Source organism: Muntiacus reevesi, chromosome 1, assembly GCF_963930625.1.
Source record: "Muntiacus reevesi chromosome 1, mMunRee1.1, whole genome shotgun sequence".
NCBI classification, from domain to species: Eukaryota; Metazoa; Chordata; class Mammalia; order Artiodactyla; family Cervidae; genus Muntiacus; species Muntiacus reevesi.
The window spans coordinates 230,751,265-230,997,616 of record NC_089249.1 but is presented as its reverse complement, the minus strand read 5'-3'; the positions used below and the strand labels follow the sequence as shown (position 1 = coordinate 230,997,616).

The following is a 246,352-nucleotide window of genomic DNA, read 5'->3' as shown; positions in this document are numbered from 1 at the left end:
AGCCCTGAGACCCGGGAAAGGGGGCAGAGAGAACAATAGAAGCCCCCACACCAATTGGGAGAAAGCGTTGTTTGTGTGCAGAGTGACACAGTTAAGACCATTTCCTGGATCAGGCCTGCCCACCTCAGCATGTTCTCTGGGATCTGGTGGGAGAAGAGTGTGACACACAGCTTCTAGGTGCTCAGGCTCCAAGGACGTGGGTTCCCCAAGTGCCCCTAAGTAGGCAATAACCCCTCCCAGACCTGGAGCCACTGTCTTTCTGTTGGAGGTGGTTGGTTGGGCAAATGAAAATCTCAGCAACAACAGCTTCTCCCAGGAAAACCTCCCTCCCTCAGTGTCCGTGCCTCTGTAGGCTGGCATTTCATTCAGTGCCACATTTTCCTGCCTCCTTCCCAGGACTGAAAACACACAGTCTCCAGGCTCCCACGTGGCTGTAATGACTCCACAGTTTTCCTCACCATATGCTATTCACTGACACAGTTTCTAGAACCTACAGTACATACATACTGCCAAGTACATTCTTGCCTTCCAAAGTCTTTTTTCATTTTGGTCCATCACATCAAAATTATTAGTGTTACAGGCCAAATTTCAAGGCAGAAGAAAATCTGGAAAAGCACAAACCTGGAATTCTGCCCTTGTTGGTTTTTAAAGTCACACTCCAACTTTTTTAAACACATACTCAAATTTGAGATGGAACAATTTTGACGTTACCTATTTATACTCAAAGATATTTGAACTAAGAGATTCAGTTCAAAACAGTAAACACTTGAAGCTGCATCCTAGCTGAAGATGCCAACACTCAGTGAAGCCTCATTAGTCCTACTTCCTGTTGTGACAAATTCATATAAAACCGTTGTGACAAGGCTGCTTCCAGGACCTGCCCCAACCCTGCCCTGCCCCCAACACCAGTTTTTTTGCAAAGCTAGTTGTCTAAATATCACTATACAAGAGCACTTTTCACAACTTCATTTTGCCCTGCTAACTCTAATTGTTCTATCTCTAAACCCTTCTAGCCAGAAAGCTTTTGTGAATGCTTCCTAATGTGTTGCATGATAGTTTGGGGCAAGTTCTGGCTTCTGACCAGGGCTGGAACTTCAGCTCCACTCTCCCTGATCTATGGCTTTGGGCAAACAACTCAACATTTCTCTGCCTGAGGTTTCTCTCCTGGAAACTAGAGATGCTAACAGGCCTCAAGCTCCATATGTGGTTCACTATCAGTTTTGTTCTGCTCTTGTCCTGACTTGGCAGTTCTCCCTACTTGCAATCCCATGCTGCCGAAGTCACAGATAGGGAATACGTGTGGGCGACAAGTGGGCAGGTGGTCTGCATGACCTTGGGGGCCAAGTTCCTTGGTGACCTGGGGGATGCTATTTTAGCATCATGACCCTCAGCCTGGAATAGACCCTAGGAACGGACCATAGGAAGGGAAGGAAGACTCCTCCTGTTCTTTCAAGCTCTCAAAGGTCTCCATTTCACTGCCCTTAGCAAACCCCCACCCCACAAGCCACATCATCCTGGATAACCTTGGTTTCCACAGTCAATGCCTCCCTGCACTTGGGAGGGCCTACTTGGCCCTTGACCTCCTCCTGCAGGGTTACCCTGTGTTTTCTTCAAGGTGCCTTGGGCACAGTCCACCCAGTGAGGGTCCAGCTCTCTCTGAGAAACCAGTGTCTTTCCCCTCAAAGCAGAGGTCGAAGCTGTGGAGCTCAGCTGGGCCAGCCAGCCGCCTGCCCTTTCAGCCCAAATCCCAATATGTGGGGTGTTTCCACAACATTGCTGAGTGGGGGAGGAGAGGGATGGGAACTGGGACACAATCTAAATATTCACTGACAGACGATTAAAGTAAATTATGAAACAATCAGGTGATGGAATACGACCCACATTTAAAAGATACGATGCCAGGCAATGAAAAGAGATTCTCAGGATAGGCTAAAACTAAAAGCAGGCTAAAAAGAGTTTAACCTGCAGAGTCAAGCAGGTTGAAAGTTGTTCAAAAACCTTTCCCATGCCTGTGTGTTTATGCATCCCACATCTAGATACACATGAAAGAGCCAAAAATATACTGGAAAAAGATGCACCAAAATGTTCCCAGGGCAGTCATCGTGTGGTGGAATTGGAAGAAATAATTTTCTTCCTCTTTTTGCTTATCACCAGTATTTTCAATAATGGTCATGCATTACTTTTGGTAAGAGGAGGAAATTAACTTCAAAAGAACGTTTAGAATTGCCTCACCTCTAGTCTCTGTGGCTGAGTCACATCTTACAGAGAGAAGAGACGAAGCCTGGGCGGAGCTCCCCAAACTTGCCTTCCCCTCCAGCGTGTGTCACTGGCGTTCCTTCCCAGGGGCAGAGAATGAGTTTCTCGACAGCAGAGCTGGCCCATCTCAGGGCCAGGATGGTGCTGGCAGGAGTCACTTTTTAACAGGTCCCGACATGTGTTTCCAGTAACGCTGTTTGTGGCCGCTTTCTTCTCTTATCACTCCTCCCGTGACCTTTACTGGTTACAGACTTACTGGCTGGAGCCAGGTGGATTTGTTTGATTTTTGTTGATGGTTATTAGTAAGAGGAAGTGCCAGAAGGGATTACCTCAAGTTTAAACCTATTTCCAGCAGAGTCCCGGGGCCTTTAATTACACATCTCAGGTCTGTTTGGTAAAGAAGTGGTCAAAGATGTGCTTTTTATCTCCCTCGGAATCTCCTGCGACTGGCAGCGCGCCATGCGCGCCTGGTGTTCCTGTAAACTCCAGCCATAGGCTCCTGAGGAGAGGAGGGCGGCGGTGGAAGATGGCGGCCAGTGAGAGACATTTTTAAAATCTCTGTACCTGGGACTCCTAGATCAGACCGTGCCATTTTGGGGGCACAGTCAGCAGAGGAACTGTACCCCTGGAGAGCTAGAATTTTGTGTGCGGAACTGGAGCTATGGCAGCTTCCAGAGAAGAACCCCAAGTCAGCTACTGCTGAACTACAAGGATGAAGACAGTCAGAATGCAAAATGCCCAGGCCCAGTCCAAAAGCAGATGTCTTTTTTCTTCATTTTCTTGCAGGTTCGTTTTCACATCTTGACACTGAAATATTAACAGCCTGTCTGACCCTGGGGAGGCAGTAGCCGTCTGGAAAGTACCACATCAGCTGTGGCGCAGAGACCAACGTCACTTCCGGTACAGGTGCGTCTAGTCTGAGAGACTGGAAGCAACTGGTCCCCAAAAAGAACCTTTCCCATTATGACTTCTCCAGGCCGGTGAAAGAAGATAAGACTCCCAGAATCCACCACTCTCCACCCACTGCAGGCCCTCTTTTGTTTCACTTGCCCATTGAAGGGATTGCCAAATGACAAAGTTGCTAAAAATCCAAGACCGGGAAGTTTAACACATAAACTGCAACTTTATTGGGAGGTGGGGGGCGGGGGGCAGGGAAATGGGGATGCTCCATTACTGAGGGTCTTAGCACACTTTTGGCACAACAGTCAAGTCAGGAAATGAAGAATTACTCTTCAGCTGCTTGTATTAAAGACACAACATTGTAGGTCAAATGCACACAGAATTCCAGAAATAGGACTGTAAATTTCCCTTTAATTTACGGCCAAGAGGGTTGGAATTTGGGGAGGGACATTTGGTTAGAATGGAAACGGGAACAAATGGGGTTTGGTTAGAGGCCTCTTTCATCCAAGGCTGGGACCCCTTACCACCCAAATTCTGCCCCTGGCAAGGCTATTTCTTCCATAATCCCCAGGATCTCAACAGTTTCCTTTCAGCAGGAGCACACAGCATTGAGTACAGATTCTTGCCTCAGTCTCTGGAATCCTGCAACCCCCGCAAGGCTAGCTAAGTATAATATGCTTTTTCTTGGCACCGCTGCCTCATTAGAGCAATGAAAACATGCCCTGAAAGACACAGAAGAGCGTCTTCCCTGGAGTCAACCCAGCCACTTCTGAGGCTCCCAGCACCATTCTCCATGAGGTGGGCATAGGCGAGAAAGGCTGCCTGGGGTGGGAGTGGAAAGGCTATTTTAGTTCACCAGCAATTCTGCAGCAACAGAGACACACAGCTTTTACATCTTACATCAAGGATTGTTTCAAGTGTAGGACCCATACCCTAAGAGTACCTTAAAGGATGTTAGGTGGAATAACGTTTCATTTTAATGGTTATGTATTTTAGTGTGAATTTGAGAAAAATGAAATTAGTACATCAATGGTTATTTCATGAATGTTGCTTAGGATGAGGCTAAGTGATAACAAAGTGAGTGATAATAAAAAAATTAAACTAAAAACTAATTTAACAATATAGGTGATACAGAAATAGGACAAAAATCCCATGAAGCCTATTTTTAAATGACCAAAGTTTGGGACCATTCTGTGCCAGCTGACAAATTAACTAAAGTATATGAAAAGTTCAGACTAGAAACAGCTTTCCATGATGCTAAGAGCTATGGAATCAGAAAGCCAACGTTCAGATGCTAGCTCTATCGTTACATTAGCTCTGTGACCTTGGACAAATTCCAACTCTTTAAGCAACAGTTTCTTCATCTGTAAAATAGAAATGAACATTTCTTTCTCATTAGAGTGTTCTGAGCATTAAATGAGGTAATATTAGTAAAGTCTTTAGCACAGCACCTGGCATATAGCAAGAACTTCAAAAGATTATAAATGGAAAGTACTCATTGCTAAAGCAGGTTACTCATCAATCTGTCCTGAAGAGTTCCTTCCAGGAAGATGCAACCCAAATAGTACAGGAACATTTAGCCCTTTGGGTCATGGATCTGCTACCAGAGAAATATGCATGCAGACACACATACAAATCCCCAAACTGCATAAATTCTAAGGTATTCATAGCTGACACCTTTAGCCGTTTCCTGAGCTGACTGCAGACCTGGTCAGCTAAGATGGGAGAGCTGGATTACAAGAGGTACCTCCACTACTTCTGCCCCAGGGAGGCCTGGCATCATCCCATTTTCTGGATGCATTCCTAAACTGGATTTTGGTTCTCTCTGACTGCCTAACACAAAGGCTACCACAGCTTTACTCTCTACATGGGCAGAATGCAAATAAGATCTCAAGGACCTACACACCCCTCTACACGCAGTAACTGGCTTGTTCTCCCCACCCTATCTCAGTGCAGTACAGCCTGGCCTTGCAATTTTTAACTTGGTGCTAATGGAGCTGAGTAAACTCAAGAGACCAGCAAATGTACATGGAAAACCAGGGGCCCTGATAAGCTGCTGATACGGTGTGCCTGTGCTTCCGCCAGTTCTATTTAAACACTGATAGACCCCTGCGCAAACAAGAAACCCTTTGTGCTCTGAGCATCTGCAACTGCCATCCGGAGTCCATTCTGGACATGGCCAAGGCTCGGAGTAGGCGGAGTGGGGGTGGGAGAGAGGCAAAGCTTTCCTGCTCTTTATCAGACAAGTGTACACAGGGAAGACCAAGCTGATCTTCAATCCTAGGGCTCCAAATCTTTCTCTCTGCCCCCTGCTCCTCTCACAGTCATCTCTGAACAACTGAGATTGAGATGTTTTCTAGAAAATTCACTGCAGATCCTTCAAGCAGGACATATGATGAGCTAGTTCAAGCCATGACCTAGCCATATCACACCAGTGGGTAAGAGATGACTAACTTATCTCACAAAGAAGCAAGGAGTGGGAAGCTGGTGAGTTTCCCCAAGTGCCTTAATATCAATCAAAAAAGGAGTCAAGGTTAAGCCCAGAGAAACTCCAAGAAAGTCAGATGCTATGGAGCTAAAGGACATCAGCTATTTCTCACAACTGTTTGAATTTTGGTTTATTTAGCAAAAAAAGTTTGTAAATTCACATTCTGAGTTTGAATTTCTTTCTTGAATATTAAGACGACAAGAGCCTCACTCCTCAAAGTAGAGTTCTTCTGGATGGGTAGTTTGGGCATCATCTGGGAGCTTGTTATAAATGCAGAAGCTTGAGCCTCAGACCCAAACTTCTAAGTTAGAATCTGCACTTTAACAAGATCCCCAGGCAATGCATATGCTGGTTACAGTTTGATAGGCATTGGTTAGAGTATTTATAAAGCTCTAGGAAAAGTCTGTTAAATGAAAATAAAATATTATGGATTGTTTCTTTTCAAGTTTGCAACAGATCTTAACCTAAATATCAGTATAAAAAATAAAGTTCAATGTAAAAGAACGAGACTAATAACAGAAGACCTGTTGATATAATTTGTTCTCAGTAATCAGCTCTCAAATATAAATGAAGACATTTGTTGTTGTTGTTCAGTCATTAAGTTGTGTCTGACTTTTCGCGATTCCATGAACTGCAATTTCTCACAAATAGCTCAATATATGTATCAGTTGGGCGGCTTCAAACACCCTTCTCTGACATGCAAACAGGATTATGCTTAGCAGTTCAAAGATTATATGCTCTTCCCATGAAGGTTCACACGTGTACACATTTGAATTAGCTATATACATACGTCCTCGTTGTTTATCTATTTTATATATAGTAGTGTGTATATGTGGAGAAGGCAACGGCACCCCACTCCAGTACTCTTGCCTGGAAAATCCCATGGACGGAGGAGCCTGGTAGGTTGTAGCCCATGAGGTCACTAAGAGTCGGACACAACTGAACGACTTCACTTTCACTTTTCACTTTCATGCATTGGAGAAGGAAATGGCAACCCACTCCAGTGTTCTTGCCTGGAAAATCCCAGGGATGGGGGAGCCTGGTGGGCTGCTGTCTATGGGGTCGCACAGGGTCGGACATGACTGAAGTGACTTAGCTTAGCTTAGTGTGTATATGTACTATATACAAAACACATAAACAATGAGGACCTATGTATATAGCACACAGAACTACACTATTTTGTAGTAACCTATAAGGGAAAAGAATTTGAAAAAGAATATATATGTAATATATATGTTACACATATATAGAATATATATATAAAACTGAATCACTTTGCTGTACACCTGAAACTAATACAACATTGTAAACCAACTATACTTCAACAAACAAGAACAAAAACAAAACTTGTAAGCCAAAAAAATAAATAAAAGAGTGCCTAGGTTTGGATCCTTGCTTTGTATGCTATGTGACATTACCTAAGTTATTCAACTTCTCTGAGCCACCTCCCTCAGCATAAAATGGGGATAATAAAACTTTTAGTACTGAATTATTGTAGGATTAAAAGATTATTATGCATGAAAAGTACTATAACAGCACTTAGATACACAAAGTGCTGAATAAATGTAAGTCATTAAGAAGAAATTAGTATTGAAATACTGTCTTAAGATGCCCTTCTGTGTAATCTGAGAGACAGAGTGAGGGTCTTGTCCTGTCTCTGCCTGGCATTAGCTCTAAGAGCCTGCAGGGATCACCTCACTCTAATAGTAACTAGAAAGACCCACATCATCGGTTAGGCCTGCCTCACTGGCTTAGAGGGGGATTAAAGAATCCTGTGAAATGAGCTGGGGAGCCTGAGGCCAAGGTCAGCCACAGTTGTAGCAGATGTTCTGTGCCTTCAGGCCAGAATCCACTCCCACTCCAGCAAAGGGGAGTTGGCTTGGTGGCTTGGAGCCTGGGAGCAATGAAATAGTAAGTGTTTGTAGATCACGAAAGGGCAAGAGAATAAAAAGAGGGAATGGGGTAGGTGCACTCCCAGGACAGGTGCTGCATCTTTGTTAGCAGTTCACACTCTAACCCAATCTAACAACACCAACCCAATCAACCTCGGCCTCACCGCTTTGGAGCTCTAAGGTGGAAGTCTGTTAACCTCCCTGGTTAAAAAGGGCCTCTGTTTTTTAAAGTATAAAGTGAGGATAATAGTACTACCCACCTCAAAGATTTGGGATGATGATTAAATGAGGTAATGTGTATAAAGAATGAAGCAGCAGGGTACTTAGCACATGGTAAATGCTCCATAAATAGTACCCATGACTATGTATCTATGATAGACATCTGTAACATAGCAATCTTACAGTAGGTTCAAACCTTAGGGCCAAGGAGTTGGATGTGAATATCAGGTGAACAGAGAACTGGAAATGTTTTGGTCACACTATGAGTTAAAGACTAAGATTATGGGAAGTCTTTGTTATAATTGTTGCAAAATCCTAGTCAGTCTCCTTAGGAATGAAACAGTGGAAAAAAGAGGCATTAGAAGTTGGCTTTAAAGACATTACCTTTTAGGATTCATCAGAACTAGCTGAAAAGCAGGGAGAGGCAAGATAATCTCCACTGCAGCAAGACTGTAAAAAAAAATTTTTTTTTTTTTTAATTGCTAACAAGCAGAATGGCTTAATAAGAGACCTCATCTCACAAGACTATCCTGGCAGCAGTACTACACTATGTAAAAATGATAAAGCCACAAAAACAAGGCTGAAAAACAAAAACCAAAACCAAATAGTTGCTTCTGGCAAGTAGTGGGATTAGAGTTGAATTTTTGATTTGTTGGTTATTTTTGCAAAATCAGGGTATCTTCTGAAGCCCTGTAAAATCAAGGCGGGGAAATGTACGATGATCTGATAGTTTCAGGCACAGTGAGAGATGATTTGCTGCGGGGGGATGTGGGGTGTGCAGTGGTTTTCAAGTCCTTTTTTTAAAGTTATGCAACATTTTTGTAAACAAAATCTTATTGAGATCCCATCTATAAAGCAGATAGAATACTGCTTTTATTGAATAAATTCATTTATAGGTTCAGTTTTTCCTTATTCCACTTAGGTGTAAATGAGAGCACAAATGTGTATCGGTTGCATATACATTTCAATAGACATTTTATTTGATTTTTTAATGGCTAAAGATATTTTTAGAAGATAAAATTTCAAATAAAAACACAGAATCCTAGTATTTGTTGGAAGATGGTTCAGGAACATCGAGAGGATTGTGAAGATAAGGGCTAGGCAACTGCCAGGAGCTTTTCCATCAGGACCATGTCTTCCAGAGATGCATGCATAAGTCATTTGTGTCCATGCAGAGAGCGGAGGAACAGTGAGCAGAGGACACCCCAATGTCTTCTGTTTAATGACCAAACCAAACTAACACAGAGGGGCATGGAGAGGAGGTGAGCCCATAAAGGCATCATCTGTGCAAAGTTCCCCAGGTCCTACATGAAAGGAGAAAACAGGCAGGCATATGGGGTGGGAGTGGATTGGCTGGAAGCATCTACCTGGGGGCATTCAGGGATGCTAACTGGTGGGATTCAGGAAAGAAAATAAAGCATGTGATCTTACTGGGTGGGGCTCAGCAGAAAGGTGAAGAAGGCAGAGAGTAACTAGACACCATGGCCCAGGCAAGATGAGAAAGGCAAGGAGATGGCCCTCACTACAGTGGGAGAGAAGAGACTTGTAGGGTTTGGGACAGGCAAAGGCAAAGCCAGGGAGAGTGATCCACGAAGTACTGGAAATCTTGTTAGGGGGAGGTGCAGAACGGCAGGTAAAGAAGATCTGGTGAAGAGCTGGGAAAGTAGCAAAGAATTTAAGGCAAGTGCAGAAAGAAATAAGGTGAAGGATAAGGAGTTCAAAGGATGCTTTGAAGACTTAAATCCACACAAAGATAGTGTATGGCAAATCTTGTCACATAATACAAATGGCCCGAGAAAAAAGGAGGCCAGAATTTCAGCCTACAGAACTCAGGAAAGAAAATGAGAATCAGAGTTTATTGGATTTATAGAGTGTTTTGATGTGACTGAGTGTTGAAAAATCATTTGCCAAGGGGAGGGAGACTTTGGTGGCTTGGCGGTAAGGAACGCGCAATGATCCCTTTTATAGTAATCTGTGAGGATCAAATGAACATGGATATAAATATAAGGGCCTATAGAAACACATGATGGTATTACCAGAGAAGCAAGGGTAAGTCATACTCTCATCTGGGCAGCAGCACTCTAGGCGGAAAAGAGCAGTCTGATTTATCAGGGATGGTCTAATGACAGCCTTGACAAAGTGAAGGAATGAGGAAAGGCAGAATTTATGAAAGCTATGTGGTCCTCAAAAGGAAATGAATGCCCGGGTTTGAACAATGGGTTTGGGTTTTTAACATCCTCCCCTTGGATCCAGTGCTGTACTGTAGCTAGCTGGGGAGCTGTAAAGAGCTGTCTCCTGGTGACTGGTTCTTTAACTACATTATCTTGTTTAGAAATAAAGTGGCCTTGTGAGAAAAGATTCTGGAACACAGATTAGGAAACCAAAGTTTGAATAGGGCAAACGAATGACCTAAGACCACACAGCTGGCAAGTGGGGAGCGAGTGGACTCATGAGTGCTTCTCCCCTGGCAGTGGTTTTCCAGGTTCCTGCTTCACAAGAGCCCAGAGATGCTTTCCCACCCATCCTTCTTGGCTCCTCAGGTGGTAAGAGTCTCTCCCTGCTTGGAGGGTATTTGGTAAGAAGATATTTAGTGCTCCTCTGTTGAAAACTAAGTTAGGAGCAGGTCATCATAACTTGCAAAGTACAGTAAACTTCTTACACCTCTATGCAAATAAGGCAGAGAAGATGCTGGTGTATCATGATTTCTTGCACAGGAAAGCACTCTGTCTTATGTGCTGCCTTCTCCCTCACCAGAACCTCCTTGTGCCCAGGGGCTCCCTTGCACAAATTATGTGTACACCATGGCCAACACAAGGTCATACACATCATAGCCAACTAAGAGAAATGAGTATTTATCAGATGATGGCCTGAAACATCTGTATTCAAGAAGCCAGAGCATTTCCATTATACATCAGTCCCAGCAATCTACCGTTCAGCATAGTGCCCATAGTTAACGACACTATTGTGTACTTTAAAATCTGCTAAGAGGGTAGATCTTATGTTAAGTGTTAACATTAAAAAAAAAAAGGTAATAAAGAGGCAGGAAGAAACTTCTGGAGGTGATGGATATGTTCATGGCACAGATTGTGGTGATAACAGTTTCATAGATGTAAACTATTCTCCAAACTCATCAAGTTGTATACATTTAACATATACTGCTTTTGTATGTCAATCATATCTCGATAAAGTTGTTTACAAGAAATACAAATTTAAAATCCAGATCAAAAGTATGTATAATATATAGAAACCATATTTTTCAGAAGGTGGACTTTATCACTTCTAACACACAGGTAATTATCTAAATTTCATCTGTGATTCTTTACAAGGGGAATAAAATATGCAGATGGAGGTGAAGCCAAAGCCACTTGGTATGTGAGGACACAGGAAAGTGTCTTGGCTTCCCTTCGGGTGTCTGATGTCACCAAAGCAATGCTCTAGAAGGCCAGCCTGGGTAAACTCATGACCTCTGCTTTGCCCTTGTGTTCCCAAAAGTTTTATGGGAAGTTCACTAATAAACTAAGTGTGTAAATGCTCCATCATCAAATTAAAAAATAATAACTGCTACTGAAGCTGACTTACACTACATATTTTCTGCAAAACACATTTATTTACCTTTCCTTCTAATAAAATACACCCGGCAATAAATAAAAGGCAGTAAAAGTATCCATGACTTGCTATTAAAACTTGATATGTTTTTAATGACAATTTTTAGTATACTGTTTTTGGATGGATCTGGCACTATTTGAAAATAAGCACCCAATGAGTACACGATTGAGATTGGCACCAAAGTAAAAACACAATAATTTGTCCTAAGTACCGTGTGCATACTCGGAGAATTTAAATGTCTCCCCCTAAAAGATCAAATTGCACTTTAAAATGGTCAACATACTTCTACCAGTGAGCAACTTGTATAAAAATGCCACCATAAAACACATTAGTCTCTTTTTTTTCTTAAAGTTTAAACTACAGCCTAATGAATTTAGTTCATCACACGCTTACATAAATCCTACAGTGGAGGGGGGAAAAGAGTCTTTGAAATGTCAAACATTTTCTTCTCCCTTTCTTTCTCTTTTAAAGAAAACCTCTCAAGAAGGTATCCAACCACTTCTTGGAGAGATGTAAAAAATAAGAAAAAAAAAAAAAGACTCGAACAAAAGGATTTTTAAAAAAAATTTTAGTCACTCTTTAAATTTATTCTTCAATTTAGACCAATTCTCTTTTATAGGGGGCTCCCAGCAATTAGTTGGTAATCTTATCCTGTGAGTTTGAAGAATTAAAGCAGAAGCAAAGAACAAAAGGAATGTATTTGCTACACTCTTCTGCAGGTCCCCTCTCTTAACAAATCAGACTTCATTTCCTCCAGGGCCCTCCCTACCCACCTAATCTTCTTTCTTTCTTCCTCCCATGGTCCTTTAGGAAAAGGAGTCTTAAAGGTAACATTATGGAATGCCATCTTAACTAAAATCCTTCAGAATATGCAAAGGTTGAAAGTGAATTTGGAAGTGTGTTTTTTTGAGTCTTCGTTTTGGGTTTCTGACAAAGTACAATTTTTTGATTACTGGATCTTAAACTGTAGCAGCAGGTAAAAAGCCACCCAACTTAGGTTTCCAGAAGTTTGAACACACTCCCTTCCTTCTTGCAGACTATTTAGGACAGTGTTCACAGAAGGTCACCACACTAAAGGGAGCATAGCCTGGGAACAGCAGACATGACATCTGTCGAACTTACTCTTCCATCTGTCACGGACATGGGCCACATGAGCTCTCGGGGACTTTCAGGGGCCTGCTGGTCCATTCCTTTTCCTTTACCCTTAAGCCAATCCAGAGAAGGATTGACCCTATTTTTTAAGACCTCCAAGGAAGAGTCTATGATCACTCTTAGACAGCCAGATATTCAGAAATTATTTTCCCTGTGGCTTTTCCCCATGGCTCTGCGACACATTCCTTCCCATAGTGCTGCCATAAAAAGAAGAAAATATGGTAGCCATGAGCTTTGAGAAGACCTACATGAAGACAAAATAACTCTTAATTTTACTGAACAGTCAATGCCATGAAAACAACCTAACGAAAAATTAACTCATAATTTTAAGTGTAGGTACACATGCCGGAGAAGGCAATGGCACCCCACTCCAGTACTCTTGCCTGGAAAATCCCAGGGACGGGGGAGCCTGGTGGGCTGCCGTCTATGGGGTCACACAGAGTCGGACACAACTGAAGCGACTTAGCAGAGCATACACGCCCTGGGCTTCCCTGGTGGCTCAGCAGTAAAGAATTCACCTGCCATTGCAGGAGACATGGGTTCCAACCCTGGGTTGGGAAGATCTCCTGGAGAAGGAATGGCAACCCACTCCAGTATTCTTGCCTGAAGAATCCCATGCACAGAGGAGCCTGGTGGACTACAGTTCATGGGGTCGCAAAGGAGTCAGACATGACTCAGTGACTAAACAACAACAAAACATGCTTTTCAGGTTTCTTCCATGAAAAGTGAAGGTTTGAGTACTTACCCATTATCCTTATTTGGAAGCTCTGTGGAACTGCAGCAGGAACCAAGTCTGACCACTTTTAAATTCTACAGGATGAGGATTAGAAAAACAAGTTAAGTTTTAATACCTAAATCTAGAGAACTGCTAAATCACAGAAGTATTTAAGGACAGAAATAATTGGGAGAACTACATACAGATTAAAATGCCTCTCACACATACAGCCACAGGGAAAACAAATACAACTATCCCAAAAAGGGCTTTTCTCATACACATGACCATGGTTACAGGGATCCAGGGTTAGACACTCACTGAGCCAAACCCACCCCCCCAAAAAAGGGAATGCTACTTTTGCTTCTGTAGCCCACCAGTAATCACTTTTTAAAAGAACTACATACACAGTACCAAATGATGCTAGTAATAAAAGGACTGGTGAAAATATTGATCCATCCAGTGGCTCACTTAGTAATTTATCTGTAATCCTAGTTAAAAGGCAAACTGGAAAAAAAAAAACAAAACCACGAGTATAAAGCCCCTCAATGTCAATAATCAAGAGAAAAAAACCAACATACTAAAATGACCAGAATGACATCTAAACCTAGTGACTGCCACATATAGCCTAAGAAATGTCCTGTCAAAATAAGATGTGGAATCAGAAAGCAGATGACAAAATTCTTTCTAAAATCTCACTTAAGGGGACACTTTATGCATTTCAGACTCTTGTGCAAATGAAAAGAAGAATGTTTCATCAAGTGTAACTCTAGCCGAGTTATGATAATAGGTTGCTCCAATCCTCTTTCCTTGGCTCAGGAAGTAACTGGCTTAAGTAACTGGAGGAAGCGGCTCTCAGTAGGGGATGTCAATGCAAACCCTAACTAGCAAGGTGAAAAATCAGTGCAGCCCAGGATGAATTTCAGAAGAGAATCAGGCTGGGTTTCATAGTCAGAAGGCAGCACTCCCTTAGTTCTATAGTTTAGTTGATAATCCTTTGTGGCAAGAAATCACCTTCCCTATATCTGAGTTTTTTGTTTTGTTTTTTTTAGGTTTTTGACCCACTGGTGAACCTTCCAGGTAACTAATGAATAACAATGAATTCAGACTTCTCAGCAGTTCAGCACTAATCTTTGTATAAGATTTAGGGAAACCACTTTTCTCTGTTTTGTTGTCTATAAACCTGCAATCACATAAGGATGAGAAAAAGTCAGTGAAATATTTCATTTCTCACATAACTCGTAAAAACGAATCACTTTCAGAGCAGAATGAACAAGATACAAAGCAGGGTAGGGAGATGTCTATTTCACAAAACTACATCCCAGTTTCTGACCTAGATGAAATCCTGCATAAACATAAGATAATTCTCATTATTTAACATATCCATATTCAGGCTTAATAATTTGCCTTTAAGTTTACATCTTACAAATTTGCCAACTGAATTAAAACTCTCAAAATCAGAATGCAATGCTTCTTGGTAAATAAAACAGACTTTTAAGCAAAAAGAGGCATCAAAACAAAACTGAAATAATGTATCTATACTACAAGTGACAACATCTGAGAGTTACTGGAGGGTTGAGGGGACCAAAGAGCCATAAAAGCAGATGGGACTATTTCAAATTTCTAGATAGAGAAACTGTCCTCAGGAAGAGAGCTCTCCACTTAGGTTGTCCAAAGAGCAGGTTCTTTCTATAGGTCATAAAGCTGTACGTCAGAAAGGAACTTGGGTATCAAAGAGCCCCTTTTTAGAACACAAAATCAGTTTCTGTAACTCCTTTCCTCCTGAAAGTCTTTTATTCTCGACCTGAACTTACCCTTCCCTTAAAGAATTTTGGTGTCTTTGGATGTCCTCCATTTCAGCGGCAGAACATACAGAGCGCCAATACTCAGAAGTACCCTGTCAAACAGCACTTTTTGTGGGTGCTCGAAATGGGGACAACCACACACTGTACAGAAGTTACACCTCCAGTACTTACCTTTAGTACTGGTGGTGCACCAAATGCTCTCACTTATCTCACCTTATCAGCCTTAGAGACTGTAACTGCTATTTAGGCTTAAAAACATGCAAAGCAATAATTTTTTTTAACCCACAAACCATCTATAGAAACATAGTTGCATTTTGCTACACCTCTCATCATCCCTCAAATTATCTTCAGAAGGCCTGAAAAGGTGAAAATCTAACTGGCTAAAAAACATCAGCCAAACTTGAAAATTATTAAGCTACATCTTATAGTCATACATGGTTTTCCTGTATTCATCATTAAGGTTTCACAAGAAAACAGATTCAGGTAGGTAGTAGGACCCACATTACTTTTTCATAAATTATTCTCTCGTATTTTACATAGACGTACAGTTCTGTGTCTATTCTTGGCATGTTTTAAGTTAAAATTTGATTATCTGTATTTACTAGTATTAGAAACAAGTGATTTTTCAATATGGACTATCCAACCCCTGAATATCTGTAAGAGGTGGTAGAGTTGGACTCAAAGCTGAGGCCAGCACTCCATTTGTTGGGTATATTTTTCCTGATTCTCACCTAGAACTGACACCTCAGGCAACCCCTTACTATCATTTGGCCCTGAAACTCCCTTTCAGGAGTTCTTTCTACCTTTAAATATAGTGTAAGAATATAATGCAGGCCAAAAGAAATTTCATCTGGGTTACTAATAACCCACAGCGGGACACAGCTCAAGTCAGATAACTTTGCATCATTCCAATTGGCAACAGTAAGTCAGAGGCAAGAGGGACCTCTGAAGTCATAGATGAGCCCCAGCTGTCCCTCAGCCCAAGGTCAAAGCCAATTTATTCCATAACCTTGTGCAAATGACAGTGGTTCCTCAGTATTCTCTCTCAAATAATTTAAACACTTCTCCTTTATCTGAAAGGGTTATTCTTAATAATGAACCCACCAAAGGGACACAGAAACGAGAAAGAAAAATAAAAAGTAATACTGCAGAACAAACGTTTCCACCCTAACAGTGAGGCCCCCAGGTAACTTATATATCTGCAAAGACTTGAATTTTTAGAACATTTAAGAAAGAGAGAAATCACCATCCTAATTAATTTTAACGCATACCAACCTTAGGTTTACGTATAACAAAGTCTTAAGGACTTTGCAGAAATATGCAGAAATAAGGATTCCAAATATTTCGGCCCTCAAATACACAAAGTCAAATAAGGCATAAGACCTATAGAGTAAACACAAAGCAAAACTACAATGTTTCTGTTAATGTGATCTAGGGCCCCTCTATTTTGTCCTGTAAGATAATTTAAATAGCTCTCTCTGTTGCAATGTCCAAATTTATTCAGACTATTAGAACATGATAGGCTATAAACTCCTCCAAAGTCTATGGTTGGTACAATCTAATTCAAAATATTAAAAAAATCTTCAGAGACTCTGAAGACTGTATCTGTTGTAAAATATAACTTGTAAATAAGAACATAATGTTATATTACTGTAATCAATAAATGAGTTATACTTACTGTAATCAATAAATGAGTTAGAATAAATAGTCTTTGAAACATTGTTCCAGGAGGCACTCAGTTCTCCTGTTTGGCTTTCAAATAATGCACACTACTATGCATTACCTACTGATACCCCTGAACACTCACTTCCTAAGCTGATCCTGGATGTTCGCATGCAGCAAATAAATGAACATTTGCAGCTATCATGCCATGCTAGTGCTGGTTTGTATAGTTATTTAACCATCTTGCTACATTTTTTCTTTATATATTAAGTGGAGGGGGAGAAAACCAAACAGCTGCTATTATAAAAACTACTGGTCTCTAAATTTAACACAACTAAGACAAGAATAGAAAATCAGGAGGAAGGAGAAAGCTTTAGCTTCACCTGGGCACTTGCTCACAGGACTTAAACCAGTTGACTGTGTTCAACTGAGAAAAAAGGCAAATGCAGGGAACGTGCAGAAAACACTGGAAATAAATTATCTAAGACTATGTCTAAAAATGAAGCATAATTGGAATCCCAGAATGACTTACAATCTCTACAACTCCTCCCTTATTTTAGCCCATCGTCTTTTGAAGAACTAATACATTTTAAGGAATATACTGAATATGATACGAAAGAAACTTCCTGTGCTAAAAAAGAAAAAAACTGGCCCAAGACCAGTTTTTGTGTTTATTGAATGACTGTGTATGTATCTATATGAATGAAGATTAGAAAAAAACTGCCTTGGCAATTAATAAGTGCAAACCAAGAAATTAAACAGTAATCCACAGCAAAAGTTGCTACACAAGAGACGTTTATTAATGTTCTGTTGTATTTACAGCTTTAACATAGCAAACCAGGGTGAATTATCACTTGGCAGAAAGCACATCACTCTACATTTATAACACATTGGTCTCTGCTAACACATTGTAAAAGCAAGTAGTACAGTATGTTAGGGATCATCTCAAAAGTTCCAAGCTAAATCTTTCTTTGCTCCTAGTACCTAATCCCCTCTCTACTCTAGCCCCTGGCCTAACCATCAGGAGACAAAAGAAAAAGAAAAGAGGGGGCAGGGATTCCAATCATATAGAAAGTGTCGAGAATTGCAATTTATTAGTAATTATGCTGCATTTGTCCTTGTCCTTTCTATTTTATACAGTGACAACACCTTTACAATCCCTTAGGTACACAACACAGAATAAAGTACTGCAAAATTAGAATGCAGACTATAAGAAATTAACACTTATTTTTTACCAATTAAGAACATATTCTTGACCACACTTTAAATGTATTTTGCACTATGATTTTGCTTCCAGGTGTTCACAGTACAATTAAATAAATTTCTAGATTAATTTTAACAGCAAAATGGATTATGTGCAGAAATGCAGTCATAACAAAAGTTTTAACTTTTGAGAAAACCCCTTTTTTAAATGGCCAGCATTATACATATCTTACACTAAAATATTTAATTCCAAATTCATTTTGAGATGGAGGATGAATAAAAGCAAGATTGCCCCCTACTGACTACAGGGACAAGGCTCATGCTATTTAAAATGACTACAAACAATAGATAAGGCATTATTAATACATCACAGACTTGACTGCGAGAGCTTTTTCAAACATTAACCACTAATGATTCAATGATTACAGAATTTTGCATTAACTATTAAAATTTTACACCTAGGAACAAATAGAGAGAAATGATCTTTGTCAACAGTACTTTATTTTTTAAAGCAGGTGATGATTCCTCTGTGTTCCACATCTTGATTCACTTCCTGCAGGTGTTCTCTTGCTTCTTGGGAGAGAATTCATAAATGCAGGAAGGCCTTCGCCAGAAAACATCTGCCAGAGAAGGATATTGAATATTGGAACTCTGGTTAGGTTGTTATTTTGGCTAAAAGAAGGATGTAGTCACAAAAGAAGGCAGGATGTTTGGAGACATAAGAAGTACATTTTAACATAGCTTTAAGATTACTATACACTGACATCATAGTATTCAATAAACATTACATTTTTGGTTCTTAAAGTTATCAAGGTCTCCAGAACTAGGAAAGACTTAAATGCTTTCTATAAATCCCACGAGGTCAGGGATCGTTTTCTCTCTCTCTCAACCTAACACAAGAACAGAATTCAAGGAGCACTTCATCCCACACTTAACACCAACGGCAATGACTGAAACTTGGGGACAAAGAGACAACAGAATCCAAATGCGTAGGCAATTTTCCAAACACACTTGAAGCTGTTTACCCTGCCAGTTCTGCCAGATCTCACATGAAAGATTTCCAATAAGGATGCCAGTGATGTCATGCTATCCTTGGAGCACAGCAAAGTTAGAAAGCAGATGTAAACTCACAGGAACCGCAGGTACTTCTTCCCAATAATTAGGGGAAAAAAGTTACTGTAATTTGGGGGAGGTATCTCTGGTAGACAAAAAAAAGTGTATGCAGCCCCAATTTTATAAAGCAATTTACATGACTCAAATAAATACTCTCAAAATGATGTTCATTGATTATAAATGCAATTTTCATGTAACACTTTGATGAATTTTTGTATTGGCATATAAACTGGTTTGGTTCTCATGGAAAAAATACAAATAACTCCCTATATTAGTGCCAAAAAAATACTCTAAAGAGCTATATTAACACTTAACAAAAGCTTATTGAGAAACTATGTTGTGGTACCCTACACCAAGTGAAAGTTGGATGGGCTCATACCTAGGCCCTTCTTCCATCTTTCAAAATTACTGTAAAAGCCACAAGCAGCCCTTTTATAGACTGATTAGACTACTGCATACATCTTTAAAAAGTTGACAAGATGCAGAGAAGCTACAAATCTGGAAGAAATCAACATATTCTTTTTGAACATTAATATTTTCCCAAACTCCAAATTCAGTTGGTGTTTTGATCTGAAGCAAACCAATGATACTGATTTAAGAGCAACTTTTCTTTAGGGAGATTTCAGAATGTGCAAGGACAAAGACACAGGAATATAAGGATTCTTGAAGCCAAGTTGAACCAAAAATAAAATCTGTCTGGTAGGCAGATGACAAATAGATTTCTGCAATGAGGCTAGTTAGACTCATTACAAGTCTAGGTAAATTCAGTTTTATCAGTTACCATTAATAAATAAAAATTGATATAATAATTACTATTAGGTCAAAACACTAGAGTTTTGCAAGAATATGAGATACAGTCCAGATAACTACCAGGTCACTTAGTTCACGCTATGTGCATGGAGATAAGTTAGTTTTTGCAGATCCCTCAAAGTCAGAGCCACCCAAAAGACACTAAAAAATCCATTAAGAGATCCTACCTACTGTAGAGCAGAAGGAACACTATTCAACATTCTGTAATATCCTATATGGGAAAAGAATCTGAAAAATAATAGATATATGTGTATGTATAACTGAATCGCTTTGTAGTACACCTGAAAATAACACAACATTGTAAATCAACTATTCTCCAGTATTAAAAAAAATTCATTAAAAGGTCCTAGATAGGTCTACTAATCGGTGATCTCATTCACCATACAAACTCCAAATGAAAAAGACTGCTATAGAGGTATTCACTGCTCTCTACGACTCAGAGGCCTGTTGAGATCAATTTGACTCACAGGTTGCTACAAAAACAATGATGGAATGTAAACTGGAAAAGAGACAGGTTTTCGGGACTGTGAATATCACCACTAAACTTTAGATCAGATCACTTCAGAAACAAGGGAATACAGCAGCCTACGCGATTCCTTCTTGGACCCTGTGTGATTTTTTTTAAGCAAAAATTCCACGGGAAATATTTTCTTCTGTACTGGTACTTTACAACACAGCCCAAATAAGTCAAACTAACTTGAGGTGAACTGGAAATAAAGATGTATTAAGGAGGAGGGGGAAGATTATAGAAAAAAAGAAAATGAAAACATTTATCATCATATGCAAAAAAGGTAAGAAGATATCTGATGCCTAGAATGTATAACTCACCAGATCACAGCAATCACTAATTATGAAGGGCCCCATCTCATTAATGCTGTCAGGGCTTATAAACTTTCTTCCTCTCCTATTTCAGAAGTAGTTAAGGTATCAAATTTAAGATCCATTATACTTTGCATATACAAGTACTTTTGGAGTAGAGTTAGAATCAGGTTAACTGTGTTGCCGCCTTATAGTTACTATGTATAGCTAACTCCTCAATTATCTGGCAGCATCAAGGGAAGTAGGACCTGATGAAATTTATTTTCCAGTTAATTGGTAAATAAGATAAAGTATGGACACTTTATATTTTTGACCATTTCAGATAAAGATGTTTCTAAAAGGTATGTTTCTTTTCATACAACATAGAAGGAACATATTGTTTTTCCTGCTTCCTCATAGTCACACACTTCTTGATGCCACTGTGCCTAGCTCTAGCAGTGTCTTTTGGCTTTCCTTGCTGTGAGGCAGGAAACCAGATTTCCTTTATAAGCTTAAATGAGCTCCAGAAGGGAACCCGAGAGCTACCCTGTGATAATAGTATATGAGCTTTAGTGTTCAGCTTTTATAATACCTATTATGGCTGGTAAGAAAGAAGATCTTTTGAGGGTATTTCAAGGTGTGTATGTATTTTGTGTGTGTGTATCCCATATTTTGGGCAGCCTTGTGTGTGTGTACACTATATTTTGGGCAGTCTAACTAGAAAAGTCACTATCCTCATACATTTTTCTAGTACAATGCCAGACCTTAGCATGGGAATTGAGTTATTTTTCTCTACAGCAAAGTTATTTTAGCAATTTCCTATCTGTGGCTCTCTGGCAAAAGTAAGCCCACAGCTAGCTTTTAACCAGTGATACCTCCAGTAAAGAAAGTAAGAGGTCTCAGTGAAAGAAAATCTTCATATCTTACATGATGGTTTTCTACCACATCTTCAAACTAAACTAAATTTCCTATGAACTAGAGAAAGAAAACATTCTATTTCTGGTTCTGGATGGACAGTTCCTACCTGTGTCAATGAATAAAGGAAATTCAGTCCCATGGGATATTATAGCTTTGTGGATTCCTTCTGAGGATGCTGAAAATTAGTAAGGAAGTCATTAAAATTCTAAATGCTGCTCTAAGTCTCTAAACCCCTAATTTAGAGCTCTGAGTCCTCTAGGCATGTGAGGGATGATTTCAAATCAACTAGGATATCAAAGTCAGACAGGAAAGCAATGAGACCCCATTATGCCCTCCACTGAAACACCTCTAAGTTTCCGACAACTCCTAAAGTGTTGTAATGCTTCTGACTCCAAAACACAGAGAATAACAGATCTATAACACCCCTTCACAGCTCCAACAGCATTACTGCTTAACTAAGGGCTACCTACTTCAAATGATAACTCTAAATATGCATTGTTTTAACATTTAGAATATATCCATAAAACATTTCAGAAATTTTAGGAAGTCAAAACAATAACAACAAATTTTACCAAAAAAATCCTCAAAGTCCCTAACAATACAATACAGGAAAACTGCAAAGTTCAGGCTTTCTCTCCACTTCTATTGTCACATCAACCTGTCCTGTATTAGATGCAAGATAAAGAATGTATGCATCCCCTAATGAAGCCAGAAGTTGCCTTCGACCAGAAGAATGAAGTGACCAGACAGAGGTGTGGCCTCATTCATTTAGAAATTCAAAGCCACCAATACACCAGATCTACAGAATCTGTGAAGGAAGGAAGGCAGAGAGGGAGGGAGGGATCTGTCCTCTCAGGATATTGTGGGCACCAATGGATGAGGGGAAATGTGGAGGGGGGTTCAGAAGCTCATCATCAGGAGAACTGTGACTACCCCCAAAGACTTAACTTTGAACCTACGGTAGGTAAGAGTTAAAGCTAAGGATCAGAAGTAACTATAAATTATAATCAGACATACAGAAGGAGAAAAAAGATGACAACGGTAACTACATAAAACTACTAAAACCACACAAAACATCTGACAAGCTTCTTAAAGTCAGGATGTAACAGATACATCACAGGGGTTAGGGCGCAGGTGAGTGTGTCAATGTCCATCTGCACCCAGACTATGTAACCCAATTCAAATTCAGGACACACCATGTCTCAGGACATTTTAAACATGTAATAAAACATTCCTTTTCTTGAAGAAAAAAAAAAAAAAAAACAGTCATAAATATAAAGACTAAAACTGTCTCTCAAATAAAAGTACACACTCTTTTGAAGAAACTGACTTTAACCAAAAGAACCTAGGTTCTTTACATGCTTTAACTTTTTAAGAATGCTTTATGAATATACTCTACCATGCATGTATCTGAACTTATCTGTCACTAATAACCTTTTGTTGCTTATACAAGCACATTGTACATGTATATGTACGAGTACATGTATAATGCTTATTTCAGTATCTGACATATTGAAAAGTTGACAAATATTAGTTATTACTATTATGCCATGCTTGAAAACATTTTTATTTCACTTAAGTTATCGTATTATTCTGTTGCTTAAAGACTTTCAACACCCTCTCACAATCTGGCAAATTAAATACGATGTTTTCTTTTCTAGAAGCACATATTCTGAGACTACCATGAAATCTTCAAAACTGAGAATGTTACTCTGTACCCTAAGACCACAACAAATCTTCAAAACCGAAAACTCCACTCTTAGCATGTGATTACTTACAAAAACTATGAAATAACCCAACAGCAAACACAGGCTCACATGGAATCAGCCTTGTGTTGAGCCAATACGTGACTGGGTTTAAAGGGCTGCTCTGTGTGTTCGAAGGTTCCACTGCAAATGGGCTTAATGTTCAAGATATTTGAGAATGCTCTCAGCTTGACTTTCCAGCCTTAATTCTCAACACTCCTTTATGTTACAAGCTGCTTCCTTTGAGCCAGCTGCATACTTCTCTACCTCTCTTCCTATTCAACACTGCCTCAGGTGACTCTAAAAGGCTTCCCCACCCAACATTTTCCACTATCATTTTCCATATTACACTTTTTAGGTTTATCTCAACTGTTACAACCTTCACAAATCCTTGCCGGATGTCTTCAACTAGCCTGGCTCTACCTGTCCTTAACAGTCTTAAGGAACAAAGAATCAGTTCCAAGAAGGCCCGTCAGATTTTGTTACCAGAGACTTCTCTCTGGTGTACTCTTTCCCAAGATTCCCTGTCTCCTCCTTTTTGCAGCTGGTGATGCAAGAAGGAGTCAGTCTCTGGGGAAAACCATGGGGGAACCAAACAGCCTTGGCAAGGCTTAGTCCTCCTGTTCTAGGCAGGAGAAAAGGCTCCTTTCTCCCCTTCCTTTCCTTGGGTTTGACCCTCCCACCAGAATGGTAACATCAGGATGTCAACCCAAGAAAAAGCCCAGGAAAGTCCCTCATTGATTTTAGGAGATGGAAGCCTTGATAGGCTTGTCAGTAGCCATAAGGAGTTCCTCAAGTACTGTGGACTCTCCCAGCTCTAGGTTTAGGGGCCCCACAAAACAGAGCTTAATGATTAGGCCTGAAAGGTTCCTTCTCACTACTTACCTCTGAAACTAGTACAACCCAAGCAGTGGCTTCAGCATTCATGATTCAAAGATTAAGGACCCTGAGTCCTAGTCAACTCTCTTCTGCATTGTCCAAACATGAGACAATGTTGTCTCCACTGGTAGTTTTTCTAACTTGCCTTTTAAGAAAGTTTTTTCATAGAAACACTCCTTACTAAACTAGAAACTAAAAGGAAAGGACTATGGCTTCCTTACTGCCTCTATATCCCCTACCACAGGTTGTATATTCTACTCTAAACGTGAACAGTAATCAACCCATGCATCACAGGATTACATTGGGACTGGAATAAAGTTTTTTTTCTTTAATACCTTTAATAAATAAAGAGAACTCTGGTCCTGGGGAGATTTGAGAAATTTTCTGGCATCTTCCGAACTTTTGCATAATTGATAAATCCTCTGAGAAACAGGAGAAAGCCTAATTTAAAAAAGAAAAGTCAAGAATGAGTTTAGAATTCACACATTAACCCCAATCCCCAGAAATATCCCTCCTGATACCAAAAACTTCATTTTTCTGTTATCAGAAAAGCTATCAAAACATAATTTCCTCTAAAATTTTCAAAGGATTTTATTTTACACCAAATTTTCCATTTCTCAGTGAGAGCATATAATCTCAAGAACCAAAAAAACGTCTCTTTTGCACATTCAGAATCTAATTGGTCTAAAAGAAAACAAAAGACAAGATGGGGCCAAACATTTACACATTTACTTTTGGAAGCCTCATTGAGAAGCATTATCAAAACCTACTCTCCTTACCCACCCCAGGATCTTAGTTCCTCAACCAGGGACCAAACCTATGCCCAAAGCAGTGAAAGCGTGGAGTCCTAACCACTGGACAGCCAGGGATTCCAAAACTTACTTTCTGAGTTCCAAAAAAGTATTCCAAGATAATTAACACTAAAAACAGAGAGGTTATAAACAGTGTTTTTCTCAAATAAAAAAGTGTCATCCTTTCTTGTTATGGCTTCTTTTTTTTCTGTCAACAGTACACAGTGCTGTCCACTAGATGTCAGGCTGCCCTTACCTTTACAAGAATTCTGTCTCAACTCTAAATTCTATTTCTCTATTCTTAATTTAGGAGTCAGCAGGGAAGATGATGAGCTCCCTCCAGTGGTAGCTCACACATTCCTAGCCCTCCTCCTCCAGAGATGGCCCCTGGTCTTACACACATTTTTTCAAATGGCTTTATGGAGATATAATTTACATATCACAAAGCTTACCCATTTAATGTGTACAATTCACTGGCTTTTAGTAGTTAAAACTATAATCCAATTTCAGAATTCTTTATCGTCCCTAAAACTATCTGTACCCTTTAAGTAGCCATTCCCCATTTCCTACCCTCCTCCCATCTCACCGGCTCTGAGCAATAACTTTCTTTTGGATACATTTTAAAATATACTCAAGCAGTGAAAGATGCCTTGCCCTCAGTCAGAAATGATATCAGAAAAAAAGAAAGAAATGATATCAGGCAGCAACCAAGAGTCATCAGCACTGAGCACAGTGAAAACTACCCTGTTTGGCACCAAAATCAGAGACAATACAACCTAACTCCAGTCAAAGGATGGGTGCCATATGGGAATACAGGTCAGTTTTGCTAGATATTTCAATTTTAAAAAGGTTAAAAAAAATCAGATATTTTATGTGAAAGTTCTTGGCTTTTATATGACGTGTGTGCGCTATGTGGGTTAAATCGCTTCAGTCATGCCTAACTCTGTGACCCTGTGTACTGTAGCCCATCAGGCTCCTCTATCCATGGGATTCTCTAGGCAAGAACACTAGAGTGGGTTGCCATGCCCTCCTCCAGGAGATTTTCCTGACCCAGGGATCAAACCCACAGCTCTTATGTCTTCTGCATTAACAGGCAGGTTTTTTACCACTTGTGCCATCAGGGAAGCCCATTTAATGATGACAACTAAAAAAAATAACTTCTGAAAATAACTATGGAACATACAAGCCGTAACTACAGGCTAGATGTAGCTTATGAGCTGCCAGCTCAAGAACTTTGTATAGACCTGGTCTTTGCAGGAAACCATCCCCCGCTTAAAAACTAAATAAATAAAAAAACAGTAACAACAACAACAAAAGATTCTCTCTGCAAGGAGTGCCAAAGATGACTCAAACACTGGATCCAAATGTACTTAGTACATCTGAAGTCTCACCATTTTCTGCTTACCACTAAGCAGTAAGACAGCAAGAATGATCAATTATAAAATATTATAAACTCATCTCCCATGAAACTTTAATAGAGGAAGGAAATCAGCCTATTAGATTTCTTTAAATTATCTATGTTGTCAACAATCAACCTAAAATTATGCTTAATGGCTCTTCTTCGGCTTATTCAGGATTTGCTTAGACTTTAGGCTTGGGAGAAGATGAGGAGTCAGACTTTCTCTTAAAGATACAGTCTGGAGAATAGCAAGTCAAGGAACTACTTCTCTAAAGTAACTCTCCTGTAGGTTGTTTTTTTTTTAATTATTAAGTTTCTCAGTAATCAAGAGAAGGGGTAAAAATCACTATGTATCTTTCCTTGGAAAGCTGTGACCAAGAGTAGAATAAAATGATGCTACTGGGGAGGTAGGGGATGGCATCATGAATGACTTATATTTTCTAAGTAAAATTTAGAGTCATCAGTGCATGACTCTGTTACCCAAGGCAAAGCAGGTAGGCCCTGAATATATTAAGCAGCTTTTGGTCATGGGCTCTACACTGTGCTAGCCAGACCCATTAGCAACCCTGGGAACCAAAGATCCAAATTGAGGAGATAACAAAAAGGCCTGAGACAGAAGAAATGTTACGATAGGAGAAAATGATGCCACAGAAGCAGAGTGAGACAATTATACCACCTTTAATAGCCATAAGATGTCCCTTCTATTGTCTTGTAGAAATGACAGCAATGATGATGGTCTGCTATTATATCATACAAATTTTCTCTACAAAGAATGAGGAAGCCAACACTGCTCATTTCTTTAAGATGTCTTGGAAGAAAAGATTTTACAATAAAAAGTTACACTAATAAGTATAATCTTAAGACCAACTACCTGAAATGACTGGTATGTTTAAAAAAAAAACAACCTTAAAAAAAAAAATCTTATTCTCATCAACAGCAAACTAAAGAATTCTGGACAGCCAATGGTGGTTCTTCCAGAAGTTATGAAAGACAATATATTTTCTGTTTTCTACTGATACATCCAACTGAAGATAGGCCACATACACTCATGAGTAGTTCAGTAGGTTACAGCATACCTATAAGCAGTTTGGGGTTGAGCTTGTGAACCCTTTGTGGCAATAACTCACTAGGGGGAAAAAAAATCTCAGGACTAAAAAAAGTCATCTTATTGGTATGCCCCTCTGGCAACATGGAAAATGTGAGAAGTGTGTATGGACGGGTTAGGAAAAATTTACCACCACTAAGAGACATTCTATGAATATGTATGCTACTCTGATGGTGATAACAGCCTAATCTTTGACATATTTTAAAAAGTATACTTATTATCGCTAATATATTACTGTATAGAAAGAGAGATGAAGCTTTACTAAAAGTAATTTTACTTCTAAAATTTAACATAATCTTTTCTCTTTGTCTGTTTTAAAAGCACTTACCTAGAACCAGGAACACCCACCAGAGCCAGTACTGACCATCAAAATATCCAGGGAAGTAAGTGGAAAACTGAAAAATAAAGCAAAATACTTTAGAGAACCTCGGCAGGTATTATTTCACATTTCAGCTTAAGGGTTTATAAAACACAAGATCTTATCTTGTACACAAAAGCTGTTGCTCATCTAGTGCTTACAAAAATTTCTAAAAATTTAGTCAAAGTATTTTATACAGTACAGATTTGAAATGATTACAGTATTTGCTAATATACTTCCTTTCATAGAAAAGCAATCTTGAAATATGATAGCTTTCAGCTTTACATACTCCTTGTTTTCAAAGTGCTCAAACCTGTTTTTTAAAAAATATTTTTCCCCTTTTAGAAATATGTCTTTTTTTAAAAGAAATTTTATTTATTTTTGGCCTTGCTGGGTCTTCGTTGCCGTGCAGGCTTTTCTGTAGTTGTGAGAGCTGGGGCTGCTCTCCAGTTTCGGTGCACAGGCTTCTCACTGTTGTGGCTTCTCTTGTTGCGAAGCACAGGCTCGAGAGCACGCAGGCTTCAGTAGTTGGTGGCCTGTGGGCTCAGTAGTTAAGTCTCCCTGGCTCTAGAGCATAGGCTCATTAGTTGCGGCACATGGACTTAGTTGCTCTGTGGCATGTGGGATCTTCCTGGATCAGGGATCAAACCTGTATCTTCTGCATTGGCACACAGATTCTTTATCAGTGAGCCATCAGGGAAGCCCCAGAAATATGTCTTGATGATATTTTTATTTTGCTTACGCAGTGCCAAACTCAACTATATTTGGCCTCCTTTCTAATGGTCCCTGATTTTGTTCCTGCCCTTTCAGCCATGCCTTGACCTTGGAAGCTTTACCATGTACATGAATGATAATCTCATTCCTTTGTCAGGGACTATATATATAGCACATGATACCATTGTGGCCAGTGGGAACTAAGGGCTGCTAGGAAATATTCTTAGCTCTTAAAAAGAAAGGGAGAGGAAATAGTTTCCTTTCTTCTGCTGAGCACTGTTGTGGTGTTTCTGATGTGATGCCTGAAACTGCCATGGCTATCTTAACCCTAAGGGAAGAGCAGCTATACCAACATGTTGAGCCACCTGTCAACTGTCCTTGATGATGTCAGTGAAACATTTAACTGACCTCCATGTCAGGACTTATTTTCACAGGAAATAAAATTTCCCCAATGTTTTCTAAGCCATTTTTGAGCTACATATTCTGTTACTCAAAAGACCATCCTAATTGATAACAGCTGATTAATTCTTTTAAAAATTTAGTAAAAATAAAGATTGGTAACTACTTTGATCTTGCTTCTGTTGAAGACGTTAACACAGTCTAGAGTTTAGCACAGTTTGAGCATTAAAATAGTTTTATTTCTTGATTAATAAGATTTAGAGAAGGAATGAAAAACTTCTTTATAGCTTGAGTTCGTAACCTAAAGACTATGTTTTAGGAGAGTATATGTTAGTTGTCTAGGAGAAAAGCCCATAATTTTTATCAGATTCTCAAAGGAACTTGGAATTCTAAAAATGCTAACTGCCTTAGAATAAATAACTGAAAAACTTCATGGCTCAGTCAACACCCATTAGTTAATAATGCCAATTTATGATAAACACCTTGGTTTTATATTATAAAGTTAACAATGGCAGTAAACTTATCTGAAATCAGAGGACACTTTAAGAGACTAGATCTTTTACAACTTTAAATTACTTCATGCAATTCTAACTAACTGGTAACTCCTACATCACTTAAGATCTCTTTCTTATTTACTTTAGAGATAAGGGCCCCTAATGGAGTAGGGCTTGTTGAACAGTTCTGGCTCTCCAAACATCCTGGCATAACCAATGATGCTACTTACAACCAAACTTGGAAGGGAAGAAGGTTGAGAGAGAGGAAGGGGGAAGAAAAGAAGAGAGGGGAAGAGAGAAGAAGGACTAAAACTTCAGTAGCATTAATGAGAGGAATGTCTGTTTTTGATGGATACCAGAAAGTTAATAGACTCTTATTATAAAAACAACTAATTTCAGAACAAATACATGTATTACCACATTATAAACATTAAAAACAGAGAAAGCAGCTGAACAAGGATAGATGTCCTAGGGCCACTGATATTTTGTAGACTTGACTACAAAACTTGTGTGGATGAACCAGCTACACCTGATCTAGGTTCAATTTTATGAAACCAGAACAAAGACAAACAAAAAAGAAATCATTTTAAATGTTGAGATAATTCCAAAAAAGCAAATGAAAAAAAGTTAAATATTCAAAATTATTCCACTCATTCTTCTCCAGAGACTATCACTGCTGGTGTACAACTTACCCTCACAATCAGGATCCACTTAATTAGAGAGAGACCAAATCCTGAAATGGCCCCATACCTTCCTGCAGCTGAAGTGGTCAGGCAAAAAGACAGGAAGAACCCAATCCAGTTAAAGAGGAATGCCACTGTAAAAGCCGAGAGAAGAAAAGAGGCAGGTCAGACACGTCCTGTTATCCAAGGAGCAAGAGTTCTAAGGGTGCACTCTGCATTTAGTTCTGTTTAAATGGCTTTCCCAAGGATAAACGAGCTGAGCCCACCCTCCACAACTCTTACCTCACTTCCCCAAAATTGCCATCCTCTGTCTTCCTCCCAAAAGCAAACAAGAAAGCACAGTTTCTAAATATCAAGTGTTTTATTATTACATCTAGTGCTATACACTTTAAGAAATAACTTAATATCACCAAACTGCATACTTATGACTTGCACCCTTTACTGTATATATTGTACCTGAGTAATTAAACATTATTTGAACATTAAATTAGTGCCCCTAAATAATCTGATTCAAGTCATTCATCCTCTTGCTTCTGTAAACTTTGACAGCTTACACAATGCGTTACCTCTAAAAACACTGCACTTCCTTCATATCTTTTTAATACAGCAAATAAAAGAAATAGTTGCTCAGTCCCAAGTCAGGCATATGGAAAGTTAAATGCAAAATAACATCAAGTGGGAAAAATTAGGCTGACTTTGATGTGTTGGAAAATAGAAGCATGCAAAACAGAATTCATCAGACAAAGGCATTTACTTCCTATTTTACAGGTCAAGAATGAGTAGGAGGAATGCTTAAGGGGTTCTGAAGATCAGAAAAATGAAGCTCAGCTCAAGTAAAAATGTAGCATCCCCCATATCTGCTTTAATTATATTTTCCGTAGATACTCACGGAAATTGAAGATAGAGACAGGAAATTAAAACGAAAGTGTACTGTGCTTTGAACGTGTCAGTAAAAAGCATCAAATACATAAAATTATTAAAATATTAGCTCAATTAGTTCTTTTAATTTCATCATATTCACTCTGAATCTAAAGCACTCTGGTTTGGGGGGAGGGGCTCTACTGTGTGTATACACTTACTGAAGAAAGTTAACATGAAAATCCCATCGTTTCCTATCCTCATCTGGTCAGGATCATCAAACTCCTCCCGACCTGCAAACTCCTCATCCTAAATGAAAAGAAAAGGGAAGTTCACAATAAATTACTTCAAGGCAAGGAAAGACATCAAGAAAAACTGAGAAAGGGACAAAAGTGACTTCCAAGGAGAAAATGTACTGCTTTGGCTCAATTTAAAACTAAGAGCATTAACGCTTAGTATACGTTAAATTTTTCATTGGTCTTCTAAGATAAAATTTTTTCTGAAATGAAAGGAATTTTTCACTTTCTAACCCAAGTTCTTTAACAATGTATTTCAAAATTATAAAGTTCACAAGGAACTATTCACTCTTCCTTATATATATACATATATATATAAAGAAATATACATATAAGGAAAAAGGAGAAAACTCTCTTACACATTTGGCTTAAATGCTAGAATATCAGTAATACAGGGACTGTTTAGCTCAGAATATTAGTAATCCTGGGCCTATTTAGAAGATACCATTGATTAGCACAAGAGTTTTATGAGAATGACTTAGTGGGGGCAGGTGGAAGAAGATACTATGAACATATATGAAGAGTCTAACAGTGCTGCCCATGCTCAACTCCGGAACTGTTTATTTATATCGGTATACAGGTCTGAAACACCCTCACTTCCAATCTTATTGGCAGAGAGAATCCTTTCCATCCTAACCAGAAAACAGAATTGCAAGTCTAGAAGGAACATGATCTTGACCAACACTGACACCAACATATGTAGCCTACCTTTTTCTTTAATTTTTAAAACTTATTTATCTATGGCTGTGCTTGGCCTTCGATGTTACATACGTGCTTTTCTCTAGTTGTGGCGAGCAAGGGCTACTGTTCTTTGAGATGCATGTGCTTCTCACTGCAGTGGCTTCTCTTGTTGCTTCTCTTGAGCACGGACTTCAGTGTGTGCGGGCTTCAGCAACTGTGGTGGCACAGTCTTAGTCTGCCTGCTCCATATGGGATCTTCCCAGACCAGGGATTGAACGTGTGTACCCTGCACTGGGACGTGGATTTTTAGTCACTGGATCACCAGGAAAGTCCCCTACCTTTTCAACTAATTGTAGGTATGTGTTGAAATATTGGGGGGAAAACAATGAATACACACTTAAAGTGGTAGATTTATACACAATCCAATGAGGGTTCCTCAAATGAAAAATAAATAAACAAATAAAGAAAATTTTAGGGAGAACCAAAACTTGCCCTACACAGAAAAGGGATGGGGACATTCCTAATAAGCTGTTAACTTACGCCCCTGAAGAATCGGAAACAAAGAAGTGGAAGTAGCAGCTTCATCTAATTTACCATCTTTCCTCTAATGTTTGAAATTCATACAAGAATGGGTTCTCTCATATTTTTTAAAATAAGAAATACCTAGTATTCTGAATTCATATTAGCAGGAAGAACAGGCTTTGCCAAATTCAAAAGTAACTGTTTTGTGGGAGTCCCTGGTGATCAGTGGTAAAGAATCTGCCTGCCAATGCAGGGGACATGGGTTCCGGTCCTGATCTGGGAAGATCCCACATGCTGCAGAGCAACTAAGCCCATGTGCCCGAACTATTGAGTCTATGCTCTAGAGCCCAGGTGCTGCAACTACTGAGCTCACGTGCCACAACTATCAAAACCCATGTGTTCTGGAGCCCATGCTCTGCAACGAGAAGCCACTGCAACGAGAAGCCTGTGCACTGCTACAGAGAGCAGCCCCCACTCACGACAACCAGAGACAAGCCAGCACAGCAACGAGGACCAAGCACAGCCAAAAATAAAGATAAATAAAATAAAAAGAGAGAAACCGTTTTGTGCATAACTATTCAAAATAAACTACCAAAATACATGGAAGTAATGCCTAGTAAGACTATAAATGTCTTCTAACCATTCTTTCTATCTTGGTATCTCTAGTCCCAGAATTCCTCCTTAAATTGTCACCAGGTTACTGTTTCTAAAACACCACACTTGTCTTATCATACCCACGCTTAAAAACTTTGAAGGATTCTGTGAGACCTACATGTAAAGTCTAAATGTCTCAGCCTAGCATTCGGAAGATTCTACGACCTACAGTTCTGGCCAAACTCTTTGCTGAACCAACACCAATCACTACAACCACAGAAACTGACCTGTACCTGACTGAATCACATCTGCTTTCCGAGCTTTCCCCTCTGGAATGTTCTTCTCCATCAAAACTCAGGGCCCACTTCAAATCCCATCTTCCCCATGATCGCAAGGTTAAAGTCACAATTCTTAATGCTCACTGCTCTTGTGCTGCCCCTTAAGATATAAGTCTTTGTGGGCCTTTTCCCTAGTTGGACTTTAAGCTCTTGTATGGCAGGAGCATTGCCTTATACAAAGCCTTCTATCTATCCACTGCAAAATACATAGCAAATTGTATATAAAAGTGTTCCATACATATTTGTCGAATAACAGAACCCCTTAAGAAGTTTTTAAATGTGTATATTTGTGAAATAAAAACAGAGTTCTGTGATTAAGCAGCATTAATCTCCTGGTCTATTTCTATGGGACAGTTACCATAATTCAAGAGGTCTAGAGAGTAGATACAAGGACTTTGGAGTCTAAAATGTCTGGGCTTGACTCACCTATGCTACTTTAATTAGCTATATGACTTTGGGAAATTTTTAATCTCTTTGGGTCTCAATTTTTGCATCTGTAAAATGAAGATAATATAATTTCTACCTTACAAGGTTATTGTGAGGACTGAAAATAATATATATTATGTATGTAAGCACAAAACAGTGTCAACCACGTTGTTTGCTTCTAATACACGTTAACTATAAAAACACTGTTTTCTCTTTAGACAATGAGCTCCATGAGGGCTCTTCCTTGCACCTGTAACAAGTGAATGCACATCACCATGCAGAATCAGCCTAAACTATGCTTATGAACTGTAACTTCTGCCAAGCAGTGGTTTTAGGAGTGCTACCCGTCATGGAAGATGTGATCTGCAGTCTATCATCCTAAGGACTTCTAGGCCTTGAGTCATTGCACTGCCCAGACTGAACTTGTGTTCTTATTGTTATCTTTTACTCTAGCTTCCTGCTAGGCCTAGGGTCTGGAGCCCTGACTGCCCCATTTCCAGGGACTGAGTCCTGCTCTCCTTTCCCCAGTATCAGACCCAGGGTCCCACTTGCACCAGCTTCAACCTGAATGAATACATATGAAATCACAATTGTATCACTTATGGGTCTGACATCATGAATCACGAGTGCCCAAAATTCTCCACTGGCTTTCATTACATTCCACCTCCACTTCCAAGAAGTAACATCAGGCCAGATGGAATCTGAAATCATTATGCCTCCACAGATGGCATGATCTGGACTGCTGGTGGCATAGGGTTCAACCAGATGATTGTTAGAGCCCCCTCTGAGTTTAATGTTATGAAGCTGCACATATTTATTTTCTCCACAAATTCCTAAGCAGCTATCTACTTAACACCGAAATATTAAGTGTACAGGATCAAGGCAAAATTGGTATATTCCTATATCAGCTCTGCTCCAAGATGTTTCAGCCATGAAAGGAGACTTGAGAAAGTGAGGGTAGTAGTAGAGATACAGGGAAAATGAACTGGTTTGACTAGTGATTTTTCTGCTCTTTTATACTGTTTACCTCCATTATCTTCAGGAAAAGATAAGAGTCTATTATCCCAAAAGAAAAATGTATCGGATTTTAAAGATTAGTTGTACTAATTGATTTAATCTAAGTAATATCACAAAGTTGATAATGCAAAGAACTTAATTCCCATAAACTAGTACCAAATAACAAGGTATAAGTTGGACTTACTCTTCCAGGAACCAAAGGGATAGTAGCTTCAGCTTTGGTTCTCTCAGCTTCATCATAACTGGGCAGTGTGGTAGCCACATTGTAAGATGGGGGCTTTGGAAACCCAGACTCATCTTTGTAGTCAAAATATGCTGCAAAATAAAAAGGAAGTCACACTTATCCAGTGATCAGCTGAAATGAGGAAAAAGGATTTCTGCTAACTCTGGCAAACAAAAATCAACCATTCCTCTAAAATTTTGCTGTTGTTTTAGTTGCTAAGTCCGACTCTTTGTGACCCCATGGACTGTAGCCTGCTAGGTCCCTCTGTCCATGGGATTTCCCATGCAAGAATACTGGAGTGGGTTACCATTTCTTTCTCCAGGGTATCTTCCTGACCCAGGGATCAAACCCACATCTTCAGAACTGGCAAGTGGGTTCTTTACCACTGACCCACCAGGGAAGCCCTCCTCAAACATAACATGTAGAATAACTGAATCAAAAGATGCTGAACATGGGATTGGGAATGATTTCTAAATTTATAGGCTTTTCGATTATTTAAATTCCAGATTCTCTTTACTTTCCCTGCCAAATGCTTTTGAACACTTTTTCCGGCTCACTGTGTGGTGGCTTCTCAGGTGGCATTAGTGGTAAAAGAACTTGTCTGCGAATGCAGGAGACATAAAAGACACGGGTCCGAACCCTGGGTGGGGAAGATCTCCTGGAGGAGGGCACAGCAACCCACTCCAGTATTCTTGCCTGGAGAATCCCATGGACAGAGGAGCCTGTTGGGCTACAGTCCATGGGGTCCCAAAGAGTTGGATATGACTGAAGCAACTCAGCATGCATGTGGTGTGTTCACAAAAGCATGGAATATTAATAATAGCATAAGGTAAAGTTTAAGCTAAAAATAATTCACCTGTGTGTTTGGAAATCTGTACCATGGTTTCCTCCCACTTATAAACATCAAAATTAACTTGAAAAAAAGGTTAAAATTAATAGTTCATAGATTTTTGCACTTTGATTCTTTCACATTATTTTTACCATATATTATTTCCTATGACATACTTAAGGTAATCACAGGTTCAGTTAGAGAGTCATTATTGAGTGGAATCTTGCATCCCCTCTTTTTAAATTTACATCTTCATTCTCACTGATTTCTATTATAATAGATTCAATATGTATTATTAGAACAGATCTATTTACAAATGGATTAAATTTTCTACACAATTTTTAAAAAAACTTAAGAATTCTGAAAAAGACTCCTATGCATCAAGATTAACATTTTTTTCTCCACCTTGCTTAACTATAATTAACTTCCAATTTTACTGTGGTATATTACTGAAACTATCAATCAATAGAATTCACCTCATTAACAAAAAAAAAAGGAGAAAAATTCATTGTTTTCACATGGGCAGAAGGATTTAAAAAATACCTAAATCTGATTCCTTAATCTTTTCACAAATCTCTATGAAAAATCTAGAGTAAATATCACAATTAATGCTAAGTTATTAAAAGCTTTCTCCCCTAAGATTAGAAAATCAGACAAAAATGGCCCACAATTACCACTTCTAATCAAACATTATCTTAGAAGAACAAGTCAAATTGGTGCAAAAGTAATTGCAGTTTTCCATGGTTGGACTTTGCCGTTTGATACTGGAAAGTGAAAGTCGTTCAGTCATGTCCCATTCTTTGCAAACCCATGGACTATACAGTCCATGGACTTCTCCAGGCCAGAATACTAGAGTGGGTAGCCTTTCCCTTCTCCAGGAGGTAGTCCCAACACAGGGACTGAACCCAGCTCTCCTGCAATGCAGGCAGATTCTTTACCAGCTGAGTCAAAAGGGAAGCCCTTGATACTGGAATACATTCTTAAATAAATGTGGTCATGTTACACATCATTTTAATGTGCATTTCTTGCTTTATTTTTTTTTGCTAATGCCTTATTACTTGCTGTGTATTTTATTTTCATTTTAGACTGTGGAAATGATTTTAGACAAAAAGCAAATTCAAGCGATTTTCTTATTCATGTCGTAAAGCAGCAGAGACAACTCATGATATCAACAATGCGTTCAGTTCAGGAACTGCTAATGAATGTACAATATGGTGGTAGTTCAAGAAGTTTTGCAAAGGAGACGACAGCCTAGAAGATGAGAGCAGTGGATGGCCATCGGAAGTTGACAATGATCAACTGAGAGGATCATCAAAGCTGATCCTCTTAAAACTACACGAGAAGTTGTATAAGAACTCAACATCCACCATTCTATAGTTGTTCAGCACTTGAAGCAAATTAGAAAGGTGAGAAAACTTGGTGAGTGACTCATGACTGGATCACAAATCAAAAAATTGTCATTTTGAAGTGTCGCCTTCTCTTACTGTACACAACAAACCATTTCTCAATCAGACTGTGATGTGCCATGAAAAGTAGACTTTATATGACAACCGGCAATGACCAGCTCAGTGGTTGGACCAAGAATAAGTTCCAAAGCACTTCCGAAGGCCAAATTTGCACCAAAAAAAGCTCATGGTTACTGTCTGGTGTCTGCTGCCTGTCTGATCCAATATAGCTTTCTGAATTCCAGCAAAACCAATACATCTGAGAAGTATGCTCAGCAAATGGATGAGATGCACCAAAAACTGCAAAGCCTGCAGCCAGCATTGGTCAACAGAAAGGGTTCAATTCTTCACAACAATGCCCAACTGCACATCACAAAACCAAAACTTCCAAAAGCTGAACGAGCTGGGCTACAAAGTTTTGTCTCATCTGTCATATTCACCTGACCTCTTGCCAAGCGACTATCACTTCTTCAAGCATCTTGACAATTTTTTGCAGGGAAAATGCTTTCACAACCAGCAGGAGGCAGAAAATGCTTTCCAAGAGTTCATTGAATCCCAAGGCAAGGATTTTTATGCTACAGGAATAAACAAACTTCTCCTTGGCAAAAATGTGTTAATTTTAACAGTTCCTATTTTGATTAATAAAGATGTGTTTGAGCCTAGTTATAATGATTTAAAATTCACAGTCTGAAATTGAAACTTTGTTTGCACCAACCTAGTACTAGTTGGTGCAGTATGGCAAGAAAAGAGAATACAAGACGAAAGGATTGGAAAAGAATAAGTCTATTAAGTCTATCTTTAATCATGGAAGACAATTACATATGCAGAAAATCCAAGAGTATCTACAAACAAATTATTAGAATTAATATATGAATTTAGGAAAGTCTGAACACAGAGTTAATATAAACCATCAATTATATTTTCTATGCCAGCAACAAACAGAAAATAAAAGTATACATGGACCATTTACAACAGCACCAAAACAAATCAAATACCTAGGAATAAATCTAATTAAAAAGATGTAAGAAAAAAATATGTAAGAAACAAGATGCAAGGTCTCTATATTGAAACTCACAAAATATTATTCAGCAAAGTTAAAGAAAATCTTAATAAATGGGAGGGATTTAACACAGACTGGAAGACATGATATTATAAAGATGCTAATTATCTTCAAATTAATAAACAGATTCAGTGCAATCCCAACTAAACTTCCAGGAGAATTTTTATTTCTTCCCATTTTATGGAAACTGGCAAGTTGATTCTAAACTGTAAATGAAAATACAAAAAGCCAAGAAGTACCAAAGCAATCTTGAAGAACAAAAAGACTAAAGGACCTAATTACCAGATAACAAGATTATAAAGCTCTGGAATTAAGACAGTGGAGTATAGGCACAAAGGTGAATAAATAGACCAAAGAATCTAGAATAGAGCATCGAATCCAGAAAACAGATACTCACACACACATATGGTCACCTGATTCATGACAAAGGTGACACTGCAGTACAGTGGAGGAAAAATGGTCTTTTCAATGAATGATGTGGGACCAAACAGATATCCATAAGGAAAAACAATCTTGACCACTACCTCATACCATACAGAAAAAAACAATTCCAGATGGAATGCAGACCTATCTAAGCAAGAAAAATAAAATATCAAAGCTTTTAGAATAAAATTAGGAAAATGTATTATTGAAACTAAAGCTGCCACCTAATCCAATTCAAGAAACTTGTTTTTTTCTATGTCAAAATAACTACTTTACATACATATGCACACATATACATGCATATACAATTTCCTTAAAATTTTTTTACTTTTAATTAAATCATACAAAAATTGTATTACAAATCGATGAGAATAATCTGAATTGCCCATAGCCATAGTAATTCTGAATATATGAACAAAACTGGTATCTACCACTTTAAGGAAAGCTTTTTTTGGCCACACCATACAGTTTGCAAGACCTCAGTTCTTCAATCAGGGACTGAACCCAGGCCATGGCAGTGAAAGCCTGGAATCCCAACCAATAGGCCACCAGGGAACTCTCCTTACTACCTTAAGTTGAGGGAAATCAAGAATATTTTTATTTCCCTATTTCAAAGGATTTTTTAAAAATGGGATCCATCGATATAGACACCTTATATAAAATTTTAAGTTTCCATGAAAAGTTTAACGACAATCTTTTCTAATTTAGTACATTCAAAATAAAAATCCAGTATTTGTTTACCACAATTTATATACCACAAATTAAAACAGGTAAACTGAATATACAGAACAGTGGTTTTTTACTTTTCCCCACCAATACGTGTGCACCACTCCATTTCTAACCATCAGTCACATACTTGCCACTCTGCCACAGTTCTGTTTTAGAGAACATGGGAGAGGTTCCATCAAAACTGGTCAGCTTTCAGCAATTAAAGCAGAACTGGTATCACAAAGATTTAATTACCAAAAGTCCTAAACTATCACAATTTTATTTCTTTTCCCCATCTCTTCTAAACTTATGTGTGAAAATTATAAAGATAATCTGACAGGATGGAAAGAAAAAAAATTAATTAAGGAGGTTCTGAACTATGAGGAAGAAACTGAAAAAGTTGGGAGACTTCTAGATTTTTTCATTTAAGGATTTATTAGCTTTTTTTATTTATTATAAAAGAAATCAAACATATTATATTCCAGGTCATAGGTACTAGAATCAAAGGGCAGAACAACCAATAAGAAAACTATAAGAAGAACAAGAGAAAAAAACGGGCCATCACTTGGTTTCTGAATTCTACCCTTATATTAAGAGTCCGCTGGAATGAAATTAAGTTCCATAAAAAAGGCACATTGGAATGGGGCTTTGATCTGTTTTTCAGAACAGTAACATGAGTTTTTTTCACCTCAGGCTACAAACTAAAAATAATGTTAAAGATTTATTACAGAAAGCTGAACCAAATACAAACACCAACAAATACTTAGTAGACAAAAGTCTCTGGCTAACCCATTTCAAGAGCTCAGCAGTCATCTCACCCTGTCACCTACCTGCACTCTCCGCAGAGATGCTGCTGTAAGGTGGAGGAGCATCCCCTGCAGCCTGTTCAGGCTCTCCAGGCTCTTCTTCATTCTGCAACTAAATAAAAATTTCACATTTTAATGCAATATAAAGGCAATTAGAGGAAAACCTGAAAACTGGAATAGCTTTTCTGGAAAGCTATTTGGCAGTAGGTTTCAAAAGTGTTAAGATGTGCAGCTCCTTTTAATCTACTCCCAGGATTTATCCTAAGGAAATAATCAGAAAGATGCAAATAAGGTAGCAAATAAATGCTATTCAGGAACAACCTAAATATCAATCATAGGGGACTTATTAAATAAATTACAGTTGATCTCACAAAGGATTACTAAGTAACAACAAAAATGAAAAGAAAATTCGATGACTTGAACAGAAAGATTTGTATTGTACTGTTACATAAAAAAGAATTTATCAAACCATATGAATCACATAATTTGGTTTTGAAAGACAGTTAAGTGATGGAAAGCAGGTCTATGATAGACATCTACAGTTTACACTGTTTATCTTAGGAGATGCAATCAGAGGAGATTTTTTTCCTTGTGTATATGTATGTTCTAAAGTTTTGTAATGAACATTTATCACTTGTATAATTTTTCCAGTTAGAAAAATAAAAATCTGTTAAGACAAAGACAATTCACAGTAAAACCAAGGTCTACTCAGTCTGCACAAAGATTGTATCTTAAATAATTGAGATATTTACAAAAACATAAAATTCAACATATAACCTCTGTCACTACATCTTCCTCTTCTGTATCAGTAACTTTCTCACTGGTCAAATCTATAGCTCCAGTTACTTTACATAACTGACACTGAAACTGTCTTTCTGCCACTACCAGTCTAGACAGTCTACCCAACTCATCTTCATAAACAAAAACATGTGATTTAACTTTCCACTGTGACAACAAAATACAGCTCATTTAAAAGATGAACTGGCTGAGAGTCAGTCTACCGGTGGGCAGATGAGAACATGCTTCAGAGGTGATGGAAGGACTGCTTCCTGATCTGGGTGTTGGTTTTGTGGATGTCAACGCCATTCACGTTTAGTAAATGCTACAGATTTATTCAGTTTTCTGTGTCTGTATTTTACAAAAGAATTTTAAAGAAAAAATTAAAAACATTAAAAAAAAAAAAGATTAACTGGTTGAGAATGGAAGTCAATCTGTAAAGTACTAACGTAGTATTTATCACTGTAATTGATTTGGGGGTTTGGGTACCAGATGTACCCCATCAAGCTATATAGAGCTGGACTTCCCTGGTGGTACAGTGGATAGGAATCTGCCTGCCAATTCAGGGGACACGAGTTCGATCCCTAGTCTGGGAAGATTCCACATGCAACAGACAACTGAGACCACAACTACTGAAGCCTGCACTCCCAGAGCCTGTGTTCTGTAGCAGGAGAAACCACAAGAAGCCCCCACAAGCTGCAAATAAAGCCAGCATGTAGCAACGAAGACAAAGTACAGCCAAAAATAAAATAACAAATAAAATTATTTTTAAAACGGCCCATATCTTTTTAATTTTTTTAAAAATGACATATAGAGCCAACTGAGCCAAAGATAAAATACAAATCCTTCTAAACCAACTGCTGCAAAGAATTCTATCTTGAATTGAAACCTAAGAAGAGAAAGAGAAAGGCTGACCTGTCCTCACATGAAGCAGATATTAAATCTGAAAGATCTCAGTCTTCAATTCTCACGCTATTCAAAATTAGAAGCAAACAAAACCTTTCTGATTAATACTGCAAAGCATGTGTGTGTTTTAAGTTGCTTCAGTCATGTCTGACTCTTTGTGACCCCAGGGACTGTAGCCCACCAGGCTCCTCTGTCCACATGATTTCTCAAGCAAGAATACTGGAGTGGGTTGTCATTTCCTCCTCCAGGGGATTTTCCTGACTCAGGGATCAAACCCAAGTCTACTCCGTTGGCAGGCAGGTTCTTTACCACTAGCCTTACCTGGGAGAGTAATATTGCAAAGCATTCAGTTTCAAGTGAATTCTGCCAAATTTTCATCATTATCTACCACCTGGGCACATTTTTTTTTGAACACTAGTTATCTAACATTAAACTTAAGGCATTCCCAAAATAACTGCATTGTAATGTAAGATGAATTTTCTTTTCAGAAGAAGTGCATGAATAAATGCTGGAGAGGGTGTGGAGAAAAGGGAACTCTCTTACACTGTTGGTGGGAATGCAAACTAGTACAGCCACTATGGAAAACAGTGTGGAGATTTCTTAAAAAACTGGAAATAGAACTGCCATATGACCCAGCAATACCACTTCTGGGCATACACACTGAGGAATCCAGATCTGAAAGAGACACGTGCACCCCAATGTTCATCGCAGCACTGTTTATAATAGCCAGGACATGGAAGCAACCTAGATGCCCATCAGCAGATGAATGGATAAGGAAGCTGTGGTACATATACACCATGGAATATTACTCAGCCGTTAAAAAGAATTCATTTGAATCAGTTCTAATGAGATGGATGAAACTGGAGCCCATTATACAGAGTGAGGTGAGCCAGAAAGATAAAGAACATTACAGTATACTAACACATATATACGGAATTTAGAAAGATGGTAACGATGGCCCTATATGCAGGGCAGAAGAAGAGACGCAGAAGTACAGAACAGACTTTTGAACTCTGTGGGAGAAGGTGAGGGTGGGATGTTTCGAAAGAACAGCATATGTATTATCTGTGGTGAAACAGACCACCAGCCCAGGTGGGATGCATGAGTCAAGTGCTCGGGCCTGGTGGGCTGGGAAGACCCAGAGGAATCGGGTGGAGAGGGAGGTGGGACGGGGGACCGGGATGGGGAATACGTGTAACTCTATGGCTGATTCATATCAATGTATGACAAAACCCACTGAAAAATTAAAAAAAAAAAATAAAGAGAAGGGGGAAAAAAAAAAAAAAAGAAGAAGGGCATGTATGTATGCTCAATCGTATCTGACTTTCTGTGACCCTATGGACTACAGACTGCCAGGCTCCTCTGTCCATGGGATTCTACAGGCAAGAATACTGGAGTGTGTTGCCATTTCCTTCTCCAGGGGATCTTCCAACCCAGGGATCAAACCCGCATCTCCTGCATTGACAGGGAGATTCTTTACCACTGAGTCACCTGGGAAGCCCTTCAGAAGAAGGCTTCTGGGCAAAATAGCTACAGTAAATCCAAATGTTTCTGGGAGACCAAATCAGTAAATTATTTAAATAGAGTTCCTGAGGCCAGGTTCACTTGGAACAGTTTTAACACCTGCATATCTCCAGACAAAGCATTCTCAATTTACTCCCAACTTACCACTCTTGTGCACTGCAGGAAGTGCAAAAAAATCCCAGCAAAAACAAAGCTGCAAAAAGCAGCAAAAGTAAAGGCAAAAAGAGTTTTACGAATGTTGCCTTAATTTGCTACAGCCAGTCATGTTCTTTATTTAAACCTAATTTCTCATTTTTTATTTGACTTTTTTTCTATTTCTTGAGGTTGGTCAAATAATCCCGCTACCTCTGCATAATTAAGATTTCAGAAAGAAAGCATGACAATTCTAAGAAATACAGAATTCTAAGAAATAAAGCATAAAGGAGTTTTAACACCTGTATCTGCAAGATAGGTTGCTTGTCTCCTAGCAACCTAGAAATGTGAAATTTGATCATCCCACATCAGGGTAACAGATAACAGAGCAAAGAAATTCCAATTGACTCAGAAACCCCCATTTTCTCTTTAATGAGGAAAAAAGAAACATTTCGAGATAAAATTTTTTACTACATTAAAATTCACCACTTTTGAATCATTAATTAATAAATAGTAAGTAATTATCAGTAATCAATCATACTGATATTATTTCTAGCTGAAAAAACAACCAACAAAAAGACACCTACTGTGATTAAGGAGGCTTGATGTATTAGGAAGATCTCAGGACCTCACTACGCAGGGTTTGCAACTCTGACTTCTTTTCTATAATGCTGGTGATAAATTTAGGCTCCGTCAAGAAAGGCGTTTAAAATAAAACACTACAATGTTGGAGGGAAAGAGGCAATCACCTTCAAGAAGTATTCAGTGATCACCAGAGTGTGAATAACAACATGCTATACAACAGAATCCCTAGGTGTACATCTTTTTACACCTTGGGGGCATCTACTGCCATTAATTTGGTTCTGCCAGCCAAACAAGGCACACACTCACTAACAGGGATTGTGGGGGGATTGGGAAATACTGCACTACAACTCAAGCGGGCCTTATCTATAAGGCTGTGAGACTGGTTATGTGGTTTCATAATATGTTCTTAAGGTTCCCCTTTTCTGTCCTTGGAAACCTTTCCTATGCAGTCCTCCCTAATATATCCCTGGGGCTCGGGGATCCTCACGCTCTCCCAGGGCTCTCTAAGAGAATATGTGTCATTGTCAATTTGAGGCTGTCGCTGGAAAGATGCCCAGTCTCTTCTAGCAGCTGGGTCAGTGGAAGCCTGATTCCAGCCCACCTGCTACAGATTCCTCTGCAGGGGCTGTGGAGAGACAAGTCTGAAAAGTGGTGGGACTTCTGCCCTCCCCCTGCGCTATGCTCCTGCCAGGGAGGGGGTTGACTGTATGATTGTGACAGTTAATAAATACCTTTGGGGCTCTGGATTCTTTTCTGTCACATAATTTTTTTAAAAAACAATTCTCATCAATTTTACTTATCTCCAAATAAGATTTAAACTGTGGTTTTCCCTTGGTTATACAATTACCTATACATGCCATATAAAGTACTGAGTACAAAACTGTGTCTTCACTGCTGATCAAGGAATAGTTGAATCATGTAAAACTTCAGATGGTCTTTCTCTTCACCACACTCCTGACAGTGCCCTCACTCCTATTTCCTGATTACTTGCATTCCTCCTTATACCATGAGCAGACTCTGTTATGGCTCCCCAGAAGAACCCTAAAACTCTTCCACGTCCCCACTTTATTTATATGGCACAATCTTCTAGGTACTTCTTAGCCTTGATTGTTGTTCACTCAGTAAGTCATGTCCGACTCTTCAAGACCCCACAGGCTGTAGCATGCCAGGCTCCTCTGTCCTCTACTATCTTGCAAAGTTTGCTCAAATTCATGTCCATTGAGTAGGTGATGCTATCTAACCATCCTCTGCAACCCCCTTCTCCTTTTGCCTTCAATCCCTCAGTTAAAAAAAAAAAAGCACCTACCAACAGGTGCTGAAATGTTTTGTCCTATATATTAAGTCTGTGAAATAGAGTACAACTAAAATAAAGGATGTTTTTCCTTGTTACTATCTTCCTCTATATCCTATCCACACTGTTCCTATTAGAAATAAATACACGGTGTTTTAGTTAAACAACAGAATCTCCCATAAAGAAATCATACATAACTCAAATTCTAAGAGAAGCAAACTTCAATTAACAAGTTTAAAGACACAAACCCTACAAGTTTAAATTCTTATTTGAGCTCCCGCCACAATAAAAAGGCTTCTCGCTACCCTCCCAAAAGCAGTTCTGAAAAGTGTTGGTGGCTCACTCATGTCCGCCTCTTTACGATCCCATGGTCTGTCCATGGAATTCTCCAGACAAGAATACTGGAGTTGGTTGTCATTTTCTTCTCTAAGGGAACTTCTCAACCCAGGGATCAAACCCAGGTCTCTTCCATTGCAGGCCTGAGCCATCAGGGAAATCCCAGTAGTTTTAAAGATGAGCTTCAACTTAGAAATGAGCTGTTTTTAAGCAACAGAAGAACAAGGACTCAGATTAGGCCAAACTAAGGTCAACATTTACAACTGTATAGGATGGCAGTACCTAAAGGCACATAAAAGTCGTTCTTGGATTCTCTCTACTAAGAATGGAAGAACAATTAAAAAAAAAAAATTCTACTAAACATCAAAGAGAAGATCAACCCCAAAACTCATAAATCCATGAGAAGTGCTATCAAAGTATACCTCATAATTCACACAAACATAACAAGTATGTGGAAAATAATGCTGAACTTATCCAATAAATCCATAAAGTTACAGTATTTTTGCGACTCATTTTTTTCTTGGGTGAATTCTATTTAAACAGCAAGAAAATTTTGGTAAGTTTAAATACCTTCTTTAGATAGTAACAGTCTCAGAAAATCCTAAACTTCAGCTATAAATGCTACTTACACTTCTAATTTTAGCGTTAATTTCTAAAACATTTACCTTAAAATGCAATATTTTAAACCTCTAATTATCAACCCATTGTTTTTGCATACTCTTTAAATCTCAACAAATGAGGCAGTATAATTACCAGAAAGTAAAAGCACATTTCTCTAGGTAAACAACTGGGTGTGCCATTTTACTCTGTTGTTCAGAAACAGCCAAAGTTTGTGAGGACTAAAAATTTTCTATTGTATATAGACTATAGTGGGTTTTTTTGTAATTGAAGTATAATTGACATTCAACATCATATATTAGTTTCTGGTGCACTTTATAGTAATTCAAGATTCATATACATTTCAAAACGATCACCGTGATCTAGTTAACCATCTGTCACCATTCAAAGTTGTTATAATACTACTGACTATATTCCCTATGCTATATATCATTACATCCCCATGACTTGAACTCTGTACCCCTTAAACACCTTCATCTATTTCACCTGCCCCCCAATCCACCTCCCCTCTGGCAACCACCAGTTTGCAGATCTTATACCTGTATATAATATACTGACTATAAATTATTCCACCACCACCAAATTCTATACATTCAAGAATAGTTTTCTACTAACTTACTATTAATTAGGGGATGATATTTATATAAGGTAATTTTGACATCAAAATTCAATAATTAAAAGACCATCTAATTTTAACAGACATTTCTCCGAAAAAGATATACAGCCAGTATACATGAGATGTTCAACATTATCAGTCATCAAGAAATGCAAATCAAAGCCACAAGATATCACATTGCACCCAAGCATATGGCCATAAACAAAAGGAAAAAAGGGGGGGAAAATCAAAATCAAGTGGTGTTGAATATGCAGAGAAATTAGAACACTCATACACAAGATGGAAAATAGTTTGGTTGTTTCTCAAAATAAAGTTAAACACAGAATTTAGAAAGGATCCAGCAAATTCCACTCCTAGACATATATTCAAGAAAACTGAAAATATATCTCCACAGAAAAACTTGCATATAAATGTTCATAGCAACATTATTTATAATAGTCAAATTGTTCATCAAATGATGAATGGATAAACAAAATCTGGTATATCCATTTAAAACAATGGGCTTCCCTGGTAACTCAGATGGTAAAGAATCTGCCTGCAATGCAAGACATCCAGGTTCAATCCCTGGGTTGGGAAGATCCTTGTAGAAGGAAATGGCAACCCACGCCAAAATTCTTGCCTGGAAAATTCCATGGACAGAGTAGACTTGGGGGTTGGGGGGTGGGCTACAGACTATGGGGTCGCAAAGAGCTGGACACGACTGAGAGACTAACACACACACTTTCAAAAAGGAAGGACAGAAATAAATAACCCTAATCAAAAAAAAAAAAAAAAACCCCAAGAAACAAAAACGATGAAGCACTGATAACATTCTAAAACCTGAGTGAACCCTGAAAACATTATGCTAAGAAAAAGGAGCCAATCACAAAACACCACATAGTGTATGATTCCATTTATATAATGTCTCCAGAAAAGGCAAATATAATAGAGACAGAAAGGTTGGTGGATGCCAAGTGCTAGGGAATGGAAAAGTGTGGAGTTACTGACTGCTAATAGGGCTATGTTTCTTTTGCAGGTGATTCAAGTGTTATGGAATTAGATAGTAGGAACGGTGGCAAAACCTGTAAACACAGTAAAAATCATTGACCTGTACACTGTAAAAAGATGAACTATATGGCATGTGGATTACAACTCAAAAATAGGAAGAGTATTTTCTAATATTAAAACTGCAAATCTATATAATGCACAATTTATTTAAAAGGACACTGAAAATCAACTATTCCAAATGAGTACTTCCTTGCTAAATCAATGTCTATGTCCCTTAATGGGAGGGGATGGGTCCTGATCCCATCAATATCTTCAGAGTTTAACACAGTACACCTATAAGTGAATGGATAAAAATAATAAAGGAAAATAGCACACTGAACTGCAAACTAATCACAATTTTAAAAAATCCCTTAATATTTCCCTTCCCTGAAAAGAAAAATATTAGGATCAAGAAATTAAAAGACAGTTTGACCAACAATCTCTTTTAAGAGCAAAGAATAAACATCATTATTTTTTTCTATTGTTTACCTAAAGATAATTTAAAAAACAAACTACCACTAGATCTAGACTATCCTAAACATCTTTCATGGCAGAAGGAAAAGACAAAATGCAAATCCTCTTACCAGGAAATTAAAAACACAATTAAAAAATCAAAACTTACCAAAGCAAAGGAAAAGCAAAGTAATTAGGATAATGCTTTAAATAAGACAATGGCAATAATAGATGAAAAGAATACCACAGTAAATTTCCTTAGAACGACCACCAATTTGTAAAGCTATGTAAAGATTTTTGTGGTTATCACCATTAACATGTATAAATACAACTGATGAATACAATTTGGTTTGGAAGGAGAGAAAATATTCCAAGTCAAAATTTATGTTAGTCCTTAGAAATGAGAGCAAATACTTCAAACTATGATCATCAATTCGATGGCTTTTCTTCTATTTTTCACCTGAGGTCCAAGTAACACGTAAAGGCATACTGTGGAGAGAGAAGACAGGAAGGCAAGATAGTAGCCACTTATCTCCAACTTCAACTTTTTTTTTTAAAACAATTCTTTTCTTAAATGAATTTAGCTGCAGCACTCAGGTCTTCGTTGCAGTGCACAGACTCTCTCTAGTTGTGGCGCACAGGTTTCAGAGTGTGCCTGCTCAGCAGTTGTGGGGGCATGGGTCTAGTTGCTCTGCATAATGTGGGATCTTAGTTCACTGACCATGGATCGAACCAAGTCCCTTGCATTACAAGGTAGATTCCCAAACACAGGACCACCCAGAAGTCCCTTCAACTTTCTTAAGAAGCCAAGGCACCAGGAGAAATAACTCCTCATTCATTAAGGCACTAAACTATACAACTATGGCTAGGATCGTGGCACTGTGAGATTTTTGGGAGGCACCAGAAAACTGCCATCAACTTGACCACCTCTGGGATCCATATCTTCTCTGTGCACTGTCATGCTCCAACTCTTTGCAACCCCATAGACTGTAGCCCACCAGGTTCCTCGGTCCATGGGATTCTCCAAGCAAATATAATATGGGTTGCCATTTCCTACTTCAGGGGATCTTCCTCACCCAGGGATGAAACTCACATCTTATGCCTCCTGCACTGGCAGGCAGGTTCTTTACCACCAGCACCACCTGGGAAGTGCATTGTGAGATTTTTGGGTGGCACCAGAAAACTGCCATCAACCTGCCAACCCCAGGAATCCACATCTTACATCCAACTGAAATATTTTCACCACTGATGGCTTTCATCAAGACCCTGTCAAGTAAATGGTGCCCAATGTTTCCGGTCACCTAGCTTAGGCAAAGTCTACAGCCAAGAGCCTTTCAGGTTAACGATAAGTGCCCCCCACTCCTTACCACTCTTCATGATTTTATAAAGACTGGGGAAATAAGGAACAATAACACAGCTTTCAATTAGGTAAGTCCCTCTATCTCTGAACATAATATCCTTTAAGAAGTGGTATCCAATCTATGTCTTGAGTCTTACCTTTTCTCCACTTTTTAGTTCCATATGAAAACTCGGTTCTTAGTTCAGAGCTCCAGAACCTATTTGGAGAAGGAATTAAAAGTCCTAGCAAAGATAACTTGAATTGGAGACTAAGCTCCTAGCCTGTTCTCCTTGCCTTTGACAGGACAGTTCATCTTTTGCTTACAGAATAAACAATATGAAAATACGAATTAGACAAGAGTCATTTTAAGATGGGCTTCCCTGGTGGCTCAGAAAGTAAAGAATCCACCTGCAAAGTGGGAGAGTTGAGTTGGATCCCCGAATTGGGAAGATCCCCTGGAGGAGTGCATGTCAACCCACCCCAGTATTCTTGCCTGGAGAATCCCCATGGACAGAGGAGCCTGGTGGGCCCGTGGGATTGCAAACAGTCGGAGATGACTGAGCAACTAAGCACACATTTTAAAATAATTTATATAAAATCTAGTCCGTGAATGGTAAATACTCTTTTGTGTTTTTAAAATCCTGATGTTGTCTTCTAAGATATGTTAAGGCTCTAAAATACCATCATGAAGAACTCTTAATCATTCATCATTTAATATATTAATCAAAGCTTTATGAAAAAAACTTTGTCCTAACAGAATATGGATTACAACTGCCATCTATTTAGATTTCAAGAACAACTTTTAAAAATTATTTGTTCCTATTTATAAACTCACAACAGAACTGAAAGGATTCTGGACTTGGCATACAGAACATTTCTGGTCTCCATTAAGATTTTATACACACACATATATATAACCAGAACTCTCAAACTTGGAATGTAAATTTGTAGACCCACTTTAGAAAACTGTTTAGCAATATCTACTAAAGATGAATTCATATATACTCTATGACCTAGCAATTCTACTCTAGTTACACATCCCAACAGAAACACATATTCACCAAAAGACATACCAGGGTATTCAAAGAAACACTATCCATAATACTGGAGGCTACTCAAATGTCCATTAACATCAGAATGGGTTACTAAATCATGTTAACTTCACAGCATGGAATATTACAGTCACATGAATGAACAAACTATAACAACATATAATATCACAGGTGAATCTCATAAACCTAATTATGTTGAGCAAGAGAAACCAGACACAAGAGCTTTTACTGTATGACTATACTTTATATAATAAAGATCAAAACCAGGCAAACCTAATCTGCCAGTTGAGTTGTTACCCTGGGTAGGGACACAACTGGAAGAGCACTTGATACGAGCTTTTGGAGTGCTGGTAATGCTGCTGCTTGAACTGGGTACTAGCTAAGGTGCATGTTTAGCTTGTGAAAATTCACTGAGCTACAATACACACCTATGATTTGTGCATGTTTCTGCAGATAAATCACACTAACAATTCCAGAAGGATTGAGAAAAGACTAGGAGAGGATTTGTGAAACTGAGTCGCCCTAAAACTGAGTTCCTCTGCTCAGTTTATGATTAATCTCTCTCCTAAACTTTATTTCATTTCTTGTCCTGCTTCTGTTCCTCTCAGAACAGAAGGCTATCAAAAAAAAGCGGGGGGTTGGGGGGGTGGAGGATGGAACAAAGCAGGACCCTGTGGGGCCTTTCGAGATACAAAAGTCCCTCTCTACATCCTGTTTCTTGTTTGTAGAAAGGCTTTAGTCTCCCAGATCTTCCCGAAGTTCCAAAGACCAGACTCAAGCATTTAATGATTAGAATAGTCACAGGACTCCTAGTTCCTCCTGAAGGAATATAGAAAACAATCTGACGCATACTTTTGAGTTGTTCTGCAGAAACTAGTAGAGTTTAGTGACTATGAGATTAGAGTTTGTGGTAGCAGATCCCCAATCAGTTTGAACAAGAAGGCTGAGATTTTCCCAAAATATCACTGCTACCTCACCTCCAACCAATCAGAAGGAGGTCCAGGATCTAATCACATACATATCCTACCACCCTCCTATCCAACACCTATCTTTAAAAAGCCTTGCCTGAAAGCCATCAGGGAGTTTGGGTCTTTTGAGCATGAGCTGCCCGGTTCTTCTCGCTTGAAACCTGCAAATAAACCTTTATTTTTCTGAAAACACCCGCTGTCAGCCTCACTTTCTACAGGAATATGCACCCTTGCCTGATTACCAGTTAACAGAGTAGACTGTGAGCCCTCTGCAGACTGGGACCTTTGCGTGATTCACTACTGTATTCACCCCAGCACTTAACAGGGAGTGGCATATCCTGGATACTTTATTAGCACATGCTGACTAAATCAGGCATGGAGGTGTAGCTTTAACAGAAACCTACCTAAAGAAATGGCAGCTAATCTTAATGCCATCTTAACTTACTAGTTTGCATTTATTTAAAAGTATTCATATTACTTTACAATTCACCAAATAAATACAAGGCTAGATATTAAGCCATATGGGGCTTCCCAGGTGGCTCAGCAGTAAAAAACCCACCTGCAATGCAGGAGACGCAGGTTTGATCCCTGGGTCGGGAAGATCCCCTGGAGGAGGGCATGGCAACCCACTCCAGTGTTCTTGACTGGAGAATCCCATGGACAGAGGAGCCTGGCAGGTTATGGTCCACAGGGTCACAAAGAGTCATACATGACTGAAGCGATTTAGCATACATGCAACAAAAATAAGAAACAAAGGAGAAATAACCTCTCCAACCTTTAGAAATAAAATATTTAGCATAGTGTATTGGGTACAACTAGGTATTCAATAAATGTTTGTGGTACATATGAAGGAAAATTAGTATTTTAATTGATCCCACTGTAATTCCTAAAGTCTTCTGTTCTAAAAACAAACAATTGGTATATCAAAAAATGAAATAGTCTAAATTAAAAAGAGTATATTCAAATACACAAAACCTGAAAGTGACAGACATGTCCAGAATCCAGACACTCGTGCTAACTGCAGCCTTCCTGACTCTGCTGGCCCCATGAGCTACCAGAGTTCTCTCAGTTACACTTGCTTATCATCAGATGATGATGCTTACAGTAGAGCACAATGGGGCAGAGATTATAGGCGGGAAAAGTTTGCTGTAACTCAGGCCTTGTCTGGAGTTTCCCTTCTCTTGGAAGAACAATAAGAACCAAGATGGAGACGCATTAAGCATTTCTTATCTTTGCTTTTACCTCATCACAGAATGTTCTACTATGCAAGTGCGTAACTGCTTGCATTTTATAATTAACATCACTCAAAGACTTTATCAGGCCATGACTGATGCTTTTGACCTCATTAAGTCAAAAGCTTATTAAAGAAAAGATAATCAAAAGAAGTAATCACAATCATAAGGTTCCAGTTAAAAACTGAACACACAGATCTGCCTCATCCCTTCAAAAAAAGTGCAAGTGTTAGTCACTCAGTCATGTCCAACTCTGTGACCCCATGGACTGTAGCTTACCAGGCTCTTCTGTCCATTGGATTCTCCAGGCAAGAATACTGGAGTGGGTTGCCATTTCTTCCTCCAGGGGAATCTTCTCGACCCAGGGGATCAAACCTGCATTTCCTGCACTGCAAGCAGGTTCTTTACCATCTGAGTCACCAGAAAAGCCCCTTTGTCCCTTCCAAAACCCTCTCAAATGTAAATGTTAGTCATTTTTAAATTTCTTTTTTGCCTCAAATTTAACAAAACTTTACTAACAGGAGAGGAAGCAGCAACAAAATCCTGCAAGTTAGAAGCAGGATAGGTGAGAACTTACACAGCAGACCCAAGAAACCTGAATCTTAAACCAGAAAGCAGGAAAGCAACCTCTCTTGCACTGTACCCTCTCAACGCTTAAGAACTGGTGGTAGCAGGTACCAGAGAAAGTAAGAGTGAAAATGAGATTTAAAAGCAGAAAGAGAAGATGGAGACCCAGTTAAACACACACAGCTCCCAGAATCCCCATTAAGAGACTGGAGGTTTACTTTTTGGAGAGTGTGAGGCAGTAGAAGTCTGGACTGGAGACACCAGAGATTTGGAGAAAGAATGGATTGTCAGAAAGGAGTGATTAAGTGAGAGACTTAGGTACTAAACCTTGAGATCCCCCAGTCTACCTCTGTCAATCAGCTCTTAGAACAGTAGCAGCCAGGCCTAAGCACTGGGCAAACTGACCAGCCTAGGAAAAGAGACAGAAAACACTGTCACTCAAAGAAACAATCTAGTTAGATTAAAAGGCAGTAAGGCCTGTCAAGAAGCTCCATCAACCACAGTGAGCTTCCAAATTGCTCTACCAGCTGTGTACTTTTAACCAAGCAGGTAAAGATCACCTACTTCTAACTCAAAGATCATAAAAGACCAAAGCAAGGAGAATAAAGGCAACACAGAGGAAAGAACTATGCAGGAAAGCATAAACTTTAAAAAGAAAAAATTTTCAATAATTTCAGAGAAACAAGAGAAAAAAATTAAAACCATAAAACATGGACAGTGTGCTACTAAAGGAAAGATTCTAACATTTACTGAGCATCTACTATATGCTGAACTCTATTCTCTGTCCTCAGACACTCAGTCGTGTCCGACTCTTTGTGATCCCATGGGCTGTGGCCTGGTAGGCTTCTCTGTCCATGGGATTCTCCAGGCAAGAATACTGGAGTGAGCTGCCATTTCCTGCTACTAAAAAAAAAGTGTGTGGGGGGGGAGGCAATGAAAGAGTTTTGAAAATTTTAAAAAATATATTAAAATTTTATCAAAGAGAAAATTGAGACTATCTCATAGAAAGCTGAGAAAAAGGTGAAAAATAAGAGATCAAAAAATTTTAAGAATTGGTATAAAAGATTCAAGATCCAAAGAGAGAAAGGGCGGGGGGGGGGAAGCAGAGGAAAAAAAAGGTCAACCAAACACTTTTTAAAATTTCCCAGAACTGAAGGACATCAGCTTTTAGACCAAAAGGGCTCACTGAGTGCCTGGCACGACAGACGTAAACAGATCTATACCAAGGTACAACACAGTGAAATTTAACAACACTGAGAACAAAAGAAGTTCCTAAAGGCTTCCAGAAAAACAGAAAGTAGGCCACATTTAAAGAATCAGATGTCACAACTGGCTTCAGTCCTCCTAATAGTGGAACCCAGAAGGCAATGGAACAAATGGCTTCAAAATTCTAAAGGAAACTGTTTTCGACCTAGAAGCCTGGAAATCAAGGTAAGGGTGCAGACTAAAAAAGAAAAGTCTTAGATGTTCTAAGTCTCAACAACAACCACAAAAAAGTATAACTCATGCATTCTTTCTCAGAAAAGTACTGAGGGTGTATTCTACAGAAATGAGACAATCAAGGGGGAAAAAAGTGTGAATCAAGGCAAGGGGCTTCTATTTTAAAAACTGGAAAAGGAAATCTTAGGATGACAACTAAACAGCAGACCCCGAAAGCAGCCTATGGTACAGTTCAAAAAAACAGGAAAGACGGACTTCCCTTGCAATCCAGTAGTTAAGACTCCATGCTTCCACTGCACAGGCCTGGATCTGATCCCTAGGTGGGGAACTAACACCTGCATGCAGCCAAAAACAACCCAAAAAAGAGCCACACATCCCCCATCCAACAATGAAATCAATAAAATACCTGATGTGTTTGAACATATCAAAAAATTAAGATTAAGTGAGAGTCTGAGGATGAGTCATGCTATAAGCAATTTATGATATATCCCAGAAAATGAGGCAAACAAAAAAAAAACTGTGGTTAACTTTAAGGAAAATAAGGTAGTTAGGCAAGTAAAACTAATCACAGCATACAATATATCTCAGCTGTGAACATTATTTATTATTTTAAATTACTGTAAATACTGAATATTGATCTAACTACAATACGGATATAACTATACTAGAAAGATATAGAGACAGGAAATGGGAGCATATGCAGTTGTGGTAAAAAAGAGCTAAACCCTTAAATCTCCTAGTGGTCAATTTTTTAAATGTTGAAAACTGAAATCAAGAAGTAATATCTTATGTTTTTTACCTTCACAAATAATAACAAAACAGCAAAAGAAAGAGCTAAGACACAGGCAAAAGTAAGCAGGAGACTGCTATTTTTGGTAACAAGCCTGTAATATCTGATTCTAACCTATACGTAAGAATAACTGTATGTAAGATATAAAAACTAAATATTTAGGTTAGTGCAAATGTAACTACAGGGCTATATTCTTGCCTGGAAAAACCTATGGACAGGGGAGCCTGGTGGGCCACAGTCCATGGGGTTGCAAAGAATCAGACACAACTGAGCCCACACACACAAATGTAACTGCAGCTTGGGACTGTGAATTTTAACTTACTATAACTAAGTTCTATATAGTTATATGTCACTATAACTATGACAAACTTAGACAACATATTAAAAACCAGAGACATTACTTTGCCAACAAAGGTCCATCTAGACAAAGCTATGGTTTTTCCAGTAGTCATGTATGGATGTGAGAGTTGGATTATAAAGAAAATTGAGCGCCGAAGAATTGATGCTCTTGGACTGTGGTGTTGGAGAAGACTCTTGAGAGTCCCTTGGACTGCAAAGAGATCAAACCAATAAATCCTAAAGGAAATCAGTCCTGAATATTCATTGGCAGGACTAATGCTGAAGCTGAAACTCCAATACTTTGGCCATCTGATGTGAAGAACTGACTCACTGGAAAAGACCCTGATGCTGGGAAAGACTGAGGGCAGGAGAAGAAGGGGATGACAGAGGATGAGATGGTTGGATGGCATCACAGACTCAATGGACATGAGTTTGAGTAAGTTCCAGGAGTTGGTGATGGACAGGGAAGCCTGGCATGCTGCAGTCCATCGGATCACAAAGAGTTGGACATGAACTGAACTGAACTGATAACTAAGTTCAAACACATCTTTATTAATCAAAATAAGAACAATTATAATCAGCACATTTTTGTCAACAAGAAATAAGTTTGTTTATTCATGTAGCATAAAAATCCATGCTTTGGGATTTGACAAACTCTTGAAAAGCATTTTCTACCTCCTGCTATTTGTGGAAGCATTTTCTCTGCAAAAAGTTGTCAAGATGCTTGAAGAAGTGGTAGTCAGCTGGCAAGAGGTCAGGTAATATGGCAGATAAGGCAAAATTTTGTAGCCCAATTCATTCAACTTTTGGAGCACTGGTTGTGTGACATACAGTCAGGGGTTGTCATGAAGTAAAACTGGGCCCTTGCTGGGCCCAGTATCTGTTGACCAACGCTGGTTGCAGGCATGCACTTTTTGGTGCATTTCATCAATTTGCTAAGCATAATTCTCAGATGTAATGCTTCTGCTGGGATTCAGAAAGCTGTAATGGATCACACCGGCAGCAGACCACCAAATAGTGACCAAGACCTTCTTGGGGTGCAAGTTTGGCTTTGGGAATTGCTTTGAAGCTTCTTCTCAGTTCAATCACTGAGCTGCTTATCACTGGTTGCATAAAATCCCTTTTTGTCACATGTCACAATCTGATAGAGAAATGGTTTGTTGTTGTTGTGTACAATAAGAGAAGACAATGCTTCAAAAGGACGATTTTTTGATTTTCAATCAGCTTATGAGGCACCCACTTATCGAGCTTTTTCACCCTCCCAATTGGCTTCAAAAATCAAACAACCATAGAATGGTCAACACTGAGTTCTTCGGCAACCTCCTGTGTAGTTGAAAGAGGATCAGCTTCAATGATTGCTCTCAGTTGGTCACTGTCAACTTCCAATGGCTGGAAACTATGCTCCTCATCTTCAAGGCTCTCATCCCCTTTGCAAAACTTCTTAAACCACCAATGCACTGCACATTCATTATCAGTTTCTGGGTCAAATATGTTGCTGATGTTGCGAGTTGTCTCCAACACTTTATGACTCATTTTGAACTCATAAGAAAATTGCTCGAATTTGCATTTTGTCTAACATCATTTTCCTAGTCTAAAATAAATACAAAATAAACAGCACGTAATGTCATTAGCAAAAAAATATAAAGTGCAAAATGTACATTAAAATGACTTATATTACATTTAAGAATGTATTCCAATGTCAAACAGCAAAGTCCAACAATGTAAAATTACATTTACTTTTGTATCAACCTAATAAACAGAAAAAAGACTTAAAATGTAGTTACAAAATGTGTCATGAAAGGGAAATCTGGTATTACAGGAAACTAACTTAACTGAGGGAGAAGGGAGGAACTCAAACTCCCCTTAGGACAAACTACCTAAACTGAGAGGGGCACTAGGAAGAAGGCAGCATTCCAGGTAGAGGAAGAGGAGGGATCCTGGCCAGAAAAGGTGATAGGTGATTTTTCTAGCAAGTGAACAAGTTCCCCAGGGAAACAACAAATAATGAGAGTCCATCTCTACCCCCTTCTCCCAAGTCCTGATGTCCCCACCTACCTCTTACCCGTCCTTCAAGGCCAAGCTCAAGCTCCATCTTCTCAGAAGGTTTCTGCAAATCTCTGGAAGAGATGCTCTCTTCCATCTCAAAACGATGCCATTTATCCACTATCTTATTCTCTTAATTAATATAATTAATATTACATACCATAATACATTCTCAGGGATTGAACTCACTCAATAGGTATTTAATGAATACTTACTATATGCAAAAAAAAAAAAAACTGTGCTGGTTACTAAGAGTAAGGGAAGAATAAAAAGGAAGGAAAGAGAACAAAAAAAGCAGCAGTCTTCAGATGCAATGAACACAGACCGTGGTTTCTAACATCATTCTCCAATAAAAGGAACCAGAGTTCTTTGGAGAAACAGCTGAATCCAGGATGGCTCAGGAACTATACATGGTGAGCCTGGTGTCAAAAAGTTAAGAAGTGCTTTAAAACCCACAAAGATGGAGCTCTGTCAAAGGGATACAAGTACCAACTGAAGGAGATCCCAATGGCAAAAGCTAGAACCACCTAACAAAATAGTGTTGGCTTATAACTCAAAGAATAAAATTAATGAGCCCATACCAGTATCAATGAATAAATAATGAAGAGACAAATGTCCCATGCAGAAAAATTCCAAATAACTTAATGTAGACACATTAACTTCAATGAGGTGGTGGAACTTAACTCCCCAATCCTTAAGTACAAGCTGTACATAGTGAACACAATGACTTCCTTCCAAAAAGCACAGTACAAAAGGGTGGGGGAAGGTGGAGTCATTTTATGTAGAGAGATTTGACAAACACTACTTCAGTCAGGTGATCAAAGTCAACATCAACCATGTTAAGTTGTTGACAGTACGTTGACATACTGTTGACAGTATGCATTCTTGATATGATGTGATGAAAACAGCACTTTACCTCTGTGTGGCTTCCTCCCCAAATCTAATCATGAGAAAAGCATCTAACAAACCCCAAAGAAAGGACATCCTACAAATAATTAATAGTCTTTAAAAATGTCAAGGTCATCAAAAACAAGGAAAACTTAAGAAACTGTCACAACCAAGAGAAGACTACAGAGATATGATGACCTAATGTAATGTGGAATCTGTATAGGCTCCTGAAACAGAAAAAGAAGACATAGATAAAAACTGAAAATCTTAATAAAGTATGGACTTCAGTTAATAATAACATATCAATATTAACTTAATTGTTTAATTAATTTAATATTAATTAATTAATTGTTCGTTAATTATCAACAAATATACCATACTAATATACCACGTTAGTGGCAAAACTGGGTCTGGTGTATACAGAAACTATACTACTGTCAATGTTTCTGAAAATCTAAAAATGTTACAAAACGTTTATTTTTAAAAAATATTTTTAACATTTTTTTTTTAAGGAAAGGAGAAAAGCCTGAAGAACACACACCAAACTTGCAAAGCAGTCATGCCTCTGGGGAAAAGAATGGGAGGGAAGTCAAGCTTTCCTTTACAAGTTACTATTTGACTCTAGAATATGAAGAATGTATCTGTGTGCCACTCTGTAACAAGAAATGTTCAAGGTTATTGCCACATTTAAGTACTGAATGACAAAATGAAATTGTTATTAAACAGAAACCACTCCTTAAACCTTTGTATTTTATTTACTTATTTGGCTGCATCAGGTCTTAGTTACAGGAAGAGGGATCTTCGCTGCATCACGGGAGATCCTTCGTTGCAGCGTAAGGGCTTTAGCTGTAGCCTGCAGTCTCAGTAGTTTCGGTGCACGGGCTAAGTTACTCAACGGCATGTAGGATCTCAGTTCCCCAACCAGGGATCCAATCCCCGTCCCTTGCATTGAAAGGCAGATTCTCAACCACTGGACCACCAGGGAGGTCCCATCAACCTTTATGTTTCCATTCATAAACTATCCAATCTCCAGAGAGACCTCCAAATCACATTCAAGCCACTGATTACCAACTGATAAGATTGCAATACACAAATTTAAAAGAATAACTGTCAAAGATTATACTAAACTGCTAGGGGAGAAATATATAATACAGTAAGAAAATATTTCACTAGAAATGTTCTTAAATTTGATCAATACTGAGAGATGGTATATAAAACTTTAAGTTGTGGTATTTAGAAAAAAAAATGAGTGAGCTGTAGCTTCTCTGGTGGCTCAGTGGTAAAGAATCTGCCTGACAAAAAATGAGTGAGTCTAATTGTAACAGCAAGATGTGCAAAGGGGTGTCAGTTAACACTCAGTTGATGAAGGCAACAACATACACTACACATCTATCGACACAGCCATGAGAAGCAATGAATCACAACTGGAGTGTGTAAAATTCAACAGATTCAATACATGATATTCACCAACTGCCTGGTATATTGGCTAAAGTAACTTGAGAATAAGGATGAGATCACCAAGTTGATTCTTTGCATTAATCTCTAATTAAAGTGTTAAAAGTTGCTTTATCTAAATGAGCATTATCCATTACTATAAGAATATGGTTCCACTAAACAGTTATAATGTTCAAAGATAACATAAGAATAAATTATTAAGAAATCAAAGTAATCATTTTAAAGCTCCAAGAACAAGTAAATCAGAGAATCTCACTTGAATTTCTCTAAGTCTTTCTTGTTTTTAGTTAGCAAAATACAATATTACTCTCATGGTAGGATTATTTTATAATTTAATATAAAGTAATATAATATTGGTGATGTTCAGGATAAAGTAATTTGAAGTTATATGTAGGGAAACCAATGGGTGGCATCCGTTTAGACAATGCCAGAATTTCCTACAGGACTTCACTGAGAGTCACACACAACGGATAGTTGAAGATCTGCAGCTCCTGGTCACTCATAAATCCTGGTTCTGCATTCATAACAAATTATACAAAAGTGCTCTCATGATGTATTTCCTCATGATAATATCTGCTTAAAATATCATACCATTGCCTTTTAGAGTTACAGACATGAATATTTATGGATGAAATGATGTGATTTCTAGAATTTGCTACAAAATAGTATAAATGGAAAAAGTTAACTATTTGTTGATTGTTAAAGCTGAGTAACGGGTGCATAAGTTTTATTATACTAAATTTTTGTATATGCTTGAAACTTTTCAAAGTAAAAAGTTGAAAATATAAATAAATACTAACAAATTACTCCTAGAAGCAACCCAAGGGCTCATCAACAATTGGATTAAGAAGATGTGAAAGACAAACACACCTCCCCACACACACCTTCTTAATATATACACACAATGCAATATTATTCCACCACAAAAAAGAATGAAATACTGCCATCTGCAGCAAGCAGGTGAAACTAGACAATAATATGCTTAGTGAAGTAAGTCAGATAAAGACAAATACTGTATATCACTTACATGTGGAATCTGAAAAATAATACAAATGAATGTATATGGAAAACAGACTCACAGATACAGAAAACAAACCTTCAATTACCAAAGGGAAAAGCGAAGGAAGGAAGCACAAACTAGGGGTGTAAGATTATCAGATACAAGCTAGTATATGTAAAATAAATAAGCAACAAGAATATACATATACAGGGAATTATACTCATTATCTTATAATAATCTATAATGGACTATAACCTGAGAAAATACCAAACCACTATGCTATACACTTAAACTAACACAGTATTGTAAACCAATTAAAATTTTAAAAAAGAAAGCAATTACACCTACAACTCAACAACAAAAAGCAAACAATTCAAAAATTTGAACATTTGAATTTGCCCAATTCAAAAATTGGCAAAGGATTTGAATACACAATTCTCCGATATGTACAAAAGGCCAATAAGCACATAAAAGACGCTCAGTTTCACTAATTATCAGGGAAATGCAAACCAAAACCATTGTGAAATGCCACGTTACACCCAGGCTTTATCAAAAACAAAAACAAAACACAAACAGAAAGCATATGTGTTGATGAGGATGTGACAAAACTGGAATGCTTATTCATTGCTGGTGGGAATATAAAACAGTGCACTGCTATGGAATACAGTATGGCAGTTTCTCAAATAATTAAAAATAGCAATACCATAGTGAAAGTGAAAGTCACTCAGTCAAGTCTGGCTCTTTGGACCCCGTACAGTCCATGGAATTCTCTGGGCCAGAATACTGGAGAGGGTAGCCTTTCCCTTCTTCAGGGGATCTTTCCAACACAGGGATCGAACCCAGGTCTCCCGCGTTGCAGGCGAGTTCTTTACCATCTAAGCAACCATGGAAGTTCAAGTAAAGTGGAGTGGGTAACCTATCCCTTCTCGAGGGGATCTTCCTGAACCAGGGAACAAACTGGGGTCTCCTGCATCGCAGGCAGATTCTTGACCAGCTGAGCTACCAGGTAAGCAATACCATATAAACCAACAATTCCACTTCTGTGTATATACCTAAAGGAATTCAAAGCTTGGACTCTTTTGAAACTTATTTACCCATTATTCACAGCAGTATTATTCACAATGGCTAAAATGTATTGCCAGATAAAACAAAATACAGTATACACATACAATGGATGTTATTTAGCTTTAAAATGGAATGAAATTCTGACACATGACACAATGTGGATGGACCATGAGGACATTATGCTAAGTGAAATAAGCCAATCACAAAAGGATAAATACTGTATTACTCCACCTATATGAGGTACTCAGAGTAATCAAATTCACCGATGGAAAGCAGAATGGTGGCTGTCAGGCTTGGGGAGGGGGAAATAAGACAGTTACTATTTAAGGGGTAAGGATTTTCTGGAAATGGAGGGTGGTGAAATGAAGGCTGCCCAACAACATGAATATACTAAACAAAATAAAAATTAAGAAAAGAGCCACAGGGGAAGCATTCACTCCTTCCTCTAGAATCATGACGTCATCTAACACTTGAATATGCAAAATGTTTGGCCTGCCAGAGATGAAATTCTTTCCCTCATTTATCAAAACCTTCCTTCACAATCCTGAAAGAACTTACCCAAAGCTGATCTACAACGCCAGCAGAGTACAATACAAACTTATTAGTGATGCCACAAGCAACTCACTTCTTTAGCAGGGAGGGAGTCATCTAAAACAAACATTCTGCAGCCTGTTTTTAAGCAGATACAGCAGAGTCATCATTGCCTACTTTCACTGGTTTTAAATCCAAATATCTCAAAACATTTCAGGAAGTATTTGGGAAAATGCACGATATAGCCCGTGATCTATTACAGTGAGGCAAAGATAGCTTGGAATGGATGAATAGGGTAAATGGCCTCAGAGAGAGCAGCACACAAGTTTCTCAACACTGGGCCTACCTAGAGCTTTCTGAAACAGTGCTTCAGAATGTATGGAGACACAAGCTCATGTTTTAAAACACAAAGAGAAAAAAATAAAGCCATAGGAAATTTATGAGCCCAGACTATCTGTATAGTCTGGGGTGATGCTAAATTCAAATTAGGGACATATTGCTCTACCAATCAAAAGACCATAAAGGCAAAACCATTGCTTGCAGTTATGAATGAATCATAGTTTTCTCCTACATTTACTTCATTAGAAGACCAGTTCAATTTGACTAACCATATCAAATAGAAGTCAGAGGTCCCTTTGTGACAACCAAAAAGTACCATGCTTCTATCAAGTTGCCTAGACAATTCAACAACATTCCATAATTCGAAAGCCTTTTAAATACGTATATTCTCTGACCAAGCATTTCCACCCACTACAAATTTATACTAAGGAAATAGTTGAAGATGTATGTAAAAGAAACTTTAGTGACTGGAAAAAACTATAAACACCCTTAGAGACCAACAACAGGCAACTGATTAAATTACAGTCTAGCCATACAATTGCATGCTATGCAGATGTTAAAATATGAACCCATCTCATTATACAGCTATAGTGTCTGCCTTTCTACATATATGTGCTCAATACACACACATGCAAACTTGAGAAGGCAAATGTGTTTCAGAACATGTGGGTATGTAAACATTCATGTACACATATGCACAAAGTGTGTAAAAGTATCATCAGGGGCCCATAAAACTGCATGTATGTATAAAGATGTGCCTGAGTACTTACGTGTGGGTGCATAAGACAATACAAATGTATATGTATGTATCTGCTAATGTATATGCTTATATTTGGGCCATAAGCCTGTGTTTAAGTAGTTGAGTATTTACCCTTGTAATCACTACTTAGAAGCTGTGACCTTGAGCAAGTTATCGAGCCTCTAGAGAGTCTTGACTTCATCATTTAACGTCATCTATACAACATCAAATGCTGTCTCAAAGGGGTTCTGTGAGGATTAAGTGAAATAATGGATGTAAAGTACTTAGTACCATGACTGGCACAGAGTAAATGCTCAATCAATATTAACTTTCCTTATCTGGACACATACACTGATCTACTCTTGTATATATTTACACAGCTGTAATTACACAAAGATACACAAAATATTAACTTTGGTTATCAATAGGTGATAGGTTTTCGGTGTGGGGTTTTGGTTTTGTTTTGGGTTTTGTGGTGGGTTTTTTTGGCTTTCGTATTTTGCAAATTTTCTAGGAATGTCAGTTCCTTTTTTCATTATTCTTTTGAACATTTCTTCAAAACAATGATTTTTTTAAAAGTAAAAAAGATGGCCTGTCCTTAGCATACCTCAATTTTGCATATTTAAAGCTATTAACCACTACACCAAGAAATACGTAATTTTAATACTTCACCTTTTTTTGTTGTTGTTTCTAGCAGTATGTCAACATTACCTAATAGCTCAAGAAGATGGCAGTACAAAGAAAAGCCTCAGCTTTTTGCTTGTTTGCTTTATCCTAGGCAAGATGAAAGAATGAACTAGATCACAATATGGGATACATGTGATCTGTGAACACCTCTGTGACAGTTAAGTGATATTCATATTTTACTAAAGCAGAGAGGAACCCTGGGCCTTGCCCAAGGTCATACAAAAAAGCACGTAGCCCAGGCTGTGAGAGAACTAAGGACTAGACTGCACTGCCACAATTTGAGCGTGCTTATGAAACCAAAAAGCTAAATTCTTAAAATTAGTCATATGAGGAGTCAGGCTGTAGGAGGGAGGAAATTACAACACAGAGCTGATGATAGCAAAAAACCCCAGCAACTGGCCCCACCAGGATTAATCTACATGTTTTAATCATATTGGTTTTCCTCACTTATAAAATATAAAACTGTAGATCATCTATGATAGGACATTTAATTTCATAAAAGCACAATTCCATTTATATGCAAATTAAACTGAAAGCATCTGAAAAAAAATGCACGCAGATACCTGCGGTTCCAGTCAACATCAGTTAGCCACCTGGATCAGTTCCCACAATTACAATGTGTTAAATACCTCTAAAAACCCTGCAAAATGTCTCCCTCGAATTTCCGAGGGAAATCAGGCTACAGACAGGCGAGTAAAAGAAGCAGCTTTTTCCCCTAGGGCTTCAATTAAGAAATGATACCCGAGATAATAATCCACCCATCCCCTATACATTTTCTCCCCAGCTATGCTATTCAATTTCTTTAAACGTCACTTCCAAGCTTGGAAAACACACAGCCGGGCACACGCCCTGCAGCCTGCAACGTTACGTAGTTCGACATTTTAGGGGCATCACTAGTTAAACACCGCGTTTTCCAAATCTACTGCGAACTGGGACTTGTCCCTCGTATCATTTTGACTTCTGTCTTTAAACGCAAGCGAGGGGAATGGGTTTTGACGAGCAGACTAGGCTCTGAAACCCTGAGTAATCGCATCTCACTGCGGAGAGCTGTCGGCAGCAGGGATTTTAATCTCCTCTCCACCTAATTTCCTTTACATTTCACGTTTTTGGTTTGGTGTCCCCCCCCCGCCCTTTTCCAGTGACATCAAATTCAAGGTGGAAAAAGGCAAACTGAATGCCCTCAGGTCAAAGCCTCCGGAGGGTCTCGGGTTCTGACCCGGCGACCTGCCCGCCGTGGGAAATGTGGAAAACACTGCAGGGCGGAGGTTTTTCCACCGTCTGACTCCCGCCCCGCGTCGCGGAGGGACGGTCCCGGCCCGCGGCCGCCTCGAATCCGAGCCCGGGGCCCGCCCGGCCGGCCCAGGCCCAGCAAGGCCTGGCAAGCCGCGGCGTCGAGTTGGCTATAGGCGGGGCCGGAGAGGAGGCCTGAAGCGGCCAGCGGGCAGGGCCGGGCCGGGGTCGGGGCGGGGGCGGGGGGGGGCACTTGGGCGCTGCTCACCTGCTGGTACCGGTTGCCGCAGGCTGGCTCCACTGCCGCCAGAGCCGCCAACGCCAACGCCATGGCGCAGCCGGCTGCAGGGAAGGAGGGCGAGCGAGCGAGCTGAAGGGGCGCGGGCGCTGCGGTCTGGGGGCGTCGGGACGCCGACTGGGACGCGCCTCGGGTGGGTCTCGGTGGCCGCCGCCGCTACCAGGCCAGCCGCTCTCCTCAGGTAGTGAGCGCCGCCGCCGCCGCCGCCGCCGAGGCTCAGACGCGGCCCCTGGGGAGGAGGCGGGGACAACGACGACGACGCTGCGCCGCCGCCCCGCCCCCGACTCGCGCAGCCCGGCCCGTCAGGCCCGGCCTCGCCCGGCGGTGCAGCAGCCCGCCGTGGGCTCCGCCCGTCGTTTCGCGCCCAGAGGCTGAGGCGTCGGAGTCGGCTCCTTCCGAAACAGGTTGCAGGTCACCGCAGAAAGGGCGACGCTGGTGATGGGTGCATGGTTCTAAGCACCAAGCTTTCTCCGAGTGCTACTTTGAGTCCTCCTCACACACCCCAGACTGAGGCCATAGCCCCATTTTAGAGGTCGTTGGTGCCCAGGGAGATTGACAGGCTCCCACAGCAGCCATCTGACCCCTAGTATCTATCTGGCTGCAGTATCTCAGTTCTTATCCACTTCCTTCTTGTCTGCCATCCTCCGTAGACTAGGGGTCAGTTCACTAAAGGGCAGAGGCTAAATCCGGTTCAGTGACTGTGGAAAGCATGTGAAATTCACCTTTCTGTGTCCATAAATTGTTTTATTTGGAACACAGCCGCTCCCGTTTGTTTACTATGGCCTGCAAATCCTAAATTACTTGCTATCTGGCACTTTAAAGAAAAAGTTTGCTGATCCTAAATCCTGGAAACCTACTTGACCCCTGGGTGATAATAATAGCATCCCCTATTTTTATGTAGTCCTTTAGTGTTTTAACAGCCTCTGTGGATATAGACACGATGTTTTCTGAACCAAAGCTCTCTGAGGAGGTGTCATGAAAGGCAAAACTTTAAAGATGTAGACTTATGAAGAGCTTTCCAGGGAAGAGGAACATATATGCAAAGATGGTGAGGAAAGTAAGAGGTTGCCTGTGGAAGAATGGAAAGGAGGCAGGCGAAAGGCCATATAGGAGATACAATTATTGATGTGTCACAGATGAGGGGGAGTTATGCTTGAAGATATTAGATATTTTACTTAAGAACACAGCTGGTAAAGGGTAAAGTTGGGTTATAAACTCATCAAGCTAGCTTTCTTAACCATTATCATACAATCAAATTATAAACTTTGTAAAGATGACACTATTTATCTTTGAAATATTTTGAATATTTTTTAATATTTTGAATATTTGAAATATTTTATCTTTGAAATATCTCCCATAGCATCTAGCACAGTATAGTTATTGATCCTGGAGCAGGCATTTGAGGTCTGCTGTTTCTATCATACCCAGCCATCTGGAACTGCTTCTACCCACATGGCCAAGACAGAAAAATACTTGATCTCTGAAGCTTGTTGTTATTCCTATTTCTTCTTGATTGCCTTTCCAAGTTGGCAGTCTAGAGTTGGCACTACTATCATTATTGTTTTATTTTCTAATATTCAAATTTAGGTAACTACATATTTTAAACCACAACTGTGTGTTTTGAGCCTACCCTGAGGTCTCTGTATGTAGGAGCCAGTCATAATCAACAGATACAGAATCAAAAATTCTGTATATTTCTCTTCCTCACTTCCAATTCTCTGTGTGTGTGTGTGTGTGCACGCGTGTGTGTTATTTGTGTGTTCAGTCGTGTCTGACTCTTGCTACTCCCATGGACTGCAGCCCACCAGGCTCCTCTGTCCATGGGATTTCCCAGGCCAACAATACTGGAGTGGGTTGCCATTCCCTTCTCCAGGGGATCTTCCCAACCCAGGGATTGAACCTGCGTCTCTTGTGCCTCTTGCCAGTATCCAAACTGCAAGAAGTCAGTTCCTATTTCCAAGCACTGGTCTCACAAATTTTCACTGTGGGAGAGTGAACAAATCCAGCAAAATGCCAATCTGAATGTTTCCAAGTGGTCTGCTCCTTAGTCTGTCCCACAAATGTTCGTTTTTATCTGGAAAAATAACTTTCAAATGTAATGAAGTATACAGTGAATCAATCCAAACATAATCCTACCTTGTGGTCTTATATAAGAGGAAAAAAAAGTCTAATTTGAAATTTTAAAAAATCTCATCAATGGAAAGTAGAAATCCAGACTTCTTTGCCCAGATTTTCTAAATTTACATGTAAGAAGGAATAAAAAAAGAAGATGTCTGTGCTAAAACATATGGCTATTGGAGCAACAGCTGCCATCTTCATGCGTGTCTGCAGCACTTTTGTGGCTTTTGTGGAAAAGAAGTTGCTGTCCTTCCCATCTATTTCTTTCCTAAATTACTTTCTCCCTCAACAGCTATTAATATATACTCCCTGCATGTGGACATACATATTTATCATAAGATAAATACTGCATTTTCTCACAGGAATATTTTCTCTCAAAAGGAAAAAAAAGTTGATATTCAGCTTCCAATCTCCCTTTTGTACTCTTTTTCTGATGTCCTGAACCAAAATGTTTTGTGTTAACCATGAGGACAGTTTTTTTTTCCTCTGAGTTCCCCCAAAGCCCTTTGTTAAGTAAACTGGGAACTCCCTGGAGATCAAGGGGTTAGGACTCCATGCTCTCACTGCTGAGGACCCAGGTTTGATCCCTAGAACTAAACTTCCATAAAAGGAGCATGGTGTGGCAAAAAAAAAAAAAAGCCTTTTGTAAGTAAACTGAGGTGATGTGTGTTGATTCAATGGCTGGGTGAGCTGGGGAATTGAGAAATTGAGTCACCGCTGTATAAGGTCTGCAGTTGGCAAGCAAACTGTACAGTGAAGGGGAAAACTCTGAATTTCTGACTCACCGATCCATGTCTGCTGCCAGCCAAGCAGTCAGAAAAGATAATCCAAGGCTGTAAAAATTGCACTCTTTGGCTTTATCTCGAGGTGTTGTCAAGAGAGTTTCCACACAGAAAGTTATTAATTTCATATTGCAGCACTTAGAAGCTTATTTCCCCACAGAATAGCAGTAATACTTTCCATGTACAATACTTTTTATGTGAACTGCTGGTTCTGAATCATCCATCCTGAGAGAGAAAAGAAAGATTATGGACAAGTAAGAACACAGCTCATGTCTGTTTCTCCACCCCTACCCCAATTGGACAGGGAGGCCTGGTGTGCTGTGGTTCATGGGGTTGCAGAGTCAGACAGGACTGAGCGACTGAACTGAACTGAAGCCCACTTTGAACAAAAATATCCACAATATAGTCTTCTGTCTTTCACCTGAGGCCTGTCCAAGGCAGTACTAAGATCAATGAGTAACCAAGAAGGGTTTGTTAAATTTTAAACAAAGTCTCACACTGGTATAATATCTCATTTCAGGCCTTGAGTATCTCCAGTTTATCTTTTCAGGGCTCCAGCTGAACAATGCATTGCCATTTCTACTGACTTACTATTTCTTTTAATTCTCACTACATCACTATGAGTTTCCTTAAGGGCAAAGGTATTGTCTTGCTATTGCAAATAAAGAAATTATCCACTGATAATTACTACTGCTTGTGGAGCATCTCCTGAGTCTTGGACCTTTTCATACATCATCTCTGTAACCTTCATAGCTAAACCCTCAGCAAATGAAGAGAGTCAAGAAATGTACATCGCTTGCTCAGCTAAGGTGTTGTGGAGCCAAAATGCAAACTCAGATCTGTCTGACAACTAAACTTGAGCACTGCTCTGTGTATGAAGGGAAATACAGAACATAGAAGAACCTTGGAGTCTTCACAATGAGATAGAGAAGATAGGAAACACATATTCAAGACATATTTTTAAATATAAAAATCTCAAGTTAATTATAGTTGTGTTGGCCTATATTAAACAATGCCAAGAGCTGGGGAAGAGAAGTATGTAACCAGGTGTGATAATAAAGTAAGGATTGAGGAGAAAGGTTTTTGAATGAGAATAAGGATTAGTCATAATGGAAAGAGAAAGGCATAGCAAGTCACGAATATGCTAATACAAAAGCTTAAGAACAGGAGTACACAAAATAATAGTAATATGGGCTAATAAATATTTGGGGCTTTGTGACAAGCTTTCTGTCACAGCTACTCCACTTTGCCATTGTATCATGAACATAGTCATAGACAATACTGGACAAATTGGTGTGGCTATGTTCCAATAAAGCTTTGTTGACGGACATTGAAATTTGAATTTCCTATGATTTTCATGTGAAATACAAGATATTCTTCTTTTGTTTTCAAGTATTTAAAAATGTAAAACCAAAAAAAAAAAATTAAAAAATAAAAAAAATAAAAATGTAAAACCTATTCTTAATGCAGGTCATACAAAAGCAGGTGGTGGACTGGATTTAACAATCAGGCAGTGGTCCAATCCCTAGCTTCACAGTAGAACAAAAAAAAGTTTCTGTGCTAAGAACTTGAGTAGGAAGTTTAAATCACAGAGTAATGCAGAAGACCTAAGGGGAAGAAAGGGAAAGAGTGAAGAGGATGGGAATTTATAAAAGCTTTTAAAAAGTAATTGGCTTATGCAAAAAAGTAAATCAGAGGAAAAGGATTAGTCAAGTAGGAATCTAACATGAGATATACTCCTGATTCCTTAGTTTACCTTCCGACCACTGGAATGCAACTGATTGATTCATTCAACAAATATTAATTTAGCACTAATATGGGCAAGTACTGAGGCTTTCTGCCTAGAACTTGAAACTACAAAAGAATAGTTTTTCATTTATTCTCTAAAATGATATTAAGAAATGCTGCTGCTGCTGCTGCTAAGTCACTTCAGTTGTATTCCAATTCCCCATAGACGGCAGCCCACTAAACTCCTCTGTCCCTGGGATTCTCCAGACAAGAATACCTAAGTGGGTTGCCATTTCCTTCTCCAATACATGAAAGTGAAAAGTGAAAGTGAAGTTGCTCGGTTGTGTCCAACTCTTAGCGACCCCATGAACCGTAGCCTACCAGGCTCCTCGGTCCATGGGATTCTCCAGGCAAGAATACTGGCGTGGGTTGCCATTTCCTTTTCCATAAGAAATGCTAAGAGTGGTTATTTACTTATTTTAGTTAACAGCTAATAAGTTTTGGTATGTTATGGCTTTATTTTCATTCATCTTTAAGGATTTTCTAATTTCTTTTGTGATTTCTTGGATTCATTGGGTACTTAGAAATGTGTGGTTTAATTCCTTATAATTGTGCTTTTCCCAAATTTCTGTTATTGATTGCTAATTTCACTCCATTGTAGTTGAAGAACATACTTTGCCTTATTTCAGTCCTTTTAAATGTATTGAGATTTGCTTAATGCTGTAGCGTATGGTCTATCCTGGTAAATGTTCCATATTTATTTGAATGTATATTCTGCTGGTGGTGGGTGGAGTGTTCTACAGGTGTCTATTAGGTCAGGTTGGCTTACGGTTAATTCAGACCCCTCTATTTTCATGTTAATCTTCTGCCTAGTTATTCTAGCTATTATTAGAAGTGGATTACTAAAGTTTTCAAATATTATTGCTGAATTGTCTATCCCTCTTTTCAGTTGTGTCAGGTTTGTTTCATGTATTTTAGTGCCTTGTTAGGTACATAGATATTTACAGTATTCACTTATTTTTTACACTGTCTTGATCTAAAAAGGATTTCAGTGGTTATGGTATAATAAGAAATCATAGAGTAGATGAGAAAGAAGAAGCAAGACAAGAGTAGCAACATAAAATAGAGTTTGCCTTCTTGTTCACTGTTGTCTCTGTGTGAACAGAGCCTGATACATAGTAGGCCTCTGTCTGATTGAAATAACATCAAGAATGAGGATGACCCAAAAATGAAGTAATACACATCTTACAGGTGAACCATTAATTTGTCATCCAATTATAGTAAAGATTTCATTGGTTATACAATTGATAGTAAACCTGAGCTAAACAAAACAAAAGAAAGATACTGAAACCAGTGGAAAAAATTCTCCCAAGAGTCTTCACTAATATTTAATTACAAAGATGCTAAACTGATCTATCCCTCTGTCCTGAACAAAATATATGCTTTAAGTTTTGAGAATCTTCCCTGCTATGAATGATGCTACAGCTGGTCCATGTATTTACTGTCATATTTGATTGTGCAAATTGTGCACTGCCCCACTTTAGGAATGGCCATCCCACTGTAGTCTATGCAGTTGACACCCCCACCCTGCATTTGGGCAATATACAATCTGTGCAACCACAGGATGTGATCCCACAAAACCTTTGAGTGATCCTCCCCTGACAAATGGCTCACAATTTATTTAGGGGCATTGTGGGTGGCAAAGGAATGAGGAACAGCAAAGCGTCCACAAGGAAATCAAGTAACTGATTCTCATCTTTGGACACAATGTACCAACCAATTGCATGAACTAGTTCCTTGAAAAAAGAACAAGGTGATTAGGGAAAGGCTTAAATCTCTAACCCTCAGGCTGATTGGAAGGGTAAGAAAAGGGCTTCTCACATTTCCCAGGCTGGTAGTTTCCTTACTGTGTTTAGGGAGTATCATAAAAAACACCATTACACAAGGGAAATACTAAAGCTCATATTTATGCCTGTGGTGCGTCAGGGGAGAAACAGTGTGTGCTAATTATGACAAAAAAGAGAAGCGACCTGGAGGGGGGGCGCCCTCTGGAAGACACTGATGTTGGTTTAAACTCAGCAGCAGCTTGTGGGCCTGCATGCTGGTTCCTGTAGGTCTTCAGGAAACTCTTCCCAGGCGACTTAGAGCAGACCTCAGGCAAAGTACAAGAGAGAATCTCTAGTTTTAAATTAGATTACATACAGACCTGGGAATAATACCTTGGTTTTTAAGCAGTGTTGACATCCAGGCCAAATTATTCAGGAACTCCTCTCTAACATTATTCCTGTGTGGGTCTTGCCCACATCACCACATCTTCAGTAACAAAAACTTGTAGATAGAAAAAAGACAAGCCACCTTGTATACCAAATTCCTTGCCTTTTATCAGCAGTGCTCTAATAGGATGGTGGTACTAGGTGAATGGCACCCTGGGAATATAGCATTTCTGGAATTGATGATGACAAAACAGGTCACAAAACCTCAGATTTTGATTTTAAATGGTCTAACTGGCTATCTACTCGGTGGTGGAATGGAAGCTGCACGGTTGGCTCTTGAAACACCAAACATTCTCTTACCTAGTCTTCCCTTTACCTGTTAAGCCAGTGTCATTCCACTGGCAAATATGGTCAGTATACTCATCTGTAGGCCATCCAGAATACCAGCTTAAATTCCCACTGCTGTTTGTCACCATAAAAAGTCTTCAGGCAGACTTTTTATTATCCACTGGGCTAACAAAGCTCCCTGTGATGCCACTGTTCACACGAACATTGCTTTAATACATTTATTGAGCACTGACTTTATGCTAGGGAGTGTGTCAAGCAGTTTACATTTATTATCTTTTTTTTCCACTCACAGTAAATACATGAGGTAGAGTCTGCATCCATCTTTTCTATAGATGAGGGAACAAGTTGCCTGAAAATTATCTTGCCTCTGTGTGTGTCATAGAAGACTTGGGTTAAAAGGACTTTAGAAATCATTTGACTTGATGCTTCACTTTACAGATGAGGAAAGTGAGTTCAGAGAGGTTAAGTCACATGCCCATAATCACATAGCCTGGAAGTGGCAGAACTGATACCGATACAAGATTCTTTCCATATTGGAACTATACCATCTACCATTTGGTGTTAACACACATCACCTTGGCCTCTCTGTGAGTATGAGGCCCAATCTTTTGTGATTTGAGAATTTGTGCCATCTCCAAGTGTGCTGTCATCATGCAACCAAATATGATTCAAAACAAGGCTGGGGGCGGGTGGGGGTGGGGGCGTTTTGTGCTCTCTGTGCATCAGATTGATGATGAAGTCAAACTTCATCATGACTCAGAATACGCAGAAGCTCTCCAGCTCTTAACAACTTTCCCCACAGGAAACCTGCCAGGTGCTTGGTTACCTTTTGAGTTCTTTGTGGGTGGCATAGAATGCCTCTAAAAATAGATCTGTCCTCAACTCTCCCAGAAGAGGCTTGCAGCCTAAAAATGTCACTCCCTTTTCCCTTCCAAACACAGACATCACTACCCCAGGTATAGCCCTTCCTTACTAACCCAGCAGCTGCCTAAACAGAAGCCTGCCTCCCACCAGGAGTCTGGATTTCCCTTATTGGGGAAGGGACAAAAATGTCTTGAAAGCAGGAGGAAACAACCTTTCATATGAATTTTGGCAAAAACTGCTCTTCTAAAATAGACAGATTTCAAGGAAAAAGGTGTGGGTCTCCGGCTTAGTCTTTTACCTCCTGAAGATCAACTAAAAGGGACAATGTATATAAAAGTACTTTGTAACCTGCAAATAACAGGAACTATCACGGGCCTCTGCCTGTGTTCCCTGCATCTTCAGAACTGCAGTGAGCGGAAGAAATGACTTCTTTAGTGATACCTCTGGTGACACAGATTTTCCAGCCACAGAGACCCAGGGAGTTTTCATGGCCTGTGCTTTCTATGGCTAACTCCTTGTGTGCTGAGATGAGATTAAGACCAACCATTGCAAAAAAGCAGTCCTGAGGCTGGGCTGATGCCAGCTAAAACAGGGTGCAAGACGCCAGAAAGAGTAGGAATGAATTTCAACCAACCAGCAGAACTGAGGAGACAGGAAGAGAGCCTTGTTCAGCTGTGGGCAGACCTGCCAGCTGAGTCTCTGCTGCTGTGTTAACCTGGAATTAGTCTTAATACAAAGACCTGTTCGCTAGCTTCTTGCCAGAAGCATGTGATGCTTGAGCTCCATGGAACACCTTGTCATGTTAGAGCTGTTTTGGGTTCTTTTATTTTATCCACGTATTCATTCATTCAGTAAATAGGTTGTTAATTCTTACTTCATGGGCAGCTTTTTCTGTTTCAACAAACCCTTTCATTTCCTGCCCACATACAAAGCCCACATGTAGTGGGTATAGTTGAAGGTAAACAGGTTTTGTTTAAATAAAAAGTAAAGATGTGCTCTGACCAGCACACCCAGTCCATGCCGCCCTCCTGCCCCCACACCTTACACTAGAGGTCACTTGGGGGTATTTTCTGTGTTTGGGAACCACTCAGCTCCTGGAAAGCACTGGTTTCAGAATGCCATCATACTCTGTTTATAGTATTTTTTTTTACAGCATCATTATAGTATTTGTTGGGCATTCTTTTTTTTTCCTTTATAATAGAATTTACATCAATCATACTTTTTATAATATCCACTTATTTTATTAAAGTTTTATTAGAACAGAACTTTTATTTTTTTTCCATTTATTTTTATTAGTTGGAGGCTAATTACTCTACAATATTGTAGTGGTTTTTGCCATACTTGTTGGGCACTCTTGTACATAGCTCCACGAGAGATTCTAAGGGAATATAAAAGCAGTACCAACAACAGCAACACAAAGACATATCACTAAGAACAAGAAGTGTGGGGATTTCCCTGGCAGTCCAGTGGTTAAGACTTTGCCTTGCAATGCAAGGGGCATGGCTTTGATCCCTGGTCAGGGCGCTAAGATCCCACATGCCTTGAGACCAAAAACCAAAACATAAAACAGAAGAAGTATGGGAGCAAAATTCAAGACTTAAAAAAAAAAAAAAAAAAAAAAGAAGTCTAAGATGTGGCTCCCTGAGCTTTAGGTACTTAGAATGGGATACCCAAAGGCAGAGGAAAGGTCATCTACCCCAGGCCCAGACAGTTAGCGACAATCAATTCCATCACTCCCACCAAGGTCAACACAACTCAGAATCCTCAACACAGCACTCTGAAAATACAACCCATCCACCTCCTCTTTCCACCCCTGTATTTCTGATCAGGAGAGGACGAAATGATGGTATGTGCTAGAATGTTTGGGAAAGATACAGGGGAAGGAAATTTTAGCTCTACCCTGAAAGACTGATCAAATTTTAACAGACTGAGTAAAAGAAAAGAGGAGAGAGATTATTTGCTGTATTGAAGTCCTTTGCATTTTTTAAAAATGTAGTCAAATCTACGTCTCCTTTAAAAACAAAACAAAGTCTTGCTTTAATTTAGGAAGATGTTTCTCACCCCCAAGATTGTGAATACATTCACCTATATTTTCTTCCAGTAACTTCATGGTTTTCTTTTTAACGTATACTTATTTGATCCAATTCAATTTACTTGGGAACAAGGAATATAGTGGAAATTCAGTTATTGTTGGTGGTGGTGGTCTTTAAATGGCAAGCTAGATCTCATACCATTTTTTTGAATAATCATTTAAAAATTCTCCTTAGGACTTCCCTGGCAGTTCAATGGTTAAGACTTCCAACTCAGGGGGCACAGGTACCATCCCTGGTCAGGGAACTAAGATCCCACATGTTCTATGGTGTGGCTGAAAAATAAATAAAATTTGGAAAAAAAAATTTTAAACATCTCCTTTATCATATACAAAATCTCCTTATATATATGTGCTTATTTCTGAACCCCTGGTTCTTTTTTCAGTCACCTGTTCATATGCTCATTGTTACTCCTGCGTTTCAGAAAACTCAATTCACAAACTCAGCACACAAATTAGATAAACTAATGAGATAGGATTATTCAAGCTATAGATAGCGAGCTACCCTAACTATCCCTGAAATGATTCAATTTTTCAAAAGCTTAAATGTATACATCCCTTTTTAATGTAAAAGCTTTATTGACATCCAACACTCATACCACACACTTCATCCATTTAACATGTACAATTCAATGGTTTTAAGGATATATGCAGCGTGGAACAGTTTTACATTCTCAGATCTCCAGTCCTGTGCAACCATTATCTATTTGCTGTCTCTATGGATTTGACTATTCTGGATATTTCATTACAAATGTAACCATACAAATGGAATCATACAGTATATGGTCCTTTGTGTCTGGCATCTTTCACTTAGCATGTTTTCAAAGTTTATCCATATATTAGCATATATTTCTACTTGTTTTTTAAACTGAGATATTTATATAACATGAAATTAACTCTTTTTAAAATGTACATTTAGTACCCTCACTACCTTCTGCAACCATCACATCTATCTAGTTCCAAAACATTTTCACCACCCCAAAAGGAAACCCTGCCCTTAGTAAGCAGTCACTCCTCACTTCTCCCCCACCCCTCACAGCCTCCAGCAAACACTGATTAACTTTCCATCTTTATGGATTTGCCTAATCTGGACATTTCATATAAATAGATCATACATGTGACCTTTTGTGACTGGCTTCTTTCACTTAGCATAATGTTTTCAAAGTTCATTCATATTATAGCATGTTTATCCTTACTTCATCTCTTATTGTTAGTGAATATTCCATGGAATGGATATACCACAGCTGGTTTATCCATTCATCAGTTGATAGACATTTTGATCATCTTCACTTTTGGGCTGTTAGGAATAATGTTGCTAAGGGATTCCCTGGAAGCTCAAAGGGTAAAGAGTCTGCCTGCAATGAGGGAGACCCGGGTTCAACCCCTGGGTTAGGAAGATCCCCTGGAGAAGGAAATGGCAACCCACTCCAATATTCTTGCCTGGAAGATCCCATGGATGGAGGAGCCTGGCAGGCTACCGTCCATGGGGTCGCAAAGAGTTGGACACGACTAAATGACTTCCCTTTCACTTTTTTTGTGTGAACTCTGCACTTCCTTTAAAAGGGGAATTATCTTCTGTATAAAGTCCTGTTAAAGTGAAAGTGAAAGTTGTTCAGTCATGTCTGACTCTTTGTGACCCCATGGACTATATAATTCATGGAATTCTCCAGGCCAGAATACTGGAATGGGTAGCCTTTCCCTTCTCCAGGGGATCTTCCCAACCCAGGGATAAAACCCAGGTCTCCTGCATTGCAGGCAAATTCTTTACCAGCTGAGCCACCAGGGAAGCCCAAGAATACTGGAGTGGGGAGCCTATCCCTTCTCCAGCAGACCTTCCCAACCCAGGAATCAAACTGGGATCTCCTGCATTGCAGGCAGATTCTTTACCAACTGAGCTATCAGGGAACCCATATAAAGCCCTATACTTTGTTGTCATACCAATTCCATGTGCTATCTGTTCAGGATATCAAAAAGTTTATTTCCTCTAAGCCTTGTTTCTTTCCTTTGGCTTTCAGGTTCCCTGACCAGGGATCAAACCCAGGCACCCTGCATGGAGGTGCAGAGTCCTAACCACTAAACCACCAGGGAATTCCCTAGCCTCATTTCTTTAAAGCCAAATATAATTTCAATAGCAGAGGCCTTGATCTTGTCAGTCTATGCTAATCTGAACCACCACTCAGCAAAGGAGATTTAAGAAATTAATTAAGAAAATGGAAGTCTGGTGAAGGACATGGCTAGGTGGATTCAAAATGATATGGTGATAAAGATGGGGATGATGCTGAAGTACAGTGTACAGACTCACTAACACTACCTCTTTTAAGTTCTTTTCTTTGCAGGAACAGGATCCAGGTACCTTCATTCACTTATTTAGGTACTAGAGGTTCAAATTTTAAACTAGCTTAAACATTCAATAGGTTTTGCCCGTTAAACCTGCCATGAGCAGGATTGCCACAGAAAGGTTCGGGGAAAGAAATCAAACAAGCAAAACAAAGGTAGACACAGTTTATTAACAGAGGCAATTCCCCTGCTAGACTCTTAAGTGCTGAAAAATAAGGGCTGCATCTTTGTGATGGGAGCACCAAAAATGTACTATATTTGTTAAGAGAAAGAATGAGACAAGGTGCGTCTATAAATAAGATTTCTAGTCTTTGTCCCAGTCACTTACACCCATCATGCTGTTTATGCTCCCCTGGAGACCCTGGCTTCACCCAACTCTAAGGGACAAATCATGGTCTCTCCAAGGCAAGGGAGATGGAGGATTATCTCTAGCATTTTCGGGAAGGGATGGGGCACCCATAGTAGAAAATCAAGCAACCCTGCTGACTCATATCTTTCATCTGCCAATTTTGAAAGGAGAGGGATTTTTTTTTTTTTTTTTTTTTTTTTGGTCATCCTTTGATGTTTGTACTGAGAAACAAAAATAAAAGCAAACAAAAGAGTTTAAATACTAAATCAAATCGACTTGACGAAATCCCAAAGGTGCCTCTGGAGGTGAACAGACCTAGCCTTGTAAGCTCCCAAACCTCCTCCCAGGGCTGCCTGACCCCTCAGTGCCGGCTAATTGTAGCTCTGGGAGAAACAGGATAAACAGACCACTCAGTGCTGCTATATTAAGCAACACTAAGTCCAGTTAGTCAGTGCTGGCAGCAGGCAGCGCAAGAAGCACCTTCATAGTCCAGACAGCCGTGTACTCCACCAGACGCACTGAAGAAAAGCTGCAGCAAAGTCCAAAAAGTCCCTTTCAGGAAATGCCTCTTTGCCCTTAGTGAAACCTTGGCAGTCTTACCAGGCCAGAGGTGACATGTTGATCTGGAAGTGCCTGAAAAATCCCACAGTAGTACCTCAACTTGAAGCAGCAGTCACGCTGCATCAGTGACTGCCTCCTTTGTATTATTGGCAATCAATTGAGATGGCACCTCTTCAGAGGTGCCTCACACATACCTGGAGACCCTAGAGATGAAATTGCTGGTCTCAGCCCACACCACCCTAGTTCTATCTCCTTCTCGGCCAGAGAAGCTCACTAAGGATGAGGGATATGGCAGGGCCACTATCTGAGAGGGGGGTATTGGCCCTTTTGATTAGTAGGTACTCAGGTTTTCTCTGGTTTTAGCCCCTATTGGCATGAAACAATGGTGATTTTCACCCTGTCCTAAAACAAACAGCTGTGACTTACGTTTCCCAGTGTTCACTGCTAATTTCATGCACCATCGGGTTTCGTGTTCTCTCATGTTTCCATTAAACCTAGATTCTCCCCCTGGGATGTTGGCACATTGTGGGGGGCACACTGTGGTGAGCACATTGTGATGGGCTGGCATGCTGGGTGTTGGGAAGAGGCTGGAACTAACTTGAGAAGAACTTGTCCCTCAACGACATCGACCCATGGAAAATCTGCCCTTCTGACTCCCCACCTTCACCCCCAGGACAGCCACGGCTCACCAATCACAGCCAAGCCCGGACCCAGCCTCTAAGTTCTTCCCCATAAGGTTAGGGCAGCCACCACCACTGAACTTAACTGGCACTATTTGACTGTCCTGCTTGATTTATTACAATAATTGGAAAGAAAAAAATAAATCTGTTCCCCAAACTGCAGTCAGTTACATTGCTTCTCAGATTGTGTTCCTTTGGATTGTTTTATGAATTTTCCTGTTCTTTTAATGAAAGTGTTAGTCGCTCAGTCATGTCCAACTCTTTGTGACCCCATGGATTGTAACCCATCAGGCTCCTTTGTCCATGGGGATTCTCCAGGCAAGAATACTGGAGTGGGTTGCCATGCCCTCCTCCAGGGGATTTTCCCAACCCAGAGATCAAACTCAGGTCTCCCAAATTGCAGGCAGATTCTTTACCATCTGAGCAACCAGGGAAGGATGAAGGAAATCTGTCTGAAGAAATTTTTTAAAAATAAGTTTGAATAGTTTTTAAGCATGGAGAAGTGTAGAGGAGAAGACATTTAATGGCCCCTATTCTCCCTGTCTAGATCACTCCTATTGATATTAGATAATTATTATAATATTAGACTAGTAATACATGTATAAGGTTCAAGAATAATATAAAAGTATGAAAATATAAAATAAAGTATAGAATAACAAGTGATAACTTCTGTTCAGCTTTTCTAATGGTAACAACTATTAGCTATTAATAATTTGTATGCGTCCTTTCAGGAAAAGACTATGTATGTATACACACATTTTTAAAAACTTACCAAAAAAAGGGAGAGAAATAATGCTCTGTTATGTTCTGTACCTTGTTTTTTTTTTCCTTCTTACTAAATAATACATCTTGGCATTCTTTCCTGATTCACCCCATTTGTTTTATCAGCATATGGTTTCCCAACATATGGACACGTCATAATTTAATCAGTACCCTATTAATGTCAAAACATCTTTTAATGACTTCAGTGGGCCTCTTGGCAGTTGATAAAGCTATTCAGCAAAAAGAGCAGAGGGACCCTTATTTCATTCATTCACTCAAACTCCTACAGATCCAAAGATTATTTCAGCCTGGTCCAGAACATCTGGCAAATACAACTAGAAAGCAAAGCATCAGCAGAACTAGGGGTGGGGGAATGGTATGAAAAAAACCATCTGTAATGCACCAGAGTGAAGATGACTTGCAAAGATCATAAGCAGGTAATGTTGACAGTCCTAGAAGACTCAGTCACCTGATGGGGCCAGGTGGGGTCACTCTGGGTGCAGCACTGCTCCACACAGACTTCTGATTAACATGTCTCAGAAATCTCTGGCACTGAAAATGCTTTAATTTATTCATAATGAGTTATTCAAGACAACTGCTGAGTCTACTGAGCCACCTGTACTTTCCTATCACCAAGGTGTCTTGATAGTAGGCCAATCTATCTATCATCTATCTATCTATACTTTTTAAACTCTTCAGGCAAAGAGACTTTTGCTTTGTCCAATTCTAATTCTGCCAGGGATTTGGGATTCTGCCAGGGATTTGGGGTGGTTGGTTCAGGCAAAACTGAAACTAGTCTTATTTTACCACTTTCTAACTGTGTGTCCTGGGCCTATCCTAAGCCTATGAAGTGGAAATAATAATACCCAACCCATCAGTTCAGTTCCGTTCAGTCACTCAGTCGTGTCTGACTCCTTGCGATCCTGTGGACTGCACCACACCAGGCTTCCCTGTCTATCACCAACTCCCAGAGCTTGCTCAAACTTATGTCCATCAAGTCAGTGATGCCATCCAACTATCCCATCCTCTGTCATCCCCTTCTCCTCCTGCCTTCAGTCTTTCCCAGTATCAGGGTCTTTTCCAATGAGTTAATTCTTCACATCAGGTGGCCAAATTATTGGAGCTTCAGCTTCAATCCTTCCAATGAATATTCAGGACTGATTTCCTTTAGGATGGACTGATTTGATCTCCTTGTAGTTCAAGGGACTCTCAAGAGTCTTCTCCAACACCACAGTTCAAAAGCATCAATTCTTCGGCGCTCAGCTTTCTTTAAGGTCCAACCCTCACATCCATACATGACTACTGGAAAAACCATAGTTTTGACTACAGGTTGTTGGAATGATCAACTGGGACAATTTATGTCTATAGGAAAACACATGGTCTGCTCCCACTCATGTAGTTAAACACACATCTAAAATGTGAATCTGCAAAGAGAGATGTCTGGGAAGATGTTTATCAAAATGCTAATCTTGGTTTCCTCTGGGGTTGAGATTTCTTTTTCTTTCTTTTTAACATTTATTTATTTGGTTGCACCAGATTTTAGCTGTGGCATGTGGGATCTTTATTAGCAGCATGTGGGATCTAGTTCCCTGACCAGGGATCAAACCCCAACACCCTACACTGGGGAGTGTGGAGTCTTAGCCACTTGACCAACAGGGAAGTCCTGGGGTGGGATTTCTTAAGATATTTTTCCCTTTATTTTTCTCCATACTGCTTGGGTAGCTTTGTTTTGGGGATTTAAGGGGCTTTTTTTGTGTGTATTACTTCATTTTTTACAACAATTAAGAATACTTATTAAAAAACAAAAAGCCATTTTCAAAATGAGATAATGCATTTAAAAATCATATATAGTAAGTGCTTAATCAATGATAAATATTTTACTGTGAAAATCTATCTTGAAAAGATAGCTTTTTCAATTCCAGAAAAATCACAATTTAATTATATTTAAATCTCAGAAAGCCTAATTTTTAAGAAATTAGGAATTAGTCAGTGCTGGGTTTAAATCTTAGTTCTATGTCTTTTTTTTCTCCTTTCAATCTTTTTAGATGCTATATCTTAAGCAAAACACTTTGCCACTTATAACCTTGGTTTCTCCATCTGTAAAATAAAATGCTTTTTCCCTAATCCAATCACCCAAAATTCTACACAAACTTCAGAACATTTTGTGTTTCCATTTACCTTGAACACACAGAATACCTAGAGTACTTGTGACTGTCACTCTTTAGAGCATATAATAATGGAACCTTGCCATGCCAACACAACTAATTCACTACATAATATCTACTTCCTTTTCTCTTTACCAGCAGAACTTGGATTTTATCCAGGGCAGCAATGCACCCAATTAAAAATGCTCACCTCAGACTTCCCTGGTGGTCTAGTGGTTGAGAATCCATCTGCCAAAGCAAGGGATGTGGGTTTGATCCCTGGTCCAGGAATATTCCACAGGCTGCGGGACAACTAAGGCAAAGCACCACTCCTACTGAAGCCCGTGTGCCCTAAAGCCCATGCTCTGCAACAAGAGAAGCGACCTCAATGAGAAGCCCATGCACAGCAACTAGAGAGTAGCCCCCACTCACTGAAACTAGAGAAAGCCTGTGCACAGCAATGAAGACCCAGCACAGTAAAAAAAAAAATTAACTTCTCAGATGTCCTTGCAGTTAGGGGTAGCCACGTGACCCAGTTTGACCAAAGAGATATAAGCAGTACTCATATGTTTCTTATATAAGGAACTTCTAAGAAAATTGGCATATACCAGATCAAAAGGGAGATACTCATCTGACATATATTCTCTGCCCTTAAATCTTCCCTCTGTTCCCACCTAAAGCATGGAAATGACATTTAGAGGAGCAGTAGCCATCTTTCCAGCTACAAGAGCCACACATTAAGAATGACAGAGCCAGAAAGCAGAAGAAACCAGATCCTTGATGACTTCATAGAGATGCTGTCCTAATCCTGGACCTCATACTCTAAATTTCATGTTGCATTAGAAAAACAAATCTTTAGCAGGTTAAGCCACCGTTGTTTGGATTTAGGTACATGTAACCAAATTGTCAGTTCAGTTCAGTTCAGTCACTCAGTCGTCTCCGACTCTGCAACCCCATGAATCGCAGCACGCCAGGTCTCCCTGTCCATCACCAACTCCCGGAGTTTACTCAAACTCATGCCCATCGAGTCGGTGATGCCATCGAGCCATCTCATCCTCTGTCGTCCCCTTCTCCTCCTGCCCCCAATCCCTCCCAGCATCAGTCATGAGTCAACTCTTCTCATGAGGTGGCCAAAGTATTGGAGTTTCAGCTTCAGCATCAGTACTTCCAATGAACACCCAAGACTGCAGTCCAAGGGACTCTCAAGAGTCTTCTCCAACACCACAGCTCAAAAGTATCAATTTCTCAGTGCTCAGCTTTCTTTATAGTCCAACTCTCACATCCATACACGACCACTGGAAAAACCATAGCCTTGACCAGACGGACCTTTGTTGGCAAAGTAATGTCTCTGCTTTGTAATATCCTGTCTAGATATTCCTTCCAAGGAGTAAGCGTCTTTTAATTTCATGGCTGCAGTCACCATCCGCAGTGATTTTGGAGCCCAAAAAAATAAAGTCTGACACTGTTTCTACTGTCTCCCCATCTATGTCCCATGAGGTGATGGGACCAGATGCCATGATCTTAGTTTTCTGAATGTTAAACTTTAAGCCAACTTTTTCACTCTCCTCTTTCACTTTTATCAAGAGGCTTTTCAGTTCCTCTTCATTCTTTGCCATAAGGGTGGTGTCATCTGCATATCTGAGGTTATTGATATTTCTCCCGGAAATCTTGATTCCAGCTTGTGCTTCTTCCAGCCCAGCAATTCTCATGATGTACTCTGCATATAAGTTAAATAAGCAGGGTGACAAGATACAGCCTTGACGTACTCCTTTTCCTATTTGGAACCAGATTGTAGTCTCAAGCAAATGTACCATCTTATAGGGTTACTATAAGAAGTCAAACAAGATACTGTTTGTCAAGTACTCAGCCCAGTGCCTGAAATATGGGCATAACTTGATATTTATTGAAGAGTTCCAATCTTCTTCCTAGTAAGAGGGAACTGGAAACTTTCAGAGAGCATGAATTCATAACAGAAAGCTAAGAACTTTATTTGTTCATTTGTAAAGTTCTTAGTGGACTTCCCTGGCTCAGTGGTAAAGAATCCACCTGCCAAGCAGGAGATGAAAGTTCAGTCTCTGGGTTGGGAATATCCCCTGGAGAAGGAAATAGCAATCCACTCCCATCTTCTTGTCTGAGAAATTCCATGGAGAGAGGAGCCTGGCGGGCTACAGTCCACGGAGTCGCAAAAGAGACGGACATGTTAGCGACTAAAACAACAGCAACAAAGCTCTTAGAATGATGCCTGGCACAAAAGAAGCACTTTATAAATATTTGATTAAAAAATACAATCCTAAAAAATGATTACTGAATGCCTACAATGTACCAGGCACTATTCTAGATGCTTGGAAATACAGACATGAAGACAACGTTCCTTCTCTTAGGGTACCTTCATTTTAGAAGGAGCAGCAGGAAAGGAACAATATAGAAGAAATGGTCATGAAAATAAAGAGGATGATGTGATAGAGTTACAAGATCTCCTAAGGTGGGGTATACAGGGAAGGCCTCTTGCAGGTGGTGACCTTGAAAGTAAAATCTGATCTGTAAGGAGGCAACTCTGTAGAGATCTGGGGGGGAAACATTGCTGACAGAGGGAGGTTTATCAAAAGCTCTAAGGTAGTTATTATGAGTTTGGCATTATAGAGAAAAAGTCAAATGAACTTATCTATGAAACAGATTCAGGCTCACATAGAGAACAGACCACTCTGTTGTAGAGCAGTGATTAACATAACATTGTAAATCAACTGATCTTCTATGACCCACCTCCCAGAATATTGGAAATAAAAGCAAAAATAAACAAATGGGACCTAATGAAAATTAAAAGCTTTTGCACTACAAAGGAAACTATAAGTAAGGTGAAAAGACAGCCCTCAGATTGGGAGAAAATAATAACAAATGAGGAAACAGACAAAGGATTAATCTCAAAAATATACAAGCAACTCCTGAAGCTCAATTCCAGAAAAACAAACGACCCAATCAAAAAATGGGCCAAAGAACTAAACAGACATTTCTCCATAGAAGACATACAGATGGCTAACAAACACATGAAAAGATGCTCAACATCACTCATCATCAGAGAAATGCAAATCAAAACCACAATGAGGTACCATTACACGCCAGTCAGGATGGCTGCTATCCAAAAGTCTACAAGCAATAAATGCTGGAGAGGGTGTGGAGAAAAGGGAACCCTCTTACACTGTTGGTGGGAATGCAAACTAGTACAGCCACTATGGAAAACAGTGTGGAGATTTCTTAAAAAACTGGAAATAGAACTGCCATATGACCCAGCAATACCACTTCTGGGCATACACACTGAGGAATCCAGATCTGAAAGAGACACGTGCACCGCAATGTTCATTGCAGCACTGTTTATAATAGCCAGGACATGGAAGCAACCTAGATGCCCATCAGCAGATGAATGGATAAGGAAGCTGTGGTACATATACACCATGGAATATTACTCAGCCGTTAAAAAGAATTCATTTGAATCAGTTCTAATGAGATGGATGAAACTGGAGCCCATTATACAGAGTGAAGTAAGCCAGAAAGATAAAGAACATTACAGCATACTAACACATATATACGGAATTTAGATAGATGGTGGCGATAACCCTATATGCAAAACAGAAAAAGAGACACAGAAGTACAGAACAGACTTTTGAACTCTGGGGGAGAACGTGAGGGTGGGATGGTTTGAAAGAACAGCATGTATATTATCTATGGTGAAACAGACCACCAGCCCAGGTGGGATGCATGAGTCAAGTGCTCGGACCTGGTGCACTGGGAGGACCCTGAGGAGTCGGGTGGAGAGGGAGGTGGGAGGGGGGATCGGGATGGGGAATACGTGTAACTATATGGCTGATTCATGTCAATGTATGACAAAACCCACTGAAATGTTGTGAAGTGATTGGCCTCCAACTAATAAAATAATATTAAAAAAATAAATAAATAAATAAATAAATAAAATGCAGTAAAAAAAAAAAAACAATAAAATTAAATTTTAAGAAAAAGTAGATTGAAGTATTACTTATTCAGACTCTTTTGGTAGTCAGAAGCCTACTGAGTTAGAAAGAGTGAAAAAAGTTGACATTTATGCTAAGAATCCAGGATGACAGGACCCAAGGATGAACATCCAGCTGGACCAAATCTGTACTGCATCCAGAGACTTAAACACCAGTAGGACTCCTCACGCTTCATTTACCTCTCTAGCATGGACACGTATTTCATTCTTACCTTCCTCCTGGAAGATCAGCTCCATCTGCTCTTCTGAACCATAGGGCAGAAAACCATGACCACTCATGTTACATGGTATAGCTCCAATCATGAACTCCTCATTCAGCTTCCCAGGGAAGCTCTCTGATTGACAGACTTGAGTCAGGTCCAGAAACAGCACCAGGGCTTCTGGGAGGCCACTGAACCCTGAGGTCAAGACAAAGGTAGTCACTTGGAAAAGGGGAATGTTGTGAGCCAGGGACAAACCCAAGAGGTATCTGCCTCACCTCTAGAGCAGCAGTGCCCAAGACAAATACAATACCAGACACAAAGGTAAACCACACACGCTATGTAAAATTTTCTTGCAGACACATTAAAGAAGTACAAAGAAGTGGGTGAGCTTAATTTTAATAATATAATGACTTAATCCAACACACCCCAAATATGATTAACATACACAATACAAAGATATTTACATTCTTTTTAACATACTAAGTCTTTGAATCCAGGGCCTATTTTACAATTGAGGCACGTCTCAAATCACATCAGCCACAATTCAAGTGCTAAACAGCCACACCTGGCTGGTGGCTAGCTCAGTGGACGTGTGGGTCCAGATGTCTTGGCTGAGATCTAGTGGATGCTGCTATGCATGTCCATCCAGTAGGCCCAAGGCTATAATGATCAAGCACAACCTTCTCTTGCCTTCTGTGGTTGTCATGATTGCGTGTCTGCTCTTGGGCTCAGATAAATGTGCAGGATTAATCATCACTGGCTTTTAGAGTGCGCACAGCACAAGCACATTTTGCTGCCAAGTTGCAATTACAGAGTTCTTTCTCTGATGGATTCAGAGTTAATGTCTTTGCACTTCCTTTATTCCAGAAATGAAATTAAAGCCACTCAAACACACACACACAAAAGGCCCACAGCAACCTGCAGCTCCATCAGCAAATTGTTCAGCCTTGGTAGGAAGGTCATTAGACTGGCTTTAGATAGAACCCATAAAGCATCAGGAAAACAGATAAATGTCAAAATACTGGTTGCTCAGCTATACTTCAGCTTAACCTACCCAAAGGTAATAAATGCATCTCTCCAAAGGGGGTCTGCTTTCTCTTCACTTTGCTGTATCTAGGTACTATAATACCCCTCTTTCATTACATACATGTCTCGCCCACGTGTTAGGCAACACATATGTAAACAGGTCAGATCTGCTCCATGTCACTTTTATAGGTTGGTTTCTCTTCTATTGATAGATTTTTCAGGTGCATTTTGTTGAAAAGACCGGATGTGACTGATTTAGAAGTCTTTTATTTCTCTGTCTGGAGGCAATTTGTAATGGTGGCCTCATAATTTGGTAGCTACTACACATCAAGCCGATATGAACTTGGGCAAACTTTGGCAGATGGTGAGGGACAGGAAGGCCTGGCATGGTGCAGTCCATGGTGTTGCAAAGAGTTGAACATGACTGAGCAACTGAGAAACAACAATACATCGAGCACTTATCATACACCAAGCAACGTGCTAAATGCTTACACACACGATGTCATTTCATTTTTGCAATGTCATCATACCTATGTAATATTATTAACACACCCCCACTTTCCAGTGAAGGAAAGTGAGGTTTGTGAAAGGTTAAGCATATTATTTGAAGTCATATGACTACAAAGTAATGCAGCCAAGATTTGAACCCAAGTTACCTGATTCCAAGGCTTTAGCTGTTGATGTCTGCACATGAATTTGGCATGGTTTTTGAGATAGAAGGCCATCAAGTCTTGCTTTCAAGGGCAAGCACTTTTTACCAAAAGGCATCTTTGAGGCAGGGTATTCAAGAAGCGAGGACAATTGGAGTGAGGTCACCAGTGGACAGGGCTTGAAGGTAGCAAAAGGAAGTTCCTCTTCTGTGGGAAAAAAAAAAGACAGATGTGCCAATGCCTTTGAGTGCATTGGGAGAGTGCAGTTGACCAATTCTGGCAAAGAAGAGCTGAACTCCAGGCCTCCTCCATGGTAAACCAGCTCTGACCTTACTCTCTGCAGCCTCAAGCAAAGCCACGTGGCTCCCAGAGATGTAAAGATAATGACTCTGCCAGGCCTCCCAGAGGACTGATTTGGATTAACTAGTTAATGGTTATACATTAGTTTGAATAGACGAAGGGCCCAATAAAATCTCTACTCAGGCCTTTTTAGCACAGTACTGAGCCCCTGTTGATGACAAATATTAAAGTCAGATTAAGCTCTCTTTAGTTTTATGGCTTAAATTGAACCATTTGGCAGTACTAGGCCAGACAAGCAAAAAACAGCATGCCCACATTAAACAGCCAACTCAACTCTGAGAGACAGCACCAGTAATGTTCTAAGATCTTGAATTTTTAAAAATTTATTTATTTATGGCTGTGCTGGGTCTTGTTGCTGCTCAGACTTTCTCTAGTTCCCGTGAGTTGGGGGTTACTCTTCGTTGTGGTAGGCAGGCTTCTCGTTGAGGTGGTTTCTCTTGTTGCAGATCATGGGCTTTAAGGTGTGTGGGCTTCAGTAATTGCAGTTCCCAGGCTCTAGAGCACAGGCTCAATATTGTGATGAGCAGGCTTAGTTGCTCTTTGGCATGTGGGAGCTTCCAGGTTCAGGGATCTCCTGCATTGGCAGGCATATTCTTCACCACTGAGCCACCAGAGAAGCCCAGATCCTGAATTTAATGTTGGTAATTTCCAGTGGAGGGTAGGCAGCAGATCAACATCTGTCAAATGACTAAATACAAAGATCTGATGTTTACTCAAGCACCTACGATGTGCCAGACAGTGGATTACATTTCTCTGATCAATATTTTGCCTGGACATTGGAAATGCTGCCACATCAGGCTGAACATGGATTTTTCCAACAGTAAGTGCAAAATGAGCAGTAAAGCAAACCAGCAAACCATCAATCTTGATAGCAAACTATCAATTTCATAGAGCAAAAGAGAAACTGAAAATCCAACAGCTGCCCTCTTGAAAGGATTACCCTGGAAGATGGAAATCTTCATTTGCCAAACATAGGGTAAGTAACAGAATTTTTAGGAGCTATTTTAATAAATATAAATTGAAAAAATACAGAATATTTTCATCCTTTAATAGGACCACATCTACTCAGATTTCCACAAGGCAAGAATAAGTAACTTCCAGTTAGAGATGGAAGTCACATGTCAATAACCTCTCCTTCCCACAACTCTTTTTTTTAAAGTGAAGGCAAGTTTATCTAGAGAGAGACACATTTCATTGGCAGAATGCAGTCCATCTCAGAAGACAGGAGTGGCCCTCCAACTCTTAACTGAAAAAATGCGAAATGTGCAAGTTTCTGTACAAATAACCAGGCAATTGTCCAACTAGTCTCAAAAGGGGCTAAACCTTGTTAATCATCTAACACCTTACCTCAAGTGAGATAAACACAAGAGAAGTCATTGTCAGTATTGTCTCAAATCATGTTTTATTCATTCTTTCATTCTTTTATTCATTTAACTAAAATATATTGAGGGTCTACTGTATGCCAGTACTGTTCTAGACATCAGTGAAGAACGAACAAAACAAAGATCACTTGTCTTCCTGGAATTTACATTTTAGCAACTTCTTTCAATTCACCAACAGAACCCAAGGACACTTCAGTTTGTGGTTTAACAAAATGAAATAGCCTTTTAGGTAGTATTCAGATTTTTTTACATTGATACGTTCTTTCAGCAAATATTTACTAGGTTACTGGGCTACTCTGGAGCAATACAAATGTGAATGAAGGTAGTGCTCTCTGTCTAGATGGGAATGCACAGCATTTATAGAAAAAAATTAAGGAATGAAACACCATGAACAAAGCAGAAGGAATGCTGTGGTAAAATCAGAGAAGAATATTCAGCTTCATGGGGGAGGTAACTAGGTGGCATCTGAATTAAGATTTAAAGGATGAGTATGATTTGCACATGTAAAATGAGAGGAGGGTTCAACGTACTAGGGTGGAGGGCGGTCTGTAACTGACCAAAAGTAACTGACCTTATCTTCTAATATACATTGTGGTAAAACAAAGTCCAAAAGCTGCTACAGACTGAATGCTTCTGTCCCCCCTAAATTCATATGTTAAAGCTCTAATCCTCAATGAGACGGGGGTTGTGGGAAGCAATGAGGTCCCGTGGGTGGAGCCCTCATGATGGGATCAGTGCCCTTATAAGAAGAATCATGAGAGGTATTATTCTCTGCCGTATGAGAAGACAGCAAGAAGGCGTCATCTGTAAGCCAAGACGAGAGCCCTCACCAAAACCAAACCATGCTGGAACCCTGGTCTCAGACTTACAGCCTCCAGAACTGAGAAATCTTTGTTGTTTAAGCCACCCAGCCTATGGCCTCTTGTTCAGTTTGACTAAGCAGCAATATAGCAGTCTAAACTGCCTAAGACAAAACCAAAGATTTCAAAGAAGTTTTAAACTTCTTTATCCAAATGAAGTTTTAGAGCATCTGGTGTCCTCAATTCAACTGAACACTCAAGGTCTATCTACAATGAAGTCAAAAGAGTGGAAAATTGATTTTATCTCATATGCCCACTGTGGAACTGGCTGCTAGAAGTGTTATGTTATAAATAATCCTGAGGCTTTACTAAGGTTCAGCAGGAAAGGGCCTGTGATTGATTAGTGATGTCTGCCTCAGGCACAGGATTCAGACATGGTTGTTGACTTGCTTGCCATTCCTGGATTCAGGTCAGACACCTGAATTACCCAGTGAGGAAAGCTCTGTAATAAAGATTTTGAAGCTGTTTTAGCAGCAGAACTCTTTGCAAAGATGAAATCTTACTCAATGTTCCAACTTTTTTTAAATCTTTTTTTGTTTTTTTGACTGCACCTCATGGTATGTGGGATCTTAATTCCCCAGGCAGGGGTCAAACCTGTGCCCCCTGAAAACAGGAAGTCTTAACCACTTAACCAGTCTTAACAACCACCCACCAGGGAAGTCTCAATATTCCAGTATTTTGGAATGGGCCTGCCCTCCCTGAAACAGGGAAGGGAGTAGTCTAGAGCCCCACCCACTCACCCTCCTCATCACTCATCAGAGAGGTACTAGCAGCACAGCCTGAACCATCACCACTTTATGGGATTGTGGCATTCTATGTTACCAGAGAGCATTTAGTAATTTGTTCATATGAAATTCCACAAGAGGCATGATCATCATCATTTTATAGATGCTGAGGCCCAAAGAGGTGAAGGGGTAAGCCCCAGGATCCTCCCTCTTATTTAGGCTGGGGTCTCATATGTCTCTCACTCTGCAGCTCCATTACAGCTTGTCTTCTGAAGAAGAGAGCTGAGTTGAACTGAAATAAATGCAAGGAAAAGGGGGATGATCCTGCCCCTCTGTGTCAAATTCTGTCTCACTCTGCCTTCACTGTGTATCAATTCCACAAGCCCCTTCATCAGTGACACATTAGAGGTCTGCAATCTGGAGCCACTCGGGCTCTAGCATGACTCACATTTCCTCCTCGCTGCAAGAGCTGAGGCAACCTGAGCACACCCTTCCTCCCCTCTCCTTGGCTGTTCCAAAGAGAACCTGTCATCTCTACCTGGACAAGAGAGTGGGGTGGAGCTGCAAAGGGCTGAAACGGTGGTCAAGGTGAGTCCCCATGTAAGGTGTTTACAAATGACAGCACATTTGTTATCTCACCATGCTCACACATCATCCCCACCAACACTTCCATCCTGGACCGCAGCGGTACCTACCCTCCCACCTCTTCTCCCCTCCTACCTTTTCTCCCCTCACCCACGCTGGCCTCTCTGTAACCCCGTCCATTTTCTGCCCTGCAAGCTGAGATCTTTTGATAACATATGTCTGACTGGGTCACTCCTTTGCTCAAAACCCTTTAACAGCTTCCTGTTGTCCTTGGTACCTGATGAAAAGAGTACTTACTTGTGAGACTGTGTGGAAGTGTGTGCGTGCATGTATACACACACATTCCTGCAAGGGAGGATGGCTTATGATACTTAAACTGGGACATTACAATAGTATAGGCTCCATTTGATACACAGTAGGGTATATGTCTTGTTCATGTATATTTATGTAGGTCCTGACTCACTCCACCGAGGGACTGGAGCAACTGGGTATTCAGTGTGCTTCCTGGGCAGGCAACAATGGGAAGCATTCTCAGCTATGCTTTGAAAACTTCAATCCTGTTATATAAACCAACTACAATGCAAAATAATAATAAATGCGTATTTTATTATCCCAAAAACTTCGACAGTAAACTAAAAAATGACCTGCCTGAAGAGGTGCTCTATCACAACCTCCAGAAGATTCCTGTATCAATGAAAGAGTATTCTGAGGCGCACTGGGAGAAACTGAGTCATTACCTAAAGCAGTCAGTGCCAGCCCTCCTCTTCACGTTACTTAGGGACACTTGTTTATTTTTAGAGATCTTCATCATTTTCAATTACACAGGAACTATATCACTGGGGAGCGGGAAATTTCTCCTTTTACCCCTCTTGAGTTCTTGTGGCTGGACTAAAAATAAAATTCACAAGAGACATTATGGGAGAAGAAGAAACAAATTTCATGCACATGGAGGTCCCATAGAAATGGGACCTGAGAAGTGGCAAAAGCAAGCAGTTTTTATGGATTTTACACAAAGAAACAATAATGTGCAAGGAACAAACAGGACAAAGAAAGTAGGTTTGGGGTGATCAATTAGTGAAGAATCTAAAGAGCCAGTTTGGACTTGGGGCAGTAAAAGAGTAACACGGTTTGTATACACAGGCTTCTCGGCCTGACCTCCTATCTTTGGTGATAAGGGCGTTCTTCTACCTCCAGATGCAGGGAGGGCACCTTTCATGTGAGATGGATTTCCTGCTTCCAGGGAGACAAAAAGGAAGTCAGGGTGTCCTTCTTGCATTGAAAGTGAAAGTTGCTCAGTTGTGTCTGACTCTTTGCGACCCCATGGACTATACAGTCCATGGAATTCTCCAGGCCAGAATACTGAAGTGGGTAGCCTTTCCCTTCTCCAGATCATCTTCCCAACCCAGGGATCAAACCCAGGTCTCCTGCATTGCAGGCAAATTCTTTACCAGCCGAGCCACAAGGGAAGTCCAAGAATATTGGAGTGGGTAGTCTATCCATTCTCCAGCAGATCTTCCTGACCCAGGAATTGAACCAGGGTCTCCTGCATTGCAGGTGGAGTCTTCACCAACTGAGCTATCATGGAAGCCCCTCTTGCACTGACTGTTTCTAAGGTAATTTTAATTCAAAAGAATCAATATGTCATAGAGGCACATTTGGGGGTGGCCTTCTCTGGACTGCAAAAACATGAATATATTTTTTGCTAGAAAAAAATGTTAAACAATATCCACTCTCTACTCAGAAGTACCCACTGTAGCCATTTGGTATTTTGTGTCTTTTGTTTTGTGGGGAAGTTGTTTTTGCTGTTTTCCTACAGGGGATGTATTCTCTGTACTCTACAACCTGCTTTACTCATTTGACATTTTGTCTTGGCCTATTTCCCTTTCCGGGTATGCAGATCTACATTGTTCTCTGTGATCACCACATTCTGATTCCACTGAATGGGTGTACCATACTTTATGGATGAGTTTTCCTCTGAATGATCATTTAGGCGGATTTTCTGATCTTTTGTTATTACACCCAATGCTGTATGTGAAAATTATGCACAGGTAAAGACAAATTCTCTAAAACAGAGAAGAGAAATTTTTGAGGTAAAGGATATATGTACACATTTAAAATTTTAAGAGATACTCCCAAATTACCCTCCAAGACGAAAGTTCAGGGGTCTCCACGAGGCAGTGACGCGCTTACACAGGACTGCCGTGTACGCACTCTTGGAGATTGTGTGGCCTAAAACTGCAAAGAGTCGGACACAACCGAACTCAACTGAACTGGAAACTGATATAATGTTCACAAGCAAAAAGAGGCATGCAAATTCATATACTAATACAAACTCTAAAAAATGAAGCACCATTTTCACTGTCATCAGGGATTGGGGGTAGAGAATGGGGAGCATAAAGGATTTGTCAGAAGAGCAACCCCTTCCTCACCTTTTCCTCCACCAGGCTGTGTTCCTGTTCCTTCCCATTATCTGATTGAATAAAGTAATATGAAAGGAGAGGGAGAGGAGGGCTTCAGACAGGATAATTGAGAGTAAAAATTGGCATGTGCTATTTGACTTTGGGGCTTCCCTGGTGGCTCAGTGGTAAAGACTCTGCTTGCCAATGCAGGAGATGCAGGTTTGACCCCTGGGTCAGGAAGATTTCCTGGAGAAGGAAATGGCTATCTACTCCCATATTCTTGTTTGGAGAATTCCATGGACAGAGGAGCCTGGCATGTTGCAGTCCATAGGGTCACAAAGAGTTGGACATGACTGAACAACTAAACAACTAACACTGATTTCAAGCAGCTGCCATCACCAGACTCTGTGAGCAAACTGCCAGTGGCTGGTTGTACTGACCCAGATGGAAGTTTGCATGCCACGGGCTTCTCTCTGGAGATGCTCTGCTCCTCAGCTTGTGATGTAATAAAATCATGAGCATCCTGATTTCCCCAAGTCTTCTAGCCTTCAGACATTACCTTTTCATTCAATAACCAATAAAAATGACTGCTTTCCCTATTTCACATCCTGTGGCAAAGACACCTCCCTTCTCAGGATCTCTATGGGTTCCAGGGTTGCTTATGTGTCCCTGGTTACTTCCTGTCCCTGTCCTGTTCCTGAATCTGCTCCTGGCCTTTAAGCTCTCATACCTCTCTCCATGCTAATCATTGCTGCTATTCCTTCTTTAGTTTTCCCAAATACTGACGTTCTTCTGAAGTTTGTGGGTAAAGGAGAAGGGTCACAACACAATGTCAAACAGAAAACATTACAACAAATACCAGGCACCACTCTTCTGAACAACTCCTTGACCACTGTTCCCTGCGGGAGCTGCTGACTGAACTTCTCAGGCCCTGGCCTCATGGCAACTTGCCAGGTCACTGCCTCTCTCCGAAGGCCCTCTGCCATCTCCCCAGATTTCTTTCAATTGCACCATCCAGGGAACAGCTTCTCAACTCCTACTGCTTTCTTCTTATTCAGCCCCGTAGTGGACTTCTCCTGGTCTTATGGAGTGGTTGACAGGCCCTATCTGTTCACATCCAGGCCCGCTACCACTGCCTACGTGGCCTTCGGGATGGTACTCAGCCTCTCTCAGCTCCAGTTTCTTAGTATGTGACAGGGATTGCACCAAAATGTATTTGAAGTGCTTAGCACAGTCCCTGGTACATTAGATCTAGGCATCCATCATGACACCCTCTCTCATGCTGGGAAATGATGCATTGAGGCCTTTACCGCTCAGAAGAGCTGTTACCGCCCTGAGTTCCGCCTCCCCCCTGGGACACATGCTGTGCTGTGCTTAGTCACTCAGGTGTGTCTGACTCTTTGCGACCCCATGGACTGTAGCCCACCAGGCTCCTCTGTCCACAGGGACTCTCCAGGCAAGAATACTGGAGTGGGTTGCCATGCCCTCCTCCAGGGGACCTTCCCAACCCAGAGATCGACTCGCAGCTGGCTTTTTAAATATTACTTTCTTTCCTATTAGTGTCGTAGAAAAGCTTCCTTCAGTTTAACTCCTTAGGGATGTTGCTTGTGAAATGCACTAGTTCTCAGGGGTTTCATGAAGAATGGTAAAAGAGGTACTTGGACAACTTAAATGCTCTTCCTCCAGGCCACAAGGCAGAGATTCAGTACAACCTTCCCCCTCTTTGCCCTATGCTACCCATCACTTCATGGATGGCACCTGCATCCATCCAGGGGTTCAAGGCCTGGGAGTCATCCGTGAGCTCACCTTTCCCTTATCTCCTCTCCCCACCCCCATCAGACCCCCAGCAAGCCTTCTTGAGGTTACAAACAAATTCTCTATACATACCCCTCCCCCAGGCCAGCCCCATGCACCAAGGCCACTGCAGCCAATCCTTGCTGGACCCCTGGCTTCTGCTCTTGCCTTCCTGCATTCCATTGTCTAGCAGGCTAGCAAAGCCATTTGAAAATCTAAGTCAGATCACTTCCCTCTCTTACTTAAAACCCATCAGAGCCTCCTGTTGTTCTCAGAGTACAATCCACGCTCTGGGGAGAGGCTGTGATCTTGCAGCTGCCTCTCAAGCTCCATCCCCCGCTGCTCTCACAACTCACTTCCTTTCTCCTCCTCTAAAACCCTGGATCATTCCTCATACCCTGTGACAACTCCATGGCTCCTTCTCAGCTTGACAATTTCTGCTCAGAAAAACCTTCCTCAACCACCCACTCTAGCTCAGCCGACCCCCTCCAATTTCTCTGTATCATCTTGCCCTGTTTACCACCTTCCAAATCTCTCTGTATTCATTTGTTACTGTATTCCCCCCACAAAACTGTGAACTCCCTGAGGGCAGGTGCTCTGTCTTGTTCACTGTTTTGCCCCCTTCCCCTGGCAGGGTGGGCACAAAATATATACTTATTGAATGAATGAACAAACATCGATGGACAGATCAACCAGGAAAATGAGGAGGAAATTTCCAGAACGTGTGGTCTGTGGAGACACTCCGAGGGTGGGGTCCCTAGGGAGCTCTGTCTCCTACCGGAGCCCAGTTCCTCCCTGTGAGACAGGTGTAGATGGGAGCCAGGAGTGACAGCCCTGAACTCTCGGGGGGCCTCCGGCGGCTTCCGGAGAGGGCAGAGGGAACGGGTCCCCATCACTCAGAAGCGCCTCGACTGCCTCAGGGAAAGGGCAGAGCTGCTGTCTCCAATGCTGATTACCACACAGCGGCTGCCTTCCTCCACCCACCGGAGAGCCCACTGAGTTGCCATAGCAACAGAGGACTGTGCCAGAGTCCAAACAGGGATGTCTGCATCTCCCAGCACGTCTTCTGGGGAGGGTGAGAAGGGGGAGGGGCGGTCAGACCACAGTCATGCCCTGGTTCTGTCCGCCTCTGGTCTGTCCTGGTCTCTAAGCAAATCACCTCCCCTGCCTCTTACCCCCACCTCCCTTCAGAGTCTCCTCCTGTGTTCTCTCTTCTGTCAGGGAAGGAGAAGGGAGGGATGGCCTCATCTTTGTATCCCATCCAGGCCCACAAATTGGCCAGAACAACAAAGGACAAGGGTTCTCTGAGGGCTCATGGCTCTCAAGACTGCTTTAAAAATGTTTTCTTTTTAAACACCACTTTGTTGGTCTAACTGGTCACCTCCTGGAGTTTTTGAGGGTTTGTTGGCTGCCTTTTTGGTATCCCTAAGAAGCAAAAACCTCGCTTTTGCTCCCCAGAAGCTAAATGCCCTTTGGAGAAGCTGCTGAGAAGTTTGTGTCACGTGTCAAAAGGATGACAATAGTATCTACCACTCATTGAGTGTGTGAATATATCTCTTCTCTCAATCCTCACAACTGCCCTGGAGGGAAGGTGCTATAGTCTCTTTACATGTAAGGAAACTGAGGCTCCCTTGTTCCTGGAGTCACACTGCTGCTAAGAGGCCAAATTGTCATCTGACCACTGCCCTCTCAGAAGCTGAAACCCAAGTCGTGGCCACTATTCTATACTGGGAGGTACCAACAGCTCCAGGAAATGACCACAGTGAGTTCACTCGGCCCCAGCCAACCCCCTTGGGTCCTCACATGGCCCCATCCTGGCCCCAGCGGTCAGCACTTGTTGGCTCAGGCCCCAAGTCGCATCACCCCCACAGGGATCTTGACGGCAACTCGCTCAGAGTGGGAACAAAGGCAGCTTTTTCAGCCCCTTCTTTAGAAATCTTGACTCCACGCCACAGAAGCAGCCCCTCAGATTGGCTGCTACCATGGCAACTGGCTGCTGATCTCTGTCCAATTATGTCAGCCCAGAACTGCAGTGCCTCCGTGTTCATTTCCTGTCCAGCTCCCCAGCCTGCTAGCTAGCCCCTCTGACCTCCAGGCAGCTTTGAATGCCTACGCTTTCTAATTACAGCTGCCTTTCAGTTCCCTAGTCCTGTTGTAAACCTTTGTAATCTGCATTAAAGGACTCCTCCTCCCAAGAGCCCGTTTTTCATACTTGGCCTCTGGCTCTTTATTTGTGGTCTATGAAGCACTGATTGTATTACCCAGCCTGGCCCCCAGAATATGCACTCAGTCGATGCTCAGAGAGCTTGGACACAAATTTCAACTGAACTATCTGGCACCAAGATCTTTCTGCTGCAGTCATGATCTTATATGGGTTTACAGTGGCTTGATTTCAAGTCTGATTTCTTCATTCATTCATTCAGTGAGCCATGAGCACCTACTAAGTTCTAAGCAATAAGGTTACCATGTTAAACAAGACAAAATGGAACTTTACATTTCCCCAGGGAAGAGGGATGATAAAGCAAACAGGTAAACAAATAAATGAAATTTGTGGAAGCAGGAGCTGTGATGCAGGAGCTGAGGGGCTCTAATCCTAGGCTGGACATTTCCCTTTCTCCTCATATAAGCTCCCAACTTGTGGAGGGAGGGGGCCCTCCAGAGGAGGGGGTGGGCAGATGGTATTTGGTGTCTAGCGGGCACTTCTGGATGAAAGTGGCAAAGATCAACCTCAGGGACAGGGGTTCTTTTTTGTTTTGTTTTCTTTTTTCTTTTTTTTTTTTTCAGGGAGAGGGGTTCTTTAGGCAGTGACACAGCTGTGGATCTGAGGCCTGACAGTTACCAGGACTCCATCCTCACCTTGTGTCCTCTCAGGACATCAGTATCTTTCCTTCTCATTGCAGTGGCTTTTCCCACAAGACAGGAAGTGTGGCTGCTGACATAACCTGAGTTTTACTTTTACAGCCTCAGTCATGGAAGACAGCCTTACCTCAAGCATTCCTCCATTTCAAGACCAAAACACCAAGAGCAGAGACTCATTGCCCCAGATGAGAGGTTCCCAGGCCTGGTCTAACCAGTGAAAGCCAAGGATGGGATCAGAGTATGACAAGGAGACTTCTAAGTTCCTGGTTAGTGCTCTGTGGTTGGGGAAAGGCAGACCATCCCAGGGTCTAAAGCACTCTTACAAAGTGAGACCCACCACAGTGTGTGCCCCCCCCCACTCCCTCACCCTCACCTCACCCCGCCCCATTTCATATTTTTATGGCCTCAATTCTATTTCAGAGAGGAAGCTTTGTGGGTTGTGCCCCAGTTCAGTCCCAGTTCTTAAGGTAACCCTCTGATCTGGGGGCTTCTCTGCCCGCCTCACCTGTGTCGCCCTCATGTGGAGTCCCACCCACTTCAGGCATGAGGAACAAGTCACCATCGACACAGGCAAGGACAACAAGTTTTACTGAAGGTCTGAGGGTAACAGAGACCAAACACCCCATTGTTCAGAATAAGAGCAACCTGTGGTCCGATTCTTATCATCTTCTATCCTTAGAGCTCAGTCTGAGGGTCTTATATGGTTCCCCTCCCTCCCAATCTCACACCACACACCAAGCTCACAGCAGGCACCTGCAATTTCCTTATTACTTTCTATTGCAGAGGTGTTCAGCTATCTGCTTCCACTCAAATCAGGTTCCCAAGCCAACTCTGGATATCCTAAGAGCACACTAATGTAATTTGTTCAACTAAAAAATCTCCATGCTGAGCCTACATAGGACAGGAGAAGCTTTGGAACTGCAGTTACTGGTTTAATTTATCCACTCTCAAATGCTTAGGGCTCCCATCCCCAAGGACCAGAGCAAGGACAGGAGGTGGGGGCAGAGGAGTTCACCCGCAGACTCCAATTTGACCCCAGGATAATGCCTGTTCTCCTCAGTGCTGAGCTCTTCTAAGGCTGACTGGGAAAATTTACATACAGTATATTCCACTAGGCCTTCTTTGAGGTGACGACTTAAAAAAGATGCACAATGTGAGAATTGCCAGTTAAGTTTTATTTGGGGGCCAAACGAGGACTGCAGCTGTGGAGCAGTTTCTCAGAGCTATCTGAGGTGCCATCTCCTAGGCTGCAGAACTCATTTTGTCCCAAATAAAATTTAACTCACAACTCTCATGTTGTGCATCCTTTTAAGGTGACAGAGGTTAGATGGGGTCATGTGCTTGGATGCCTAAGACTTCCTCCAGGGATGGGCTAGAAAGTCACACACTACTCAACACCCAGAGGGTGACACAGAGGAAGGACCAGTGGCTCCCAGCCTGCAGAGGTTGGAATTGCCTTAGCAAGGGACACAAGATCCCATTCAGGGAAGATAAACAGTAACATGGCTCTGTTACCAGGGTTATTGCCCCAGAATCATACCCTCCCTTCCTCAAATAGAAACCAGTTACTCTTATCTAAGGTTCAGGAGGAAGCTACAAAGAAGAAAAAAAACAACTGGTTAGAACCAACTCAGCCCAACATGGCAGAAGACTTGACTTTCAGTAGACCATGAGCCTCTATATTCTCATTTTAATACATCAGCATGCTAAATGACATATCTGTCAGTGCCACAACAGTTGACAATTGCCATGATAACAACTGAAAAGCCTGTACAAGGGCTGAAAAGGAGAGCTGCCTTCCAGATCCAAATCACACTCCTGTTCTCAGATAACTCATGAATATTCCTCCCACTCTTTTTTCAATTCCCTCCCTTTTACCTCGACCCTCCCATATTTGGTGTCTCCACTGGAAATGGGGTGAGAAGTTGATTTGTGAGAGAGGTTCCTGCTTTTCCATTCTTTGGTTGCTGAATAAAGCTAGAGCTGCTTCAGTCTTAGCATCAGTTTCACTATCAGCTACACGTATCTGATCAGAAAAAGAACCTCCTGGCCAGGACAGAGGGTCTTAGGACCCCAGCACGAGTCCAGTCGACCAATGCAGTAACAGTTCCTCCCTCCCACTGTCAGTAATACTGCCAGCTGAAAAAGTTCAAATTCATGCCTGCATTGCGAATGCCTGCACTTTTCACCCTCAGTGCCGTGGGGCTCAGTAAATGCTGACCGACTTGCCTCCTCTACAGCTCTCTATTGGATTTGTAAAGATTCAAAGATGACAGTCATCTGGGAAGATGTGCCTTACATGTTTCCAGCTGCCTGAAGCTGTTTCTGTGAATAATCAGAGCCTTCCCTGTGACCTCAAAAACCTGTGCAGAGGTAGACTGCCCACAAAGGGCCCTCATGCTCAAGAGCCTTGACTTAGAGGCTATTTTTAATCTTCTGGAAGGATGAGGGGCAGGGATGGGGAAACCAGCTACCCATGCTACTTTTCTCCTGTACTCCCCCCTAGAAGTTATATGAGGAGTTACCAAGATCCTGGTGCTCATTTTATAGAAGACTGGTTCCTTCTCATCAGCTCAGGTTCCCTAGAGCCTATTCTTCTTATGGACCCCTCCTGACTTTGTGGCCTGAGCAGACTGAAGATTTCTGGAAATGCATCTGACTTTGAATCTAGGGGCTAGAGACATGGCCTTGAGATCACTTTCCCTCCTTACAAGAGGGAAAAGCAGGTTAGTGGAATGGGCAGAAAACAGGCAACTTGGGTGATCTGTCCTAGCTCTGAGAAAGTCTGACAGTGAGCAGGTCAACAGCATCTCAGAACCTTGCTTTGCTCATCTGTCATATGCAAGGCTTGATAGTTTTCTAAATCATAGCCACTCATCTCCACCTTCATACTTTTTGTCACACCTGTGTATCTCCTGTCCTATTATATACTTAATCTTTTTTTTTTTCTGAATAATAATTTGGCTCCACGCTAAGCAATACATCCATGAAACCACATATTTACGGTGCCAGTTTTATTTTCTTGACTATGTGCTAAAACAAATATTTATTTTTAATCACACTCACCTGTAAAATCCCCGAAACCATCCTGAGTACCAAACATATGGAACACCCTTCAGAAACACTGGATTAGAATGCCACTTTGGTTCCTGATATCTTCACCCCTATCGTGAAATTCTAATAACCCCACAAAGGAAAAGCAATTTCAGAAAGAGAAAATACATTATTCCTGAGCCAACAGCCAGCATGATCCTTGAAACAAAATTGTTGTTGTTTTGACAGCTTCTCTTCTGCTATCGCAGTTTACAGCACCCAACTCTTAACTCTAACTTCCTGAGTCTGATAAGTGTACTGGGCCCCAGCCACTGCACTTCTCTTTGAGTTCCACGTGGTTTACCAAAGGCCTCAGAGCCAAACGGCCCCAGGTCTGCCCCTGTGTCGGTGGTGGGATTGCTCTGACCCAGAGGGAAAGGGCTAACTCTTCCACTCCCAAGGGGCTTAAGGGTTGGCCTTTCCTCCTGATCAAGCGATCCCAAGGTAAGAGCAAGTCTTTGTTGGGTTGGCAGCCTCATCTGACTTCCTTCACACTCTCAGTGCTTCCTGGAACGCTGGATGACATAGTCAAGGGGATCCTTGGCTGGGAACTCTCTTCTCTGGTAAGAAATTGGCCAAGTGTGGAAGAGGAGAGTTAGGCAGCCAAGATGGGGAATACAAGATGCTACCCTGGTGAGAGAAGTCGTCTCTGACACTTGCACAGAGAAACAAAAGCCGAGCAGACCATCAGCCAAATCACCCAGGTTGATCTTTTGCCACCTTAGGGGTTCTCAAATGTGGCTGATCATCAGAATCACTTGAAGGATTTTTTAAAAATAAAGTAAAAATGAAGCTCAATGCTGTTACATAACAATTCTCCTCCTAGGGGTTTACTCATGACAAATAAAAACATATTTATAGCAGCTTTATACATAATAGACAAAAACAACCCTAAAAGTCGCCTCAGTAGGTGAAGAGAGAAACAAATCAAGGCACTGCCATATGGTGGATGCTCATGCATGCATGCCTGCTCAGTCGTGTCCAACTCTTTGCTACCCTGTGGACTGTAACCTGCTAGGCTCCCCTGTCCATGGGATTTCCCAGGCAAGAATACCGGAATGGGTTTCCATTTTCTCCTCCAGGGCATCTTCCTGACCCAGAGATGGAACACACATCTCCTGTGTCTCCTGCATTGAGGTGGATTCTGTATTGCTGAACCATCGGGGAAGCCCCATGGTGGATACTACTCAGCAACAAAAAGTAATGAACTGTTGATGTGATCCATGCAACAGTATGAATGGATCTGGAAAACACTGAGAAGTAAAAGAAACGAGATACAAAAAAGTGAATACTGTATGATTCTGTTGATATTCAAGAACAGGCAAAACTCACCTCTGGTGATAGAAAACAGTATCTATGCAGGGTGGGGATTGATTTAGCTTTCTAGGACCATGGAAGGACTCCCTTGTAGCTCAAGTGGTAAAAGAATCTGCCTGCGATGCAGAAGACCAGGGTTCAATCCCTGGGTTGGGAAGATCTTCTGGGGAAGGGAATGGCAATCCACTCCAGTATTCTTGCCTGGAGAATTCCATGGACAGAGAAGCCTGGCGGACTACAGTTCATGGGGTCGCAAAGACTTGGACACGACTGAGTGACTAACACACACACAGGACCACGGAAATGTTCTATATCTACACATTTGCCAAAACCCATCCAATTATACTCTGAAGATCTGTGTATTTCACTGTAGATAAATTTTAGCTTAATTTCAAAACAAAACTAAAAAATATATCCTCCGACCCCATCCCATTCTCACTGAATCAGAATCTCCAGAGGTATGGAAATTTATATTTTTAAAAACGTCCCTAGGTGATTCTGCTACACAGCCAGACTTGGGAACCTTTGGCTCTAGAAGCTTTGGTTGACTCTCTCATTGTTTACCAGATTTAAGGAAGTTCCACTGCTGCTACTATAAAGACTAGCTACAGTAACAGCTAGTGCTTATTGAGCACATATTATGCTCTCAAATTCTTCCAACCATCCAGTAAAGCAGGCATCATTTTACAGATTAAAAAAAAATAAAAAAACTGAGAGCAAGAAACTTGTTCAAATCATACAGCTGGTAAGTAGTAAAACCACTTAGCCCAAGTCTGCTTTACTACAAATACCTCATTCTTTCCACCATTCATTCATTCATTCAAACAATCAAAAACAAATAAGTATGGTGTGCCTTCCCAGAGCCAGTCCATCTGTTGGGCATGATGGTATCCAACCTTTCTGAGAAGTCTCTAAGAAGGAGTGATGGGTGAGTGAGACGAAGTCTGTAAGGCAGCATTTCCCTTTGCTCTGAAGACTTAAGAAGGAAAAGCGATCCGCGCCTCTTTTGATTTTAATTATTTAGGTGGTTTGGGGAAAGGCAGGTTTATGGCTATATAAGCGGAGCTAAAGGAAGCCTCTGTTGCTTACTTTGGGAACTTTCCAGAAGCTAACACCAATCACCAGTCACGTTAAAAATGGGTTAAAATCATTATCGGATTATGAATAATTCACAAGGCACCCCCTGTTACCCATTACATTTTGTTCTACATAATTGCCTTCTGGAAATCTGCTCCCAGTGAAGGGAATTGGGAGTATGCATGAAATTGAATATTTCTTCCTTTGACAAGTAAATTTAAGCAAAATTGTGAATTAGTTTCAGTCCACTGCTGCCTACCTCCTCTGAGTTGATAAGACTGGTCTTGTACCCCTGCAAAATAACTGAGCAAGGAGAAAAGAGTCCAGCTTCCCTGAAAGGAGAGTCAGCTCCAGCTCCTGTTCATTCAGGCAGTGTCCCAAGGGTTCTAAATATTGGAGAGGATTCAGGGTGGGATGGGGAGCTGGAGGAGGGATGTCTGGGGAGAATCAGAGCTAAACCACAAAATGAACTCTGGATAGTATGATTCAAGGATGGGAATAACCATGGTAATAATCTTTTTTAAAAAATTGAGATGCAATTTATCCTTTTAGAGTATACAAGACATTGTACTCCGGCCTCTGGCAACCATTAATCCACTTTCTGTCTCTACAGATGTGCCCATTTCAGACATTTCATACAAATGGAATTATGTAACATGTGGCCTTTAGTGACAAGCTCCTTTAACTTAGCATAATATTTTCAAAGTTCATCCATGTTGTATCATGTATCAGTACTTCATTCCTTTTTGTTGCTGAACAGTATTTCATTGTATGGATATACTATATTTTTTTATCCATTCATCATTAATCCATTAATATATTATTATTAATAGATTATCCATTATTAATCCATTAATAGAAATTGGTTTGTTTCTCATTTTTGGCTATCATGAATAATGCTACTATGAACAATCATGTACGTGTTTTTGTGTAAGACTTATGTTTTCAGTTCTCTTCAGTAGATATATAGGAGTAGAACTGCTGGCTCATAAGGTAACATATGTTCAATTTTTTGAGGAAGTGTCAAATTTTTCCACTGTGGCTGCACCATTTTACATTATTCGCCCCCTCCTCCTCCCCCAGCAATGTACAAGGGTTCTGCCCTTTGCTAGCACTACCTTTCTTTCTTTAGCAATACCCTTACTTTATCTTCCTGGTCAAAAGTTATCTGTTCTAAGTACTAGTCACAGCTCATCTAAAAACCTAACCTACATTACTGGTTTCATGTGTCATCTCTCTGGATAACATATTCACAATTTAAGAAAAGTTTCCCGGAGAAATAATAATACATTATTCAGGACACATCCAAATTCAAAACAACTGAAGCAGAAAGATGATTTATTTACTTGTATAGCTGGGAAGATAGTGAGGCAGCTTACAGACTCTAAGGGAGAGTTACAGGAGCCAAAGCTTCAGCTTCAAAGTGAATCAGTCAATCTCTTTCCCTGTCTCTAATAACCTAATAGAAAGGTTATTCCCACCCCCACCTTTCTAAGTCTTCCTCTTACTTCTTTGGTTCCCTCCTTCCATGATACTCTCTCCATATCTCAACTCTGTAGCCTCAGCCTGGTCTCATTCCACATCAGGTTCTTTCCGTGTGCAAGAATGATGGCTGCCAGCAACTCAGACTTCCATCCTCCCAGCTTAGCAGCCCCAGGGACAGTTTAGATCTAGGGACAGGGACTCTCTCCTAGCATCATGTGTATTATTTCCATCTGGATCAATCATGTGTCCAGGAAAATGAAATCTAAAGTTTGGCCTACACTGGATTCACACCTACATCTGTGGCCGGTTCAGGAGGGGAATAGGGAAATAGATGAATAGGGTAGGAGGTGGGAGGGACATGCTGGGCAACCAAAAATAATCACTGCCAAAGACCTTCATTCAAAGGGGAGGTGCTAGTGTTAGACATTTCTGGCATCATGGAAATTCCAAGATCATAGGCAAATGGGCCACTATGGGAGAGGAAGGACCCGACAACAACCCCAGAGCTTATTCTGTGTCAAGAGCCAGCCCTGGTCTGGACAGTCTCCTGGAGTAACAGAGGACACTGCGTCCCTGGAAAGCCAACAGGCACTTTTCAAATTACAGGGCAATACATATCACTGCAGCCCACGTGGAGACTGGGGCAGACCCACCACTTAACCTGATTACCACCTCCTTGGTTATTTCATTCTGTTGCAATTTTACTTTTTCCAAATGAGTGGAACAGAATCTTTTTTAGAAAATGGAGGAACAACTTCAGTAATTGAAAACATTTTCTATTTTACTCTTGGTGGGTTCCAAAATCTGAAAAGAACTCTCAAGGGACTTCCAAAACTTCTCAAATAAAGTTAAATGGCTATTACGGCCCACATATTCAAAAGAGAAAATGAGCTGAATCTTTAGATGTGAAAATTGGAAGACCTTGTGGGTACCACCTAGTTCCCCTACTCATTTTACTCAGGGAACAACTGAGGCCCAGAGCTGTTAAGAGGCCTGTCTGGTCAAACAGATAAGAAGCACCAGAGCTACTAAAACCAGCTCTCCCTGCCCATGTCCCTTCTTGACCGGGCCTCTTCTTGTCTGCAACTCTCCCTTATGAGCACAAACTTAAAAAAAAAATTTAGCATTTCCCCGGTGGTATTGTGAATAAGAATCTGCCTGCCAATGCAGGGGACAAGGGTATGATTGCTGGTCCAGGAAGATTCAACATGCCTTGGAGCAACTAAGCCCCTGCCACAACTACTGAGCCCCTGCACACTAGGGCCTGTGCCCCCCACCAAGAGAAGCCACTTCAAGAAGTCAATGCACCACATCTAAGGAAAGCCCTCGTTGCAATGAAAGACCCAGCACAACCACCAAAAAAAAAAAAAAAATGGCTTCAGATACATACTAAGGGCATAAGAAGGAGGTGCTGAATGGTTGCAAAGAATTTCCAGTTTTAATTCTTTCTTTGGGCATTGCAGGAATCCAATCTATGCCTGGGGGAAGCTTCTTGCTGAAATAAGCACTGCGGGTGCCATATTCCAGCTGTGAGTCACAAACAGCACAGGAAGCCCCTTAATGAGGTTTTTCTGAGTGAGAGGAGAATTCTTAAGGGCGAGGAAAGAGGTGCAGACATTTTTGAAACTGCAATAAACAGCTGAAATGAACAGAATCCACGAGTACTAACCACGTGTAATGTCCAATGGGCAGAACAGAGACATTTCAGGCACAATTCTCTCCTTGCACATTTAGAATCCAGTCCCCCAGGACAGGAGACATGCTTCTGAGACATGTTTTGCAGTCTGTGGGTGTGGGTGTCTGTGTGTACACGTGGGCACACATGTGAATTTGTAAGAGATCCCTTTATGTTAAGAGCTCTTAGTTCCTGTCTATCTCATAAGTTGCAAATATTTCTCTCCTGCTTTGTCTTTTAATTTGTTTTTCTCTTCTGAAGTATTTCATTGTCATATGTGATCATATCCATCAATCATTTTTTCTGTGTGGTCTAAGTTTTTGTGTGATGACTCAATGTCCTTCTCTACTTCAGTTTTCATCAGAATTTTTTCCTAATACTTCTGTAAACTTAAATATTTAAACTAAAATATTTAAACATCCAAAATTTTCTTTGGGTGTAAAATGTGAGGTAGGGATCTAAGCTTTTACCGGGTTTTTTTTCGCCCTCAAAATAATTAATCAGTTATCACAATAACACTTGTTGACTAATTCCCTTCACACCCAGTAATGTTTTATAGAGCTGCAGGCTGGGAGGATATATACTTCCTTGCTGTTGCTATTGAAAAATACATGTGCAAATTTATGACCCTCTTCCCTTCAAAAGATGGAATTTAATTCCCCTCCTCTTGAGTGTCAACTGCCTTTGTAACTTTTAATTGAATAAAGTGTTTTTTAAATCTTCAGTCCCACTTATTCAAGAACCTGACCCCTGAAGCCCTTGAAGAAGCACTGTCTCAATGTAAACCATCACAGGAGGCCAAGAGTTCTTCTCAGCCTCAGAGCAGGGTGTTTCCCTGGACTTGGGGGGTAGAACTGGCTGCCCCTGACTACTACCACCTGGACCTTCATATGGATCTGCTTTTCCCTGAATCTCGCAAAGTGCCTCTTGAATTGTCTCATCGGTGTCTTGCTATAAGCCCCTTCTCTTAGGGTGCTCAGGTCCAGGCCAAAGGAGTAGACAGGAGGCACAAGCCCCTCTATTTACTTATAGACACTTATTCTCCCTTCACAGAGCAAATGTCCCGCATAAACGCATGGAGACCTATAGGGGCTACTAGGGGTGTGGATCATCAGCATGAAGAGCAGCTAATCACGGTGCTCTGCCAGCCCCATTCCTAACCTAACCTGAGAGCCCTCTGGTCTCTCTGACTCTTTGAGTTAGCATTTGTCTTCTCACAGAGCTTTCCTGTCCTTGCTCCAAGTATCCCTGGAGTATCCAAGTATCTCAAGAGTTCTTGGGAACCCAACAGCTCTCCCTCCTCCCCAAAGGAATGTGACCTGGTTGTGCTTTTGCAATATAGATGATCCAGCATTCTTAGGGACGCAGTGCCTTCTGCACTTTAGACCTAGGAAGGAGTAAGTTCTAGAGAGGATTCTCTTTCCTCTGACCTTCAAACTGGCATTCATTGATAGCAGGTTTTTGTTGTCAAGGGTGGGGAGGGAGCTGCTTAGGGTGACAATCTGACAGCCTTTAAATCATGCATATCAGTCTTTAAACAAGCAACTCCATGGTTAAAGAGACGGAGCCAAAGCAACAAAAGAATTTGAGTTTTCAGTCCCACTTATTCAAGACTCTGACCCCTGAAGTCCTTGGAGAAGCATCATCTCTGTGTAAACTATCATTGGAGGCCAAGAGTTCTTCTCAGGCCCAGGGCAGTGTTTCCTGAATTGAATGAAGAAGTTCAAACTACTGCACAATTGCATTCAACTCACACACTAGCAAAGCCATGCTCAAAATTCTCCAAGCCAGGCTTCAACAGTATGTGAACCGTGAACTTCCAGATGCTCAAGCTGGATTTAGAAAAGGCAGAGGAACCAGAGATCAAATTGCCAACATCCACTGGATCATAGAAAAAGCAAGAGTTCCAGAAAAAAAAAATCAACTTCTGCTTTATTGACTACGCCAAAGCCTTTGACTGTGTTCAGTTCAGTTCAGTTCAGTTCAGTCGCTCAGTTGTGTCCAACTCTTTGTGACCCCATGAACTGCAGCACACCAGGCCTCCCTGTCCATCACCAACTCCTGGAGTCCACCCAAACCCATGTCCATTGAGTCGGTGATGCCATCCAACCACCTTATCCTCTATCATCCCCTTCTCCTCCTGCCCTCAATCTTTCCCAGCATCAGGGTCTTTTCCAATGAGTCAACTCTTAGCATCAGGTGGCCAAAGTATTGGAGTTTCAGCTTCAACATCAGTCCTTCCAATGAACACCCAGGACTGATCTCCTTTAGGATGGACTGGTTGGATCTCCTTGCAGTCCAAGGGACTCTCAAGAGTCTTCTCCAACACCACAGTTCAAAAGCATCAATTTTTCGGTGCTCAGCTTTCTTTATAGTCCAACTCTCACATCCATACATGACCACTGGAAAAACCATAGCCTTGACTAGATGGACCTTAGTTGGCAAAGTAATGTCTCTGCTTTTTAATATGCTGTCTAGGTTGGTCATAACCTTCCTTCCAAGGAGTAAGCGTCTTTTAATTTCATGGCTGCAATCATTACCTGCAATCATTTTGGAGCCCAGAAAAATAAAGTCAGCCACTGTTTCCCCATCTATTTGCCATGAAGTGATATAGGTTTCCCAAGAGGCAGGTCAGATGATCTGGTATTCCCAGCTCTTTCAGAATTTTCCAGTTTATTGTGATCCACACAGTCAAAGAGAAATCTGTATGCAGGTCAGGAAGCAACAGTTAGAACTGGACATGGAAAAACAGACTGGTTCCAAATAGGAAAAGGAGTACGTCAAGGCTGTATATTGTCACCCTACTTATTTAACTCATATGCAGAGTACATCATGAGAAATGCTGGGCTGGAGGAAGCACAGGCTGGAATCAAGATTGTCAGGAGAAATATCAATAACCTCAGATATGCAGATGACACCACCCTTATGGCAGAAAGTGAAGAAGAACTAAAGAGCCTCTTGATGAAAGTGAAAGAGGAGTGAAAAAGTTGGCTTAAAACTCAACATTCAGAAAACTAAGATCATGGCATCTGGTCCCGTCACTTCATGGCAAATAGATGGGGAAACAGTGGAAACAGTGGCTGACTTTATTTTGAGGGGCTCCAAAATTACTGCAGATGGTGACTGCAGCCATGAAATTAAAAGACGCTTACTCCTTGGAAGGAAAGTTATGACCAACCTAGATAACATATTAAAAAGCAGAGACATTACTTTGCCAACAAAGGTCCGTCTGGTCAAGGCTATGGTTTTTCCAGTGGTCACGTATGGATGTGAGAGTTGGACTATAAAGAAAGCTGAGCACAGAAGAATTGATGCTTTTGAATTGTGGTGTTGGAGAAGACTCTTGAGAGTCCCTTGGACTGCAAGGAGATCCAACCAGTCCATCCTAAAGGAGATCAGTCCTGGGTGTTCATTGGAAGGACTGATGTTGAAGCTGAAACTCCAATACTTTGGCCACCTGATGCTAAGAGTTGACTCATTGGAAAAGACCCAGATGCTGGGAAAGATTGAGGGCAGGAGGAGAAGGGGACGACAGAAGATGAGATGGTTGGATGACATCGCCGACTCAATGGACATGAGTTTGAGTAAGCTCTGGGAGTTGGTGATGGACAGGGAGGCCTGGCGTGCTGCGATTCATGGGGTTGCAAAGAGTCAGACATGCCTGAGCAACTGAACTGAACTGAACTGATAGGTTATCAGAAGATACTGGGTGTAATTCCCTGTGCTATGGGGCTTCCCTGGTGGCTTAGTGGTAAAGAATCTGCCTGAGCAGGAGACGGAGGTTTGATTCCTGGATCAGGAAGATCCCCTGGTGAAGGAAATGGCAACCCACTCCAGCATTCTTGCCTGGGAAATCCCATGGACAGAGGAACCTGGCAGGCTATAGTTCATGGGATCACAAAAGAGTCAGACATGATTTGGCAACTAAAACAAACCAAAATGAAAAGCCCTGTGCTATACAGTAAATCGTTATTGCTTACCTATTTTATGTACAGTAGTTTGCATCTGTTAATCCCATACTCCTAATTTGTCCCTTCCCCACCTACCTTTCCCCTTTGGTAACCATAAGTTTGCTTTCTATGTCTATGAGTCTGTTTCTGTTTTGTATAGACTCAACTGTATTGTTTTTTAGGTTCCACAAATAAGTGATATCACATAGTATTTGTCTTTGTCTGACTTATTTCACCAAGCAAGTATTCTCTAGGTCAAGGATGCCCTTTATAACATAGTTTACAATAGTGAAAAATTGCCAAGACCCTAACTGCTCAAAAGTAAGGGGATTCCCACACCTATGGTCAATTTACCTTAAACCAAGGAGGCAAATATTTACAACGGGGAAAAGACAGTCTCTTCAGCAAGTAGTGTTAGGAAAGTTGGACAGCCCCATGCACGTCAACTAACTTAGAACATACTCTTACACATACACAAAACATACACAAAATAAACTCAAACACACAACATACACAAAAATAAACTCAAAATGACCTAAGGACTTAAATAAAAGACACAACAACATAAAACTTCTACAAAAGAACATAAGCAAAACATTCTCTGAGGTAAATCATACCAATGTTTTCTTAGGTCAGTCTCCCAAGGCAACAGAAATAAAAGCAAAAATAAAGTGGGACCTGGGGGGAGCCTGGTGGGCTGCCATCTGTGGGGTCGCACAGAGTCGGACACGACTGAAGCGACTTAGCAGCAGCAGCTGCAATCAAACTTATAAACTTTTGTACAGCAAAAGAAACCATAAACAAAACGAAAAGGCAACCCACAGAACAGAGGAAAGTATTTGCAAATGATGGGACTGACAAGGGGCTTCACTTCCAAAATATAAGAACAGTTCACACCAAATATCAAAAAAACAAACAACCCAAACAAAAAAATGAACAAAAGACCTAAACAGATCTTTCTTCAAAGAAGACATACAGATGGACAGCAGATACATGAGAAGATGCTCATCATAGCTAATTATTAGAGAAGTGCAAATCAAAACTACAGTGAGTTACCACCTTGCACCGTCACTTTAAGAAGTTACTTATGCCAGAGGCTTCCCTTGGGCCAGGTTTGGTTTTTTTCTTTTTTTTTTTTTTCAGGTTTGGGTTTTAAAACTACTTTTCATTAGATAACCAACCAGTAGCCCCTGTGGGCCTTAGTCTCTCCAGCTAAGAAATTTACAAAGAACTTACCTTAAAGGTTTGTGTGAGGATTAAATGAAACAAAATGTGTAAAGTTCTTAGAACAGTGTGCAGGACCACGTAAAAGCTCAATAAATATTGGCTGTTATTTATAATGCTTTACGTAGGTATCCTTACTTACTGTCCCTGTTCTTTTCTTTTTTTGCTATGGTGGTAAAATATACATAAAACTTATCATTTTAACCATTTTAGAGTAATTAGTTCAGTGGCATTAAGTACAGTCACACTGGTGGGCCAGCATCACCACCATCCTTATCCAGAACTTTTTCCACCTTTCCAAACTGAAACTTCATACCCACTAAAAAATAACTTTCTATTTCTCCCTTCCTCTGGTTCCTGGCAACCACCATACTACTTTCTATCTATGGATTTACAAGTCTAAATACCTAATATAAATGGAATTATATATTTATCTTTTTGTGACTGGCTTATTTCACTTAGCCATAATATCTTTAAGGTTCCTCCATGTTATAGCATGTGTCAGAATTTCCTTCCTTTTCAAGACTGAATAATATTCCATCATATATATATACCACATTTTGTTTATCCCTGGACACTTGGGTAGTTTCTACCTTTTGACCACGGTGAATAATGCTGCTACAAACATGGGTGTACAACCATCATTTCAAATCTTTGCATTTAACTCTTTGGGATATACATCAAAGAGTGGAATTGCTAGTTCATACAGTAATTCCATTTTTAATTTTTTTTTGAGGAACTGCCATACTGCATTCCCATAGCAATGCACCATTTTACATTCCCACCACAAGAGTTCTAATTTCTTCCCATTCTCACGGAAACTTACTACTTTTTTTTTTACAGTAACCATCCTAACGGGTGTGAGCTGGTATTTCACTGAGTTTTATTTGCATTTCCCTGCTGGTTAGTGATGTTGAGCATCTTTTCCTGTGCTTATTGGCTATTTGTATATCTTCCTTGGAGAAATGTGCATCTAAGTCCTTTGCTCACTTTTTAATTTGAGCTGTTTGTATTGTCCTCAGAGGTTAAAGTGTCTGCCTGCAATGCGGGAGACCTGGGTTCGATCCCTAGGTCAGGAAGATCCCCTGGAGAAGGAAATGGCAACCCACTCCAGTATTCTTGCCTGGAGAATCCCATGGACAGAGGAGCCTGTTGGGCTAAAGTCCATGGGGTCGCAAAGAGTCGGACACGACTGAGCAACTTCACTCACTCACTCACTCATAGCAAGGTATCTTACATGAGTTTATTCCTTTCTTCCCATAATGCTCCCAGAGCCTCCTCTTAATGCCCCAAGGCACCTCAGACTGATAAAAGAAATCTGCAACAGTAGCTAGAAACATGAAATAAACAAATGCAGAAAGGGAAGGGAAGGCCAGCTAAGAAGATAAACAAACTAGCTCTAATTCTCTCCAGCCAGTCCTTACTAAATTAGCCACAAAATGTCAGCGCCTCAGATTCAATGTGAAGTGATTTATATAAATTTCACTTTTGAACCTGACAAGAGGAATGAGTCTTTGCACATTAGGAGCACCCTTCCTGATCTCCCCACAATGGAACAGCAGCAGCAAGCACCAGAAAACATGAGAAAAAGAGTGAGGGGCCTGGAAAGATGTTAGGTCCTGTGCAAGCAGCTTCCAGGGTGCAGAAACACGTCTGGGGGAAGAAACAGAAACAGTGATTGCTCCCCCATCACGATCTCCAGAGGCAGAATCTTAGAACACAACATAGGAAGGTAATGTTAATAAGGCAAGTGCAACCATGATGAAAAGTTGTATAGGGAAGACAAGTGAGAATAAAATCAGGAGATCCCCTAAAATGACAGCCATCCAAGAGACACTTTTTAAGCATACTTGCTCTTCTGATAGTAACCCCAGCCCTGCCCAGGTTCCCTCCTCTAGAATTTGAATAGGACTATAACTCTACACCAGGAACACACTAAATGCAGGCTCCCAGGCACCGTATTCAGAGATGCATCCTTAGTGGGTCCAGGTGGGGCCTGAGGATCTGTATTTTAGCTCCGCTGCCCAAGATGAAAGCTGTGTTGATGGTTAGAACCCATATCTTGAACACTTCTGGATATTCTCAGCGGCAGAGATTCCCCTGGGCTATCTCCAGTCTGTGGGACAGCCATCATAGTCTCTATTCCCTTCTCCTTCCCCCAATACTGGGAATGATTCCTGTGATGATGAACAGAAAAATTAGGGGACAATGACTTATTATCCCATGACCCAGGACTCTTCCTTCCACAAAAGAATTTGCTAAAAGATGTTTTCACTTTTCAGGTACTTGTAAGTATTTGTTTGCTAGATTAAGAGTGTAATAACTTTGGAAGATGGCATTCAGGGGAGAGATGGGGAGCATTTAAGATCCATGGCAAACTGAACCTCGCTGAGTAATGAAGATAATATGAGAATCACAAGCCAAAGGTAGAGAGAACAGGATTTTGTTTACACACTTGTCAAGAACACATCCGTTTGTAATTGTAATAATAATGACTCATGAGCCAGGCCCTATGCTAAGTACTTTACTTGATTTAAACATATATTTACATAAGTAAACATGAACAAAAGAAAAACCGAGGCTGTATTTACAGATGATTACAAGTCAGTCAAGCAATGTAGCCTTGTGTTTTAGCAAGTTCTAGACAGCCTCAGGTTCAAGTCCTGGTCTATCATTCATTAACTGTATGACCTTAGCAAGGAAGATCTCCAGGTCTTAGCAGGTACATCTGAGAAATAAGGCAGCATGTACATCACAGGCCTGTTCATTCAGTTAAAGAACATGATACGTGCAAAGCTCTTAGCACAGTCCTCAGTCTGTGGTAAAACCAGCTTATAAGTATTTTTAATGGTTGCTATTATCATTGTTGCTGCCTGAGTAGAGTTTGAGTCCCCTATACTAAAGGAGAGCAAGAGTTGAGCCTATAACCAGTTCTGACTTCACACATTCCCACCAAGATGCAAAGGAATATAGGGGACACTGCCAGGCCAGTGTCATCACCAAGGTGTAAACAGAGCTGGAAACAACCTGTTCACCAGTTATTTATGCCAGATGACTCCCCCTGCACAGACAGTGCATCCTAGAAATTGCAGAGATCCATAAGGTAGATGTGAGGTCACTTTAAGAATGAAAGGAAGTAGTGGAGAGCCCAGTACAGAGTAAATATTCAACCATTATTAGACATTGTTATTATCTCTAATTTATAAGATATCTGCTATGGTGTCTCTAAAAACAAGACCTCAGCAATAGTCATTCGTATTGAGCACCTACTCCAAGAGCCGTCTCTTGGGTCTGCATGCTGAATACCTTCACCTTTTCCTGATGACAGCATCTCATTTTTCTCTGGGGAACTTCCTCCCTCCACCCTAGTAGGTAGACCGTCCTGTGGCTCTAGGAGGGCTGCCCATCACAATGCTCTATTCCAGCTCCTGACAGTCATTACTAAATCATTCCAGGGCTTCCCTAGTGGCTCAGTGGTCAAGAATCCGTCTTTCACTGAAATGTTGTGAACTGGTTGGCCTCCAACTAATAAAAAAAAAAAAAAAAAAAAAGAATCCGTTTTTCAATGCAGGAGACACAAGTTCAATCCCTGATCCAGGAAGAACTCACATGCCATGGAGCAACTAAGCCTGTGCACCACAATTACCGAGCCGGTTCTCTAGAGCCTGGGGGCCACAACTACTGAGCCCATGTGCTGCAACTGCCGAAGCCCAGGCACCCTAGAGCCTGTGCTCCACAACACGAGAACCCACCACAATGAGAAGCCCATGCACAGCTAGAGAGTAGCCCCTGCTCGCTCCAAGTAAAGTCCACGCAGCAATGAAGATCCAGCGCAGTCAAAAATAAAATAATAAAATTATTTTTAAAAAATTAAAAAATAATAGTTCCTGACTAACCAGCCAGAGGTCACCAAGCAGCAAGGTGGGGCATCCAGAGGACCTGAGGAAGGACTGCAGTTCTTCTGTGTAAGTTTTGGGTTCCACCTCAAGGATTCCAAGGAGAGTCAAGGAGAAGTGGAAATCAGTTCTGGACTGGTTGCTATTTTGGTCTCAGGATTAAGAAAAGCACAGGTTAACTAGGGATGGAGTGCTGTCATGAGGTGAGGGCTCGGAGCAGTTAGTTATTCTCAGTAAGAGATGAGAATAACAAAGCAGGCCTTTGCTTTTGCCTTTTGTCAGAAGTCAGAAAGCAGCAGTCATCCCAAGAGAGGTCCTTGTGGCATGTCACAACTGCTGCCCGACTGTGGGAGAAACACAAAGCTGTGGCTTTGCAGCTGACTTTATCTCCCCTGTCCTCCCAGACAACTTTACTTCGCAGTCCAAGCTGATCTTCACTGTCAGCCTCAACTGTGGCTTTGTACAAAGACACCCGTCCTCAAAACACTTGACTGTCATTTGCTAGAAAATTATCCTAATGAGAAGTCAATCCTCTGATGATTATGATGGGAAGGAACCCCCTGGTTGCAAAGCTCAAGCTGCTGTGATAAGGGAGAACTCTGCCACACCAACAAAGGTTGCAGCTGGATCGTCCAAGGCAGAGCCCCAGGGGAGGCCCAGCTACAAGCTGCTGGTGCCGAGATGCCCATCACTGGCTGGCCTCTCCCAGTCTCCCAGAGGACTGACTGTTTAAGCTACTATTTTCATTCCAGGAACTACCCCAGTCTTTTCCCAGTAATCTGTATTATACCAAGCCACTGAGTTTGTTTCTTACCACCCCAGAACCCTAAGTGGCCTACCTCTATGAGCCCTATGTTGGCTGCTGGGGATAGAAAGAAAGAACAGGCAGGCCTACCTGGATGTGCTCACTGACTTCTTGTGACTAAAGGGAGTGATTATTCTCATGACAAAAAGAGAGTCTTCCCTTTGCAAAATAATTCACTTCTGGGTCCTCCCATCCCTCATTTTGTAAACTTCATGATGGCTTACTCTATCCCCAGTGCCTGGCCCACAAGAAGCCCTCAGTGGATTCACTGAATGAATGATGGATAATGTGATCATCTCCATTTCTAAAGATAAGGAAAATGAAGCTTATAACTCATTTGGTGGTGGTTTAGTTGCTAAGTTGTGTCTGACTCTTGCAACCCCATGGACGGTAGCCCGCCAGGCTCCTCTGTCCATGGTATTTTCCAGGCAAGACCACTGGAGTGTATTGCCATTTCCTCCTCCAGGGGATCTTCCCGACCCTGGAATTGAACCTGAGTCTCACTCATTGCAGGCAGATCCTTTACCAACTGAGTTACAAGGGAAGCCCAACTGCCCCCCAGGGAAAAGGCTCAATCAGTCCAGAGAGAACAGTAAGTGGTAGAGCAGAGATTCAAAACCAGATCAGCTTGAGTCTTCCCTCCACTACGCCACACTATGTTTCACTTATCCACCCAAAAAAGGAATTCTCCTCTTCTTGGATAGGAGAAATTCCAAGATACCAAGGAAATATTCTAATTTCAAAACATCACACCATGATTTGGCAGGTCCTCTAAGAGCTAAGCAGGATTACCATATGTCCCAGCAATCCACTCCTAGGTATATACCCAAAGACCTGACAACCCTACCCAAATGAGCACATGTACACACATGTTCACGGCTGCACTATAGCCACAAGAAGGAAACAGCCCAAATATCCATCAATGAATGAATGGGTAAACAAACTGGCAGATGCATACAAGGAATCTGTTATTTTGCCATAAAGAGAAATGAAGCACTGACATGTTACGTGAATAAACCTTGAACATATATGTTACAGGAAAGACACCACACACCAAAGGTCGTATACTGTATGATTTGACTTATATGAAATAGCCAGAATACATAAATTCACAGAGATAGAACACAAGAGTTGGGGGTTTTCAGGGTCGAGGGGAGGAGGAAATGGAGAAAAACTGCTTCATGGGTAGGGAGTTTCCTTTTGGGGGGATGAAAATGTTTTGGAACTAAATAGAGGTGATGATTACATAACAAGATGAGTGTTCTAAATGCCACTGAATTGTTCACTTTAACACGGTTAATTTTGTTATGTGAATTTTACCTAAATTTAAAAAAAAAGTCATATTCCAGGAGCTATGCAGACACTCAGGAACACCAAATGTTTCCCAAGACACTTATGCTTGATGCTGTTCATGTGATGGAGAAGTCCTCTTTTGGAGGAAGTATGGTCAAACAGCTGGAGTACAGACAGCCTCAATTCAAACCCCAGATCAAGTACTTACGTCATGAACTTGGGTGAATTTCTAAACCTCTGGATGCTGGTCTTCTCATCAGTAAAACTGGAATAAGAGTATCTACCTCGTTCAGTTCAGTTCAGTTCAGACGCTCAGTCATGTCTGACTCTTTGCGACCCCATGAACTGCAGCACACCAGGCCTCCCTGTCCATCACCAACTCCTGGGGTTTACCCAAACCCATGTCCATTGAGTCGGTGATGCCATCCAACCATCTCATCCTCTGCCATCCCCTTCTTCTCCTGCCCTCAATCTTTCCCAGCATCAGGGTCTTTTCCAATGAGTCAGCTCTTCACATCAGGTGGCCAAAGTATTGGAGTTTCAGCTTCAACATCAGTCCTTCCAATGAACACCCAGGACTGATCTCCTTTAGGATGGACTGGTTGGATCTCCTTGCAGACCAAGGGACTCTCAAGAGTCTTCTCCAACACCACAGTTCAAAAGCATCAATTCTTTGGTGCTCAGCTTTCTTTATAGTCCAACTCTCATATCCATACATGACTACTGGAAAAACCATAACCTTGACTAGATGGACCTTAGTTGGCAAAGTAATGTCTCTGTTTTTTAATATGTTGTCTAGGTTGGTCATAACTTTCCTTCCAAGGAGTAAGCGTCTTTTAATTTCATGGCTGCAGTCACCATCTGCAGTAATTTTGGAGCCCCCCAAAATAAAGTTAGCCACTGTTTCCACTGTTTCCCCATCTATTTGCCATGAAGTGACGGGACCAGATGCCATGATCTTAGTTTTCTGAATGTTGAGCTTTAAGCCAACTTTTTCACTCTCCTCTTTCACTTTCATCAAGAGGCTCTTTAGTTCTTCTTCACTTTCTGCCATAAGGGTGGTGTCATCTGCATATCTGAGGTTATTGATGTTTCTCCCGCCAATCTTGATTCCAGCCTGTGCTTCCTCCAGCCCAGCATTTCTCATGATGTACTCTGCATATAAGTTAAATAAGTAGGGTGACAATACATAGCCTTGATGTACTCCTTTTCTGATTTGGAACCAGTCTATTGTTCCATGTCCAGTTCTAAATTGCTTCCTGACCTGCATACAAATTTCTCAAGAGGCAGGTCAGGTGGTCTGGTATTCCCATCTCTTTCAGAATTTTCCACAGTTTATTGTGACCCACACAAAGGCTTTGGCATAATCAATAAAGCAGAAATAGATGTTTTTCTGGAATTCTCTTGCTTTTTCGATGATCCAGTGGATGCTGGCAATTTGATCTCTGGTTCCTCTGCCTTTTCTAAAACCAGCTTGAACATCTGGAAGTTCACGGTTCATGTACTGCTGAAGCCTGGTTTGGTAGGGTTATTTTAAGGACTAAGTGAGATAATAATGCATGCAAAGCACTTGAACAATTCCTAGGACATGATAAATGCCCAGTAAATATCAGCTGCTATAATGATGATGATGGTCTCCTAGAATTGAGTTCACTGCTTCCAACCCCTCCATTTTCAAGTTTTCATCATACTTGCTCTCTAATACATTTTATGCTACAGAGATGTTTCTGCCAGGAAAGGAGCTATTCTCCTCAGAGCAGACTGATTCCCTAGAGAAGACATCTTCAGCAATGAAATTCCAAATATGTTCTGTAGGACCCTTCCTGGTTTTTATCTCCATCAGCAGTGGAGAACTCCCAGGAAGTGAGTCCGACACAGAATCATTAGAGCGGTTCCTGTTCCCTTTGGCTGCCTGGGTAATTTAGTGCACTTATTGTTAGCTCTGTTTCTGTCATTTGCTACGTGGGATGACACTGCTCCACTCCCAGCCTCAGGCTATTTCCTGTGCTCTGTGATGTGGAGATTTGGAGCTGTGGGAGACATCCCACACAACTGGTTGGCCAACCTCAGATGTCCACCCTGGTCCAGATGGGTCACTAGGCTCAAAAAACATCCTGTCCACACCCTAAACATATCAAACCTGTGCCTCTCACAGGTCATACATTTGATATTTAAAAAGTAATTATTTCAAAAATAATTTAAAGTGTTTAATATATAAAAGGATATGCCATGAAAAGGAAGTCTCTTCTGCTCCCTGCCCTTCAGTCTCTCAGCCTTTCAGTTTTTCTCCTCCAAGATCATCATGTTTCCTATATACCCTTCCAGAGACAGGATGCTCATATAGGAACATATACTTATTCCTCCTTCTATAACGCCCACGCATACTCTACCATAAATGATACCTTACAAGGAGTTGGCATCTTGTTTTCTTTTTTGAATACCATAATATTTATTAAGGAAATTAAATCCTTTTTTCCAAAAGACAAAAAAAAAAAAAAAAAAAGTCTTCCCAGAAATACAACTATAGGTCTGAATAGCTTCTCTGAGGAATCCTTGCAACTATCTAAGAAAGTGATACCCTAATCATCACATCTTGTTTTCTTTTCAAAAATTAGCTATCATGATAGTATTCATATTAGTTCATGGAACTTGATCTCATTTTAATGGTTGCACTGTATTCCATCTAAAAAGTATCCAAAGATTTATCCAGCACTTCACAACTGATTAATATTTAGGCTGTTTCCAGTATTTTCCTTTAACAAGCAGGCTACAATGAATGCTTTTCGGGAAGGAAATGAGAATTCAACTTCCTTCTGATGAGGTGTGGCTTCCTCCTCTTCCCTGAGCACTTTGCTTATACGGTTGCCTATACAGACAGGATGTGTTCATTACTTTGTCCTGGACACCCTGAATGTCTTGTATTCAGCTTTTTCCAATAAAGTACAAAAATACATCAGAGCTATTTTTTCTCCACAGTAACTGGTGCTTGAATCACTTAAATGGCAACACCAGCTGAAAAACGTTATCTCCACAAATAAAGATTCGGGCAACCTCTTATGATCTCCTGCAGGTTTGGTGGAGGGAAATGAAAGGCGTCACTGAGAATTAAATGTATTTATTTGCACATTCAGGAAAGGAGAACACTGTTCTTTGGCCATAGCCCCATGCCGTGAACAGTAACCACCGTTAATAAGAAACAGTGATTTTTTTTTTTTTTTTCCTCAAAACCAGCCAGTCAGCGACACCCTAACTTCAGTAACTATGCTTCTGCTTGTAAGCAAATTCAGGCCTGCCCCAAGCCTCCAAAAGCCAACCAATCAGTGACAGCGTCCATGTTAGACAACAGCCAATCAGCAAGCGTCTCACTCCCAGGACCTTTCTGGAAAGCCAGCCAGCCAAAGGCAGCCTTGCTCCACGGATACATTAACACAGCTGAAAAGTCCTTACATCCCTAAATACTTTCTCTTTTGAAAATCCACCAGACCCCGCTCCCAGGCTTCCCAGGCGCTTTCATAGAATCAGCTCCGGCTTTGCTGGAGGGACCTTGCCTTAAAAGTGCAGTTCCCACTTTCAGGCAAACAGGAAGTTCACCTTAAAAAAAAAATCATCAGACGTTAAATTCAATGTATGTTAGTTTGCAGTTTTGCAGCCCTTTTAACAGTTAGAGCCAGCTGTTTATAGTGAGAGTTTGAACCTGTGAATGACAGATGTAGTCTGTCACAGCTGTGAGATTATCAATCTCTGATTCTTGCAGTGGTTTTTATTACTTTTTTCAACCCTCCAGAAATATTTTTTTTCTTGAGGTATAAGAGACATAGAACATTAGTTTCAGGTGAACAACATAATATTTGCTATCTGTAAATATTGCTAAATGATCACCACAAGTCTAGTCAACAACTGTCACCATACAGTTAGAAAAATTTCTTTCTTGTGATGAGGGCTTTTCAGATTTACTCTTAGCAAGTTTCAAATATGCGATAAAGCTTAAAGTCATCAGGCTTTACATTACATCTCCATGACTTATTTACTTTATTGCTAGAAACTTGTACTTGTTGGCCCTTTTCACCCATTTCTCTTAATCCTTACTCCTTCACCTTATTCCTTAATCCTTAATCCTTCACTCCTTCACAGATTGGCAACCACCAATCTGTGCTCTATGTCTGTGAGCCTGGTTTTTTGTTGTTTTAAGTATGTGTCATAGGCTATTTTGTCTTTGTTTTATTTCAGTTAGCATAATGCCCTCAAGGTCCATCCATTTTGTTGCCAATGGCAAGATTTCATTCTTTTTATGACTGAATAATGTTCCATTGTGTAATCTATGCTGCATCATCTTTATTCATCCATTGATGGACACACAGGTTGTTTCTATATCTTGCCTGCTGTAAGTAATGCTGCAGTGAACACAGGGTTGCATACATCTGTTTGAATTAGTGTTTTCATTGTCTTCAAATAAATACCTTGGAGTGGAACTGCGGGATCATATGGCAGTTCTATTTTTTTTATTTTTTGAGGAACTTCCATACTGATTTCCATAATAGTTGCACCAGTTTACATTACCACAAACAGCGCAGGATTCCCTTTTCTCCACAGTCTCGATAACATTTGTTGTTTCCTACCATAACAGCCATTCTGTCGGGTGTGAGATGATACCTCATTGTGGTTTTGATTTGCATTTCCTGATGATTTAGTGGTATTGAGTATCTTTTCATGTACCTATTGGCCATCTGTATCTTATTTAGAAAAAATCTATTCAGATCCTCTACCCATTTTTTATATGGGATTGTTTCAGGCTTTTTTGCTATTTAGTTGTATGAGTTCCTTATATATTTTGAATATTAACACATCATCAGATATCTATTTTTGTGTATATTTGTGGTGGTGGTGATGATGGTTTACTTGCTAAGTCGTGTCTGACCATTTGCAACCCCATGACTGTAACTTACCAAGCTCTTGTCCATGGGATTTTCCAGGCAAGAATACTGGAGTAGTTGCCATTTCCTTCTCCAGGGGACCTTCCCAGCCTGGGGATCAAACTGGCATCTCTATATCTCCTGCATTGGCAGGAAGGTTCTTTACCACTAGCACCACCTGGGAAGCCCCCTTTTATGGCAGAACCAAATGCAAAGAATCACAGTGCAGAAATTATTTTTGTTTTGTGCAATATTTTTCTCATGAGAAAAACTTGTATATAAGGCAATTGCAAATAGAATGCCTTCCAGATGAGACTTCAAAAACAGTAGCAATTTTTTGCGACAGTCTTACCGAGTTAAGTTAATCACATGCACACTAAAACCAAAGGGACACAGGAAATTTTTGGAGGTGATGGATAAATCTATTAATTGTGGTGACTGTTCCCCAGGGAATGCATATGCCCATACATACTCATCAAATATATACATTAAATATATGTAGTTTTTGCATATATATTAAAAAGTTAATAATACTAACCAAAACCACAATGATCCGGAAGCAATCTAAGTGCCTACTGACAGATAAATGGATAAAGAATTTGTGGTATATATGTATATATAATGGATATTATTCAAGCATAAGAAAAGAATGAAATCTTGCCATTGGTGACAATATGGATGGACCTGGAGGGCATTATGCTACTTCAGATGGAGAAAAACAAATACTGTATGATTTCACTTATATGTAGAATTGTAATCTAAAAGTAAAACAAATGAACACACTTAGCAAAACAAACAGTCATAGACACAAAGAACAAAAGGTGATTGCCAGAGCAGAGAGAGGTGAGAGAATGAGAGATATAGGTGAGGGAGATTAAGAGGTATAAACTTCCAGTTACAAAATAAGAAATATGAAATATGAAATGTACAGTGTGAGGAATATAATCAATAATAATGTAATATCTTTATATGGTGACAGATGGTAACTAGAGTTATTGTGGTGATCATTTTGTAACATACAGAAGTATCAAATCACTATGTTGTGTACCAGGAGCTAACACAGTGTTGTAGGTCAATTGTACTTCATAACCAAACAAACTCAACATGTACACACTACTATATATAAAACATAATCAACAAGGACCTATTGTATAGCACATGGAACTCTACTCAATACTCTGTAATTACCTATATGGGAAAATAATCTGAAAAAGAATGAATATATGTATACGTATAACTGAACCACTATTCTCTACAACTGAAACTAACACAACATTGTAAATCATACACCTGAAACTAACACAGCATTATAAATCAACTATACTCCAGTATAAAAGTAAAGGGAAGGACTTCCTTGGCGGTTCAGTTGTTAAGACCCCGTGCTTCCACTGCAGGGGGCATGAGTTCGATCACAGGTCAGGGAACTAAGATACCCACAATCTGCACAACAAAAGCATGAATTAATTTAATTTAATTTAAAAAATTTTAAAAATCCAAAATATTTTCCCTCTTAAAAAAAGATAAATTACATGTGAGTGACAACCAATTCCAAGATCATTGCTAATTTAGTAAACACATCATTTTTATCATGAAGCTGTGGTTCACCAAAATATATATTTCTATTGACACAACAGAACAATTTTATCTTCAATGCTGGCTATTTTAACTAAATTTATAATTGTGTTTACATTACACTGAGCATGATTTCTCCTTAGCGAAAGTTCAATGGCCAAGGACAAGTTAACTTGGTTGTGACCACTAAGGAAATCATGTTAAAATGTAAACAGGAGTTCCCTGGTGGTCCAGTGGTTAAGAATCCACCTGCCAATCCCACATGCTGCAGGGCAACCAAGCCTGCTTCCTGCAACAACTGAAGTGAGAGCACCTAGAACCCATGCTCCACAAGAGAAGCTGATGCACCACAATGAAAGAGCAGCCCCTGCTTGCTGCAACTACAGAAAGCCAGAGCGCATCAATGAAGACCCAGGAGAGCCAAAAATAAATATGTAAAATTTTATAAATGTAAATGAAACATATATAGACTGTCACTTTTGGGAATTTTATAAGAAAATCCTGCAAAACAACGAGCTACTAAGAGCCAAATAAAAAAAAAAATAAAAAACAAACAAGAGCCAAATCACCAGGGAAATATAAAGAAAGAAAGAGGTCTCTAATTTGGATGCAATTTATTTCAGATAAACAAAAATATGCTTTTAGAGACACTTATCTGGTGGTACAGGAGGTAAGAATCCGCCTACCAATGTAGGGGACATGGGTTCGATCTCTGGTCCAGGATTCCACATGCCAAGAAAAAACTAAAGTCACAACTATGGAGCTCACATGCTGCAACTGCTAAAGCCCATGCAGTTAGAGTCTGTGCTCTGCAATAAGAGAACCCACTACGATGAGAAGACCATGCATCACAACTAGAAAGTAGCCCCCAGTCCCTGCTACTACAGAAAGCCCCACACAGCAACAAAGACGGTGCAGCCAAAAAAAAAAAAAAAATGCTTTTAGAATAAGTATATCTCAAGGAGGATTTTCTTTTATCTCAAAGTATATATGCATAAGAAAGTAGAAATGATTCAAATTTAACTGGGTATCCTGTTTATATTTCTTAAATCTGGAAACACTATTCCTCCAGCCTCTGTGGCTTCCTGTTTCTGATCATCCCTGTCTACAATGCCACCCTCCTCCTATTCAGTGACCAAATCCTAACTCTCTTTCAAGGCCCATCTCAAAACTCTAGTAATAATGATACCTTAGTGACAGCTAACTCAGTGCCAGGCACTGTTCTAAGTGCCTTACATGTATTAAATCATATATTCCTCCCTGAGGTAACTACTCTTGGCAATCTTAGTACATACCATAAGGCAGGTGTTATTTTTCCTATTTTATGGATGAAGCAATTAAGCAGAAAGAAATTAAGTGACTTCCCAAAAGTTACAATCGGTAAGTGGTAGAGCTGGGAATCAAAGTCAAACAGTGGCTCTGGCCTGCATTCGTGGATATGCCCCAGGTCTCTCCGGCTTTGATCTTCGTGGCTTTCTTGGGACTCTGAGCTGCTGTCCCATCTAATATCTGAACCACACAATCATGCAGCTTATTATACTGTCACCCCCTTGTGAAAGAGCCTGAAATTACTAAACTTGTTCACATTTCTTCGCTTAAAAGGAATTCTGCAATAGCCAAGAGGTAGAAGCAACCCAGTGTACCTGGGCAGATGAACAGATTAAAAGATATGTATGTATATATGTGTATATACACAACACACACACACAATGGAATAATTTTCAATCTTTTAAAAGAAGGACATTCTGACACATGCTACAATGTGGATGGAACTAGAGAACATATGCTAAGTGAAATAAGTCAGTTGCAAAAAGTCAAATGCCATATAATTCTTTGTATATGAGGGAACAAGAGTAAACAAATTGGTAGAGACAGAAAGTAGTGGCTGCATGGGCTCAGGGCAGGAGGAAATGGGGAGCTGTTGTCTAATGGGTATGCAGTTTCAGTTTTGCAAGATGAAAGAGCTGGATAGATGAGTTGTAAAACATGAGTGTACTAACCATACTGAACTGAACACTTAAAAATAATTAAGATGGTAAACTCTATGCTGTTTTTACCATAAACAGACTTTTTAAAACAGAGAAAAAGGAATTTTGCGTTTGCCTTCTTAGTCGCTCCCCTCTCACCTGCTCTCTAGGAAGCCAGTTTTTGGGAGTATCATATCTGGGTTTTTGGAATGAGAGAGAGAGGAAAAGAGAATAACTGGGAAGCCAAACTCTGGTATCTGCATCAAAAAAGACAGAAATTTACTGTAAGGAAAAGGAGAATGGATGTTGAAGGAAGGGTGAGGCAGTCACCTGCTTTGGCTGGTTATGTGTGATGGGGTGTTGGGGCAGATTTTTTTAGTTAGGAATTTAGAATGAGCAGTGGAAAAAGGTTTCCTGGTTAGCAGTAAAAGGAATGAGGCAAGGAGAATTTTAAAAGGTGCTCTGAGTTCTGATTTGGATTGTCTTTGATATTCCTCTAGAGACCTTAACAACAATTCTAGTTGCTTTTGGTCACCAGACTGTTTCTCTCAATATAACTCTGGTGAAAGAACAACAACAACAATAATATGGAATTAAACTGTAAAATGGACAGTATTTGGTTCCTAATCCATAAAAATGACAATTTTTGTATGATTCAACCTAATAAGTGCTATTTATGGAGCAGCTGCCATGTTCAGGCATAGTTCCAAATGCTTTACATGTGACAATCTATTTTAAACCACATGATAACCCTATGAAGTAGTTACCATGACTTTCCCTACTTCACAGTTGAGGAAACGGAGGCACAGAGATTAAGAAAACGTCCCAGCTAATAAGTAGCTGATCTAGTATCTGAACCCACTGGGCTCCACAGACAATGCTCTGAAACATGTGGAGTTTTGACTTTTATATGCAAGGTACTGAGCTAGGTGGTATGGGAAATGCAAAGATCAGTGAGAAAGTTGTGAGATCAGAAAGAAAGTGAGAAAGAGCTAGAGGAAATAGAGATTAAGACATGGCCTCAGATAATGAAAAGACAGCAAGTAACAGCAGAAGTCTTGGCAGGGGATTCACAAACATAGCAGAAGGCAGCACAATGTGGGAAGGTGTGGTCTGAGGAATGGAGAGTCATTGGTGGGTCAGCCGATGCACCTCCAGGCACGGGGGAGAGAAAACAGGGGTTGGATCTCTTGCTCAACATCTATCCACCTATGGAATTTTCCTGAGTGTGTTAGATATCTACTGCAGCATAACAAATTACTTCATAATGCAGCAGTTTTAAACAACAAATGCTTATTTCCTCACAGCTTCTGTGGGTCAGGAATTCAAGATTGACTTAGCTGAGTGATTCTGGTCCAGGGTCTCTCATAAGACTTCATTCAATATACTACTGATCAAAGTGGAGTGGTGCACTTGTAACAAGTGATGAACCTACACATTATAATCACCCAAAGTCCGGTTTACATCAGAGTTCACTCTTGTACATTACAAGGGTTTAGACAAAAGTACAATGAAGGACACGTATCCATCACCACAGTGTCACATAGAATATTTTCACTACCCTATAATCTCTGTACTCCACCCATTCATCCCAGCCTCCCTTGTTGTTTCCATTGTTTCCTGTTAATTCCTGGAAACTATCTTTTTTATTGTCTTCATACTTCTGCCTTTTCCAGAAAATCCTATGGTTGGAATATTATAATAATATGCAAAAATCCTCAACAAAATTCTAGCAAACAGAATCCAAAAGATCATACAGAATTAAACAGATCATCAGAATTAAAAAGATCATACATCATGGCCAAATGGGCTTTATCCCAGGGATGCAAGGATTCTTCAATATTTGCAAATCAGTCAATGTGATACACCACATTAACAAACTGAAAGATAAAAACCATATGATTATCTCAATAGATGCAGAGAAAGCCTTTGACAAAATTCAATACCCATTTATGATAAAAGCTTTCCAGAAAGCAGGTACAGAAGGAACATACCTCAACATAATAAAAGCCATATATGATAAACCCACAGCAAACATTATCCTTAATGGCAAAAAACTGAAAGCATTTCCCCTAAAGTCAGGAACAAGAGAAGGGTGCCCACTCTCACCACTACTATTCAACATAGTTTTGGAAGTTTTAGCCACAGCAATCAGAAAAGAAAAAGGAATAAAAGGAATATTATGATATATAGTCTTTTCAATAACACACATTTTAAGTTTCCTCCAGGTCTCATGACTTGATAGCACATTTCTTTTTAGCCCTTATTGTAATTATTGTTTTCAGTCACTAAGTTTTGGGATAATCTGTTATGCAGCAATAGATAGCTCAAAATTCTTCCAGAGTATCCCATAACTAGCCTCAGGGGGAAAAAGATATTTATTTTTGTATTCAGTCATTCACCCAACTTAAACCCAACAGAGTATATTTGGCTTCGGATATGGTTAGATCTAGACAGTTCAACTGATGTCAACCGGGCTTTGTGTCTGTTTTCTATTGGTTCTACATCCCTCACTGACAGCTCTAAACTTCCCTGGATTTTATTAGCAGAAAGATTCATACAGAAGAAAGGTGTCTCCTTTCTTCTGACTTGAGTCATCTGCTATAACAGTGAATCATGTTTTTGATCTTAAGTCACAGAAAACTCCACCAGCAGTGGCTTAAATAAATATCCCACACAGGTATTTATTATTTCCTTAGAGGAGGTCAGGAGTAGGAGGTCTAGCACTTGTCAAATATCAAAGACTTAAGTTCTTTCTATCCTCCAAGCTAGACTTCATGCTCATTGCCTCACAGTTATAATATGGTTTCCCTAGCACCAGGCATCACAACTGCCTTCATGACAGGAAGAAACGAAAAGGCGCAGAGACTATACAGGTGAACTCACAAACAAAAAAAGTGGGGTGAGGGGCGCACTCACAATTCTTTTAATTAGACAACTTTAGTTCCAAAACAAGAGGATGGAAGGATGAGTATGGGTAACAGTTTAAACCCAGGCATGGAGCGGGCGGAGCCTGAGGAGGGCAGAAGGTTAGATTAGAGATTATTTCAGAGCTCTGTAAGGAGGGGAGGAGGAAATAAGGGGTATCATGGGTCTATGATAATATAGTCAGCCACCGGTTTCCCAGGGGATTGCTTCAAGGACCCCCACAAATACCAAAATCCACACCAGCTCGTCTCTTACATAAAATGACACAGTATTTGCATATAACCTATATACAAACTCCTATATATTTTAATCACCTCTAGATAATTTATAATTCCTAAGACAACCTAAATATTATGTAAACAGTTGCCGGGCACACAGAAAAACACAAGTTTTGCTTTTTAGGAACTTTTAGAAATTATTTTTTGAATATTTTCTATCCAAGTTTGGTTGAATTTGTGCATGTGGAAACATGGACATGGAGGGCTCACTGTTTTTCATTTAATGCTCACAATAGCCACATGAGGTCAGTATTACTTAATTTCCACTCAATTCCCAAGTTCCAGAGAAGAAAATTAAGAATTGGGGAAGGGGAGTCATTGGTTCGAGTCACTCACTCAAGAAGTGGAATTTGGGAAGAACAGAATTCAAACCCAGGCCTTTCTGATTAGTCCCCATGCGGACTCCAGAGTCTCCAGAGTTAACAGACACCTGCACTGGTTCCCTACAGAAAGAGTAACTCTGGGGTGGTGGTGGTGGCTTAGTTGCTAAATTATGTCTGACTCCTGCGATCCCATGGACTATAGCCCACCAGGCTCCTCTGTCCACAGGACTGTCCAGGCAAGAATACTAGAGTTGGTTGCCATTTCCTTCTCCAGGGGATCTTCCTGATCCAGGGATTGAACCTGGGTCTTCTGCATTGCAGGCAGATTTTTTAAGGACTGAGCTATGAAAGAAGCCCAACTGTGGGGAAACAGGCCCAATTAAGGTCACTTCCTGGACCTATCAGGCAACTGACTAGCTGCTGACTCAGTTCAGTTCAGTCGCTCAGTCGTGTCCGACTCTTTAGCTTATTATCTAAAATAATAAGTGTTTGGAGATGGGGTGGGAACCTCAATGAGAAACATCTGCAATCCTCAGGCTGAGATGAGATTTCTAATTAAATTTAAAAAATAAATAAAGCAAAACAAACAAAAAAACCCTGCACCAACAGTGAAGCCAAAGAACAAGTACCCAGAACTTGTGTTAGCTGCACAGTCCGAGCTCATCAGGGTCTCACCAGAGGATGGAGCCGCAGTGGGGCTCAAAAGGAAAGGGGCGAGCCGAGTCAGGGGAACTGCAAGACATGGGCGCCCAGCTGTCTTGGGATGGCCCGTTCGGTATGTTCTCATTTCTGTAAAATATAATATAAGGATCTTAACGAAAATTTACTGAGGATGTAGTCTAAACTGTTAACACATTTATCTCAGGATGGAGGAATAGAGGAGATCAAGAGTTTATATTTTTCTCTAGTTGATACTGCTGCAAAGATTGACCTTTTTTTCCCCCCTAGAGGCAGAAAAAAATCCAATTATATTGAAAACAAACAAAAAGCACTACTATCTAGGTAAAGAAATGGTATCTAAAAAAATAAAGGTCGGAGCCAAGCTCAGCCCTAGAGGAAGCGATTCTGCTCTTCCTTCCCGGCCTCACCCCCAAAACTGAAAACCTGGTCCCAGAACCCCCGCCCGGGGGACTGCATCCCTGGGAGCAAGCTGGAATCCCCCTCCCGTCTCTCTCTCCCTCCAAACCAGTCTCCAGGTGCCGTTTCCCACCAACCCCCTCCGCCGCCCCCCGGGCCTACTCGGCCCCGGAACTACTCGGCCCCGGAACTCAGATAAGAGTAGGCGGCCCTGGCCCGCGGGGCAGAATCTTCGGCGGAGCCGCGGCCCCTCGGAATCAGCCCTGCAGACCGAGCGCGCCACCGCGTGACCTGCAGCCACATGACCCGCGCGGGGCGGGGCTGCCGGCGCAGTCGCTGCAGCCGCCGCGGGAGGCATCCGCGTAAGTGGGGCGCGGGGTCCGCAGGGACGCTCTTCGCGGGCGGGGTCCGGGCGCTGCCCAGCCTCTGGTACCTCGGGGCCGGGATTCCCAGCGATCTGCTTGGACCTCCTCCCTGGGAGGGCGATGGGATTGCCATTGGGGTGGAGGAAAAACTTCGGTCGTGGGGAAAACCCCATGAATCGCAGAGCCAGCCACCTCAGCCTCGGGCCTTCCCACTCTGATTTGACCGCAGTGCTGGGGGAGGAGTAAACGCCCTAATTCCTGAGTTCTTTGGTGGAAACAGGATTCACAAAGCAAGGCCGGCCGGTAGGAGCGCCTCTCTCTGGTACTGAGAGAACACACCTCTCCAGTCCCCCACCTACTCTAGTGATCCAAGATGATCCCGTGACCTGTTTAGTGAGGAGTTGTTCAAGGGTAGAGCATAGCATCTAGCCAGGTGAGCGTCGTCAAGAAGGGGAATGGGGGCCTGGGTCGAGCTACAACATACTAGCCAACATATTATGTTGAATACTATGTGGTTTACAGGCGTTTTCTCATTTAATATTCACCATCATGAAATTTCTCAGGTAGATGCGCTGTTGTCCCCATTTTCACGTTAAGAAAAAACAGGCTCAAAGAACTTGGATCCTTAACCGAGGTCCTGCAGTGATAAATAGAGGAACCGAGATTAGAACCCAGGTCTGTGCCGCAGCAGCGCCTCCTGCTGGGTGGGTGGAGCCACTTGGCCCAGCTTTTTGATATTCCTGTGAACTGAAAGAGCGTTCCTCTTCCTGGCTCAGCCTAGGGGCTTACCCCTCCATCCCAACCACCTCCACCCCTTTCTCCTTATGGCTTACCAATGATTCTTTCTGTCACCTGCCTCTGCAGGACACGATGAAGCTCATCATCCTGGACCACTATTCTCAGGCCAGTGAGTGGGCGGCCAAATACATCAGGAACCGCATCATCCAGTTTAACCCAGGGCCAGACAAGTACTTCACCCTGGGGCTCCCTACTGGTGCGTTGTGGAATGGGGAGAGTGGGCAAAGGCATTAGGGGCTCTCAAGGGTCCAGGTAGGTAGGCTCATTCAGCCAAGGAACTGCAAGGAGGGCTCTGAGGTACTGTCCCTATGAGTGAACAACTCCCCTGCGCCCTGGGCATACAAAACAGAGGACCTAGCTTCCTCTGGGGTTGGTTTTGTTGCTGCCTGCTCCTTAAGAATCCTGGAGTAGAAGAGATCTTGGTTAGGCATGAAAAACTTTGATTTTTAGGCTATATTCTCTAAATCAGCCCTGGGAGCCAAGTGCCCTTAACAGGATTAAGTCCTAATACCTTAAGACATACATTTTATGTAATGAATTAATTTCTCTTCTCTGCACCTATAGTACTAGTAACTAAGCACTGTCTTTGGAAGAATTGAGAAGATAGTCACTCAAAGCAATTCTGTAAGGCTTAATTAAACATAGAACCTAAGTGAAAAACAGTCCCAATTTCTTTGGAGAAAAAATCAGAATGCTGCCTTTATCAGAGGATATTTTGACTTTAGCTCATCAAGGCAAATGTTCTGATTATTTCTTTCAGAGGTGGGGTGGATTTGCCTTAGTGGCCCAGATACTACTGGGTGAGTCTTCAAGCTTTTTCTATATACAGCCAAGTAATAAATATTTTACACTTCATTGGCCATACAGTTTCCACTGCAACCACTTAACTCTGCCCTTGTAGCTCAAAAGCAGCCATAGACAATACATAAATGAGCATGGCTGACTGCCAGTGAAACTTTACCAACACTGAAGTTTGAGCTTATATATAACTTTCATATGTCATAATATTCTTTTGTTTTTTAAACTGTCCTTTAATTTATGAATGCTACAAAAGCAGGCAGTGTGCTAGATTTGGCCTGTGAGCTGAAGTTTCATCATCTCTGCTGGAGAGGTTTATGGGAACAGTATATGCAGGTGCATGTGAAACCACTAACATCTCAGACTAGGACGGGGCTACACTAACATCCTGTTTTCTAACTGTACAGCCAGGCTAGATTGGAGTCTGGGCTTCTGCTGAAACCCCTCCCCATTGCCCTGTCATTTGCAAAATAGATCCAGTCCCTCAGAGTGGTATTCAGGGCCATCGAAGACCTGGCTCCTTCCTTACTATCACACTTGAACTAGCACAGCATTTCCACGTGGGTTCCTTGGACTACTCCTTCTGTTAGATGAAGCACCAGTCAGGGATTTGGGTGGAAGCTACCAAAACCTACTCTGGCTAATTTAAGAAGAAAAGGAATTTATTGGCTAGAAAATGGGGAGCTCACAGGATCAAACCAGTCAGTCCTAAAGGAAATCAACCCTGAATAGTCATTGAAAGGACTGATGCTGAAGCTGAAGCTCCAGTACTTTGGCCACCTGATGTGAAGAGCTGACTCACTGGAAAAGACCCTGATGCTGGGAAAGATTGAAGGCAAAAGGAGAAGAGGACATCAGAGGATGAGATGGTTAGATAGCATCACTGACTCAATGGACATGAATTTGAGCAAACTCCAGTAGATAGTGGAGGACAGAAGAGGCTGGTGTGCTACAGTCCATGGGGTCGCAAAGAGCCAGACACAATGTAGTGTCTGATCAACAACAACACACAGGACTGATGGGAAGGCTAGAAGTTTGGAAAATGGACATGACGAAGTTCAGGGGGAGGACAGGGAAGCTGTGTAGCTCAGGCATAGCTAAGACCATGTCACAGGGCCAGGCTGGTTATTTTGTGTGAATGGGGTTGCTGCTGCCATTCATTCAGCAGATATTTTTCGAATACCTGCTGTATGCCAAACTGTTCTTGATGCCAGATATACAGCAATGAATAAAAAGAACACAAATTCCTGCCTTCCTAAAGCTTAAATTATAGTGGGAGAGACAGATCATAAACAAGTGAATTAGCAAAATACAGAGTAGATTGGATGGTGATAAGAGGGAAGGAGAAAATGAAGCAGGGAAAGTGATAGGGAATGTCCAGGAAGGGTGGGAGTTACAGTGTTGGGTATGGGGGCAGGGAAAGTCTCTGAGTAAAGGCCCTGAAGAGGTGAGTTAGCTGTGCAGATACTGGTAGGATAGCATTGTTGGCAAAGGGAACAAACCCCATGTGCAAAGGCCCTGAGGTGAAACTGCTTGAAGCAGGATTCCTAAGGCAGGCGGGAGGCAGCCAGGGGCCAGGTTATATAGAGCCTTTGTTAGGACTGGTTATTATTCAGAGTGAAATAAGAAGCTATTAGTGGGTTATGAAAAGAATGACCTGGTTTGGGTGGGGCTTTTTTCTTTCCATCTTTTTATTTTTAGCAGTTTCACATATTCAGAAAAGCTGAAAGAATAGGTACCGTTTACCTGGATTCGCCAGTTGTTAACATTTTGCCATATTTACTTTCATCTCTTGTGGCTCATGTTCTCTCTCTATACATACACACACTCCTTATAAGCGACTTGAAAGCTCCAGAGATCCTCTAAGTCTTTTATCTCTAAGTCCTTTAGCACATAACTCCTCAGAATAAGGACATTCTCTTATATAACCACAATACTATTATCATACCTAAGGAAATTAAAAATCATTTCACTATGTCATCTAATACACAAAGTATATTAATTTTCCCTCTAATTGTCCACATTTATTATTTGTAGTTTTTAAAAAATTAATCCAATGTCCAGTCAGGCTTCATGCATATCTAGTTTCTTAATCTACAGCAGTCCTCTTGCCTCTTTATGGGTTTATGACTGACTTTTTAATGAGACTGCACACAAGAGTTTGCTCCTCCAAGGGGAAGTCTCCCCGAACCCACAGGCTAGCCTGTACCACAGCTGACACTACGTGGTGTAATGTGACCCCTCCCCTAGACAGTGAGCTTCTCCAGGGTGGCTGCTGAGTCTGTCACTTCTCTGCATGCCCATAATGTAGCTCTCACATACTGGTTGCTCAGGGAATATCGTGTTGGTAATTAAGTCTGACATTCACTCAGGTGCTAATCACAGTCATTTCAATCATCAGTGTTTTAAGTGCTAGGGATTCAGCAGTGAACAAGACAAACATAGCCCTGCCCTCCTGGAGCTTGCAGTCTAGGGGGAAAATAGGTTATTAAACCAGCAACTTAATGGATGGCAGTTGGGATTGAGCATTAGGTAGGACTTCAGATCTGACAGGTATTCCTAGTGTAGCATCCCTCATTCATTCCTGGTTGCCTTCTGGGCTTCTAGGAGTGGGAGGCTGAAGGGGGTTCATTGCTGTGGCCTCTCTTGCAGGGAGCACCCCACTTGGCTGCTACAAGAAACTGATTGAATACTATAAGAATGGAGACCTGTCCTTCAAGTATGTGAAGACTTTCAACATGGATGAGTATGTGGGTGAGTCTTTGTCTTTCACAGTCTTACCTGATTCCAGGAAAGTCGTACTCCTCGCCTCACAGATCAGCCAGGAGAGGATTGGGGACATCTTGGAACCAGTGACATTTGGTGGTAGGCTCAATTGGTGATACCATATCCTCCAGGCCTTGGTTTCTTCAGCTATGACATGAAGCTAATGAAGCTGACTTTTTGGGCTGTAAGCATTAAGTGATGTAACAGATGTGGAAGCTTCTTGTACAGAGCAGATACTTGATAAACTTACAGAGCAGACACTTGATAAACTTTAGCATATTGCTCCCCCTGTCTCCTCCCCAACTCCATGCCATTTCTTTCTGGAACAAATGGCTGCAGGTGGGATCTGGGGTCCCATGGCTGGGGCGTGTCCTCCAGTGTCTGTGTCTGGACTTTCTACTGTTCATCTTCCAGTCCCCTTCCTGCCACATATACTGGGAGGGGAGCTGAGACTGGTGTCCTTCCCACTGATGAAAAGTGGCACCTTGGACTCCTGTCACCCTCTGTACCACCTACCATCATCTTGTAATGGTTTCACTTGAAAGATTCATTTTTTTTTAAGTGTGGTAAACTACACATAACATAAAACTTACCATCTTAACTGTCTTTCTGTGTACAGTTCGGCATTATATACTTTCACACTGTTGTGCAACCAATTTCCAGAACTCTTCATCTTGCAAAACTAAAACTCTAGCTATTAAACATCAACTACCCATTTCCCCACCCCAGCCCCAGCCCCTGCTGCTGCTGCTAAGTCACTTCAGTCGTGTCCGACTCTGTGCGACCCCATAGGCGGCAGCCCACCAGGCTCCCCCATCCCTGGGATTCTCCAGGCAAGAATACTGGAGTGGGTTGCCATTTCCTTCTCCAGTGCATGAAAGTGAAAAGTGACAGTGGAGTCACTCAGTCGTGTCTGACTCTTAGCAACCCCATGAACTGTAGCCTACCAGGCTCCTCCAACCATGGGATTCTCCAGGCAAGAATACTGGAGTGGATTGCCATTTCCTTCTCCATACCCAGCCCCTGAAACATGCATTTTAAACATTCTTCTTGACTGAAAAATATCCTCTTTGGGAAGCCCTGAAATTAATTCTCGCCAGCCACCTGGTGTTCAAGTTGGGGTTCAGGCTGAGCAGGGTGTAACTGGGAATGAATGGTGGGGTAGGAGGTATAGGGTAAGGGGTATGCTTGCTTCCTTCCCTAGATGGACCCAGTCCTTACCCCCCAGGAGGCTAGCCCACCTCTAGAGGCCCAGAATGACCCTGGCCTGCAGCCTCTGGGCATTCCTCTGTGAAAGGAGATCAGAATGAGGGCCTAGTCCCATGGTCATGAGCAGACAAGGATACCAGCTCAGCCTATCCTGAGTGGCTGGGGGTAGGAGGGCTGGGGCTCCAGCCTCCCTGATAGGCTCTTCCCTGAAAGTGTCTCTGGGGGTCAGGATGTATCCTGGCATCTTTGGGAGGTGGACTCTGGCTCAGCTTGGCATGACTGAGTGCAGCCATGGCCCCACAGGCCTTCCTCGAGACCACCCAGAGAGCTACCACTCCTTCATGTGGAACAACTTCTTCAAGCACATTGACATCCACCCAGAAAACACTCACATCCTGGATGGGAATGCAGCTGACCTGCAGGCTGAGTGTGATGCCTTTGAAGAGAAGATCAAGGCTGCGGGCGGGATTGAGCTGTTTGTTGGAGGTGAGCGCGACACTGCAGCAGGTGTCCAGGGTGGCTGGAACACATGAGGAGGAGGACAAGACCCATGCCTGTCTCCCAAACAGCTTCCTCTCTGTGCCAGTGACAGGGGTCACAGGGAAGGCACAGAGTGGGAGCCCCTGCTGCTTAGAAACTGTGATATGGGGCATCTCCTCTTCTTCGACGTCTTGCCTAAAGTGAGGTATTTGGATTCAGACTCAGATTCTCTCTGTTCCCTAGACAGAGTTTTATGGATCAGTCATGGGAACTGGCTGATCAGTCAAACATTAAAAATCAGACTCATGTAGTTCCAAAAGACTCTACTGTCAACCCCTGCACACTGGAAATAGCAATTGAACCCCAGAGTTTTGTGACCCTTGGGTCAGCCAGTCAGAGCAGCAGAGAGAGGGTGGGGACCTAGGGTGTCCCTACCCTGAGTTGCCCTCTTACACTTCCATCTGTCATGGCCTCTGGAGTCACCCACAGCGGGTGGAGGTGGGAGGCTGAAGTTGAACAGTTTTTTACTGCTCCAGATTTAACCCTTATTTACTTCAAAATGGGGAGGAAGAGGCTAGGAATGCTCATGTTTTGAGATATTATAAACCTGGCAGCCCCTTTCCAGGCCCTGTATATGTTTTATTCAGTGTGACTCTGTCCAAGCAGTGGGACCCAGGACTAGTGGCAGATGAGAGAAAAGTTACACTTGGATGATCTGGGGAGCAGATGGTTTTTGAACTGCTTCCTCCTTAGCTTTCTGAGGGGGTTAGCAAGTTAACAATGTGTGTGTATGCCTCAGCTAGAAACAAGGGGGGAAGGTCAGATGCTTAAAGTGTACCTTAACTGAATGAGGTAAGAGACATGGTTTTCAAGGATTTTTTTCAGACCCTAAGTGAGGAAGGAGAGATTGTCCATTCTTGAAGTCTTGGATCCCTGGCACCGACAGGGTTGCCCCGTCTCTCTTGGGCAGGCATCGGCCCTGATGGACACATTGCCTTCAATGAGCCGGGCTCCAGTCTGGTGTCTAGGACCCGTGTGAAGACGCTGGCCATGGACACCATCCTGGCCAATGCTAGGTTCTTCGATGGAGATCTTGCCAAGGTGCCCACTATGGCCCTGACGGTGGGCGTGGGCACTGTCATGGATGCTAGAGAGGTAAGGGTGCAAGGGGTTCACAGGCCTTTCACTGGGGGTGCTAGACTTGTCTTTTTGCTGTTAATTTTAATACAAGTACTACCTGAATTCACTTTTATTAAAAATGAAGTACTTATAGCCTTGTAAATAAGTACGTATAGCCTTATAAATAAGGCTTATAAATAAGGCTGTTAATTTTAACTATACAAGTACTACTTGAATTCACTTTTATTAAAAATGAAGTACTTATAGCCTTATAAATAAGTACGTATAACCTTATAAATAAGCCTTATAAATAAGGCTAAAGTCCCAACTGAGACCCTTCACTGTACTCTTTCTTCTCTGGAAGTAACCGTTCCTCCCCGTGTGAGGCAAAACCTTTCAGCAGTGACTGCCCAGGAAGCCGCAGGCTCCTAGTCTCTGCTTACCCAGCACCACTAATGTCAGAATATGAATTTGTACCTGCCCAGGCACTGAGGGGGCCATCTGGTTCCCTGCAGTTGGTGGCGGTCAGTCACTGCTTGAAAGGAGCTCCTCCTGCAACTGCAAGATGCTTGTGCTTATAGCTCTGTGTGCAGAGATTCATAAATGTGGAGAAGTGTGATGGAAATAGTATCTTGACCTGAATTTAGTGAGTCTTTCTATAGAAATCTGGGTATCATTCGAATTTTTTGTGATTCCAGTTTCCTTACTTTCATTAGAAGCTTTTTCTCTTCATTTCTGATATATTCAGTGAGAAGCAGCTACAGAAATTTTAGCTTCAACTTTCCTTGCCCAAGTCTGTACACAAACAAGTAAATCAGTGAAAAAGGTTCTGTCTAAAATGAGCTTTTGTGAAATGATCAATGGCAGCAGATTCCTGTTGGGAAACCTTGATCAGTACCTAGGGAGGTCATTTTGCTGGTTTTGGTAAATACTGTGGTTTGAGGGCTCTTCCTGCAAGTGCAGAAAGGACCTGGGACTGGAAATTCTCTTTTTAAAAATGAATTCTGGTGTCCTGAACAAAGAGTCACATTTCTCTTTCTGCCTCTGTTTTTTCATCTTTCAAGCAAGGAACAGTAGATCCTGCTCACAACTCCATGGTACAAGTGAATTACAATGAAAGGGTGTATGGAGAGCTATTTATAATCACTTTCCAACACTTAATATCTTGATATTTTAAGTGTCGAGGGGAGTCTGTGCCTGTTTTACTTAGACAAAAAGCATTACTCTTAAGTCACATGAGCAGGTCTAATACTCTGAATTGAAAAGTGACCTTAGGGGCAGCCTTATTGGGATTCAACTTTAGCAGCCATACAGATAACTCTCACTTCCAAGGCCTCCTTGTAGGCAGTGCCGATTGTGGCCCCTCTTTTTCAGTTTGTCACTGAAAACTCACCCAGCCTAGAAGCCCTGGGACCTAGTGTCAGAATAGTTGGGATAAGGTGTGGGCCTCTGTGTGCACGGCACATCTGTCCACAGGGCACTTTCACAGACGTCATCAGAGGTGCCAGAAGACACAATTGGGTGGTGGTCAAGAGCACGGACTCTAGGTTAGAAATGACCTGGGGCAGGCTACTTAAACCCCCATCACAGAACCCACTTCCTTATCCTAGAATGTAGGGATACTGCTGCTCCCCACTTCAGGCTACTTGTATGATAAAGCACATAGAGGGTGGAGCACAGTGTGCCCTGTGCTAATGACTTACAATGACATAAAAACAGTCCTTACGATCATTTTGAGTAGCCAGACTAGAATTCAGGTGTCTAGACTTTCTGCTGCTCTTTCTCCTCCATCACAGGCTTGTTTTCTGATCCCCAGGTGATGATCCTCATCACAGGCGCTCACAAGGCATTTGCTCTGTACAAGGCCATCGAGGAGGGAGTGAACCACATGTGGACCGTGTCTGCCTTCCAGCAGCATCCCCGCACAGTGTTTGTGTGTGACGAGGATGCTACCCTGGAGTTGAAAGTGAAGACCGTCAAGTATTTCAAAGGTGAGGGTGAGGTGGGTCAGAGAGTAGGTAGCCAACTTCAGATGTGCCAGGAGTGAAGAGTGGATCTAGCTTGCATGCTCTGGCCACTGTAATTCATAACTGTGATTAAAAAAAAAAAAATCAAACCCTCCTCTCAGAATACAGTTTTTTCTTCCATCCATGACTGTAAGGGTCCATTTTTGGAGACCTGCTTGCTCTGAGAAGGAGAAAAGAATGAAATGAAAGTTGGAGTTCTAGGGTAATTTGGTAAACTCCTTGCAGTGATACTGAGCCTCAGGTTTTTTATCTTTTCAGATCTCATACAGGCCTTTTCCTTCTAGTCAAGGCACTGAACTGTCATGAAGATCTTTTTTCTTCTACTTTAAAGAGGACACTCACTGCTTCAAACATGAAAATCCTCATTTACTGAGTAGGCAAATAGGAGTTTGTTCTTTGGTGAACAAATGGCCAACTTATAATGGCCAACTAGTCCTAGAGACTGAATTTATAAAAGTCCCATGGATTCTAGCATTCAATAGGAATAACAAATTCTTTTCCTATTCTTATGATGTTTATCATTTGGGCCCACAGAAAAATGATGATGAGGACAAAATTTGAGAGCTCCTGGACGTTACTGTTGATAATGGAACTCTGCCTCTACCTGCATTAACAACTTTTGTTCTAATTTTTTGTAGGTTTAATGCTTGTTCATAACAAATTGGTGGACCCCTTGTACAGTATCAAAGAGAAAGAAATAGAGAAAAGCCAGTCTTCTAAGAAACCATACAGTGATTAGTCTGTGCTAATCCTGGTATCAAGTACCTCATTGGGACAGGCAGATCTTTCTGGAAATTGTCTTCAGGATGACAGAATTGTATTTCTTTAATCTAGTATGGTTACTCCAGATAAGTGGGCGAACTGTTCTTGGCTCTGCAGCGTGGAGTTTGGTCATGGAGTTTAGCTACTTGTTTGTAACTTATTCTTAATCAGGAAAAAAAAAATCCATAATTTTTATGTCTGCCCCACTGACTAGGGGTTTTTAGCTTTTTGTTCTGTCTCTGACACTGTTCACATGTATACTACATTCCCATCAGTAAGTTCTATCATTATGTGCACTGATTCTCAACTTGGGAGGGAGTTAAGGGCTTATATATATTGGATAGACTCTTTGGAGAGTCTTGAAAGTCCCCCTTGAACAGACCTGCCCCTTATTTGAGAATCACTGTTTTAGATTAAGGAATAAACTAAAATCAGTATGAGGAAGCAGTCCCTTTGGTCAGTAACAGAGGCCATGGGAAGGAAACTATCCCTTACTTTCTTTTCCCCATTCCCCCCCCCCACCCCCACTCTTTGAGTTGGTCCTTCCTTGAACTCAGAGGACTCTGAGGGAGGATTTGGGTGGGTGTTTTCCCCATTCCCCCCCCCACCCCCACTCTTTGAGTTGGTCCTTCCTTGAACTCAGAGGACTCTGAGGGAGGATTTGGGTGGGTGGGGCTAGAAAGAAGGCTTTTTCTGATAAACTCAGAGCCTAAAGGGACCCACCCATGTCACACTCCCCTTCCACAGGGACCTTCCAGCACTGGAAGGCGGAACATTTTCCCCACCAGAGTCCTGTGTTTTGTTCCAGTCTCACTGTGGAACCTCTCATACACATGGACGAGGTCCACAGGGGCAACAGACACTGTCAAATTCAAAGTTCTATTCAGCCAAGGTTATGGGGCCACAGCAAGCAGCTCAGTTGAATTTAGAAACACACAAGTGACATGTTCTACACCCCTAAGAGCTGAGTGCCAAAAACATACCAACTTCTTTTGAAGTTGCCTAATATTCTTTCCCCACATAAAATACCCTATCCTTCTAACCCTCGTGGGCTCCTGTGGCATGGCCTCATGTTTCCAGAACATCAGGAAACACAATGCTTTTGCCCCTTTCTCCTTTGTTCCTTGATCACAAAATGAGTCTACTGCTCTTTCCTCTTCTATGCCTTGACGGTTTGGATGCTGCCTCCTCCTCCCTGTTTTTGTGCCAGTTGGAAGCTGCTGCCACCTCTTTTCTGGGAAAGATCTTTCATAGCCTGGCTCAGGCCTTTCTTTAAGCGCTGTTTTTGGTACCAGTGTTTTACCTTTAGCTTTTATACGTGATTGTGCTGCCATTCGGTTTTAAGCTAATGGATCAATGGACTTGTTTACAATGTGCTATTTTCTATTAAATCCAGTATTTTCAAGTAAAATGTGTCATTTGTGGACTTCCTCCCCCAGAGGTCAGAAGCTGACCTGGGTTGATATTTCTATGTTTTGAGAACAGCTAGTGAGTAAAGCATCACACTCACTCCTCATAGCAGCTCAGCAGGAAGTCACAGTCACAGCAACTGTTGATCTCTTCTTCAAACACCAGAGAGGAAAATAACCAAAATATTTCACAAAAATGAAGTGCCTGTGTGAAAAAATGGTAGGAATGAACAGATGAGCAATAAATGGTCAGATTCTGGCTCTGCTTGACATCCAAATGAATATATGCCTGTTAAATAGAATAAGGCAGACTTATGACCAGGAGGGATGTATCAACTGCAAGGTACGGAAAACAGGTTTTAAGTTTTTTTTAGTTAAAAGTCAATACAGTGGAACATCTTGGGTAAACATAACCAACTGAGGTATGAATAGAAGTTGAGAGACAGGTTTACTTTTTTAACAACTGTTATTAATATATGCGCCCATAGGATTCACTTGTTTTAAATATAAATTCAAGGATTTTTATTAAGTTTGTGGAGTTGTACAATTCCTCACCATAGCCCCTTCCATCATCCCCCACAGCTCCCTAATCCTACCCCAGCCCAGGTGACCACTCATCTGCTTTGTCTCTATAGATTTACCTTTGTTGGACATTTCATATATAAGTGGAATCATATAGCATGACATGGCTTGGGTCTGGCTTCTTTCACTAAGCATAATATTTTGATGTTTATCCATATAACATGTAGCAAACCACCCATTCCTTTTTATTGCTGAAGAGTATTTCATTGTATGGATATACCTCATTTTGTTTATTTCGTAAAGAAGGGATTACATTATAAGTAGGCATGTTAATAGGAAAAAAATCAGAATGAAATGAGAAAGGATTTAGTGATGAATGCTAAACGGAGATGTCTGTATGAACTCAGGATCTTTAAAAAATATGTCATGGGAAAAATGTCTAAAAGAGTGAGTAGATGTATATGTCCCCTTCATGGATCACAGCCTTGTTGTGGTAAAGGGGCTTGCATAATTCAATGAAGCTATGAGTCATGCCGTGCAGGGCCACTCAAGAGAGATGCGTCATAGTGAAGAGTTCAGACAAAACATGGTCCAGTGGAGTAGGAAATGGCAACCCACGCCAGTATTCTTGCCTGGAGAACCCCATGGACAGTAGAAAAGGCAAGATGATGAGCCTTCCCCCACCCGAGGTGAGAAGGTGTCCAATATGCTACTGGGGAAGAGCAAAAAGGGCAATTATGAATAACACCAAAAAGAATGAAATGGCTGGGCCAAAGCAGAAATGACGCTATGTTGTGGATGTCTGGTGGTAAAAGTCAAGTCTTATGCTGTAAAGAACAATATTGCACAGGAACCTGGAAATGTTAGGTCCATGAATCAAGGTAAATTGCATGTGGTGAAGCAGGAGATGGCAAGATTGAATACTGACATCTTAGGAATCAGTGAACTCAAATGGATGGGAATGGGCAAATTTAATTCAGATGACCATTATATCTACTACTGTGGGCAAGAATCCCTTAGAAGAAATGGAATAGCCCTCATAGTCAACAAAAGAATCCAAAATGCAGTATTTGAGTGCAATCTCAAAAATGACAAAATGGTATCAGTTAGTTTCCAAGGCAAACCATTCAAAATCATAGTAATCTAAGTCTATGCCCCAACCACTGATGCAGACGTTGAAGTTGACTGGTTCTATGAAGACCTACAACACTTTCTAGAACTAACACCAAAAAAGATATTCTTTTCATCATGGGATTGGAATGCAAAAGTAGGAAGTCAAGAGATACCTGGAATAACAATCAAGTTTAGCCTTACGGTACCTAATGAACCAGGGCAAAAGCTAACAGTTTTGTCAAGAGAACCGGATGGTCATAGCAAACACCCTTTTCCAACAACCCAAGAGATGACTCTACACATGAACATCACCAGATGGTCAATACCGCAATCAGATTGATTATGTTCTTTGCAGCCAAAGATGGAGAAGCTCTATACAGTCAGTGAAAACAAAACCTGGAGCTGACTGTTGCTCATATCATGAGACTTTATTGCAAAATTCAGGTTTAAACTGAAGAAAGTATGGAAAGCCACTAGGGCATTCATGTATGACCTAAATCAAATCCCTTATTATTATATAGTGGAGGTGATGAATAGATTTAAGGGATTAGATCTGGTAGAGTGCAAAGAACTATGGATGGAGGTTCATAACATTGTACAGGAGGCAGGACCAAAACCACCCCAAAGAAAAAGAAATACAAGAAGGCAAAGTGGCTGACTGAGGAGGCTTTACAAATAGCTGAGGAAAGAAAAGTGAAAGGCAAGGGAGAAAGGGAAAGATATACCCAGCTGAATGCAGAGTTCCAGGGAATAGCAAGAAGAGATAAGGTCTTTTTAAATGAGCAATGCAAAAAAAAAAAAAAGTAAAATATGAGAATGGGAAAGCCTGAAGATCTCTGTAAGAATATTTGGAGATACCAAGGGAACATTTCATCAAGGATGGGCAAGATAGAGGACATAAACAGTAGGACCTAACAGAAGCAGAAGAGATTAACAAGAGGTGACAAGAATACACAGAACTATACAAGAAAGGTCTTACTGACCCCGATAACCATGATGATGTGGTCACTAGCCCAGAGCTGGACGTCCTGTAGTGTGAAGTCAGGTGGGCCTTAGGAACCATTACTGTCAACAAAGCTAGTGGATGTGATAGAATTCCATCTGAGCTATTTAAAAATCCTAAAAGATGCTGCTGTTAAAGTGCTACAAATTTGTAAAACTCAGCAGTGGCCACAGGACTGGTAAAGGTCAGTTTTCATTCCAATCCCAAAGGACAACAATGCCAAAGAATGTTCAAACTACCATACAGTTGCACTCATTTGACATGCTAGCACTATGCTCAAAATCCTTCAAGCTAGGCTTCAGCAGTATGAGAACCGAGAACTTCCAGCTGTACAAGCTGGGTTTTGAAGAGGCAGTGGAACTAGAGGTCAAATTGCCAATGTTTGTTGGCTCATGGAGAAAGCAAAGGAATTCCAGAAAAATACCTACTTCTGCTTCATTACACTAAAGCTTTTGCTGTGTGGATCAGAACAAACTGGGGGAATTTCTTAAAGAGATGGGAATACCAGACCACCTGACCTGTCTCTTCAGAAACCTGAACACAGGTCAAGAAGCAACAGTTAGAACCAGACATGGAACAACTGGTTCAAAATTGAGGAGGGAGTACATCAAGACTGTATATTGTCACCCTGCTTATTTAACTTATATGCAGAGTACATTATGTGAAATGCCAGGCTGGATGAATCACAAACTGGAATCAAGACTGCTGGCAGAAATATCAACAGCCTCAAATATGCAGATGATACCACTCTACTGGCAGAAAGTGAAGAGGAATTAAAGAGCCTCTTGATGAAAGTGAAAGAGAAGATTGACAAAGTTGGCTTGAAACTCAGCACTAAAAAAACTAAGGTCATGGCATCTTGATCCCATCACTTCCTGGCAAATGGAAGGAGGAAAATTGGAAGCAGTGACAGATTCTATTTTCCTGGGCTTCAAAATCACTGTGGACAATGACTGCAGCCATGAAATTAAAAGATGCTTGCTCCTTGGAAGGAAAGTTATGACAAACCTAGACAGCATACTAAAAAGCAAAAACATTACTTTGCTGATAAAGGTCCTTATAGTCAAAGCTATGGTTTTTCCAGTAGTCATGTATGAATGTGAGAGCTGGACCACAAAGAAGGCTGAGTGCCAAAGAATCAATGTTTTGGAACTGTGGTACTGGAAAAGATTCTTGAGTCCCCTGGACTGCAAGGACATCAAACCAATCAATCCTAAAGGAAATCAACCCTCTATATTCATTGGAAGGTCTGCTGCTGAAGCTGAAGCTCCAGTGCTTTGGCCACCTGATGCAAAGAGCTGACTCACTGGAATAGACCCTGATGCTGAGAAAGAATCAAGACAAAAGAAGGGGACAGCAAAGAATGAGATGATTAGATAAAATCACTGACTCAATGGACATAAATCTGAGCAAACTCTGAGAAACAGCGAAAGACAGAGGAGCCTAGTGTGCTACAGTCCATGAGGTTACAGAAAGTCATGACTTAGTGACTGAACAACAAATATGTATATATAAAACTGATTCACTTTGCTGTAGAGCAGATATTATACAGCTGTACAGCACATTATAAATCAAGTAAACACACCAGTAAAAATTTTAAAAATAGTAATAGTAAATTTTTTTTTAAAATCTGTCTTTCCAAGGCCTGTGTTTCCCAGCAGCAGTGTCATCATGCTTCAACCAGCTCTTGTGCAGATCAGGTGGGATGTATACTCCTGGGCCAGATTGGGCCTCTGATGCTACTCAGGGCTTCTTGGAGAAAAGCAATCATTAATGTATGTTTTGGGCAGCGATCACAGTAGGCCTGGAATATTTTGTTGCCAGAAAACAAGGATGCTTTAAGAATGGCCATCACCAAAAAGTCTACAAACAATAAATGCTGGAGAGGTTATGGAAAAAAGGGAACCCTTCTGCATTGTTGGTGGGAATGTTGATTGGTACCACTATGGAGAACAGTGTGGAACTTCCTTAAAAAATTAAAACAGAACTACCATAAATTCCAGCAATCCCACTCCCGGGCATATATCCAGAGAAAACCATAATTCAAAAAGATACATGCATTCCAATGTTTACTGCAGCACTACTTAACAACAGCCAAGACACGGGAGCAACCTAAATGTCCATTGACAGAGGAATGGATGAAGAAGGTGTGGTACATTTATAATGGAATATTACTCAGCCATAAAAAGAACAAAATAATGCCATTTGCAGCAACACGGATGGGCCTAGAGATTTTCATAATAAGTGAAGGAAGTAAAAGAGAAAGACAAATATAATATGATATCACTTATATGTGGAATCTAATTTTTAAAAATGACAAATAACTTATCTATAAGACAGAAACAAACAAAAAAAACAGACACAGATTTCAAAAACAAACTTGTATTTACCCAAAGGGAAATGTCGGGGTTCTTATTCAGTTACTAAGTTATGTCCAACTCTTTGCAACCCCATGAACTGCAGCATGCCAGGCTTCCCTGTCCTTTGCTATTTCCCAGTTTGCTCAAACTCATGTCCATTGAGTCAGTGATGCCCTCCAACCATCTCATCTTCTGTCACCCCCTTCTCCTCTTGCCCTCAATCTTTCCCAGCATCAGGGTCATGGTGGGGAGTTCTGACAAAATGTGGTCTACTGAGAACAAAATAGCAAACCACTTCAGTATTCTTGCCTCGAGAACTCCATGAACACAATAAAAAGGCAAGGTTCGCAGGATAAATTAGGAGCCTGGAATTAACATACACACACTACTATATATAACATAGATAACCAACAAGGACATACTATATAGCACAGGGAAATCTACTGGATATTCTATAATAACTTATATGGGAAAAGAATCTGAAAAAGAATGAATACATGTACAACTGAATTACTCTGCTGCACATCTGAAACTTAGCAAAACATTGTAAGTAAACTATACTCCAATAAAATTAAAAAAATAAATAAATACAGCTAAATAGAAAAAGGTGAATCTATCTGTAAAACCCTTAGTGTGATACACAAAAAGGAAAAGATAGTATATATATAATTTGTATTTCAGGGGTTGGATGGAATGTGCTTAGTTTCATTTAGTAAAAAGTAGCAGCATGCTGACAAATGGGTGTCATGCCTCCTATTAAATACATGTTTAGAAACTGCAGATGGATACAAGAGACTAGTCCACTATCCACACCCAACCCTGGTCAACATATTCATGGCTTACTCCCTTACTTCTTCAGGTCTTTGGCTCAAATGTCATTTATCAGAGATATCTTCCCTGACCATCCAGTGTAAAGTAGCAATCCTGATTCCCTATGCCTCTCTGAGATATTTTCTGATGCTTCTTTCCAGGGAACTAACATCCTTACTGTGATGAGATGCTAGTGAAAGGTGCAGAAGTTTCCAATAAATAGACTGTGTAGAATCCTTGATTATTAAATAATGGAAAAATAAAACAACCCAGTAATTTGGACCTCAAGAGTGGCCTTAACAACTATTTTCCCCTAGTCCTTTCAGTCTCCTTAAAGAGACCTAACTCATAATGTCTCAGGCCTCTAATCCCTCTTCCTCCAGCTTTTCTCTGACCTTGAAAATAGAAGCAAGTGGTAAAGAACTTCCACAGGTTCCCACCACCACATACACCCACCCGCTAGCCTTGCCCTCACTGTTTGCCCTCTTCCTGTGGTTTGTCCCTTGTCCAATCCCTCTATTTGTGCACTAGATCCCTTTTTTTCTCGCCTCCTTGAGGGCATTGCCCCTGCAAGACTCTCCTTTCACATCTACAGCATCAAACTGTCCTGAATCACCCCTACAAGAATACAAAACAAGCTTTAAAAACAAAACTCTTCACCGTTTGTCCCCTCCTATAATAGCTTCATTCTGATTCCCTTTGCAATAAGAAACTTCCTGGAATTATCTATACTCTGGCTTCAATCTCTCTCCAATTCTTTCTTTATTCTCGTATTCCCATTACACACATTATGCACCTTTTGCAACTGCCTCACAGTTCTTAAGATACTCTGTACCTTTTCTGTATCTTTTGTCTTTCATTCCCTTTTCTCTTTAAATTTCAGTTTGGGACATTTCTATTGACATATCTTCAAGTGCAAGGTTCTTTTTCTAGCAGTGTTAAGTCTACCCATGAACCCATCAAAAGCATTCATTTCTGATAGTTTTTATATCTAGCATTTTTTTTCCATTCTCTTTTTAGAGTTTTCCATTTTTTGCTTATATTCCTCATCTGTTCCTGCACGTTGTCCACTTTTTCTATCAGAGACTTTAAGATACTAATCTTAGTTGTTTTAAATTCCCATTCTGATAATTCTAAAATTTCTGCCACATCTGAGTTTGGTACTGGTGCTTGCTTCATCTCTTCGGACATCAGCAAAGTAATTTTCCTTGAGGGCAGGCTTCTGTCCTGGAAACAAATCTCGGGGGTTATTTCAAAAGTTAGTCCCTCCAGCCCACCCCCCATCCCCACCAGCCAACACCAGACAGAAGCAGATTCGTTTGCCATCCTCAGAGCGGCAAGGGGATTGAGCTCCCGGTGGTAAAACCCACGTATGGGTGGGTCCCCTTCAAAGGAGCTCCCAGGAGGTTTCTTAAGTTGTAATAATTTATATGGTATGTGTTACAAATTGCTCCCCCTACTTTTAAACTCTAACTAATCCACACTCAGCCCCCTAGCAATTCATTTAAAGTCTAATTATTGCCTCCAGCAACTTCTACTTTGGGTAAGCAGACCTGTATTTTCTGCATTTTCCTGTCTTTCTAGTTTTTATGGAAGTCTGCCCTGTGACCTCAATTCTCTGGTGGAGCTAAGAAATGTTGATTTTCAGTTCATTTTATTTATTACTGTGAAAATACTCCATTCTTTCTCAAACACACTCCAGATTTTCATCCCTTCCATTAAAACAGCACTTGCCAAGGTCACCAATGACCTCTAAATGATTGCCAAGTCAATTCTCAGAGCTCATATTACTTGATTTATTTGCACTATCTGACACAGCCGATCACTCTGTCCTTCACATCTGATGTGGCTTCCAGGACATCACACTGCTGGTTTTCTTACTTCACTGATCACTCTGTCTCCTTTGCTGGTTCCTCCTCAACACCCTGAATTCTTAGCATTTGGAGTGTCATAAGATGCAGTCTTCAGACCTCTTCTCTCTTAAAACTTACTCTCTTGGTAATTTCATCCAGTCTTACAGCTTTAAATACCATCTATACATTGACTCCCATATTTACATCTCCAGCCTGATATTTACATCTCCAGCCTCCCATATTTATATCTCTCCCTTGAAAAGCAGAATATCCAACTGCCTAACCAACATCTCCACTGAGATAACCATTAGACATAGCAAATTCTTCTGTCCACAACTCAAGTCCTCTGGCAAACCTCTGCTACCTGTAGCTTTCTCCATATCGCCTATTCACAAAGACCTAGAAATCGACTCTGCTGGTCTCATCTTCTCACGTTATATGTCCAATCTATCAGGAAATCCTGTTAGTTTTACCTTCAAGGAAGTACAGAATCTGAATATCTATCAAGATTCCAAGTGCTGGTACACTGGTCCAAGGCACCTGCACGTCTCACCTGAGTTACTGCAGTCGTTTCCTAATTAATCTGTTTCTGCCCTTGCTCACCCTGTTCCCTCATACACCAGACACTATCACACTTCAAAGTCCTCCAAGGGCTTCCATCTCAGAGTAGAAGCCAAAGTTCACCCAAGACCCAAGCAGTCTGCAGCACCACCCACTCCCATCCCACCTCTTAATACTCTCCCTTTCTCAGTCTGCCTAAGTCCTTACTGGCTACCATGCCGTTCTCGGAGTCCTCTAACACACCCCTATCCCAAGGGCCTTTGCTTCTGCTGTTCTCTTTGCCTGGACTCTCTTCTCACAGTGCCCACAAGGTTCACTTCCACACTGCCAAGCCTGTGTTCAAGGGCTATGCTGATGAACTCCTCTCCACTCTTTAAAACTCCAACATCACTCAGCCTCCCCAATAGCCTCCCCTATTCCTTCTTCCAATTTTTCTCCATGGTGCTAATCTTCTGATAAATCATGTAATTTGCTTAGTGTCTGTTTCCTTCCACCAGAATTTAAGTTTTACAAGGGCAAGGAGATTTATATCTGCTTTAATCATGGCTACAGGCCTATTGTGAGGTGTTTCATAAATATTCATTAAATGAATGAACAAATACTAGGAAACACAACAAGTTTGTACTGGAATGGGATTGAAATTAAGACACAATCATCTCATATTTATATGCATTTAGGTTATGTTAATATTAGCTTAGTTTGTTGAGTCAATGAAGGAAATAAGAGAGTCAAGGAAAAGAAATAACTACGCTGACTGTACTTACCAACTTAGGCATCAGATCTCACTAAGTTTTCAATGTGCACAATGCTCTCCAAAGCATCCTCTGGCTCAGAGAAATATGGTACTATTTGGATATGGTAAATCTTCAGGCTACTTGAGTAATTATGCAGACACTAGACTATAGGTGCTCAAAGTTGATATTATAAACAGCTTTCTGACCACAACCTCTCAACCTGGCCTGCAGGCCAGTGTTTACTTTTAATGAGCCAAAGTTCAGGGAACACACTACTTAGCCACTCTCACCAATATGAGATGGCACCACAGTTTAAAATTCCTTGGTCTTACTTACTCAGATATAACTTAATTTCTTCACTTCAGTGGTTTCAGGCAAGCACGACTATCAGGGGTGACATTTTAATATCACATCACAATTGGATGTCAACTATGGTTCAAGTACAGTTTTAAGTGGCCCTACAGTCTTTGGTAATACTGCTGTTCCTGCCTTGCTGGTATCATCAGATGTTATTCTACCTAGCAAAGTGTATCACAGACTGTAATGAAACACAATGAGAAAAATTAAAATCCCAGAAATACGTCTGCTTCTACAATAAAATACTACCCCTGTCATAACCAGTTATTGCATTTATATCATGGGAACTATTGCCACCTGCTGGTGATGCTTATGACTTACTTTAAAAATTAATACACGTTAGGCTCTCCAAAATTCCAGTCAAAATTCTGAAATCCCCTTCTAGATCAGGCAACCATATGAAGGACTTTATGATTATCAGATTTGATTAATTTTCTCTTAAAAATAAAAAGTAGGCATATTAATGAATTTCTAATGTAAATGAGAACAAAAAAAAAAAAGAGAACCCTCTTTACTAAAAAATGACCTTGTTGATAATACTATAGGTCTGGGAATATGGCTGCCAACTGTTTTCTCTCTTACCCATCTCCTCAACAAGAAGGCACGCAGCCACTAGATGCGCACTCATTCAATTCAGTATTCAGCTGAGGTGGCAGGGCTCATCTTCTCACACTAGTGCAGAGCCTCTGTGAGTCCAGATGACCCACAAGTCTGATGAACTTGTCCAATGTTTAATGATTTCCTTATGAAACTGAGCAGAAAAATGACCATAACAGGCACACAGCCTAAAACTCCAGAGATAGCCAGTGTCCTCAGAAAAAAATAGAAAAAGACTTCAACCAAAAAAGAATTTCACTGATTTTCTGAGCCTACCTAGAACAGGTAATCAGTCTTCAGGCAAAAATTTTTGGCTTCTGACCAATACAGGTGCATTAAGACACAATGTTTATGTAATATTACTAATAAAAATGTGATAGCCGAGAGGATTCTAAGGAGACAGGATGACTGAAAGTAATATGTGGTATCCTGGATGGGATCCTGGAACAGATAAAAGTGTCTAGGAAAAAAAATAACTAAGGAAATTAGAAGTATAGAGACTAGTTAATAACACTGTTCATTAAGTGTGACAAATGTATCATAGTAATATAAGATGTTAAGAATAAGGAAATGAAAAAAAAAAAAAAGGAATATAGGTTTCACCTTCCAGTGCAGGGTTTCCAAGTTCAATCCCTGGTTGGGAAGCTAAAATCTCACATGCACTGAGGCCAAAAAACCAAAACATAAAACAGAAGGAATACTGTAACAAATTCAATAAAGACTTTAAAAATGGTCCACATTAAAAAAAAAAAAAAAAAAAGAGTAAGGAAATGGGTGTAGAGTAGATGGGAACTCTGTACTATCTTTGCAATTTTTCTGAAAATCTAAAACTACTGTAAAACAAAATGTTTACATTAGAAAAAATGAATGAGACAAGATTTACCTCAAGTGACAAAAGCAGGCCCTTAAGTTGATTCAGTCCCAAGCTTTAAAAGTCACAAAAGCTTTATATTGACTTAAAAAGTTATTTAGCAGGTTGTTTTCATTTATCAGTTCTAGATCCAAACCTTTTCTATAAAATCAAGGGATGCACCCTCTTCAAAACTGCTTTAGCAATCTTCAAAGGGATCCTCCTCTGCTCTCTCATTCCCATCAAAAGGACTCATAAGGTCCATATCAATTTATGGCAAATCTCAGCCCAACTGTAAAAAAGGCCTTCATCCTGAAACTAACACAACACTGTAAATCAACTATATTCCAATAAAAATTTTTTAAAAATTCAAAGGAACTTAACAATTCACAGAATGAAAATTTCCAAAAATTATACTCATTAGTAATCAATGTGTATGCAAAAAAATTTTAATTGTGTGCCATTATGCCCTATCAGATTGGCAAGTTATAAGTAAATTAAATAAATAAATAAGACTTTATAAGTCCTACTGTCTTTGTGAAAATTAAAGGGTGAAGATATTGTACCTAAAGAAAAAACACTCAGTCGAACAAACAAGTCTTTGAGGCTGAGGACCTGTTGTGTTTTTTTTAAATCATAGAGAAAAATCCTGTCATTTCTTTCACAAAACTAAGACGTCTTTCCTACTTTCAATACATCATGAACATAATGTACAACAGCCCCAAATAACCCCCAGCAACATCAAATTAGCCCATAAACCTAAGAGCTTCTGAGAGGCTACCAGTGAAAGGTATGAAATGAACAATCTTACCCAGTCATTGAGAAGAGCCAGTCTTCTTAAATATGTACTATATGTAATTAGTTGTTTTAATTTCCATTTAAATTCACCTTATTTTTTAAGTTAACTTTAGCTCTTATATAAAATATGCTGAACTGAAGTCCATGTAGATTAAACAAAATATGGGCCCTAAAATCTAAGTTCAGTCACAAGCTTAGGTAAAAGAGGAGATGCTGTTTCATCACTTTCTTCTGCTCACTTTAAGAATATGTGTTATACACCATATAGTTTTTAAATGTGATCATTGCCTTGGTGACAGAACACACAGCAGCAACTCTGCTCTAATTGTAAGACAAATTTTAAATAATTTTTATTTTTAAGATTTAGCATCCTCATTGACAATCCAGAAACAGTCCGTGCTCTTTGGATACACACATAAAATGGTTAAAAGTGATTCCCCAATTTTCAATGACAAGGTAGGAACATGTTCACAGCTATAGCTGAATTCTTCTGTCCTTTTTACCAAAAATCTTATTTTGCTACCAACCCACTCACCAAACCATACGGAAAGACAATTTTTCAAAAAGCCAACAAAACCCAAGAACAGGAATCTAGGTATCAAGCCAAAATCATCCCCTGGAACAGTGCTGATGCCAAAAAAAAAAAAAAGAGGATAGGAAAACAAATTTCCATAGCACATTAGAGAAGCCCTTTAAAAAGAATTCAGAAACTTAGCACTGGAACTATGGTGGTGCAGTGTTCAAAACGCAGATAATTAAAGTTCAGCTTGGGAACATATTAGGCTTTCTCCTATCCCAGCAGGGGAAATAAAACTATGAGCTTTTGGAGCTAATATTAAAATTGTCCTTACCAATGAAAGACAGGGCAAGGGTCAACCGGAGAGAATGTAGAACAAAAGGTAGCAAAGACAAGTCGTTCTGAATCTAAGCTCTACTGCCTAGAAGAAACAGCAAAGTTTAAAAGAACTGAAATTCTTCTAAGCCACTATCAATAAATTTTAGACTTGGCTCAAAACCAGTGGACTATAGACCACTGATAAATATATCAGGTGACCTACAGTGTTTATGTACTAAAAAATATTTTTTAAATTATCTGTAAATTTCTATTCTGAAAAGCAGCACATCAAAATGACACTGGGCCATCCAATCAGTTAGAAAGTAAGGCGCTTCCTCCAAATAAAATCAGCAGAAATTCAGGTTGGAAAGAATGTAATATGAAGTAAATAAGATCAGGCTCTCAGCACAATTTTAGTAAGGCTTCTACCCACCCCAGGTGTTAAGGAGTACTACTGAGACAGCTCCCATAGAATGTCTTAGAAGGATGCTTCTCAGAGATAAAAAGGTCTTTAACTCTTGACCCGTCTCTCTTTCCCTAAAGCTTGGAGAAGAAAATAAATATTTAATTTTTAACTATTCAAAGCTTCGGGCACATTGTAATATTAATATTTTCTATTTTTCATTTTCTGAACCTTTGGCTTAATACTTCTTCAATTATGCTGCAATGAAAAAATCTATACATGTGCCTTAATCAGTAGTACCACATGAAAATAAAACCTTGTTCCTCCATATCTTCTACACAGGAAGACTGAATCAATGGCACCCTAAATATCCTACAAAGTTACTCTGTATACTTGACAAAAGATTAGGGCAAACCATTCCACTTCCATATCTTGAGCAGTAGAAGTTAATTAGTCTTCAATCTCATCTTCCCAAATATCTCCATTAACATCCACAGCATGGAACAACCTGGATGCATAAAACAAGGTGCATTTTAATATACCTGATAGAAACTGAATATAATTTCTTTCCTTTTTTCAAATATATTTTCTGCACTATTCTGATAACATCTTTGTATATCTTTTCCTTTCCTTTAATTATTCTACTGGGAAGGGCTGAAATGTGAATCCCTCTAAACAAGCTACCTTAAAGTTTATAGGAACAACCCTTTTTTAAGGATCCAGACAATTCTCAAGGGCCAAGGAGAAACGATAGTGGGAGACAGGTATGACAAAAACTGACACTCAATGTGTATAATATGTGGAATAAGTCAAGACTGAAAAATTCAGGCAGTCTAGAAGCTACACTCCTTCAAAACACTGTTAACTTTACTACATACTAATCACTCCATCCTTTCCATCTTCACCGTGCTTGTACTCTCCACCAGTAGAATGTTTTACAGTTGCCAATTTCTTTTCCTCCTCTTATGTTACTTAACATTTGTATTTTCAACACTTTTATTTCCAGTGGTTCATAGGCAGAGCCGGTTTCTTCAACTCATAGTTTCGTAACGTCAAGAACTGACTGAAGGTACCCCACATGTGTCCATTAACAAAGATTATCAACTGACGTTGAAACTGAAGCTGGTGGAGAAGAGAATATTCACATTGTGCCAAGGAATCACCCCACAGATCACTAATAACAAAAGGAAAACTTACCTTTACAATGGAACAAATGATAGAACTGAACATCATGCTAATAGTGAGAGAGCCTGACATTATGGATCTGACGTGATACAACATGAAGTACACCACCTCTTGTTAAGTATTCCTGTCAAAAATGTTGCTCTAAATCTAGTCAAACTCCATTCTACAGCTAACTTCCACTTTACAGAAAATAGAGAGGAAAGAGAAGCAAACTAAAAGGCACCATGGAGAAACAAAACTCCAGGAGGTAAGGTTATATAGGACAACAGCCTGGACTCTTCAAAAGGTCAATGTTCCACTCAATACAAACAAACAAAAAGTGGGTAATACTTTCTCTATTATGAAACAGAATCAAATAAAATAATTAAACTTGATTAGATCCTGGTATAATAAAACAGTTTTAAAAGATATTTTTAGGAATAGTTGATAAGTCTTAAATATTTTATTAGATGACAGTATGCCATTGTTAAATTTTTTGAGGTATTACTGTTATGTACAAGACTTTTCTTATCTTAGGAAAGATGTGTGCAAGTATATAGAGATGACACATCATATCTCCAACTTATGGTCAAGTAGTTAAGCAATAAATTTAGAAAACAAATATGGTAAATATTATCAATTGTTCATTTTAGTGAAAGATATCATAGTCTATCCTTTCAACTCTTCTGTATGTTTGAAATTTTTCACTAAAAAAGTTGAGGAGGATAATAAATTAAAGAAAATCTTCAGATAGTATATTTTCATCATAAAACTCATTTTCAAGAAAATGCATATATGGGGAAAATATATAAAAAATATATGAAAGAAAAATATGAAAAATATATGAAAGAAAATATAAGAAAATATTTAAAAATATAAGAAAATCCTCTAAATAAACAAAGTACCAAAGCTAAAACTTACTGGGCTCGTGGTCTGCAAATCAAGTACCAAAAACTGCTGAGACTAGGAGTTCTGTATAAACGTACCGGTTAAAACATGGGGAAGCAGGATCAGTGAAATGTTTATAAGGGTTTGCTCTGGAAAGAGAACCCATGCAAATCCAGCAGAAATACTGCATACAGCCAGTACATGTCATCTTGTTACAGCCATCTAATTTCTGGTGGGAAAGAGAGAAAAATATCAAGGCTGTAAAAGCAAAAGAGAAATGCACTTGACAAAATGATTTGGTACAATATTCTCCTTATCATCTCCTTTTTCTAATGCAGGGTTGAGAAACACAGGTTAAATATTGGTAAATATTGGTAAATATTAATGCCTAAACTCTTTGGCATTACAAGTGAAATACAGGAAATACTTAGATACTAAGCAAAATCTCTTCTGATAAACAGTAAAAACAATCCAAACATGTATATGTGAATTATGTAGTTAGACTGATATGAAAATGTTTGGCTTTAACATGTGGGATTTAAACTTTTTACATAAATCTAAGTAAACATTTGGTACCCAAGTCTCCCATTCTATCAGAGCTGAGGCATGTCAAAGTGGTTAAATAGAAGGCCAGTTTCCTCAATGGAGTAATTGGGGCATCATCATCCAGGTTAGCTCAGATATAATGGATTGGAACAATAGAATCAAATGCAAAAACATATTTTGATTTTAAACCTTTTTAAGGTTTTGTCAAGAAGCAATAGATTTATTGTCTATTTTGACTTATATCTGTATTTCATAAGCAGGAACTTGTTAAAAAGACGTGTTAAATTTCAGGATAAATAGTTTGGAGAAGTCAGCCTTTTTTTAAAAAAAAAAATAACATAGATGAGTTGAGTTGAATGTAGCTCTAGTATGGCCTCCTCATACCTCATTCAATTTTGAGGTGGATACAAGGTGAGAAAAACCATCACTCTAGGAAAGCACTCTGAAAAGGGAAGTCTACATATATTTAATATCAGTAACAATAATTAGTAGTAAATTTGAATCTTCCAAGAAGGTTTAATAAATACCAAAATGTGTTTTCTTAATTAGTTCAAAATTAAAAGGCTTCTTGAGGAAATCATAACATGCTTGCAAGTAGGTAGGTCTCCAAGTCTGTCCCCAAACTTTTACCTCAATGGGAGTTCCACAACATGGGCAGCTCTTTGAGTTCTTTTCTAGCCACTCCTTACTTTCCATCTCTTCCAGTGCCTTCTGAATCACCCTCTTACCATACCTCTGTTCCAAAAATCTTTTATTGGCCTCATCTGCTTGCAGGTACTCATTTCGTAAGTCCATTAGTTTTTCTAGAAAGTGAAACGGAAAATTAACTTTTATACAACTTGTAAAGCTCATTAAAAATCATTAAAAATTATCATAACCTTTGACTATTCAATAATGTTATTCTTGGGATTTTATCATAAGGAATTAATCCAAAGTAAAATTATATGCAAAGAGACACATATAACAATGGCAAACAAATTAAATGTCCAAGAGAATAATTATGTGTGGAACCACTTAATGACATAATATTTAGTTATTAAAACTTATAATTAGGATGGCTACAACTCAATTAAAATACTCATTACAGAAGCCAGCAAAAAGTATATTTAGGTTGTAACTAGGTAAAAATTACACATGCATGAAAGACAAAGAACAGACAGGAATTCTCCAAGTAGAAAAGCTGGAGTTCATAGCTTATCTTTTTCCTTTGATTTTAACTTATTAATGTTGACATTTTTGTGCAACTAGTACAACTAGTAGTACAGTTTAAAGGCTGACTTATCAAATGACACAAAGGTTGAAACAAACGTTGATTTTCTACTAAGTCAGCATCATTCACCTTTTAATAATAAGACCTGCCAAACTAAACAAAAGCACCTTTGATTTAAGGGCAAAGACCAATGGTTCACTTCTGCATATATAAGAAAAAAGCCAGTGAATAAAATTTACCACCAACAGGTAAAGGAAAAGTTCTTTCTACCAACTTTTCTGCTTAATTCTCAACAATCTGGTTTCTACTGCTTTATCACATGGAATGGGCAGCTATTTCCAAAGGCTTTATTTGTCAACAAAGGCTTCTGCTCACAATTCTATTACCTTAACTTTTCAACACAATTAATTAAAGACCTCTCTCAACAATGTTCTGGCTCTTTCACTATTTTACCTTCCTCATATTATTTAGAAGTAGACAACTTCTGGAGCAGAATTATATCTGCATTTTTCCTTCACCTATGAATCCTTTCTCTGTGTTGTTCATTCCCATGACTTCAACACTTCTACTGAGATGCAGCAGACATGTATTTTTAAATCCTTTCATTTGTATTTCCTCTACTAGTTCAATGTGTTTCTGTATTCTGAGACATCTTAAGGACAGAGGATGCTGCTCTAATGTTCTCAAAATAATAAAATTATTAGTGTATCATATATTTTGTATGGTAATATCTAACATATAGATATAGAGACTAAGAAAGAGATTCCCAATTTTGCTGAAGCCCCCAAAGTCTATCTTTGATTTCTTTCCCAAACATTGTGAAATACCCGGAAGGTACTTCAGCCTTTCAATGATAAGGATACCAAAGTCTCAAGTAAAGGCTTATATTATACTCTGGTGAGTTCTCCATCCCATCTGCCCATAACCTCTACAAAACTCTGCCACAGGTGACTGGAAGTACTCCATTTACTCATTCTCCTGTCAGGGTCCTTTCTTGGAGATGATACTCTGCTAACAATCAGTAACTAGCAATACTGGCATTAATAGTTACCATTTTGTGGTTTAAAGACTTAAATCTAACACATAACACCATAAAACTTTCAGAAGAGAACAGAGGCAAAACATTTTCTGACCAAGGTAATAGAAATAAAAGCAAAAATAAACAAATGGGACCTAAACAAGCTTAACAAGCTTTTGTTCAGCAGAGGAAACCATCAATAAAAAGAGATGGTTCGGGAGAAAGTATTTGCAAATGATGCAACTGACATGGGCTTAATTTCCAAAATATACAAACAGTTCATACAACAAAACAGGTCAACAACAAAAACAAACAACTCAATGGAAAAATGGGCAAAATAACTATGAATGAATAAATATTTCTCCAAAGAAGACAAACAGATGGCCCAATAGGTACAGAAAAGATGTTCAATACCACTAATTATTAGAGAACTACAAATCAAAACTGCAATGAGGTTCCACCTCACAGCAGTGAAAATGGCCATCATTAAAAAGTCTACAAATAACAAATACTGGAGAGGGTGTGGAGAAAGGGGAATCCTCCTACACTGTTGATGGGACTGTAAAAGGTGCAGCCACTATGGAAGTCACTTTGGATGTTCCTTAGAAAACAAAAAATAGAATTACCAAATGATCCAGCAATCCTACTCCTGGGTATATATCCACATAAAACTTTAATTCAAATATACACCTGCGCTCCTATATTCACAGCAGCACTATTCACAACACCCGAGACATGGAAACTGCCTAATGTCCATCAACAGACGAATGAGTAAGGAAGACGTGGTGCATGTGTGTAAAGGAACACTGCACAGCCATAATAAACAGTGAAATAAAGCCATCTGCAGCAACATCAATGCAGCTAGAGATGATCCTACTAGTAAAGTCATAAAGAAAAAGACAAATACCACATGATACCACTTATATGTGGAATCCAAAATATGACACAAATGAACCTATCTACAAAACAAAAACAGACTTGTAGACATAGAGAACAGACTGGTAGCTGCCAAGGAAACCAGAAGTGGGATGGATTGGGGAGGTTGGGGTTATGCAAACTGTTATATATGAATGGATAAACAAGGTCTTACTGTATAGCACAAGGAACTATGTTCAACATCCCGTGACAAATCATTATAAAAAAGAATATAAATATAAAAAAGAATGTACATATATGTATAACTGAATCACATTGCTGTAAAGAAAAAATTAGCACAAATTATACATCAATTATACTTTAAAAATAAAAATAATATACAAATTAAAAAAAAATAGTTACCATTTTGCATTTCACATGCAAAATGCCCATTCTCAAACTTCAGTGAAGAACCAGTTTTTTCCTCCCACTCTGTCAAGGACTTTTGCAAAATATAATCAGATGAATTATTATAAAAATGAATAAAAAGACAAAAAATATAAGCCTAAATTCTTATTGTATTTGATCGACATAAAATTTAGTCAGTGGCCAGCAATAATGAAATTGCTACAAAAGTTTTAAACCCTGACTCTCACTTTCTGTATTTACCCTGTCACTGACCAGTATAACAACTATAACAACTTTGAGTAGCACTACAATAGGTCATTTCAAACTTACAATAACCTTATGAAGTAGCTATTATCATCAGCCCTGTTAGTTTGAGAAAGACTAAGTCACCAAAGTCTAGTCAAATTGATGTCAAGGGCCTGATTTCTCAATCCTTATCTAAATCAGAAATGGCTAACAGGTTTCACTTCCTGTGCCTACCTCAATAGAGGGTGGCTTTCTAAAGCACTGTGTTGAGGAAGATTCTGAGGCCTCTTGGGCTCACTGAGAAAGCACTTGATCAAATGTGTGCACCATGGAAACAACAGTGATAGCTCAGATGATCTGCATTTGCCAGGATCTACATTATTCCATATTCATAGATAGAAATTACCCTGTCATTCCTTCCATAGAATGCTCCCCCTCGGTATCTGCATGGTTTGTTTCCTTACTTCCTTCAAGTCTACTCAAACCACTCTGCCCGCTGGGTTTTTCTAAATAAAATCCCAAACGCCTTCCCCTTCAGAACACTTCAGAGCACACTGTCTCTGCTTTACTTTTTTTTTTCCTCTTCAGCATTTACCACCATCTAATATTCTTATTTATTTGGTTTGCCTATCTCCCCCATTAGAATGTAAATTCCATGAGGGCATTTGGTCACTGCTATGTTCCCAGAATGTAGGCAGCAACTGACACAAAAATATCTGTTGAACCAACACAGAAGAACACAATTCTCCCAAATTAAGAATTGAAGTGATAAGTCTCTTTTCTAGGGGGTGGGGGAGGGCTGGGAGACTGAGTTCACATGGTTACAACCTACCTGCTGTCACCTTACATGGAGAGACCCCGTGGTAGGTCAGTCTGCACAGGGTACAGAAGGCGAAATTGCAGCTGGAGCAGATGCCCATGGTACAGCCAGGCTCCTGCATCACAGGCAGCTGGCAGGATGGGCGGGGGCAGTACACCACATCGGCCATCAGGTCCAAGGTGGACTGGAGGAGAAGGCGGTCATAACGGGCAAACAACTCTGCTTCCACTAGCTCTTTGACCTTGAGGGAAACATAAACATCGTTAAGTTTGATGATTTCCCAACCAGTTCTGATCCTGAGGGAGAGATCTTTAGGAAGCAAGCATAAAAACCAGATGAACAGAAAATAAAACCCTATATCTCACTTCAAAATCAAACCAAGTATGAGTGAGTGAGTCAGTGAAAGTGGCTCAGTCATGTCTGACTCTTTGCGACCCCATGGACTATACAATCCATGGAATTCTCCAGGCCAGAACACTGGAGTGGGTTGCCTTTCCTGTCTCCAGGGGATCTTCCCAACCCAGGGATCGAACCCAGGTCTCTTGCATTGCAGGTGATTTATTTACCAGCTGAGCCACAAGGGAAGCCCAAGAATACAGGAGTGGGTAGCCTATCCCTTTTCCAGCAGATCTTCCTGACCCAGGAATCAAACCAGGGTCTCCTGCTTTGCAGGCAGATTATTTACCAACAGAGCTAGTATGGGAAGTCTATATCTTGACTGAGACGGTGGTTACATGGGTCTACCCATTTGTCAAAACAAAGCAAAATGTACACTTTAAATGAGTACATTTATGCCTCAAAGGAGCTGATTTTTTTTTTTTTTAAAGAAGAAACAACCAAGCAGGCTATCTTTAAAGTCTGTAAACATTTGGTTAATCATCCCAAGGGATAATCCCTCCAGATCCCAACCTTAACACAGATTGGGCAGTAGTTCCCCCTCTTGGCAGATAATACAGAGTAAATCACCAGAATTATTTTTTTAATGCTCATCCTTGCCAAGGACCACCCATTCCAAAGCCAGCAAAGGGAGCATTTACATTTGTTTAGATAAAGATCATGGACAGAATAAAACTGGTGGGCTCACTCCAAGGCCTCAGACTGCCCTGACGAGCCCTATCAAGAAGTTCCTAAGAGAATGCCTCCCTTTGGAGAGTTGTGAGAGAATTAGGGAGCAGTTGTCAGCGGAGTGAAGAGTTACCTGACCAGGAGTGGCCACTGAAGGGCACTTGGGTTCTGGGCAGTTGAGGCACTGAACTTGGCCATCTCTGATCTGGATTTCAAAGTAGTCCTTGAGACAGGCTTTGCAGTACACATGCCTGCACTCCAAGAAGTACATGCACTCACCACCCAGTTTCTCACAGAAACAGATATTGCACAGGAACAATTTACTATTAAAGCATTTTATCTGCTGAGCTTGATCAAAGTCCAAGATTTCCTGGATCAGACTAGACAATGATTCCACATCCTGCACGGCTCTCTCGTCCACAACTTCCTCTTGGTCTATGTCAGATCCAGTGGCTCCTCCAAAATCTAGCTCTGTGTTGGAAGAAGCTTGAGCCATCCTTCTCTGAACCTTTTTCTGAGAACCCATCGTGAGTTCAAAAGGAGAGACAATATTCAGGTATGCTAAGGTCTCTTCCTTAAGGAACTGCATCCAGGCAAACAGGACCACGCTGCCACGGTGTTCTTCCCACAGGTTGTCTAAGTGCTTGCAGAGAGCAGATAGCTAGGGAAAAACACATGAGGATGCTGTTGAGTGGAAAGATGATGATGCTGTCAACTCCTAATTTACCTTGAAATCTTTTTAATTTAGACCTTTTCATTTCTGTGATAAACTGTGCTGCACAATAGCATCAGTGTTCTTATCAAAGTACTTCTTAAACTATTCAGCAAATGAGCCACAGATACAAGGTCAGAAGCTAAAAGAAGCCCCATAAAACAAGAGAAACAGTTAAGAGTCTACCAGATGTAGAACAAGGTTTACATATGGGCTACTGAAATGGAGGACTTTTTCTGTTATTATTCTTGACTTTAGTATTGCTATCTATCTCATGTAGCAGAAGAGATCTAGTTTTAAAATGAACTATTTCTAGTCCTTTGGAGTACTAGCCCTGTTGGTACCCTACAATAAAGATTAGCAAAAAACAATTTAAAAATACCATCCAAGCTTTAAAATTAATTCTTTCAGTTGTATCAAGAAGTCAACTTATGTGAAAAAAATCACGAACAGAATCTAACCTCAGAGTCCTTGTTATTCCAATTTATAAGCTGATTTTAACTAAGCAATCTGAGCTTACACCAGATCCTGGTTAACAGAGGAAAGCAGACTGATATTGAACCTGGACATGATTACAAGCCCTTAACATGATTTCACTGCCATAGGCAAAGCTCACATTTCCTAAGTTACACAACCAAAGTTTAAACTATTTTGACTTTTCCTCCTTAAAATTAGTCTGTTCAATTTGAAAGGCAACTATAAGAAGATTTTTAAGTAGAGCTCAGGCTCATAAGCAGCTTTTCTTTTTAGGTAAACATCAAAGAATAAGCCTTCCAGATGCAAATAAATTTTGTAAATTTGACATCTGAAGTAAAGAACCACATTCTCTTCCTTACACTGCGTAATGCTATTCACTAAACCCTATATGGGCACAAAATTAAACACTGTTCAAGACTGAACAACAAATGCTTTTACATATTTGCATAAATGTGCTTTCATCATCAATAAGAAACCTGATGAAATCTTTAAAATGTAATAAATACTAAAAGGGAAGCTCTGAATGTTTGACACCAAGTCCAAGGAAGAAGTCATTCTCCTCCATCTCTTTTCTTCTCTAGTCCTTTCTCGAAAGAGGTATCTGAGATGTACATACATGTGAGGAACGAGGGAGGCAGAAAGAGAAGAGCATGAAAGACACTGTTTGTATATATATATTGGAAAAGAAATAGGGAAAATACCAGAAAACTAAACCCACTTCTATCTATCAAACAAATTCAGTGAGGAACAGGTCCATGCGTCAACTTCCTTATCAACAGGAGCAATTCAAAAAGCCAAGGAATCAGGGCCCAGTAACAAACAAGAATTAAAGGTAGAAGGAGCATAGGAGACAGATTAAAATGTCAATTATATGGACAAAAATTTACTTGACAGAGAGTCCTACTATAATTTTAGCTATGTAACATAAAATAATGAGGAACTCTCTTCTCCCTACACCCTAAAAGCCAGCATTAAGTAGATGCTATTTGGTTGGAATCTGAAACTCCACATGTGTACACATGCATGAACATAAAGTATCAAGAGCTCTCTGGAGAAAGGGGACTATAAATGTCTAGATAATTTAGTCAACTCCCAATAATCTAAACAAAAATAATCCACTGTCTTGCATGTGTTGCTTCTGACAAAGATATTAAAATGCAAGGTGAAACTCCTTTTTATGCTACATGTATTATTCTTTTTTAAAAATTTAATTTTGTTTTTAAACTCTAAGTTCAATTTAACAAATGCACTCTCATCTAAGGATCGGCCTGGTGATGAACAGTGGTGGGAATGAGAATTACATGATCAAAAAAGAAAAACTGACAAGCTGTTCCTTGAGGTCAAGTAACTCTGACAGCTTTTATCTTAATACATCAGCCTATCAATCTTCATCATGACTTCTAGAAAAGTAACTGCTATTGATCCATTATCTACTCCAGAATACATTATATTAGCTTCAAGCCATATTTATGTCTCAATCAAGAGCTGACGTTGTTACTAGAAAAGGATATACGACTCAGAGGAAATGAAAGCTCGTAATATAAGCTCTCAAGCCTTAATGAGATATCTACAGGAATCATATGCACTTTTATTTGTGTGCATTCACATTACGTGAGCACAGTCAACAACTGTTGCTAATACACAGACTTTTACAAACAAAAGCGCTCTTACGTGTTCTTAAGGAATGTTTATTAAAGCTACATTAACTCAATTTTAGTCCTAATTACAATTAAATCTTTCATTTAAGGAATGGATAAAAAAATAAAAAGCAATACCAACATCTGAGGAAAATGAGGAGGACCTATAGTCTCCATTACAATACAGATTAAATGGGAAAATAGCAAGAAAAGGAGAGAAACAATATACTTGATTAAAAATTACTCCTACTGCAATTCAAAATGATTAATCATTCTAATTATTGCCATTCCTTTCTAAAACACCAAACATTTTCAACTTATTAACATTACAATTCATGAAGGGGAAAAAATTACAACATCAAGCCCATTTGTTCTTCATGCACTGAATTCAAGATCATCAAGGTAGTCTTCAATTAAAGATGATTTTTTAAGTTTCTAAAAATGGATAGAAATTAAGTTTCGGGTCTAACCTGAGTTGGTGACAGCCATTTGCCACTAAGAGTGAATGAAGGTGGGGAGGAGGATGGATAATCTGGTGGCAGTTCAAAGTTCAGCACAAGTGGAGGCAGAAAGCAAATGGTGTATTCAAAGCCACTATTCTGGAGACACTCATTTGAATTGCCTGAACCAAAAACAAAGATTAGAAAGGATCAGCTGGTCAACACTTGAGTGTCCATTACTGCTGAGCAGTGCTCAAGAAAAACGTAATGCTTTAGTTGAGGGGATAAAAACCCTCCCCCAAAGCACTTTCTGTTCTTAATTTTACTTTGGAGCCACCACCTTAAAAAAATATAAGCCCTTAAAAAAATCTACTAAGCATCATGAAATTTAAAATGAAGATATACAACTTATTCTTGCTACACTTCTGAGTATAATTCTTAACACTAGTGAGCAAGTAATAACACAATGTTTTCTTTGTTGTTTTTTATAGTAGATGATTAAAGACACAATCTAGAGAAAAAGACATTATTTCTATCAAAAAGCCATGACCTACTTAGACAAGCATGTGCCAACTCCAATGAATCAGAGTTGGGAGAATTTATGCCAATGCAATGATCTCAGGCTGAGGGCAAGCTGCAATATATAACACCCTCACAATCAAAGTTTCATTTTCAGTTATCACACTTCCTTTCTTTACTTAAAGCTATTACACTAGAAACACTGAGAAAGTGTTCATGTCTTCTGTGGGTATCAAAAGTACTAGTTTTTAATTTTTTTCTGAAGCAAAAGGTCACAGAGTGGTAGTGTCATGTGTTTATGGTGGTTGAAAAGATTCTAGAAACCAAATAGTATTAACAACACCAAATCTTTCCAAGTGTTTTCACATATATTATTTCATTTTCTATTTTATTACCCCTGTTTAACAGCCAATGACTCACAGCTGATGAACTGCTAGTTAGATGATCAGGAAGCATGAAATATGCAGGATAATATTTGTGATCAAAAAGGCAGAATTAAATTGAAAATTGTTCATCCTTTATTTTCAATTAAAACATAAACAGGCATTAAATCTGTAATACTACCATCTATCACTAATGCCTATAAACACAAGATGATAAATAACTTAGGGTACACTAAGAAATTGAGAATAACCTTTATCTAGAAAAAAATCTGTTTAAGAGAATATTAACTAACCGCTCACAAATATCTTGAAATTTTGTGGCAAGTCCAAATGGATCCTGGTTTCTCCACCTTGGACAGACTCTGCTTTTCTAAATTCATCTCCATCATAAATACTTGCCAGGGCCAGCAATTCATCCTCCTGAGCTTCTCGGTCCTCTGACGACATTTAATTTTCTGAGGAGCTAAAGACAATCATTCAAGTCAGTTAAGAACAGAAAAGGCACAGAGTCTGGAAAAGTCTAATGGCCCTCCCCCTCAACCCCATTCCCCCCAAAAGAAAGTTCCTCAAAAACAACTGCAAAGAGTTAATCAATATTCTCACTTTTCTATCTAACTAAAAGTGACAGGCATATCTAATATTCCAGTAGATCAGCACAGTAACAGCCTTTTTCAAAAAGGACAGCTGTGGTTCTTATAATTGCTGACTTTATCAGTTAGGTATGATTTAGAAAAGAAAGCACAAAAAATTTTTTTTCAAGGATAATTCACAAACTACTTTGACTTGCTCTCTAAACTTAGAAAAGTGCCTTGCTCACAAAAGCAGTCAAGATATATTTGATATACTTCTTAAAAATAAATGAATTTTTTAAATCCACAGGAATCTCTACGGCAGGTTTTCTCAGCCTCAGTGCTACTGACGTTTTGAAACAGACAACTGTCGTGGGAGGCTGTCCTGTGTATTAGAGGACATGAATCTGTATGTCTGGCTTCAACCTGCTAGATGCCAACAGCACGCCTTTTCCTCAAGAGTTGTGACAATCACAGACATCTCCAGACATAACCAAATATGCACCACAACCCTGCCACTGGGGAGGGGGAAGAAAATTGCTCCTACTTGAGAATGCCCCACTCTAGAGAATGTTACAAGGATGAAAACATGTGAGATATAACTGAGGAAGCAGCAAAATAACATTAAATTTTTGAAATAATATCAAATCAATTTTAAGATTTACCACTATTTTAGGTAACACCAACAGTGAAAATATGCTATAATTAAACTGTACAAATGCTTTTTAATTACAGCAACTGAAAGATACACCACAGTCAGATAATTCAAACATGCAAAAAATATGTAGTGAGAATCTGTGAAAATTACTTTAAAATACTAGACTATAACTGTATTTGCAAATATGCTCCCTCTCGGTTGAAATATTTTCTAAATTGGAATGCACAAAGAAAAGTTAGGACGTGGTTTTTCACGTTATAAAAAGGTGACACTACAAAACTCAAATTCATTTAAAATGATTCCATTTTCAAAAAATACATTTTCTAGCAGATGATAATGGTTCTGCTTAAGCTGTGTCCCTAAGACGCAGTGATATATTCTATTTAAGGTCAGTTAGTACCTGTTAATAACAACTAGAAGAAAAGGATATTAGCACTGGAGTTTGTATTTCAGCCCCAAGTTTGGAACTCATGCAAATCTCATTTATTCTTAAGATGATGGAGATGAGACTGCTGAAGGTGGATAAAAGGCCAAGATGTAGAACTCATACTAGATATACTAGAGAAATCCTGCCATCTGTAGAAAAAAAATACAAAAGATGGTGTTAGCACCCTCTCCAAATTTAAATTCTGAATTTCTGTAACCACCACTTAAATCAAGCACATCCTAACACACAGTCAATCCTAGTCTACAGCTGCATATTACTCACCTAGGTCAGCCTAACTGAGCCACGTGGTTCAAAGGACATGTTCCCAGTAATCAGAGTGCCCTTCTTATCTGACGGCCTTCAGCCCTGGGAGGAGCTGAGAAGACCAAGGTCATACGAGATGACAGCACAACACGCCCCCATAACAAACCACTTCCTGCGGTTTTCTTGTTTTTGTTTTTCCTTTCCTCTTCCACTTCTTCAATTCCTTCATTTCCTACCCCTCCAGTTAGTCCTTTTGTCCACTAATGAATTAAGCCTGCCAGGGACACTCAACATTAGGTTAATTTAAGCAAGACAGCAGGGTAATTAAAAACAAAATAATAAAAGTGTTCACACACAGTGCTCGCTTCGGCAGCACATATACTAAAATTGGAACGATACAGAGAAGATTAGCATGGCCCCTGCGCAAGGATGACACGCAAATTCGTGAAGCGTTCCATATTTTAAAAAATAAAATAAATAAATAAATAAAAAATAAAAGTGCTCACACACAAACATTTAAGTCCTATTCTAAATGCTTTACCAGGCTTCTTCAACTGGGAATAAAGGAGAAAGGGAGATTGGTCCATAGATGGGTTCTGGAGAATGCTATGAATACTTTAAAATATGCAAAAAAATTTTTTAAATGCAAAAAATATACAACAATAATTTTAAAACCATATTTTCAGATGCGTGACTCCCAAATAAGCTAACAACGAAATTTAGGATCAATTTACAGAAGGATATGGCAACCTACTACAGTACTCTTGCCTGGAAAATCCCATGGACAGAGGAGCCTGGTTGGCTGCAGTCCATGGGGTCTCGAAGAGTCGGACACGACTGAGCGACTTCACATTCACTACTATGTATTATGTACTATATACTAAGTCTTCACATCACCTTACATAATTGTAAATGCTTTTTACCACCTGTAGTACATGGTGATAAAGTAATTAAGCTTTTTGTTTCTTCCTGTTCAAACATTATAAATGAGATGAAATGAATTTATACCCAGGCTATACCCCAGAGCAATTCAATCAAACATGGGTCATCCAAGTTCGCCATGTTATTCTAATGTGCAGCCAGGATTAAGAGACTCTACTCCAAGCTGTTTCCCATTGGCAGCTCCTCATGACCGAACTCACCAGACCCCAGCTTCTGAAGCTGCCATGGGTTCCAGTGCCTTAATTAAAATTGCTGACATAAATTTCTTTGATTCTATTCATTCAGTCTTCAAGACCCACCTCCAAAGCCCCTATTCCATGTAAAACTTCCAATTAGCATGTCTTTCTTTAAAAATCCAGAAAACTTTTTTTTATTGTAACTTTCCTATGACATTATCACACCCCATCCTGCATTACAGTTTTTCTTCTGAACTTGCGCTTCCTCTCTGACTAAATTAGTTCCTTAAGGGCGAGGATCAAGTGTCTTGCCTCTGCGTATATTGCTCTCAGAATCTAGCAGTGCTTTAGGTTAGACATTAGAAAAAGTGAGAACTGAACTGGGGTGAGATGTGGTTGCTGCAATGGGAGACTAGAATCAAGGTTCAGGGACTGCACCGCCACATCCCACCAGGAGCACGTTGTGTTGGTCGTCACAATAACAGCAAAAAGAGTGAACTCTTCCCATGTATCAGGCATTGTGGTAAGCCCTTTGAATGCACTAACCCGTTAGATTCCCACAACCCCATGAAGACAGTCCTACTCCTATTTCCACTAAACACAGAAAGATGACATTTTAAGTCCACGCTGGCTCAAGATCACAGAACTAATATAAAAATAAAACGGGATTCAGACCACCTTGTTTCTTCAGCTGTTAACACAGGAACAAGAATAAATCCCGGGATGTCACGAGACTAGAGAATTCAAGTTTAATATTACTTTCAGGCAAACCGGAAACCGCTACAAGAGTGAGGGAGGCCCCTCCTCCGCCGGGTTTCCCTCGGGCCTGGGAAAATCCTACTCATTCTCCCAAGCCACAGCATGAAGGATTGAGCCACGGGTGGGGAGTCGGGGGTGGTCAGCACGCCGCTGCCATGTCTCCACGGCTCACTGCGGGGCGTATGGAGTCGTCGTTTGTGCGACTCACCTACAACTGGGTGGCAGGCCCGAGCCCTGCTACCTGCCCCAGCGCTTGGAAACGGAGGACGCTGCGCGCGTGTGAGCCCGCCCAGGGGTCCCGAAGGGGCAGGGCCTGGAACTTCCCCTTCCTCCTTTGGGCACCCCGGGGACCTTAGCCGGGCCGGGTCCCGGGTCTGGGGAGTTGAAGCCTGCTAAGCAAGCAGTCCCGGCCCGGCCGCCCTTCTCTGCCTCGCGCGCAGTTCCCACTGTACCTTCCGGCTGCCCCACCGCGCCGGGCTCAAAAGTTCCGCCCTCCAACCTAGCTCCGGGTCCCCTCACCTCCACTCGCTGGCCCCGCCTGAAGACGCCCGGCTCAACCGGCGGACCGCCTCTTCCGTCTTCGGAGCTGTCAGCTGAGCCGGGCGGATCTGGCTGCGAGGCCTCGGAGAGAGAAGGGCTCTGCGCAGACGCCGTGAGCGACCCGGTCCCTCGGCCGCCCCCCGCGGGTCAAACCGGCGCTGCAGCCGCGACCACCGTCACGGTATCGCTGCCCACCACACTTAAGTATGCCTGTGGTGACGTTGACATAAATGCAGATTCTGGGGCCCCTGCTGGGAATGTGCGTCGGAATTAGAATTTTTACTAATCACTAGAGGTAAATCATGAAGCAGGGAAATACCTGGGGTAGACCTGCTCCCCCAAGTAGAGAAAGCAAACCTTCTCCCCCTCCCGGGATCCCGGTCTCAGAAATGCTACCTATCTTTCTGGCAGCTCCACTATGAAGGCATTCACTCATTGGTCATATTGTAACAGTAATAACTACCGTGTTGATTAAGCATAGGGATGCTTCAAGTCCTGTACTCATGGTTTTATGTAAATTTTCACTTCATTATAACCTTATAATTTAGATACTGTTTGTTATTCCTGCTTTACAAGTGAGGAAATTGAAACTGAGAAAGGTTCAAGAATTTACCAAAGCGTATAGGCTGAGTGGGAATTAAAATTACATGTCCCCTACCTCATGCCATATGCAAAAATTAACTCAAAATGTATCAAAGACCTAAATGTAAGCAATAAAATTAAAACATCTCTTAGAAGAAAATGTCGGAGTAAATCATGAACTTGGATTATGTAATAGGTTCTTAGGAACAAAAGCACAAGAAATAAAAGAAAAATAAATTAGATTCATCAAAATTAAAAATTTATGTGCTTCAAAGGACATTATCAAGAAAAGACAACCCACAGGAGAACAAATTTGAAAATCATATGTCTGATAAAGGTTTAAAAGCCAGAACATATAAAGAACTCGTACAACTCAACAACAGAAAGACCGATAACTCAATTTAAAAATGGGCAAAGGATGTAAATAGACATTTCTCCAAAGAAGATATACAAATGTTTAGTAAGCATGTGAAAAAAGACTTGTCATTAGTCATCAGGGAAATACAAATCAAAACCACAATTAGAAGCCACTTCACACTCACTAGAACCACTGTAATAAAAAGAAAAAAAAGTTTTAATCTCATGATACACAGAACTGTTTGGTGGTTGCCAGAGGCAAGAGGTGGGCAAGTAGGTAAAGACACAAACCTCTAATTATAAAATAAATAGGTCACTAGGATGTTATGGAAACCATGGTGAATATAGTACATAATTATATATGAAAGTTGCTAAGAGAATAAATCTTAAATGTTTTCATCACAAGAAAAAAACCTGTATTTATGGTGTTGGATATTAACTACACTCACTGTAGAAATCATTTCTCAATACATACATATATTGGATCATTATGTCATACACCTGAAACATAATATAATATAATATAATGTTGTATGCCAATTATATCTCAATAAAGAATGTTTAAAAAGAAGCCAGATTATAACAAGTGTTGGTGAAGTGGCAAAGAAATTGGAATCCTCATATATTGATTCTGAGGATGTAAAATGGAGTAGCCACTCTGGAAAACAGAGGTCTGCATTTTCATTTTGCACTGGGCTTCACAAATTACATTGCTGGTCCTGCATGCAGAAGAAAGGAAAAGCCAAGTGGGAAAAAACTGGGTACTGGAGGGGCTTCCTGACTGCCACAGAAGGGAAATTTTTGAAATGCAAATAATCAGTCCTAATCCTCTGTACTATAAATCTTGACTGTTACAGAACAGAAACCTAGCTATCCCTGTAACGGACATCAAAACCAGAAATGTACTCCTTAAAAAGACAAAGGAAGGAAGAAGAATATCTGAAGTCATCCACTAATATTCTTCATATTCAGCCAAAGGAAATAAAACAAAGAGTGAAACCCTACTGCAGAGTGCTCAGAGACGAGACCATGAACGCAGCCAGAGATCTCCCAGCTGCTGAAAGCGAGGGAGACAAAGAACCAAGTCAAGAAATTCTCACAGAGTCAAAGTAAAGGTGATTGTGACATCATGTCATGGCTGCATGTCAGAGGTCACAGGACAGAGGGAATAGAAGAATTTCAAAGCAGTGTTAATAGTTCGGATGAATGTTTAAAGTGGACTAAGCAGAGTCCACTTTGGAGGTTAGGTTTGGATGAAGAGAATTTTTTACTTAATTTTCTTTTTAGACTCCGTAAGATTTTTGTAACTTTGGTTTTATGTGCCTGGTTTTGCATCATTTAAATTGAGCTTTCCCTACATGCCTAATCCTCTGCTGTGCTAAGCATTTTACATGCATTGTTTCATTTTAACACCTAGGGCCCCATGACCAAAGTAATCACATCTCCCTGTTTTACAAATGAGGAAATTGAGGTGCTAAGGGGTAAAATGATTTTACCAGTGTCATTCAGTGGTGACCTATAATATTAGGACCAATTCCTCATCAATCTAACCCTCTCATATAGTTTGTAAAAGAATTAGGGTTTGTTGAAACAGAAATACAGACAGAATAAAGTCATTCTGGCTTTAAGAATTAAAAGAGAAGGCCCCAGGGAAGTCAGGATTACAGTTTATGATGTCATGATAGGTAGAATGAAAATACAGAGAGAAAGACATCTAACTCCATCCCCTGTCCTCATGAACACTAGATGATGATGGAGTCCAGGGCTAGGAGAGAATGGGATATGTGACCTAGACCAGAGGTCAAGACCCCGCCATTGGGTAGAAAAGCAAAAGTGAGGCACAAAATATGTCTGGTCTTGTAGGGACCAGCAGGCCTTCCATCAGGACCTGCACTGGTTCGTCTATCACTGGCATCCAATGGTGTCCAGAGCCTTTGCTGAGCTCATCCCACCTGCCTGGGTGGGGTGGGGGGGGGAACCTCCTTTTCAATGGCCATCTCTCTCAAGCATTCCTGAAACAAGCCTTGACATACAGAGGGGCAGCGGTGTGGAAGGGAAAGTCTTGCCCCAACTCTGGGACAGGACTGGATAGTAGCAGGCCTCATCCCAGTACAGAAGTTTCATAGCTGATCTCCTGTCGTTATATACTTCCTCACTCTGTGGATCTCAAAAAATTTACCACTATCACCTGGAAATCTGAAAAACTGGTGTTTCTTTAAAACAGGGGCTTCGTACTCAAAAATAATAACTGAGAGCTAAAAGCATAATTACAAATATTTAACAAGTGGAGCACTATTCATGTCCCATGCCCCACTCTAAATGTTCTGCAAGGACTAAGCTAAACATGACAGTAACCCTGTAACGTATTACCATCATCATCATCTCTATTTTAAAGCTATGGAGACTGATCACAGAGAAGTTAAGTGACTTGCCATGGTCACACAGATAGAAAATTACAAAGCCAGGCTTTGAACCCAGGCAATTGGAGTCCTGAGCCCACGTTATTAACCCTAATGCTATGCTTAGATCAGGTTAACACTTTGCCCAAGGAAAGTGCTCAGGTCTGTAAGGAGAAATAGCCAGACTAACCAATGCGGCCAGCTTCCCTGGTCAGTACAGCTCAAACAATACCTCAGGTCATCCCAGGGTTATATAAAAACAGACTCCTAAAAAAGGCTTGCAGTGGCTGACAGTATAAAAATGTTTTCTGTGCTTCTGATCCAAGGTAAAATTTGATTTACAATAATAGGCACAGAATGATCATGTTTATACTTGCAACCTGGCACTTTATTATTATTCCCCTGAATAACAGTGAAAAGAGTTTTGTAACCCCAAGGTAACATGGCACTGTAAGAAGGAAAGAAGGGTGAGATTTAGCAGCAGCTGCCATCATAAATCAGCATATGGCTGTTTCTCTCGGAGCTCTGGGCTCAACTCTTGGCTGTCATAAACTTATAAAGGGGAGCCCCATGAGAATTTATGTAACGATGGGAAGACTCATTTTCCTTCCTGCAAGAATCTTTCTGAAGCAAGGTGAGAATTAGGCTGATTAGATTCTATGTGAAGAAAGAAAACCAAACCAATGGTTTAGGGGAAAGGAAAATATGGGTCAACTTTAGCTATTTAGCTACTTCTCTTGCCAAAAAAACTGACCTTGCAAATGGAGAAGAACATGCTGAATTCCACCCAATAAATGAGTGACCGGATGACCAAATAAATTAATGAATGTGATCCAAGCCTCCTCAGGGGTAGTTCTTTTAGTGTGAGAACAGTTACATCCTAGAATCACCCAGAAATGCTGAATACATAACAAGGCCAATCAACAGAGTCAGCCTCTGAATATTCATGTACAGATGATGCTCCCAGTCAATATGTTTGATTTTTGTGTTTACTGATAGATTTTCAAATTCACTGTGTAAACCAAAATTCTAAAAATAAAAAGAAGAGGAAAAAGGAAAATAGAGAAGAACTTGTGGTGAGGTCATACTTAACGTCTGTATAGGACTGCCAGATAAAAATACTTAAAAGTTTTTTCACTATCTGAAGTTCAAATTTAACAGTCACTCTATATTTTTAAAAAATTTATTTATTGGTTGTTCTGGGTCTATATTGCTGCACGGGCTTTTCTCCAGTTGTGTCAAGTGGGGGCTACTCTCTAGTTGCAATGCGTGGGGTTCTTATTGCGGTGGCCACTCTTGTTGCTGAGCATGGGCTCTAGGATGCTTGAGCTTCAGTAGTTGTGGCTCCCAGGCTCTAAAACACAGGCTCAATAGCTGTGGCACAGGGGTTTAGTTGCTCCATGGCATGTGGAATCTTCCCAGATCAGGGATCAAACCCACGTCTCCTGCACTGGCAGGCAGATTCTTTACCACTGAGCCCCCAGGAATGCCCCCACCCTATATTTTTATTTGTTAAACCTGGCAACCTACTTCTGGGCTAAGAACCCTAATTAGAAGAGAGGGCTGAAGAGAATATTTGGTGGACATGCCCACACCTAGGAGTCAGAAGGAAGGCAAACCAAAGGGAGAATCAGAGAAGCAGGCAGAAGAGCCTGCAGAAATATGGAAGAACCAGTGTGCACAGAGCTTCTGCTGAGCGTTGATACAGATATAGAAGAAAGGTGGGGACCAGGAGGATGCTTGGTGAGAAAGGCCTGATGGCTGCAGAGTTCGCCCTTACCAGGCTGTTAGTGCTTCTAAGAAGCTCTGTGAGCCTGTGAGCTACAACTACTGAAGCCTGCGCATCCGAGAGCCCATGCTCTGCAACAAGAGAAGCCACCATAATGAGGAGCCTGCGCACAGCAACAGAGACCCAACACAGCCAAAAATTTTTAAAAATAAATAACAAGTTTAAGAAGTTCTATGTCAGTGGTTCTCAATGAGGTTGGGGTGGAAAAGGGGTGTGTGGTAGAATGACCTATAGTATATCAGAATTGAAACCTACATGTTGGAAGTAGCCCTCTTTTCCTCTGAAGATTAGGGAGAGAGACATAAGTGTAACCCTTATTAACTCAGAATTTATGTGGTCCAGTTTTGGGGGCTGTGTTGTGGTTACTAAAGCACAAAATAAATTATAAATCCTTTCTTGCACTTTTCTTGAAAACCATGAAAGAGTTTACAACAGTTCACAGGAGTTTACTCCTATAAACAGGAGTTTACACAGTTTACAACTATCCATCAGAAAGTCCTTATCATCAACCTACTTCCTTCACAGCCTCAGCTGTTCTCTAAGGTACCCCCTCCACAATATCCTCAACCTTCAGCAATTCCCCTCCCCCTCATCTATTTTCCCTTTTATTATATAGATCAATTAGGCCTCTCTTCCCAGCAAAAAGGTCCGATCGACTTACCCAACCTGGTCCCAAATGATATGAAAGATGAAGCATTTTCAAAGAGAGGGAAATAGAGCTGGCAATTATAAAATTCTCTTTGGCAGTCTGGAAAAAAGAAAAGTATGAATTGCCCTGTTCCTGGTATTTTGAAAAGCTTTTCAAGTGACTATGATACGTGGACCCTTTTGAGAGATACCAGTCTTGATCAAGACACAAAACCTTTCCATTTCCTGAAAAGTCCTCTCTTAGCAAATTTCTCCCTGCCAAGTATTCTCTCTACAGTGGGCCCAGAAATCCACCCAGTTGGGTGGAATTGGACATCTGTGATCTGCCCCCAACAGAGACCACAAACTGTGGGGCAGAAACAGGTGACCCAGAACAAGTCCTTGAGTCTCCCAGTCAATGCCTCAGGCTAGAATGCCTCCAACTTCAATAAGGTTTTGCTGGGGGGAAAAAAAAAAAAAGAGGCAAATCTTAGGTGGTCCAGTCACCTCCCCAACCAGAAAGGTCTTGAGAATGAAGCCTCCCAGCTTCTAATGCTACTTTGGTGGTGCACTGATTTGGTGATGGTGACTATGGCAGCAGCTGGGCAGATTCACAGGGTGCCCTGGGGGTGGGCAGCCAGCCCAGCAGGACATTCCTAATGTGGGGAAATGATCTTAGCCTTCATCCAACTGGTCTTCAAGTCCCTTAAGTGTCAGAGTCCCACCCTGCTAGTCTGACCCCTCAAGGTTCTTCAGGACCCCAGGTATTTAAAGAGATCTTCTGATCCCCGATCCTTCCCACTTCACTCTCCGACCTCCCCCTATAGTGATGGACCCAAGTGTAAGCAACCCAGAGGCTGGTGGTGAACAAGGCCTCCAAGCACCAAGCCCAAGCCTGCCCTCTTTTTAAAAATATTTCAGACTTAGGGATTTGAAACAACTTCTGCTTCTTTGAATCTATTTTTAAGACTCAGAGTGATGTAGGCTTTCCAAACAAATTCCAGTTTTACCCCCTTGACATGTGGCTGCTAAAGATCAACTGACCCTGCAGCCAAAAAAGAGGAGGAAATATTACTAAATGGGGACCTCATTCCTAGAGACAATAGCCTTTAAAAGCTCTGGTGCTTCCTTTGCTGCCTTTGGATTCTTAAAGGGTTGTCTTAGCTTCCTGCCCCCGACAAGAGTAAAACAAACAGAGAACAATAATAAACCACCTACGAAATCCAAAGGTTTTCATGACCTGTGAGTTCATTTTTTGCATCCATGGGTCCCAGTCAAGGCCACACACACACACACACACACACACACACACACAAATGCCCTTTGAAGAATACTCAAATAAGGCACTTCCCTGGTGGTTCAGTGGTTAAGACTGCATTTTCAATGCAGAGGGCACAGGTTTGACCCCTGGTTGAGGAACTAAGCAGCAATCCCCCGCCAAAAAAAAGCTCAGGTAAAATCTTGAATTCTATTATCTCTGTGGGTGTTGGGCCACAGTTAGCTTCCCACTAGGAGAAATGATTATCACCCGGGTATAGGTCCTTCTGCTGTACTGCACATAGCACAAGAACAGGGGTCTGGAGCTCTGCTGCTACTGCTGCTAAGTCGCTTCAGTCGCATCCGACTCTGTTCGACCCCATAGACAGCAGCCCACCAGGCTCCCCCATCCCTGGGATTCTCCAGGCAGGAACACTGGAGTGGGTTGCCATGTCCTTCTCCAACGCATGAAAGTGAAAAGTGAAAGGGAAGTCGCTCAGTCGTGTCCGACTCTCAGCGACCCCATGGACTGTAGCCTACCAGGCTCCTCCGTCCATGGGATTTTCCAGGCAAGAGTACTGGAGTGGGGTGCCATGTCCTCCCTGGAGCTGTGGACATTTGTGAACTCCAGCCACCCACCTCCCTGCCTCTCTGCCTTTGGCCACCAGATGGCGTTCTGGAAACGTTCTCCGCACCAGAGCTTCCTGTACCAAAGCTCCCCTGCATTACTCCCAGCTGGCCGCCTTTCCTCCCTCTTCTGTTCCTTTGATCCATTTCCCAGAGTGCAGCCTGTGGGGCTTTCTGGAAGGCAAATGTGCATGATCCTGGGCAAGTTACCCAACCTCAATACTCAGCTTTTTCACCCATGGCCTGTTGTGAGGGTGGCGTGGGATGATGTATGTGAAGCACTCAGCACAAGGCTTGGCAGGTAGCTGCTGTTTTCATCATGCAGCTCAGAGCCCTTCCAAAGCTCTCCACAGCCTATAGGACAAAGTCCAAGTCCTTAGCATAGGGCCCCAGGCCCGCCATCATCCAGCGGCCCCGCTGACATCCCAGCCCAACTTCCTCTTCCTCTGTCCACAGACCCTCCTGTAGGACCATAAGGAGCCAGCTCACCCACCTCAGGCCTCTTCCATCCTGCTCCCTCCCCCTGCCTTGCCTCCCTGCTGTCCACCCACCTCCTCTGGTTCACTCCTCTGCATCCTTCCGGGTGCATCTAAGGGTCCTCCAGGAGGATCTGAATCCAGAGCCACTCCACTGGACCCACTTCTTTCATTTTCCTACCTTGACCTGAAACTACGAGTCCCTTGGGGGGTCACTCTGTCCTGCTCACTGCCTTGCACACAGCAGGATGAGTGAGGGTCAGGCAGTGGGGCCACCATGCAGGCTACCACCAGAGGACCTGGGGCCCACATTGGCTCTCTTTGCAGGACAGGTAGCCTGGGCCTGCACCCAAGCTGAGGACACCCTGGGAAGTGAGACTTCCTGGTGGAGAAGACAGAGAAAAAAGTGAAGGGACAAATGCAAGACCATCTTTACCATTTGTACTCAGGGTATAAAGCCTGGCAAATAATACCAGGTAAACTAGACCCATGTAATGAGTGCTTTCTCTGTACCAGGCGCTGCACTGAGCCTTCACTTATATCATCTCATCGAATCCTTACCACAAACTCAGGAGATGCAGGTTAGCCATACTCTACTAGAGAAGGAAACTGAGGCCCAAAGAGGTTATGTGACTTGTGCTCTGTCTGCCTCCAGAGCCAGGATTCAGACCCTGTGGATTGGATTCAGACCCTGTGCTGTTGGGAATCTCCAGGGAGTAGGGGGCAGGGGGTAGGGGGTGGAAAAGAAAGTACAGAGGGGAGCACAGGTGATGCTTAGGCCAAGGAGGTCCTCATCACGCCATCCAAATGGCCACAAGCCTCCAGGCCAGTGGCCCGACTGGAGTGACTTTTGTCCCAACAGGCACCTCCAGCCCTAAGGGCTGAGCTGCAAACACCTACCTAGGCAAAGTTGGCCCTTAACTCCCATCACATCAAATGCTTTACAAACCTCTGGACTCAACCTCAAGGTAAAGCGCAAGACTGACAATGGTGGGGCAGCAGCGACAGGAGGAAATGAGAAGGAGCAAGCCACCTCAAGGCCACCCAAGCCAGCTGCACCCTTGGCCCCCTCCTGGGTCTCATCTCTGTGACAGGACTCTTGGACAAGAACTGCAGTGGGGAGTGAAGAATTGGAGGAAGGGAGGGAAAGGGAGAGGAAAGTGTGGGAGAGGGAAAGGTATAAAAACCTCCAAGACCAAGGAGTGGGAGGCTGGGGGATTCCCCAGGATAGGAGCTCAAGCTGGACCAGATGTGGAGAACAATGGGCTGGGAGGCTGGGGAGCCAGAAGGGAAGGGGGAGGGAGGCTGCACCGTCGGGTCAGAGAGGTCATTGTGCTTCAGGAGCCAAGACCACAGGCACCTTTACGGTCCCGTCTGTGTGGGCAAGGGACTGCCCCACAGCCAGTGCAGGAGCCAGAGGCAGTCCCAAGGCAGGCCAAACTGTGCAGATCACAACACCCACCTCCAAGAACAATGTCATTGCCCATGACTCTGGGCCAGGCTGTCCACGCACATTCCATTTCATCCCCAAGATTTCTGCCTGAGAGGTCTACTGTTCTTATTCCCATCTGCACTTGCAAGATGAGGCACAGAGAGGCTGAGTGACTTGTCCCACATGACCCAGCTGGGAAGTTGCAGGGTCAGAATTTGAATCCAGGCAGTTCGGCTCTGATGGCCACTCTCTTAATCAGCTCTGCTTCCCTTGAGACAAAAATGGGTGATGGGGGCAGAGTCAAGACTGAGAGGTAGACAATGGTGGGAAAAGAGGAATGGGAGAGGAATAACGGGAGACGAAGGAAACAAGGAGAGACAAGGAAGGAAGAGAGGCCGAGGCGTGACTCGTCCAGGAGGGGCTTAGGCTCTCTGCTTACTTGGCCACAGCAGGGGCTCCCCTCCCCTCAGCGGCTGCCTTGCCACATGGACAGCACCTTCCCATCCGGCCTGTCCCCAGCCGCATCCTCCTCAGCGGCAGGCCACTCAGCTTCACGGAAACTCTCTTTCTCTAATTGGCATAGAAACTCACAGCCCTCCCTTTTCCTGTAGGTGGGGTTTCCATAGGAAAAAGCTGCTTCTCTGTTTCCCTGGCCTAGCAACTGTTTGGAAGTCAGATCCCCACATCCTGCTTCACTGGGTCAAGTCCCTCTTGGACCGACTCTTGTCCATCACTGGCTGACGGGGACCCACAGTGCCTCTGTACCGGGCCTCCCCTGGTACTTTTATCTCATCGGTCCTTGCACCTCTCACATCTCTTCTGATGAAGATGGCCTTTCTTTCTGTTAGTTCCATTAGCTAAGGATGGGACAAGGCTGTGCCAGCAGGGCTGGGGGCAGGAGAGCGGGGCTAATCAAGCCCCTCAGGAAACTCTGGAGGACTCGCCCAGACCCTGAAGGTCTCTAGCGGTTTCTGGATCTAGCGCACTCTGGCGGTAAGCATGATGCGACTTCTGTCACTTCTTCTGGGACTTTTGGGGCCAGGGGGCTACTTGTTCCTTTCAGGGGATTGTCAGGAGGTGGCCACTCTCACTGTGAGGTATCAGGTGGCAGAGGAGGTACCGGCTGGCACCGTGATAGGGAAGCTGCCTCAGGAACGGGGCCGGGAGGAGGGGCCTGGCCAAGCGGGAGCTGCCTTCCAGGTCCTACAGCTGCCCCAGGGACTCCCCATCCAGGTGGACTCTGAGGACGGCGTGCTCAGCACAGGGAGGCGGTTGGACCGGGAGCAACTTTGCCGGCAGCAGGATCCCTGCCTGGTATCTTTTGACGTGCTGGCCACAGGGGAGCGGGCGCTCATCCACGTGGAGATCCAGGTGCTGGATATCAATGACCACCAGCCGCAGTTTCCCAAAGGTGAGCAGGAGCTGGAAATCTCTGAGAGCGCCTCTCTGCGCACCCGGATCCCCCTGGACAGAGCTTTGGACCCGGACACTGGCCCCAACACCCTGCACTCCTACACCCTGTCTCCCAGCGAGCACTTCGCCCTGGATGTCATTGTGGGGCCCGATCAGACAAAACACGCGGAACTGGTGGTGGTGAAGGAGCTGGACCGGGAAATCCACTCATTTTTTGATCTGGTGTTAACTGCCTATGATAGTGGGAATCCCCCCAAGTCAGGCACCAGCTTGGTCAAGGTCAGCGTCCTAGACTCCAATGACAATAGCCCTGTGTTTGCTGAGAGCTCACTGGCCCTAGAAATCCAAGAAGACGCTGCCCCTGGTACTCTCCTCATAAACCTGACTGCCACAGACCCTGACCAAGGCCCCAATGGGGAGGTGGAATACTTTCTCAGTAAGCACGTGCCTCCGGAGGTGCTGAACACCTTCAGTATTGATGCTAAGACGGGCCAGGTGACTCTGCTCCAGCACCTAGACTACGAGAAGAATCCGGCCTATGAAGTGGATGTCCAAGCAAGGGATCTGGGTCCCAATCCCATCCCAGCCCACTGCAAGATTCTCATCAAGGTTCTGGATGTCAATGACAATGTCCCAAGCATCCACATCACGTGGGCCTCCCAACCATTGCTGGTGTCCGAAGCTCTTCCCAAGGACAGTTTCATTGCTCTCATCATGGCCAATGACCTGGACTCAGGAAACAACGGTCTGGTCTACTGTTGGCTGAGCCAAGAGTTGGGCCACTTCAGGCTGAAAAGGACCAATGGTAACACATACATGCTGCTAACCAACGCCACACTGGACAGAGAGCAGTGGCCCCAATATACCCTCACTCTGTTGGCCCAAGACCAAGGACCCCAGCCCTTATCAGCCAAGGAACAGCTCAGCATTCAGATCAGTGATGCCAATGACAATGCACCTGTGTTTGAGAAAAGCAGGTACCAGGTCTCCACTCGGGAAAACAACCTACCCTCTCTTCACCTCATCACCATCAAGGCCCATGATGCAGACCTGGGTGTTAACGGGAAAATCTCATACCGCATCCAGGACTCCCCAGTTTCTCACTTGGTAGCTATTGACTCAGACACAGGCGAGGTCACCGCTCAAAGGTCACTGGACTATGAACAGATGGCAAGCTTTGAGTTCCTGGTGATTGCAGAGGACAGCGGGCAGCCCCAGCTCACATCCAGTGTCTCTGTTCGGGTCAGCCTCCTGGATGTCAATGATAATGCCCCAGAGGTGATTCACCCCATACTGAGTAATGGGAGAGCCAGCCTCTCGGTGCTTGTAAATGCCTCCACAGGTCATTTGCTGGTGCCCATTGAGAATCCCAATGGCCTGGGCCCAGCGGGCACTGACATACCACTACAGGCCACCCCCAGCTCTCGGCCATTCCTTTTGGTGACTATCATAGCAAGAGATGCAGACTCGGGGGCAAACGGAGAGCTTCTCTACACCATTCGGAGTGGGAACGAAGCTGGTGTCTTTGTCCTCAGCCCCCACCTGGGGCAGCTGTTCATCAACATCACCAATGCCAGCAGCCTCACTGGGAGTGAGTGGGAGCTGGAGATTGTGGTGGAAGACCAAGGCAGCCCCTCCTTGCAGACCCGAGCCCTGCTGCAGGTCTTGTTCATCACCAGTGTGGACCACTTGAGGGATTCAGCCCGTGAGCCAGGGGCCCTGAGCACATCGGTACTCACAGTGATTTGCCTGGTTGTACTGCTTGCCGTCTTTGGGTCGATCTTGGCTCTGATCATGTCTATCTGCCGGACGGAGAAAAAGGACAACAGGGCCTACAACTGTCGGGAGGCTGAGTCCACCTACCGTAACCAGCCCAAGAGGCCCCAGAAACACATTCAGAAGGCGGACATCCACCTTGTGCCTGTGCTCAGGGGCCAGGTGGATGAGCCTGGCGAAGTCGGGCAGCCCCCCAAGCATGTGGGCGAGGAAGCAATGATGGAAGCAGGCTGGGACTCCTGTCTGCAGGCCCCCTTTCATCTCACACCGACTCTGTACAGGACTCTGCGTAACCAAGGCAACCAGGGAACGCTGGCCGAGAGCCGAGAGGTGCTTCAGGACACCGTCAACCTCCTTTTCAACCATCCCAGGCAGAGGAACGCCTCCCGGGAGAACCTGAACCTTGCCGAGCCCCAGCCTGCTGTAGGCCAGCCCCGCTCAAGGCCCCTGAAGGCTGCGGGCAGCCCCACAGGAAGAGTGCCTGGAGACCAGGGCAGCGAGGAGGCCCTGCAGAGCCCGCCAGCCTCCTCTGCAACCCTGAGGCGGCAGCGGAATCTCAATGGTAAAGTAGCCCCTGAGAAAGAGTCAGGCCCCCGTCAGATCCTGCGGAGCCTGGTCCGGCTGTCTGTGGCTGCCTTTGCGGAGCGGAACCCTGTAGAGGAGCTCACCGTGGATTCGCCTCCTGTTCAGGTACCTCTCTCTCTGGTCACCCCTGGACCACCACAAACAGCATCAGACCCCATTACCCTCACATTCATTCCTTAGGCTCACCAAGCACCTTAGGATGCATTGGGTGCAGTGGTTCAGCTCTGGAGTCAAAAGGATTTAACTGTGTGATCCTGGACAAATGACTTACTGTCTCTGAGCTTTAGTTTTCTTATCTATAAAGCAGGGATGACAGTAAGAACATCTGCCTCACAGAATTGTCACTTAATTCCTATTGAGCACTTACTCAGAGCACCTGGCACAAGCAGACACACAGCAAAGGCAGTGATTAACAGTACCTGCTTTCATCTCATTTGGGCAATTTTCCCTGTGAAGCAAGCTGGCATGGGCATTACTGCCCCCGGGTCTCAGGGGCTGCCTGAGACCCCAGAGCTTGTCAGCTAGGCCTGTTGGGTAGGGCAATGGAAACAACCTTGGGACTTGGGAGTTCGGCAGATCTAGGTTCAAATTTCGGCACAGTCACTTTAGGAGCTGGGCAACTTTATTTATTTCACCTATAAGATAGGAGTGGTGATACCAAACTTACCTGTGTCTACCTCCAGGGGGTTGAAGATTAAATGGGAAGATGAATGACTGTGTCCAGTGACCTAGGGTTTACTGGACACAAATGGGAAAGCTTTTTCCGGGATGGGGCCTGATCTCACACCCATATCAACTCCTCTGAACCCCAGATCATTTCCCTATGCCCAAGGCACACTTCTGTCGTGAGCCAGGCCAGCAGCTCATGTTTCCTGCAGAGCAAGGACACAGCTTCCTTCCCCCACCTCTTCCCCAGGAAGCCACCTGGAGGTGGCCCAGCTGCTCTTTCAGGAGTCCTGCCCTGACTCTATGCAGCCCCAGAAGTGTTGCCCAGCGTCATTCATTCATTCACCTATTCAATCGTCAAATGCTTACTGAATAAACTCTTTGTGTCAAATATGGTGCTGGTGGTTGCCAGAGACAGCAGAGAGCAGGCCCTGTGGGTGACCATACTGAAAGAGAGAAGGGCACCCAGGTGAGATTGACTTAAGGGTAAGAGGCAGCTTGCCTAATGCTTGTGTCTTTCCAATAGCACAGTGCTGCAGTGGAGTCAGATCTTGGTTCCAATTCCATCCAGCCCTGCCTCTAATTGCTAGATAGCCCCTGTGAGTCTCAGGTGCCACATCTGCAAAATGGGTATAATAGCATCCTCTTCCTTGGGTTACTAAAGAATGACATGAGATTAGATACCACTGGACAGTTCATAAGTGCTTATCCTGAGATCTATTACTAAGTGATTTATAGACTTTCACTCATTTAATCTTCATATACACAACCAACACATGACCTGGGTCTTGTTATTATCCCCTGATTTATTGCTGAGGAAACTGAGCCTCAGGATTTCTTAAGGTGGGATGGGAAATAGAGCAGGGGAAGATTTAGGATTTGAACCTGAGTCTGACTCGAGTCTGACTCTAGCTGTGAAATGACCCTGAATGACAGCACATCACCTAGGGGCTAGCACTCAGGGAGTGTCCCTGAAGTATCGGCTGTCACTCGAGAAAAGGGAGACAGACACTTTAGGAGGGCTTCTGGGCCTGGGCCAGGAGGTGGGAACGGCCCTGAGGTGGGCAGTGGGGCCCTGAGACTCCCAAGTCACAGTGAAACCCCAGTCCCAGCCACCTCCCCTTCCAGACCTCCTCTGAGGTCAGCCCTTTCTGTCACAGCTGCCCAAAGGGCGGAGGGATCTCCTCAGAGGGGAGGTAACCTGGGACCGGGAGGCAGACACAACATTTCTAGGAGTAACAGCCCAAAACCCTGGACTCTGTGGAGCATTTTAAACTTTCATACCACCTAATTAATCCTGACAAGCCTGTGAAGGAGGCTGGGTAGTATTTTTAGATTCACCTTAGAGATGAGGAAACTGAGATCTGAGTACGTCTGAAAACCTGCCTGTCATCACACAACAAGCTAGAAACGACTTTGACTTGGTCTGTTGCCTCCCTCATAAGAGCCTGTGCGGCCTGGCCCTGAACATCTCACCCACCCCTGTTCCATTCACCAGCCTTTCTGAAACTCCACTGTCTCCTCTGGCCTTTCAGCTTGAGCACCTTCTGACTGACCTTTCACCCCTCACCCAGACCCTCACCCTCTCTCCACTTGCTAACCCTCTATGGAAACTCCAGGTCTCAGTACAGGGGCCTGTGATGCAGTATGAACAGAGAAAACATTTGTTGAAATAAATGAATGACTTCCCCCTGTAGCTTCACCCGCCCCCCCCCCCCCCACACACAACTCCTCCTTGTTCTAAGTTGGGTGAGGGGCTTTCATCTGCTCCACTTGACCTCTATCCTTTCCCAACTCCGATGTAACCCCCCATAGTAGCCCACGTGCCCTATCTCCCCTGACTGTCCTCCCAGGCAGACTGGGAGTTCCCTGAGGGCAGCGACTGGGCCATGATCTCATTCTTATTCCCATAGCAAGCACAGGCCCTGGCACAAGCAGGCCCTCATTAAATACTTGTCGAATGAATGAAAGGATGAATAAATTATTCAAAGACACCCTCTGCCTTCTTATAACATAGTTACATCTGACCCACCAACATTGGCTGAGTGTTTGAATACTGCTGAAGAGGGGGATACAACACTTTAAGAGGATCCTTATTAAAGTAATAATACATTTATAGTCAGGAAATGGCCTCTTCCACCCCAATCTCACAGTGTCCACCGGGGGCAGGTCTCATGGGGTCCCCCAGAAGACCCTTATTCTTTCTCTCAGACACCCAGGTCCCGGAAATCTGTAGTTGACACAAAGCCAAGCAGGGAACCTGCCTGCACATGTCCCTGCCTCCGTCACCATCACCGTTCACCATCCCCCAACCAATCCACAAACATCTGAAGCTGGAGGAAAGACTATAAAAAGAAAGCGCCGGCATTGAGGGAAACATCCGGTGAGGAAGTGTGCTGGGTCGGAATTGTGTGGAGTCAACAGATTTTTCCTGTCTTGTAGCAAATCTCCCAGCTGCTGTCCTTGCTGCATCAGGGCCAATTCCAGCCCAAACCAAACCACCGGGGAAATAAGTACTTGGCCAAGCCTGGCAGCGGCAGGTAAGCAGCACGTAGCCCCAACTCTGGTTTCTCAAGCCCCCTCCCCACCAGCCTGCCCTCACCCCTGCAGCCTCTGTGCTGCAAGGAAGGGTGAGCACATTCCAGATGCTGCTCCCCTGGGAGACTGCAGCGAACAGCATCCATCCCCCCACCCAGACAGCTTGGTCCTGGAGCTACTGTATTAATAGTATTTACAGGACCCAGAGTCAAGGAAATGACTTCATCCCCGAGGCTCTATCTGTCCTCTGACTTCAGAGGGACTAGACTATGGACTTTAAATCTATAGCATTCAGCCTTCTTGCTCTTGACCCTTAAATATAATATGAAGGTTTCTGGCTGAGGATGTGGGTATGTGGGTGTGTTTCTTTGGGCTGTCCTAGAATTAAAGAGACCTCAAGAGGACAACTAATTTAACTCCCTCTTGTTACAGACGGAGAAACTGAGGCTCTAAGTAGTTTGATCCTACCCAGCTACGTAAACTTGAGTAAGTCAGATCAAGCCTCAGGCCTGCAGTTTCTCATCTGTGAGATGGAGGTCGCCACTTCCTTGTAGTGATGGGGTAAGAATTTAGTGACCACAAGTGTTCTAAGCCTGTGGCCCAGTGCCTGGAACAAAGGAGGTATACAAACAATGCTAAGTCCTTTCCCCTTAAAGTGAATTTGCTCAAGGTCAAATGACCAGTGAGTGGCAAAGCTGAGGCTGGCTCTCAGGACACTGACTTCCAGTTCAGTGCTCTGGCTGTGACAACTTATAGTCATTTTGTTTGGTTGGTTTTTGGCAAAAAGAGCTAGAAATACTGTAGAGTAGGGTTGAGCACACACACTCCAGAGTCACCTCAGCTTGCCTTTGAAATCTCACTTCATTATTTAACCTGTGAAAACCTTGTGCAAGATGCATAATCTTACAAGTCTTGGTTTTCTCATTTGTAAAATGAAGATGATAACAAGAGAAGCCCTTACAGAAGTGAAAGGTTTGATGAGAAGGCAAATATACCTTGCAAAGCATACGTCTGACTCAGAGTAATTGCTCAATAAACATTAGTTGTTGTCATTACTTGCAAACTTGCCACCTTCCTGCTGAAATGGCCATGGAGAAAAAGCAGCAAGGACTCCAGGCCTTAAAGGCTGTTGGGAAGCCTTCCCAGAAGCTGGGATGAGAAGCCAGGCCTGCCCACTGTGCCGAGGTAGTCCCAGGAACTTGTCTCCTCAGTGACAGAGAGGGGCCATAGGAGGAAAGGCCAGGGAGACAGCAAGAGATCCCATAGTAGATTCTTAGTAGTTTGGGGATGCTTTACCTCAGCTGCATCCTCTATTGACCTGCTCTTCTGGTCTGGGATTTAGCCTCAAACAAGGAGGAGGGAACATTCAGTCATTCAGTCCACCAGGTATTTATCAAGCACCTACTATGTGCCAACTTCTGTTCAGAGCACTGGTGAGAGAGCAGGGAATGACACAGACAAAAATCCTTGCCCTTGGAGACCTCCCTGATGGTCCAGTGGCTCAGACTCTGCATTTCCAATGTAGGGGGCTCAGGTTCGATCCCTAGTCAGGAAACTAGATGCCACATGCTACAACTAAGACCTGGAATAGCCAAATAAGTAAATAAAAATAAATGCTAAGAAAAAATAAAACCCTGCCATCACTGGAACTCATACTTGGATGGAGGGATGGAGAGATGGAAGGGTGACTGCGCTGGATCAACCAAGGTTTACTAAACTCCTACTCTGTACTAGGTAACAAGAAGGAATGGAGGGACAATGGTGAATAATATCTGTGTATTCAGTCACTTCTATTTGCTGAGTGCTTACAACACTGTGCTAAGGTCTTTACCTGTGACACCTCATTTTACTCCCACAATGCCCTGTGAGGTGGATGTTATTTATTGCTCCCATTTTACAGAAGAAGAAACAGACTCAGAGTAGGCAAGAGGGCTGGGATCAAGAAACCCAGGTTGGTCTGACTCTGAAGCCTGGGCTGGGAACCCAGTTCAGTTTGCAGATGAATGAATGCTGGCATGAATAGCAGAATATTCATAAGCAGGAATGAATGAATTTGTGTGTGAATTTCCTCACTGGTGGAATGGGTTGGCTTCCTTTGCAGGAGTGCAATCCCAGACACAGATGGCCCAGGCACCAGGGCTGGTGGCCAGGCAGAACCAGACCAGGAAGAAGGACCCCTGGACCCTGAAGAGGACCTTTCTGTGAAGCAGCTGCTAGAAGAAGAGCTGTCAAATCTCCTGGACCCCCACACAGGTAGGAACTTCCCAGGGTCACCCTGACCGCACTTCTTCCCCTACAGTCTCTTCCTGTGCCCAGGCTTCAGAGGGCTGCTCCAATCCACTGCAGGGAAACACAGCCAGTCTATTTCTGGAGAAGACTATCAGCAACATTTTTTACTTCCCCTGGAGCTTTAGGTCTTCATTTGTTTAAAGACCAGATTTGTCTTTGATTATGCATTTAAAAAGTCATCAAAGAATAGTGAACAACTACTGAGCTCTTGGTGTGTGCCAGGTACTAAGGAAGCATCTTGTAGGCATTATCTCAAGTTAAGCTTCCACACAGTTTTCTGAGGTAGACATTAGGAGTTCCAACTTAGAAATCAGCAAACTGAGGCTCAGAAAGGTAACACAGCCTGCCCAGAATCACCTAGCTCATCAGTGATGGAAGGGAAGTCAACCTGGGCCCACCTACCATTAGGGGACCTCTCTTTACTTCCTACACCGCTCATCTGCATTTCTTTAATGTGTTTGAAGATCTCTTTACCATGAGAACTCAAGAATCTGCTAGCACCCCCATACCTCCCCCACAACACACATCAGTCAGCCTCCTTCAAGTAACACACACTAAGTCTGACCTACGCTGTGGTTTTCTGTGGCATAGTTAATAATCTATTTCTCATCTGGACATATTCTGTGTGCTGAAGGCATGGCAGGGATTTCCCTTTCCTTGGTTAAAAAAATATAGCTAACATTTATTGAGTGCTTTCTGTGTGCTAGTTCCTCTTCTAAGTGCCTCATGAGAAAATCTTCTGAGATTGGGACTATTCATTATCCCCATTTCATAAAGAAAAAAAAAAACAACTGAGGGGCCAGGGTTTTAATAATTTTCCCAAGGTTGTGTAGCCTATGGTTATTAACCCAGGCAGTGTGGCTCTAAATTAAAATTAAGTAAAATGAAATCTAATTAAAATTAAGTAAAATGAAAAATTCAGTTCCTCAGTCATACCAGCCATGTTTCCAGTGCTACATGTGGCTAATGGATATTGCTTTGGACAGCACAAATACAGAGAACTTTATAGGACTGCATTGTCTAGAATGTAGAGCTATGAGGTCCATTCCAATAACCAATAGCCATGTGTGAAAATGGCTGGACCAGCTGAGATGTGATAGAAGTATAAAACACACTCCAGAGTTTGAAGACTTAGTATGAAAAAATAAACATCTCATTAATAATTTTAAAAATATTGATTACATGATAAAATGATATTAAATATAAAAAACTTACATAAATTAATTTCACCTTTTCTTTTTACTTTTTAAACCTGGCTATTAGAAAATTTCATATGATCTCAGTGCTGGTGTTATAGCTCTCTCCCCCAGCTTTGTGCGGGAACCTTTGGGCTTCGTTCCCACGTGGTCCCGATTCCTCATAGCACAGAGGGCAAGGAGCACAGGGGGATGGTAACAAGTCGGGGAACGAACAGCACAGCAATGGTAGCGGAGCCTGCGCTGCCCACAGGGTGGACTGTGACAGGGCTACTAGTGAATGTGCCTGACACTGGGGTCTCGGCCGCACCAGATAAAAGCCCCACTGGAGGATGTGATGATGATCATGTTTTATTGGCTGCATGAGCTCATTGCATCCTCATAGCCACCTACAAGATAAGTGTGACTATCTCACCACTTTATAAGAGAAAAAATAGAGGCTCAGGGAGATTAAGCAAGTTTTCCAAGTTCACACTGCTCATAAGCTGCAAAGCTAGGAAATCAAACCCTGGTCTGCCCAGTGCCCACCTGCCTCGGAGTGAATTCACCATCATGTTTCAGCCATTCTCCTACACTCCACTGATTTTCTCATTCTAAGCTTCATTCCTTCTGAAGCTCTCTGACCCTTGTACAAGGAAAAGCCTGATTCTGTAACACCAGAAGAGTTTCAACCTTATTACCCCAGAGTCTCAGGGAACTAAGGTTTACATTTCCCAAATGTCCAGGGTTAATATTTATGTTCATTCAATCATTCAATAAACATTCACTAAGCCCTGGGCGTGGGCTGGACCAGTCGGAAAGGGGCTGACCCTGCCTCACAGCCTGCCTAGCCCCGCACTGACAAGGCAAGAACAAGACTCATTTATCAATAGAAACAGCATTTAGCTGTATTTTGGAATAACTGTTCAAAATCACAAAAATAATATTTGGTTAATAGAGATAAATGTAGATAAACAAAAAGGGAATAAATCATTTCTGCCCAGGGCAATTTCAGCTAACATTTTGACTTATCCCTTTCCAGTCTTTCCCTCTATGCACAGATTTTAAACCGGCTCACCTTAAGTATTAAATACATGTTAAAGTAAATGTTGTGCTTTTTTTTTTTTTTTAAAGATACAGATGCTTAACCACAAGGCCTATGCTTTGTATCCTCTGCCCTGGCCTCTATTACTGTGCCTGGGACTGGTTTCCTAAGACAGGATTTTCTGTTGAAGAGATGGCAAAAGTAGAAGTGTGATGGTGGGATTTGGGGTCAAGGGGACACTTTTTCACTGTCCCGTCCCTTTCCTGGGACAGCTCTTAGGCGGCCAGCCACTTCACAGGGAGGATGAGAGGCGAAGGTTGCAGTGTCGAGAGCATGCGGTGTTGAGAGCGAGTGACAGTACAGACCTTAGCAGGCCAGGGAAACCAGAACCACAGGTGAGCACCTAGCATCCAGGGAGAGAGGAAGGGCAAGTTCTCCAGACAGTGGATCTCAGTGGTACAGTTACACGGGGCTTCCAATCATCAGACCTGTGGGTCAAATCTGGCTTCGGGTGCCTAGTAGATGAATGACTGAACTTCCTGGAACTTGTTTCCTCATCCATAAAATACTCTTGACTTCAAAGGTGTGTGTGGAGGTTAAATGAGATAATTATGTAAATTGCTTGGCACAGAAGTACTTAATAAGCGGTCACGATTATATTATTATTATGAATAGGAAAGGAAGGCAGCACCAAGCCAGGAACTACAGCATTAGCTAAAAACGGGAATCCCTCCAGCGCCCCCATGCTCAGCTAGTGGTGTCTGTCCTGAGAGAGTGAAAATCCTGGCTGTTCAGGGATGGATGGAGGCCACCTAAACCCGAAACGCCCCCGGAGACTGGGAGATGCTTTAGAAAGAGGCCAATTTCTAATTCTAGGCCTTCCTCCTCCTGCGGCCGCGTCCTCACTCCAGCTCACGAGCGAACTCACTCGCTACCTTCCTGCCCGGCGCGCTTCCCCGTCAGGGCCTCTTCCTTCCCGCCCCCCTCCGGCCGCCCCATCTGTCCCCCCCATTTCCCTTCCCTCCTTTGTCTGGCGCCCCGCCCGTCCGCCCGGGGCTCCGCCCTCACCGCGTCCCCTTCGCCCCCTGCAGGCCTGGCCCTGGACCGGCTGAGCGTCCCCGACCCGGCCTGGATGGCAAGACTTTCTTTGCCCCTCTCCACCAACTACCGTGACAACGTGTTCTCCCCGGACTCTGCGGCCTCGGAGGAGCCCAGGACCTTCCAGACCTTCGGCAAGGCGCCGGAGCTGAGCCCGACTGGCACGCGGCTGGCCAGCACCTTCCTGTCGGAGATGAGCTCGCTGCTGGAGATGCTGCTGGAGCAGCGCCCCGCCGTGCCGGTGGAGGCCGCCTCCGAGGTGCTGCGGCGGCTCTCCGTCTGCGGGAGGACCCTCAGTCTAGACCTGGCCACCAGCGGGGCCGCGGGCTCCGAAGGCCCCACGGGCCTAGCTGGAAACAAGGGGGCCGAGAGCAGGACCAGCAGTGGCAGCAGCAGCAGCAGGGGCCAGTGGATCCAGGAACCGGGGACCCCGGGAGATGTTAGGAAGCCCAGGCCCTGAGGATTCTGGGACAGGAACTGGTGTCTCTAATCTTTGAACTCACTGACCAGAGGTGGCCTGAGAACTTTAGGGTGACGGAGGCTGCCCCACAGAACAGGCAGGAGCCCCAGGACAAAGAGCTGGCTGACCAAAGCAACCCGATGTTAAGTGCTGGCTCTACTGGTGGAATTTTTGGAGGAGGGAGGCAGTTTGTGGCTAAGTGTTTGCTGGCAAAACACATGGAAGAAGAGCACAGAGGGTTAATCCTCTTTGCAAAACAGATGCCTAGGAGCATCCCAAGCAGGAAGGAGGGCCTGGTTGCACACTGGAGGGTTGGGGACTGGATCCTGGGGCACCAGGCAAAGCTCTCTGACCTACTAATAAAGGAAAAGTAGTGGGTGGTTACCCTGTTTGCACCTGTCAGGAGGGCCAGGGAGGAGGGAAAAGTAGAGTGAGGGTTCTTTGTCATCCAGTCGCTGGCCGGAGCGTCACTGTGGGCCAGGATGGTAGGGTGCACAGTGTTAGGTCAGCGGTGATGGACACAGGTACACTTGACCCTCACTCCCCTATTGCTACAGTACCAAATAATCTGCTTCCCAGCTGAAAATTAAAGCTAAGAAAAGCATGAGTATTTATAGAGTATTAACAGGGGCCAGGCACCAGTCTTTACAATAGGATTTAATTTCATTTCCTCACAACCCGAAGAGGGGAGGTGTTATTATCCCCATTTCAGATACAAGGCCATGAGACTTGGGAGAAGCTGAGTGTCTTGCCCAAGATCAAGCAGAGAAAGGAGGCAGAGCCAGAAATTGGAGCTAGGCTTGTCCAACACCAATACCCACGCTCTCGACTTTGGCACTAGACTGCGAGCCGAGGAAAAGAAAGGAAGAGCTACCACAGGTGGGCTTTTGCCAGAGTGGACTTGCCTGAAATCCCCTCAGGAAGAATATTGAAAAGTTTATTTCCAAAGCCTCTCAGGCTGCACATCTCTGCTCTTCCGAGCACAGAATGAGAGGGACTTGTCACTGACCTGATGCGGCTGGGCCTCTGCAGACTCCTGTCCTTCCCTAGCAAGCAGCCCTTCAGGTGCAGAAGTCATCTTTCCAGACCCACTGATTGTGGGTAAACCTTCCTCTGTCACAGCAGTGAATTCAGGCCCTGGAGGACAGTGTGTGAACTGGGTCTATGAAATTGATGCTGACAGCAGCAAACCTTCCAGGGGAGGAGGGGATAAAAAAACAGCAAAATATTTTCCCAAGGTTCAGTCTATTCAGCTTCTCAACAGTGTGGAGGCTCTCCCTGATACTAAAGAAAAAATTTCTGTTCCTCTCCTTTCATCCTTTTCCGGAGCTCAGAACACATGTTCACTGTTCACTGAAAGGTGCCAACCATACTCCCATCTAGGGATAATGAAAAGCATCCATACTTGGAATGTAGTGAGGCATCATTATTCCATTATCCCATTTTACAGATGAATAAAATGGGGCCCCCAAAGTGCTTCAGGAGCTCTGGGAGCAGGGTCTCTTGGTCTCTGACATCTCACTCCAGGGCAGAATAACCTCTTTACAAGATCTGTGATTTGCAAGCTGTTTGGTTCCCCAAGCCAATGAAAGAGGCTGGGGGACACCAAGCAGGTAGGGTCTCCAATCTGAGCAGCAAGGCACCTGGCCCAAGGTAACACTTGATGAATACTTGTTGAAAAAAGTATACTTGTTAAAAAAAATGAACAGTGGGTACAGAAATGCTACAGGATTCCCTTTTCTCTATACTGGAGCTCCAGGTATAAGACTTCATTAGAAAAGAGAAAAAAAAAAACACAAAAAACAAAACAGGTTCCATTACATGAAAACAGTCTGAAAACCATAGCACTGGAGTAGACAGTGCTGACCCCCAATCACTAGTGGATTTTCAGTGCAGAGTTGATGTTGGGAGACAGAGAGAAGAGATGAGAAGAGGAGATGACCTAAAGAAACTGGAACCATTGCTCACAATTGGATCACTGCCTCCCTCTAGTTCAAAAGACCTAAATCTGTTGTCCTTGGAACCCCTGCATACTAGGCAAAACTTTGTGTACAGGGTTTATTTCTAGGCAGAAGATACAGAGTTATCAGATTTTCAAAGGAACATGTGACCTATAAAAAAGGTAAGCAGCACTGCTCTAAGTCACTAAACCTCCACAGACAGGCAGTTTTAATCACAAGGAGTCTGAACGCTTTATTGCCAAAGAAATAGCAAGACAGAAAGGACTGACCCGCCCAGAGCCACACAGCAGGCTTGTGGCAGAGATAGCTTCTACATCTGAAATTCAGATGATGTTCTTTCTGATATATCAAGGGTCCTTAACCTGGGGTTCCTGGTCGAGCTTTGGGATCTAAGGATCTGCTGAATGGCATGCAAAATTGGGAGGATGCGTACTTCTCCATGAGAAGGAGACAGTGCTTTCATCTGATTCTCAAAGGGGTCTGTGACCTAAATAAGATTAAGGACCACTGTGATCCTCAATTCCCCACAGAATCTGGAGAACTTGTAGGTAGAGCTGTTTCTGAGGCAACCGACCTTTGATCAGGGCTGGGGTGTATGTTGGTGAGCCTTGGTGCTCTTGCCCAAACCTTGCAACCCCTCCAAGGTCTGATGCCAGCCCTTTCCCCCAAGAAACAGTTGAGAGTGAGACAGTCCGTATGCTGATAGAACTGACTGTGCTGAACGGAAAGGTTACAGAAACTTCTTGACATCAGCTGAGATGTCAGAGCTGAGGCTTTGGACATGCTCAAACATCTTTCCCCAAGCTGGGCTCTGTCCCCCGGGAGACTGAAGGAGCAGGCGAGCTAGCGAGCACTCGGTTAAATGTCGTCTTAATTTGGAAAGCGCAGGGGGACATTTTTTTTTATCAATAGTCAGCCATTCTCCAGCACTAGGAGCGCCACAACGCGGTGCTCACTTGGAGCCCGGGGGCAGTTTCGAGATTGACAGGCAGCCTCCCTGTCTGTCACCCAACTTCAGCTTGGCAGCTCACTGACCCTACCTCTCCTCTGACTGAAGTGAGAGGGATATGGCAACTACCACCCTTGGGACTCTGGAGAGAACCGAATCCCCAACACAGCAAGACAGGAAGGGGAGGGGAAGTTTCAGCACAGGCTCAGCCTGGCACGCAGTGTGCACCTAGAAAATAGGTCAGTATTTTCTAGTCCCGACTGAGTAAGTGGGTACAATATAGTGAGTCAGGGGTGGGAGGCATGATCAGAAACATTTATTCAACAAACATTTTGTATTTATGAGTAATTACAAAGGGTCAGAAGTAGCACTAAGAATGGCAGTGAGGGGAGGGGTACACAGACTCATTTAAATATTTTAAAGCAATTCCTATGTATTGGGTAGTCCTGGCACTGGCTGATGTCAGGTGGAGAGAAGATAATGCATAGAATCACTCATTCACTGAATGAAATTTACTGAACATTTGCTAAATGCCCTGCACTGAAGATAGAATGAACCAAACAATGTCTGCAGTTTCAGTGAAAAGTTAAAGTGTTAGTCATGTCTGACTCTTTGTGACCCCATGGACTATAGCCCACCAGGCTCCTCTGTCCATGGAATTCTCTAGGCAAGAATACTGGAGTGGGTAGTCATTCCTTTATCCAGGGGATCTTTCCAACCCAGAGATTGAACTCGGGTTTCCTGCACTGTAGGCGAATTCTTTACCGACTGAGCCACCAGGGAAGCCACAGCGGCAGGGCCCTCTGAAAACAGCGTCTCCAGATAAGGAAACTGAGGCAGCAGGGCCTTGGCAAAGGGCTCACTGCTGAGGGCACCAGGACTCCAACGTTGGGTCATCTGGACCCAGGTTGGCCCTGCTAACAGGGGCCACCTCCCTAGCCTCCCCTCACATTTCCTTTCAGGGCACTGACAATGAGTCATTAATAGAGGAATTTTAATGGCAAAAGCACAGCGGTTCCAGGGGCTGCGAGGAAGTCCATCCCCTGGGGCTGTACAGAGACTGCAGGGACTGAAACAGCCAAGGATTTTTGGTCCCTTGACAACATTTCTCTCAAGACTCTCCATCCTTCCTTCTCCACAACGGGAGCTTAAAAATATCCCCCCTCTGTATATTGCATGCCAGATTGGATTAGTACTTAATTTGTAACAACCGAGGGGGAGGGAGAGCCCTACCTGGCCATCACCACAGGAGGCCCAAGGTCCCCAGACTGTCTGAACTGCCCCTTGGCCCCAGGCATGACCAGAGGAGCTGATAATCAGAGAACCCCCAGGGACAAAAGGAGGGGAAGAGGCTGGGAAGCGTGGCTCCATGGGAAGGCAGGAAGTGACACTTTACACAGGGGTGCCCCAGGAAGGCTCACCAGCTATCTGAGGGGAGCTGGGCTCTGCCCAGCTCTATGAGGGGAGCACTCGGTTAACCAAGTTCTTTACTGCAGGACTTCTTGGAACCTTGAATATGCTGATGTATATTGTGAATCTATAAAAAGGGGATGTCTAGTGCAGCGTTTCCCAAACTTATCTGACCACAGAAACCTTTTTTTTTTTGGCAGAGAGATGAGTGCACTGCCCAGCTTCAAACCCTGAGCTTTAACCAGTGTGTATCTTGAGCCCTTAGCTGCACAACCGGGCCTCATGCTAAGTGCTGAGGATACTGGAATCCAAAGAAAAAGTCCCTGCTTCCAAGGAACCATCTGTGGGAGGAAGTCACAGGAGGGAACCAGGAGGGTGAGGCCCGTGTACAGGGCAACCCTGGAAAGTGAGTAGAGGGCAGGGGAGACGCGGGAGCTGGAGGAAGCTTAGGGCTCCAGTGGCGAGACCACTAGAAGTGGGAGGGGGTGCGGCTGGCAGAGAGAGAAATGTGGAGAACTCCCCTCCCCAGATCCTCCCCACTTGGAGCTAGCCATGCTGGGTGGTCTTTCCCATTTGAACAGTTTCTAGGGGCTTGGTCCTCAGTCCCTCCCACCCCGCACCCTCAACCACATCTCTGCTATTGAACTTGGGCTAACATCCAGAAGCCAGGGAACAGCTATGCACAAATTCAGTAATTGGAGTCATTAGCGTTGACTCAGAAATCATTTTTTTCTATGTCGCTCTCTTGGAGAAGCTTTTAAGACCCTTTAAATTGGTTAATGGAGAGTTTAGATATGAGAATGGAGCCTCAGCTTTCAGCTTCCCCTGCCCGTCTCCCTGGCTTTCCCCAACATACTCAAGGGCAAGAGTGATGAGATAATCTCTAGTATCTCTTTTATTAAACTCCCATCCATTTCTGGCACAAACCTTTCACAAACGAGGATCTCGAAATCTACACTCTCTGGTACCAAGACTCCTGGGGCTCAATCTCCCTCCTGTAGGCAGGATGAAAATAAGGCTTTCACATAAAATTTCAGTGAGAACTGTGTGAAAGAGCCCTGGGCCAGGGGTCAAGAGGCAGGATCCTAGTCCTGGCCTGATGACTCACAAACCCATGGAAACAGGGCATAACTCTGCCTCCTCGGGCCTGAGTGTGCACCAAGGGCCTTTCGCAGTGAAATGTCCCACCTCAGCCCTAGCGGGTAGGAGGGCAGACACCGCTGCCCTTGGTCTATAGTTGAGGAAACAACACAGTGAGTCAGGCCACTGCTTCGAAGGGATGTGGCTAGAACCTGGGTCTTTATACACTTCCCTCTTCTTGACTGTGCTGGCCAGGTACTTAAGGTTCTTTGGGGAGGCAGGTGGATAACTGGCCTCTTCTTTGGGATTCAAGATGTGGTATCTCTCTGAGAACTCGCAGGCTCCATCTTTAGGGCTGAGTGAAGTGTGGAGGCCTGAAAAAGTCAAACAGTTACATCAGGCATTTGGACACTAAGCTCCTTCCTTCTAAATCAAAGGTGAAATGGAGACAATCGTGGATCTAGTGGAGATGAACAAAAGCAACATGATTCAGCATTTCCTGAGCTGTAGGCATTTGTGGAACCACCCCATGACTTTTGCCACCTCTTGGGATCTGTGCTCCCTTTATGCAATGTCACAAGGTTTTTCTCGAATGTGATTCACTATTTTTTAATATCTGTGAAACTATAATATGCTAATCACATTTTATAATATATCTTAACAGTACAAATACTAAAACAAAAAAATATTAGTTTGAATGCTACCTAAAATCCTCTTGTAAACCACCGGAGGCACACACATCAGATGCTGGCAAAAAATGATGTAGTCTGAACCTGAGGAAACTGAGGCCAGGCCATGGGGAAGGGAAGTGATTTCTCAAAGACAAAGGCCAAGGCGAGGACCAGGGTCTCTGGCCCCTTCAGTATAATGTTTTCCCCAGGTCAATGAAGGAATCTTTTATGCACAGACCAGAAATGACTGTGAATGGATCCACAGCTCATTTGTGGGCCTTTGAGAAATGATCAGAGTCATCTATTAGCCATGTACTTGAAATGGCTCAAAAACCTACGCTCCCACGGAATTTCCACCCCAGAAAGGGATACTGACACCCTATTTTTGTTGCCATTTCACCTCCTCCCTGCCCGCCCCTCCCTCTAGCACCAGAGAGGTCCTGGTGACTGCATCTTATCTCACCTTAGCCAAAACCCAGTCTGACGAGACTCCTTTCCAAGGGGTAGGGGTGTTGGGGGATGGCCCTGCTGGGGGCTCCAGGGCTGGCTCGGAGATGCCCGCTTCTACAGAGGAGGCCAAGGTTCCCTGTGCTGGAGGCGTGTGGCAGGCAAGAGGCTCCTGCCAGCAGGCTCCTGTTCAGGCTGCAGAGAGAGGGGCTAGAAAACGACTTCAGTCCTCTCACTGCTAGGTCGCTGGGCCCTGGGGCTGTGAGGAGAAGGGAGAGCAACTCTTACCTTGTGTTCTTGGACTTCTACTTTGGAGCAAGGGTTTCTTGAAGGACTTGGCTCCCCTGGTATTGTTCACCAGGTCAGCCAGAGTGAGTCAGGGGTGAGCAGGGCTCCCAGAGCCCTAGACCGTAAGTCAGGGCCTGGAGGCAGCCTCAGGATAGTGTCCCTCCTGATGAGTCATCTGAGAGGCCACCATGTATTCAACACCTACTATGCGCCAGGCTATGCTAAGCCTTTGGCTGTCGTCTCATTTAATCCTCAATGAGTTTCCAGAGATTGATTCCAAGATGGCAGAGTAGAATGACATACCCTCATCTCCTCCTGTGAGAGTACCAATAACTAGCTGTTGAACAATCATCGACGGGAGGATGCGGGAACCTACCAAGAAAAGATATCCCACATCCAAAGACAAAGGAGAAGCCGCAATGAGATGGTAAGAGGGGACACAATCACAGTAAAATTAAACCCCATACCCGCCAGGTGGGTGGCCCACAAACAAAAATAACTGTATCACAGAAGTTCTCCCACTCTTATGAAGGTTCTGAGCCCCACATCAGGCTTCCCAGCCCACGGAACTGGTAAAGGGACTGGGAATCCCCAGGAAATTTGACTTTGAAGGCTGCTGGGATTTGATTACAGGACTTCCACAGTACTTTCCCCCAGTAGGGGAAAACAGAGACTCCACTCTTAAAGGACAAACAACCTAATGAGTTTTCAGAGGTGAAGAAACAGAGGTGCAAGTACATGCAATCCAAGTTCAGTGACAGAGCAGGGGTTAAAACTCAGGTTTGATCTGTCAGACTCAGAAAGCTGGGCTCGTACACACCACTGGAGCAGGAAGTAACAGAGAGACAGAAGGCTACCGTCACCTGCTTCTCTATCGCAGGGTACGGAGCTCAGGGAGGGACCTGATGGTTGTGATTCTCGTCTGTACCTGCTGCCTCCGTGGAGAAGAGGGCCCGCAGCCTCTCCTGGGCGGGCGTGTTCCCCAGAGCTGCTGACTGCTGGTAACATCTCATGGCCTCTCCCAGACTCCTCTGTACCCCAAGGCCCTTCTCATAGCAAATTCCCAAGTGGTATCTGCTCTGTGAGTCCTAAAGGAAGACATGGACAGACACAGGAAGGACTGAGAACTGAAACGATGGGCAGGAGGAAGGTGCAGCAGTCAGCAGGCTGGCGCTTCACGTCCGCAGGGTCAGGCCCAGCCCCGACTCCCTTACCGGACCAAGGGATCTCAACTCTGAAGAGCCAGAGACCCAGAACAGAGGAAACAGGGATCCCTCCACCCAGAGCGATTCCAGCCAGAGCAATGTGGAAACTTGCTGAGGATGGTACTGAAAGTGTGCAGAAGCGAAGTCTATGAGAGGCACTCAGTCCTGCTATGGGAGCACAAGGAGTCAGGCCCCTAGGTTTTCCTGAAAGAGCCAGGAGCTGTTTCTCCTGGTAGAGGGTAGAGGCTGGGCTTCTGCAAGCCCTGTATGCCTTCCTGATCTCTACCTGGATGGTTACAAAGCCTATGTTACTGACAACGTGTTCCTCCTCCTTTGAAAGGTTAAAACGCTTTTATCCCTTTGCCTTTGGCTCTGGGTCCTCTCTCTCTCTCGCTGAGAACTAGCAGTATCAGGTAGGCATCAGGAACCCAGTCTGTACAGCCAGATTCCTGAGTTCCAGTCTTGGCTTCACCACTTCCCAGCTGTGTAACCTCAGACATGATAGTCTATGTCTCTGTGCCTGTCTCCTCATCTGTAAAGTGGGACTAATAACAGCACCAACCTTATTAACTCTGTGATTAAGATTAAATGTGTCAGTACATGGAAAGTGTCTAAATTAGTGTTATTGTTATCATACTTGTCACTGCCCACATCGTTCCTCTCTCCCTCTCTATAATAAATATTTTCATTTTATTCAGTCTCCCAATCATGGTTCCATTTCTCTTCTGCTTTCTAAAGTCAAATTTCTGGAAAGTTTCTGTAACATGTAGACCAGAGTCTTTGTAATAAATACGGTAGACTCATGGCTACAGGCCAGGTTAGAACACAATCAGGTCAAAATACCCATGCTCTTATGCACGTATGTGTTATACAACATCCCTTTGTGTACTTTTCCACCTGGCCTGCTGGGTGTCTAACACAGGCCAGGGTGTCCCCAGGATTGTCCCTCACATGGTCCCGAGGCCCACCCAGCTCTAGGAAGGCTCTGCAGTTATTTCATGGAAAGGCAGGCACAGAGACTGGTACTGTTTGGTGACACTGGTCCCCTTTTGACAGGTACTGCAGATACTTTGGGCTTCCCATGTAGCTCAGTGGTAAAGAATTCGTCCACCAATGCAGGAGAGGTGAGTTCAATCCCTGTGTTGGGAAGATCCCCTGGAGTAAGAAATGGCAACCCACTGCAGTATTCTTGCCTGGAAAATCCCATGGACAGAGGAGCTTGGCAGGCAAGTCCATGAGGTCACAAAGAATCAGGCATGACTGAGCATGCATGCCACCGCCGCAGATACTTTGGACAACACAGAGTGAACAGAGTGAAAAAGGAGAAGTATTTTGATGCCCAAGAGCTCACCGAAGCCATCACCATGTTGGCCAGAAAGCAAAGAGGAGCAGCAGCCCTTATGCAGGGAAATTCTAGTACATGGCCACTGCTGACTTTAAATCAGGGCTCCTGGTCCTTCAAGATACAACTCAAAAAATATATACACTGGTCAAAGACACTTGAGGATACAGCAGACCCACAGACGTCTTTTCAGTGATTCAGTCACATAAAGCTTTGAAATTTCCTGCATTAAAAATATCTGTTTAACTCAATATTTCCTGAACCTATCTGAACATTTTTTCCTTGTATTATTTATGCTAACGCTCTCTGGAACAGACTCTGGGTCATGCTACCTGGATGCCAATCCCTACTTCATAGACAACCAGACATCCTCTACCCCCAAAACTGCTCAATGTCTTCACCTCACGTGTCTTCTGACTTCCCTGGACTAAGTTCCTTGTGATGGTACACCTTTTATGTGTGCGCTTTTCAAAGTGCTTTCACATTTATTATCTCAGTTAGATCCTGATCCTCACAACAACCCTGTGAAGCAGTAGGCAGGTCAGGCAGGCATTATTACTCCAGTCTTAGAGATGAGGAAAACAAGTGACCAGTTCAGTAGTATGCTAGTAAATGTCTAACAACTAGCTCTCTAAAGGGAAAAGCCCAGCTGTGTAGCATTTGGCAATTCCATGGTGCTAATGCTCCCCCCACAGCTGATTTCAAACTAACGACAGGTCTTCTACGCTGGTGTGAGCCAATACCAGCACACCACTGGACCTGCCCAAGGGGCACACAGTAAGTTAGCGAGAGTTAAGGCTTGAAGCCGGCCCAATGCTCCTATCAACCTTCTTCTAAGCACGGTACCCATTCCCAAATCCCTTCCTTTCTCCAATTTGATCCCCATCATGCCTGGATATGGAGACCTCATACCCCATTGTTGGCTGCAAGCCAAAGGTATTTCACAGCTCTCTGCTCGTCCACGTAGGGCTCCTTGGTAAAAAGCACCCCGAGGAAAGCTTGGGCCTGCGGTCAAGGAGGAAGGAGAAAGGTATTCTGGTTACTGCCTAGTTCCGCACAACCCAAGTACCCAGGAAAGACCCTACCAATGGCACTCACCTCCCGTAAGCCTGAGTCTGCAGCCCGCTTCAGCATGGACACTGCCCCCTGCCGCTCATGGTCCCACGAGGAGCCAGGGTCTTGTAGCAGGCACCTCGCATAGCGGTACTGAGCAAGGTTGTGGCCCTGGCTGGCAGCCAGTTGGTAATAAAAGGCTGCCTGGGGTGAAGGGAAAAACATCCAGTCAACTGAGAGCTCTGTAGGCTGCCTTTTTTTGGAATGAAGTTTTAAAAAATTACTTTAATTAAACAATATATAATTGTTATATCAATAGATTAGTCAGAAAATACAAATAAGTCAAAAATAGAAACAAAATTCCAAGAAATCATGCCTTCTGAAGATCATTCTCTGTTAATATTTTAGTGTACAGCCTTCCCCCATACGCTATAATATTAACATATATATAGACATTATATATGTATTCACACACACATATCTGTGTGTGTGTGTGTGTGTGTGTGTAGGGATAGAGAGAATTACACTTTTTGTAACCTATTATTTTTTTTCACTTAACACTACACCCTGGTGGCTCAGTGATAAAGAATCCACCTGCCAATGCAAGAGATGCAGGTTCGATCCCTGGTCAGAGAAGATCCTACATTACTGCAGAGCAACTAAGCCTATGCGCCACAACTACTGAGCCTGTACTCTAGGGTCCTAGAGCTGCAATTATGGAAGCCCATGCACCCCAGAGCCCATGTTCTGCAACAAGAGAAGCCACCATGATGAGAAGTCTGTGCACTGCAACAAAGAGCAGCCCCCGGTCTCTGCAACTAGAGACAAGCCCATGCAGCAATGAAGACCCAGAACAGCCAAAAATAAATAAATAAAATAAATAAAACTGTTAAAAAAGCTGCTAGTTTAAAAAAAGTAATACACCATGAATACCTTCCCCTGTAAATAAATATAGATATAGTACGTCATTTTTAAGGCCAACATAGATGTTACTAACCAATTCTCTATTGGAGGAACTTCAAATTGTTTCCCTATTTTGGGCCACCATATACAATTCTAAGAAATAACATTCTTATGTACAACATCTTTGCCTACCCTACTTTTTAGAATTAATTAATCCATTCATCAAGGTAACATTCTAGGTCATGAGGATATAGCTGCAAAGAAGAAAGACAAGGTCCCTGGCCTTCCTGTGTTTGGAGTTTAAATTCTGAGAAGCTGGAGACATTTATTTTTCCCTCCTGGCTTGGAGAGAGAAGCCGGACTTTCCCAAGCCCTGCCCCCTGCTCATTTCTGGAGGTCACTATGGGCAATGCAGCACATGCAATGGGCCTGGACGCAGGAGGAGGTGCAGTACCTTGCTGGGGTCCCTGGGGGTGCCCCTGCCATGCTCGTGACACAAGCCCACGTTGTACTGTGCTTTGCTGTAGCCGCGGTCCGCTGCTTTCTGGAAGTAAGAAAAGGCTGCCATGTAGTCCCCATTCTTCATGTTCTCTGTCCCTGTAAGAAAGCACAGGGTGTAAACACAGCTTCCTCTGTGAACTTCCCCACATCCTTAGTCAGATACCCAGAGGCTCCTTCCTTTCTTTTTCGTGCTAGACACCTTGCATGTATGTATTTCCATCCTCTGAATATTTCACTGATTTGCCATAGACATCCGTGGGTTCTGCCCTCCTGTACTCCATCCTTCTCTTGGGAACAGCATCCTAATTTCCCTTTGGGAACAGTCCTCCCCCTAGTGCTGTCAATCAATGTACCTCTGCTCTTCCCAACCAATGAGACCCTCTCTCAGGAATCTGAATCTTGATCTGGTTGCAACAGGAGAGAGAACAGCTCCTGCAGGTTATTCTGATGGCAGCACTCTGCAGACATTGATGCTCAGTTACTGCCCCCTAGATCTCTGGAGCCTCTCTGATTCTTGTCCTTTCTGATTCTTTGGCAGGAATCCATAGATCCCAATAGATTCCTTTTGTGCTTAGGTTAGCCAAAGTGGGTTTAGGCTGCTTGTCACCAACATAATGTAACTGATACAGCTGATACTGTTAATCCTGCTTTATGAGGAAACTGTGAGAGATAATATAAGAGAGTTCAGCTCCAAAGCCCATGTCCTTTTTATCACCCGAACAAAAAGGAAAACAGGGAAGAGGCTGGGCACAGTCTTCTCTCAACTCTAAGTCTGTTTTTCCTGCCTGGGATGCCTTTTTCTGCCTCCATCATCAGGCCATCCCAACCTGTTTCTGCTCTAGAATCTTCAGACCACACTCAGGCTTTAAACACTCTTCTGGCACTTACTTCATATATAAGCCTTTTTCTAGGAACTAAACTGTTTCGAGAGTACAAGCCCTGTCTCCTCAATTAGACTGTAAAATCCCGGAGGCAGAAGCAGAAAAAGAATGTAGAAGAAATAACTCTGCATAGGGTGAAAGCTCTATACAAATGCAAAATATGATTATGGCTTACGCTCCCTTTGTGCTCTGCCACAGTGCTGAGCACTTGCTGAATAAATGAATATGTATATGAAGGAAGGAATGGGCAAGAAAATTCTCAGAAGACTGTCTGCCCATCAAAAATCACAAAAAGCTAATGAGGTGGAAGCTGGATTCCATTCAGCCAGCAGTGAATGAGTCACCTCCCGGCTGCCTGAAAACTCACTGTCGAGGGTTCAGAGAGCCCTCTGTCCTTGAGGAGGAGACTCCAGAGGGCGAAGGATCCCACCCTGTCTCCATTCCCCACATTGGCTCCTCTGCCTCTAACCTAGACCAAGTCACCATCATGTTTTGTTTAACCATCAGCTCCAAGCTAGTTTCCTGTTTCCCTTCTGGCATTCCTATGATCCACATCTGTCTACACAGCAGGCAGAGATTTTTTTTCTTTTCTTTTTTTTTTAATTTGGCTGTACTTAAATCATGCAGAATCTAGTTCCCTGACCAGGGATCGAACGCACGTCCCCTGCATTGGGAGCACAGAGTCTTGACCTCACGAGACCACCAGGCAAGTTCCACAGGCAGAGAGATCTTTAAAAGTAGATCAGATCACATGACTGCCCACTTCCTGCTGCAGTACAAAACCCTCCAGTGGCTTCCTGTCTCATCCACTGTGGCTCAGAAGGTCTGATCTGATCTGGCCCCTGCCTGTTTCTCTAATTTCATCTCTTTCTAGTCTCCTGGTGACCCCAGAGCTCCAGCCACATTCACGCTTTTTTCCCTTTAAACAAACAAAACTCAATCCTGCCTCAGGACCTTTGCACTCAGGACCTATACCCTCAGCTTGGAAAGCTTTCTCCAAATGGAAACAAGACTGGCTTATTTTTGTCAGCCAGGTCAAGGATCTTTCCATCTGTGATTTAGTCAGGTCAAGGCCTTCCAAATCAGAGCTGCTCCTTGCCCAAGTCACTAATGCATCCCCCTGAGTAATTTTCTCCATAAGATTTATCATCAACTGAAATTCTCTTTTTTGTTTGTCAATTTATTGTTTTCTCTCCCTCAGCTCACACAGCAGCTCTATGAGAGTAAGGACTTTGTTTTGTGAATCACCGTGTCTCCAACAACTAAAACAGGGCTTAGCAAAGGTGACTGCCTAATACATCTGTACTGAATGAATCCCAGCCTTTCACCCACAGGCCCATTAGACTCCAAGAGATGCTGCCGGGGATCTGGGTCTCCACATGAGAAGGCCTGAAACAAGCCAGGTCACTGCGGAGAATAGGACATATGTTGGACAGGTATCTGGGTCTCCAGATGTGGGTAAGTAAGGGCACTTGAGGGCCTGCAACAAACCTCAGAAGACTGTGTTTGCCTAAGTATGGCAGAAAATCAAAGTGTCATCCCAAGATTTTTCTCCTTCTTACACAGTAACAGAATTTCCAGGTAAGTATATGGTCATTCAACTAATGGCTACATTTCCCAGGCTACTCTGAGACTACATATAACTTCAAGTCTTCATTCTGGACAATAATGTGTGCAACTTCTAAGTTGTGAAGGAGTGGTTTTTCAGCTTTCTCACCCTTCCAGCTTCCCCCTTCCAGCTGGCTATTATTTACATATGAGGCAAACTGGATCTTTAGCCTGTTTTAAGAATGGCAGAACCACTGGACTGAAAATAGGTCCCTGACACGACTGAGCCATTATGCCAGCTTTGGTCAACATACCTTGGAGAAAATAAACTCTCTCATGTTTATTTATGTTATTATTAAACCATTCACTGCCCTGGCCTTATTTGACCTACCCCATATCTTTCCCATTTTCCCATCTGCCTTCCTTGAGGCAGGGTCCACCCAGTTACCTAGGAAGTTGAAAGCGATGGAAACACTGAGCTGGAAGAGCTGCTGAATGGAGGTCACGGCCTCCTCGAGGGAAGGACTTTTTGATTTCTCTTGTTCCTGGGGAAGAAACATAGACTCATCATGGGACAGTTCCCTGGGAGTGCTGCCCGTTTAAGGAAATGTTATGGGGATCCAGGTGGCCACATCTGGACAATACCTGCTTTTCGTCAGTGGGCTGAGGTTGGGCCGGCTTCAGCTTGGACTTAAAGCTATTTCTGGCATGTAGGAAGCTGATGTCACTGGGATCTGTGAGGGAAAGGGCAAAGGAGAAAGGTGTTATTTTTTTTTCTCCCACTATCCTAGTGCCCCCAGCCTTCCAGCCAGCACCATTGCCAAAAACCAAAATAATTCCAAATTGCCCCAGAAAGCATGAGGACTCACAAAAACGACAATTCCCTTAGCTGGCATATGCAGCAACAAAAGTCCACCTGCCCAATTCCCCACCCCCACCCCACCCTGCCACAGCCTTCTGCTTTTAGTAGCTGGGGCCATACCTTCCTCAGAGGGATCCTGATGCCTAGCTGCTCTCAAAGAGCTGGGTGAAGAGATGCTCTTGGGCTGAGTGGAGGGTTCTTCCTGGCCCAGTCTGCGTTCCCCGAGGCCAGTGTGCCTGGGAGCTGGACTATCAGAGCTAGGCAGAATGTGTCTCCGCAGTGCTAGAAAGAGCCAGTGAGAACAGTCATATCAGAAGGGGATCAGTTCAGGGCTTGCCTGGTGATCCAGTGGTTAAGATTCTGTGCTTCCAATGCAGGGAACGTGGGTTTGATTCCCAGGCAGGGAACTAAGATCCCACATGTGATACAGCCAAATAAATAAAATAAAATAAAAAAAAGAGAGAGAAGGGGATCAGTTCACCCTACTGGGACTGACTGAGCCCTCGCTGAGATTTTAGGGACCAAAGGAAGAATCTGGAAACTCCTGAGAAATGTCCGTCACATGCCTCCTCCTCCATTTCCTTGGCTGGCTTCCCTCCACTGGGGTGGAAAGGGGCCCACATTTCTGCTGATACCCACATCCCTCAAGCACAAATCTCTCCTCGGCTTCAATTCTTTCAGCCACAGGGAGGCATCTACTTTATTCACTCTTCTAGCCTGGCACTTAGCACTTGGTTTGATGGTAATATTGATAATGATTGTAGTCATAATAATAAAGGCAAGAACTTAAAGTGATACTTACTGAGTGCTTACTACATGCCAGGCACTGTTCTAAGTTCTCCACATGTATCGACTCATTTAGTCCTTCCAAGAAAACTATGGGGTGTGTTTTATTATTTCCTCATTTTACAGGTGAAGAAACTGAGGCACAGGGAAGTTAAGTGACTCATCCAGGGATTTCCCTGGTGGTCCAGTGATTAAGAATCCACCTTCCAATGCAGCGAACACACATTTGATCCCTGGTCTGGGAACTAAGAACCCACATGCTCTAGGGCACTGAGTACTGCACACAACTAAAAATAAGTAAGTTTGTTTTTTAAGTGATTTGTCCAGGGACACAAAACTAGTTTCAGCAGTTCTGGGCTGGAATCCTGACAGTGTGACTCTAGACCTGTAACCATTACACTGCACTGCACTGCCTCTGTACCATGGCACATGATAGCCAGTCAATAAGGTGGCTCAGTTGGTAAAGAATCCACCAGCAATGCAGGGGTACTGCTTGCAATGCAGGAGACCAGAGTTCGATTCCTGAGTTGGGAAGATCCCCTGGAGAAGGTAATGGCAACCCATTCCAGTATTCTTGCCTGGAAAATCCCATGGACAGACAAGCCTGGTGGGCTATAGTTCATGGGGTCGCAAAAGTTGGACACAACTTAGTGACTAAGCCACCACCACAAAGATTCACTTTTTAATGACTGACTAACCAGAGAATAACCTAACTGGCTGAGAATTGGGCAGGGAGCCATAACTAGAATTTGGACCCCCGCATGGCTCCCTCCACGGAAGGTGAGGGGAGGACATGGGAGGACCCTGGAGGCAGGTGTGGCCCACACCCTGGGTGGATAGAACTTCCTCCCATTCCCCTTCCTCTGACTGCAGATAGGAAAGGCAAGGAGCCTCTGATGGCTCTTTTCCTGAGGTGTGTCCAGAGATGCTTCCTGGCCCAGAGAAACTCCCAGCCCAGCCCTCCTATCCCTGGGACTGAGAACTCACAGGAACAAGGGTGCCTCAAGGGAGATGAGAGGAAGCGGTCCAGCGGACTGTACCAAGAGCAGTGCTCCACTCGCCAAGGTCCTGCTGGAAGGGACGTCTGGAAGTGGATCTGCCTTGCCAGCTGCAGGGCCAACACGGCCAGAGTGCCCTGGGGAAGACAGCATATAATGGACACAGCTCTCCATAGATCAACTCCTACAGTCCAATGTCACTCCCTTGATAAGCCTTTCCTGATTTCTGGCTGTGGCCGCTTGCCCACTACACACTCTCACAAGCACCCAAACTTCCCCTGTGGAACGCAGATCAGACTGGTACTTAAACAGTCATCTCTGCAGTTATCCATCAAGGTCTGTCTCTCCTGTTAGTCTCTAAGCACTACAAGGGCAGGAACCATGCCTGTTTTGCTCACCTATGTATTCCTAGTAGACCATAGATATAGTCTAGTAGATATAGACTTATCTATCTATCTATATAATCTAGTAGATACAGGCACCTAATATATATAGCACTAATAAATAAATGTTGAAGAGATGCATGAGTAAGTGACTGAATAAACAAGGTCAGGCTTTTTCACATGGACAGTAGTGACAGAGCTCAGGAGTGACATCAGGACCCCTGAGATCCAGACCCAGTTTCTAGAAGGACTCACTACAGGGTCACCCTAGGGTTCATATCATTGACATAATGGGAAAACACTCGCCTCTCGAGGATGTGTTATGCCCCTAGGCCACAGCTCCCCAGAGAGAAGTGCCCTTGGTGTGGAGACATTCCAGGTTCAGCTTTGCTGATGACACCAAATTAAAGATTAAACACCTGAGGCTCAGAGAGGTCAAACCTCCTGCCCAAAGTACACAGCATGAAAGTGAGAGGGATGAGAAATGATGGACATGAGAATGATGTGAGTGTCAACTTCATTTAGGGTATCTTAAAAACAGAATCTGAGAGGCAAAGATTCTGCCCTGATAGACCTCCTGTCAGCTCATGTTACTAAACCTCTGCCTTTATAGATCAGAGTCAACAAATATTTACTAAGTACTGTTACAGGTTAGGATGTGTACAGAGTGCTTTTACAAGCTATACTAGATACAGCAACCAAGGTACAGACCATAGTAGCTAACAGCATGAGCTCCAGAGTAAAATCTGGTTCTTCTACTTAATAGCTGTGTGCTCATAAGAGTGTTACCTAAACTTTCAGAGCCTGAGTTTCCTCATCTATAAAATGAATATTATATTTCCTCTGTAAAGCTTTGTAAGGATTAAATAAGATAATCTACAGAGAATCTATTAATAAATTAAAAGTTAGCTATTTAGTAATATTTAGTTGGGAAGTGTCATGAAGGTAAGAATCATATCTACCTTGTTCTCTGCTATGTCCCTAAGGCCTAGAAAAAAATGCCTGACTCAATGAAGGTGTTCAATAAATGTTTACTGAATGAAAGGAGGATTATATACATGGGGAGCAGGGGGAACAGGATCAGCAATATCTCCCCAAATATGCTCCAACACCATGGGTTATTCAAATTTTGAGTGTGGGCACACTGATGCCCTAGTTCTTGTTTCTAGGCTACACTTCCAAACAGGATTATTCTCATCCACCATAAAGGTCAAGGAAAGGACTGGGGAAGCCTTACCCATGATATGGCATCCCACAGTGTGTTCCGGGAGCCACGAGCAGACATCCACTGGAAGGCATCCTTCCATCCATGGGACCTTGGGCCCCTGCTTGTGCCTGGGCCAGGGCAGTGGGGGCTGGACCTAGATGTAACAGAGGCTATCAAGTTCTGGCCTAAGTGAGGGTGGAGGGAGACCAGGGAGCACAGGGGCGACAGAATGGCAGTATCTCACCTGTCAAAACTGGGCACAGGAACCAGCAGATTGGAGGAGGTAGCCTGAGGCCCGTCTGGGCTGGAGGACTTGGGGGTCACCCCATGAAAGCCAGGTCCCAGGAGACGGGGAAGAGCTGTACAGAGCAAGGATCAGTCACTTTGACATGAACGGGATTGAGGCAAGGACTTATCCACCAGTCTTCCCTCTGACCCTTGACAGAGCCCCACCCCAGGAACCCAGGAAACACTGGCACTTGCTTCTGCACAGGTTCTTTAACAAGGATACACGTAAGAATCTTTTGCCTACAACAGATTCCAGCGTGCCACCCCAGAACCAAACAAACCAGGGTCATTCAGGGTTGAGCTATTTTGAAAAAGTTCCCTGGGTGATTTCGTGCCCTTCTGATAACCACTGTTCTAAAACGACCATTCGTTCAAACAGAAACTCTCGCTCAGTTTGGCGCTCCTGGTCTCTATAATAATCTCGTCTTTCCATTGGCTCCGCCTACTCTGCTCATCTTTCCAGGACTCTGCGCACTGTCTTCGGTTACCTGACTCCTCCTCTTCCAATAACTCCACCAACTCCTAGGCTCTACGCTCCACCTTCTTCCCACTAACCACATCTCAAACTCCAAAGACCCCTTGACACAGATTGTAGCCCCGCCCCTTACGACTCTGCCTCTCCTCCGCTCTAGCACCGCCCATTATTGCGTTTAGCTTGGTCCTCCTGTCCGCTCCCTCCTCAGTTCCAAGTCTCAGGTGCCGTTTAAGACCCGGGGCTCCGACGGCCCTTACCTCGGCTCAGGAGTCCCGGGAGCCGCCACATGTCGTCGCCAGCACCATAGAGCTCGCGGCTGAAAGAGGGAGGCCAAACCACGGGACAGCGGCTAGAGTGGCCGCGGTGGCGCCCTCCGAGTGGCCGAGTCCCTTAGGAAGCTTGCCGGCAGCCAATTAGAAGGGAGCCCAGCCGGAAGGACGGCAGTCAGCGAAAGGAAGTGGGGGTGTAGGCGTATTTGGGGGTAGCGGAGAGGTGAACTGCGACAAGGGCACGGGGATGTGGGCCCAGCGTCCCGTAGAAGAGGTGTCATTTGCTGGCTGCACAAGAAAGATCACACAGAGACACGGGGTGGCAGGTGGCGAAGCTGAACCGCCTCAGAAACAGGACCGTTGAGAAGCGGGGCGAGAGCGGCCTCCGTGGTGCTTGACGACCTTGCAGACCCCTGGAGGCTCGAGGGGGAACAATCTTCCCCATGCCCCGAGGCTAGAGGAGGTGGGAGACACCAGACCCAGTGGGTGGAGGAGAGGAGCCTTAGGTTGCGTCGGAGTAAAACAGTAGTCCGAGCTTTCCGCCCAAGGCCATCAGCTTGGATTTGCAGACCCGGCTCGATTTGATGGGAGATCAAAAACTGCACGTGGGGTTCCGGTTCGGCTCTGGCTCCGCTTTGTCTCACTGTGTAGTCTCCGGCCGAGCCCCTCCTTTGTCAGTGCCTCAGTCTGCCCCATTATAGGGTCAGATGGAATGATCTCGCCTGTTCCTTCCTGGTTTGACAGGAACAAATTTCTGGTTTGAATTGCTGCTTTCAAAGGGGAGACTGGCCCCCTCCTGGCCGCCTGTTAATCAGAGCTCTTATCTTCAGTCTAAGCCAGTGTTATCTGTGTATTCTTTTGTTGGGCAAAGAATCAATCCTCTTTTCCCACAGTTGAATCCATGAAATAAAGGATCTCAAATTCAAATGTAAGTTGCTCACACTTTCTCCCTCCACCTTTCACCCTGGCAGGTGACTTCTGGGTTGGTGGAAGTCTCTATCTGAGGTAAAAGAGTACCGGGGTGGTGGGTACATACCTTTAAACCCAGGCATGTGTTATGACAGGTGTATTGATTTGTTTGGCAAATTTTGAGCCATGTGTCAGCCACCGTCCTACAATCTGAGAAGACTGATGAGTAAAAGACATTTATAGCCTCCAGGAAGACATGGTCTAGTATTTTAAGAGTGGCCTCTGAAGCAACCCACTCCAGTACTCTTCCCTGGAATATTCCGTGGACTGAGGAGCCTGGTAGGCTACAGTCCATGGAGTCCCAAAGAGTCAGACACAACTGAGCGACTTCACTTTCCCTCTCTTTTCTGGAGTTCCACAAATGGTTTCAATCCCAGCCTCCTTACTTCCTGTTTCGTATTCTTGGGCAGTTTACTTAACCACTTTAAACCTTGGGTTCTTGATCTATAAAATAGGAAAAATAATAACCTCATGCATTTGTTGTGAGGCTTGAATAACACATTTTAAATGTTTAGTTCCCAACAGATAGTAAAAGCCTAGTAAGTTTAAGTTGGTGTTAATGCAGCAATAGAGGAAGTGAGTAGGTCAAAGGCATAGACATGTTCCAATGGAAGCATGAGCACTGGATTATTGGATACCGTGGGAGAATTCAGAAAAGGAGTTGCATTTGAGCTGGACCTTTAAATACGAGTAAGAATTCACCAGGTGAAGGGAGAAGGGAAAAAGGCTTGCAAGCACAAGAAACTGATAAAGGCCTAGAAGTGCGAATATTGGGAAACCAGAAATATGCTCGCTTTGGAATTTGGGGCAGCCACCTTTCACATTCCTTGTGTTGCTGCATCAAAGTAAAATAACAAGCGTGCTGGTTCAGGTCTCTTCTTCCTAGAACTTCTGCCTCATTCCTTTCAGCGAGAGATGAGGGAGAGCTGGTTTCATTCCTTTAAGGCTCAGCCACCTCCATTTCTTTAGTGACACCTCCTCAACTGTTCGAGCCCTTGCTGTTCTCCACTTTTCCCAATTCCTGTAGCACTTAGTTTCTTACCACACAATTTAGCAGTAATTATATGTTGTCCTGTTATTTAATTATCTCATTTGTGTAAGTCTAGTCTCCCCTGTTCTCTCCCTCAGGGCAGGGATGGCATTTTCCCATTTTGTGTCCCACATAAGGCTTGACACAAACTGTCAACCTACAGAAGGTGTTCGAAAGATACCCACTGAGTTGACTAGACACTTTGTGTTGATGATTATTTCAGACAAGACCACCAGACCTCAGTCATGGGATTTATTGATTTGAGCGGAAATGTATTCGTTCCACATACACTGAAGGCCCTCCGTGTTTAAAGTGAGTTGAAAAATTTTGAAGATGATGTCTAGTCCTATTTGTAGAATGGCATTTCGGTGTCTCTTGTCACTAGAAGCCTGTGAACACTAACAGACCATTTGAGTGAAGGGTACTTGGCGAGTGCAGCTGCAGTCCTCACTGATATGCCAGATCACCTATTTAGTGCTGCCCAGGGGAGTACTATCGGGGATGACACCTTTGTTCCCTTGCCTTTACCTTGGCCTGAACTTCCAGGCCCAAACCATTAGCCTTTCTCTTCTGCTCCCACGGTTGCTCTGCAAATCCTTCTATAAAGGTAAGCTATCTCACTTACATTGAGAACTTACTGCCCAGATGTCCAGTTAATCACCTTTTGTTGATATCATTGTATAGTCAACACACTGAATGTTCTAGACATTTGTTGTTGCCTTCATTCTGTAGATGTTCTTAATTTGCATTCATCAAATATATGAGACCTTATTCTGTGTTGGGGAATGTCCTGAGTATATAACAATTTTTAAAAACTGGATGTGGCCCCTGCCTTCATGGAATAGTCTGGCAGCGTAAGCAAACTCATAGACAATTAAAATCCCAAATTGTCCTTTAGTTATATATTGCAGCACAGCAAACTCTCCAAAATTTAGTGGCTTAAAACAATCATGTTATTATCTCTCGCAGTTCTGTGAATTGACTGGGCTCAGCTGGGCAATTATGCTAGTCTCACTTGGGGTCTGTCATGACTGAGGTGGCAGTCAGATGGCAGCTGGGGCTGGAGTCATATGAAGGCTCAACTAGGCCTCTTTCTCCATGTAGTCCCAGGGCCTCTCCAGCTGGGTAGCTGAACTTCATAAATAGTGGCTCAGAGCTTTTAAATGTACAGAAGTGGAAACTGCCAGGGTTCTTCAGGCTTAGTCCTGGAACCTACCGTGGGTCACTTCTTCACTCTGTTGGTTAAAGCAATTCACAGGGTCATCCAAGCATCAGTGTTTGAGGGGAAGACAAAAGGGCAGAAATACTAGGGAATGTAGCGAAAGTACAGAGTACTATGGGAACACCCAGGGGAGGCTCATAACTTAGTTATGGAAGTCAGGAAAACTTCCTGGAGGCAGTGACCTCTAAACTATGAAACTGAATGATCAGGCATGGAAACTAATTAGATGAAGAAGGGATGGGAAAACACAATTCAGGAAGGGTAAACAACTGGTATGAAGGCCCAGGGAGGCAAAGAGAGCAAAATTTAAGATCTATAGGCTATAGCTAGGGCAGGGGTGGTAGGGATAGCAATAGCCCTTTAGTCCGGAGAGGTAAGTGTGACCAGATCACAAAGTCTTATATAGTCCCCACCCCTACCCCATGTCTTGATTCTGTCTGGAGAGCATCAAAGAAGGAAGGATAAGCATGATCAGGGCTGCCTGTAGGATATTAAAAGACTGTTGGCTGCTGTGTGGGGGATGGTTTGAAGAAAGTCAAGCCCTCATCATCATCCTGTCCCTTCTAGCCAGTGACCTCACCCTCAGCACTGAGAAGGCTGAGTCATCACCTGAGCACCGATACCAGTTCTTTTTGCTTTTTGTTAGTAGGAATTTGTATTATCAAAAAGTGCAAACTCCTTTGTGTTGTGCAAGTTGGTTTTTTTTGGCCATGCCCTGTGGCATGTGGGATCCTAGCTCCCCAACCAGGGATCGAACCTGTGCCCCCCAGATTGGGAACTCAGAGTCTTAACCATTGGACTAAAACGGGGTTCCTTTGTGTAAGTTTTTGTTTTCATTTTGTTTTGTATTAGGGAAACAACAAACAAACAAACAAAAACATGTCACAGAAAGCCTGCTATTCCCAGTAGGATCTGGACACGAGGTTGGCCAGGTGGTCAAACAGTTCATACCTAACTAAGTGTGAACTGTGTTAAGGAAGAGCTCGTCTGCTGAGAGCAGGGACTGTGCCAGGCTGAGTGATTCTACCCCTCACTTAAGAAATGGTCTGTTAAAGGAAAGCCTACTACAGTAAAAAGTCAAACAGTACTTATACAGCTTATAACAAAACCCTGCAGACCCGTGCCACACACAGCTCTCTACCCTCTCATCCTACTACCTAGAGGCAACCATTTTCAACTTAAGATTTCAGGAAGAGTACAGAAGAACACTGGAATGGGACTAACTGGCCTCCAATCCATCTCTCCTACTTACTAGCTGAGTGACCTTGGTTAAGTGAATTATAATCTTTTATCTTGGTTTCCTCATCTGTAAGATGGGAATGATAGTTGTACCCATCTCATGAGGTAACACATCATTGACTGGCACATGGTCAACAAACAGTGATATGAAGAAGGCTCTAACTTGAAGAGCTGCTATGAGCACAGATGTGGATGTTTAGCTGCACACTGTTCAAATAAATGTAAGGCATGAATATGAGTCGAAGGAAATGACAAGAACACAGACTCATTTGAAGAGGTCTGTCTCTTTTCTTTGTCTTAAGGCCAAACTTTGTGTTTGTTCCTAGTCCCATTCCCTTCCTGTCTCTTCTGGAACCTTGTCTCTATAATTATCCTGACCCTCATGACAAGCATATATCTATTAGTTTTTTTCTTTCTATGAAATATACACAGGCCTTTCCTATCTTGGAGAACATCCTTTATTTGATCCTCCTGTGTTTTTCAGCTCCTATTTCATTCTCTCCACTGTCAGATTTCTTAATTAACACACACATTGCCTCCCATTCCTTCCTGACTCCTTCACTTTTCAGCTGCCTCCCAGCTTCCATCACTGATCTTCTGACACAGCTGTCACCAGGGTCATCAAAGACCACCTCATTAAGCAACCGTGGGCCTTTGCTCAGTCAGCCTCCTTGACCCTGAGTATTTGACTCAGTTGACCATCCACTCCTTAACTCTCACATACCAAATTGCTTCATCATCTCTCTTATTTCTGTCAACTGTATCATTTCCCCCAACCATTCAGGAATAAACCTTGAACTCAGGGTTCGTTCAGCTCCCTTCTCTGCCCACCCCCACACTACTTTTGAGTCTTACTGCAAATATTAGAAACTCGTTGAAGCTAGCTTTCTAGAAAAGTCTAATCAGAATATGGAGGAGTGGGGGACAGCTAATGGAGCCCCAAAGGCAGGATGCAGCTGGAGCCCAGGAAAGCCCAGGACTGTAGACTTGGAGTCAGTGGAGTGAGTTTTCTCTCTAGATTTCTCCAGAAGGAGACTTTGGGGATGATCTGCACCCCAGAGTGTCACAAGTCATAAGTCCTATAAAAATTGCCATCTTTGGTGTCAGGTCCTTGAATCTGTCTCCTCTCCAGCTTCCCTTGTACTGGATCTCCTGTGTTTATCTCCTGATTACTGTTTCTGTCATTGCTTCTTCCTCCTGACACTGAGTAACAGCATTGACCACATTTCAGTTCTCTGTCCATTGCTCTTTGCTTGACTATCCTTCTGGGCTGCTGACTCCTAAACAGGAGTAGAGTGGTTAAGAGCTTGAATTCCTGAGTCCTAATGGCCTGGGTTTGAATCCCCTACCACTTTCTTTGTTGCTGTTTGTGTTGTTTGTTTTTATTTATTTATTTTTGGCTGCATCTAGTCTTAGTTGCCCCGAGGCATATGGGATCTTAGTTCCTGGACCAGGGATTGAACCCATGCCTCCTGCAGTGGGGGGTACAGAGGCCTAACCACTGGACCACCAGGGAAGTACTCCCCAACCCCACTTTATAGTTGCGTGAACTTGGGAGAGTTACTTGAATTTTTGAGCCTCAATTCCTTGTCTGTGAAATGGGGATAATATGGGTCCCTTCCTAACGGCGTTGATGTGAAGATTCACTGGGCAAGCACACATGAAGTGCTTACCCCTGCACACGGAAAGGACTTGATAAATGGCAGCTATTATCAGCCTTACCCTTGTTCTCTTTCCTAACATCACCAGCTAGTCTCTTCCACTGGATGTCCTGCTGTGACCTCAGGTCCTCCGGTCAGAATTTGCAGGAGCCACTGGTTGAAAAGATGCAGCTGGAGGAGGGGAAAGCTGAAAAAGAGGAGTGGTCTCATCAGATCCTCAAAGGAATTCTGACCTAGCTTCAGCCAGGCTCAAGCAGATAAGACTGAAGAACAGTTCCCCTGTAACCCTCCAAAAGCTGGCTGATTCTTGGAATCCGGGAGAACAGGCAGGGCTGCCTTTAAGAAAGCAAATGAAGGATGTGAATCCAGCCTTTAAGAAAAAAAAAAGCCCCGGGGGTGTTGAGAGGAAGAGCAGCAGGATCAGTGGAGCTTCGGGGTGGGTGTGAAAGGTGAGAACAACACCCTCAGGGCGCTGAGCTGGCTTAGGCTGGGGCCTCCCTCCAGAGCTGGGGCTCCGCAGCACAGAAGCCAGAGGCACTCCTGTTTTTAGCTGAGCTGTTGCACGTCCCCTTTGCCACCCTGTGAACCCTCCTCATTAAGCTCTTGTGTGGAACAGGGTGTACAGCCTTCACATGCCCCTCAACCTGGCTCCCACCTCCCTCTCCGCTGCTTGGGTGGCGGGATTTCTACCAGCAGGAACGTGGAGAGGGGCAGTGCCCCACTCTCACTTGGTCCAGAACCAGAACTGGGGTCGTGGGCGGGAAGAGGAACCTCACCAAGAGCCCTTTGCTCTGAGGCAGAAGGCCAAGTAGTTAAGAGCTCTGGGCCTGAAGCAGAAGGCACCCCTCTTTGAATGCCACTTCTGCCATGGCTATCTTTGTGATCCCAGGCAAGTTGTTTAACCTCTATGCTTCATCTGTACAATAGGGATGATAATTGCTCACTTGCTCAAACATGTCCAACTCTTTGTGACCCTTTGGACCGTAGCCAGCCAGACTCCTCTGTCCATGGGAGTTTTGACTCAGGAATACTGGAGTGGGTTGCCACTTGCTCTTCCACTTCCTGACCCAGGGGTTGAACCTGCATCTCCTGCATTGCAAGAGGATTCTTAGCTGCTGGGCCATTGGTGAAGACAGGGATGATAATAGGCCTAGCTAATAGTTGCGAGTTTTAGTAAGATAATGCAGGTCAAGCATGAAGTTTAGTCCACTTAGACCACCTGGAACCAAGGGTCCCATCCTTGTAGACAGTCTTCCCCATCCCCATCCCCCCCACACACTCTACCCTATCTGTGTTGTCCTATATTCACATGTGTGTCTCTGCTATCGGACTATGAGCTCTAGTAAGTCAGCAACAGAATTGCATGGATCTGTGCCCTTGGCGCCCTGCTTAGTAAATACATTTATTGTTGGAAGGAAGTGGTAAAACAATATAGAAGATTCAAGATTCTCTGGTCTCAGAGTCCCATCATTTCACCACAAATAGAGGGCCTACATCAGTCACTGTCCTGGGGGCTGGGGATTCCACAATGAGTGGAACAGGATGAGCTCCAGGCCTCATGGTGTGAACTGTCCAGGGAGTGATAGACATTAAACATATAACAAAAATGATGATAGATTACAACTGGAGCATTGCTAGTAAGAAGCCAGAGCTGCTATGAGAGTATCAGAGCAGAGACTACATTTGAGGATGGTAATGGAGAGTCAGGAAGTTTCCTGGATGATGTAACAAGTAAACTGAAGCCCTAATAATGGGCAGCCTGGGTTGAAGTGGAAGGTGGAAAATAGCCTTCCAAGCACAGGAAACAGCATGTGCAAAGGTCCTGAGGTGCAAGGGAGCTAGGCTGCTGTGCAGAAGTTAATGACTGGAGCCTAGGATGGAGTGGTCAGTGGCTTCTCCAAGGCCACAGAGCTTGGAGCACGGATTATGCAGAGCTTTGTAGGTTATGATGAGAATCTAAGCCTTTATCCTGATGATAATAGCTAACATTTATTCAATTTTATGTATATTTGTGCTGAATAGAGCACTTTATGTGTGTTTTCTCATTTACTTTTCACAGTCCCCCAGGAGGCTGGTGATACAATTCCCATTTTACAGATGATGAAACCCTGGCTCAGAGGTTAACTTGTTCAAGGTCATCCAGTTGGCAGTGACCGATATGGGATTTGAACCATCAGGATGCCAATGCTTGCCCTCTTAATCCCTGCGTGACCCAACCTATGGGCTAAACGGTGTCTTCCATCCGTGCGCTTCATTCTCAAAGCCTACATTTTATTCTCAGCATGTCCCCAGTTCTTCTCCCGGGAACTGGAGGAACTCACGCAGAGGCTCGCCCAGATGAGATGAGCTCCCTGGCGGTGGGCCGGACTGCGGGTAGGGGCGGGCACCCAGCCGCCTCTGCGCAGGCCTCCTCCGCCCACGTGAGGGGTCGGGGCGCGGGCGCCTGGAGTCGTGGAGCGCGGCCGCAGTGCGGTGGGCACTGGTATGTAAGCTACCGTTGCCGCGGCGGCTGTGAAATCTGGAGGTATTGGACCCCAGAGAGCCGCAGGGGTGTGGGGAAGGAGGGGCGCCCCTCCGCGTCCTGCTGAGGGCCCTCTCTCCCGGCGATGCCCCCCCCCGTAGTCCGGATCACGTTCCCTCCAGCCTTGAGGGGGAAAACAGCGTTCATTTCTGATTAAAAAATGACTGTTTTAAAAATGGGTTTCATTCTTTCTCTCTGTCCTCTCCCAGGGCTAGAAAGGGACGGAAAGCGACACCGAGAATCCATTCCAAATGAGCAGCCAAGAGGAGACGCGGCAGCTCCCAGATGTTGATGTTTCGTTTTTTGACATAAATCTTTGCACTCATATGGGAGTTTTCATTGATTCATGTTTCCATCTGCTGAATTTCCTTTTATTTATTTAATACGGCTTTTTGGGGAAATCTTGCTCCGAAGCTCTGGAGGAGCATAAACTGTGCCCACCGCTGTACCCCTCCCCCCTCCTCCAAACCTTGGCTGCCGGAAGGAAGGGAGTGAGTGGCACCCCGTGGAGAAGGCAGCGGCAGGTCCTCTTCTGGGGGGACTGGGGCGGGACAGGAGCTCTAGGCCCCATTAACATGGCTGTTGCCCTGCTTGGTGCCTGCAAACCCGACAAAGAAACGGCAGGAGAGACTCCAGTCTGTTCCTTCTCCCTCCTGCCCACCCACAGTACTGCCCTCCCTTCACAAGACACTTACTCTCTATCTAACAGTGGATGTCTGCATTAAACATATTAAAGAGTATCTCTTCCTCCCCCCACCTCCGCCCCTGCACACCCCACACCAGTAGTGATTCTTAGAGCTTCACTTCTAGAGTCAGATTGCCTGAGTCTGAATCCTGACTTCACTTTGTATAGTGAATTCTTGAGCACCTTAACTACTCTAAGCCTCTAAAATGAGCCTGTAAAACTACTCTGAGCCTGTAAAATGGGGATGATTATTGTTTCTTCCTCAGATACAGTTACATTTTACAGATGAGACACTGATGCTGAGGGTAGTTAAGAGATTTGCCTGACTAGCTTGGAGCCAGGACACATTCCTAAGTCTTTCTGATCCTCACCCTATTCGCTCCCAACTCTTGCCCCACTGTTCCTCCAGGTGTCTCAGGATAGGCCATTTGCAGCAGAAAGGGGACACCCTCTTTTCCATGAGGCAGAAGAAAAGATTAGTAGTTATGGTTCAGGATATCTGACATCTTAGAACAATACCCCTCTAACCTTAGAACACAGGCCCAGATTTGGGCAGCACCTACAGGGCATCTCATCCTGTCTTCTACCTAATCCATACAGACTTTCCCCACAGATAGAGAAAACTCACTTTCTTATAGCCCCTTCTATTTGAGGGTGCCTCTAGGTATCAGGAAACCCACAGACCCTTGAATGGGACTATTTGAATGTAACAAATCATGATTTCCATAGACCAAGTGCCTTAAGACCCCTTGTTGCTAAGACCCAAGGCTGCATCTCTGTCCTGAGTAGAAGGGAGGGATTACTCAGTGTGAGATTTTTCTGTAGCACATCCTTTGTGAAGCACATTCCTTCCCTATGTATATTCCATCCAGTCCAAGTTACTCTGCATGGGCTCTGTGGGGCTCTCCCTGCAGGGCAGGACATGGCTACATATCTGGGACTCTGTGATTGATTGGTTCTAAGCTCACTCTGTAGGTGCAAATGTCCTGAACTCTTCATCCACACAAGCTGTTTTTTGAAACTCCCTTATATGATAAATAGAAATGTTTGATGTCTCTGTATGTGCTCAGTGCCTTAAAGGAAGTAAGTCCTCAAAATATTATTAAAGAGAATGAGATGGTATAGGAGGGCACTTCTGTTCACTTTGCTCAGCAACTACCTGAAAGTGAAAGTCATTCAGACGAGTCTGACTCTTCGCAACTCCATGGACTGTATAGTTCATGAAATTCTCCAGGCCAGAATACTGAATTGGGTAGCCGTTCCCTTCTCCAGGGGATCTTCCCAACCCAGGGATCAAACCCAGGTCTCCTGCATTGCAGGTGGATTCTTTACCAGCTGAGCCACCAGGGAAGCCCAAGAATACTGGGATGGGTAGCCTATTCCTTCTCCAGTGGATCATCCCGATCCAGGAATCGAACCGGGGTCCCCTGCATTGCAAGAGGATTCGTTAGCAACTGAGCTATCAGGCAAGCCCTCCCTCCACCCCCCGAGGCCCCCATTACCTTCTTGAACTGAAACCTACTACTTGGTTACATAATTTATCCTTGAGATTGCCATGAGATAGAAAAGAAGAGGAACATTATAAATAAGGTAAGCAAGGAAGAAACAACTCTAGAAATAATGGGGGGAGGGGAGGCAATACACTGGTGAGGAGGCTAATTATCCACCAAAATCCATCTTCCCCTTCTTCCATGGTAATAGATTTGAGCTGGGATATGTCTGTCTAGTCAGTCTATATTTTCCACCATCCATCACAGCTAGGTATAGCCAGGTGACTAAGAAGTGATATAGAGCACTTTCAAGCCAAATTCATAAAACCTTACATGTACATAAAATCTTTATATATTTATTCATTTGGCTGTGCTGGGTCTTAGTTGCAGCACACGGAATCTTTGATCTTTGTTGTTGCATATGGGATCTGTAGCTGCAGCATGCAAACTCTTAGCTGTGGCATAGGGAATCTAGCTGCCTGATCAGGGATCGAACCTGGGCCCCCTGCACTGTGAGTGTGGAGTCTTAGCCACTGGACCAGTAGGGTTTACACATGATTCCACTCTCTCACCAGCTGGATCTCGAACATGGCAGCAATCTGGCCTCAACCATGTATTTCATGACAAAGTCCTAGAGTAACCTTGATTTCTTAATGGCTTGTGGAACAGAACTGCCTACTGATCTGAAACATTCCCTTCAGACCATTATTTGAGAGATTTACATTTTAAACTACTGAGTTATTACTGGCTTTCTAGTTACAGCAGTTGAGTATACCTTAATTAGAGCAGAGGGTAGGTAGTGAGCTGCTAAAGAGCCTGATCTTCAAAGTCTGATTGACATGGTATAAATCCTAGCTCCCCTCCACTTGGAACCAGTGATCCTCAGCTACTGATGAGTATCCATGTCCTCATCAGTAAAATGAGAGGGATAAACACAACACTAAACACGACCACTTTGAAAAACAATCTTTGGGCTTGTTCATTACAGCTAAAGATACTCATATTCTTTGATGCAGCAATTCCATTACTAATTATATATGTGTGCTAGAGAATTATGGACCCACGTACACCTGAACTCATGTACAAGAGTGCTTGTGTGGTCTGAAAAGGAGAAACAACCCAATGTCCATCTTTAATGAATGGAAATATAAACTGTGGTATTTCATATAGTGGAATATATACCAATGAATACCAGTTAACTTCAGATATATAAAACAACACAAATGAATTCCACATAGATTCATGATAAGAAAAAACCTTTTGAGGATATATATTGTATTATTCCATTCATGTATAGTTTTAAAAGAAACAAAAGAAAATTATACGATTTAGTAATGCATATGCTAAGTCGCTTCAGACACGTTCAACTCTTTGCAACCCAATGGACTATATATACAGCCTGCCAGGCTCCTCTGCCCATGGGATTCTCTAAGCAAGCATACTGGAGTGGATTGCCATGCCCTTCTCCAGGGGATCTTCCCAACCCATGTCTCTTATGTCTCCTGCATTGGCAGGCAGGTTCTTTACTACTAGTGCCACCTGGGAAGCCCTAGGAATACATACATGGGTAATAAAACTATGAAGAAAAACAAGGGAATGTTTACCCCAGATATAGGTGATAATAATACACAGTATACCGATGTTATAATATTGTTATTATATTAATATATTATAGGGGACAAGTATGTGTCAAGCAGTTCATATACATCTTTTAGACATCTTAGACATTGTGTATCTGTTACATTTTACAATTAAGCTTCTAAAGTATCACATACCTGGTAGGGTGCTGTGAGAACTGAATGGGGTAATGCACAGAAGTATTAAGCTCTGTTTCCTAGTGTACAGTATGTGCTCAAAGGAAGTAACTTTTTTCATATTGAGGGAAATATTGGGGGCCTTGGAGAAATGCCACATATGTAATTAGCCAGTAATAAAAATTTTAAACGCTTTGGTTTTTCCTTTGAGACACACTGTCTTCCTATTTTTGTGATATCTGGTATGTAAATATGTCTGTGGGGGGTGGTGGTTGGTGATTTAGGGTTAATTGACAGTCATAAGCTTAGTGCAGAGCTGGGAAACTTCACTCGCCCCCTCAGAGAAGACACAGAGGGGAGGGTAACCCTAGGGAGCCTGGATGGGAGGGGTAACAGCAGTGAGGAGAAAACTGCATTTTGCAGGCCTCATCTGAGAGGTCTAGGCGTGAGGCTCCGGCTAGTTCCTAGGGTATCTCGCCTACACCTTCTGGGCTGCATCATGCTTCCTGCAGTGTGGTGAGGCGTCAGAAGTCTGCGCAGGTGACAGGAGGATGGCTCAGGCCCAGCTGAGTGACAGCGAGGGAAGCCATTCTGCTGACGGTGTGCTCTAAGACACCGTGGAGGCAGCCAAGAACAAGAACAGTCACCCAGCCAAAAGGCACTGGGATCAGCCAGGAGGCTGGGAAAACCTGGCCAAGTCTTCCAGCCAAGAGATGCCAACAGAGGTGTGTACCTCTAGATGCCATGTCTGAGGGTCCCGGAACCGAAACTGCTGTCCCTAGGCTTGGCCAGGAGCTCCCTAGCTGTGTGCCTTCCCATGGGGACCCCGATCTGGGTCCTGGGGAAGGCCTTTCCCAACCAGAGTCTGCTGGTTTCCACACCAGGGAGGATACACTTCATCACGCAGCGAAACTCATGGAGAGAAGGGAGTTGAAACCTTGAATGCACTACATAGATTGTGGGTTCTTGAGCCAGAGACTCTTTAGGATTTCCCTCTTTTATTCTGACCCTTTCTAGTTAATCCAATTCAGTAACTCCATTCACCTGATATTGATCAAGTGCATGTAACATCCAGGCAATTTTACTAAATGCTGGGAATATTATGGTATATAAGGAAGACAGGGGTTCTGCCCTCAGGGAATTTGCAGGCTGGGGGAAACAGCTGAGGAAAAATAATTTCAGTTATGAAGTATGTTACTAAGATTTTGGCATCCGGTCCCATCAGTTCAGTTCAGTCACTCAGTCGTGTCTGACTCTTTGCGACCCCATGGACTGCAGCACACCAGGCCTCCCTATCCATCACCACCTCCTGGAGTTTACTCAAACTCATGTCCATCGAGTCAGTGATGCCACCCAACCACCTCATTCTCTGCCGTCCCCTTCTCCTCCCACCTTCAATCTTTCCCAGCATCAAGGTCTTTTCAAATGAGTCAGCACTTTGCATCAGTGGCCAAAGTATTGGAGTTTTAGCTTCAACATCAGTACTTCCAATGAATATTCAGGACTGATTTTCTTTAGGATGGACTGGTTGCATCTCCTTGCAGTTCAAGGGACTCTCAAGAGTCTTCTCCAACACCACAGTTCAAAAGCATCAATTCTTCGGTGCTCAGCTTTCTTTATAGTCCAACTCGCACATCCATGCATGACTACTGGAAAACTATAGCCTTGACTAGACAGACCTTTGTTGGCAAAGTAATGTCTCTGCTTTTTAATATGCTGTCTAGGTTGGTCATAACTTTTCTTCCAAGGAGTAAGCGTCTTTTAATTTCATGACTGCAGTCACCATCTGCAGTGATTTCGGAGCCCCCCAAAATAAAGTCTTCCACTGTTTCCACTGTTTCCCCATCTATTTGCCATGAAGTGATTAGACCAGATGCCATGATCTTAGTTTTCTGAATGTTAAGTTTAAGTGAACTTTTTCACTTTCCTCATTTCATGGCAAATAGATGGGGAAAAAGTGGAAACAGTGACAGATTTTATTTTCTTGGGCTCCAAAATCACTGTGGACAGTGACTGTAGTCATGAAATTAAGAGAGGCTTGCTCCTTGGAAGAAAAGCTATGACAAACCTAGACAGCGTATTAAAAAGCAGAGACGTCACTTTGCCAACAAAGGTCCGTATAGTCAAAGCTATGGTTTTTCCAGTAGTCATGTATGATGTGAGAGCTGGACTATAAAGAAGGTTGAGTGCCAAAGAACTGATGTTTTCTAATTGTGGTGCTGGATAAGACTCTTCAGAGTCCCTTAAACAGCAAGGAGATCAAACCAGTCAATCCTAAAGAAAATCAACCCTGAATATTTATTGGAAGGACTGATGCTGAAGCTGAAGCTCCAATTCTTTGGCCAACTGATGTGAAGAGCTGACTCATTGGAAAAGACCCTGATGCTGGGAAAGATCAAGGGCAAGGGGAGAAGGGGGAGGCAGAGAATCAGATGGTTAGATAGCGTCACTGGCTTAATGGACACGAGTTTGCGCAAACTCTGGGAGATAGTTAAGGACAGGGAAGCCTGGCATGCCACAGTTTGTAGGGTCAGAAGAGTCTGACATGACTTAGCCACTGAACAATGAAGCAATGAACAAAAGGAGAAGCTTAGGTCCTGTGGGAAAGTATCAACAGGAGACTTAAGACGGTTTAGTGCTGTTTCTCAAAATATGTACCTGTACCTGCATCAGGCATCTAAGGTCTTTGCAGAAAATTCAGATTCCTGGGCCTCATACCAGATGTACTGAGTCAAAGACTCTGAAGGTGGGGCCAGGAATCTGCTTTTTTCTTCATCGGAGCAAAATTTACATAACAAACAATAGCTTTAAAAGTATACATTTCAGTGGCATTTAGCATGTTCACAACGTGGTGCAATCATAACTTCTATTTAGTTCCAAAACATTTTCATCACCCATCAAGCAGTCATTCCTCATGTTCCCCTCCCCACATCTCTTGGCAACCACTAACTTGCTTTCCATGGATTTACCCATCTTGGATATTTTATGTGAATGAAATTATACACATACGAATGACATAAAACACTTTGTGCCTGTTTTCTTCAACTTGTAATATTCCTGAGGCTCATCCATGTTGTGGCATATGCCGGCACCTCATTTCCTCTTATTGACAAATAATATTCCATCATACAAATATACTATATTTTGTTTGTCCATTCATCCGTCGATGGGCATTTAGATTGTTTCCACCTTCTGACTATTGTGAATATTGTTGCTGTGAACATACATGCACAAGTATTTGAGTATCTGTTTTCAGTTTTCTTGGGTATATACCTAGAAGTGGAATTGTTGGGTCACATGCTAATTCTACATTTAGCTTTTTAGGGAACCACCAAACTGTTTTCCACAGTGGCTGCACAATTTCACATGCTCACCAGAAATGTACAGGGGCTCCAAGGTCATCACATCCTTGCCAACAGTTGTTTTTGGTTTTGGTGAGTTCATTTGTTTATTTGCTCTGTTTTGTTTTACTACGGCCGTCCTAGGGGATGTAAAGTGGTATCTCATTGTGGTTTTGATTTCCATTTCCCTGACTAATGATGTTGAGCATCTTTTCATGTACTTATTGGCTACTTTAACAATCTTCTTTGGAGAAATGTCTATTCAAGCCCTTTGCTCATTTTTAAATTGGGTTATTTGTCTTTTTGTCGCTGAGTTGTAAGAGTTCCATGTAGAACCTTATTGGATATATAACTTGCAAAATGTCTTTCCACTTTCTTAATGGTGTCTTTCGATGCACAAAAGCTTTAAATTCAATGATGTCCAATATGTCCATTTTTTCTTTTGTTACTTATGTTTTTGGTGTCACATTTAAGACCATTGCCAAACCCAGGTCATGAAGATTTGCTGTTATGCATTCTTCTCACAGTGTAATAGTTTTAGCTCTTATATTCAGGCCTTTGATCCACACTGAGTTAATCTTTATATATAGTGTAAAGTAGGGGTCCAGCTTCTCTTCTTCTCTTCCCTCTTCTCCTCTTTCTTTTTGCATAAGGATCTCTGGTTTTTTCTGCACCAAGTGTTGAAGAAACTATTCTTTCTCCATAAAATATTCTTGGCATTCTTGCCAAAACTCAATTAACTGTAGATATATGAGTCTATTTCTGAACTCCCAATTCTATTCCATTGATCTATATGTCTATCTTTATGCCAGTACCACACTATTTTAATTATTGTAGCTTTATGGTAAGTTTTGAAATCAGGAAATGTGAATTCCCCAACTTTGTTCTTTTTCAAGATTATTTTGGCTAATCAGGGTCCCTTGCAATTCCATATGAATTTTAGGGTCAACGTTTCCATTTCTTCACTAAGTCAAAAGCTCTGAAGATGGGGCCCATGGATCTGCTACCTGAATTTTTTAAATTGTGGTAAAATATACATAACATAAAATTTACCAAAAACAAAATTTACCATTAACTTTTTAAAGTGTATAGTTCAATAGTGTTAAGTATATTCACATTGCTGTGCAACCTCTCTCCAAAATTTTTCATCTTGCAAAGCAAACTCTATACACATGAAAAAAAAACTCCAGTTTCCTCTTTTTCAAGCTCCTAGAAACCCTATTATATTTTCCATCTGTACCAATTTGACTACTCTAAATACCTCGCATACATGGAATCATACAGTATTCATTGTTTTGTCACTGATTTATTTCACTTAGTATTAAGGCCCTCGAATTTCATCTGTATTGTAGTATATGTCAAAATTTCCTTCCTTTTTAGGGCTGAGTAATATTCCATTGCATGTATATACCACATTTTGTTTAGTTATTCATCCATCAAGGAACATTTGGATTGCTTCCATTGTGAACAGTGCTGCTGTGAACATGGATGTATAAATATCTCTTTGAGACCCTGTTTTGAATTCTTTCAGGGTTATACTCAGAATTGGAATCTATTTTAAGTTTTTGAGGAACCGTCATACTATTTTCCAAAGTGGCTGTACCATTTTACATTCCTACCAACAGTGCACAAGTGTTTCAGTTTCTCCACATCCTAGCCAGTGCTTATTACTCTCTCTCTCTCTTTTTAATAGTATGTGGTGTTATCTCATTATGCTGTGACTTGCATCGGAATCTTCTTTTTAATAAACTTTTAAATTAATATTTTAGAATAATCTTAGATTTACAGAAAAGTTGCAAAGATAGTAGAGAGTTCCTGTGTGTCTCTCATTCAGTTTCAGTTTCCCATGATGCTTCATCTTACGTTACCATGGCACTTTGTCAGACTGAGAATCTGCTTTGTAATAAGCCGCACACACACACACACACACACACACACACACACACTGATTCTTACATGCACTAAAGTTTGAGAGCCATTGATCTAGGGTCAAGAAGGTCCTTCCAGGGAAATACATTTCAGCTGTTAGTTGACAGATGCATATAAGAGAGTAAAGGGGATGGGGTGTGATCCAGGCAGAGGGAACAAACTGTGCCAAAGCCTGGGTGTAATAAAGAACTTGCAGCGTTTGAGGATAATCATAATAGCAATAATAGTAATTTATTGACACTTACCATATGCCAAGCATTGGTAAGCACTTTCGAACATTATTTTACTTAATTTTTCACAACAGTCCTATAAAGTGGGAAATGTTACCATCTCCATTTTATAGAAGAGGTGACTGAGACTTGAAAGAGAGAAGTAGCTTGCCCAAGGCAACCTAACTATAAAGTGGCAAAGGCAGAGTCTGAACTCAGCTCTCTTTTCCAATTCCTTTTCTCCCATCAGGCCCCAGGAAAGCTTCACCATCTACTTGCAGCAAGAAGCAAAGCACTGAACACATACCTTTCCCCCCCTGCTTTACTCTTCCCACCTTCTTTCCCAGGCTACTCAACCTTCAGGGCTCCAGAGAGGCCTTTTCTTCCAAAACTGTTCCCTATTACTCTCCCTCATTGTATTGGTATTTGAATGAGTGAATGAATACAAATAAGTAGCATTAGCAATAGTTTGCACTTATTCATGTGTGTATCTGTTTAATGTTTTTCTCTCCGGTTATCATATAAAACCACATGAAGGCAAGGATTCAGACTGTTTGATTCTTCTAGTACCTGTAGGTGCTTACTAAGCATTTATTGAATAAAGGAAGAAAGGAACTCAATGAGCATTTTTTGGATGTTGAATGAGTGATTTTTATTTTTGAGAAAGAAAATCAAATGGAGTTGTCGGATGTCATTTAAAACATTAACCATAGATTCCCTCTCTGTCTAGCAAAACCCTCAACCTCACTTCTCCAAAACCTACGACACCCTATAGAAAGTGCCAATGTTTTGATTCATCAGAAAGAGATACAGGAGAACTTGATCTGACCTAAGAAACATCTCTGTTACTTTTGGGAAGTTCAAGTCCTGAAATGGGGATGGGAAATCTCTATTCAAGAATATTCTCAAGAAGAAAACAGAACATCATCTTAACAGCCTCAGAAAGTCAACTGCCTACAAGGAGGGAAAGGGATAAGTGACCTCCCCCACCTTTTCTGACTCTAGGATTCTGCTTTCCAACATAAGAGAGCTAGCAGAGTGACCAGGCTGCAGGTGAAGGCATAATTGCTCTTCACCTCCCTTGGCTTCCCCAGTGTTAAATTAGCTTTATGTCAATACCACACCCGCAGCTGGGATGAATTATTGAAGTTCATTCACTGCAAAGGGCCTAGGTTCCACTTGCTTTATGGGATGGAGGTGAAGGTGAGCGTATTATTTCTGCTTGCCTTGTGGTCAGTACATTTTCGGTCGTGAATATGAAAGGACTCGGCCCTGACCAGCAGATAATCCTAGCCTCTGCATCTCATGAGACCAGTGGAGACAGGCATAATGGGAGAGGAGGAACACAGGAACATGCCTGCCGGCCCCAGACTCTTAGTTATCACAATTGAAACTGGTCCCAAACACCTATTCATATCCACATAAGCATGTACAGTCAGCATTCACACACATATAGATGTATGCATACATTCAAAGTCTCAATAAAGGTATGCTCACTCACCAGGGGCTTCCCCAATGGCTCAGCAGGTGAAGAATCTTCCTGCAATGCAGAAGACACAGGAGATGCCGGTTCTATCCCTGGGTCTGGAAGATCCCCTGGAGGAGGAAATGGCAACTCACTTCAATATTCTCGCATGGAAAATTCCATGGACTAAAGAGCCTGGCAGGCTACAGTCCATGGGGTTGCAAAGAGTTGGACACAACTGAGCACATGGCACTCACCAAGGGCCCAAGAACAAAAATAAGGAGGATGCCGATGCTCTAAATATCAATTTTCTGAAAGACTGTGCAAATTTTAAAGCCTCTCCTCCCCCCCCCCCCCCTTCAATACCAATGCTTCGCCAGCAGGGCTGCTTAGTCTGCCCCTGACACTTGGCAGAGATGGATGATCTGGGATATCCAAGGTCAAGGGTGTGGGATTTAACTGATGGGGGCTCCTATGTGCACGCAGGGTAAGTTTTCCTTCTTGGTTCTCCTGCAACTCCCCCATGAGTTGGCATATCCCTGGATTTAAAGATATGGTTCTGCTGCGTGGCCCAGATGTCAAAATTATTAGTTATAGCTCTGCATTTATTCATACACACCTGCACCTACATTCACAGTCTCAAACATGCATTTACATTCCAACACAGAACGCATACCCAGAGATAGGCTTCTTGGCCACATGGTGTGGTTCGAAGGCTGCTGAGAAGGCCTCCTGACCCTATCAGCTGGTCACCTGTCTCTCGAAAATCCCACCATTAAATATTTATCCCTTTGGGAGTCCCCAGTCAAGAATCAAATACCTCTGGTCAAGGCAACACACCATAAAGTTATCATCTAACGTTTTGGCAGGAACTCCCTTTGCCCAGGGCACCTCCCCCTGCGTGGCTGGCTGACTCTTACTCATTCTTCAGGTCTGATCTGGCCTTTCCTGCCCGCTCCCTCTTCCTCTAGACTAACAAGGGAGGTTAAGTTCCTCCATCATCCACTCTCATTACTCTCTGTCATTTTCCTTAGATGCATCACTATAACTGTAATTAAATGATTATTTGTGTCATTATAGTTGCACAGTTTGTGGCTGCAATAAAACTGAGAGCTCCAGTAGGTTAGGGGCTGTCTTTCTCTCTGATCTTCACTGTACCCCCAGTGCCTAACATGTTGCCTGGTACATAGTAGATGTTCAATAAAATTTAAATGAAGTTGGAGGGTTTGAGGAAAGGAAAGGAGAAAGGGGGGCACAAAAGGTCAGAGCAGATAATTCCAAACTTTTAAAATCCTGGGCCTGTGAATATCATGAGTCTTGCCTTTCCTAACCTGCCAGAGTGACATCAGGTCCACTTCCCTGGGTGATGTTAAGATGTCTGAATGGGTCCACACAGGGACAGCACTAGGATTTAAGGTGACAGAGACTTCTCAGCTGGAAGAAGCAGGCTTGAGGGGCATCCTGCCTGGTCTGGCTCCCCACTTTTCCCAATCATGACTAAGAACTCATAATTCTAGAGCAAGCCTTGTATGAGGAAGCCCTCTTCTAGATGTCTCCTGGTAAATAAAATGGAAGATGTTTGTTGCTGAGAATGTACGACATCGATAATAATAGCAAAATACTAACAGCTGGCATTTACTGAAAGCTTACTATGTGCCAAGAACTGAATCAAGCACTTAACAATAGTTACATATATAATTATTTCAATTAGTTCTCCAACCATCTTGAGAGGCAAGTATGTATTATTCCCTTTTACAGATGGGGAAGAAGCTCAGAGAGATTATGTCATTGGCCCAAGGTCACCTAGGGCCAAACTAGGAAGCAGTTGAGTCAGGACAGGACTCTAGAGACCAATTTTTTACCCATCGGGATATATTACCTTCCATTTTAAGCCCTTTTCATACTGTTCATGGGGTTCTCGAGGCAAGAATACTGAAGTGGTTTGCCATTCCCTTCTCCAGTGGACCATGGACTCCAAGGAGATCAAACCAGTCAATCCTGAAGAAAATCAACCCTAAATATTCATTGGAAGGACTGATGTCAAAGCGCCAATATTTTAGCCACCTGATGTGAAGAGCCGACTCACTGGAAAAGACTCTGATGTTGGGAAATATTGAGGGCAAGAGGAGAAGGGGGCAGCAGAGGATGAGATGGTTAGACAGCATCACTAACTCAATGGACATAAGTTTGAGCAAACTCAGGGAGATAGTGAAGAACAGGGAAGCCTGGTGTGCTGCAGTTCATGGAGTCACAAAGAGTCAGATACGACTTAGTGACTGAACAACAATTTTAAGCCCATGAGGAAATGCCAGCCTACCCCTTATCCTTAGACTTTCATACTTACTCAGAATATAGAAACTGACACCATTTATAAACTTGGGATTTATTTGGGATCTTGTCCTAGAAGCACCTAGACTCAGCTCCTGGTTCCTAGAGTCAAAGAAGAGGAAAGATGCCAAAACATCTGGAATTGCAGGAGGAAGCAGATACATACTGCTGGAAGGTGCCAGTTCCTGGATATTCCCCAGGAAAACATGCCCGGGTTCAGGGCCTCCTGCTTGAAAATCAGGCCCATTTTAGCCTCCTCTCTGGACTTCTCTTCTCCCAGTGGTGATCCTAAGGGCTTATTTTAGACTGATGGTTTGAGGTAAGTGACAGATGAGCCACACAGGGTCACATAAACCCAAACCAGCCAGTATGAGGGAGGATCTACTATGGAGCATGGGCTCTGTTTTCTTGGGATTTCCCTTAGGGTCCTGGATTACTGTGTAGAGACCTGTCTAGAAAATGAGAACTATTGTGGACACTGGGCCATGGTCTCTTTTTTCCCCACCTCTCCCTCATGCGTTCACCTCAGTTTTATTCCTCCAGTGATTAGCAGAGCCTGAGCTCCAAAGTAGGTCTGGACTCAGTTTAAGACCATGAAGGTTCCAGACCCCATGTGGCTGAAATTTGGTCTGTCACAGATACTTTCTGGCTCATCTTTTTAGCCTGCATTGATCCCGGTGTTTTCTCCTCCAGTCTGTGAACTGCTAAAGGGCAAGGTCCAAATTAGTGCTGAGTAGGGTCAGTGGGCATGCATCCCCTACTATTACTTTCTTCTACTGTGTTCTAGAGACTAGAAAGCTAGACTACATTTCCCTGACTCCCTTACAGTTAAGTGCACTTGTGTGACCGGAAGGCAGAAAAGTAGAAAAGACTTTCTTTCTACTATTTTGGGCTTTCTGCTGGTAAGCAGGATTCTGGAGATGTGCGGTTCTCCTGCAATAGTTATTCCAGCTTCCTGGTCTCTTCTTCCTAATTCCTAGATGGCAAACTTTGGCAGTGTGTTCTTTACTTCAATAGTTCCAATGGCGGCTTTTTGAGTCCCCATTTCTGATTATGGAATATGTCCTAGCCCTCTTGGTACAGCTTCTTGGAGTCCACTCCACAAGTCTTTTAAAATATTTTTGTAAGGACTCAATTCCCTATATTAAATTCCATTCAGTTTAAAACACCTGGAGTAGTTTCTGTTTCCTGCATTGAATCAAGCTCTCAAAGAGTTGTGGAATGCCTTCTTGGACAAACTGGTCAGTATAATGAAGGGTAAGTAGGAAACCAGTCGAGCAAAAATGAAAATACACTATCATAAATCAGCTTCTGTTACTGACAACCAGTAGGCTTTCCCAATTAGATTATAACAAAGATAGAGGCAAGGCAGAGTAGGTAGATAGTAGGAAAAGAAATAGACATATTTCAAGGGCTGTAAGGCTTATACAAAGGGGATAGAAGGCAAATAAGTACACAGTTCAAATGTGTGAGTTCAGAAGTCTGTTACAGATCCACCACTGAATGCACACTGAATGTGTGTGATCCTTAGATACAAACACACACGCATGTGCGTGCACGCACACACACACACACACACACACACACACACACACACACACACAGAGCATGACTTGGGATTCTCTCTCCTAGCTTGAAAATTCAGCCCCTTTTATTTAGTATGATGGCCCCAAATGAGATGGAGAATCATGTAGAAGATAAAAGATGTATGTGTGTGTGTGTGTGTGTGTGTGTGTGTGTGTGTGTGTTAGGAGGATAAGAATCAAGGTGAAGTGATAAGACTGCAGAGAAAGAATGAAGTAGGAATAATGAAGGAAGAGCTGGAAGTATGTGGGAAAGTAAACTGGGAGTGAACTTAAATTGAAAAGGGGAAAGAAGGCAAATGAAGGGGTACTTAAGGGGAGATAAGCAAGAAAACAACCTCCTCACTCCTGAATAACTTGATTTCTTTTGCACAGTGCCTGGAAAATATCAGGCATTAGATATACATTTACTAAACTGAAGAACAAAGTTAGGAAGGATGGGGAGGCAGGATCACATAGGATGGGGTATGTGCATACTTATAACCACTAATATTTATCAAGTTTTACCATGAGCCAGGCACTCTGCTAAGCATTTGACATGCATTATGGATTTAAATACACAAAGCTCTCTATGAGGCAACTGTTAAAGTATCTCCATTTTATAGATGAAGAAACTGAGGCTCAGACAGTTTAACTCATCCAAGATCACACAGATAGTAAGTGGCAGAGTTAGGACTTGAATCCTGACTTGTCTGACTTCAAAACCAGTATTTCTCACCACCACATTATATGTATTCCTGTTTGAGTCAAAGGTAGGTCCACCACGCCCCACCCCCTTGTATAAGTTCAGAGGGCACACAAAGGGACATGTTCCCAGACCTGGTCTATCAGAGAGGAGAGGGCTGGCAAAGGAGGATAGGGAAAGCAGCTGGGGCCAGGCCAGGTTCCTTATCTGGGGAGGGACCATATTAAAGCCTCATCTTCAACAACACACAGAAAAACAATTTGAAACTTAATCATCTCCCAGAATTATGATCCCTCCCCGCAGCAGGGAGCACATTAGCAGAGCTGGGAAATGATAATTCAGCAGCCCCCAACCCAGCAGGGAGGGAAAGAGAGGAGGAGGGTGGAGAGAGTTAGGAAAACAGAAACAGAGGCAAGGCAGAGATGGGGGGAAGGGAGGCAGGGCCTGACCTCTCCCAGTTTTTTCTTTAACTCTATCAGAGACAGCATTCCAGGGGAGTGGCCTGGTGGCACTTGACCCTTCAATTCTCCTCAGATAGGGCAGGAGTCAAGTTGCTCCTTGGGTCAGTTCTCAGCACCCATGGATGCCCATGTCCAGAGCTGCACCCATGCTCACCCAGGCTAGGTGTGGTTTGCAGTGTTAGCCGAGGTGGAGGAGAACTCCCAAGCTCCCAGCCAGCTCAGTCTGGCTCTGAGCCCCTTCTGGTGTGATGGCCCCTAGGCGAATCGTTGGTCCGTCAGGACCCGAGGTGCTGGACAGCTCCCAGCCCCAGAAATATTTCTCCAGAGAGAGCCAGAGGGTTGGGGCGAGGCTTCTACCCCAAACCGCGGCAATTCCCACCCTTAGGAGAAGCGCAAAGGCTGCCGGGAGCAGTGGGGGAGAGGGCTTGGGGTCGTGAAGGGGTCCCTATGGAGATGTGGTGGGGACCTGGAGACTGCAGCCCTGGGGGCAACTTCTCAGACACATTCCTTCCTTCTGAGTCGAGACCCCCCACTGCCTCCACCACCCCCCGCCAGGGACAATGGTGCCTTCAGCCCCCAGAGATGAATGGGGCCTTTCAGAGCCGCACGCCACGGGGTCAGCAGCGGCCACCGGGTCCCAGGGCTGCCCAGCCTTCAGAGCACAGAGTCACTGGTCTGGGGCGATTGCGTAGCTCTTGGGGGAGGGAAGGTATCCTATGATCCTGGTCTTAGACTAAGACTGGTGCCTCCTGGGAAAGAGAATCATCCCAGATCAGAAAGTTCTTGGTAAAGAAGGGTTTTAGGGGTGAGGGGAAAGAGGAACTCCCCTTCCCTGTGCCAGGTGAGGAGACAGTTGTGTGCCTCCTTGGGAGGCAACAGAGAAAGCTGTGTAGGGACAGAACCTACAAAGATTCTCTCTCCCTTCTCCAAATCAAGGTCCCCCCTCCCTTTGGATGGGGCAGCTTCCTCCTCTCAGTGCCCAGGTCCCTTCTTCTAGGGCTGTCCCTAAGGTCTGGTCCCTCCTCCCTGCTCCTGTCTCCCCTCCCCATCTCACACTGCACAGACTATCTGGTTTCTATGGAAACAGGCCCAGGAAGGCTCTGCCAGGAGGCCAAGGCCACCACTGCTCTTGGTGGGGAGAGGGCTATAGGAATTGAACATAAGGAGCAGAAGGTGAGTTCTAGCTCTCAGATGGGGACAAAGACCTATTGGGAGTGAGGTTTTCACTTCTGGAGGGGCACGAAGAAGAGAAGCCAGAAATATAATTTTGTGATGTGACTCAGGCAGAGTTGAAGAGCGCCTTCTTGTTGCTCCAGCTCTTAGTGCTCTAGAAATCTAGACAAGCCTCGTCAGAGGGGAAATTAGTGGGTGAAGAAGTGAAACAGGTAGTACCAAGAGTTTTGCCCCGCCTTTTCCACCTGAGACTCTACTGTTCTACCCCTCCTGGGGACATGCCCACTTGAGAGAAGGAAGTCCCCAGGAAACTAGAATGCTATTGGGGGGAAATCAGAGTGAGTGTGGGTATTCAGGGCTGTTCAGGAATTTCCCGTAGGCAGCTGGAGCTGGAGGTGGCCAGAGCCTAGGAGTGTCAGGTGCTTTTGTGGCATCTCTCCTCATATTTCCGTTGAAGAGTTGGGGGTGGTCTGGAGGCTGCAGCTTCCTCCCCTCTATCCAACCTGTCTGGATGCTGGGGCATGAAAAGAAGAGAGTGGAGGTGGGCAAGCAGGGGTTGGGAGGAGAGAAAGTAAAAGAAGCCTGAGGAAGGAGGGAGGGCCAGAAGAGGGCTGGGTGGAGTAGTGCAGACGTGAGGGCAGGGAAGGAGCTTCTTAGAGGTTTGACTCAGCTCCTGGGAAGTGAACCCCAGTCCTTACATCTTCTCAATACCTCTTGGGCAGGGACCACTGGAAATCTCAGAGTCCTGGGAGAATTTGTTGGGGGAGATTCCCTTGGGAAGGGGCCTCCGAGGTTATCAGAAGGTTTGGCAAAGCTTCCCTGGGGAAGAAAAAGGGTCCCTTGGGAGCCTAGAGTTTCCTGGACTTGAGCCATTGGCTCTCCCTCGGCCGGAGCCCCCAGAACAGTCATTTTGGTGTTTGCTTATTTTGGTTATTTTTTGATCAGATATTTTGGCACTGTGCAAACTGCCTCCTGTTGCCATGGCAGCCGTGACAGGGGCTGAGGCACCGTGAGAAAAATACCAAAATTAATGAGTGAGCAAAAGTGCAGCCGAGAGAAAAACAAGGTTAAAAAAAGAGTTAAAACAGTAATGAAAACAGGCTTCCCAGCTTCACAGCAAAGCAGCTGCTGAAGCCTCCCAGAGCAGCAGCGCCCGCCTAGCTTTGGGCTCCTGGCATCTCCCAGACCTCAAGGCAGAACTCACTCGCCTTCCCCCACCCAGCCAGTCACAGACGCAACAGCCACTCGGGAGCCGTCCCAAGTACAACAGTAGATCAGCTCCAACAGAAGATCAGCTCCCATCTCAGGTAGCATCCTGCCTTCCAGAACAGCTTCCCAGGGAACAGCTTCTCATCTCCTAGGCAACGGAGTCTGGGCTCCATCCCCCACACAAGAGTGGTCCAGCTATATTACCAGGAAATGGCCTCCCAGCTACACTTGAGCTTCAGAGCTATGGCTGCAGGCATAACAGCATCCCAGCTAGAGTCCTGCACACAGTAATAGACCAGCCACAAGCCTGGGCAACAGCATCTTAGCTATAGCCAATCCCCAGTATGCTGTCATCACAGCTATAGTTTCAGGACCAATAGCATCCCAGCTACAGTCCTATACACAACAGTAGCTCTGCTCTTATCCCAGGTAACAACCTTCCTCTCAGGTACAGGCTCCTAGCAACAGCCTCTCATCTCCTAGGACCTAAGCAATGGATCCAGCTACAGTTTTACCTACGTCATATGAACAGAGAACAGATTCTCAGCTATAGCCAGTCTCAGGTATGCCAGCCTCACATCTTCAGCTTCAAGGCTTACAGCATTTCAGTTATAGCCCTCCTTTCCACATGAACACACACAACAGCCTCTCTGATAATCTGATTGTTCTGGCGATAGCCTAGGCACACCAGCATCATAGCATCACAACAGTGTCCCAGCTGCTATCAGTGGCAACAATTTTTTTGTGTTACTATACCAAGATCTACACCATCCTAACTTTCTTAGTCACAGTCCATCCCAGGCACATACATATCACAGCAAGAGCCTTAGGCCCCAAGCATCCCAACCACTCCCACACCAAGCATCACCCAGGGTCCAATCCCCAGCCATAGTCTCAGTTGGAATCTCAGGCACCATCAGTTTAGAACTTGACCTCATATCCTACTTGTCAGTCAAGTCCTCCTTCCAGTTTGGTACGGGGCTAGGAACCTGGCTTCTCTCCTCAAATGTAACCTCCCAGTCTCTGCCCTTTGCCTGCCTTCCTTCTTTGGGAAAACAGCCTCTTCATTTCTACACTGTCCCATGCTCAGATCCCCCAGAGTGCCCAGCCTGGCAGTGGGTTAGGAAGGGATAGAGAGCAGGGAGAAGAGTAGATACACCCTGGCCTTGTGCCGGCCCAGTTCTGCTCCCACCACTTGGTGCAGGATTTGGGCTTGATGGTGGTAGAGTAGGGAGGACGGAGGAGAACATCTGGGAGATTAGCATTTCCTGCCCAGCTCTGCGGCTGCCTATCTTGCTCAGCCCTGAGCAAGGGAGGAGAACAGAGGAGCCTTTGAATGGCTCCCAGCAAGCAGACCGGGGAGGGTTTGCTGCAGCGGGCAGCAGGCACATGCTGGGGGCAGGGAGGCTGGGGCAGCTCCTCTGTGGAAGATTTCTTGTCTCTGGGTCACTGACTCCTCCCATGGAGCTGTGCTCAGTGATGGGGAGAGTGTTAGTTTTGCAAGGGACAGAAAGAAATCACCTAAAGGGCAGATTTGCCTACCACTAGCTCACCCCATCTCCCACCCAGAGCCCCCGACCTGGGGTTCTAGGGCTGAGGGCCAGAGGTGCAGACTAGAGCAGGGCCCAGGCCAGAAAGGGAGTCCAATGGAGAGGCGGTTGCTCTCAGAGAGATCTTGGCCAGCCCTTAGCTGGCCTGAGAGCCCACCCTTACCCTGAGGAGGGCTCCAACGAGAATCCAGGTGTCAGAAGGGGAGGTGCCAGAGGAAAGAGACGGGTAGAAAGTGATAGGGATGGGAAAAGGCCGGTGAATAGGGAGGAGGAGTCAGAGGCCAAGGCAAATAGAGACGCAGATATCGGTCATTCCGTATTAGACCTTTCCACACCCAATGCCAGGCCTTGCCAGGAACACAGTCTTTCTCACTCTTCTGACCTTCAACCCTCTGCGTTGGCTCATCCATGGCGAAAGGCTGGAGGTCGTATTGGACTGGGGTATTTAAGAGCCTCGAGTACCAAACCCTGGGCGAAGGAAAAGGAATTCCCAGGCCGCTCAGCCACCTCTAGATGGCGCCAGAGAGCCAAAACTGAGTGGGAGAAACTGAGTTATCGAGTGTGTGAGACACTGCGTGTGACACCGTGTGTGAGTCGGTGTGAGTGTAACAGAGTGTGGCACTGCGAGGGCGTGTGACACAGGCCGTGACACCGCGCGGCTTCGCGGGGTAGGGGCCCGTGTGACTCGGTGTGAATATGTTTGTCACCGGTAAATGTGTTGGGGCCACAGCTCCACGCCGCCCAGAGGACAGGTGATTGGGGGACCCTCTAACAGCCGGGGCTTAGGCGCGTCACCTCATCCTCACACTTGTATATTTCCCCAGTCCTCATTCTAGCGGAGCCTCCGGGTCCCATTACCCTCCCCCTTCCACGGTCCCCTCCGTAGCCCCACCCCCAAGACTTGCTGCGGCCACCGACGCTGACCGCTCTGCGGCTTCGGCCAGAGGGGGAGGGGTGGACTTCCCCAGAGCGCAGTGGGAAGGGAGGGCCACTCGGGGTGCTCTGGGGGTCTGGGCAGGAAGAAGGTGGATCTGGAGGAGCAGATGCCCAGAGAAGGCGTCGGGAGACATTTCCCGTGCCTCGACTTCCCAGGGGGCCAGAGTAAAGGACAGGTGTTTGAATGAGGTTGGGAAAGGAATTCGGGAGGGGTTCTAGATGGGGACACGGGTGGAATAAGTGTAAACTGAAGAGCCTTGGGG

General features: G+C 42.5%; 6 protein-coding genes, 1 long non-coding RNA gene and 1 other non-coding gene across 14 annotated transcripts; 3 read left to right on the top strand and 5 right to left on the bottom strand.

The window, feature by feature from the left end:
* Positions 1 to 17,470: 17,470 nt before the first annotated feature.
* On the bottom strand, positions 17,471 to 66,837 carry NDFIP1 (Nedd4 family interacting protein 1). The gene is made up of 8 exons (XM_065918797.1): positions 66,564 to 66,837; positions 40,352 to 40,439; positions 35,018 to 35,148; positions 31,181 to 31,268; positions 30,111 to 30,235; positions 27,782 to 27,848; positions 24,494 to 24,599; positions 17,471 to 18,515 (listed from the first exon to the last, which is right to left on the bottom strand). The coding sequence occupies exons 1-7, from the start codon at positions 66,624 to 66,626 to the stop codon at positions 24,496 to 24,498; spliced, it is 666 nt and encodes a 221-aa protein (XP_065774869.1). The 5' UTR covers positions 66,627 to 66,837; the 3' UTR covers positions 17,471 to 18,515; positions 24,494 to 24,495.
* Positions 56,904 to 66,166, bottom strand: LOC136156233 (uncharacterized). Its single transcript, XR_010660913.1, has 2 exons — positions 58,374 to 66,166; positions 56,904 to 57,909 (listed from the first exon to the last, which is right to left on the bottom strand). It is a non-coding gene; the product is annotated as an uncharacterized lncRNA (long non-coding RNA).
* Positions 66,838 to 69,653: 2,816 nt separating the features above from the next.
* Positions 69,654 to 133,837, bottom strand: LOC136158329 (uncharacterized). The gene is made up of 5 exons (XM_065920127.1): positions 133,462 to 133,837; positions 132,898 to 133,011; positions 89,472 to 89,672; positions 87,799 to 87,984; positions 69,654 to 69,718 (listed from the first exon to the last, which is right to left on the bottom strand). Exons 1-5 carry the CDS (start codon positions 133,835 to 133,837, stop codon positions 69,687 to 69,689), a joined length of 909 nt encoding a protein of 302 aa, XP_065776199.1. The 3' UTR covers positions 69,654 to 69,686.
* On the top strand, positions 133,613 to 145,034 carry GNPDA1 (glucosamine-6-phosphate deaminase 1). Its single transcript, XM_065918795.1, has 7 exons — positions 133,613 to 133,661; positions 134,529 to 134,658; positions 137,913 to 138,014; positions 139,539 to 139,721; positions 140,686 to 140,870; positions 142,651 to 142,825; positions 143,500 to 145,034. Exons 2-7 carry the CDS (start codon positions 134,535 to 134,537, stop codon positions 143,598 to 143,600), a joined length of 870 nt encoding a protein of 289 aa, XP_065774867.1. The 5' UTR covers positions 133,613 to 133,661; positions 134,529 to 134,534; the 3' UTR covers positions 143,601 to 145,034.
* An 11,876-nt stretch (positions 145,035 to 156,910) lies between these two features.
* On the bottom strand, positions 156,911 to 174,630 carry RNF14 (ring finger protein 14). Of its 6 annotated transcripts, none has more exons than XM_065918789.1 (9): positions 174,531 to 174,630; positions 171,844 to 172,019; positions 170,510 to 170,679; positions 169,345 to 169,496; positions 166,182 to 166,709; positions 164,996 to 165,224; positions 161,057 to 161,229; positions 159,979 to 160,109; positions 156,911 to 158,336 (listed from the first exon to the last, which is right to left on the bottom strand). In XM_065918789.1, the coding sequence occupies exons 3-9, from the start codon at positions 170,661 to 170,663 to the stop codon at positions 158,279 to 158,281; spliced, it is 1,425 nt and encodes a 474-aa protein (XP_065774861.1). In that variant the 5' UTR covers positions 170,664 to 170,679; positions 171,844 to 172,019; positions 174,531 to 174,630; the 3' UTR covers positions 156,911 to 158,278. The 6 variants fall into 6 exon arrangements, with proteins under 6 accessions (XP_065774861.1, XP_065774865.1, XP_065774863.1 ...); XM_065918793.1 differs by having other exon boundaries at positions 170,616 to 170,679; XM_065918791.1 differs by having other exon boundaries at positions 174,464 to 174,564.
* On the top strand, positions 172,492 to 172,598 carry LOC136156617 (U6 spliceosomal RNA). Its single transcript, XR_010661110.1, has one exon. It is a non-coding gene; the product is annotated as a U6 spliceosomal RNA (small nuclear RNA).
* A 10,143-nt stretch (positions 174,631 to 184,773) lies between the features above and the next one.
* On the top strand, positions 184,774 to 199,529 carry PCDH12 (protocadherin 12). Its single transcript, XM_065918788.1, has 4 exons — positions 184,774 to 187,976; positions 190,980 to 191,077; positions 193,177 to 193,328; positions 196,676 to 199,529. Exons 1-4 carry the CDS (start codon positions 185,097 to 185,099, stop codon positions 197,140 to 197,142), a joined length of 3,597 nt encoding a protein of 1,198 aa, XP_065774860.1. The 5' UTR covers positions 184,774 to 185,096; the 3' UTR covers positions 197,143 to 199,529.
* Positions 199,530 to 200,346: 817 nt separating this feature from the next.
* DELE1 (DAP3 binding cell death enhancer 1) lies at positions 200,347 to 216,790 on the bottom strand. Of its 2 annotated transcripts, XM_065918786.1 has the most exons (13): positions 216,638 to 216,790; positions 215,862 to 215,976; positions 215,648 to 215,771; positions 214,017 to 214,164; positions 212,364 to 212,525; positions 212,027 to 212,115; positions 211,830 to 211,926; positions 208,906 to 209,048; positions 207,594 to 207,752; positions 207,408 to 207,500; positions 204,877 to 205,036; positions 203,677 to 203,919; positions 200,347 to 202,916 (listed from the first exon to the last, which is right to left on the bottom strand). In XM_065918786.1, the coding sequence occupies exons 1-12, from the start codon at positions 216,666 to 216,668 to the stop codon at positions 203,678 to 203,680; spliced, it is 1,563 nt and encodes a 520-aa protein (XP_065774858.1). In that variant the 5' UTR covers positions 216,669 to 216,790; the 3' UTR covers positions 200,347 to 202,916; position 203,677. The 2 variants fall into 2 exon arrangements, with proteins under 2 accessions (XP_065774858.1, XP_065774859.1); XM_065918787.1 differs by lacking the exons at positions 200,347 to 202,916; positions 203,677 to 203,919 and adding an exon at positions 203,935 to 204,320.
* Between the last annotated feature and the right edge of the window lie 29,562 nt (positions 216,791 to 246,352).

Coding starts and splice junctions, on each gene's coding strand:
- DELE1 (XM_065918786.1), bottom strand. CDS start 216,668: ATGTGGCGGCTCCCGGGACTCCTGAGCCGAG. Junction 215,772..215,861: donor CCTGTGCCCAGTTTTGACAG/GTGAGATACTGC, acceptor TGTTACATCTAG/GTCCAGCCCCCACTGCCCTG. Junction 212,526..214,016: donor CTTGAGGCACCCTTGTTCCT/GTGAGTTCTCAG, acceptor GGCTCTTTCTAG/CACTGCGGAGACACATTCTG.
- PCDH12 (XM_065918788.1), top strand. CDS start 185,097: ATGATGCGACTTCTGTCACTTCTTCTGGGACTTTTGGGGCCAGGGGGC. Junction 191,078..193,176: donor GCCAAGCCTGGCAGCGGCAG/GTAAGCAGCACG, acceptor CTTCCTTTGCAG/GAGTGCAATCCCAGACACAG. Junction 193,329..196,675: donor TCTCCTGGACCCCCACACAG/GTAGGAACTTCC, acceptor CGCCCCCTGCAG/GCCTGGCCCTGGACCGGCTG.
- LOC136158329 (XM_065920127.1), bottom strand. CDS start 133,837: ATGGGGTTTTCCCCACGACCGAAGTTTTTCCTCCACCCCAATGGCAAT. Junction 87,985..89,471: donor AGCTAAAGCCTTGGAATCAG/GTAACTTGGGTT, acceptor TCTTGACCTCAG/GGTTCAGTGGCCTCCCAGAA. Junction 69,719..87,798: donor GCTGATCTTCCAGGAGGAAG/GTAAGAATGAAA, acceptor TTTCTCTCTCAG/GATGGATGATTCAGAACCAG.
- GNPDA1 (XM_065918795.1), top strand. CDS start 134,535: ATGAAGCTCATCATCCTGGACCACTATTCTCAGGCCAGTGAGTGGGCG. Junction 138,015..139,538: donor CAACATGGATGAGTATGTGG/GTGAGTCTTTGT, acceptor ATGGCCCCACAG/GCCTTCCTCGAGACCACCCA. Junction 139,722..140,685: donor GATTGAGCTGTTTGTTGGAG/GTGAGCGCGACA, acceptor TCTCTTGGGCAG/GCATCGGCCCTGATGGACAC.
- RNF14 (XM_065918789.1), bottom strand. CDS start 170,663: ATGTCGTCAGAGGACCGAGAAGCTCAGGAGGATGAATTGCTGGCCCTG. Junction 169,497..170,509: donor TTTCAAGATATTTGTGAGCG/GTTAGTTAATAT, acceptor TTTTTGGTTCAG/GCAATTCAAATGAGTGTCTC. Junction 166,710..169,344: donor AATGGCTGTCACCAACTCAG/GTTAGACCCGAA, acceptor GTTTTTCCCTAG/CTATCTGCTCTCTGCAAGCA.
- NDFIP1 (XM_065918797.1), bottom strand. CDS start 66,626: ATGGCGTTGGCGTTGGCGGCTCTGGCGGCAGTGGAGCCAGCCTGCGGC. Junction 35,149..40,351: donor CATCTCTGCGGAGAGTGCAG/GTAGGTGACAGG, acceptor TTTATTTTGCAG/CATATTTTGACTACAAAGAT. Junction 31,269..35,017: donor TCCCTTTGGTTCCTGGAAGA/GTAAGTCCAACT, acceptor CTTTTCATTTAG/GATGAGGAGTTTGCAGGTCG.